We start from the raw sequence: 288,358 nt of genomic DNA, 5'->3' as shown, positions 1-288,358 counted from the left end.
CCCAGCACTTCAGAATGCTTTCACAACATGCTAAAAGGAACAGATGAAAGGCTTTATGACGTACTTGAATTTGTCTCTGGTGTTCATATAAGGAGGCTACACGTATTTCTGAAGTACAATGTTCTACAGTAAAACAAATGCGCTGTAGGCAGGCAATTCCACATGACTTTGGTTTCCATGAAGTCTGGGCCCTATACCGTCTAATTCATGGCAATACCTACAGCTCTTTCCATCTCTCTGGCATTTTGGCTGTGCAAGGGACAACATGTTGTGGGTAATGAAGTCGAGACCCGTGCTGGCTGCTCTGCCATCTGTGCAATGCGCTGTGCAACAGCTGGGCTTTCTCTCTGTGGGAACACCATTTCCTCAAGAAGCAAGCAATTCCTCAACATCTGTAGAAACACAAAATGTCTTTGAGACTGTTCTACTGCTCTTTCATTTTGGCCAAAATGGGAGTGAGGTGGGAACTACCAGGCAGGCAATCTCATTTCCTGATTAGGTCCTTAGGAAATCAGGTTCAGAAAGAGTAGCTGGCTCCAAAAGGAGAAGAAAAACATTGAACTGAAACAAAATTTTCACAAGCTTGGTGTTGCCATGAGAATTTTTCATTTAAATCCATAAACTGAGATTCTCTGGAGTGAATTCTTAGAGTTGATGAGGTTTTTCCATGTGGATATGCAAGATAGTTAAAATGTATTTAAACAAAATTAATGACTAGAATACCACTAAATTAAACATGTCTTGTGAAAGATAAACCAGCCTGCATTCTTGTGTTAAGTGAGGGTCCCCGACTTCAGGCTTTAATGGCTAATCAACCTATTATCCTCTCACTACATCTGCCTGTAAAAAGAAACAGGTTTCAAAGACAGTGAGCTGCTCTTTGGTCCCAAGAGACCTAAAAGCCACGTTCAAATAATGGTCCTTCACTGGTTTTCTCTTGATGCCTTTGTCTGTGCATTTCTGCATGTTGCCCAGAAAGGTGGGTTCTGCGCTGTCTTCTGGGGAACGCCTCTGTCAGAGTGGACAGAGAAATGTGATCCTTGGAAAAGGAGGACAGAAAATTGTTTCCTTAATGTGCATGAATGATCTGTTTGATATAGATTAATGCTTACTGTTTAAGCAGACACAGGATTGAAAAATCCTTCTGCGAGAGCGGGTGTGCTGCTGGCTTCATTGGGGAGAGCAGGCAGTTCAGAGGATGCTAGTTCCATTTCATTGGTTCCAATCACCTCTATAGACCATCAGTGCCTTTGTTTAACCTTCCATGATTTTGTTTCATTACAGTGGTATGCAGAAAATGAACAGCCACTACCAGCACAGCTAGAGAACATCTTGAGTGAGATGGCAGGGAGCTTATATTTAGTCATTCAACTAACCCAGGTTAGGCTTTAGCGAAAAGAGCTCTATTAACTCCAGTGACTTTGGAGAGGGTCCTTTGTTCTTTTCAAAGTTGTTATGGGTTACAGAACTCAAAAGCCTCTTTTCTTGCCCATTATTAAAGCAGTGCAATGAATCACTGTATTTGGCACTGACACTTTGGAGAGTTCCAGATACTACAGGACTGTTTGCAAGGAGGTAGCATGTAAATACTAAAAAGATCTCAATGAATTTAATTAAGTAGAATATGTTGCCCTTGGAAGTAGAAAGCATTTATTTACACAAGAGCATTCTATTGGTATTAATCTAAACTATTCCATTCATTAGAAAAGCTCAGATGAAACATTGATAAGCTGGTAGAATACTACAGCTTTTTAGCCTGTACACACTGTCAAACACAGTGTGCAGTGAGGTCACTCCCTTTATCCAGGGGCCTCTGAAGAGCCTTTCCTGCTCTCTGGGCTGGGACTCCACATCAGGGTGCAGACCTTCCGTGCCTTTTAGCATTGCTCTGACAAGTTGTCTGGTGTCACTGTGAGCTTTGGTGAGGTCTGGCCAGTATCCCTGTCCTATGGATATATTCTGAGACATTCTGTGCTGGAGTTTCCCAGCACAGACAAAGCAATGGGAAATACTCCCCATTATTAAATGATATTTTCAGCTGCTTCTACCTTTGTCACTCATAAACCACTTGGACTGGGAATTGTCCATATCTGCCACAGGCTCTTTCTTTTTTTTTGCCTACCTATCAAGTACTCGATTCCTTTATAAAAAAAAAATATATATATATTTGGGATACTTTATCTTCTTTATGCTAAGGATGTTTTCTTTATATTAAAGAATACTACCAACCCTTTTTCCAGAAATCCGCAGCCCAGATTTGAAACTTGACATTTGGCAGAGGATGGCTTTAGCATCAGTTTTTATCTTTTGCAGTTACCGTGCACATTTACCCACATTGTAAGCTTTAATGAAGCCTTCAAATCCTGCATTTCTCATGTGTTCAGGAGGATGGAGTTAGACCTGAGCAGATGCCCCTGAGGCTCCATTTGCCATGGGCACCCTTCAGCCAGCTGCCGAGATCATTCCTCAGTGTCAGCTCTGAACTGCTGCATGCTCAGGCACTGCTCCAGAGATGCGTGATGGCCTTGAGAATACCTGTGGGTTTGGCGCTGCCCGTTTGGCGTCTTTGCCCCATGGTGGAAGTTATCAAATAACATCATTTGGCACTTCTCATCTCTTCCCTGTGAGAAGGAGGAGCCTCCTACTTCGATATAACATGGACTTCATGACAGCATGTAGGGTCTGTCTTCATCTGGCACTTTGCCTAGGAGAGACAATGCCATCACCAGCTAAGGGGAGCGGATAAGATAAGATCATCTGTATCTAGACTTTTACTGTCTCTGTATTGAAACAGCAGGACACTGTGGATAACATCACCTTTTTCTAGGAACTGAGGCTGAGCCAGCAGCATTGGTCCCCAGATGTTGGTGGAGGGGAGTGGTGCTCACCAGAGCCAGACTAGCTGCACGGCATGGTGCTTCCTGGGTACAGCATTACTACCAGGAGTACTGGGCTACTAAAACAGCCAACAAATGCTGGCGTTGCATGGTGACACACCATGGTGGTGTCAGCATGATCCATGGGTTGCCCACGCCAGGTGTGAGCCGTGCTGGGCAGTCTGTCGTTCCTGGGCTCTGAGTGACCCCTACTGGGGCCAGCAAGAGAGGAGGAGGAAGGACCAGAGGGTGTGGTGGAGTATGTTGCTGTCTGCAGGACCCCTCTTTTGTCTGCTCCAGAAGTTGGAAGTAGCAAATCAGCCTAAGAAAAGGAGAAGAAAGGATTATTTGATGGTTAAGATAGTTGAATGCTGCCTTGGAAAACTGATTGTTTTCCTTTCCTTTGCCACCTTTTTTCCTTTGTGATGCTAGTTAATTCACTTCAACCTAACTTTTCACAGACTGTTACTAATTGGGTATTCTTCAATTTCTTCATGGTTCATTTGAAATGCAGGGGTCTGAATTTGTACTCACAACTGCTACCAAAGACCATTTTGGACACATAAGGAATGTTCTGAGAAAACAGTTTGTAGACCTCTCTTAATTAGGCATCTGCAGTTAGAAGATACATTTCCTTTAATCACGATAGATCTCAGCTCTGCAGTCAGTAAAATAGAGGTAATAATAGCACCTTGTATCACAAGGGATTTGAAGGAAAGCTTACAGGGAATTTAATAACTTGGATGTCAGGGCAGCATTTAAATTGTAAAAAGTAAATAAAGGGAGACATGCATTGAGCAGTGAGGAAAAAATATGTCTGTCTGCATAATGGGGGGGGGGGAGGTGTCTGCATTTCTAATCCAGTCCTTTTTCATATTCCTTTCTCTGATATGTCATTAACAGACCATTTTAAGTGTCTCTGTCTCCTCACACAAAGACCTCCAGTCAAACAAAGTCCTTTTCCAAGAAACCCTTAAAACTTAATTCCTTCCATGAAGCATCTAAAATCAACCAATGGAGGAATACATTTTTTGCAAAGGGGATTCACAAGGAAATATTTGCCACATTCAAATCACAGTGTAAGCGCTAGTACTTGTCCTCCTGAGGTTCCCTTTTCATGAACACTTCTGTTCCGTTTATAAACATTTACCATTACTAATATTCTTATGCACATGCAAATCTAAAATTCAGTTTGGGAGATCTTCTATGGCAAATTAGAATTTTGTTTTCTGTGAGTGTTTCTTCTAGGAAAATCAAATTGCCTAAAATTTGGTGGAAAGGTAAATGCAGAGCAATTTACCACACAGAGAGATTTTCCTGGTAAATTTGAGAGCATTCCAAAAATTTCATATTCACCTGCCTGTGTGAGCAATTCTATCAACACTTCTGCTAGGCAAAAATTTTATGAGCATTTCTGCTTTCATACTAAAGAATATGACAAAATAATCAGAGTTTGCAGTTCTTGGGCTTTGCAGTTCTTCTTCCATGTGCAGGTTGGTTCACTGTTGTGAAACCAGTGATGGCCCTGGAGATCCAGGTTATGGTTTTGGACACTCGGTGTCAGAATGCTGGCTGGTTGTTTTGTGCTCATTTCCACTTCGGCAAGTAGCCTTTCTGCCTGGCTGTGGGAGAATATAAGGAGGACAGGTCTGCTCTGCCCAGCCCAGGCTTGAGAGCCCCATCCCCAGATGCCCATGGTGGGCTTCCCCAAGACCTGCCACCCACCTTGCAGAGTGAACCTGTGGGGCATGGAGAGCAATGGGAACTATGCAGTTCATCAGAAACAGGCTTTTTATGGTTTTGAGAGCAGAAAATAAAGAAACCAAAGGAAAAATGTATTTAAAAGCTTTCTATAGCGCTTTCTGCTTGGAGCCTTAAAATCTTGAAGCAATGCCGTCAAAGCTTTTCTGAATGACTTGATGAAGGTTTTTTTTGTTTTGGTTGCTGCACTCTTGGGACTCATTGGAGTGGCAGGATTAAAATTAATTAGAGGCTGCTTGGAGGGGGCTTTGGAAGATAGCCTCGGGCTATACTTCAGTCTGGTTGTTAGAAGCAATATCATCACCGCCTTCTTTTCCAGTGAACAGACCTGCACTGGTGCGGTTGTGGGGAGCCACAGAACATCCAACACAGACATCAGAGCAAAGACTTCCTCCCAGAGAGATTACTTACCACAAAACCAGTGGATCTACCTGCTGACAAGCCCGGAAATATGTCTTGTTTCATTTTATGCTTTCTAAAAGAGGCTGCTTTATAAAGCTCTCCAGAATCTTGATGAAATATCCATGCAAGGATGTTCATTTTCCTCTTTTCTTAAAATGAATTATGTTGATTAGCATGTCTGAGGAAGAGATGAGAGAAAAAGCTCTATTTTTAGAGGCTGGATTTTTTGTTGGTTTGGTTTGGTTTGCTCTGTTTTGCAAAGAATGAGTAGATTTATAAATGGGTGAAGAAAATTGATAAATAACCGTTTCACACCCACTTGTCAGCTTGACTTTGAATTTTCCTCATTGAGGAGGGTCAGCTGCAGAACTGATAAAATGCTACATCTCAACATTTCTGTCAAGTTTTCGTATGTTTTATGCATTTGTAGACTAGCAGATAATCCTTTATAGTTAATCCCAAACCACTCTGTGGTTCTGTGATGACTGTTTCAGAGTAAGATGAGGCAAAATCTGGCTTTCCTATGTCAGTAAATAGTAGAAGCAGCTAAAAATTTTCCGTATGAATAGAATCATAGAATGGTTTGGGTTAGAAGAGACATCAAAGATCATCCAGTTCCAAACCCCTGTCATCACAGAATACTAGTTAACAGGGGTAATGGCTTAAAAACACTGGTAACTAATCCCTGTGGAAGTACAGCCAAAAATAATTAAATTTTTCCAACTCTCATATTTTTCCTGATTTCCTTTTCCATTCCAGTAATAACTACTTATCAAATTGACTTAAATATGCAGGAAGGACTAGTGGAGTTTGGTATAGTTTTTCTACTGCATATCCTGTGTGCCTTGGAAGAAAGTAAACAAATTCACATAAGGCTATATAATCTGGTGTAACTGTACCCTCTACTTAATGAATCAACCCAGTATTGCTTTTCTCTGTGCTTAGCTCTAACAATATCTGGAAGAGCTGTATCTTCACCGCATTGTCAGAATTTTAACATTGATTTAGAAACATATTTTTATTCATATTTCTCATAAGAAGAATACTAATTGTGTTGTTTTCCCTCAGTATCTTGGTGTTACTACAATATTAATTGTGAATATTTAGTGTTAAAAAATACAAAATAACATTCCAGAAGCAGGAATCATTTTCCTCAGGGTGTGATTAATGAGTCCTTAATTGAAAACTTAGTAAAAATATCAATATACAATATAAGAACAAGTGGCAAATGCTATTTAAAAATCATGTCTTGTGATTTACATTAGGATTTACAGCTTTTCTTACTCAACAGTCTAAAAATGTGGATGGTGTGTGGTCAAAATTGTGTGTTCCTGGGATCACTATAGCAAAACATGACCAGTTTCCACTTAGACTATAATGGAGTTTTGGGGGAGTAAGTGGTATTAGGAGAGAAGCTTCTGTAAAGCTCCATTAATTTTAAGTATCATAAGTACCTTCCCCTAAATTTTCCCAAACCAACAAATAATTGCTTAAAAATATGAAGGGATAAAGAACAAAATTCAGAGCTACTGAACGCAGCAGCTGATCCTAGAGAGAAATAGAGAAGACTTTGGAGTGATGACCAGACTAGTTGGTGACCAGATGAGTAATTCCCGTCTTCCCTGGATGTGTCAGTGGAGCAATACCACTACTGCTTCACTACCGTTGAGCAGTAACAATGACAACAGCTGGCCAGGCTGTGCTCTCCTGGTATCTTACAGCTGCCATCAGTTAAGGATGCTCTTCCAGTAGGAATTGTCCTTCCCACCCCTTCACTCCAGGGAACAAACAGTGGTTATTTCTCCAGTTATTTTCCTTAAACAAGTTTCAGCTATTAGGAGATTTAAGTTAGACTGGCACCATAATAGAGCGCCCTTCCTCCTCCCCTATCTCACCCTCTTCGTCTTGCACACTAAAAGCAAACAGAATTCATTATCTCATCTCAACATTGCAGCATTTTAAGTTCAATGTCAATAGCTAGTTAGGAAAGGGCAGGCAGGTCAGGGATTAGGACTCCGAACTGTCCTTGACGTTTCTTTGTAGGATGATCGGCTGTTTGCATCAGCTTAGTAAAAAAAATTCCTCCTCCTCTATCCTCAGAATGATCAGGATGGGAAAATGTCAGTTTAGGGGCTGACAAAGCTCTGATAAGAAGATACAGAAATGACAGGATGAGAGAGAAAGAGAGAGACAGAGGCATAAATACTGTCATTCTAAGTTCAAAATTTCATTTTTAAGTATATTTGTTAGTGCATGTTCTGGTTTCTTCCAGTGTTCATAGGCTTCTTTTTCAAGCAGTTTCATTTTAAGAAAGTCTGAATCTATTTTTATTTTATTTGATTTTACAAGTTCTGGAAAGGTCATCCTGCCTGGCCTGGAAGCTGCAAATACATTCACTCCCACAGAATTACTTATAAGCATGAAAATAGTTTCCACTTTCGAAAGTACATATACATTCTCTGGAGTTATCAACTTGGTCTGAATTCTCAGACTTAATCCAACAGGGTAGAAACAAAGCATTTAGATGAAAATATTTTTGAAGTGTGATGACCTTTGAGCACAAATTAAATACCTAGTTTATAAAATATTACTATGCTAGTAATTATTTTTGTTTTCCAAGTTTTCTTGCCTTTATTATGAATTTGATAAAATTTGAGAGAAAATTTATTTATTATTCATACTGAGTTCAGTGTTTAACCCAAATAATCTCATTTTCCCACAAAGATACTCTTTCTATATAAGACATGTCTTTCATTAATATGTTCTCTTCAGGAAGATATTCCAATAAAATTTCTCAGCTACATAGTTATTTTGTTTATGAAGGACATGATTATTTTCAAAGCCATGGAAGACACTTGTGTTTTAAATTGGAGAAGGGATTGTGCTGTTAGGCAAGGAGGAATATGAGTTCCTTCAAACAAGTCTTTACTTTTTTTAGTGCATCTTTCTAAACAGTTTTGTAGTTACTTGTGAGACAGCCTGAAGAAGACGCAGAATAAAGTCTTACTTTATTTTCTACTAGTGAGGTACCAAATGCCACTGAATTGTGGTCTCTGGGCTGTGGCAGTTTCTTTGGTGAGAGTACAGAAAGGTTTTGTTTCACTTGGGTTCTGCTTTTCCATTTATTGGTTAAAATACAATAAAAGGAACTAGGAAGCATTCGTTACTTCTCAGAGCTAATCTTCCTCGTAACCACTAGCTGTGCATTTCCTGGTATTGCAGAATCACAGATATAAAAAGCACCGTCACAGTGGCAGCAGGGGTAGCCTGTATGAAGCATTTGCATTCCGAAGCGATACTGCAATTTAGAGTCAAGTAAAAAAAAAGTATTTCAAAGTTTAAACCCACATTTGTGTCTGCTGGCATGAAATGTCACAGTAATTCAGGTTGTTGCCTCATTGCATTTAACAGAAACCAGCCTTTATTCTCTCTGCCCAGTATTGAAATAACAGTGTGTTTGCTCTTATTTGCCCCATCCCATTTTTATTAACCCTTTTGTATAAATATCAAGACACACGTTTTCCTTGGATAAATTGTCAAGAATCTCAAAATCATCATTTTTGCAGATAGTAGTTATTTTTTAAAATAACAGCTTCTACTATAGCTTGCATACGAGATGACGAAACTGCAAAGGTGGTATTTCCTGTAGGGCCTGTATAATTTACCATGACATGTTGAATAAAAGAATTAAGATCCTACTGCTTGTAACTGTTTTGTGAACAGTTGGTAAATCTATTAATTACTTCATTTTTAAAATCCTGGCTTGGATTTCATTGTGACCAGAATCAGATTTCTTCATCTAGTATCCTGATCTCTTGCTGTTGCAGCCAGGAGAGGAGAGAAACACGCTTTCCTGCCCACGTGTCAGTGCCAACATGTCCCTGGATGCTGCTCTCAGGGGATGACGTGCCACCACTTCACTCTCTGAAGTGGTACTTGGTGTACCATCTGTTCTGGAGAACCGTATTTCAGCATCAGAGGCACCAGCCAGGGCAGTAACTCAGCACAGTAAGAAAAATACATGCTAAAACTTTCTAGACAGACAAAATGAAAAGAAATGTTGACCTCATACCGTAGATTTCAGAGAGATTTGTATAGAAACATAGAATCATAGGATCATAGAATCATAGAATAGTTAGGGCTGGAAAGGACCTTAAGATCGTCTAGTTCCAACCCCCCTGCCATGGGCAGGGACACCTCCCACTAAACCATCTCACCCAAGGCTCTGTCCAACCTGGCCTTGAACACTGCCAGGGACAGAGCATTCACAACTTCCCTGGGCAACCCATTTCAGTGCCTCACCACCCTAACAGGAAAGAATTTCGTCCTTATATCCAATCTAAACTTCCCCTGTTTCAGTTTTAACCCGTTACCCCTTGTCCTATCACTACAGTCCCTAATGAAGAGTCCCTCCTCAGCATCCCTATAGGCCCCCTTCAGATACTGGAAGGCTGCTATGAGGTCTCCACGCAGCCTTCTCTTCTCCAGGCTGAACAGCCCCAACTTTCTCAGCTTATCTTCTCTGGACTTGTTCCAACAGTTCCATGTCCTTTTTATGTTGAGGACACCAGAACTGCACACAATGCTCCAGGTGAGGTCTCACAAGAGCAGAGCAGAGGGGCAGGATCACCTCCTTCACCCTGCTGGTCACACTCCTCTTGATGCAGCCCAGGATACGGTTGCTTTCTGGGCTGTGAGAGCACACTGAAGCTGGCTCATGTTCAGTTTCTCATCAACCAACACCCCAAGTCCTTCTCCACAGCGCTGCTCTGAATCTCTTCTCTGCCCAACCTGTAGCTGTGCCTGGGATTGCTCTGACCCAGGGGTAGGACCTTGCACTTGGCATGGTTAAACCTCATGAGGTTGGCATCAGCCCACCTCACAAGCGTGTCGAGGTCCCTCTGGATGGCATTCCTTCCCTCCAGACAACCGAACCACACAGCTTGGTGTCATTGGCAAACTTGCTGAGGGCACACTCAATCCCACTCTTCGTGGCACCAACAAAGATGTTGAACAAGACCGGTCCCAACACCGATCCCTGAGGGACACCACTCGTTACTGGTCTCCAACTGGATATTGAGCCATTGACCACAACTCTTTGTGGGCAGCCATCCAGCCAGTTCTTTATTCACCCAGTGGTCCATCCATCAAATTGATGTCTCCAATTTAGAGACAAGGATGTCGTGTGGGACAGTGTCGAACGCTTTGCACAAGTCCAGGTAGATGCCATCAACTGCTCTACCCCTGTCCATCAGTTCTGTAGCCCCATCATAGAAGGCCACCAAATTGGTCAGGCAGGATTTCCCCTCAGTGAAGCCATGCTGGCTGTCACCAAGCACCTTGTTGATTTTCATGTGCCTTAGCATGCCTTCCAGGAGAATCTGTTCCAGGATTTTGTCAGGCACAGAGGTGAGACTGACTGGTCTGTAATTCCCCAGGTCATCCATTTTCCCCATCTTGAAAATGGGGGTTATATTTCCCTTTTTCCAGTCGTTGGGAACTTCACCTGACTGCCATGATTTTTTAAGTATGACGGACAGTGTCTTAGCAACTTCATTTGCCAGCTCCATTAGGACCTGCAGACGGATTTCATCAGGTCCCATGGACTTGTGCACATTCAGGTTCTTAAGATGGTCTCGAACAAGATCCTCTCGTACAGTGGGCCTAAGGTCTTCATTCTCACAGTCCCTGTGTCTGCCTTCCAAGGCTTGCGTGGTTTGGTCAGAGCATTTGCCAGTGAAGACCGAGGCAAAGATGTCATTCAGAACCTCAGCCTTTTCCAAATCCAGGGTAGCCAGTTCTCCTGATGGCTTCCAGAGAGGGCCCACATTGTCCCATCTCTTTTATTCACAGTGTTCCTATAGAATCCCCTCCTGTTATCTTTCACATTCCTAGCCAAGTTTAATTCTATCTGGGCCTCAGCTTTCCTAACCTGGTCCCTAGCTTCCTGGACAACAACCCCGTATTCTTTCCAGGCCACCTGTCCCTGCTTCCACCTTTTATAAGCTTCTTTTTTCCCTTGAAGTTACCTCAGCAGCTCCTTATCCACCCAAGGAGGTCTCCTGGGCCTCCTGTTGCACGTCCTTCTAGTTGGGATACAACAGTCCTGAGCTCGTTCAGAGAGACAGGGATATGCAAAAATTATACTGCATGTTGGCTGCTTCTGTTTTCAAGCTAAATGCAAATATTGTATCTTTCAATATATGTATTTCTTGACATGTTTACATTCTCCTGGTTTTCCAGTCTTAAGTGGTTACAGGACCTGCATCAGAAATATTGTTTAATATTCAATCAGCTTGATTTTCAATCTGACATTTTAAATTAGTTTAATATATGCTAGTTTATTACCTGATAAACTTCCCTGAAGACACAGGGATTGCGGTTTTATATGATCTATGTATTGCTAGGCTCTGAGGTATGTATATATGTGCATGCACACACACATATATACAGTGCACTTTATAGGGATTTGTATGCCATAGGCTTGTGCTAAACAATATCACCTGACTCCATGCTCTCACACAGGCATTTTAGATCAGCTGGTTTGTTTTGCTAAGGGAACACATGATGTAAAAGCAGAAAATCAAATCATAGAATAATTTAGGCTGGAAGCAACCTCTGGAGATCACCAAGGCCAAGCCCCTGCTCAAAGCAATTACAAATACACCAAGTTGCTCAAGGACTTGTCTAGTCAACAATGCAAATGCAAACTAACACTAATACCCTCCTGTATCTTTCTGTAGTTACATGTTGGCCAATACGAACAATAGTGGAAAAGCTTTATCTGCTGATAGCAATCACTAACTAAAACAGCTTTACTATCACCTCAAAAGTGTCATTACTGCACTTAGGGGAACCTAACTAAATAGATACAAATGGAGTTTAAACAACAAGAATAGATACAAGATACACAACATACTACTGCACACATAAAATCATAAAATCACAGAGTCATAGAACAGTTAGGGTTGGAAAGGACCTTAAGATCATCCAGTTCCAACCCCCCTGCCATGGGCAGGGACACCACACACTAAACCATGTCACCCAAGGCTCTGTCCAACCTGCCTTTGAACACTGCCAGGGATGGAGCAGTCACAACTTCCCTGGGCAACCCATTCCAGTGCCTCACCACCCTAATGGTAGAGAGTTTCTTCCTTACATCCAATCTAAACTTCCCCTGTTTAAGTTTTAACCCGTTACCCCTTGTCCTATCACTACAGTCCCTAATGAAGAGTCCCTCCCCAGCATCCCTATAGGCCCCCTTCAGACACTGGAAGGCTGCTATGAGGTCTCCACGCAGGCTTCTCTTCTCCAGGCTGAACAGCCCCAACTTTCTCAGCCTATCTTCATACAGGAGGTGCTCCAGCCCCCTGATCATCCTCGTGGCCTCCTCTTGATTTGTTCCAACAGTTCCATGTCCTTTTTATGTCGAGGACACCAGAACTGCACACAATGCTCCAGGTGAGGTCTCACAAGAGCAGAGTAGAGGGGCAGGATCACCTCCTTCGACCTGCTGGTCACGCTCCTTTTGATGCAGCCCAGGATACGGTTGCTTTCTGGGCTGCGAGCGCACACTGAAGCCAGCTCATGTTAAGTTTCTCGTTGACCAACACCCCCAAGTCCTTCTCTGCAGGGCTGCTCTGAATCTCTTCTCTGCCCAACCTGTAGCTGTGCCTGGGATTGCTCTGACCCAGGTGTAGGACCTTGCACTTGGCATGGTTAAACTCCATGAGGTTGGCATCAGCCCACCTCACAAGCGTGTCAAGGTCCCTCTGGATGGCATTCCTTCCCTTCAGGGTATCAACCGAACCACACAGCTTGGTGTCATTGGCAAACTTGCTGAGGGCACACTCAATCCCACTGTCCATGTCGCCAGTAATGATAATTGAACAAGACTGATTCCAACACCAATCCCTGAGGGACACCACTCGTTACTGGTCTCCAGCCGGACATTGAGCCATTGACCACAACTCTTTGTGTGCGGCCATCCAGCCAGTTCTTTATCCACCGAGTGGTCCATCCATCAAATTGATGTCTCTCCAGTTTAGAGACAAGGATGTCGTGTGGGACAGTGTTGAACGCCTTGCACAAGTCCAAGTAGATGACATCAACTGCTCTACCCCTGTCCATCAGTTCTGTAGCCCCATCATAGAAGGCCACCAAATTGGTCAGGCAGGATTTCCCCTTAGTGAAGCCATGCTGGCTGTCACCAAGCACCTTGTTTTTCATGTGCCTTAGCATGCCTTCCAGGAGAATCTGCTCCAATACATACATACATATTATTTTGATAAATAATTACATGTGACCATAGAGTGAAAATACTTCAATAAAGGTAAAAAAGGAAATAAGGTCTTATTCAAATGGTTCCAGCTCTGTGGACAGTGCCTCTCTGTCTTTTAACAAGTCCAAAAGAATGGGAAGGTCCTTGTGCATTCATCTACACTTGCTACGGCTGCTTAAATTCTTTGTAACTGTTATTCAGAGTGGAGTAAAAACTGAAATATGGAATTGAGACAGTAATTAACGCTGCAGTTTCACTTGTCCACATTCTCTGTTCTGCTCAGACATTTTCTACCTGGAGTCTATAATTTTAATCAAGCAGTATCTGTTTTCTGATTGCTTCTCTATGGAACAGGCATCACATAGCGAGGCTGAAGTTTAACATTGCTGCTTCCAGACACCCTGCCCATATTTGCCATTCCCAGGCTCGGGTTTGCCACCGCTGCAGTTGTGCTGATACAACTCTTTCTGTAGCCACATCGTAAACCACCAGTGTGATGACCAGGGTTTAAAAAAGCCCAGCCAAACAAAGCTTTCCCTTCCATCTCCAAAAATAAAAAGGTGCATGGATGTGGCTGGACCTTTTTAAGCTAGCCTTAGCAGCAGAGAAAATGGAATTACATCTTGATAGTGGTTATGAGTTTGGTAAGAAGCTATGCTACATTGCCTTTAAATGTAATTAATGGTTTTCTAGAACCCCTTAATTTCCTGTTTAAAATTGTCGCCAAAGCCATTATTGCATCTGTGTGACCTGCTGCTTTGTAAATCTGAATTAAACACATTGACGTGATTTGAAGTTTAGAGAGGAAAGCTAAGCTTTTGAAAACACCCAGTGGTTGCCACAACATGCGTTCCTGGAGAGGATAAAACATGAGATAAAATATGCTCCACATTGAACAATTCTCCAGAACTCAGCAGTGTCTTCAACTTTGAACTTATCATTAACTTAGAGGTTAATATCTTCTTTCCCAAGGTTTCCTGAAAATTTGGTAGAGTTATTGTTTATTGAGTTATTGTTTATTTGGTCTTGTGAAGAACCTAGACTCTTCAGCCAAATTCCCTGTTGGTTGAACAAATCTACTGAAATCAAGGATATACATCTTCTCAGTAATCTTGGGTATCACTTAAGGTTTTATGGTATATATTGCTCCTGGGCCCCTGTATCAGTTATATTCTCTTTATATCTCATTTCAGAAAACAAAACAAAATAAACAGGAACATTGTATATAATTATAAGTAATCAATTACTGTCTCTTGGACCATGATGACTAGAAGTTACTAGGGTCTGCTCTGGTGAAGTTGGGTGGGCACTCTAAGCTGACGTACCATGGCTTACAGATTTCTATTTAAACATTGCATTTCACCTTAGATCATCTTACATCCGAGTCAAGGCTGTGTGAAAAGCAGGCAGCATTCGACAATTGAAAGTCAGCATGTCCTCCTCCCACTTTGTAAAAAAAAACCTGTTGCCAGCAGGTCTTTCTCAGGGTTTTTTAAAAATCAAATACACCAGATTTACAGAGTCTGTTAAAATATCAAATCCTTAAAAATTATATTGCAGATGTTTTTCAGAGCAGAGATTTATGGAGGAGGACATTGCGCTGTTTGTAAGGGATGTCACTGCCTCTGCCCAGCCCAGGCTCCAGAACCAGGGAGACAGGAATATTATTTCCAAGCATTTTAACTTGCTGCCTGAGAGAAAATGTGTGTCAGTGTCTGTATCCAGTGCCAGTCCCTTCCTCAAAGTTGGTGAGCTGAAGTGCTTAGAAATGACACATCTGTCATCTCTCTTCCCTGGCTGGAGCCAGCACAGGTGATGAGTGCAGTAATAGTCATCCCCAGCCTGAGCATGTCTTCTTCCTTGCCTAGCTCTGTGCTCTTAATTTCTCATCTCAGCTTGGTCTCTACCTGCCATCAGTTCTTGTATGTCCTTGGCTTCATCTCCATTTTAATTTCAAACCTGACCTTATCTGTTTCCCCCAAAACTCAGTACTCTGCCTTCCTCCAGGAGGCTTGCTGGGGACTGTCCCGCTCTCAGAGCAGTCTTTAGGGCCTGGAAAGAGATTAAAAGTCATTAGAATTAAATTATTTCTTGCAAACTTTTAGGCATGTTACATTACATTCTGCTTTTCTGAGGACATTTCTACGTGGTGGTGTCCAGACAGCATCACTGTCTGCCAGTGCACCAATCTATGAAGCTTTTGGATCTGAGGTTTTATGTCATGCAACTAAAAGGTCATACTGGGAACTATTTGAAATTTGAGACTTACAAGTTTGACTATCCTATGTCCTTTCTTTAAGTTGCTTATTCCCAAGTCATTGCATGTGGATTTTTTTCTATGGTGCATATTTACATTGGAGGTATTTCTTTTTCTTTTTAGATTACTTTCATAGTCGTATCATGCAAAGGGAAGTATATAGTAAAAAATTTTTTGTTTTGCTGTGGTTTCTTAGACCTTCATCCAGAATGAGATCTCTGGGTTGAATTGGTGTGCCTTAGACTTCAGTTTCCACCATGACATCCCCGCTCAAAACCAAATGCTCCAGTTCTCTCCAGCTCTGAAGAGACTTAACTCTTCAGGGTTCAGAGAGCAAGAGTGGCCAACATGTAAGGCAAGAGATGACCAGATCATTTCCTATTAGACAAATAATAGCCAGTGTCAGTGAGTAACATCATCTGGGAGTAGAAGACACTGATAAACCATACTTCTGCATATTCTTACATCACTGTGAAATGATTAATCATAGAATCACAAAATGATTAGAATATTAGAAGAATGATTTGGAGTTAACACTGAAGCAGCTCTCCACCATAAACTCAGGGGTCCCTGTGAAAACAAATGTGGATATAGATATAGAGGTTTATATTTAGAGCTTTCATTATTTGTTCCCCTATAGGATGTGAACCATAGCTGACAACCTTTTGGTAGATTAAAGACGGAGACTGTTATTCTGAATCAAAATGAATAGCATGTATGCAAAAGAGCTGTAGTTGGATTACATGAGCTGAATGCAAAAGCAAATGAAGAAGGTAAAACCTTCTACATGTGTAAGCAAGCAAACAAATAAAATAGATCAACATAATGTAATACATCACCATCTCAAGTTTAGTCTAGGGGGTTTGGCTGTAAATGAAAAATCTTGCAGCAACTTTGTATAAAAGAACCTTTTTTCTTTTTTTTTTTTTTTTTTAAAAGGTAGTTAGTCTTTGGACTTTAATTCAAAAACCAAACCCAAACCGAAATCAAACCAAACCAAACCACCCAGTGACTGAAAAATTGAAAAAAGGTCCTTGATGACTAAGCCGCTTTGGACTCCAGACCATGTGGGTCAGACATAACATGTCCAAATAATTACTGGAAGTTTTCACACATTACTGCCCTTCCTGTTTTGGCACCTATTGCACATCTTTGATGGGATGGCAGGAGCAGGAGAATACACATTTTCCAGGACAAGGGATACAAACATAAAAGAAAAGACGGTGTGCTCAAGGCAGATGCCCTCAGTTGGTACCGCACTGGCTGCTCATGCGCTGGCTGCAGCTGCACGTGGGCTGATGAGGGACTTGCCACGCTGCTCTAACCAGAATGTTCCACTATCCGTGCTGCAGTGGAGGTCAGAAGCCACCATTTCCACCTCTTATCTTGCAGCCTCCCTTGGTGGCAAGGTTCTTCCATGAAGAATGGTGCTTTGCTTTTTATATCTGATCTTCCTCCTCACGTCTTTTCTTTCTATATTTGCTCAGCACACATTTCCAAGCCCAAAAGCAAAATGAACCTCTTCTACTTTTCAGATCAGAGGCTGTCTGAGACTTTACAAGGTGCTCATCCCTCTACACTGCACTGATGAAATAGAGGGACCTATCAAGTTCCAATGTAGTCTGCTGCAGAACAGTAGTCAAACAAAAGTCTCTTGGGATGCTGTCCAAGATCCTTATTAGGCCCTTTGCTATCTGGGAATACTTCAGCACTGGGAGGGAAGTAACAATGATCTTTGAGGTGCTACCAGGTGAAAGCTCTATCAAAGGAAGGAAAAACATAATGGTGCTGGGAAGGGGAGAGGGAACTTCAAACACTTCATTAAATATCAGTGAGTAGCATCACTGGGGAGTAGTCTTTGGAGAAAAATGAAATGATCTACAAACAGCTTGGATGACGGGTAAAAATGTTTAAAATACACTGTTAATGTGATAAAATAAGACTGGATGTTGCAAGCCGTGGCATGCTGTGGCTTTCAGGAAACACAGCCCTGAAGAAGTACAAAAGGCCTTTAGTCTGAGGTAATGAGGTACATCTAATTACATTTAAGAAAGAACAGCAAGAACTACTTAGGAATACACTACCCACCCTTTTTTTTTCAGCAGGGCCAGGCAGAATCCCAATCCTGAGACACCGTTACTTTCTGAAGGGTGAGGATTTCAGAAGACATCACAGCAAACAGGGTTATTTTCCCATAACTGTGGAAAAAAAAAAAAAAAGCCAAGTGTTTCTTGTCTGCTCTCTTCTTTCCCCATTAGGGGAGGGAAAAAAGAAAACACAACAGAAAACAACCAGGCCAAAATCAGCCCGGCTGTCATGAGAAATGAAGGCTGTTGGAATGACATCTGACACTGCCAGGCCACAGCTGAAGAACAAGGGAAAAGTTTTCGGACGACTGTCACTGACCCATAGTCCCTCGCTCCTAACCTTGCTCTCCAACATATGTTTCTCATTTCCTTGCTTATAGCTGGTCCAAGCTAATGATATGTGTTTTGGCAGCCATCCCGTGCCTGGCATAGTGCCTGCCTTGTTCTCATTGTCTCCGCTACTTACAGAAACCCCTTTCTCCGTCTTTCTCTCAGAAAATCAGCTTTGTACAACTAGTATGCAAAGCAGCTCTTGCTGCCAGAGCTACCATCTCCTCAGCTCCTCCGCCCTGCATCCACATCCCTGCACCTCCAGCCAGACACACTAGCAGAAACACAGGGAGCTGCTGAGGAGCAGGACTTGAGCAAGGGTGGAAACACTGGAAAAGCAAACATATTGGCCCATTAGAGCCTTGCTAAAAATACAGCAAGCAGAGCTATTCTGAGGTACGGTGGCATGGGAAAACTCTGCCTGGAATCCTGGGTCCCTTCAAGCAGACAGAGCTCTCCAGCAGACGTGGGAAGGGGAACTCACTCCAGCCCTGAGGGGAAGAGGGCACTGCACTTGGCAGATGCCTCAGTATCCCTGTGCTGTGGCCAGGAGATGCCAGGATGTCTCCTTTTCTATCTATAATCAATAATAATCATGGACAAGCATAGGGAGTGCATTCCACAGGGCGCAGTGCTGGCCTGAATGCCAGCAGCACAGACTTCCATTCCCAAGTCAGCCACAGGCTTGTGTGGGACTTCGACCAAACCTAAAAGTGAGTTTAGTTTGTGCCTGAATAATCCCCCTTTAAGTATTGCTGTTAGTGGCATGTGGGACAATGCTGGAGGATAACAGCTGCTGTTGGCTTCGGAGTGCTCAGGCTCCATTATATCTTGACACATGGATTTTTTTCGTGTTGGCATGAGGTACCATCAAAAAGAAAAGGCCACTGCTTCTTCACAACGCATAAATAACCGAAAACACCACAACAAACAGAATAAGTGGTAGCAGGAAGCAATAACCCCAGGCTACAAAACAGCTTTGCTTCAAAGGTGTCTTGATGAATCTTGGTATTTTCTTTTATAACCTTCCCCAGACCAAAAAATACAATTTCTGCTTTAGTCTGGGCAGTGTTTCAGCCACCCTAAAAACCTGAGTTTTCAGAAACTGCAACTTCTTCAACAGGTTGTGTTTTTTTGTAAGACACAGAAATATATGATTGTATTGTATATATTTGCCTATCAAAGGCTCCATAACCAGGCTGCCCTCCATATATGTATTTTTTATACATATATATTCTCAGTTAGTATGCAAACTAATCTTTTACTAGCAGAGGAAGTGTAACAATGTTGGTGAAAAATCCCATGCACAGTGCTCAGGTTCAGTTGCTGTATAGCATGTGTTCCTTGGGATTTTCCACCACATCTGATGGTTCTTAGGCTGTTGTCACCTTTCTTGTACCCAGGGCAGGGTGAAGGACTCACACTAACTCAGATAAATCATCAGGAATTAATCTCTGTCAACAAGAAAGTGATGCCATACGTTTAAAGATATAGAGCCAATTAACTCCAGCAGCAGTCACTCCACTGTATTTGTCACAAAATATTTATTTTTGAAATAGCCAACAATAGAATTTCAGCAGTTAACTCCTACTCAGCATGATGAAAGTGAAACTTAAATTTTACCTTCTTTCCTCCTCTCTTTTCTGACACTGTCATCCACTTCAGTGTCTGCTCTTTTAGAGACTGGTCCAGTGTCACTGAAGTTAATAGGAGATTTTCCATTCTCATTGTATGAGAGCAGGAGCAGGCCATTACCAGGGCTCATAACCTCCTTGCCACATTCAGCTATTTCCTCTTTGTTCCTGCTCCTTGTTTCAAGGTCATTGCTGAACACTTTTTATTCTTTCCCTACTCTATCCACAGAAACCATTTCTTAGACAGGAACTTTACTCCACATTCTGTGATCTCAGGTGCTGACTGCAATGACCTCCGCATCTCTAGCCTTCCTGGTTACTGTGGTGTAATTTAGGCGAGAAGGGACCTTTGAAGGTCACCTTGTCCAAACTTGTGCTGAAAGCAAGGCCAACAGAAATCAAGTTGCTGAGGGCCTTCTCCAGTCAGGCATTAAAAATCTCTGCAACCTCTCTGGATGCCTCATCCACGTTTTGACTACTTTCACAAAATATTTTTTTAATATCTACACAGAATTTCCTTTGTTCAAACTCCTGCTCACTGCTGCTTTTGGTGCCTTCACTGCGCACCCTCACAAGGAGCCTGTCTCCATCCTTTTTACACCTCTATCACACTGCCCTTGTTTCTCAGGCTTTCTACCTAAACCCTCCAACATGCCCATCATTCCAGGCCACTGCTATGAATTTTGATTCCTTTCTGAAAGATGCTCTGAGTCTCTGCTGGCTCCATCTCTCATCCCCAGCCTCTAAGTCTCTGCTGGCTCCATATCCCATCCCCAGGACCATGGACCAGGAGCCAGCTAGAGCCAGTATGCATGGTGTCCTGCACAGGGCATCAAGCCCACCTAAGGAGTTATCTAAATAACTAAATATTCTTTTCAGGAGCACAGATGCTGATCCAATATCCAATTTTAGCAAACATTTCCATGCAAATGCAGTGGTTGAGAACATAAACTTTCAAGCATAGCTGTGCAGGGCTGGCCAGGAAGACCCCACAGCCCAGCCTCTGGTCTCAGCAGCACACCACACTGGGTGCTCTTGGGGAAAATGGTGCTTCCCCATGTCTCTGTGATGTGGTCTGTGCACGGATGTTGCAACCCAGAGATCATAGCCACATCTTTTCACTTAGAAGTCAGGCTTTTCATCCCCAAATTTGCCTTTGTGCCATGCCAACTGATTCCCATGTGGGACTTGAATGATCTTTGCATCTTCTTTACTCTGTCCTTATCTCCCTCTAGTAAATCTGTGCCTGAATGTAAATCCAGACCCACTTTTCAGCTTTTAGGTATGCTTCCTCAGAGACTCTGGGGAATACAGTGAAAGGAAATTTCCATTTTGGAGATCTCAGGTTTCTACAAACTCGTGTGAAAAGTACCCTGATATTTTTAAGGCATTGAATAAGAGAAAAGGGCAGGAAGACTCATATTGTATCTCCAAGCAACATTTGTAAGTGGGTTATTAGAGGACAATTTGACAAAAACTTACAGGGAAGTGCACTGTAGCAGGGCATTCAGGTACCAGGAGCCAGAGCTCCTCTCCTGTAATGCGTTCTTCATTTCCATGAATAGTCACAGGAAACAATAGTTGACCAACACCTGCTGTGAAGGAAAGTCACTCACTGGACCTTGAAGTGGGGAAAAAAGAAAATGAAAACATTATTTGAAGCCTTTAAATCAGGCCTTGTTTCTTAATAAGAAAAACAACTCAGCTTTACCACAACTTTCAATCTTAGTGCAGGAGTATCTGTGAAATTCTTGTTTGGCTTATGGGCTGTCAGCTTGCAAGGTCACTGCTGATCTTAAAACCCAGAGCACAGATTTCTGTACTGTGCCTTTTGGAGCTGCAGCAGTCACAATGCAATTAAAAGACATCTGGTGGCAGCCACAGCTTCTCTGGGCACCCTGTGCCAGTGCCTCACCGCCCTCATTTATGTTGTCCAAAACTGGAGCATCAAATAGGGGTGCAAACAGGTATCAAAATCTTTCATTTCTATTAACATGACTTTATTGCTAAGAGGATGGAGAGTTTGCTGCGTGAAGCTTGGCCAGATCTGTGTACAAGAGCACTTCTTTTGGTTCAAGGCTTCTTTCAGAGCAGGTGCCATGGGGGGATGCGTGGCTCCAGTGCAGGACAGGAGAGCTGGTGGTTAAACACTTAAAATATCACCATTTCTCTTGTCTTGGGTTTCTCATAAACATTCAGCAAAGCACTTGCATTCAATCACACATATTAACTACTTAAGTTCCCCTCTCCAAGGATGCAGATTGTTATTTTATGCCAAATGCGCTGTAATTAAATTTGACATAAGCACATGGATTAAATATGTGGTTTGGTGGGCAAATGGGAGATGGCTTTTCCCTCTGGCTCTATGGAGAATGCAGCTAGATGATGTGAGGCAGGGGGGAGATAATTCTTTGCTCTATATTTTGTTATTCAGTGTTGTGTCTTCCATTAAAATTGCACAGGTTAAGCACCTACTGCTAATAACTGGCATTCAGTTAGCCATCTTTGAAGAAAGTTAGCAGCAAGCATTAGCCTGGCTTGCTTTATTTACTCTCTATTAAATATATGTATGTATATATATATTATACACATATAGATATGATTTTTAGGTAGAGGTGTTAGAGACAGCATATATTGGATATTGGATAATAATAGATTATTACTGATTTTTCAGTAAGGATTTTTCCTGAGATTGAGCACTTTTTTTTTTTTTCATTGTCAAATCCTAGTGAGATATCTATGCCTTTCAGTGTTACTTATAACATTGTTGTGCACTTTTTCGTTCACTTATCAGTTATGTTGTACATTGATAGGGACCTCATATGAGGGCCTTTTTGTATTAATAGCAATAATAGTTACTAATTCCTACTTTTATGTCAATAACATCTAAATAAGGACATGGTTGTCATGGTGCCTGCTGCTGAGCTCATGAGAAAATGAGACACTTATTCCATAAATATTCCTATCTAGTTTACAAACGAATAAAAATGACAATAGTAAAACCATGGAGATAAGGAGATGAGAAAGATGCAGGCAGCATCCTCAAGATCAATGGGCAAAGAAAACTATAGTTGATAACTTAAATGCAGGATCTCTGCATGGGACACGTCTGCCAGTTCTCTCCATTCTGCCCCGTAACAGCCAAAGAGTTATCCTGGGATTTAGAAAAGTTCTTGTTCGTGAGTGAAAAGAATCACTGAAGTTTCAGATGACCGGTTTGGTTGCATGTCCTGGCATTTGGAGGTGGAATGTTATCTTAGGGGGGTTTTAATAGCTAAACTCTGTAAGTTTTTGCATGGAGGAATGGAGGGGGAGCCAATACTGCAATGAAAAGTTAAAAAGTTTGGAGCAGAAGAGTTGGGGTTTTGGTATCCCTTTCTCTTCAGAAAAGTCAAAATTTCTAAAAAGAAAACAATTCTCTCATAAAAGCATGACCGTGGTTCCCTTTATTATTCATATTTCTCTTCTGCCAAAGAAATGAAACCGTCCCTATAAAAAGTCAACCCAAAATCAAATCTCATTTTAATGCCTCATGATCCATTAGTAAATTTTGCATTAAGAGCTTTAAAGAATGCTTATTTATCTTTTTCTTTATGTAAATTTAAATATTTAATATTAACATGTTCTGTGTAAAATTTTAATTTTAAAATGTTATTGTTTCCATAGTCTGTTTTATTGCCTTGTACAAATCAGATTTTCTTTCCTTCTCTGTTTATTTTTCTGCTTAATTTCAGAATTATCCAGTGTAAGACAGTTGCCCCAATTCCTTGTAGTACACAGACCTGCATTAAAAATCCACATCCATACAGGAAAGATATTAAGCATATACGTAAATCCCATGAACGTCAAAATTAATCATGTTGCTGAAATAAGCCCATCGTCATTTTGCTTTGAAAACTTTTCTTTTACTGCTTCATTATACTAATTCTGGCCAATGTTCCTCTCAGTCCTTATTTGCCTTGCTGAAATTGAGCATAATTACTATCCATTTATTAGGGTTAATTTTTGTACTATTTTAAAATCTAACTGAATTATGATCCTTGCTGCCCTTTAACTATGATTAGGCCTTCATCATTATTTGTACCTAAAAAAGATGCATTTCTCAGTATCAGATCCTCAAACCTCACTGACTTACTGCTTTACAAATTGCCACTCATGTCAATGTGACTTCAAGCCCTCACCATTACCGTTTCCCAGAATATACATTTCTGTTTCTCATACGTAATTTACGTGTTGACTCACTGTCACAAGTTTATTTTGAGTTGTTACTGGCACAACAAACGGTTACACGGTTTTCCCTCTTTCTTCCTGCTGGGCTTCTGTAGTCCGTTCCTTAGGCATGTTAGCTTCTCATTAAATTAGCTCATAATACCAGACAGCAACTGCTAGTTGACTCTGTCAGCAAACTTTGGTTTTCTTGGTTTTAAGCTGCGTTTGATACATACCCTTTGTTCCTCCAATGCCTTTCAGTTCAGCTGCCATCAAACAAACCTGCAAACCTGCTCCCTTTTGCAGGAGCTTGTTGTTCATCTTCCCCTCTTTGGTCTCCTGCAGCAATCTTCTTCCACCTTGCAGTGTTCAATACCAATGGTTTTTGTTTGTTACATATTTGTTTGGATGAGATTATGGTTCAAAAATCAAAATATTTTTAAGAGTATAATAATTTTCTAATCTGCTGAGCTCTGAGGTCATGAACAGGGCTCTTCCCATGCAACTGCTTTAATGTCCAAGTAAGCCATTCTTCTTTGTCTTGCCTTCCAGAGCACTTTTTGTCAGACCCTCTTCATGTGTCACCGAGACTGTCATGTAAAGTGTTGGGTTCTCCATTTCTGAATGGAGCTCTGTAAGCTTTTCTAATAGACATCCTTTGAGAAATCAGGGCCTGATACAGGTTTACAACATTGTTGGATTTGGTGATCTAAGAATCTTCACAATTAAAACTGTGAAAAATTGAGAAAATCAAAAAAAAATTACTTCCAGTGCAATAACATTAGCTAAGATTAAACATATTTCCATCCTTCATCTCTTTGCTGACACATTCCAAGTGTTGACTTTTTATTGCATATATGGGTCAATCCTGTGTCCCTTTTAAAGACCCACAGCTAAACTTCCTCCCAAGTCTCCAAAAGACTTTTCCATTTCTCAAAGACATACTAAGGATTAATCAGAAGACTTTGAAGAATTTCCAAATGATTCCTTTAGAATTATTAGATACAAGTATTCAGACTTGTTAATTTCAATATCTTTATATTTAACAGATGCAATTTAACCTACACCTTTACTATTATATGACCTTGATTATATTTTTACATCAACTAGTTTGATTACAAATGTGCACCAGGAATGTTTTATTCCACGGTTATTGACATTTTTACCCTCTCTGTTTCGTAACAGTTAATTACTGCGCATAATAATCAATTTTTAGAACTTATTGTATCAAAGGTGAACTTTTTGTGAACGTTTTGTTGGTAGTGTTGATACATCTGACTTTTCTTACACGTTCCCATATATTAGCTTTAGCTTATATTAATTGTCACAGATGTTTCCTTGTTTCATTTATTATACTTTGATTCCTGTTTTTTGTAACTGCTTTCATATCCTCTTTTAGCAAAGATGTGTAAACTTCCTTGTGAACAAAAATCTGCAGCTTTTGGGAGCACCAAGTAAATTCTTAAGTGTTGGCCAGTTTTCACAGAAAGTTTTCAGGTTCTTTGTTCCAGCCCATTCCACATGGGTGTCTTTAGGGTTAGGAAATTTCATCCTTTCAAACATATGTGAATTATGTGGTTTTTAAAAAATATAACCAGACTTGGCCATTTTATTAGGCACCTAGTGCATTTAATTCACTCTGGTTTTGCCCACTAGGACAAGGGTCATGGCAATGGATGTTACACACATTGTACAGGCTGGACCTGGCAGCTCAGCTCTCCTGTTCCGTAAGAAAGAGCAGAGGGCTCAGAGAAGGGGGCTGGGGCAGGACTGGGCTGACTCAGGCAGAAGTCTGTGGTGCTGCCGCCCTGTCCCAGGTCGCACGGCTCTGACATTGAGTTTCTTGGAACTGAGCAATGAACACGTTGGTTGCTTTGGTATGACATAGCACAGTGCCTGCATGTGTTTGCTTAGTATCAATCAAAAGAAGGGATTTTGGGAGGCATGGGCAGGTTGGTATAGTGTGGAACTAGAGGTTCTCCACATTACACAGCAGCTTCATTTGAACCTATCTGAAGGTCATATGAAGTTTGTGGGTGGCTGTTCCTAGGAGCAGAGAACCTGTGGGTGCATGCAATGCTCTCGTTTCTCAGGTCAAGTGTTAACTCTGCAAGAGATAGAGTAATCAAAGATATCTTAGGATTTCTTGTGCATCTTATTTTAAGTTCCTACACCTATGCTTAAGCTTCCTTTAAAGAAAACACAGACTTAGTATTTATTTTCACTAGCTTCCCAGTGCCATAGAAGCAAATGTCCTGACTTGTACACAGGGACTGGCTGGGAGGTGTCACCAGCCTGGCCAGCATCATTTTGGATCTGTAGCTCTGAATACACATCTTCAGGCTTGTTCTTGAAAAGACTGGAGACACATATTCATTGTCACAGTACATCTTGTGTTTAAGGACCCTAACAAGTGACGCTAGCCACGGGACTACTAACTACTTTGCTATATATGAAATTAAACAGGATGATTTCCAGCTTTTAAATACTTAAAAATTATTGAAACCCTCCTCTGTTTGCTTACTGGTCAATATTTAATCAGATGTAAATATTTCACATAAAATCCAAACCAACAAGTTATCATTAATGTTTAGCAAACTGCCTGCTCTATGGAAAGAGTTGGGTTATTTTTAAGGTCTGTGACAATCATTAGGTTTTTGCTGGACAATTTGTTTATTTTTCTGCATAGATCCTTGCCATACCATCTACATTTTCATTTCAAAATGCACAAATCCTTCCTCAGAGCCAGGTAGATTCATACCTGTTCATAAATTAGCGCAACAATCTCACACATCCGGCACACTCGCTGCCAGCAGCAGGAAGGAAGCAGCTCTTAAACTCACCCTTGTATTATCATGTGCAAAAGATTACTCAGAAGGTACAAGAAAATCACAGGCAAACTTCACATTTTAAGTTTCTTTTCAAACTGCCACCCTGAAGCATGCTTGTGGCTCTGCCTCAGTGCTGTAAGGACTCCACTAGTTTATGCGCTGGCCTTACCCACCCATGCAAAGTGATCAGCGATGGCAGGAGCAGTTTGCAACACAGGATTAATCTGATGCATTTATTGCCCTTTTGCAAAGGGGCCAGTAACTATCTGTGACACAAGGCAGATGAGAATTAGGCCCTTGTCTCTTTTGAGCCTTAGAGATGGTGTGAGCACCTGGGAAGCACTGAAAAAAGGAACAGGAAACAGATGGGAGATGAGATTTCTTCAAACTCCACAAAATCTAAGACTTCCCAGTCTCACACCTGAGAAAGGCTGGGCAGTAGAGTGCAAATGTGTGCTTACACAGATGTACAAAGAAAGAGCAAGAATGGACAGGGACAGAGTGAATTTCCACGTAACAAAGTGAACACAAGGAGCAGTTTTCTACTCCTCTATGGCTTTGAGAAAAAAAAAAAAACACAAAAAAAAATTCAAGTCTATTTTTGTATCAGAGAGTGAGTGTTTGATTAGCCCTGGCTTCATCCAGCACAAGAAGCGGGGGGAAGAATGGGACAGTCCTAGCTCACACGCGCAATAGTACTGGAGAGCAGTGGGACATTGGTGGGAGTGACCTGTGCCTTTACAGGCAACAAACCAAATCATCCCTTCCCTGGGGACCCACAGGGATGCATTAAACACCACCGAGGAGGAGCAAGAGGATCAGTGACATCCCACTGCAGTGGAGTGCCCGGCAGTGCAGAGGTCAGCGGAAAGCGGCTCCCAGGCCCTGCAGTGAGCGCCAGCACTGAGGCACATTTTACTTTGGGTGACTGTGTTGGCAGCTTTATTTATATTTTCCTTCAGAGCGGGGCAGAGCTCTTTAACCATGAAGGGAAATTTAATCTTTTTGCTGATAAGACGGTAAAATACTGCAATCCGGCTGACCTCCTGCAAACAGATCCCAACAGCCCGGCTGTCCAAAAATCCTAGACACCCCTCCCCCAGCCCTGCAACTGCATTTCACTTGTGACCTCAGGCAGCCTGTGGCCAGACAAGATCCTTTGAACACATCCCTGGTGCGGCAGCGATTAGAGGCGCTTTGATTACCCAGCTCGGCTGGTCCTCGGGGCTCACTGCCCGCGCCCCTGCCCTCTCCCTGGGCATCACTGAGCAAGGTTTAAGGCAAAGCTCCTTCCTCCCCCGCTGGCCCCCTTTCATTTTCGTAGAGCGTATTAAACCTCAAGACGTAGTTAACACTAATCCTGATTTATTTAGGATTTATCTGCATTATTAATTCTGGTCATGCTGTGAAATAGTACTAAGGGTTCCAGTTTGTATGTAAACTTGCAGAGGGGTTTATTTGAGACTTTTCGTTGAAGTGCTATTTTAGCCCAAATCTCAAAACTTCCCCTTTTTAAAACACTTCAGACGGGAGCTAGCCATAATAATTTGATTTATTGTTATTTTTTTTCCTAGTAAATACTCTCTTGGACTATTTTATGCATTAATCTGGATTTGATGTGGATTTAAACATTTACAATGCAAAATAATTTGGGTTAAAAATAATCCCCCTTGATAAAGCTAAAAAACCCCCACAACTGTCACCATCTCTGACAGCCATGTCAGATCCTTGAATATGCAAATGGAGGCAAGGAGAAGCCTGAGCAGCAGGAACCGACCATGGCGTCTCCTTTGATAGTCCAGTCACTCAAACATCTCAACCCTCGGACAGCGTGAAGAATCTGGATCTTGAGCTACCAGATCTAAACTCCCTCCTGTTTTACTAGTGGCCACGGTCGATCTGGCAGTCCTTGTGCCAATGTGTATGTGCCCTCTCCAATTCCCCCTCTACCAAGATGAAACAGGCATTGTTCAGCCTGTGGATGGGGTCTCACCCTCCAATTCAGCCTTGATTTGTGGAAGAGCTGTTGAAACCAGCTGTATATTGATGGGTGTCCGTATTTTCATTGAAATCGGTCCTGATTTAACCAGTGTAGGAAAGATCAAACCTAAACCCGCTGAATCAATATCTCATTCTCTTTGACTCCAGACAGGCCTACCAAGCTACCCTGTAATGCCATAAAACTGAAAGTAGGAGAGCTGCTCCCTGCCCTCGGCCGAGAGCTGGACTCCAGGCTGTCCCATGGGGTCTGCCTGGAGTCACCATCATGCCAACTAACCCATCCAGTGACTCTCTGGAAACCCACCACAGCAGCGCTTGGGTGTGCTGAGAGCCCTCTCCTATGTGGATATAAGGTTTATGGATACTACCTGTAGTAAGAGATCAGAAGTCATAACTATCTCAGTTTATTCAGCACATCTTACATGATATGGCTTCTCTTCTACCTGAAGCTAATAAGTAGTAAGATACCAAGTGTCTTTAGGAACTGGCACTAACACAAAGTTACTACAAGATTGAGAAAATAACTCTCACATGCAGGTATTTCCAGTTTACACCTTTCTTCAGTAGTGGTGGCGGTACGTGTTTGTCCATTATCCTCTCTGAGGCCATGATGGTGCTGCTCCTTGTGTCTCTTCTAAACCAGATTGCCAGGCCTATAGGGAACATTTATTTGTTTCCTGAATAGGCACTTAGGACACAGTCATCTCTTGATAACCTCTGCACAGAGGAGCAGAGCTGCAAGGACTTCTGACACTGGAATACCACACAGTATTCCTGAAGTAAAATTAAAACATTCAGATTATCAAGGATACAATTCCATAGCAGCCATGAAATCTGTCATCCCCTCTTGAAAAATTACAAGACAGGATGAAGCAACGTATAGGGTGGGGCTTAACCGTCACCACTCTTGTGGGAGATCTTGGAGCTACAATAAATAGTTCTCTGTAAATATCATTTTGGTGCACAGTAATACTCAAAGCATCAAACAATGTAAAGAATTATTAGAAAACAAGTAGAAAAAAAAAATGCATCCTTTATGTACCTGCCTCTTAAATAATCTATACAATTCAAGGCGTATCTCAAAAAAAAAATGGGAAGAGAATGGGAAAAAGTCAGAAAAGTGCAAGAAATGTGATGGAAGTAAAGAACAGCTTCTGGATGTGACAAGGGTATGAGGCAGGGTAGGCACTGGTGGTCTGGAAGAGAGTTGTCACACAATGCGGTGACTGTCACAGAACTGTAATTTAACAGACAAGGTAAGTAGAGAATGTTGTCTGCTGTCAGCCCCGGTCCAAGACAGAGGGGGCACTGAACGAAAATTGAAGTCCAAGCAATTTTTGATCCAAAAAGCAGACCAAGAGATGAAGCTGTTTCTTCACACCAGACAAAATCATGCTCTCCTGTAGCAAAGCTGTAGATGCTGGCTGTTTGTAGGTTCAAAAGGCAACTGAGCAGCTTTATGGGAGAAAAATCCATTGAGGATGACTGAAGAGTGGTCCACTAGTCCAGAAGCTGTTGGTGGCTGCTGGGGAAGAATCACTGTCTACTTACTTATTTCATACTCTTCCTTGCAGGGCTCTGCTACTGGCCACTCTTGATGAGAGGATATTGATGAGATGGACCATTAATTTAATTTATCATTTTATAATCTCTTAACTAGAAATGCGACTCATTTAGTTCAGATAAGAACTGAACAGACTCAGACTGAGGTCCCTCCCAGTCTCTAGCATACTGTGATACTGTGATACTGTGAAAACATTTTCCCAAAATGGCAGGTCTTCGAAATCCGTAATGACTATACCATCATTACATCCTTATAGTAACAGCCATGGTACTTGCAATCGTGTTTGTCAGCAGAAGAGCAGAGAAATCTACTGACTCTTCCTTTCAGTCATGTCTTGAATTAAGTGCATTCAATGGCCTAGGATAGATCAGAACCTGTACATTTATCAGAATTCTGACGTTCCTGTTAACCAAAATTAGAATCATAGAATCATAGAATAGTTAGGGTTGGAAAGGACCTTAAGATCATCCAGTTCCAACCCCCCTGGCATGGGCAGGGACACCTCACACTAAACCATCTCACCCAAGGCTTCGTCCAACCTGGCCTTGAACACCGCCAAGGACGGAGCATTCACGGCTTCCCTGGGCAACCCATTCCAGTGCCTCACCACCCTTACAGTGAAGAACTTCTTCCTTATCTCCAATATAAGCTTCCCCTGTTTTAATTTTAACCTGCTACCCCTTGTCCTGTCACTACAGTCCCTAATGAAGAGTCCCTCTCTAGCATCCCTATAGGCCCCCTTCAGATACTGGGAGGCTGCTATGAGGTCTCCACGCAGCCTTCTCTTCTCCAGGCTGAACAGCCCCAACTTTCTCAGCCTATCTTCATACAGGAGGTGCTCCAGTCCCTGATCATCCTCGTGGCCTCCTCTGGACTTGTTCCAACAGTTCCATGTCCTTTTTATGTGGAGGACACCAGAACTGCACACAATGCTCCAGGTGACGTCTCACAAGAGCAGAGTAGAGGGGCAGGATCACCTCCTTCGACCTGCTGGTCACGCTCCTTTTGATGCAGCCCAGGATACCGTTGCTTTCTGGGCTGCGAGCTCACACTGAAGCCGGCTCATAGTTCATTTTCTCATCAACCAACACCCCCAAGTCCTTCTCCACAGGGCTGCTCTGAATCTCTTCTCTGCCCAACCTGTAGCTGTGCCTGGGATTGCTCCAACCCAGGGGTAGGACCTTGCACTTGTCATGGTTAAACTTCATAAGGTTGCCTTTGCCCACCTCACAAGCATGTCAGAGTCCCTCTGGATGGCCCTCCTGGTCCCTCCTTCCCTCCAGCGTATCAACAGAACCACGCAGCTTGGTGTCATCGGCAAACTTGCTGAGGGCGCACTCAATCCCACTGTCCATGTCACTGACAAAGATGTTGAACAAGACCGGTCCCAACACCAATCCCTGAGGGACACCACTCGTTACTGGTCTCCAGCCGGACATTGAGCCATTGACCACAACTCTTTGTGTGCAGCCATCCAGCCAGTTCTTTATCCACCCAGTGCTCCATCCATCAAATTGATGTCTCTCCAATTTAGAGACAAGGATGTCGTGTGGGACAGTGTCGAATGCTTTGCAGAAATCCAGGTAGATGACATCAACTGCTCTACCCCTGTCCATCAGTTCCGTAGCCCCATCACAGAAGGCTACCAGATTGGTCAGGCAGGATTTCCCCTTAGTGAAGTCATGCTTGCTGTCTCCAAGCACCTTGCTTTTCATGTGCCTTAGCATGCCTTCCAGGAGAATCTGCTCCAAGATTTTGCAAGATTTTTGAAATTCTGGTAATGTCTCTCTTTTGTAATTTCTCTTGTTTTTTGAAATAATTTCAAATGGTGCCATGGCAGAGGGCACCATGTGTAATCCACAGTTCCCTCACACTTAGTCTGACAGCAGGATCCTCGTGCCAGTGCATGGGGACTGGCCATGGAGCTTCCATTATGGAAGCTCTAGAACTGCTCTCAAGGGGCAGTCAAGCAGCCTGTGGTTGCTATTACCCACTTCCATCACCACCCAGACTGGCAGTTTTCCAATAGTGCCAATACCCATCCCCAGGGTATGGCCATCAGCAGGAGCTGGGCACTGTCTCCTTACTCCAGCAATCTGAGGACAATACTGGTTACACTATTAGCAGGCAGACACCCAGCCCCTGGTCCTGGCATTGAATGTGCAGCCACAGAGGAGGACATGGGGAGTTAAGGTGGTCCAGTGCAGTTCCTAGCATGGTGCTGGGCTCACAGGCAGCTTTACAGATGCCCAGCAAAGCCATAGAAGAGGACAGGTAACTCCAGGTTGTGAAGTGGAGGCACAAACCGGAGATGTGCTCTCAGGAGTGAACTGGTTGTACATTACAGAACACCCCTACAGAAATCAGCTCAGGTGTCCAGGGCTTGAGTGCAGTGTTTTGGTGGATGGGTACAACGTACTCTGTTATCAAACACAATCACAACATTCTGAAAGGTGCTAGTATACACAAGATGGATACTAGACCAACATCTTTCTGCTGGGACTAGGCACCTGATGTGTGTCCACACTGGCCAGCCCAGATGCTCCCTGTCCTGGCAACATCCCTGCTCCAGTGTGGGCTTCACCCCCAGGAGTCCAAAAAGTAAACCAGCCATAAAATACAACCACGTTCCACCCAAACCAGGTTGTCTGGCTTGAGCTTCCAGTCATTTACCTAAGCTTTTCCCTGTTGAGGACTTAAAGGCCTCCCTGTCAATAAACACATTAACTCACTAAACATGTGGATGCCTTTTCTTCTCTGGATTAACCCTTCGGGAGCTGGGGCTTCCTTTGGATTTGTTAGGATATTGATCACAGATCATGTTTGCTTTTCAAACTCTGTTTCTGCTTTGGACTTGACAGATAGTTTCAGTGTTGCAGTCAAGCAGCAAATTTACTGCAGTCGCACAGGGAAAGGGAGTTGCAGGGAGCAACCCATGTGGGGCTTCTCCTGGGGTAGAGGTGCCTTTTCTGCAGCCTCCAAAGGAAACAGGCTCGCCATCATCAGAGAAACTTGTTCTCATAAGACTTTTCTGATGAAGCAAATTCTGAAATGTTAGACAATGTCAGATACAATGCATTTTCAGTATTAGCAAAAACTGTATTAAATTAAAATAGGCTTTAGCCTAATTTAGCTCCTCTTTTCCTATTGAAAATCATACCCCTTTTCAGTTAGTGTCTGTAAATGGTCATGAACATTTAAAAGGTGGCCAACTGAGACAGCCCCACAGTCTCTGGTTAGGAACAGATTAAAGAAGCTCTTAAGAGAATGACTTAGAAGAAACTTTGCAAAATGGAAAGGTCATATTTTATGACCCTGCTGACCCAAACGGATGCAAAAATACCAGAATTAGTGAGCTATCCAGAAAGCAGGTCTTCTGGCTTTTTTGCACATACGGGAAGCTCATTCTCTCAGTTCCCAGACCTTACCTGAGAATCTGGAGTAAAATGTGTGCTTGTTTTAGTTAGGGCTATTTGCTATTGCACCTCTCACATATGTCATGTCCCTCTTTTACACACTCACTTAAAAATGCTTGGCTCAGAATTGGGCAAAGTAGGTGTCATGTTCCCTTGGAATCTGGACCATGTTCTCAAATTTTTGAACTCCTTGTGGATAACTCCGAGGCTTCTGTGCAGGTATTGCCTTCTTTTGCCACTCTAATAAATTATATTGAGTCTACATGCTTCAAGCTTAGGGCTGTCTGTTAGACTTCTTCAGATGTTCTCTTTTTCCATCTAGCTGAGGATTTTTTAGGTTTTTCCCTCTTTTTATGTTTTGAAGGAGGATTTTTTGCAATTCTGCATGGACTGCATGCGAGCCATGCCTTTCCCAGTCTGCTATACAAAGATAATCCTCTCACTATACAACATCTAAGTTTATCCTCTTTCTAAGCTTTAAATTTAATAACAAAACCCCCAAGAAGGTGGTATAAAATCTCCAAACCTTGCCTCCAGGCTTGGTTGACCTTATGGTTCCTCAACCCAGAGCGGTTTAGCCCCTCTTTACTCAAATGATCACTCTCTTTCCATCTGTGTTCTGTTAGGTTTAACAACAACAGCATCTTCCTTTGCACATCAGGTGAACTTCACTAATAATTCCTAGGAGGAGGAACATCAGCAAGCAAGGTGAAATATTTCAGGCAAAGAATGCTAAAATATTATAAATGCATTACAGACAAATCATGAGATGTGGCCCTGTACCACTCAGAGCTCATGTGGCAGAGCAGGCAATCATTACAAATCTCTCATTCAAGTGAAACATCTACATTTTGTGAATTTAACATGCTGCGTCCCCCCATTCTGTCACGTGTTACAGAGATCAGTTTGCTTCTTTCTGGATATAATTTGTTTCTCAGTGTTTTCCCTATGGTTCTTGTTAGTCTCTGCGTTTACTTTTTGATTTATTTTCATTTAGGCATCTGAGATTTCTCTTTGTCTTCAAAATTCATGTAATGGGTTTGCATTATTTTCTGCATTGAATGCTGGGAAAATTACCAATTTCACACATAGCCACACTGAAACTTTGTCTGAAAGCCTTGACAGACACATGAAGCATTATGTTATTTACCATCTGCCTCACCTGACAACACTCACTGGAGATTCCTTAGTGCAATGCCAGAATTACCATGACTTTGTCTTAAAATTGTGGCATAATGCTAAAGGGAAACACTCTCTCTATTTGAATAGTCACATCAGAGAAGAAGCCAGTAAGAGTCATGATTTAAAGAAGCTCTTATAAGGCTGGGAATAATTATCATTTCAGTGCTGCTGCTGTTTTGCGATGTCATACTCAGGAAGTCACGTCACTTTCCTACTCCGGCATGGCGGTGACAGTTCCCTGCTCATTTCAAAGGCGTGTTGATAGGATCAGTTAGCACTTCTCCATCATTTGCGCTGTATTAAGTACAGAGCATCTCTATGGTTGGCTGCTACATGAGTAACAGCGCATGGCCCTGAACTTATTGATCCAGCCCCTCCACAGGAACCTGGATGGACACCAGTCCCCCTAAGGGCTGGATCCTGCACCTCCTTACGGGGAAGTGGAGTCTTATTCACACAGAGAGTATTTGTTTAAGAGGATTTCCTTTCTCATGCAGGGACAGCAGTGGCCATGCCAATAAGGGTGGGAGCGATTATGAGAGATTGACTAGTGGAATATAATCACTGTGCGATACCGACTGGGTCTGGTGCAGATTGCGTTTCAAAGGTAGCAGCTCATCCTGCTCCAGCAGTGGTGTTGCACCCATAAATAGGGCTTTAATGAGATCCGACAGGCCTGATTTCTCTGGTGATACAGTAAAACAACACAACCAATTCTGATGGTTTGGGGTCCTGACCTTTAACAAGGACTCGCGACACAGGGCAAACTGCCCAAGAGAGATGGAGGGGCAGGAGGCCAGGGGGACAAGGTCAGCAGATAATGAAGTGGTCAGCATTGGATTTCTGTCACTCACAGTGGTTAAGTACAACAGTGAGGGACTTCAGTAAAAGAAACTGTGAAAGACCACATGCAGAAATAACAGAGACCTGGGAATCTGGGAAGGACTTCATTTACCTTTCTCTGTGAGCTTGCACAGTCCAAGTAAATTTGGTAATGAAGAGGGGGAGTGCAAAGAGAGCAAGAGAATAAGGAAGGGGCAGGAGAGATTAAAGCATACAGGGAAGGAAAGCCAAGGGGAATTGTAATGGGAGCGAGCACTGCAGTCAGGTGCTGAGATCCAGAGAAAGGAAAAGAAGCAGCTGCCGCAGCAAAATAGAGGTCTAGGCCAGAGGTGACTGATGATAGAACCCTGGATCTGCCAACTAGCCTTGCAGCAGTTGTTTGCACCCATCCAGTAGTTCCTGCACTTCATGGCAGGTGAGAATGCTCCTGAGCACTACCCTGGCCAAGGACCTGCTCACAGCAACAGCCACCGAGGAGCAACATCCCAGCCATGTGTCCACAGCCAAGGTGCTTCCAGGCTCGAGCTGCCTCTGCTGCTGAGAACTGAGGTAGCAAGGGTGGCTTGTATCCTTTTGGGTTCTTTAACAGTTTAGATTGGATATAAGGAGGAAATTCTTTCCTGTTAGGGTGGTGGGGCACTGGAATGGGTTGCCTGGGGAGGTTGTGTATGCTCCATCCCTGGCAGTGTTCAAGACCAGGTTGGACGAAGCCTTGGGTGATATAGTTTAGTGTGAGGTGTCCCTGCTCATGGCAGGGGGGTTGGAACTTGATGATCTTAAGGTCCTTTCCAACCCTAACTATTCCATGATTCTATGATTCTTTTGTGCTGCTAGATCTAAATTTAGTGGGACTATTAACTAAAACCACCCAGTTTGGTATCAGAATACCTGCTGTGAATTCAAAGATTGCAACAGTAAAATATAGAGGAAACTAAAACCTGTTATTAGGGAGGCATCGACAGCTGATTGTGTCCAAATTTAAGATCTTTCCTTTGCAAGACACCATTTTAATAAAAAACCAAGTACCATTAGCAGTGTCAGTGAGCCAGTAATAAAAATGAGGACAAAAGCTTTGTTTTATAAGCACCTAAAAGATCAACATACACCAATACCAACAAATTCATTTGAAGAGTCCAGCTGCTGACAGCATTTTGATCATAAAGTCCCTGATTTTTCATTATACGTTTTTTCATATATTTTTTCATATATGTACATATGAAATTCACATATATATTCATATATGTTCATATATGTAATATATATTCATATATGTACATTTTCATTTGCTAATACATCTATCTAGGCAACCAGTGATAGAAATTAAATGCATTTGATTCAAACACTGAAGAATTATGTCTCTGAACAGAAACCCCAAAATTAAGCTGACCAGAAACAGAAGTGAAAATGGAAAGTCTGGACATATGTCCAGACATGAATAGGATGCTATAGGAAAATATATTTAAAGAACACTTCAGACTAAGTAACCCAAGACAGTTTTATTTACATGAAGAAAAAAATCATACATTGTCTTAACATTGCTGATCCCTTTGGTCATGTTCAAACTGCAGAAGCTACAAAGAACAAAATCCTTAAATCAGATGTGTACAGTAGTTTCTTATACACAGTAAAATAACTTTTAGTCTCAGCTATACAACTGTAAGAACGGCTGCAGAGAGCTACCTGCATCTGTATTGGCTTCAGTCAATGAAAGGTTTGCTCTTTAGCTGCTTTTTATTTGGGTGTCTTATTGTTAATTTTTTGTTCTTTTATAAATGTGAACATTGAAGCCAGACAACCTGTTAGAGAAGTGAATTGCTTGATTACACTGCATTGTTTTAATTTGTCTTTGGATGAATTCTCATAAGCTTTCATGAGAAAATCTCCCATTAGAAGCATTCATTTAATTTAAGAACAGTTGGGAGAGGAAGGGTTGAGATGACAGATGGAGTCTGTGGGTGTCTTATAAGAGAGAGCTGAGCTTTTTGTATTTATCTTTTTTGTGGCACATAGTTGCTGTTCTCTGCTGCTTCCATTTTTTTTAATCTGTGCTTTTTTGTGCAGTATTTCTTAGAAATCTCTCCGCTTTTGTATTGTAAGTCTAATAGATTTCATTAGTTTTTCCTGTACTGTGTCAGCTTTAAAACAATATAACACAGTATAGGGATGCAGTCTGGTGAGAAAGCAGAATAAAATAGGCCCAGCCTTAACATGGACTTCAATCCAGTTTTGAATTGCATAGTATTTAGCAGAAAAACATACTGAAATACAGAACTGATTTCTTCACTAGTTCCTCTGACTAATTGTCCAGCAAGTGGTCTGTGCATGAAGGAAACTGGTTTTATAGCTGTGCCTTTGCTGTGTAATTAAAAGTTCACGGTCACAAAGTGGCCTAAATCTCACATTTAAATTTTATTTGTATTAGTATAAAAGGAAGTAAAAAATATCATGGCATTATCTTTAAAAAGCATGTGTATAAAAATGGTGGGATTTCTCAATGTAGATGTGTGCTATTAATGTTTCTGGCCCAGGAAGTTAAGCCTTGCATGAAGACCAAATACCATTAATAGTGTTAGCCAGTAACAAAAATGAGCACAAAAGCTTTGTTTTATAAACACCTAAAAGATCAACACCAATACCAATACATTCATTTGAAAAGTCCAGCTGCTGACAGTGTTTTGATAAACAGGTCCCTGATTTGTAACTCTTGTAATGGTCTTTAAGTTATAATGACAAATAACATGCAAGTTGTAATGTCTGTGCACTAGGGCTCCCAGCCCCCCTCACAGAATCAATTAAAATTTAAAGTAAAATTAAATCCTGTTAAAGTATGGTGGAAAATAGTGAAATGTTTGCTCTACATAAAACTTGCTCTGCTCCGTGATGTAAGAAGCAAGCTATAAATATAGTGAAAAAAAAGTTCAAACATTAGCCTGACTTGTTCTCACTATGCTATACATGAATTTCTTTGCATTTTTATGTTCTGTCCCCAAATTTGCATTGCACAGAACAAACCAGTTGAGATGAGCACAGTACATTCATTAGATTTTTATTACTTTTCCATTAAGTATTTAACTTCATATGCCCGAACCAGAATTCCAGTTTTTCCCCTTACCCTTCACAATTTCTGACTGATTTTATCATTCTCTGTTCAAATAAAAACCCTTTTTCCAAGGCTCCATTATCTCTTGCTCTGATTACCACAGCCACCAGCTCTTTTTTGATGTCCCACATGTTTTAGTCCATACAAAACTGCCTTAAGGGTCTTTCTTAGTATTTTATTTGGCTGTTTTATCCATCAGATGCCTTGTTCTTTTTCCATCCCTCCTTCCTAACAAGTCAAGCCTCAAGTTCACCATATCTGGTTCTTCCCCTTCCTGTTTAAGCTCATGTTCCCACAGTCTCTCCACCAGCTTCATCAGAGATTGAACCCCTACACTTATTCCTCTTATACATAGAATCATAGAATAGTTAGGGTTGAAAAGGCCCTTAAGATCATCTAGTTCCAGTCCCCCTGCCATGGGCAGGGACACCTCACACTAAACCATCTCACCCAAGGCCTTATCCAGCCTGGCCTTGAACACCACCAGGGACGGAACATTCGCAACTTCCCTGGACAACCCATTCCAGTGCCTCACCACCCTTACAGTGAAGAACCTCCTCCTTATATCCAACCTAAACTTCCCCTGTTGCAGTTTTAACCCATTACCCCTTGTCCTGTCACTACAGTCCCTAATGAAGAGTCCCTCACCAGCATTCTTGTAGCCCCCGTTCAGACACTGGAAAGCTGCTATGAGGTCTCCATGCAGCCTTCTCTTCTCCAGGCTGAACAGCCCCAACTTTCTCAGCCTATCTTCATACAGGAGGTGCTCCAGTCCCTGATCATCCTCGTGGCCTCCTCTGGACTTGTTCCAACAGTTCCATGTCCTTTTTATGTTGAGGACACCAGAACTGCACACAATGCTCCAGGTGAGGTCTCACAAGAGCAGAGCAGAGGGGCAGGATCACCTCCTTTGACCTGCTGGTCACACTCCTTTTGATGCAGCCCAGGATACCGTTGCTTTCTGGGCTGCGAGCGCACACTGAAGCCGGCTCATGTTCATTTTCTCATCAACCAACACCTCCAAGTCCTTCTCCACAGGGCTGCTCTGAATCTCTTCTCTGTCCAACCTGTAGCTGTGCCTGGGATTGCTCCGACCCAGGTGTAGGACCTTGCACTTGCCATGGTTAAACTTCATGAGGTTGGCATCAGCCCACCTCACAAGCGTGTCGAGGTCCCTCTGGATGGCATTCCTTCCCTTCAGCCTATCAACTGAACCACACAGCTCGGTGTCATAGGTAAACCTACTGAGGGCACACTCAATCCCACTGTCCATGGCACTGCCAAAGATGTTGATGTCTCTCCCACTGATCCATGAGGGACACCACTCATTACTGGTCTCCAGCTGACACTGAGCCACTGACCACAACAAACTCAACCATCTCATGATCACTACAACCAAGGCTGCCCTGTAGTGTCACATTTCCAACGAGCCCTTCCCTGTTGGTGAGCACGAGGTCAAGCATGGCACCTCTCCTTGTCGGCTCCTCTGTTACTTGCAGAAGGAAGTTGTCTTCCACACAACTGAGGAACCTCCCAGATTGCTTGTGCCGGGCCGTACCATCCCTCCAACAGATGTCAGGGTGGTTGAAGTCCCCCATGAGGACAAGGGCCTGTGAGCATGAGGCTGTTGCTATCTGTCTATAAAGTGCTTCGTCCACAGATTCCTCTTGGTCAGGCGCTCTGTAACAGATCCCCACAGCAATGTCTCCCATCGCTGTTCTCCCTTTAACCCTGACCCACAAACTCTCTGTGGACTGCTCACCTGTCCCCAGACAGAGTTCCATACTCTCCAGCCTGTCCCCAACATAAAGGGCAACTCCCCCTCCCTGCCTGCCAGGCCTGTCTTTCCTAAAGAGCCTGTAACCTTCCATTCCAACACTCCAGTCATAGGAGCCATCCCACCATGTTTCTGTGATGCCCATTATATCATACCCCCGTAGACGTGCACTCATCTCTAATTCCTCTTGTTTGTTCCCCATGCTATGGGTGTTTGTATGGAGGCATCTGAGCCGAGCTCCAACTGAAGCTGGCTCATTGGCTGGAGCGGCTGGGATATCTCTGCATTGCCCCGAGCATTTATTATAGGTGCTGGCAGCTGACTGGGAATGCTGGTATGGAATGATGCCCCCCTCCCCAACACACCTAGTTTAAAGCATCCTTGACCAGCCGGGCAAGACTCCTACCAAAACCGCTCTTCCCCTTTGTCGCCAAGGCCCGCTCCACCAGCCCCCAGTAGACCTGGCCTCCCAGATTGAGTCCCATGTTCTAAATACCCAAACCCTTGACTATGGCACCACTGTTCTAACAATTTATTAGCCTGGCCAATCCTCCTAGCCTTTTTAAGGTCTTCCCTTTTATCCTGGATAACTGATGAAAAGACTATCTAGCTCCAGAGCCCCTAACTACCTCTCCCAGGGCTCTATAGTCCTTCTTCATGTTCTCTGGGCTACTGCTTTCTATATCACTAGCATCCACATGGACAACTGGAAGTGGGTAATAGTCAGTGGGACTTACTAGAGCAACACACCTCCCTTGAGACTGGGTCAGGCCGGCAGATGGGTGCCTCTGTGCCTTTCAAAGCAGAGTCCCCTACCACTACGACCCGCCGCTTTTTCCTGGCAGCACCAGTAGAGATCTTCTTTACCAGTGCACCAGCCGGCTGTTCTGTTCATGGCGCGAGGGTGTTTGTTCGTTAGCCCCCTGCAGGACAGCAAAGCGGTTCTGGGTGGGGACATCCCACCAGATTTAGGAGGAAGCCCCTTGCTTTTAATTGTCCTCTTCCTCCCTTTTTTTGTTTGTTTTTTTTATGTAACTATTCCCCAGCTTCCTGGGTTAACGGCCTCCTCCTTTCCCCCATGAGCTATGATGGACGCTTGAGGCCCCTGCACAGGTTGAGCCAGGAGCAAGCAGTGCCGGTTCCTCTCAGCTTCCCTGACACCTTGCAGCCTACTGACAGCGCCCCGCAGCTCAGCCCCTGCTGCAGGAGCACCTCCACCAGGGAGCACCGAGAGCAGCCCTGCCCACCGTGCCCCCTCCCCTCACCAGAGCGGTGCAGGCACTCTCTGCACCCCGAGCACTGCAGCCCGAGCACTGCAGCCTCCCTCCCCTCTCACCGGCTCTGTCTGGGTGCCTTCGCTGCCACCGCCGGGGCAGCCAGAGCAGAGCTCCCGGCCCGGGCCCTGCTCACACGCCGAGTGCTCACCGCCCCTCACGAGCGGCCGCACAAACCGCCCCGGCCCTCCCTGCTCGCCGCGCTCCCGGGGCAGGTTTTTACCCACCCAGGGCTGGTGCCGCCCCTCCTGGCTCCGTCCCCTGTGAGTCCCTGCTCGCCTCAGCTGCGCTGCCGGCTCCTGGGCAGGTCCTGGCGAGGACTCGAGGCTCCCTCGGTGGCTCTCGCCGCTCTCAGTTGAGGCTCCCGGACGCTGATCTCCCCCCGGCTCCGGTGTTGAAGGCGTCCTCTCTCTAACTGCTCACCTCAGCAATGCAACTCTTATTCTTTTAATCTCATAAAAACATCTCCGCACTTTCTTCCATCTGTACCATCTACATCATATTCCACAAACTTAATTGCAAAGCTTCTGCTTTGTCCTCTGAAGCGTGCACTGGACTGTATATGACTTGTCTTTTCTTTCTTTAAGCTGTAGTCTCCCACAACGATACTGGAAGTGTATTCCATCACTGTAAGCTCATTAAGGACCTACGTGGTGAGCTTTGGCCACTGCTGGTGTTGAAAGGACAGAGATGCAATCATCTGCTATGTGAGAAAGGGAAGCATTCCACTTTATGGCTGGCAGTGTAACACAGCGGCCTTTCCTCTTGTAGTCTGCAAGGAGACAGCTCATCCCGGTTGGCTCCTTGGGAGCCCTGACCTGCTCCTTCCCTGTCAGCTCTGTAGGACACATTAACCAGCTTCCAGGTTCCTCTTCTTTCCTCAGGGCATTGCTGGCTCTGTTACAAACTCTTTTCCAGTAGATTTTCTAATACAAGCTGCCCCAACCCTGGAAACCATTATCCTGTGACCCACTGTCCTCATGAACAGATGGGTAGATGGGGACATTCCTACATCTGTCTTTTCCTGCTGTCCTGATTTATTACTCTGTAAAATAATATAACGTTAAAAAGGTTGAACCTGAACTGAAGCTATGACTATGGCACTATTAATCAAACTGTTGGAGAATTACTTTATATTAGGTGCCTTAAGCACTGATTCAGTCCACTAAAATCTGGTGTGAAACATAGTCTAAATACTGAAAAAAAAAGCAATTCTTGATTGCTTTGTGTTAACAGTGTATGACTATACAATATTACAGACCCCAGAGCAGCACTGATTCCAGCAGTTCAGAGAGGAAAACAACCAAAAGCTGTGCTGAGGAGGAAGCAGACAGCTATAGGAAACCCCCTCGGTCTCCTCCCAACATGGGGCAATACCACCGTGTTTATGAGCACTTTTCACAGAGTAACATTTCATAACAGGGTGCATCATTTAGAGAACCTTTAGTATGTATTTTGAATTCTGAAGTCCTTCTCAATGTGGAGACACTTCTGGTCTGGAAAATGGGAGCATCATCATGACAGCATCAGCTCACACTTTCAGGCAGAAGTAGCACTGCCACCCAAATGCCCATACAGCATCTTGCCAACTTTTCAAAACTACTTTTGATGATCCATAACTCTTCAAACCTTCCGTATAGTCAAGTCTTGAAACAGGCTCTGTGGCCACTGCTGATCCCACAGTGGCATGAGAAATGTCTCCAGCCAGCAGAGGCTGAGGCTGGAAGATCTGTGCAGCTTCCCCATGCCAAGCAAGTAACTCTTGCACCAGTCCTTAGCAGGATCTCAGGTGAGAGGGGCTGAAATAAAATCATTGCTTTCCCTCTGAGAAGCAGGTATTTAAATAGTGGCCATGTTCACTCCATGAGTTGTCTCGTCCTCACAAGCCATGTGAAGAGACAGTGGTGATGGTGGTGGCAGGCACTGCAGCAGGGCCGGTGTGCAGGGCTGAGATGTGGCTCATCAGGTTCTCCTGCTCCACCAGCCGTCACAAGCATCTCTTATCTCAGCCGTCAGGCCATGCTTGCTTGATGTCTCAGTTCCGGAGTGGAGATGCTCCAGCTGCTAGCTGGGAAGTCTCTGGCCCCCAAAATATTTAGTTAGCAGCCATTCAGTTAAGTGGAATTGACTTTTTATCGGCTTTCCTCTGTACGTCTGCCACCAGCGAAGGCCGTTTCCCCCTTCCCTCTTCTCTGCCTGTCAGTCCGCCCCACATTCCTATCGGCAGCCGTTAGCTCTGATCAATACTAACCACTGTGTAACAGCTCATGCATGGCTGCCTTAGTTTGCATCGATCAGACCCTTCTTCCAACAGGTAGCTGGCTATTTGAGGCAATGACTTGAGATAAACACCTACTTTTACTGCAGGCTAATTTATTACGGAGGGGTTTCAAGGAGACCTGGTGCCCTTCCTCAGAGACTCGCAGAGATCAGAGACTCCCAGCAACTTCCCTCCTGCATGAGATTATACCAGACCATGCGATTTTCCCCATCCTCTCTGAAATCTGTGAAAACAATGCTATCCAAATACTTCAAAAGACCTAAACTGAAAATTACACTTCAAACTGCTCTAGCTAGGAGAATGTGGTGGTTTTAAAAATCAAGAATATGAGTGTGGGTTAGGAGCATGGATGAGATGACCAGCTGGGCAGCAGGAACTCATGACCGTCCCATCACAGCTTTATACTGGCAGATCCTCTTGTGTTGCAGTTCAGTGTCCAGGTGCCCCCATGAGCCCCACATGCTCCAGTAGGATGCAGCATCCCAGCTTCCAGCACAGCCAGCCCTGATGCAGCACACTGGCCACAGCTCCCATGGAGCTACACGGGGTCACTGCAGGAGGAGGCTCACTGTGCCAATGGGTGAAGCCTAGAAACTGTATCAATACCAGCAAATGTTCAGCAGCCGGGTACATCAGGTTACTTTGCTGAAGCACAATGCACAAAGGCTTCAGGCCATCTATCCTGTTTAGGTGCCATAAGGTAGCACAGAGACAAAGTGCTATGAAGATCAGTAGGAGGAATCTCTGAAAAACTGACCAGCAAACAGCAGGATACTGGCAATCCTATTTCTCATATACCTGCTGCTGTCCCCCAAACTGCCAGTATTTAGGAAACTAGCAGCCATTTGGAAGAAATCCTAACAGATCTCTTTGCGCAGACATCATCGCTCCTCATACATGCTCCTGAATCAGCCTCTACTTCAGAGCTTTGATTTGTAGGCTTGGAAAGAGGAGAGGAGCACGTACAGAATCGAGAGCCTTTGCCAAAGCGGAAGGCACAGTTCTTAACCCAACTGCAAAACAGCCATAGATCAGACACATCCAGCCCAGAAAGCCTCTCAGAGAAACTGCAAACACCTTTTCTGGTGGGTTTATACCTGTGCTGCTTACAGAGGCAGAAGGGCCGCAGGGCTGCTACGGCAGCTACAAGCTTCCCAGTGAAATGAGTGTTTATTATTATAGGTTTGATGCCATTCCCAAAAGGACCTAATCAACAAGTAATAAGGCCTCAAGAGAGCAGTTAGAAACCTGAACTTTAACTGCTTCATAACCACAGTGTAGAAAGCAACTTTTGCTTTGGGCTATGCAGCCTAGTGTGTTACTGACAAAGAAATACTGAAAATCTGAAATACAAAATAACTGCAGAGGGGTATTTGAATTGGAACAGGAAGGTAACAGTTTCTGTAGCAGGGTGAGTGTGTGCCTGGCAAAACACATGAATGGGTTGGGAGGATTGAGGCCTACATATACAGCCTCTGTCATATCTGGGCTTTTTCAATGCTTCTTTCGAGCTTTACTCAATCACCAGTGCTGTTGTGTACCTGCACACTTGCAGCATTCCCCCCACCTAAACAAAAAACCTACCTCAGCTTTCCCACTTGTAAAATAACAGTAATATCTGCCGAAATGCAGGAGCTTGAAATGTGCAGTTTGGTTGAAACTTCTTTTGAATACTTTGAACGGGGCATTTCAGGCAGGAACTGCATATTGAGTAATTCTTGCCATACAGAGTCAAGTGGCTACTGGAAAGCAAAAAATTGCATAAGAATACATCAGTGTGGCAGGGCTGCACCAGCGGGGATTGGCCAGAGGGCAAATATTCCTTACTGCCTGTCTTGAGAGCATGGAGCAAGCACTTGACTTGGCAGGTCTTTATGCACAGCCATGGCAATGCTAACAGGTTGCTAACGTCCTTGGAGAGTAACTGACTCACTTCTTGAGTTATTTGAAACTCAACAATCATGTTCCTAAAAAATGTTACAGACTGAAAAGGGTTTTCTTTCTTTTTCTTTTTCTTTTTAAATACAATATTTGAAGGCCATTTGCCCTGGAAGAATGTGTGCCTGTGAGCAGAGAAAAGAGCTATGATTTTTGCGTATTTCCTTTTCAATGGGAACTATAGGAAGAAAACGAATACTATATAGCAGCACAATAATCCAAGAAGAAGGAGTTTCTCATGCAACCTCTAAGGTTGCTTGTCCATTTTGAATTTCTTGACTCTTCTGAAGAGAATTGCTTTTCCCAGGCCCAATACTATGTTTCAGGCCAACTTTTATTGGACTGCATAAGTGGGTTCCACTTAATAGATTTCCAGATCACACCAGAATGAGCAGACTGACTTGTGTAGTGGTAGTTGGTGCCTGGTGAGATGAGTATGAAGTGCTTTATGTTTCATTTGTTCTGGCACTGTTCACATGGTTCTATGAGTGACCATAAAATGCTGAGGAGAAGCCTAAAGCTAAGCATGTGACTATGGCTTCCTTATTCTTTTATGCCTCCTAAATGTCCTGGTCTTGGCATTATCTTGGCATTATCCACTAAATGTGGGTAGACATGCTTTCAAATAGCTTCTTGCTGATTTCTTAGTTAACTTCTTCAAAAATAGGAATTCTTCAAAATGAGTAGTTCTTAGCATCCACTTGTGATTTTTTTTAGACTAATCTTTTATGTGTCTTCAAACACAGAAATACAATTTCTTCTTTTGATTGTCATCCCTCCTTGTTCACCATTTGATTAGAATAGATAGGAAATTATCTTTATTAAACCACTTACTGATATGTGAGCTGCCTTCTATCTGCTTCGGAAGGAGAACTGGCAGGAAAATGCCAGCTTTAGTGGTCAGAGACCAGTGTGAGGCTTGGACTGAGAGGCACAACACACTCATTTAGAGTTGCTTTTCCAGGGGCTCTGCAGACTCCAGCAGACATCAGTTTATACATCCCTGATCTCATCAAGGTTGTATCTCTAAACAATAACACACAAAAAGAAAAGAGGTTGTATTATGATTATTTTTCACTTAAGTTGGCATTTCTGAATAGTAATAAAAAAAAAAAAAAAGGCAAATTCCACAGCCACAGGGCCACAAAAGGCCTGTTTTCCTTGACTTGCTTCACTTGCTGTTACCCATCCAGGGGGAAGTTCCACTTTTAGTCTACCATATTTCCCTCAGTAGGACTTCGACCTGCTGTATAAACACTATTGTGATGCCTAATTTAAGTTTTTATACTGAGATTTTGTTGTCGGTTACATGACACTGCAAATGAGAAAACATTTTAGTGAGGGAAAACAAACCAAATCAAACCAAACGAACGAAACCAAACAAACTAAAACTAACCAAAGAAATAGAAGGCTGGTGAAGCATCTCTTGGAAGTGTGTTTTACTGAAAGTCACCCCCACCTTGGATATTTTCAGACAGTTTTCTTTCCAAAAGTGCTAAGTACTCCTTCCCCCAATCCAGGTTATGAAGCATGAAGGAAAGTAAACTTTTCTGCCAGTTCAGTACTATATTTGATATCTGAGGACAACTGAATGCTCTTGTGAGCCTTAACTTTCAGGTTGCCATTTCATACCTTCAAGAGGTAAATGATCATTTCCCAGAGATATGTGGAAGGTGCGGTGTGAAATACTGATGTAATCTGTATACACAATAAGTAGTTGATGTTTCTGTACCTGCTCTTCCCTAGGCTGTATCTGTGTACCATGACGAAGTTTGCTGCATAGATTAGATTGGATTTGTTGCCAGTGGGTCTGTCTGATAATCGTAGCTGAATAGGCTGCCCATCTGGGACCTCTGTCCTGGGTTCAGCTGTAACAGTGATTTTTCTCCTTCTTTGTAGCAGATGCAGTGCTGTGTTTGGGCTTTAATTTGAGAATAATGCTGATGACACACCGATGGTTTAGTTGTTGCTCAGTGGCACTTATCCTGATGAAAGACTTTTCAGTCTCTCATGCTTTGCCAGTAAGGAGGAGCATGGGAACCTGGGAGGAAGCAGAGACAGGACACCTGACCCAAACTAGCCAAAGGGGTATTTGATACCACAGCACATCATGCCCAGTATAGAAACTGTGGGGAGTCACCTGGGAGGTCCAGATCACTGCTCAGGTTGGGCTGGGTATCGGTTGGCTGGTGGTGAGCAATTGTACTGTGTAGCAGTTGTGTTTATCGTTGGGTTTTTTTCCCTTCCCTTTCTAGTTTGATATTATCTCCCCTTGTTATTTCCCTTATCATTATTATTAATAGTGGTAGTGGTAGTAGTTTGTATTATACTTCAGTTATTGGACTGTTCTTATCTCAGCCCGGGGGGTTTACATTCTTTCCATTCTCCTCCACATCCCACTGGGAGCAGGGGGTAGAGATGGGGAGCAGTGAGCGAGTGGCTGCGTGGTTCTGAGTTACCAGCTGGGCTTAAGCTATAACAACCTCTTCAGATGTTTCACCATATAAAAGTGAATTGGTCTCACTTGCAGTCTTTTCATAGCATCACAGAGTCATAGAACAGTTAGGGTTGAAAAGGACTTAAAGATCATCAAGTTCCAACCCCCCTGCCATGGGCAGGGACACCTCACACTAAACCATCTCACCCAAGGCTTCGTCCAACCTGGCCTTGAACACTGCCAGGGATGGAGCATTCACAACCTCCCTGGGCAACCCATTCCAGTGCCTCACCACCCTCACAGTAGATAACTTCTTCCTTGTATCTAACCTAAACTTTCCCTGTTTAAGTTTTAACCTGTTACCCCTTGTCCTGTCACTGCAGTCCCTAATGAAGAGTCCCTCACCAGCACCCTTATAGGCCCCCTTCAGATACTGGAAGGCTGCTGTGAGGTCTCCACGCAGCCTTCTCTTCCCCAGGCTGAACAGCCCCAACTTTCTCAGCCTGTCTTCATACAGGAGGTGCTCCAGTCCCTGATCATCCTCGTGGCCTCCTCTGGACTTGTTCCAACAGTTCCATGTCCTTTTTATGTTGAGGACACCAGAACTGCACACAATGCTCCAGGTGAGGTCTCACAAGAGCAGAGCAGACTGCTGGTCACGCTCCTTTTGATGCAGCCCAGGATACGGTTGCTTTCTGGGCTGTGAGCGCACACTGAAGCCGGCTCATGTTCAGTTTCTCATTGAGCAACACCCCCAAGTCCTTCTCCTTGGGCTGCTCTGAATCTCTTCTCTGCCCAGCCTGTAGCTGTGCCTGGGATTGCTCCGACCCAGGTGTAGGACCTTGCACTTGGCATGGTTAAACTACATGAGGTTGGCATCAGCCCACCTCACAAGCGTGTTGAGGTCCCTCTGGATGGCATTCCTTCCCTCCAGGGTATCAACCGAACCACACAGCTTGGTGTCATTGGCAAACTTGCTGAGGGCACACTCAATTCCACCGTCAATGTCACCGACGAAGATGGTGAACAAGACCAGTCCCAACACTGATCTCTGAGGTACACCACTTGTTACTGGTCTCCAACTGGACATTGAGTCACTGGCCACAACTCTTCACAAGCGGCATCACAATTGTAGTCAATCTACACCTGAAATAAAGATGTTAGGACATCATTCTCATTTACTTTGGCTTTTATTTTAACTTTGTAATCTTTTCAGTTAGCATTTGTGGCATATGTGCCAACTTGTGATAAATACTGAAAACTAACAGTAGTCTTTTAGTCTAAAATGTCTGAAAACGTTTGCTATATAGGGTGCAGATAGCGAGTCTGTAATAAGTTCATCTCAGCAATTACTACTCATTGACCATACCAGCAACAGCTGGAATTGATGGAGCATTATGAAAGTAATTCACACTTGGGCATCAACAAGCAAGCTTTGTGGTGCACGTGTCTGGTGACCCATTAGCTCCAATTCTCTTTTCACTGGAAAACAAAAGTCAATGCAGAGGTAGTTTGGGATCCAAAATATCATGTGATCACCCTGCAGCCTCCCAGAAGTCAATGTAAAGGTCTTCCTCAGCTGTAATACCATTCCAGTAACCACTGGAGTCTTTAGAATTTGACTTCTTTCTCTGTAGGACTGTTGAGAAATTTCCAACCTTTTACCATCTTCTCTTTCCAGTATCCCATGACGTTTCAATGAGGAACTATTCACATAGTTGTGTATATGATATGCTTTGGTTTTGTTTTTGAATCTGTGTGTTTATGCAGGAATTTTCAAAGAAACATTTCTTTTAGCAAAATACAAAAATGTATGGTAGTCAATAATTGTGTTGAACACTGTGGAATTAGCTTAAAGTGAGTTTTTCCTCTTCGAAATGAGATTGTATTTGTGCCTGGATCAAGCAATTCTGCACCAGTCTTGAACCTATTAAAGATGAAAATCAGAGTAACTGCTGCAATATCGAAAAGGTAAAATGAGAACAAAAAGGCATTTGGCTGATGTTTATCACAGAATCACAGAATATGGTCGTAAAATCATATGAATAACCACCAAAAGATAAATAAATTACCTAGGCTACTACTTATTTTCATGTACAGTTTGACACAAAAGCTGAAGCCATGAATGATTTATACCTGTTTTAACAATAATACTCATTTTCCTGAAAGACAGTCAGCACTCAGGCTGCTGTGGGCACTGTGCCAGTTGTTGAAAGGTTAATGTCTCAGCAGCAATACATTAAATTATGAATTATGCCAATCCCAAAATGGAAGGTCATTATCTCGGTATGTTTAATTAGCCCAGCTCGAACTTTGCCATCTGCTAGCACTGCCCATCACTAATGCACGGAATGGGAGGGTCGGAAGTAAGATGCCAGAAGCAGGAGACCTGCTTCCAGGCATCTTAACCTCACCTGCTGAGCCTGCCGGGATGCCAGTGCTCTGACATCCTTGGTAGGTCCAAAGGCTCATTTACATCCAGCTCTAGTGATGTCTGGTGACAACCAAGTTGATCCCCAGACCCCAGACAGTGCTGCCTGCCACAGAGATCATGCTGAACGTTGCAGAATTCAGGAGTATGAGGAAAACACATCTTGTTTTCTCCTGAGTCTTTGGGGCCAGTTCTGCCAAGCATTTGATCGATGCTCATATATTCCCATTAGAATATATGAGAATATATTGAATCCTGGTCACATCACAGACCTTACCAGGAGAGGAAGAGGGAGAAAGGTGAGGGCCCAAAATGTTCAAATGTGCCAGAAAAAGAGCAACAGCTGGGGCCGGAACAGCAGGGCTCTGGCAGGCCAGCGCTGGATATGTGGGAAGCAACAGCTCGTGGTGCTTTTATTTGCACAGCATCTCTTGCCAATAACTGCATAAGGCTACAATATTTAGTTTTTCAATAAATATTTTATTTCACTTCTTTGCTTATTTTTTTAAAAGAACAAACAGTAAATTCTGTTGATATTTTTATTAGCTAAGATTACGTGATACTTTTTAAGTATGAGGCACTAATTATTGACATAGCTCACCATTATTATGAGGGGGCTTTTGGGGTGCTATGTGTTAAAGCTCAGGTCAGAAGCATGCCCTGGAAAGTGGAATGTACAAACATGGGGTAAAAACCGAAGTTTTAAGAAGCCAAACACAGTCTTATTTTTAATTCTTCTTTTTCTAGGTAGGATAACCTTGCCAAGGAGAAAAGGAATTTGGACAGACTTAACATACAGCCTGTGCAGCCTCCACTATCTGGACACTAAAATGAAGAGTGAGCTTATTCATTCCCATCCCAACACAGACCACCAGAATTAAAAGATATTTTAACCTACATCAGAGACTGAGTCAAACAGTTACTAATCCACCCAAACTGTCAAAGAAGCCCATCTGATTCCTATGGCTATCAAGTCTCCATATTTCTGTGTTGGATGTGAAGAGTAAAGAAAAAGTCTGGCAGAAATTAGAAGACGTCCCAAGCCAGCGTAAGAGACAACACCAGGTAAAGGCTAAATTCCTTTCTGTTGCTTGTCTTAGAGTACTTATTTCTTCTCCTCCCCTTGAGTTTTGGCTGATTCCTTCTTCACGTTAGCAAAGCCGCTGTACTTGTACTTCTGGAGCAGGTGGCATGGTTGGAATATTGGAGCAATATTCCAGTAGAGTAAAACCTGCAGACAGAAAGTAAATGGAAGATGAATTGATCAGAGGAAAGGCGAAGGATGGTGGGGGTAAAATACAGGGAAAGAAAGGCAAGAATAATACTTTGCCTGTGCATTACAAAAACCCCATTTTTTTTTTTTTTGGTGCCCAGGGTGTACAGTATCGGTTTTACTGAACAAATAGAAAAATGAGTTCTCAGCCCCAAACAGCCAACATACTGATTTATAGTGTGACAGCCTGACGAAACAAGTAGTCAGGCAAGTGCAACTAGGAATAATTTAGTGCTTTGCAGAGCGTGAGTTACTTTACTTTGGTATCCACATATGTGTATGCCATCAGATGGAAGTCTTTTGGTTTTGTAATAACTCACTGTAGAAGAAAAACTTCTCTTTCCAGAAAGGTCTGGAAGGGGCATGGGAGATGGTGTGCGAGGGCAGGGGCCAGTGTTTTCCATGGAGGAGAAAAGTGCTGCTGTTTCAGTACACTGTGAAAGGAGTGACAACCTGAACACGGCCTGACAGAAAGGCATGAGGGAGCACTGCAAACCCCTGGAAGTGGTGTGGGGACACTTGGAGTCGGCCAAGATGTGGTGGAGGGTAGAAAGGAAAGAAAAGGACTAAGGAGGCAAAGCAGGAGCAGTTGCTCTGAGCCATCTAGAGCTGGAGTTTCTAACAAGCTGGCCAGACGGACAGTCGGGAGATGACCTGAGACCACATGTTTTGAATGGGAGAGGAGTCCAGTGGAGACAAAAACCTGCCACAACCACAGGACCAGGAGAGCAATAGCAGTTGCTATTCTAAAGTTGTTTTCTAACATCGTTATTGCCATTTCAATTGCTGTTTTATTCCAAAAGCAGATTCCAAAGTTTTATGTCCATAAAAGTTTAGACATAAACGAGAAAGAAGTCAGGAAAGTGGTATGTACTGTATAAACAGTTCCACTTTATAATTAATGCTGGAGATCAGGGGAGCAGGAATAGCTGTGCATGTGTGGTCATTCAGATTTACTGTTGGTCTTATTAAAACCTAGTTCTGCAATAATTTTATGCCCAGGTAGGGGCAGAAAGTGAGCAGGATGCCCCCAAGCAACCCATAAATAGTGTGGTGAAGACAAAGCGTTTATTACTTAGCTTCACAAAGGCTCTGTAAGTGCTCTCCCAGGGTACGTATACTTGTACCCCAGATGCCAATTCTGTAAATTAGCATTATTTCTCAAAATACTATGTAAACAGCAGTCATTTGAATACCTGATGTCATCAGAGTCACACATGGCAACATCAGTATCCTTTCCCTATGGCAGGGTGAGCAGTTTTTTCACTGTCCATCTTTTTTATTTCTCTTGGAATATCATTAATGCTGAAAAACTCTGACAGGGTCTGGGATCTATACAGACCTCATTCTGGAGGATTTTGTCCCATCTCCTTGCCCTGTGCTGTCTTAAGAACAACTCTGGGGCATAAACTTTACCATTTATCACTGAAGTGTGCTATTTCGTATCTTCAGTTTAACAGCTGCAGTTACTGTGCTGAAAGTTATTTCAAGGCTGAGACACATAGGGCATTACAAGGATTTGAGATCCTATCAAATCAGCTTTGGGATGTCGCTTTTTTGTCAGCAGAAAAGCCACCAGTAGTGCAGCTCAGGTTTTGCTGATGGGCTCTTATTTTATCATTTTGCATCCTGTAACTAATAAGTTGTTAAAATTTTAGACTTTCACCATTTTTTATTCATTTTTTGCATTGCATTTCACACAGAAGAGGGTACCTTAGTAGAGTAACAGTAAAACAGGGTGAGAAAGACTCATAAAATCATCTTTAAGTGATGAAATAATTTTCCTAGATAAAATATAATGTATGAAAATGTGAATATTTCAGGATTTTCTAGGGCTAAAGGCAAGTGTTGTGTTTTAAAGATGCCTATGTCTCCTGTGGGTTAAAGACATACATTTAATACAGAATTTTGCAAGATATTGAACTTCAACATCCTTACATTGGAAAAGTTGCCACTGACAAGAGGCCAGTACAAGGGAGGTGCTGAATTTGCTGGGAAGAAGAAAGCACTTTTCTAGCAGTTAATTTATTTTTTAATCCTAATTGTTTGGATCTTACGATGTTTTGAATCCTGAGAGTTAATTCCATGGAATTACAAAAGGAAGAGAAGAGCAAGGCAAGTGACTCAAGTGACTGTGATCAGTGGCCAATGAATATGGTTTTGTGGTACTCCACACAGTTGCCTGCATGGCTAGGTCTGCACCCTCACGGTGAATTAGTATTATTCCCATTCTACATGCTGGGAAAATAGGACAAAAGGTGGAGTTTTGAAGTCCACGCCTACATGCCTTCATTTTGGGGCACTTCTAGCATGCCCTGTGTACTGCTTTGACTGGTCCTTCAGTGCAGACAGCAAGTCTGTGGCAGAGCTAGGAATAGAAGCCAGACCCTTGTTCCAAGTCCCAGATCTTCAAGAGTATTTTTAGGCACTTAATACCATTAATTTCATACTCTTTTTGGCCAAGGATCTTAGAAACAAGATCATACTTCCTCCTGAAATAATTCTAAAAATCATGCTTATGTACTCTTGAACGGGGTTTATTCAGGGTTTGTGTACAGTTTAGTTTTATTTAGGAACAAATGAGCTTCGGCATTAGTTTGGGGAAGAGTTCTGCATGGACTGTGCTTTTGTGCAGCATCTAAGTATGACTAAGGCTAGAGAAGAGATGGTGCAGGGTCTTGGTCTTCTTCAGGGCAAATGGTGCTGAAGAGGGGCTTTGGCAGAAAGCAAGGGAAGGCTTTGCTTAATGCCCATATACTTCAGGTTCTTTTTTTTTTGCTGTCTTGGAAAGGCAACATTCCCTGCTTCTGTGTCCTCTTTATCCTGGATGTGACTTCCTTCTCTCAAACACAAAATCTTTGCCATTTAAAATACAGCTAGACCACTGTTCACCAGTATTTTTATTACAATGATGCTTGGATACACGAGGCACCCAGAAGTCTTGAGGATGACAGATCTACAATGCGCTGGAGCTTCTCCAGCCACAGAGGTGCAGCACTTGCTTGAGCAGCATACTGGTATGTTAAAGCCGGCTGAAAAGGCATAGAGAGATACAGATTTTTACATTATTATATTTGTATTGCACTAACTAGGCAAAACCAGTTGAAACTCTGATCCTGCATCTTATTATTAATTGATTGATTTCCTATAACCTCATTAGTTAGTTCACTGTGACTTCCTGACAGCATGCACAGCTTTGCAGACGACGGAAGACAGCTCCTGTTGCAAACCCCAAACACATTGAAAACACCACGTCAAGGAGAGCAGCACAAGCAGCAAATGGGCTCACACCCAGGTTACCCTTCTTTTCTTGGTTACACAGCTCAAGATCCTGAGACTTTTTGCTGTGCACCCTTCATCCCCTGACCCTCACAGTCATTGTTTTGCTTGTTTCATGTGCCTGTGGCCACATCTAGCCTACATTCCTCCCTGTGGATAGCTGATCATCAGGTGAGCAGACAAACATGGTGTTCTTCAGTGGCTTCCTGCCACTGCAGGGAGAGGGTCTCGAGCAGGGTTTGGGGGCTGGTCACAGGCTGCGCAGGGTCAGCATGGGTGATAAAAGCATCTCCGCAGTCACACTGTGGAGGGCACAGGCCTGCTGCAGGCGTCGAGGGGCTCCTCTCCCCATGCTATCCAGCTCTGGTGGTAAACGTGCTTATTACAGTGCTAATGTCCTGCAAGTGGAATCTTACCTCCAAGTGTATTAGGGTAATGAGTTCACACCTAACTAATGGAGACTTAATAGAGTTACTAATAGGCTGCCTTCTTCCCCCATGGTTTATGACCCCCGGGCTGGAGCTGTCAGGGGAGGGAGAGGCAGTGTTAGCCCTGCGGCTGCCCCAGCCCACTCCCCAGCTTGGCCTCCAGCTCCCGGCCTGTGCCTGGCCCAGTGGCCAGTGTCCAGAGACATCGTCTCTCCACCTTTCTGCAAGGAAAAATAAACAGTTTGAGGCTCCTGTGTCTTTATTAAACATTTCCTTTAAACTGCATACTTTGGCTCCCTGCCCAAATGCACCAAGAAAGCTTTCACAGAGCAGCTCCACTCCGGAGCTCTGCCGCGGGCTCCCCGGGATAAATAACCTCCAGAGCAGTGAGCACCTGTGCCACCGGCTGCAGCCCAAGCGGCCCCGGGCCCGCCAGGAGAGGCTGATGCAGCCGGCCGGACCCCCCCCGCCACCCGCACCCGGGAGTAGCCCCGTGGAGGAGAGCAAGGGAGGCGAGGAACCGGCAGCGCTGTTTGCCTGGCTCCGCTCCCCAGCACAGACACGACGTGGCAGCGAGGTGGGTGGGGAGGTGGCTGATCTATCTGATCAAGTTCGTGCGGTGCCATGGGCCAAGACGGTTTGAGCCGTACATATGAAGGGGGTTGGGAAGCTGCTTTGGCTGTGAAGCAAAAGCAACCATATGTTTAAGCCTGTCACACAGAGGAGTGATACGCTGGTGTTAAGCGTGCTTCACCCGCCACCAGCACAGGGTCAGGAGTGGGCTGTGTCCCTGCCGGCACGGTGGCCACCATCATGCCCCGGGAAGCAGCATGCCAGGCTGCATGGCGGCGGTGAACAGGACAACATGTCCGTGAGCCGGCTCAGGAAGCGGCAGCAGCAGCAGCACCACAGCCCTGCCGGCGTGGGCTGGCCACGCAGAGCGAGGAGGGTGGTGGGAGAGCGGCCGAGTGCAGCGGGCAGCGGGGAGGGGGCACAGTGGCGGGTGATGTCAGCGTTTCCTTCTGGATCAGTCATGTGTGCTTGCCAGGTAAACAGTCTAGAAATAGATGGGAGGAAGGCAGCGGATGGAGCGTGCGACTGGGCTGGAGCAGCTCTGCTTAACCCTTGCCTCCCCGCTGCCACCCTCACAGGCTGCTTCCCTTGCCTTCCAGGGAGCAGAAACACAGAGTAAAGCAAACCTGTACCTCCTGTGTCATGGCTTTACAGTGCAGTGCCCGCTTTGGGTGACAGTGCTGGCAGAGCAGGGTAGAACGCATGGATCTCCCAGGTGGTGATTGGAGCAGACGTGCTCCATCAAGACGGCAGGTGAGGCCAGTGGGAGCCCTGGGTCAAAGTGCTGAGGGGAGCTGTCAGCCCAGGGGCCAGCCAGGCTGGGAACAGCTGCCTGCACTGGGAACAGGTTAAAACCCAGGTGTTCTTTGCAAGCACAAAAGCTGGGTTAAATCTAGGGAAGCATTTCCAGCAACTGAACAACATGAGTCTAGGTATAGAAAGATCCGCAATGTGCCAAGAATATTCTCAGTTTGCTCTTTCTTCATTCACTAGAAATGCGCCTTCTCTGTGACGCTTTTCAGATCAGCCTAGCAGTTAAATTAGTAACTACAAGAAAAACTACCTGTGCTGCTTGGAGACGGGGTTTTCCAAATCCTCACTCATCGCAAACACAACGCAGAGACTGAGCATGGCTGGGAGCCTGGCCCTCCAGTCCCCTCCCTCATTACTGATCTCAGCAGAAGAAACACGGCACCATGCAGGCTCCTGCTGGGGACAGGGACCGTGTCTTTTTCGGGCAGGGCAGGGTATTTTTTTCCAGGCATTTTCCAGGCATGATAATATGATAGTGTGCATCATCCATATGTCTGTGCTGTCTGGAGTGGCAGAGGGAAACTGCGAGGATAGAAAGCTGGGGAAAACACCCTCAGAGGTACTGCTGATGGCCAGGTGCCTAGTCCTCCTTGCTCAGCACTTTCCTTTTCCCCCAGAAAACAAAGCTGCCGTCATAGCAAGTACCCATAAAATGCAAGGCATCCTGAGTGCAGAGATTAGTGGTAATTTTACAAGGACTCAAATAACGTTGGTCTGCAGGGTGCAGCACTGCCTTGAAAGGGAACAGCAGACATTTCCCCTGGAAGCCAGCTTCCTCTTTAGAGCAGTTTACAGCTGAGGCCAGTGTCAGATTGTGGCACAAATATACTGTCAGGCTTTGGCTTGAGAGATGGACATTTGATATGTCTTTCTCTTGGCGAAACGCGCTGCCCAGACACGACTCCCAGCACGGTTATTTTTTGAAGCATTATGTAATTGGTTTGCATGGTCACTAGTGCTTCCTTAACAAGCCTTTCAGCAAACCCTCTGCTTGCCATAGCCAATCCTCAACCCTTACATACACACTTACTCACGCAGGCTCAGTCAGGAGTAAACTCACTGCTAAATACAGTTAGAAAACAGATGAAACCAGGCTGGGAATAGATCATCCGCTCCCCGTGCTATGTGAGATGAGGTGCATCCGAGCCCTGGGTGCTGTTGGAGTGACAACAGGGTCATGCTGGTGTCTCCCAGCCAAGGGGCAGCCTCCTCTGCTGTGCCCGTCTGTAATGGGGGAAAAAGACCTGCTTTTTGGGGTATGGATGAGCAACCAAATGGGGGCTGGTCCCAGGGTCCCTGTCTTCTCTTCACTGCTGTGATGGCCCCATGCGTTGGGGATCAGCTTTGGGGAAATCTCTCCTATGGCGCTCAGGCCCAGAGGGACACCAGGGCCCTTAGCTCCCTGGTTGCAGTGTGAGCTGAAGCGCTGAATTAGAAGCAGAGTCTCCAGCTCCCTTCATGGTTAGGCTGTTCACTGGTTCTGCAGTGCAGGCTGCAGTGGTGCCTGACCGGCCCAACCCTGCATGGGGTTTGCAGGATCTTTCCTCTCCTCCAGCCGTGGTCAGCCCACAGGCTCTGGCTCTGCTGAGTCATGGCTTCCTGTTTGTGATTGCTGACTGGTGGCAGCAGTTGCAGAAGCAGTATGAGATATTAAAAAGTGTGAACTTCCACTGGGACCTGAAGATACAATTAGGGTTGTGCCAAGAAACACACTGCAGCGAGCTGTTGTTTAAAGGGATGTGGAGCACTGCAACCCCAGCAACTGCAGGAAATAGGAAAAAATGAGCATCGCTAGCTTTTTATCATCTCTGAACCCAAATAAAAATTGCCTTTTACTTCTCAAGCGCACTCTGGCTCTTTTCCATGGTCCTCCTCAGAGCATTTGATTCAGCCTTTCAGTCTGCGTCTCCTCTACCTGCTGCTGCTGAGACATGGGGATCCTTGTTTGTTGCTCTCACTGGAGACTGATTCTCCATGGAAAGCCTATGTGTTACTGTGTAAAAGGGGCTGCTTTGAAAGGCTTGCACAACTGTAATGTTATTTCCATTCTTTTTTAAATAAGAAATATCTCTGGGGAGAAGCATGAAAGTATATGGAGAAAGTGCTCTTTGATCATTAAGATCTAAATGCAGCATCCAAATAGCATGTCTGTTTCTTCATATTATGCTGAAATTCATCTTCAAGTGCTGCTCCTGGGTGGGCATTTTCCTGTTTCTCATTTCTTGGCTTAAATTTTGGATGCATTGCCACCAGTTTCATCTCCAGCCCTGGTGATGTCTGTCTCCAAAAGTTATTTCTTCACCCTATTGTTTACTGTATTTATATCAGCATTTCAATTTGTGTTTTAATTCCATAGTAACTTTTTTTAGCCTTACTGTCAGAATATGTGTCCTGGTTATTCAGTTAAGGACAGGAATTAGAGGATGGTGTTCTATGGATAGTGTGTCACTGGAGGACAGAAAACGCGCGTAGGCAGATCTTTTCTGGATTGGAGCTATAATAGTTTGCAGCTAAGGAAAAAAAATCATTTTTGCACTGGCATTAGACTGATTTTATTATTTTTTTTAACCCTATGACAGACATAAGGCTGAGGACAGGCATAGAGAATGTATATTAGGGGCAGACAAAAAGAAACACCCCACAACCTCAGTTATTTCAACAAATATCAAAAGTGGATTGAGAGTGGATGAAGAGGAGGAGGAGGCAATAGTGAACACACAACACAGTTCAAGCTGGCAAGGAGCCCTTTCTTGAAGAATGTAAGAAGTTTAACCTTTAGCATTCAAGTGTCTGGGCTTAAGTGTCATTATGAGCAATACTTTCCTCCAGCACAGCCTCTCCTGCCTGGAGGAGGGCTCTGTGCAGCCTTGTCAGTTTTCGCTGTTCCTTTACTGACTATAAAAATGGGTCTGTCTGCATATGCTCAGCAAAGTTACTTCTAGTGGCAGTGCCTCACTTGGCAAAGCAAGTATGACTCTGGAGGGGTCCAGGGAGGAACTGCCCCATCCTATGATGGCCAATGCAGGCTCTGCTGCAGCTATGGCCTAATACAGTGAGCGCTATGCCAGAACAGTGTTCCCTGCCTGAAACTAGGTTAAAGATTTTTGTGCCCCAGGCTCCCCAGTGGAGTCTGCTGGCTAGGGCAGGGTCTCCCCCTAAGCCACTACCTGCAGCCAGCCGCTGCATTCAGGGCTTTCATCTACCAGCTCAGGAGCCTCCGCACCAGGTACCGCTGCCCTTCTCACCAGCTTGTTTTGGCTGCAGGAAGAAAGAGGATCTGTTGGTGAATTGGTTTTGTGAGAAGCAAACTAAAATGAGGAGGAGGGAGGGATGGGCCTGGTGTTGTCATTGTTGTCATCGTCATCACACACACATACCCCCCTCCCTGTGCTAATCTCACCTTTTGATGGAGGCAACACAGGGAAAAAATTAGAGAGACAGCAGCAGAAAAACATCATACCTGGCTGCAAATAGACAGGCTAGATGTGCCCCTCCAAATCATCTCCAGCTGTAAAACACTTCAGGGCTGATAGAAACCACACGCATCCCAGGCATAACCCAATCTGCAAAACTGCATTCCAGTAAGAATGCAGCATGGACCTGAAAGAAATACTGCCTGGGATTCACGCCTCGGGCTGGGTGCTGGGGCAAGGGTGACCCCTCCACTGGGCACAGGGCTGGGGTGCAGGCTGGGCTGCTGGGCCCCCAGCTATCGCTGTGGCTCCCCGGCGCTCAGCTTTCTGTCCCAGCCCACCCAGGGCACAAATCAAAGCAGCTGCGCCGGCTAATAGGGGAGGGTCGGGGTTAGCTGCAGGGTACATCACCGGCTGGAATCCGAATTTCAATAAGCATGCCTCACATGTCAAATGTGCTTATGTTAAATACAGGTAATGCTGTAAGTGTATGTTTGAGAGCATGATTCTTTCAGATTTCTTGTCTGATTAATTTTGCATCTTGTGTTGGTGATTTTTCCATGCAAAGTATTACAGGTTTTAGAGGAATGAGAGCTTACATTTAGAAAGAGGTAAAGATGAACTATTTGATTAACTGTAGCAAAGATGCTATGTCAGATCAGATTTCCCACTGCTTACAACTTGGGTTTTGTGTATGTGGTTATTGTATAGCAAATACTGGTGCTTCACACTCACAGAATAATTTGATGCAGGCTTTTCTGCAAATCTCCATCTTAATTCTAAAATAATTTGGAGGGGAAGAAGGCAGATGTTTTCCAAGAAGCGTTTGGTACCTGTCTTGCACTGAAAGATGAGAGGCTTGCAGTGCTGTCCCTTGATCCTGGCCCACATGGGGGATGACAATGGGAATGCACCACCCCTGGGCCAGGGTCCCTCCGCCGCCAGCTCAGCCTGAAAGACCCAGACTAGCCACAAGATAAGCCGGGTTGTTTCAGTCACCGTGTTGACACACTGTGAATGTTGTGGAAGCTACCCTGTAAATAAGAATTCTTCTCAATACTGAAAACATTTTTTGTGCTTTCTAATTCCGTGGGAACTGTAATGTTATTTTGTAACTCATTTCCCTCTTTTTTCCCTTTAAGATGGTTCCCAAACATTTATTGTGGGATTTTTCATTTAAGATAGTTTTCTAGGGAAATTACTGTGACAGTGATTTAATTGTTTAATTAAAATCTGACATTGATGACAACATAAATACAATAGGCATGAGGTGATACAGGCATTAAACAACTGCAATTGTGGAATACATCCATAGAGTACGCTGAACACACAGAACAGCTCACAAAGAAAAGATGTTCAATATTTATCAGGTTAGTGAGTCCTAATTAAATGCCAAGACTTTTTTCTCCATTTCTCTAAAAAAGCAAAGAAACATACAGATGTGTTCCAAGTGTTTATTTCCATCACAAACACATCTATTCATGTTGTGTTGTGGCCTGCCAAAAAACAAATTCATATTAAAAATCCGCTAGTAGACTTCAGGGGTATTTACTCAGCCTGACTACAGGAACCAAGCCAGACGTTTGGAGGTAGCTGGAATAGCCCAGTGATGTCCTGCCACTCCCTGTGGCTATAGTAAGTCCAGTGATTACAAAATAGACAGACTTGTTTTAATAATCATCCAAAACCACAGAAATATATTGAAGACAACAGAAAAGAACAAACCTTCTTCTGAATTCCTCCCCCCAACCCAAATCTCTCCCAAATCCTATAGAATGTGTCTCTTCTAGAGAAATACGTATGCCTCTTCTCTAGCATACCCCCACATCTCTCAGAATAAAGTAAGCAGCCCCCATGCCCATTAAACCATGCGTACATGCCTCCAGAAGAAATTCCTGTTATGTGGACAGAACTGCTCAGTAGTTCATGTCTCAGCCCTCTCTTTCAGAGCCCTGCTGCATTTCTGCATCCCAACAATAAACATGCTGCTGCTGGAATACCCCTTTCTATGCCTCTTGCTGAGCGTCTTTAAATGGTATCAGATCGCTTCTGCAGCTTAGACAGCTCTTTGCAATCAGTCGCTGCTGATCCTCTGCCCTTTCCCCCTTCCCAAACCCCTAAATAACTGCATCTGCTCCAGCCTAATCCATGTCAGCGTTCCCCTCTTCTTGTATGCAACTTTATGCAAACAAACTTTCTAAATGAAAAGACAGCTTACCTGGGCAATGCTCAGAGTATAAAGTAATAACAACTGATAAAGGCAGACATCCCAACTCCAGCACAGGGATTTGATTGCAAATTTCCATTGCAAAGGAGTAGAGGGAACTGGAAATCTGACAAATGCCTTCAAATTGACCTGTGTTTTCACAATGCACGCTGTGTTTAAAATGAATGGCAGACTTTATCATTTGGAGCTCCTTCAAGAACTCTGGCCTTCTACGCTTTGTTCTGATTCTTCAGACACATTTCCAAGAAGCACAAAGCTACATAAGTGGATGAAATTATGGAGATCTTTTTCTAAGCAGGATTTCTCCCCCCTTCCCCCAATAATTTTTAAAGCCTGAATTTAACAAGCTAGCCTGGAATATCTTTCTTATTCTATCCATCTATTAGTCCCTCATGTCCAGACGGCCTCTTCAAAGCATCAGCGTGCTCCACACAGCACTAGGCGGAGGGAGGCAGCGTGCAGCCGCCTCATGCTGAGCAACAGGACATGGTTGTGGTCCCTAAAAATTCACTGTAGTCAACTGCTTCCACCACAGCCCCAGGCAGATCTGGCCCAGGACAGAGCTGCTCCAAAGCCACTCGACAGCCAAGTCCTATTTCTAAGGGAAGACTCACTCTCTGAAGTCGCTGAAAACTGAAGCCGCTTTACCCATTTTATATATCCAAGATAACAACCATCTTTTCTGAAAGTTATGTCCAGAAAGCCATACACACTGCCTCAGAAAAACCTTTTGCTTCGAAGTTGTTCCTCCAATCTGTATACATTTTTGCAAATAACAACTTTCCTTTAAAGCGCTGGTATTAGCTCCATCTGTTCAAAATAACAGAACTGGAACTACACAATTCTACATTCAAATAGATCAGATATGATGGCAGACAAAAAATTAGAGTTAACCTAGTAATTCAACTGTGTTTTTAACAAGTTTCCTATGGAAAAAATCATTCTTCCCCACAAATCTGATACTGAGAGCTTCATTCTACTAAGCATATTAAAGGTTATTTGGACCAAAAAATCCTGTCTATGCATGTGTAAAGAAACAAACACAGTATCAAGAGGTATCTGTAGTACTACAGATGAGGTTTTATCAAGATTTCTAACTAAACCAAGGGTAGTCCTTTCTTATATTTTAGCAACTGTCTTTTTTAGTGATTTTTTTTTTTTTTTTGCCTAGAACAAAGAAACCTTAAGGGAAGTAAATTTTCAAGAGGAGAAATGCATGCACGTATGTGTAATCATACTTAACGATTCCTGTACAAATTATTCCTCAGTTCTTTATTTTTGTACTTGTGCAGTGGTTTATCTGGCTGGTCCTGCAGCCATCATTCGTTCAGTCCCTTCTTTTCACACACAGACACACCTCATCACCTTTTTCTGCCCCTTCAGTAGAACTGGGAGCTCTTCTATCCCCCAGGCTCTGGATGGCCATGTCCATAACATGGGGCAAACCTCTGCCATGGCTCCAGGTGACCATTCCCCTCCCCAGCCTCATCTTCTGTCCTCGCCAGGAGGGGAAGGAAGATGTCCAAGGACTTGACCCCAGCACAGAGCCTGCACGGGCTGGACCCAGCTCCCAGGAGGGTGGGGGGCCACAGAGTGTGCTCCCCACTCAACCCTTGCAGCCCTCAGCACCTCTGACCCTGGCGCCTGCTGCCCTCCTCCCTTTCGAGGCACTTGGGATCACCTCGGGAGCATGAACGTACAAGAACGCAGGAGCAGTGAGAAGCTGTCGCAGGAGGGCACAGCGCAGCATGGCCGGAGGAGCAGCAGAGCTGCTGAACAGGGGGATGTTTGGTTTGTGTTAACTACTCAGACAGATGCACTCCGGCATGTTTGCATTTATGGGATCCATATGTTGTCATGGGAAATTAGAGGACAGCAACACAAATCTAGAATTCGCGATGCAAATGCAAAGAAAATGTACATGGCTACCAGACAGCGTTTGAACATGTTCTTGTGAAGGTGACTATTTCTGGAGCATTAACAGTTACTAGATTTACTTGCCACCTTCTCCACATATTTACTTTTTCTTTGCTCTGCAAAAAGTGTGTACACAGGCAGCACTCATTCCCAGCCGGGTCCATGAGATCTACAGCCTCTGCTGAAAACACGCGCTCCTTCTAAGTTACACCAAGTACCAAAAGACAAGGATTACTTTATTCTCACCTCAACTTCATCATCCGAACATGTTTGTTTCATATGCAGCACAAACAACAGTTCCAAATTACATGCACCTTTACAGACAGCGCACCAAGCAGCCCTGAAAAATCTAACCTGCCCAAGGCTTGTTGGTTTGGATTTGGGCTTTCCCCACCATCCCCCCCCCCTTTTTTTTTTTTTACTTTTTGTTTTTCTTGGGGGAGGTGGGGTGGGGTGGTGGTGGTGGTTTTGTTTGGGTTTTTTTTTTCTCCTTTTTCCTTTTTTCTCATTTTTTGGAAGGGCAAGTAACAATTATTCTTCTATGAAGCTAGACAAATGTATTTTTACACATTTTGAAGGGCAGCTTTTAAAGGCAAACTGGTAACATACTGGAGTCTATGCATTTAGCAACCCACCAGAACCCACGCATAGCATGCCCATCTCAACAGTACATCTCAGTGCTGCATTTATAAAACTCATAGAACTATGGTACGTATTAAAACTCAAGTCTAAAAACCTGTGAATACCTTTTCCAAATGTAAGGCACTTACAGTACTGTACCAACAAGTACAGCCCTTATTCAATTTCTGATCATCTCCCCCTTCTTTCAATCCCCCATCCCACTGAAAGGGACTTGTCAAAATTTCAAAGGACTATCCCCCACCGTAAAAACCTGGAAAGCTGGATACATTTCATCACAAATACTTATTAACAAACATGCAGTTTATTACCTTTCAGTATAAAATACATCTATATTAAGGTTCTCCCAAATGGAAAAACTGACCGCAACTGCATTCCTTGTTCAGTGCTATGAAACAAACCGGGAAGTTAATTACTTGGGTTACTAAGAAAAATAAAAATTAAAACGGAAAAAAAAAAAGGCAAAAAAAAAAAAAAAGCAGCAATTTGCAAAGCTTCTTTAGATTTTCAAGAGAGATAAGTTAATTCAGCTTCATTTCTGCCAGTAGCAAGAGTCTCTTACAGTAAGATGAAGAAAACATATTCTTGAAGCCTGGAGAGAGGTTCTTTACTGGTCCTCCTAAAATTCAAATCCCACATTCCCAACGATCATCTACATTTTTTCGCTAGGGCTGGAATGGGGAGGGAAGAGCTGCTGGAAATAAAAATTTTAAATAATAATCTCAGATGGACCCGAGCAGAAAGTGAAAAATGTTACCGCAAGGCTACAGAAATATTTATTTAATCAAACCATAAGTTCTGTTGGGACTGGAGGAATGTTGCATCCTTTCCTAAAAAAAGAAAAAAAAAGGGGAAAAAAAAAAGGGGGGGGGGGGGGAGAGAAAGAAGAAAAGAGAAAGCAAGAAAGAAAAAAGGCAGAGGCACAGCCGCCTCCTGGAGTTCCCCATTGTCCGGGGCTATAGAGAGCCCCGGAATGGCATTAAACTCACAAAAGGCACATTGTGCGGGGGACAAAAAAAGCCCCTTCTTCTACAATAACTTTTAGCTTCTTATTTTTAGAAAATGACAAAGCTGTTGCCAGCGATGGCTGGTGAAACCTGTAGCCCGGCTCCCAGCGAGGCCGGGTGCGGCCGCATCGATCCGCTGTCCCACTTCGGAGCGGCGGCCGCAAAGTTTGAGCGGGCGCTGGCCAGACGCCGCGGGGATGGGCGCTGCGGGGCCGCTCCGCCAAGCTCCGCGACCGGGGCGGCACAAAGTTGCGCTTCGCTGCCGGCGCAACTTTCCCGGCTCCTCCCGGGCAAACTTCGGCGGCGAGGCTCGGCCCGGCCCGGCGCGGCTCCGCCCGGGGCACGGGGGGCAGGTGGCCCAGCGGAGCGCCCCGCTGCCGCGGAGCTGTGCGGAGAAGAGCGGAGCCGCCGGGCGGCCCGCGCGCCCCCTCCCCGACGCAGGGCTGCGCGGCTGGGCGCGGAGCTGCCCCCCCCGCCGCGGGCTGGGGGCCGGCCGCTTGCCCCAAGTTTCGGTGCGGCGCCGCCGCCGCGCTCCCCCCGCCCGCTCCTGCTCGCTCGCTCCCTCCCCCGCCGCCTGGGCTGAATCTTATTGATCCAGAAGGTGGCTAATTAGCCCTTCCCGTCGTGCCTGGGTAATGAGGCACATGCGCACTGCACTAATCAGCCATTTTTTGCAGGAAACTAATTAGCAGAATAAAGATCCAAAGAGTTTTTTTTTCTTCCCAATCATCAGATCTGAGTCCGGGCGCTTCCTGCTCCGGCGACCGCCAGCCCCGCCGCCCGCTCCGCTCCGCGCCGCGCCGCTCCGCCCCGACCCGACCCGACCGCCGCCGCCGCTGCTGCTGCTGCCGCCGCCCGCGGCCCCCTCTCTCCGGGGGGCTGCAAACTCCCCGACAACGATGCTGCTGCTGGGCAGCGGCGGCGGCGGCGGCGGCTCCCGCTCGGCTCCGGCTGCTGCCCACGGCTTCTGCTGCTACTGCCCCGGGCCCCTCCGCGGAGTGCGCTCCTGCCGCCGCAGCCGCCGCAGCCTGCATGGGATCTGTAGCCCCCGCGCCGCCGCCCGGGATTAAAAGCGCCGCCGCCGCCGGAGCAGCGACCGCGTAAGTGGCAACTTTTCTGCCCTGTCCCCCGCTCGGGCTCCTCCTGCTCGGGGCGCCCGGGCTGCTTTGCATGGGGCTGGTCCGGCCCCCCCTCCCGCCCGCTCCCACCCACCGCCCCGGATCCCCCAGCAAACTTTGTGCCGCTCGCCGTCCCGGAGCCCCGCCGTCGCCGCCGGGGACGCGCAGGTGCCGGCGCCGCGGGGGCCGTTGCGCGTACGCGGAGCCCCCGCCCCGCCCGCCGGGCCATGGCCGCGGGGCGCGGAGAGGCTCGGCGCTGCACCGCTTTGTGCGCGGCGGGGCGCGGGCGGCGGGGGTCCGGCGCCCCCCGGGACCCCGTGGGGAGAGAGAGGCCGTTCGGGCGGACCCCGCGGCCGCGCAGCGCCGGGGACGCGCTGGAAAACAAAGGGGCGAAGAAGTGCCCGAAACTGCCCCGGCGCCGGCGGCCCGGCCCGGCCCTCCACCCGCCTCCGCCCGGCCGGGCGCCGCGCCCGAGCGGCCCCGGAGCGGCCTGGCGAGCCCGAGTAATTCCGATTTTTGTTTTCCGCGGGCAGGCTCGGTTTTGGGAAGAATGCGGCTAGGGGGATGGGGAGGTGAAGCAGCGAACGGCGCTGTAGGCCGATCCCCCTTCTCAGTTTCAGTTTTTAATTACTTAATGCCGAATCGTACGGCGCTTATCTAAATATTTGCAAATGCTCTTTCCTATTGATTTCTCTGAATAAACTGTGCTCCTCGCCCGCGGAGGGAAGGCGGCTCCTGAGCCAGCCCTCCCGAGCGGAGCCGGGGTGCGCGGAGCCGCGGCCGCTGCCGTGGGGCTCTGTGTGCACGCGTGTGGCACGCACCCGCGGGCTTCACTGCGATATTTATCATTTAGGTTACGTTTGTTTTGCTTTTGTTGTGTTTTCTTAATTACTATTATTTATTAGCATTATTTTTAATTTAAATTGCTAAACTTTCCTTTGCCCACCCCCCTTTTTTTTTTTCTAAAATAGAAATATTTCTTTTGCTCTGAGAAAGGGCTGTTTCTCTTTCAAGCTGGGCTTGAAGCTGCTCGTGGGTTTGTCCTGTACTTTGTGAAGATATGGAATACAGCTGCATCCCTTCCTCGGCCCTCTGTCTGTCTTTCTCCACTTCTCGCTCCTGTTTAATATGGAGCAATTTTCTGGAGGCTCGGTGACTCCCTCCTTAGGGTCACATTGAGTTCGAATCCCACTGAAGGTGCAGGGATCCTGCGATGGGGGAAATAAGAGAATAGTGAGGACGGGGTCAAGTTGTCTGCTCAGAGGCCAAAACTCCCACAGCTGCCTTTAAAAATACATATATAATATTTGGCTTTCCTCACTGTATTACAGACTGCAGCCTCCCCTTTCAGGTATTTTCTTTTCAGCTTAAAGACCTCTCTTCCTTTGCCTCCCCCACAGCTCCCTCCTGCCCCCCCCCCCCCCCCCCCCCCCCATTAGGGGAGAAAAGGTGGGGGGAAGGAAGGAAAATGAAAAGAAATGGGGGGGGGGGGGGGGAAGGGGAAAAAATAAAACCCATTGAGTTTAGGCAAATAAGGTTTGGTCTCCGTATCCTATTACAAAGCACTTTGAATATGCAAGACATCACACAAGACCAGTTATTCCAGTTACGACAAACTTAAAAAAGAGAAAAAAAAGAGAGGCATGTTTAGATTGTAATTTGTTAGAGCGAGAATTGTATTTAAAACTCTGTCATTTAATTTTTTTTTTCCCAGTTTTGCATTGTATCCAGCCTTTTTCTGATGTCTAGGGCTGGGTTTGGTTTTTTTTCATTATTATTATTATTATTAAAATCTTTCCGTTGAGTTTAGGAAGACTGCTGCAAGCAACACATTTTCTGTATTTTTGTTCCTGTATCTTGGAGGAGAGTTGGCAGGGATTCTGTGGTTTGCAGTTACACAATATGTTATCATGTTTTTAATCACTAAATCATTGCAGTGGTTATAGATTTACAGTCTTAGGGTATTACTGTGAGCAGCAGTGCAGACTGTATGTACAGAACATACAAGAGCATGCAGTTAACATGTTCATGAACTTTGCTTTTAAACTGCTTCCCGGCCGAGCTCTGGTGGAGAGGAGAGCGAAGCTTTTGGCATCACCTCTCCACGCACTTGAGGAAAGTTTGCACGAGGCTCCCGGCCAGGCAGGAGCTCCGATGGGTGCTGCGTGCACCCCGTCCCACAGTGCTGGCGGTAAGCGGCGGGGCAGGGGTGCGAGGGTCTGCCGGGGGCCTGGGGGGGAGCAGGCACCCTGCCGACCGCCCGCTGTGCCCGCTTCCCCTTCAGTATGTAACAGAGCCCTCGGCAGCATTAAAAATTCAGCATTACAAGCTGATTGTAATGCTCCCTCATTAGGGAGCACTGTCTGGTCCGGCATTAAGCACAAGACGGAGCGTGGCTTTTCGGCTGCGGCACCGGCTGAGGCTTGGAGAGCAGCTGAGTGGAGGGTGGTCATGGAGCAGGGTGCTTCGGCTCTAGCAGCCACCCGTAGGGCTACACTGGGCTCCCCGCTGCCGTGCAGCACCAGGCCCAGGGCTCTTGCTCGCCCTCCCAGCTGAGGGCTTCTCCTGTGCAGGCTTCCTGAGCTGCCCTCCTGCCCGGGTCCTGCTCCGCAGGCCGACTTCGGTCAGAAACAAAAGCAAAGACAAGACATATTAAAGAGTAGAGGAACTCTGTGCCTAGACACAGAGGTTGCTTTGCTGCATTTGTTTTTTTTTTCCCATTCTTTCCTTTTCATTCATGGTCATTTTGGGAACAGTGGCCAGCGGGAAGCCCGCTGCAGCCCTTCTCCCGCACACCAGCGGTGCGGCTCACAGCAGCGCTGGCCTTCAGCTGTGGGAACCCGATGCCCTCCCTCCTATCTTGCTGCTGCCTTTTGTTCCCACAGGACCGAGCCAAGGTGCTGCTCGGTGGCGGAGGCGGTGCGGGGCCTGGCACCTTCACCTGGCCTTGTCGTGGCTGCTGTCAAACCGTGGCCCGGCAGTGGCTGCTTTGACAAAGGCAAAGGCGCGTGTCCCTCTTTCATCCCTCTGCTCTGACCCCCCGCCCTGGTCTCGATGGTGTTGTGCCAGAGGCCAAGAGCAGCACTGAGGAGCAGATTTACTTTGGGCCTGGCTAGCAGTTGAACAGCTTCGGCGGGGATTGCTAAATCCCAACTCATGTACATATGGCTGGCTGTGGTAGCCTGCCTGTTAACGCTCCTGCTTTATAAAATACTAACAGTAGTGATGATACTAATAATAAAAATGTTGAATGGAGAAGCTGAAAAATGACTAGTTGGCTTTTACATCAACTTTATTCACACACTGTTCTGCTGGGGTTTGGACTCCCTTGCCTGAGCGTTTCCTCTGCCGGTGTTGGACTTGCTTATCTGCGGTGGGAGAGTTTTCAGCAACCATCTTCTCGTAGGTGCTAGTGCTGCTGGTGGTGCTGGAGCGAGAGGTGTGTTTGTGCTGGGGAGATGGTGTGGTTCAGGAGGAATGGGCTGGGAGGAGGCCAAGTGTTTCACAACTCTGTTTCCCTTCGCTAGAACGTGGCCGAGGTTTGACCTTTGCATGGCTTCAGAGCCGAGTCTGGCCACCGGAAGAGGTGAGACATAGACAAAGCTGGGTCTCGCCCGATTCTCCGTTCTGGCCATGTGTGGGACCCAGTCGCTGCTTATGGGGCTGTGGGCAATGACTGACTGCAGGGTTTCGGCCTGGGAGATCCCTTGGGCCTGGAGCAGGGTGACCATGGGGCTGCCCTCCTGCATTGCCTCTGTTTTCTTATGGTGGGGCGTTAGCGCACACCCTCTGGGAGCTCCTGGGGGAGGCCAGCAAGGGCAGACCAGAGAGAGGAACATCTCCCCTGTGGAGCGAGGCTGCCCTGCCTTCCTCACTCCTGCCCTTGACAGCCGACATTCGGGCTGAGCGTCCAGCGCATAGCAGCGCCGGGGCCGCTGAGGGCTGCTGTGGCAGGAGAGTGGGAATCAAAACATCTGTGCGCAGGCCTGGGCGCCGCAGCCTCTAATGGTTTTGACGGAGCTGTTGTGGTCTGTTGTCTGGAAAATCTGCATTCTGCGCCGTGCCCGAGGGGGGCCGCAGCACCGCAGACCGTGGCGGTACCTAAATATAACTGCCTCGCGCCATGAGGTGAGGTGAGGGCAGGAGGGAGCAGGGCCGCCCATCCCACCTCCTGCTTTGTTTCTCATCTGTGATTCATGCATTTGTGTTTGCTCCCGAGGTTGGGGTTGTTTGTAGGCAGGGACTGGAGAAATAGAGAAATAACCAGCTAGTTTTTAGAAAACCCAACAATCAAACAGGGTGGGTGAGTAGGGCTTCCCTTGCAGCTGGTGACCAGGAGGCAGTGGCTCTCGATGCCGGGTTCGGGATCCCACTGGACCTGGAAGTCCCTGTGTGTACCTGTGCTGCAGCTACCGGTGTGACAGTGGGCCACGCCACCCAACTTGTGTTGGTGATTCTCCTCCCCCTGGTAGATACTGCGGGCCTCGCTCGGGTCCTGCCGTGCTAGTGAAGGAGGAAGTGCTTTCCAGCGCTTCCTCGTCGGCTCAGCTGGACAGACATGTCCATCTGTCAGTGCAGGAGGTGGGTGATCTCCATGGCTGCAGAGTGGTGGCATCCATGTGTGGTGTGTGCTGTGTGTGTTTCCAGAGGCTGACTGTAAATACAGTTAAAGTTCATCCCCATCCAAAGTTAATTCTTGGTTGGGGTTGTCAGAAGGGAGACATGTGCTGGTGGCTGTGCAGTCACCGCTGCGAGTGGCTCCCAGCACATCCCAGGAGGGGTCTGGAGCCTGGCTGTGTGGGGTGGAAGGGCGGTAGGACAGTCTGGGCTTCAGATGCCCCGCCATGGGTAGGCTGCAGCCACCCTGCTTTGTCCTTGAGTTTGCTGCTGAGAGAAAAACACTTAGCTGTTTATTGTAATTTCATTATGTCACTAGTGCCAAACATGACTCTTGCTAATAAAAGCAGAGCAGCAATGTGGGTTTTTCCTATCCCCAGAAAACAAACATTTCTTGGTGTTTTGCACTGCGTAGTGCACATTGCTGAGGAGCAGGAGGGTGCTGGCCCTGTAGTACCCAGGCTTACAGGTCTTAAATCTGATGAGGGCTGAGCCACACTGGTTCCCTTGCTCGGCAGTGATGCTGGAGCAGATGATGTGCACGGCAAGTCTCGTGAAAAGGTTTTCCCCATCCTCCCCCACCCCCAGTATCTGGGAAAGTGGAATCTGCAGGGTCTGTGACACTCTGTTAGCTCTTAGTAAATGTTTGTTTTGATGACACAAGGGTGCCTGCTGGGCAGTTGGTCCCTCCTTGGGCAGGATGGGAGCAGACATGCTCTGGGAGCTGCTCCTGACCTCTTTGGTCTCTGGCAGCAAAGCACCCTGCATCCCACCTCCTGCATCCCACTTCACATGTGTCTCATACGTGCAGCCGCACTTCCCTGGCCAGTGGTAGCTTAGTTCCAAAATGGCTGGTTGGCTTGATTTAGTAGCAGGAGTTTTAACCCTCCTTTTGCCATGCTGCCACTAACTGTCTTGTGCAAACAGACTGATGCTCCCTGCAGAATTCAGAGCGCATACTTAAATGTTGATAGTAGCATCACGATGATGTGCCTGATTCTGAGAGGTTGGATTGTTGGGTTTTCTGAGCGTCTGTGATGTCTGGTGACAGGCTGGGAGGTTTTTGGTCTATTCCTTCTCTTTGCAAAGGAGCTGAGTAAAGAAGGGGGTGGCAAGGGGGGTGCAGAGGCACAGTCAGCTGAGCTGTTGTCAAATGTACCTTGTTTGGGCTGAGAGCTGCCATCAGGTGCATGTTGTTTGGGATGATGCAGAATGTGGGGGTTCTTCAAGGCATTTTTGGTGAAATACCATGTAATATTAGCAGGCCTGGAGATTAGTTCAGAAGACTTAGCAGGGGGAGTGTGTGAAGCACGGAGCTGCTTGGTATCTTGAGCGTATGTTTGACAGTTGTAGGATCTGCTAACTAAAGCTGTTCTGCAGCATGAAAATGTTGAAGATGTTCTGGATTCAGGCTGCGCACTCCAGGTTGTGCATTTCACCATGCGTCTTGTGTTGCAGAAGCTGGTGCGCAGACCCTTGGACACATATGGAAGTAGAGCAGAAAGGCTGCTCCTGAGGTGTTGGGGTGCAGCAAGTTCCTGCAGTATAGCTGCAGAAGTGATACCACGAGGCTGTAGCTCCCTTGGTTTGCTCTGTTTGATGGCATTGGCAGTCCATGCACAGCAGCAGAAGCTGGGCTTAAACGAGCTTCAGCAGTGTGTGGTGGCTGCTGAGGCTTCAGTGGTACCACTGGGCAGCGTTGCCGGGGTGGGCTTTGCGGTGTGTGCCCTGGCTGGGCTGAGGTTGTGTTGCTCTGCAGGCAGAGGAGCGAGTGCAGCCAGGCCGGTGGCCATGGTGGGGTGGAGGACCGGAGCGTGCCCAGCCACCGCATCCCCGCTGTCCTTGCGTGGCTCCCACCGCAGCACCCTGACTGCGCCCGACAGAACTGTAGATGTCAGGCTTTGCACAGAAAGGAGAGCGAGAAGGGAGGGAGAGGGGAGAGGGAAGCGCGGCAGCGGGGCTCTGAGCTTCAAATTAACCTCCTGCTTTGTTGGTGTCTCAGGCGAGGTGCCTCGGTCTCCCAGCAAAAAGGGGCTCGGAGGTGGCCTGGTTCACACACTGCTGAGCCAAGCAGCTCTGGCACTGGGGCTAGCAGCAGCACTTCCTTACCCAGTGCTGCTGGGGACCAGGGGACTGCAGGTTCCCAGGGCAGTGCTGGGCCCAGCCGCTGGAAGTGAAGCACCCACTGGGACCATGCACACCCCAGGGTGCTGCTGCCAGTGCTTTCATCTCCAGCTTTGAGGAGTGGGAGCTCCGGCCTTTCCTCTGGGGAGGGAGGGTGGTCTGCTGGTCTGCAGCACCCAGATACTTGCTCCTCGAAATCTCCTTCAGATGTCAGAGCCTAAATTTCTCCTCTTTAATTTTCTCCTGTTAATTTTGTCCCTTTTAGTCTTACATACTTCTTTCCCCAATTCCTTTCTTCTTGCTGTTTTTCATCTTCCGCAGAGACAGTTAAAAGCAGCTTAACACTGTGAGCTTGTTTGGAAGTGAAAAGATCTGTTTTAGCTCTGACGCTGACTTTGGGCAAGCCACCAAAGTTTGCCTCAGCTGGAGTATGGAATGGGATAATACATAGTTCACAAGCAGAGACTATAAGTGAGGGTTAATTATGAAAAATCATAATGTTTTAAATTCCCAGAGCATTGTTACATCCTCAAATCTTGGTCTGTGTTACTTTCCCAATCCCCCACCTCTAATAGCTCACAAGATGTTTCACTTTGTACCCCCTGCTTTCCAGCACACAGATACCTTCCCACCCGTGGCTGCAGTGCAACCATGGTTGCGCTGGAGTCCTTAAAGAAGGATGTCATAGGAGAAGTAATTCATGCTGTTGGCCTGCCTTGTTTCCTAGTGCTTTGCACATGCTGGCAAATTTTTTTCTGGCATCTTGGAGAAGAGTGAGGCAGCAGGGTGATGCATTTGTAGTAACGTGGCAGGTCTGAACTGGGCCGAGCATCCCGCAGTACTTGTGTGTCACCCAGGTGACTGTACTCCCACACGGCACAGCAGGGCCCTGTTCCTCAATTCGTCACTGCAGTTGCCTGGTCTCAGGCCTTGTTCATTGGGATCGTTGTCCGTCCTGCTTCGGTTGACCTTTATTAGGGTGATGGAGGAGGGGAAGGGTGAATCTTCTTGTCTGTGCCAGCTCTTTCACTGAGTTGATGTGTGTGATGTGTGCCAGATTTTTTTTCCGTGGTTGCCTTATTTTATCCAGCCTCTCCACCAATTCCCCTTTAATCTGAGCAGCGTGGAAGTGCTGGAGGTTTGCATAAGATCCTGGATATCCCCAGGTGGTGTGTCCTGTGTGAGAGGCAACCTTCATGGCAGGCTTGCCATGGTTTCACTGCAGATGTTTGAGTATCCGAGCCAACCTCTGGAAGCTCAGGGGATGGCTCAGAGCATGCAGAGGAGAACAAAGGCTGACCTCTGTTCTGTGCCGTACTGGCAGGGCTCAGGCTCACAGTAGGGGTAGCACAACTAACTGGTCTTCGTTGAAACCTCCCAGCTGTGCCCAGGTCTCTACACCTCATTGCCAGAAACCTGCTGCAAGGTCTTCCTGCTGTTGGAAGTGTCCAACCAAGCAGTCCTCCATTGATGGTTCTCTGAATAGCATTACTCTCTGACTCTGAAGGGATAGGTGCTCTTTCCTTGGAGTTGAGATTTCCTTTCACAGACTGCTGGGCTTTGAAACTGGTTACTGCAGGCGCTGAATGTCAGGACTCTGCTTTTCTTCCTTCAGCCATCTTTTTCTCAGCCCCTTCTTTCCTCTGGGTGGGAAGCCTTGAAGTAGCAATAATTAGTGAGATGCTTTTGATGAGATTCTGCAAGAAGCACTGGCCATCCTCTTGAGATCATGGGTTACTGGTGTCCCTGTCACAGATTTTCAGTGTGATGAAGCTGTTTGCTGAGCTCTGTTCTCTGTCAAATACATTGCTGGGCCTCTCCTAGTATGCCAGGGCAGGGACAGTGCAATGGCAGTTTGCTGAGCTGCTGAGGCCAAACAAGAAATACCCCACTGTAGTTTATTACAGAAAGCAAAGAGCATGATCAAACCAGCTCCCTTCCCACTGCCTGCTTCTCCCCATGCAGGAGAAGCTGGTGCCTTGTGGAGCTTTCCCAAGGATTCAGACCTTCAGAGGTTTAGGTGCCGCCTAAACAGAAACAAACTGGCCAGCAGGATGTTTGGGAGCAAAGATCTTGTCTGCTGCTGAATTCATGCTGTGCCTTCTTCAGCTGGGGCTGGTGAGGATGGTGGGAGTGAGGAAGGAGGTTGCTGATGCACCCCTGCTGGAGGCTCCAGGGTTGATGTGGTGATCGAATCCCCCCACTGATGTCTACTCCTGACTGCAGGAGAACCTGGGTGGAAAGTGACAGGGAGTACTGAGGGTGCCCAGTGGGTCTTCTGCATGTTGAAAATGAATAAAAGCCATAGCCTTCCATTTAAACGTAGTGTGCCAAGAGGGAAAAGGTGGTATTTTTGTTGCAGTTTTCCCCGTTCAGTCTTGTTGGAGGCCTTGCTGGATTATGGAGCAGGAATGGATACTTTCTCCACTTGTGTTTTAATTTGCCTTCATTAAGGCTTCCACTCGCTTTGTTACTGTATCTGAGTGCTGAACGGGTCAATCCCTTTAGATGGTCCGAAGTGATGCTCGTGCCTATGCCCAACCCGGGCAGCTGTTGGGAGAGCAGAGGAAGAGGGTCTGGAGTCAGCCTTCTGATAGCAAAACAGGCAAGGGACAGGTACGATTTGGAAGAAGCAAGCTTCCTCCTGCTTCTGCTCCCCAGGTCACTGCTGGAGCATGTGACAGATCCAGCAAGAGGATCCCAAAGCAGTTACAGCTGCAAAGATGATGTCTGAAACTGCTTTTGGGGGCTGCACCTACCTCCTGACAACTAGATATAAAAGAGGACTGAGAGTCCTATGGTACAGATCATTTACAAAAGGAGAAGATAGTGATAAAATAAGGCTCCTTTTGGTAGAAACAGCTACTTTGGGTATTGTAGCAGAGAGGGTAATAGGGTTTGTTCTTTAGTGGTTTCATTGTGTGTGGAGTGTAAGTGGGGTTTGGTGGGTTTTGTGTCTTTTTTTTTTTAAGGTTCCTTTTTCCTTGCAAGAACCCCTTGCACAGCAGAGGAAGAGAAACACTTAACAAAAATAGAGCATGTGTTTTCCTAAAATGAGATTGCTGTGGCATGTTTAGGACTTGAAACTGTGTGACTTTGAAGTTGACTTCATTTCACGCTGGTGATATCCTTTTAACTGTCTTAAGTAAACAATGCAATTCAGCTCTGAGAATTGTCTTGTAAAAAGCTGTGCTTGGTTTCTAATTCTGACTGTTTCAAAGCTTTTCATAACAAATACCCTCTGCTTACCAGCAACCCTTCCTGCTTGGAAAAGTTTGCATTGATTTATTATTATTTTTTCAAAGGATTTACTTACACATTAGAATGCCCTGTGGACATTATTTTCAGTTCAAGAATGGTTTATTTATGTTTGGTGTAATTGAATTGGAAACAGTTACAAGTTGTACCAAATCTAGTCGATTTCGAACCAAAACAATGTCCACAAGCAGGTTTATGCCTTGGTGAAGAAATCATGCTGTGTTCACACGCTGGCCATTGAACTTCTGTGGTTTGCTTATGGATACGGACTCTGGCAAGTGAATCCCGAGGGCTCACTGGTGCTGCATAGGGGCAAGATGAGGCAGGACCAAGAGCGGTGTCGCAGAGACCAAAGTCTTGCATGTATTTGAAGCAGATACTGCTGCTAAGGGCAGTCTTGCCTTGGATGCTTTTTCTTTTTGCTGGCACAGAGCTTTGGTACAGTGGGATGGGGAAGTAGTTTAGGGGAGGGACAGGGGTTAGAAACACTGCCAAAGGAGGGGAAAAAAACAAAGCTTCCTCAAAATTTTCTATTAATTGTTTATTTTATTGTTATCTTCCATTTAATTTGAACTAATTGTGTCCTAAGGTATGTTGCTGCAGAAAATGCTGTGCTGAAGTAGAGAGGGGGAGCGCAGAGGCAGGGATGAGTGCCCTTCCCAAAGGAGCAATGGCAGGACTGCCTCTTTGCTGCTGTGCTAGCTTAAAGGGTGTTGAATTAGGCCTGAGTGTGTGTTTGGTGTGGGGCTGCTGCAGAGGAAGGCTCTGCATTTGGTGTTTTATTTTGTTATTACTAATTTTTAAAATTCATTTAGTGTCTTCTCTTGTTAAGATCTCAGCGTGGTCAAACAAAAAACATCCCTGTGTAGCCTTCCAGGACTGGCTGTGCAGCAGCTCAGTCCTCCTGCTGTGGAAGGAGGAGCTGGTCCCTGCTTGGGGCTGAAGGTGGAAATAACCTCTGCCCATGGGCTGCTGGGGCTGTTAACAGTGCTGTACACTGGGCTTCTGTGCTGCTGCAGGCTTTGTGCCGCTGCACTTCCACCCTGCCAGGCATGCTCCTGGAGCAACTGGCGAGCCTGGTTTACTTCTGTTTATGTTTTCACCTGCTTAAATGGATAAATAAATAGCTTTACTTCCTCCTGGTCCTCTGCAGCAGCACTGGCCAGTGTTACTCTGTCTCCTGTTCTCTGGGAAGTTTGTGAACAGCCTGGGTATCTTCATCTCCTCTCTTCTGTCATCAGAGAGTAGAGTAATAGAATAGTTTGGGTTGGCCGGGACCTTCAGAGGTCATCTAGTCCAGCCCTCCTGCAATGAGCAGAGACATCTTCAGCTAGATCAGGTTGTCTGGAACCACATCCATCATCAGATGAGCTGATATTAGCACATCAGGCTAAGTTCATGGAAATATGTAAGGTTAGAAAAAAAACTGATTCAGGATCAGTTGAGAGGTTTCTTCAAAAGAGGTGCAAGATCAGTTTGTGTTCTGGACTAAACTGAGATCTGAAGGGTTTAGAAACAAATTATTCAACTGTTCATGAGCTTTTCATTTATATGTACATCTGAAAATTCTTCTCAGAATAAAACAGCTAACAGCAGAAGCCACCTTCTGAAAGCACTCCTCCAGACCTCTGAAAATCTTCTTCCTATGCATTGATTTGAAATTATTTTTGGAATATTAAGCACAGAAGTCAAGAATGAAGGACATTTGGGTTAAAAAGATTATTGGTGCTATAACATCACCGGTAATTTATCTATCTATCTATCTATCTAACTATCTATCTATCTATCTATCTATCTATCTATCTATCCATCCAGATACCCATTTCTTGGTCATTAAAGAGCAATTCCTGTATAAAGCCCTCTAATTCTCTTTTCTTCTATAGACCAGTGATCTCTTTGAGGTTTATTCTGTACAAAATCATTAGTGAAGAAAAACTTCATACCCTGGAGTGCAAATGTGAGCTTAAAAACTGGCTTCCAAGTCAGGTCACATAAAAGTGATTAGTCCTGCAAACACACACTCAAGAGCTTGAATAGGGATGGTTTCTGAATCGGATGATGCAGGACACGAGGGTGGGAATTGCTGTTAGAATTTGTGATTTCTTTGATAATTGTCAGTTTTGAAACGTTGCATTTAGGGTTAAAAAACCCTAGTCTAGACTATTTCAACGTTAGTACTCTTTCAGAACGGTTTAGTTATGTATTATCTGTCGTGGTGGAGAAACTCACCCTTTCTATCTAGCTTGATCATTCAAACTTGGCTGCTGTTTAGATGTGTCATGCTGCGGCCTCTCTGAGAAGCCAGGCACGCTTGCTGACTGCAGATAAGGAGGTAATGCATTTCTAACCACTGGTTTGGAAATGCCTGCCTGGGTGTAGCTTAATGAATGCTTCCCATTTGCAGAGGGGCTCTGTGTCCCTTCATGGCAGCCCAGGATGGGCTGCAGAGCCAGGTTTGCTTTCTGCCAGAGCTGACAGCCTGTGCTCAGGGTTGCGGTGACAAGAAACTTGCATTTACTAAAAGTCACCATGGAAGGGTTCTTGGGATCTTGCCAGGGAGAGTTTCCTGTTTAAAATTAGAAATTGGAATTTTTTTTTTTTTTTTTTTTTTTAAGCCTTGATGTAAACTGGTAATTGCTAGAGTTTTCTTTTAAATCCTGAGATACCAGCTGGGACAGGGACAGTGGGGGGGCACAAGCAGAACCCCAAAACAGTAGAGTTGCAGATTTTGCCTTTTGTGAGAGGAAAAATAGTACATTTTATTGAGCCCTCTTCTCTGTGGTAATGAGTGACTCCTCATTAGGCAAGTGCAGAGTGTGTAAATGCAGGGAGATCCAACTCCACCCAAGTCCTTGCCACAGCACTGGTGGCTGTGCTGCTGAGCACACCTGCATCCTCTGCTGATACCAGAGGAAGTGCCAGAAATCTCAGCAGTGGGGAGGCAAGCTCAGATGAAACACGGTGTGATAAAGCAAACTGCTTCAGTCCTGGCTTTGGAAGGGTGAGGTTGTCGAACTGCAGTAACAGCCCTGGAGTTTCTTCTGTTCAGGTCCTTTTTACCATCTCTGACTTTTGGGCCTGTTCTTTGGACACGTTGGATGTGTCCAAAGTTATTTGTCCAGAGTGTTTTCTTATTGTGTCCAAAGTGTGTTCGTTATTTATGATTTATGCCACCTTCTGCATCCTCAGAGTCTGCATGCTCTGCTGAGCACTCGCCTGACTGAGGAGCAGCATGGCTGCCATGGTGGGCAGTCACCGCTGTGGGATTTCTCTTGTAGCTCGTGAGTGGGACTGAAAGGTTTATTCCGTTCCATTGTTTTATATGGAAAGAAACCTTATCCCTGTGGCTTATGTTGCTGCTGGGAGTAGGAGTGTTTGGGGGGAGATAAGGCCCCTTCCTGCTGCCCTCCCCAGGAGTGCTGGCAGCCTGCTTCTGCACAGGGATACCCTGAGCAGCAGCTCTGGGGCTGGAGCTGTGCATGCTAATGGGCCTAGCTTGTCCTGGCTTGTTTGTAATGATTTGTGGCTGCATTTATATGCAAATACTAACAACTTGCTGCTGAGTTAATTAGCGTTTTTTCTCTTTGCTTCCTGGTGCTTTAGCAAAAGGTCTTTATTCTCCCCATTTTGGTTGTGTGACCTCCCCCACACACTCCCCCCATGCCAGCAGGCCCGCGCAGGGGGTGCTGGCTCCCCGCTGCCCCCACGAAGGGTGATGCCAAGGAATGAGAAGGACAGTCAGCAGCCGCCCTGCAGGAGCAGAGCAGTGTGGGAATTGGGCTGTGCTCTGCTTTGGGGAGTTCAGGCCCAGTTGTGTGAACTGGCTGGAGACCGCTGCGAACCTCAGATGTAAGCTGTCTGTTCTGTGTGGCTTCCCACACTGGCCAGGGTGGTTGCTGGAGCTGATGCGTTGGGTGTCCGGGTGAGTGTTCTGCTCCCTGACTCCAGCAGGAGAACCAAACCAGTTTTTTATGTCCTGGAAATGCCGAGTGTTTGCTTTCTAATGTCAAGATTGAGCGCTCTAGATGAAATCAGATGAATGATTCTCAGCAGACGAGAGGCTCCAAGGCCTGTCTGGTGACCTGGGCATGACAAGGATGGAGTGGGAATTGCTGGCCTTTGACATCTGCTGGGAGTTTGATTTTTGCTTCTGCAGAGGGGAAGGCAGGCATTTCCTCTCCTCCCAGGAATGCTGTCTTTGTGTCCTTAGCTGGGCATGAGGATTTTGCCTGGTTTGATCTTTCATTCAGCTTAACGTTATGTGAGCCCTGCAGGTGTTTGCTTTTGCCTGAGCCACAAGTCGCAGGTTGGAGAAGTTACTTGGCCTTGCTTTGGGGCAGAAGCAGAGGGTGGGGATGTGAGGACCCAAGGCAGGAGCAGCTCTGGGTGCTGTGGTGGCGCCAGGGCTGTGGTTCCTGGCTGGCACGAGGGGCCAGGGCAGTTCTGCAGGTGTCTGGCACCGTTACCTGTCTGTGTGCTTGTTACACCCTTCCTCCCTTCTGCCCTCCAGACAAGGCTTTTTCACAGTTACTGACTCAGCCTGTGTGTTCACCCTGGAAGGCAGGGCCATGCAAAGCAGTGGAGCCTGAACCTGCTGCAGCCTCTGTCTGCTGGTGGGGCTCCTGTGCTTGCCCTGCGCTGAGGAAGGGACCTGCACTGCGCAGCCCTAGCTCGGGGCTGGGATGTATCTCCATGGGCTCCTGTGTACAAGTCCTTGGGGAAGTAGCTGGCTGTCCTGGTAAGAGCAGTGCTTGGCTTGAAGTGCCAGCAAGTGTTTGGGGCAGGGGGCTGGTCTTGGGAGGCAGGGTGATTCTCTCCTCTCTTGTGCCAGGTACTTTAAAAGGTTTTATTTTGGGCTCTTACCTTTATTTATTTCCATGTCCTTAACTTGCACACCATGTAGGTTTTGAGTTCTTTGGGCAATAAAATACCTTCAACGGAACATGAGATGTTGAAGTCACTGAAGGTGAACTTAGGTTCTGAGGCCAGGACTGGCAAGTCCCAAGCGGAAACTGGCAGCCCTTTGCCCCTAGCTTGACTATTGCGATCCCACTCCACACTGCTCATATTTAGATCCTTGGTGACCTCGTGCCTGATGGTGGAAAAGTGAATTTGTGGTGGAACAAAGCAACTTCTGGAGCGTTGCATCCATCTGGAAGAGGGGATGTATCCAGATTAGTACTGAGCTTCACATCCTGAGAGAAAAGCTGCTGGAAGTGATAGTTATCTGGTCAAGAGGCTTTTACCAGCTTTTGGAGCCCCTATTGCTGTGTATTTTTACTGTCACCTGAGGTCTAGTGTATGGAGGGTGTTTGGAGTATTTTATTTCATTTTCCTGCTTCAGAGTCCCTTTGAGTTGTAAAAACTCTTCTTCTACCTGGTGGTGTTTGTCACTGCTGGATTTTAGACCCAGGAGGTGTGTTTTTCCCCTCCTCTTACTTTTACTCTTCCATTTCACATCATGCACGACAAAGGGACACAGATTTGCAGACCTGTCCTGCTGCCACGGTGAATAACATAGTTTTGATTAATCCGAGGGGAGAAGAGTTAGTTTCTCATAGCAACCCTGATGATTAAAGCTCCGGGAGAGGTAATTATTCCTGGTGTATGAGTCTGTCCTACCACAGTTGTCACGGGTGGTTTTCTAAAGCTCATCCACTGTGGCAAGTCACCGTCACCATTTGCAGCAGCACTCAGGGGAAGCTGACAGACAGATACCTCCCCTCACCCCTGCCCTGCCTTTATGTTTCTAGAGTTTACTGTGCAGAAGACAGTCCTTGGGCAGCACTGGGCAGGAGGAGCCCAGCCCTTGCTCTCCCACCGCCCCAGCCGTGTACCTCCATCCTTCCCCTGCGCAGCCCGGCTGCTTGAGGGACCCTGGATGGAGGTGTTTTGGATCGGGAATAATAAAAGCAGAAACTCTTTCTTGGAGGTCTCTAAGCCTGGGGGTTTTGGTGAGAAACTGCCTTGGTGTGGCTGCAGAGTGGCACCATGTGGCACAGCCCAGTGGCACAGCCCAGTGATGCCAGTGGTGGTTTGTGAGCTGTATGTGCCAAGGGCCTGGCGGCTTCAGCAGGCTGTCCTGTAGGCTCAGAGATGTTTCCTCAGTGATGGAGAAAGCATCCATCAATACAGGTCATGGACAGGCTTTCCCTTAGAAATTCAGGGAGAGTTTTGTCCCTCTGAGCATCCATAACGAGTGCTGAAGGTGCTTTATCCAGGGTTCCCTGATGCTCCCCATGACTCCTCGTGCTGCGTGCCTTCCCAGATGTACAGGGGGCATGCCTGTTGGTGTGCCCTGTGCAGCATTAGGGCCACTCATGGAGCTGCTGGAGTCCTCTTGGAGAGGTGCACTAGCACTGCCTAAGCTCTCCTTGTAGGGGTGACATTTTGAGCCAGAGTGGGGACAGAGGCTCCCATGTCTGCAGGAGACAGGCTGAGCATGGTCAGCCCTGTTCCTGTAGGAGAGGGGTACGTGATGGGCTTTGCTCCAGGCAGTCCCGATACCCCGGTGGTGAGGGTGACTTGCCTCACATCACCCCAGGGAACAGTTTAGAGTCTGTCACTGTAACTAGATTGCTTTTTTATTTTTTCCCTTCCAAAATGCTTACCTGTTGGAGGACAGACTTAAATACCTCTTTACCTTAATGAGCCGCTGAACATCTCAAACCTCTCCCCAGAGGAGAAGGTAATGCGCTTCCCTGAGCAGCAGCTTTGAACACCAGCAGTCTAGGGGATGGCATCTTTATAAGCACTGTCTGGAATGTTAAATTCAAGCTCTGGGTTGCAGTGATCTTGGTTAACTCAGCTGTGAGAGCCTGCTGCAAAGCCTGCAGTGAAAGACCTGGGTTTGACTCCAGGGAAGGACTCCCATGATGTTTTCTGTAACTCTGACTTCTGTTTAGGACCTCACTGCTAAGTTAAATTTGGCACTGGCAGCTCTGCAGAGGCCATGGGTAGCACCTACCAGCTTTTTTTTTTCAATATAGGTAGCTCAGCTCCCGTTCATGTGGCATGAGGCTGCAAGCCAGGGCTGGATAGAGATTAGGCCTTGGGGTTTTAAGCAGTTCCTGCTCCCTTCTCATGTGCAGGAGGAGGTGTGTGTCCTACTGGGAGCAAGGTGCCAGCTCCAGCTACAACACGATGCCCACTGCTCCACCTCACTGTGGGAAGACAGGGTTTGTGACCTTTGGTTGGGGTACAGCCAGGAGAGCAAGGGCTTAGGGGATCTTTGCGTGCTCACTTTGTCTGCTTCAGTGCTTCAGCGGGGAGATATGGTGGGAAGTATTCCCATCCACTGCTGGTAGAATTTTTAAAGTCCCAAAGTTTAGTTTGGGTTCCTTTTTGAAGGTGGCACAAGTGCAATCTCATACTGCTGTCACAAGGTCATTGCAATCTAGTGCTTTTTGAGAGGGGCATCTCATGGTGGTGTGACTGCCTGCTACAGCCATCGGCTGTAACGGGGAAAGAAGATGGTCCATGTGCTTGGAACTCTTCATCCAAGGGTGGGAAATAAAGTTTTGAAGACAAACTTCACACCTTCTCTTTTTCTGTGTGAGTGCAGAAATGCTGATTTTTCCAAAATCCTTGTGAGCAGATTCCCAACACTGCGGTGGGCTTTTAACTTCATAAAGCTGAGATTGCATAGGAAACTGAGGTCAGCCTGGGTAGGGTCCAGGCAGGAAGGTCTCAATTTAGGATCTTGGTGTGAAATACAGGCCTTTCTTCCTCTGTTTGGGCTGGTGGAACTGTGTCTGTCCTAGTGACTCTTTCAGTGCAAAGGTGTGAGGTGAGAAGCAACTTGAAAAGGCTGCGTGGCATGTGAGGATGCAAGTTAGCTCTTAATCATATCATATTAGCCTCCTTTGCAGTAGATACATCTGCTGTAAAATGCTTAGTGCTGAGAGCCTGATTGGGCAGCCCATGCTAAGTGTTCAAACTCCTGCTGCCTTTTTTCTTCAAACAATATCTTCTGGCTTCCAGATTTCTGATAAATTGATAAGAGGAATTGCGTGAGTCAATAGAGTTGTAGACACTTTGCCAATATAACCCTAGCGCTATTGATCTGCCAGTAAATTAAAGTCTTACTTAGAGGCTGCCGATATTTCTAATCTCCTGCCTCACCAATTACAACCTTCCAGCTACCTGGGAAAGACAGAACACGAGAGACAAGGCTCAGAGGTTTTCACAGCAAGCCGGGCTACAGCGTGGCAGCCAGAGCCTGTGCAGGGCAGAGGGGGCTCCATGAACAGCTTCTGGGGCAGCAGTAAGGTGGTTTGTGTTTGGGAATACTGCAGAAGCATCTCCACCAGGTCAGGGTTTATCTTGTTCAGTTCCCAGGGTGTTACCTTGGCTGCGAGCCCGTGTCCCTGAGCTGCTTCCAGCCCTGTCTGGGATACTGATTGCCCATCGTGGCATAGGGCGGCCAGTATCATTGGAGTTGTGTCTGGAGACTGAGACTCGTGGGTCCTTGTGGCAGAGGCAGGTGGGAGGGATGCTTGCTGGAGGAGGAGGGATGCAGAGAACCTGCTGTCCTGCAGCTCCTTCCCCGGGCTGTGCCCCTGGTTTGAGGCTGGGGATAGAGTGGGGTGTTCAGCTGTCCGAGGGTTGATGGATCATTGATCAGAGAGCTCCTGTTGGGCTTCCGCTCCTGGTGAGGTTTCAGCAGATCCTTGCTTGATAAGCCCCTTTCAAGTCTCATTTACGTTTGAAAGTCTGTAGTTAGCTTTGGGAAGAAATCTCCAGATAAATGCTGTGTTCTTTCTAACACCCCAGAGCGAAAATCAATGGGAGGGATAATTCCTTCCCTTGTCCTACACAGACTTTCATGTGTTTCTACTTCCAGCAGCACCTTTTAAATAAAAGAAGCAGCCCTCCCCTTCCTCTTCTGTGCCTTGGGGCACAGCCCGGGCTCCTGGTAGATCACCCCAGCTGACAGAGCAGGATGGGCATCACAGCGTCTCTGTCAGCCCTTGTTATTGATTTGGGCTTTTACTGGGGTTGGAGTGGCTGCGAGCACAGTGTGTTGCTGGGTTTGCAGGGCTCAGACTAGAGATGTTTCTGGGAATTACATGCAGAGAGTGTCCTGGTAGCCGGAGTAGAGGACCCAGGTCTTGAAGTTGGTAGTAGAGCAGTACCATGGTGAAAGGGTTTATAAAACCCTTCAACATTCTCCTTTCCCTGAGTCCAGGGGAGTGAAGGTACTTGCTGTTACTAAACTACTACACAGGTGGAAGAGGTGCCCACAGTATTAGAACATTTTTACCTAAGCTTGTACAGAATGCTCTTAGGCAGTGACTTCTCTTGGGCATCTGGCAGCATGTGTTCCAAGGCAGATCTATTTCCATAAATGCCTTGGTAGGAATTAGGAGCTGAGACTGGTATGAGACAGCTCCTTCAGACTGCCCTGGAACATGCTTGTATCTAAAAGATGTACCCTCCAGAAATTAAGTTCTTTATCTGGCCTCCTCTGTTCTAGCTGTATTGAATTGTGTTTTCCCTGATGCTGTGAAGTTACCATATAGGACGTACATTAAAAGTTGTAACTATTCCAAGTGCTTCTGTTTTGGCTGGGTTTTGCTGAGTCTTATGCTCCATCCATAATGGAGTGGAGATGCTGAGCTGCAGCAGGATATATTTACACCAGAAGCTTTTTCATGGAGGAAATATCTGAGCAGTCAAACTGTCTGAATGCTTGCTTTAAACTTCTGGTATCTCAATGTACAGTGCTGGCTGCGGTGTTGAAGGTAAAGAGAGGCAGCCTCTTGGGCACCAGGTTGTCTCCCTGGTTAGAAGAAATGCAGCATTACTGAAATAGTAGCGATAGGAAAGCTGAAGAAAATCTTCAGTGTTGGCCAGATCCTCAAAAACGATGATGTTAAAAAAGCTGAGGCTGACTCAGTCCTTTATGCACTGAGATATTTGAATCCTGTTCACACCTGATGATGCTGATGCCTGAGGCAAGGGCAGGTTGGAACAAGGTTTCTCTACTGTTTCTAAATAAGTTTTCAGGGTTTGCTTGTTTTTTTTCGTTTTTTTTTTTTTTCTCTGAAATGCAAACTTTGTTTCAGGAGCTTGAGACTGTTCCGTTAGCTCCGTAGTGGATGGCGTGAAGCAGTGAAGTGGTTCTCTGGAAGTGGTGCACTGATGACTCCTTTTGCAATCAGTACAGGAGAGGGCATTTCAGCACCCCAACTGCTGATGTAACTGCTTTAAGGTAATTGCTTGATGTAACTGGAGGTAGCACATGCTAGGCCTGCCTCAGCAGTGCTAATCTCTGGTCTCCAGGGTGCAGGGTGGTGCAGCCAGAAGTTGCCAGTGCCCAGGGAAGACCCTATGGGATGTCCAGGTTGGATCCAGCCCTTGGTTTGTGCTCTTGCAGATCTGTGCCTGTGTCAGCAGGCCCTGAGTGGTGCAGCTTCGGAAGCATGTCCCTGGCCTGGGTGGGAGCATCTCCCCAGCCTCCTGCTGCTTCCCAGGGATCCAGTTCCCTGCACTCCCTCTTCGTGTCCCATGGTCCAGGGCTGGACTAAAGGGTTTGTGAAGCTTTGTGGGTGGCAGTTAATTCCTTGCTCCCTTTAGCTGCAGATAGTGGACCAGGGATTCAGTTTTGTTTTTCCACACGTTTCTGTTAGCCATGGCTAGAGCTGCTGTCTGCAGTGGAGCAGGGAGTCACCCAGGGTGACTTCCATCATAAATATTGCATGGCATTTGGCAGGGAGAGATGGCACTGGGATGAAAACCATTAATTTGCAGCATCTCTGTGTCTATCCAGGTTTGCTTTTAGGATTGGGATCAGCTGAAGCTGGCGGGTCAGTAGTGATTTTCTCCAGCTGTCAAAGAGACAGAGTGCAACTCGGCCACGAGCCCCTGCATTTCTCCTTCTTTGGGTCCTGAAATACTTAGTGTTCTGTACATGAATTTAATCACTGAGCTAAAGTATTCATGGATTACAGTCCAAAACCTCTAATTCAAATGTCTCTTGACTTGCAGGAAATCTAAGTTTGGGATTTTTATGTTCTCTGCCAAAGTTGGTAATTCAGACAGTGTTCCCAATTTATTTCCACAAATTGGAGGAAGCTGTAATTTACTATTTTAAGAAGCACATGGTTAAAAAGACCTTTAATTAAAAAAAAAAAAAAAAAAGTTCAGTGCATGCCTGAAACTGTAAGAATCACTGAACTGGATCAGAGCAGTAAGTTGTAGTAATTTGACCTGTGCAGAGTGGACATTTCTTTCTAATTTTCTTCTTCTCTGACCTGTCTGCATAGAAGTGTGTTTATAGACTGGTGGAGCACAGGTCTGGAAGGAGACTCTTGCTGTACCAAGGGAGTGGTTTTGATAACACCATGCGTGGCTGTCCTGCGATCTTGCTCTAGGCAGCCTATGCCAGTGCCTCATGCCTCGTAGTTAACAGAGGGAAAACTTCATTCCTAACCTAAAACTTGGCCTGTATTGATACAAAAGTGTATTTTTTTGGCTTGGTGGATAATGAGTAAAATCGGTCACAGCTATTTTACAGTAATTGCTTAAACATTAATAAATGTCCCACTCTGTCTCTCTTCTTTTTCCAGTGCTTTCTAAGACCAGTTATCCATTGAAACAGAAAGGCTCACATCCCTTCAAAACAAATCTTGAGATGTTTTACTCCACCTGTTCAGTACCTCCATATGGTTTTGAGCCCATGTCATCTCTTGGCTTTGAGATGGCCAGCAGCACCAATTTTCCCAACGCGAATGAGAGCTGTCTTGCAGTATAAGCAAGTGTCAGTTTGTGGTAGTACAAAGCAGGAGCACCTGATTTCCTTCTTTCTAATACTGCTTTTAAATACCTCTGTCTTGGCCTTTTCTCTGCCTCATGCTTTCTTGTATGTAACTTCAGGGCGTTTGCTCTCTTGCTGGTAAAACTCTTTCCAGTCCTCCTGTGCTTTCCTGTGGTGTACATTGCTCCTCCAGCCTGGGCTGGGGGGCATTTCTGGTTCTGGGGTGCAGGCTCAAATTGAATTACAGATTCTGCTGCCTGGATGTTCAGCTGTTTTCCAGCATCACTAGCATATTTGAAACGAAACCCACTAGATTTGGTGCATACAGTCTACAGCAAATGCTGGCACATAGGAATAAATGGTTAATTTACAGTTCTTGTATTAGTTATGTGATTTCATTTTTGACCTCAAAATTAAAAAGGAAGTTGAGGCTAGAAGTAAAGTGTTGTTTTTGAAAAATAATTGAAGTTGGGTAAAAATAAATACTCCCATAGGAACAGTAACTTCAGCAGGCATGTGCTCACTTCAGGTTCAGCCTGAAGACCCACTGCCATACAGGAAGCTGTAAGACCATGCTGGATCACATCTACCCTGTTTGGCCCCTGTTTTCAGGAGTGTTCCAATATAGGTGTGTAACGCTGCCCTGAAGTGCAGGTTCCTGCTGCGGGAGGCAGTGGCTGGGAGGGGATGCACACATGGCTCATCCCTCAGGTCTTCTTTGCTGGCACAGGCCATAAAATACTGTCCCTGGTGGCCTGGCGGAGGTGTGATGTGAGCTATAAAGAGTGCAAGATGCCCAGCAGTGTATTAAACACTAGTTGAGTACAGGAGGGCAGCATATCACAGGAGAGAGATAAGCAAAGTTCTCTGATTGTGGATCAATAAAGGTTAGTGACATCATATCTCAAAGTGAGAGAACCTGCTTTCTGCAGAGCCATTTATCAGATTGCAGGCTGAAGCAGTGTTAACCTCTTCCTAATCACATACCTGTTCCTCATCTGACTCCAGACCAAACAGCCTTTCCTGTCTGGCACAGAAGGCTCCCTGACCTTGCCTTCATCACCCTAGCAATTTGAGTGTGGCTGTGCCAGAGGGGTTCTCTTCCAAAAGCTTCTGCTCAGGTCTTTGCTACATTATACTGCATCCAGCTGGGAACTGGGCCCTGGGATGCACTGTCACTGGGATTGCTTCACATCTCAGTGTTCATCTGCCTTTCTCGTCTTGCTTGATGCTGTTATGGCATTGGTGAGGTGAAAGATGCTATGCGTCGGTGCTAGGACACCACAGAAGTTAGTAATTTTGATTAAAGGTCTGGTATGGTGCCAGGCATCTCAGGATGTGGTTGCAAAAACAAAAAGAAGGCATTTTTAGATTAACTTGTTTTCCACAGCAGCAGTGGCAGTGAAATCACTGTGGCATGGTCTTTAGGAAAAGTTGTGTGGGGCGGCAGGAGCCCTGGGTGGCTGCTATGTGGCTGGCCCTGCTCACCAGGTCTGTGCTCCTGGGTTTGCTAGTATTGTTAACAAAATAGATTATAGTTAAATTGAATGTATCAGCCCATTCTGCAGACCCATTTCTTTGCTTCATGCTGTGAGGCACCAGCTTTCCACATGAATGCAACTTCTGAATGTTGAGAACATGGAGCCGCGTGTCTGCACTGGCTGCATTCCGAGCAGGGAGTTGTGGGTGAATCCTGTGTGCTGGTGTGAGGAGCTCAGCGGGATCCCTGGAAACCTGCCCCAGAGCACACGAGGGGATCCTCCACAATGCTTTTGTGTTGCTTTTCACTTTCTGATCTTGTCTTCACATTGTTGGTAACACCAGGCACCTGCAAATGAGCAAACTGTCATTCTTGTTACTTAATGCAGTGTGCTCTGCATTGATAAACTAATTAGTACATTGGTAATGATTTGAGCAAGAAGCGAAAGCGTGAATGTTCAAGTATTCTGTGTTTTTTTGATGTGTTTTAAGTGTTTTAAAGCCTGCTGTTTTTAAAATAACCTTGGTCTGTCCACCTCTGACTCTTCCAAACATCCAAGTGATGTGGATGGCTTTTCTTCCCACAGGGGGTTGGAAGGGGCGTGAAGGCTCTCGACCCCAGTGAAGGCATCCTGACTTCCCACCTACTGTGCTTACACCAGAGTGTCCTAAAAAGCTTCCTGGTGACCCTCTGGGGTCCCATGTGATGCTTACAGCTGGTTTAGGGAAAATCCGTATTTTCTGATGCTACTCCTTAGGACTTCTGCCTTGCAACCAACCTCTGCTTGTGTCTAATGACCAGTTCCTATTATGGCTTGTATTCTTAGAAAACAAGCATAACCTTTTTGGAAACAGCCTGTGTGGTGTGGTGCCACAGTCTGGGGGCTGTGATGCAAACTTGGGTCCAGATGCTGCAGGTAAAGCACTGCCTTGCTTGAGATACTGTGGTACTTTCAGCCCTACTTTTTCAATGGCACTGAATTTGGAACACAGTCACAGTGTTTAAAATACGGCTGTTTGTCCACTTTTTACTGTGTTTTAAGGTTTATAGAATCATAGAATCGTTAGGGTTGGAAAGGACCTTAAGATCATCCTGTTCCAAACCCCCTGCCGTGGGCAGGGACACCTTACACTAAATCATATCACCCAAGGCCTCATCCAACCTGGCCTTGAACACTGCCAGGGAGGGAGCATTCACAGCCTCCCTGGGCAACCCATTCCAGTGCCTCACCACCCTCACAGTAAAGAATTTCCTCCTTAGATCCTATCTAAACTTCCCCTGTTTAAGTTTTAACCTGTTACCCCTTGTCCTGTCACTACAGTCCCTAATGAAGAGTCCCTCTCTAGCATCCCTGTAGGCCCCCTTCAGATCCTGGGAGGCTGCTATGAGGTCTCCACGCAGCCTTCTCTTCTCCAGGCTGAACAGCCCCAACTTTCTCAGCCTGTCTTCATACAGGAGCTGCTCCAGTCCCCTGATCATCCTCGTGGCCCTCCTCTGGACTTGTTCCAACAGTTCCATGTCCTTTTTATGTTGAGGACACCAGAACTGCACACAATGCTCCAGGTGAGGTCTCACAAGAGCAGAGTAGAGGGGCAGGATCACCTCCTTCGACCTGCTGGTCACGCTCCTTTTGATGCAGTCCAGGATACGGTTGCTTTCTGGGCTGCAAGCGCACACTGAAGCCGGCTCATGTTCATTTTCTCATCAACCAACACCCCCAAGTCCTTCTCCTTGGGCTGCTCTGAATCTCTTCTCTGCCCAACCTGTAGCTGTGCCTGGGATTGTTCCGACCCAGGTGTAGGACCTTGCACTTGGCATGGTTAAATGTGGGTTATGTGAGACAATGCTATATTAGGACAAAATTAAATATTCTTATGTATTTGTGACTTTTATTATATGATCCAGACCAAATTAAGAACCTAATTTTCCATGAGATTCCTTCATGCAATTGTTGCAGTAGAGATCAGTGTTCACATCATGCATACAAGAGCACACGTGTGCATAGTGATGGAAGCTTCTAAAGCGAGTTCCATCGTGCTATGGTGGGGGCTGCCAGGGAGCTCTGAAGCTGCCTCCAGTGCTGGCATCCCAAGTGCCTAGGGATTTCCAGCATAGCATCTGTTAATGGGTGCTCTTGCCAGCAGAGCATCATTAATGATCCACCAGAACATCCTTGCCCTATGGTACAGGAGTAGGATATAGGTATTTCTGCTGTGCAGAAGCAGGTCTCTTATTCTCCATAAATGAAGGGAGAGAATTCTGCCTGGAGGAATCCATGGTCTTAGAGATAAGATAGCAAAGAAGGATGACAAATGGAGGGTAAGGGGCAAGAGGAGAGTTAATTCACTGAATGAACTTCTGTTGTCTAGCAAGGAAATACCAATTTTTTTCAGAACCTACAGAGACCTGAGTTATAAAGACTTTCTGCTTACCTCTGATCCTTTTTCCATTGGTGACTTCTCGTTGCTAGAAGAGCCCCTTCCTGTGCTCCTCAGGCTGTGCTGAGGGGAGCGGCCAGGGGCCCTGTCCTGGCAGGCTGGGGGGGCTGCCATGTGAGCCCACGCTAATGGGCTGGTGTCCAAGTGGAAAGTGTATTTTCAATGAGGAAGTGCTGAGATACTAGTGGAGCCTGGATTACCCTGTGATTGTGCTGTCAATACTGCTGTATTGAGTCAGAGAGAGCCTCCACAACACAGGGAAACACTTAGCTCACTACTGCTGCTTATTGAGAAGCCAATAGCAATTTACTCGCTGACACTTGACATCGAATCCATTCCCAGAGGTGCAGCTCCTGCAGAACCACTGTTGGGCTCTCCTTCACACCTGCGCCTTCCCTCAGCCTTGGGGCTGCCCCTGTGATGATCCCGATGCTCCTCCAAAGGCACCTGCCCGCAGGAGGGGAGGAAGGACCAGTGCCTGCCCCAGCTTGAGGCCTTGGGACTGGCAGGTAGGCACCAGCCTCTATGGAGCAGTGGAAAACTTTCACTCTGGAGAGCTGGTCTCATGTGGGATTAACTTTTAGGCAGCTACATTTCCTTTTCTTGCATGGATTTAATGGAAAGAATGGATTGTGGGTGCTCTGGTCCTTCCATCCCACATCCTGAAATCTTGAAGTGCCTGGGGCCCCAGGGCTAGGGCAGTTTGATTCCTCCTGTCCTTCTTTTCTGTTTTACTGTGATGAGCACAGCTGAGCTCTGATGGCCCTTCCTGCATCCCCACAGACATTAAAGAAAAACTTTCATCTGCTGCCAAGTAATTTTGAGAAAAACAATGTCCAGGGTATTTCTTTGAAGAGTTAACTCCCTAAATTGGGGGACTAATGACATGAAGGCGCAAGGATGGGATGAGAGCAGAGCTGGGGGATGAAGGATGACTACAGAGGGTAGGGAGAAAGTGGGGGATCTGTCCCCTGATGCTGTACTCAGCCAGGAGTATCATATGCCAGAGCTGCAGTTTGCAGGAGTCCTGAGCAGTCAGAGGGCACAGTGGGCAACCTCAGCCCCTGATGTGGTGTGGCAGTGGAAGTCCCACAGGGTTTTAACTGCAGCTGTAGCTGTTCTCATACATTGCCTGGCAAACGATTTTAAACATCCTGTTAGCTGTGACATTGCTCTTTGGTGCACTCTTCCTTTTGTGCTTCCCTTGTGTGCCTGAACCTCCTGGGAGGGGAGAAGACCTAAATATAAAGGGAAACAAAGAAAAAGCGATGCACAAGGAAGACAGTTGGAGCTACTATTTTCCTTTTGCAGAAGTAAAATTTAGGTCATACTGCAGGTCATGTTTTAAATATATCTCTTGCTCTGTGCTTGCTGTTTGTGTAGCCTGTGTGGAGCTGTACTGGCTCTGGAGGGTCTGGAGGAGAGGAGCTGTGTGCTCTGGAGCCTGGGCATGGTCTGTTTGAGAGCAGCTGTGCAGGAGGGCACCGTTCTGCACAAGGGTATCTGCTCACCGGGAGAGGAATCTGTTCCCGAACACTTGGGAAATAGCAAGTGTGAAGCAGCCGGTGTTCAGCTCTCCTGTTGCACCCCTGAGGAGAGCAAGGATGTGGTGGGAATGTGTGGCACTGTCTCCAGACCCCTGCTAAAGCAGGGCTCAGTCTGGAGTTGAGAGCATGTGAGGTGCTCTGGGTGCTTCATGGCTATCCTTTGGTCCCTGCACTGCCTGTGGTCCCACCGTGTCGCTTTGCTGGCTGACATGCTGTCTTTGCCTGCCAGAAACTCTGAACACAGGGTGCCTGCTTGCCTTTCCCTCCCCTGCCCATCCCAGCTCTTGTTCCAAGTCAGAAGTTCCCATTTGCAGTCCCAGGACAAGCAGCCGGTGCCTGTTGTGGAGACTTGCTGTTTGATGGGCTGGATGTCACCAGAGCTGGGAGGCAGTGTGGCCAGGAAGCCCATTTGGGGACCTCTGGGACATGACGGCTCGGCAGCAATGAAGCCTTTCAGTGATACCAGCCTCACTTATGCATTTCAAAAACTCTATCAAAACCCAGTAAAAAAATGGATGTGGTGAGAGCGTAAGGAAGTGGAACAGTGGTGTGTGGTGGAGGGGAGCACGAGGAGTAAACACCAACATGTGATGCCTTCTGAACATTAGCAGATGGCGAAGCGGTAGGCTTGTGCTTTGGGCTGGATGGCAGGAGGGCAGGTGGAACACCTCTGTGCATGCTTTTGTCCCTATTGCTGCTTATATTTTGTTTAGTCTGCTGCTAATCTTGTTCAGCAGTTGCTCCTCTTAATTACTGAAGTACTGTTACAGAGATGTAGCAGATTAATCCTTTTAGTTCTGCTTGCTGCCAGAAGAGATTGCCACCAGTGTTCTCATGCTCTCGAAGGAGATGTTGGAGCAAGGAGGAGCAGGGCTAAATTCAGAGTGTGTGCATTTACATGTGTGCTGCTCTAAGGTGCACAGCAGCAGATGCCAGTCATGAGCAGTGTCTTGGGTTCAGCTATAACAGTTGTTTTTCTCCTTCCCAGTATCTGGTGAAGTGCTATGTTTGGGCTTCAGTCTGAGAACAATGCTGATAACATACTGATGTTTTCATTGTTGCTTAGTAGTGCTTACTCTGATAAAGGACTTTTCAGTCTCATGCTCTCCAGTGAGGAGGGGCACAGGAAGCTGGGAGGGAGCAGAGACAGGACACCTGACCCAAACTAGCCAAAGGGGGTATTCCATACCACAGCTCATCATGCCCAGTATATAAACTGGGGCGAGTCACCTGGAAGACCAGACCACTGCTCCGGTCAGGCTGGATATCAGTCAGCAGGTGGTAAGAAATTATTTGTACATCAGTTGTGTTTGTTGGGGTTTTCTCCTACTGTTTTTAGTTCTATATTCTCTCCCCTTATATCCCTTATTACTAGTAGTGGGTTTGTATAATACTTTAGGTATTGGATTGTTCTTATCTCAACCCATGGGGCTTACATTCTTTCCGTTCTCCCCATCCCACTGGGAGCAGGGGGGTGGGGGAAAGGAGGGAGTGAGGTAGTGGCTCTATGGTGCTGAGTTACCGGCTGGGCTTAAACCACCACAAGCAGTAAGAATGCATGGGCAGGGGCGAGGCTGGGACAGTTTGGTCTGGAGGGTGGAGGCTGCAGGGTCTCAAGGCTGCTGCCACACTGTGCCCTGGGTGGGGAGCTCTGAGCCCCGCAGCACCACATGGCAGGGAAGGCAAGTGTTCAGGCATCACTTAATCTGGTCCTTGCCTTGCTGGAACACAAATATAAACTGGCAAACAATTGCATAATAAACGGCGCAGTCATTCTGGCCTTGTTGAATTCTCTTCCAGCAAAAGAAATAAACAGGGGAAAGTAGGAAAGTTAACTTAAGCCAATAAATTGTTATTGCACTTGTGTTAGTGTGGCCTGAGGCTTGCATGATGACTGCTGGGCTCATGTCTCCCAGAAGTTCAAGTTCGAGGAAACAGAGAAATATTTACTTGTTAAATATACAGGACATGATTGCTGTAGGCACTGTGGTGTAACATTGGTGCTGCTGATTCCAATGGTATGCAACCTCCTCCTTGCCTGTTCTCCCAGGACACTTTACAGAACGGTTTTGAAGACTCACCTGGCTCTGTCCACAGGAGCCTAGTAATTTTCTAGTGCAGAAGTGTCTGAGGTTGGAAGCTTCTCTGTCAGTGTTTACTAAAAGGTATCCAGTGAAAATGTAAATCTGCCAGAGCAGATTTAATGTATATGCAGAGTTGCCTGAGTTACCTCTTGTTAGAAACGTTAATGCTGGGTCAAGCATTCCCCTGCTGCCTCCCTTCTCCTGCCGCTGCAGGCACTGCTTTCTAAATGTTGATATAAGAGCTTCCTCACTGGGATGTGGTTTGCAGCCTGGCTGCTTCCATGGGATGATCCCTGCCTTCTGCCACTGTACTTGTGTGCATGTCCTCCCATGCACACGCGTGTGCACACACCAGCTTCCAGCCACAACACATATGGCTCAGTGAAAGCCTTTTGGTTGTGCTGTATTGTGCTGGAGAACATCCGTTCCTGTGGTTGCTCTGTGAGCTGCCTCCATCTGTTCACAGCTAAGTTATTTCTTCTGTAATGTGGTCACATTTGTGCATGCAATTCCAGCTGAGGGCTTACAGTGCTATTAACATGCCATTTATTACTTCCCTATCTCTAAAAACACACGGAATAACATATTAAGATCATATTTGCCACTTTAACAGCTGCATCCCTTCGGTCCTCCCACCCTGACTAGCACATCAGTCTGTCTCCTCCATTGTGAGACCCAGTTGTAAACCCTGACTTTACTGCACAAATTCAGAGTTTTCCTGTTTTTGAATTTAGTTCCCTTCTCATTATTCGGAGCCTCAAATCATAGCTTTTTCTTGTGTAATATTCTGGTTTTACATTGTGTTGGATGTGCTTCTCAATTTAATTTTACAGAGTATCAGTGGTCTCTGCTGACTTGCAGCAAGGCCATCAGTGAAGTTAGTTAGTGAGATGACTCCCGAGGCCTTTCCAAATAACCTCCATTCAGAGCAGTATTTTCTTTAAATCATTTTGGTGTCATCTTCTCTTGGCCTAGTTTTCTGCCTTTCTGAGTCCTTAGCTAGTGCCCATCTTCCGTGGCTGAATTCCCCATGGTATGTTGCTGAAGAAAGGGTAGTTGTTTTAGTGAAGAAAGATACTGGGCTAGTTTGCACAATGTGTCTTCAATAACCCTGCCTTATGGTTTATTCTGGTTTCCATTTATTGCAGTCTATTTAATTAATCTTCATTTCACACTACTTACACCTTTGTCTGGTATGAGACAAAGCTAATGAAACCCACAGCAGTGTCCCTCCAGCCCTTTAATACAGGTTCTGCATTTGCTATTCCATACGCAACGCAATTAATGACCTGGTGGGTGGTTAAGAGTATCTGATGCTCAACCTGTCCAAGATGGACTTGGTGATTCTCAATTTTGAAATAATTGCCTTTTTTTTTTTGTTTGTTTGTTTAATTCAGGCATTAGATTTTCAAGTTTTGCTTTGTCCTTAGCTATGCCAGCTGTATTACTGTGCCTCTTTCCTGGACTTGAGAAGGGCTGTATCTGACAGCTCAAGACCTGACACAGTCCGATTTGAAGAGAAATAACCCCTGTGGGCAATGGTGGCTTATGTTGGTCGATCCAAGCCCTCTGAAAAGGGAGGTTGCACAGGAGGAGGGTGCCTCCAGTTGTACATACGTAGAACCACAGAATGGTTTGGGTTGGAAAGGACCTGTAAAGGTCATCCAGTCCAGTCTTTCTGCAATGAGCAGGGACAACCTTCCACTAGATTCAAGTGCTGTGGAGCTGAATGACCTGAGATCAAATACAGGTATAGAATTCATCCTCTGATGTAGGTGGATATTTATTTCTTTGTTCACTTTGTTAAGGTGCCAGCTGAAGTTAACTGATGTGTTTACCCAGCAGAAGTGGAACTGTTCAGTGTACTGGTGTTATTCTGAGGTGTGTGGAAAGGATGGTTTTGAGGTTCTTCCAAGTTTTCAGGTTTTGTCTGTGCCTAAATTTCATTACTTTGCCTACTTTTCATTATGTTTTCTGGAGTCTCCTGGAAAACAAAGCCTTTGGGTACTCCTGAGACCAAGGAGCTCGAATGGGTGGGTAGTTTAGGTGTAGTTACGCAAATCCTTGGTAGAAGCTTTTGAGTCCATTGTAAGGCTGCGTTTCTACCAGCAAGCTGCAGCAGGGGCAGTTGTTCCTCTAAGCCCGTGATAAATCCCATAGTGCAGTCTGGTTTGGGTTCACTCCATTGTACCTCTCCATCTTCTGAACAGCAGAAGGCCTGTCCCTGGAGCACACAGAGCCATACGTGTTCCTTAATTTAGTGGTAGTCACGTTTTGAGGCTAAAGTAAGTTGCTGGTTTTGAGGTAGGCATGAATCATGTTGGCTAGTGAGGAATCTGATGAATAACCCAATTGTGTGTTACAGGGTTGAGGGTGTCTGTGTCCCTGAGGTGCCACTGTGCTCCTGGTTTCCATTTGGTCTCCCTGAAGAAAGGTAGGCTTTTCCTGGGCCTGGACTGTTTCTAGTTTTGAAATGCTGATACTCAGCTGAGAAGGTAGTTGAACCTGAAGTCGTTGGGGGTTACTTACCAGCTAAGGGTTGTGGACCTGCTGGACTCACACACATAGGCTGGATCTGACCCTAGAAACCAGAAGTGCATGATCATAACTGTGCATCCCCCAGTGCCAGGGCTGGATGGAAGGAGCCCTGGGGCGTCTGCAGGTGTGGGCAGAGCGCTGCTCCTTCCCAGCCTCCTGTGCCGCTTGGAAAGCTTTGCCCAGAGGTGGGACATGGGCAGCACACTGGGACGCTGCCTCATCCCACCGCCCTCCTGCTTCCCGGTGCTCATAGGGCAGCAGAATGAAAGCTGATTTGCAAGGTAAGAATGGGATAGTGCATTTTGGACTTAAAAGTGAGATTTTTCTTTTCTCCATACTTTAGTAATCTGAATGAGACTTTAAAGAAGTAGTAAATGAGTCTAAGGAAGAACAGAAACTGAAATGAAATAGGTGTTTATAATAAAACACTTGACGGAACACAAATTGTAGTAAAGCAGACGTGCTTGTTTTGGTGATCTCCCAGAAATGCTGGTGAAGGTGGCTGGAAAGCAACAGGAGGTCAGGACCAAGAGTATCTTCACCCCAAGGATTTCTTTAGGCACATTCTGCATGTGCAGGGCAGTGTGAGGAGCTGGAGCAGGTGAGAAGCTCGCCTGTGTGGCTGGCGGGTGGTGGGTTTGCTCTGACAGTGTTTCCTGCTTTTACTTTTAGCTTTGTTTTAATTTTTCATTACTACTTCTCTAAAATTTTGTTGCATTTAGGGTCTGTGATCTCTGGTAAACAGGGTCACTGGATGGCTGTCTCACTGTATGTTGTGGTGCCTTCTGCCTTGCATCTTTCTGAGGTGGTTATTGAGCAGTGTCCTTGTGTCTGGACCTCCTTCGTCCTTTAAAGCTGCTGCTATTCCTTGTGTTCCTTGCCATGCAGACATGCCAGCTCCTGACTTGCACCATATCTCATTTCTGCTAGAAGCTCACAAAGCCAGCAGTGCTTGATATGTAGCCTGAGCTGTGGCTGTGACGGGTCATTCTGCCAACTGCAGCTTATGATTAAAAAGAAAATCAGTCACTGTCATCTTGGACCCCAGCACCAGTGATTTGACAGTCTACAATGCATCAGCTTCTTCCTCATCAGAGGATCTTAGACTCAGGACTGCCCCAAGGGTTGTCCTCTGACTCAGGCTGCTACTAGAAAGCTCATCTTACGGCTAGCGCAGACAGCCACAGGATTTTCCTGCCTCAAGGGGCTGCAGTGAGACCCAGGGGATACTCTATTCCAGTTCTTGGTCAGATCTTCAGGGTGTTGGTGTGTAGCAAACCAGAGGGTAGGCACTGCAATTACTGCTGTGATCACACCTAGGAAGTACCCTTGTGGCCTTGATCCTCCAGGGAATTTGGAGCCATCAGCTTTCAGGCAGGACTACAACTGCCTGCCGTGGCCTTGAGCCTCACTATTCAACTGCAGGACAGTGGCTGCAGCTGAGATCATCCCTCCCTTTTAGAAAAGGGAACTGGTTTGCAACTCCACTCTCAGAGCATCAAACTCTGCATCTCGTGTGACCACTGCAAAGAGTAGCCATCCTGCAGTTGCCAGAGGTCTGCTGCCAGAGGTGCTCATTGCTTCTCGCCGTATCTTAAGGATAATGTGTGCCTCAGTGCAAAATACTGATAAGCTGATTTGTTTTCCAGAGCTGTAGTCCTTGGAAAAAATGCAGTCATGCAGGGTTAGTTTTCATCTTCCTTCTCATTCCCCACTTTGTGGTGTGTTAAAATTGGATTTTAATTGAATAGCTTGTTCCCAGATGTATCTTTTAATGCTAGCATTTGCTGTTGCTACCAGAGATATTTTAAATAGGATGGAGAGTCATCCATAGGATTATCCAAGGCAATGTGTCACCCACATCAGGAAATGATTTAGGCAACAGAGTAAAGGAAATGTTATTTATAAAATATCTTTAACTTGTCACATCCCTTAAAGTGTCAGGGGCAAGGAGAAGATTTGGTTGAGGTCTGAGGAGACTGGGTATTAATGAGTACATAGGTGCAGATTGCAGAGGGCCCAGGAAAGGGTCTTGCTTGCATCATCTGTGGCAAGTGATGAACTGCATAGTCTACCAAATGCAACTGTCATGGGTTGGACAGGTTTAAAGGATTTGATTGCTGGGTTTATGTCCCCTTGGAGCTGAAAGATCGAATGAAGGCTGCCTGGGCTCCAGCTGCCTTCTGCTATGGTTTGACTCATGGTATCACTGAAAGGGAAGGACCAGAATCAAACTGAAGATGAGAGGAAGGACATTTAGTATCAGCTGATGGTCAGAAACTCCCCCATGTCTGTATGCTGGGGGGAGGTAAGTAGAGGACAAATGGGGTTTGACCTTCCGAGAGACATGGTTACCAAGCTGCCAGTGTATTGCTGTTACTGGAGCACATGTGTGAGAGGGAAAAGCTCAGCTGAGAGAAGAACATTGCCCAGCATGTTTTGTGCTGGAGACGGGTTCAAATTCAGCTTTTTCTTCCTCTCTCTGGGGACCAGTGGTAGGACACAAAGAAATGGTATGAAGCTGAGTCAGGGAACTGACGGTTGGACATTAGGAAGAGATTCTTCACTGAAACAGACTCTCCAGGAAAGTGGTTACAGCACGAAGCCTATCAGAGTTCAAGGAGCATCTGGATGGCACTCTTAGTCATATGGTTTAGCAAGGACCAGGGAGTTGGATGCTGTCCTGCGTTCAGCAGTAGCAGTCATTTTTCTACTTAGTAGCTGGTGCAGTGCTGTGTTTTTGACTTCGAGCCTGGGAACAACGCTGATAACACCTGTGTTTTTAGTTGTTGCTAAGTAATCTTTACTCTGACCAAGGACTCTCTGAGTCTCTTTGATGCACAGGTGGCCAGGCTGGATGATTCCTTTAGGTCTTGCTTCCTGAAGGTATGCCCTTATCCTCATTTCCCACCGCAGTTAAAACCTTGCCTGCAAGCACGTGGCAGGGTGCCTGCTGCTTCTCCCTGCCTGGCAGGGGAGGCATGGGAGAGTGAGTTTGTAAATTAGAGACTTGGTAAATTGGTTCATTCTTTGTCTGACTTGCAAAGCTGGTACCTCTGCCTTGCAGTAAAACAGAGGGGAGAACGGGGCAGAGGAAGGACCTGCAGAAGGGTGACACAGGCTGAGTGATGAGATGAAGCTTCCTAGGTGAGTTTTCTTGGCAGCCTCTCTGCATTAGGGATTTGGACCTGCTTGGCTTCAGGACAAGAAATATTGCTGAATGTTCCTGGGCTTCCACCAGTCTTTTTGAGGTCTTTGCTGAATATCATTCTCTTGGTGGTTGCTTTAAGAGATACTTCTTTTGCTGTAAAAGCAGTGTTTTAAGTGTTTTCGGTGGCAGAAGTCTGTGAGATCAGAGACATTCCTGTATTGGACAGTTAACCTGTAGATTTACTGCTGGGATTTAGTTCAAAAGGCGAGCCAGGCCTTTTGTGTTGCCTTGCGTGGATACCTGTGCTTGCTCCTGCAGTCACCACGGTGGTCCTGACAGTGGCACATAGCACAGGCAGGTCTTGTGCACAGACCACATCGTCTTGTCAGAGGGAAAGCCAGTCAGCTGGATGGATCACAATCCCCACCAAGAATAGAATAAATCCCTGCATCTGTGAGGCTCTTCTGTGAGTTGTCTTCCATGTACGTGTGGAGGAGGCTGCAGTCAGATCTCATCACAGGAGATGGTTTCATTTCATAGCTTAGTGCTGTTCTTTGTCTGAGCAGCTTCTCGCATGGAAAAGTCAAAAGAAACTTGGCTGAGAAGCTTTCGTTGTTCCTTGTGCCCAGGCAGCCTGACAGAGCCCTCACCTGCTGGAGAGCAGCCCCATGTTGCTGGGGTTGGGAGCCAGCACTGCCACCCCTGGGGCTCTTGGAGCAAGTCCCAGCCTCTGTCTGTTCCAGTCTCCTCTCACTCTGCCATGCACCTTCCCTTGCCTAGAGCTAAAATAAGCTGCCAAGAATTAATTGTTTTGTGTCCTTTTCTCCCCCTTGTTGCGTTGTGGTCTGATTGGTATCTGGGCTCATTGGGCACTGGAAGCATTTGCTTTCCTTTCTCCAGAGGTAGATGTTGGAGAGCGGAATAAATGCTTGAACACAGTGTGAGGGGATGAGCTGAGCCAGGTAGCAATCCTCCTGTTGGCTGCTTCCTCAGCTCCATGGTGTGGTTGGTCTCAGGGAGAAACGCTGATGCTTGGCATAGCTGGGGCATACTTACCTGCCAGGCTGCAGTGGATGGAGTAAATGCAATCAGGCTACAGAGTATTTTAGTCTTAGTGTCCTTCATTCATTTGGGGCAGTGAGAGCAGGGTGTGGGTATCTTCACTGCGTTGCAAGTGATGGATAGAAAAGATGCTGTTCCTCAGTATAGATGCCCCACTGCACAGGTGGGGAGCGCTGGGGCTGGGACCTGGGAGCTGGGGCTCAGAGTTGTCCAGGTGAGGTGTTGAGTGTGGCACCCAGGGTGATGCTGAGGGCTTGGCTCCCCCAGGCTGGTTCTGCTCCTCCACTCCAGGGCAGACGAGGGATCTGTTGCCGTTGGCCGACGTGCTACAAACTGCAGGTAATATGCCACCTCTGTAAGGTAAGTAAACTTTCCAAGTTTACAGGAGGTGTAGGCAGTGGTTAAATAAATAAATAAAGTTTATTTCACACCTACCAATGACTTTCACTGACAGGGAATATAACTCAGTGCCCAGAAAAGGGCTGTGAGGGAAGAAGGGCTGGTCACTGTGAAGTGTGAGGAAGAAGGGAGATGCAAAGGGGAGCAAGAGGAACCAAGTGTTTTACAGGATTACAAATTCGAGTGGAAATGATAAGATTAGTGTTACTTTAAGCCTTGTCATTTTGTGGACTTCAGGATTTTCAGAATGGTTCTGGAAGGCAAGTCTTGCTGTCCAAATACAGGTGGGAATTCTGATAAATGCAGTGTTCTTGGGCAGCTCCTGCTTTGAATGAGATATGGAGAAATTGAGGGGAAGAGCAAAATATGCCTCTTGGTTTCAGCAAAGTGCAGTTGTACCAGTGCAGTGAAATCTATTAATTGTGTTGGGAACTTCATTATTTCTTTACCTGTTCCTTTTGTGTGCATTAGACATTTGGACTTCATCATGTACATGAACTCCTGTAAAATCTTGGTCCCATAATCCAAGGAAAGGACTGGATTTGGGAAAGATGGGTGGGAAACATCCTGGTCACCTGTTCTTAAAGGATTCTGCCCTCTTGGGGCAGGGGTGGCGTGCTGAGGGTATGGGAAGACTGCCCGTGCCCAGGGTGCTTTGGGAGCAGTGTGATGGGGGAATATCAGCCCTGACTGACCTAGAGAAGGGGACGATAGATGTGGTTTTGATCAGTGTTGACTGACAAGTTTTAGCTTCTTTCTAGTTGAAGGTTTGACTCTGTTGATGCTGTACTGTGCAGGGATGCTGGGGAGGTGGTGGTGGCCTGTGGGACAGCCCTTTTGACAGCGTCCTTCTGACACTTCACCTCTCCATCTTAATGCTTGCTTGAAAATGGCTGAGGCCGCCTCTTGAGGCCTTTTGGTGGATGTGTCTCATTGCTGGTGTTTGAGAAATGCTTGATCAAGAGACCTTGTTTCTAGTAATTATGCCTCATATGGACCTGTTTTCTTATGCATTTAATAGGGCTCTGACTCTTCAGCTTGTCCTTGGCCTGAACTCTTGAGCAAATTAAACGATGTCGGGGGGCTTCACAAGTGAGATGGGCATTAAAACCTTTGATTTTTCTCAGGGCAATTATTGTGACCAGGTGAGGAAGAGGAGGCCATTCAGCGAGTGATGTGGGGCAGCAGCTTTAAGACCCCTTCATTAGTAATGCTGAAGTTCACTATTTCAAGTTCTTGACTTCAGTATCCCACTCATGCAGCAGGAATCCCAGGGTGACCTGAGGGCTTTGAGCAGTGCCTGAAGATACCCCTTCAAGGAAGTTCCATTTAACCAGGTGGCTTTTAGCTCAGCTGAGAAACTTGTTTCTGAAGATGAGAAAAAGATTCCCTCAGTGCACCTTCTAATTGTTCATTTAGGAGCAGAACTTTCCTCCAGCTGGGAGGGCTTAAGGCTGCCGTAGAGTGCTAATTAAAAGTAATAGTGATAATGAAAATGGGTATTTTCAAGGAAAGGAAGGGGCACCAGTATGCTTCCCCAGGCCTCTCTGCATGAGGAGGGCAGGCTGCGGGCCACAGAGGTACATTTCCAGGACAGCTGGGGAAGGGCACTGGATCCTGGGCTGCTAATTCTGCTTTAACAAACAAGGATGGTTCTTGATAAAGTGCGAGATGCAGACCAAGCTTGCATCAGTTGGACAGAGCCACCACCTTGAACTGCGTGAAGGTGGAGCTGCCTCACTCTATTGGGGCTGGGACGCCACAAGCCTGGGACCTGGAGCACTGGGGGCTGCCGCTGGCCACGGAGCAGCCCAGCAATGCTAGAGCCTCCAGGAGCTGTTATAGGAGGAAAGGTCAATAGTGCTCATAGGTGTAAGCCCTGCTTGGTCTGCAGCAGTCAGCTGAGGACTTCACAATCCTGCGTGTCCCAGTGGCTTCCAGCAGCCTGGCTTTAGTACAGCTGCAGTCACCCGGGGGCAGTGGGTTTTGCAAGGGATAAAAGGAGTGCTGGGGAAAAAGATGGCATGTCTTGGAGCTGGTTTATCCTCTTTGTTAGATGTAGTTTACTAGGCACTGGGAAGGTGCTGTTGTGATTGTGAGTCTCTCTTGATATGAGCAGAGCCTCACTCACATGGGTTACAGTCCCCAGCAGCCTTTGCTGAGGAGTCTGTTATCTACATCCACCATACTTGGCAACTGCCATTATTGTTTTGGCACTAATTACCATGTCTAGTATTAAAGGGGTTTACTTGGGGAGCTTGGAGTTACTCAGGTAAGGTTAGCCTCTGTCCTAAGAGGCTTTCTGAGGTAGCTTCTGAGCACAGAGGTATTAATGACACAGAAGACAAAGACCACTTCTAATTTCATCGTTTTTTGGCTGCTGTGTTGGGTCTTCTGGTTTTGTGTTAAAAAGATTTATCTGTCTCTCCCATTGCCTGGCCTTGACTGTAAGGGGTGACATTTCCAGGCCTTAGTGAGGAAGTGGGGGTGTCTGAAGGATGGGCTGGCTTTTAGTAGTCATCTTCGGGATCATTATTTGACCTGTCCTCTTGTGTTATAGGAAACAGTCTTTCTCACTGATAGAAATATATCCTGTGCAGCTTTTCATAGGTGACCAGAGGATTTACTGCCTCATGTTTGTTCTTGTCCCTTGTCAACTTCTTAAGCTGTTCAGGTGCTGTCTGTTGTTAAAACGTTCTTCATTTCTCCCATTGTAACAACGAGTAGAACAAAACTGCTTACGACTATGAATCCTTTCCTAGAATGTTGTTCTAAAACTGGAGGGGGGAATAAATCCGAACAAGGCTTTGGGGAAGTACTTGCACCCTGTGTGCTAGGGAGAGTGGTCAGTGGTGCTCAGTTGTCATGGTCAGCCGGTCTAGAGCTGGGAATTGCTGTCACTATTGTTTTAATGGATTTTCTTGGAACAACAGCGAGTTCCTTGTCTTGGAGAGCCTGATGCACTGGTGCTTGGCACTGGCAGCTGTTGGCTCTTCTGCTCCTTCTGGCCCTGGGGAAGAGGAAGGTGGAGGCTTGACCTGCCTAAGGGTGATAGGGAGAGAGGCCACCTCCCTTGTGTATATTGTGATGGGGGGCAGCAGAGAGGCACCAAGGGAGTAGGGGGTTCATGCCAATGAGAGGCTTTAAGAGGAGGAGGAAGACCTAGAGCATTAGCCAGAGGCACCATCTGTGGTCTAACCCAGTTGAGGCCAGCCCAAAGTAAGACTGGTCTGACTGGTGTAAAGTTATTTTGCAACTCTTGGCTGTGATTTCTTAGTGAAACCCACACAGACTGTGAAAGCAGCCAGCCAGAACAGTGGAGCCTGTACCAAGTACTGCTTGCATTCTGTGGCATATGGTCCTTCAGATTAATGTGGAGATGAAGCTGTCAGAGCCTTGTCCATACTGGGAGATAATGGGACCCATACTCCATACAAAGAGCTGCTGGCAGAACTTCAGCCCATGTTAAACTCATTTTCAGCTGTCATTTGACAGCGGTGGCAATATGGAGCCCAGTTATGTTATAGTTTCCATTGCTCCTGCAGTTGGAGAAGTAATAGATGCTTTTGTCAGAGTAGACCTAATCTGACTGTTTGTGTTTTGCTTATCTTCTGAAGGCAAGGCCAGTTTATGTCTGTAACTGTTTAGTTCAAGAGAATTTTTTTTTCTCTAAGAGTGAGACTACGATAAGGGGTGTCCACACAATAGATAGTGCAGGGACTATGTCTAATAATGTGACCTTCTCCATCCAGGCAGTAGGTTGGAGGTGAAATGTGGCACACTAAGCAGGGTGTGGAGGACTCTTACCAAGGTTCAGAAAGGCTTCAGACAGAAGATCATGCTCTGGCAATTCTTATTTCTGTAAAAAGCTCAAGACAGGACTAGGAGCATCTTGCAGGCACTCTGCAATTATCATAATAAACAGTTTTATCATCTGCTTGGCAATCAATAATGTGGCTTATGCTGCTTTAGTATCTCACTGGTATTGATTACTTTAACAACTGTGCTGCGGTCAGCTTCTGTTAACCCGTGCTTCACTGATGGGACTTGTCCATCCTACTGGAGGAGGCAGAAGACTTGGGATTGCAACCCAGGCACGAGCAAAAATTAACAGGAGGATAGGTCAAACCCAGCTTTTAATCACAGAGGCTTGATGGCAGGATTTTGATCCAGGAATGTGGAGTTGAGTGAATATTCTGTGTATGTGGTATTTTAAAACAGAAGGATTGAAATGTGTGATGCTCGTATGAATTTGGGCTTGTGACAGTGTTGTGTAGTGCTCTGTCAGAAGAGGCTTCTGACCCAAGACCCCTACCCTTGAAGAAGGAAGGCTGTTCCCTCTGCAGCAAAGTGCAGTGCTTTTCCAGGGATCTGGGCTCCGAATGGGGCTGGAATGGGAGTGTGCACAGTGGATATCCCCTTGGCTACTGGTGGTTCTGCTGGGGCTACCCCAGGGCTGGGTGATGCACTGGTGCACCGGCACCTCTCTCACATACTGTCCCGTGAGAGCAGAGGCTGTGGACATGGCATCAGGCGTATGCTGTACAGGTCCAGTGGCCCTGGGGCAGTCCAATGCTGCTGCCTCTACCTAAAGACTTTGTCTCAGCTAAGTGAACCCTTGGGGGTGTTTTGGCAGTGTTGCTTCTGCTTCCAGCAAAGCAGTCAGCAATTAAGAGCATCAGGTTAGTAGCTTGCTCCATTTTAGGAGGAAGAAATGTGACTCTAATTCAGCGTCCAGATGGGACATGAGGAAAAGATGGGACTTTTTGGGATTTGGGTGTACCTGAAGAGTTGGGTCTCATGGCTCAGTATTTCTCCTAATGGAATTTCCCATCATTTACTGCCCTGCTGATTTCTGATCAATGAAAATAAAATTGTGTTGCCTCCTGAGAGGCTCCATGTATGGCTACAGCCTCCAGCTGTGTCAGTTCCGGTAAGATAATCTCATCAGGCGTGCAAGAGGGTAATAGGAAATAAAAATAAAACCCACAATTAGCAAGAGGCCAAGCAGTGGAGTAACGCTTTCAGTGCTGGCAGTCTTGAGAAGGGTGTGAGGCAACTTCCTTCCCCTTCTCCAAAGGTGCCTGCATCCCTCACATGTGTGGGAGGCTCTTCAGATCCACCGGGCACATGCTTTGAAACCTGTATTTGTCCGAATCTCTGTCAGTCTCTCCCTTGTGAGACCGTTAAACTTGTACATGAGATGTGTTTGTTCTGAAGTGTGTTAAGGATGAGGCAGCTGATAGGGTGGTTGCATACTGTGGACTAGGAGCGCATGAACTTGAGACTTTGAGCTGTCAGGTGGCATGTAGTTATTGACTCCTCTTGATTACTGAAATCAGGAAGGTTTATTTTGACCAGGTAAAGAAAATGCTTAGACTATATCTGAAATCTCGAGCAGGGCACTGTTTTGGCAGCAGGAGTGTGAGCGAATGATCTGTTTACAGGAGCATGGGAACACTTGGATCTGCTAAAAGTCCTCCAAAAGGGGAGGTTTCCTTACCTGTTTCAGGGTTCTGGGGTTTTTAGGTCATCTTACAGTGATAAAAGAGTGACCAGTAAAATTTATACATTTATTTATATAAAATTCATACCAGAACATTAACGGCAGATCTGAGTGTACATCCCAGTGACCTTTGCAGCGGGCTTTGCTACACCAGTGTATAATTCAGAACTAACACACCAGACAGCTGTGGAGTCTAAGTGGCAAGCAGAGTGGTTACTGAATGACCTCACGCTGCTGAGCCTGCACCCTGTGCCTGAAGCATTGGTTTTCCCCAAGGGCGGGAAGAGCGGAGCCCAGGACCATGCAGCATGTCTGTTTCCTAACAAGGACTGGATCTGAGCCCTGGCAGAGGGGATTTGCATGACTTAGATTCCAACTCTTACCCTCTGCTTGGCCCTTGCCACTAGTCTGGAACACAGATGTTGTTTGGGTAGATCAGTAGAGGGAAAGAGCACTGGCAGGGCTTCTTCCCTAGGCATGTGAGTCTGCACATGCAGAGCATTGCTCAGGGGGAGCAGTTTACCAGCAGAGTGTTCACTTTTTATGCTGGGCCTCCTCAGGGTGCCTCTGTGTCCTCTTAAGCTACGTCTCAGGGCTGGTTGAAGCCCGGCGGTGGTGGTTTGTAAGAGTTGGCTCTCAGAGGAGCAGTGCAAATGCCTCAAGTGTTTCTGAGTGGGAGAGGCTGCTCCGTGTGTCGAGTAGCTGGAAGATGGGAGGTGGATGAACCATCAGCAGAGCCTCAGAAGCCAGCTGGAATCCCTCGCTTTCAGGAGTCGCTGCTGTGGTTCGCATCCTGTAGTCTTGCTATAAATGCTGCAATTTCTTCTTGGATTTAGGAACAGCGCTCTGGCAATTTAAATACCATCTTGGATTTGTTTATATGTGTCTTTCTGGTGTTTGAAAACTCAGAACAACTCAGATATTTCTCCCATAACAAGCATATCTGTGAGTTAACTGGGTGTAGGTGTTGCCTAGTGCAAAGTCTTTTGGATGTAACTGCCCTTTGTAGTAGGAACCCGGTCACCCAAATGGAGCTGTGGCAACTTTTAATGGTACAAGCTAGTGGATAGGCTTCTAGGGTGAAAATGAGGGAGAGTGCAAGCTTCAGACTGTGGCAAAAGAGGGGAACGGTGAGGCAAAGAGCACTAAGGTATGGGAGGTTAGGGGGACCGTGGAGTGCATGTGACAGAGTGAGGCAGTTTGTCGTCCACAGCTCTTCAGTTAGTGTTGGAGTTATGTCAACAACAGTGCACTGAAAATGTGAACCAGATGCAAACGTAGTTATTTATGCGGCAGCATAGGCTGGAAACTGTATGTGACAAGAAGTGTTGGGGTTTTAAGAGCAAAAGGGTGAATTGCGCAACTCATGGAATGTGTGGTGTTTTGAAGCAAACCAGTGTGGAAAAGAAAATCTGAAACTTCTGTGGTGCTCTACATAAGAGGGGAGGTTCACGCAGGACCTGAAAACAAGCTCTGTGTCCTGGGTGTGTGTAAATGCCATGTCACTTATGAACTAAGCAAGTGTTTTACTCTGTTTTGTAAAGAGATGTGTCCTAAGCTAGTTTACCTCTGCTACAAAATACTTTCAGTGCAAGCGTGTCTCTGGAGGAATAAAGGCTCTTTTCCCCAGCTGCTCACTTCAACCCCTCTGGCACTCCTCTGGATTACTCTGCTCTCAATGGCAGTGGGTTGATGATTATATAAATATTTGTGTGTGTAGTACAGTAGCTGACTCAAAAGGATCATCAAACGTGGAATAATAGTTCATAACAAAATATTTTCTGAAAAGCTGCCTGAATATCATATTACTCTCTCAATTTTAGCTGGTGTGAGGGACTGAGGAAAAAATGTGGGTAATGTGGTAGGTTCACCTTTTCAAGGAGACCCTTTCTCTCTGAGTTTCATGCAAAGTGCTTGAGCCCTACAGCTTTCAATCCTGTTTTGTTCAGCATTTCCTTTGCTTCCTGCTGCTTGAAAAGCTGTTTATGCTAATGATCCTGTGAAGATCTGAGGCGCTGGCTGTGCCTGTGCGTGTGAGCCTGTGTGTCAGGGAGTGCTTGCCTTTTCTGTCCTGTAAGGAGAGTGTGCAGTGCAGTGCTTGTTTGTGCTGTCAGCATGCCAGCTCTGGAGCACTGCCGGCTGCCAAAGGCAGGCCCTCCATGTGGTTATCTTCCTGCTGGGAGAAGACCAACCTGTGCTTTTGAGGTGCCTGATGGATCTTTCCTTTTTGTAGACCACTGTGTACTGCCTCATTGTCTTTTGGGACCTTGTGACCTTCAAGAACCATCCCTTGGAAGAGAAAACAGACCATGTTCACTGGGGCTTCTGCAGAGGTGTGTGAATTCACCAAAAGGGCTGTCAAGCACTGGAACAGGCTGCCCAGGGAAGTGGTAGAGCCACCATCCCTGGAGGTATTTGAAAAATGTGTAGATGTAGCACTTAGGGACAGGGTTTAGTGGTGGACATGGTAACATTAGGTTAATGGTTGGACTGTATGACCATAAGGGTCTTTTCCAACCTAAACAATTCTATGATTCTGTGAATTCTTGGCTTTGCCAGTGTAGCAGAACAGTTTGCAAGGACTGGCAGTGCCAGGACTCTTATCATGGGTGTTGGACCCTATGGGTCGGTGTTGGTTGGATCCCTCTTGGCTTGCTAATTCCACTCTTGGTGCACTGGTGTTGGATGTGGCCATGTGTCTTGCTGGAAACAACATTCTGGCACTGAGCAGCAGTTACAGAGAAACTCTAGAAGTGAAAACTAAGCTTGGCTTTTGATTGGTAAAGCCTAACCGCAGAAGAGGAAGAAGGCTGGATGTGCAGGATTTGGCAAGATGGATACCTCGTTACGAACACTCAGCAAACTCCATTTGTTGATGAGGCAACTCCACTGAGATAAGTGTGTGCCAAAACACAACTTGGGTCTTGCTTGGAAAGGTGCAAGATGTAACTTGCTATGTGAAAGTGGGAAATTAGTTAATAAGTTCTTCTTTAAAATGTTGAACTTGGCAAATGATACCAGTATTTGCAAGGGTGTTTTTGTTAGGAATTCCATAAGAGGAATCCCAAGGCACCGATACTGTAAAATATTGATAGAAAGCCCCACTTAGAAAAAGTTCTTCAAGCTGTGCATCCACATGCACTATTATGGTTAGATTTTGGCTCATTAAGTACCTTTCAACCTACTATTTCAAGTCCTTTTGCAGAATCCTGTATGTTTCCCTTAGGCTGGCAGGTATTCTTACTACTTTCTGGCACCTTAATGAATGGGAGACAGCTGAAAGCTGTATCTTCTGTTTAAGGTAGAAGATAAAAGAATTTTATGAAACTGGGAATTGAAACTATTACTGTATTGCTCCCAAGCTTGAATATCCAGCCCTTGTTGCTTAGGAAATTTGAAAAGATCTTTCTGTTCTGGGAAGTGACTTTCCACATATTTGTGCGCTAACAGCTGCTGTATAAATCTCATAAAGTGACAACACGCTCATGCAACCTTATTTTACCCTCTTATGTGACCATCCTGCTTACTAAGTGAGGCAGTGTGTGAATATGTAATTAAAGACAGTATCATAATGCATATGCATAAGGGAGCAAAATTAAAGTTGCTTTGGCAACATACATTCTGTTCTCCCTTAATTTTTGAATTCTTGATCCTAGGTAATGACTTTTATCAGGTCTCTCCATATGCAGTTTCTAAGTGGTACAAGGGTGCTTTGTAGCATGCCAGGTGCAGGGAAGTGACACAGAAAGCTTTGATGCTGCAGGTTTGTTGTGTCACAGCTCCAGACGGACATGGTAATTGCCTTGCTTCTCCATCCTGGACTTCCTGCTCTCAGGAGCTTTGAACATACCTGGCCCTAGGGATCATGGGGTTTACTGGGCTGCTTGGTCACCTTTGATACTTCCATCCCTAGTCTTTAGACTGGAACAAGTGTCATCAAATGCCATTCCTGAGACAGGAGCTTCTTGGCTGATGTGAACATCAGCACTTGCCAGGCTCTGTGCTTCTGAGGTCATTGTAAAGCACTGAGCTGTGTGCATAAGGAGGCTGTGCACAGGGCATCTAAACCCACTTTTAGTTCTTTGCTGTCTTCGTCCTCTTGCTGCTGTCCCTTCCTGCTTCCCCGTGAATCACCAGTATCTGTGCTGGAGCTACTCTGAGGTTGTCTCGCAGCCTGTATTTATGCTATTGATTTGTAGAGCATCTGTTGGCACAACAGGTAGGTGTGTATTTACAAAGTTTAGAGGTCGATGCGCAGTTCTCTCCAACAGGAACCGCTTAGGTTGAGTTTCTGACTGGGAGCATTTGCGAGATCTGCTCCTTCTGTGGAGCCATGGTAAACGTGTGAGTGCTGGCTGGAGCTGAGCCTCTGCTGCCTGCCAGGGTGCTCTGAAGGAGCAGACCCTGCTCATTACAGGGTTGAGCACTTCTCTCCACTGTGCAGCTGTGGGAATAGGCAGAGGGAGGGCTGCCTCTCTGGGTATCTTCCAGGGTAATGGCCATAGATGTAATGCATCTGCTTGTATCTTTTCCCTGTCCTCAGCACCCTTTCTTTTTTCATGGTGCCATGTGGGTCATTAGCTGAGGGAACAGTTTCTCACTGTCTCTTTCTCCTTTTGTTTTTCTCCTTCCTCATTGCTTCCAGTCTTGGTTTACTGCCAAACAGCCTCTTGTGAAAGGGCCGCGTAATTAACCCTGTGCTAATTAACAATTTAAAATAACACAGCACGGCTGTTCATATTTAATTCTCGGGAAGCCTGGGCAGCAGCAGGAGCCCTCCCTCCACCGCCCACACCACATCACTGGGGGGAGCAGCCTGGTACGGTGGGCCCGGGGTCCCCAGGAGCCCCCAGCCTGCTGGGACTGAGGGTGTTGCTTCAGCACCAGCTGCTGCTTGGTGGTGGAAGCGCTGCTGTAAGATGACATGTCTGTCTCTGCGAAGATGGGGCAGGGAGGGGGGAGATGGGGGAGTCGACTCCACTTGTGTTCTGGACAGAGCGTGGCTGCACACCACTAGCTGTGGTAAGTGGAAACTCTTTGATGAAAGCGTGGGGGCATACAGTGCTTTCATTTGCGCTGGCCCATCCAGAGGTAGCTCGGCTCTGGACCACTGTGGCTGTTGCTCTCTCCCCTGCGGTGTTGAAAGTCCTCCAGCCAGGACCCAAATCTGCTTGGAGGGACTGCAAGATGCAGTGATGCTGTAGAGGAGTAGGGGCTTGGGTGGGCTGTGTGCCAGTGGTATGGTGAGCACAGTGCTGGGAGCAGCACTGGGATGTGAGGCCAGAGAAGGGATTGAGGAGAGCCTTTTCCCACTGGTGGGAACACAGGGAGTCTCCAGCACTCAGGCTGTTCTCTCTGTAACTGGAGTTCATTGATTTTACGGGAAACCATGTTTACAGACAGAGTGCTGATCGACCTGACAAGTTGACTTCTGCCTCCTTAAGTAAGAACTACCTTTTCTTATTGACTGTCTGATAAACAGAGCAGAGAGGGCTGGGGGTGGGGAGTGGGTGGGAGGTGTGGATCATCGGTCTGTCCTCGCAAGAACCCCCTGTCCCATGAGGGTCGATGAGGCGTGGTCTCGGATAGAGGAAGATACAGGGCCCATAATAGTGGACTAATAACTACATTGTACTCCTGCTTGGAGTCTGGTTTGCTTTAGCACAGGAATTGCTCTTTTCAGTTTAAAGGGACAATATGTGCAGTTCCCGTGCAAATAGGAGCAAGTATTCCTGTTCCTCTTCCTCATGAGCATAGTTTTGCAGGAGTAGCTCTTGTTAATAGACTGAGCAGGCAGGAAAAGCTTGAATTTGTCTAGGGGCTTAGCCTGTGTCCAGGGGCTCTGGCTGGCCATGTTTTGGCTGTGTTTTTTTTCCCCTGTTCTGTAAGGGCTCCTCTGTGACAAGGAAAGGGGGAGGAGAGAAAGATTCCTTTGGAGTAGCACCTCCTGAACTGGTTAACATGGAGTGAGTTGAGGGGAGAGAGGATAAAGCAACCCAAGGTAGAAAAGCCCACCAATTAATTCGTCAGTGCTCACAGATCTGCCTAGTCTGGCCTGGCCGGGAGAAGGGATTGGCTTTCTTGTCAATAAACAAGTCCCCAGTGCAGCATCAAAGCTGCAGTCCTTTATCAATCGCGGCCTCCTCTTCCCGCATGTTCCTGTAACTTACCAAGCATTTATTACATTGATTTTACAATCAGTCTGTTAACCCTCCCACCCCATCAGCCCCAGTCACCCTTTTGGCCCAACTGTGAGTCGAGCATCTTCCTGCCATTCAAGAGTTCTTGATGATGGAGACACTCAGATTCGTGTCATATCTCACCTAGCTGTATTTTCTGGGGTGCTGCCTGAACACTTTCTGCCTAAAAGCATCTGTGGGGTGCTCTTGTTCCGCATTGCATTTTGAGGTCTGCAGAGGTATTTCCAAAACTTTACTTGGCAGAAGTATGGGGTTTAGAGAGTTTCTTATTTTACTCTTTTTTTTTTTTTTCCACCCAATATGAACTTGCTTTAGTTTAATTTGGATTGCAGTTGTCACTGCAAAAAGTAACAGTGAGCTTGATAGAGTACGTCATGTTGTGGGAGGCTGAATATGCAGCATTAACACAGAAGGATCTGGGATCAGTCTAAAGAAAACACACAGCTAAGGACAAATGTTCAGTGGGAGAGAGCTGGTGAAGTAAGAGCTGCCACAGTGCTGTGCTGAAGTGTTTTAGCTAAGGTAAGCAAAACAGGCTGATGAAGAAGGCTAAGCCCGTTGGCAACAGGGTTATGGTACTCTTCGTTCTTATTCCACTCAGTGCACCAGGTTATTTTTATTGCAACTCAAAATCACTGTTTATTCCCAGTGCAACCACAAAGACAGCTGTGTATGGCATAGAATTCAAGGAAAGTGGGGGCTGGAAATGCAGTAAGGTAATAGTGTGTGTGAATGCTTTGGATTATTACATCATTGCATCTCCATGTCCTTCTATCAGAATCCTCACTGCGCTCACTTTGGGAAATGTTAACTTCCACCTTCATGAGCAGTTGTAAATACTTTTTCTCAAGCTTCACCAGCAGTAAAACAGGAAAAAAATGGACACATGAAGGCAAATCAGAAAAAATATAGATGCCTTCATGTGATACGAAAACAGGAAAAAAAGAACATTGAATGTTGCTCCATTTTCTTTTGCTTGAATTAACTTGGGCAATTCATTCAGTGCTGCTGTGGCATGTTACCTACTTTGCACCTTCTCTGGCAAATCTTCAGTTCTCTTTGTATTTTTTCTTGTGTTTCCCAGATATTTATGTACCAGTTGTGTGTTTGTACAGCAGTAACTGTGTGCAGCATGCACTGGGCAGGCAGACACACAGGGAAAGGTCGCTTGTCTTACAGCACACTGCTCTGCTGGAGATCGCAGGGGTCTTCCATGCCACATGGGCTGAAATCAAGCTGGAGAGCACTGGAAGCACTTTCAAACTACAATTATAATATTTGACTTTTAGGTAGTAGCGTAGATTGCCAAGACGCTGATAGTCTGTGGTGCGAGAGCCCAGGGGTGGCAGCAGGCAGCTAATGTGGCTGGAGGCATCGAAGGCAGATCCCTGAAGCCCCGAGGTGCCAGCTGGTCCCTACACAAGTCTCAGAAGGGAGTGAGAGGGTCCCCACTAATAGTCCAGTCTAGTCAGAGCTCCAGCACTGCGCCCCGCTTGGTGTATCTCATGAGCAGAAGCAGCAGCTACTTGGAGAATGCTCAGGTAAGAGCAACTTTGAAGAAGAGGTAGTCAATGAGAGAGATTTCAAGAAAGACTTAGAAAGAATTTATAAACTTTAAATGTATTACTTAAAATCCAGTCAGTCAGTTCAAGAGCAGCTGCATATTGTTAAATTAAAACCCTCCCTGCCCCGCAAACCCTTACACTGAGTATCAGCAAAAACCTTCCCCATACATATTCAGTTTGGGAATAGTCTGATGAGCGAAGTAGTACTTGTGCTCAGTTGTAAAGATAAGTATTGTGGAAGATTTCCTGTGTGGCATTGATGACCACAGATCTGGAGCGTGACTCTTCTGTGTGATGAAGTTGGCCTGTGCTTGCACAGTTGTTCCTTGGTTGTTTTCTATGGATCCTTTGCATCTGTATACGTGAGGAAATCTGTGGACCATAGGTTAAAAATCACTTTTACAGGTGAGGTAATAGTGCTTTAATTTTTGCTGGTGTTCCCTCCTGTGTGGCTTGTGCAGGAGGTCTCTATAGAAAGCTGACTATAGAAATGCTTCTTTGCAGACAGGGTTGTGGTAGGGTTGCAACTGAACTGGCAATCCCCTGCTTATTTGTGGTCTACTTTACAATGGTCCAGCTCTTAACAGTAGCAGTCCCTAATCTCTTAGGTCTGTAACCTCTAGAAAGGCACATCCTGCCTGGCTCTGTCAGGATTGCAGTGCCAGAGACGCTGACAGGGTGCAGCAAAAGGGGTAGAAATGGTTGAGAAACACCTATGTTGGCCATGTTCAGCAGCCCCTGCTTGCTGGCTGCTCGTGCTCTGGCTGAGTTCCCCAGCTCTCATTGTATTTGGTGGAACAGAAGTAGTAGGAAGGGTGTCCTCACTTCTCCTCTAGGACCTGAATCAGCTGTGTGTCTCATCTGGGGGTGAGAGGAAGCCTTTGTCTGTGTACGGAGGCTGTGCCCTGTAGCATCTTCAGGAGCTTCCTGGAGCATGGTGGGCTGCCTGCTTTCCTATCCCCGGGATGGACCCTTGTCAGATCTGGAATTTCCTGTTTGGTTTCTCTCCTGATGTGTCTCTGTTTAAACTCTGTCCAGAACACAGCAATTAAATCTCCTGTGCATGCCAAATGCTGCTGCTATGAAATCTCTGTGAGTTGCTCTGGGTCCTGTGGTCTGCCATGGAGGTGCACGTGTGGTAGCTCTGTTTTTGTCTTCTCCGAACTGGTCAGAGAAGAAATCACCCAAAAATAAAGTAACAGCAGCTGGCTTAGCGAGTCACAGAGTACCATTCTCACAACATTTTTAAGCTCCAGCACCATTCTGTTGTAGTGTCTTAACTTTATTCTTGTCAAAAGCTTTTCTGCTACATTTTTGTTTTCTGAAGATCTAAGACTTTGGGTGCGGCAGTGCAGGTCCTACACTTCCCTGGTTCAGGAAAGGTTTTGGGGAGGTTTTCACCACCTCCCAGATCCCTTTGTCTTGCCTTTTGTGTTCCTCCTTCCATTGTGTTTCCATTGCTCATTTCCAGCAGTGCATTATCACCCATTCCTGGAGACCATCATAGGGCACCAGCTCTCTCAGTCTCCTGTTTGGTCCTCAAGAGCAGGGTTGGTGGTCCTTGTGGTGGGGAAGTCTTCATGGGAACTGTCTGTCCTCCCTGACTCACCTGCCTTTCCCCTTCTCTCCCCACCTACAGGTCCGAACTGTACCGGGTGCAATGAGCGCTCCGAGCCGGCCCTGCCATGGAAGGCTGTGACTCACCTGTCATCCCTGGGAAGGACAATGGGTGCGGCATCCCTCAGCACCAGCAATGGACTGATCTCAACAGTGCCCACCTCCCTGATGCAGCCAGCAGCATGGAGCAGCCTGCAGCAGAGACCCGCGGCCCCCTGGACAGCCTGAGGGTCCCTTTCCCAGAGCACGTCCCCGAGAGCAGCGCCGCGGCTGGCCCTGGCGCCGAGCCCACCGGCAAGGAGGTGAGCTGCGGGCAGTGCGGCGCCTCCTTCGCTGGCCTGCAGAGCTACATGGAGCACCGTTGCGCCGGCGCCCGCCCGGCCCCGCCGCTGCGCGGGGAGAGCGGGAGCGAGAGTAGTGAAGACGGGGAGGAGGAGAGTGATGTGGAGAACCTGGCCGGCGAGATCGTGTACCAGCCTGACGGCTCAGCCTACATCGTGGAGAGCCTCAGCCAGCTGGTGCAGAGTGGCGGCGCCTGTGGCAGCGGGGCTCTCTCCTCGCTGCTCCCAAACTCTCTGCCCAAGCAGGGAGAGCCCTCCGCCACCGCTCCCGTCTACCCACAGATCATCAACACCTTCCACATAGCCTCATCCTTCGGGAGGTGGTTTGAGGGTTCAGACCAGGCCTTCCCGAATACCTCAGCCCTGGCGGGCATCAGCCCCGTCCTGCACAGCTTCCGCGTCTTTGATGTGCGACACAAAAGCAACAAGGATTACCTGAACAGCGACGGTTCTGCCAAAAGCTCTTGCGTATCCAAAGATGTTCCCAACAATGTGGACCTGTCCAAATTCGATGGCTTTGTGCTCTACGGGAAGAGGAAGCCCATCCTGATGTGTTTCTTGTGCAAGCTGTCCTTTGGGTATGTCCGCTCGTTCGTGACCCATGCAGTGCACGACCACCGAATGACTCTGAGTGAGGAGGAGCGGAAAATTCTTAGCAATAAGAACATCTCCGCTATCATCCAAGGGATAGGCAAAGACAAGGAACCCCTTGTCAGCTTTCTGGAACCAAAAAACAAAACCTTTCAGCACCCTCTCGTGTCTGCAGCTAACCTCATAGGCCCTGGACACAGTTTTTATGGTAAATTCAGTGGCATTTGCATGGAGGGCGAGCAGGCCCTTCAGGCCGGGGCGGCCAGTGGAGCAGAGCCACCGCCAGCGGGCGTCCTGGCCCCCGGTGCACTCCTCAACCTGGGAGGGCTGACCAGCTCGGCTCTGAAGACTCCTATTACCTCAGTCCCCCTGGGACCGCTGGCCTCCAGTCCCACCAAACCCTCAGAGGGGAAGGACCTTGGGGTGGCAGAGGGGGAGAAGCAAGAGGGGGGCGAGCAGGACAGCCTCTCGGAAAAGGCAGAGCCAGTTGAGGAGGTGGAGGAGGAAGAAGAGGAAGATGTGGAAGAGGAGGAGGAGGAAGAGGAAGAGGAGGAAGAGGAAGAAGACGAGGATGATGAGGGTTGCAAAGGACTGTTTCCGAGTGAGTTGGAGGATGAGCTGGAGGAGCGGCCCCAGGAGGATGCTGGGGCTGTGGCAGGTGGCAGTAGCAGCAGCAAAAAGGACCTTGCTCTCTCAAACCAAAGCATTTCTAACTCTCCCTTAATGCCTAATGTGCTTCAGACCCTGTCGCGGAGCACAGCTTCTACTAGTTCTAATTCTGCTTCTTCCTTTGTCTTTGATGGTGCAAGCAGGAGGAATCACTTAAGCTTTAACAATGAGGGTGGTGGAGCCAGCGTGGCAGAGGGCAGCAGGAGGCTGGACTTTATCGATGAAAGTGCCAATAAAGACAATGCCACAGCACCAGAACCAAATGAGAGTGCGGAGGGCGAGGACGGGAGCTACATCTCCCATCACCAGCATGCTGGCCCCCTCTGTGAGCTTGGGAGTGGGGAGTGCCCTTCGGGGAGCGGCGTGGAGTGCCCAAAGTGCGACACGGTCCTGGGCTCCTCACGGTCACTGGGTGGCCACATGACTATGATGCATTCTCGCAACTCATGTAAGACACTCAAGTGTCCCAAGTGCAATTGGCACTACAAGTACCAGCAGACGCTTGAGGCGCACATGAAGGAGAAACATCCCGAGCCGGGTGGCTCTTGTGTGTACTGCAAAAGTGGGCAGCCACACCCACGGCTGGCACGGGGTGAGAGCTACACCTGTGGTTACAAGCCCTTCCGCTGCGAGGTCTGTAACTACTCCACTACTACCAAAGGCAACCTCAGTATTCATATGCAGTCCGACAAGCATCTCAACAACATGCAGAACCTGCAGAACGGAGGGGGAGAGCAAGTCTTCAGCCACACTGCCGGGGCAGCGGCAGCGGCAGCAGCAGCCGCAGCGGCTGCAGCAGCCAACATTGGTAGCACATGTGGGGCCCCCTCTCCCACCAAACCAAAAACCAAACCGACATGGCGGTGCGAGGTGTGCGACTATGAGACCAACGTAGCTAGAAACCTCCGTATTCACATGACCAGTGAGAAGCACATGCACAACATGATGCTGCTTCAGCAAAACATGTCCCAAATCCAACACAACCGGCACCTGGGCCTCGGCAGCCTGCCATCACCTGCTGAGGCCGAGCTCTACCAGTACTACCTGGCACAGAACATGAACCTTCCCAACTTGAAGATGGACAGCACTTCCTCAGATGCACAGTTCATGATGGGTGGATTCCAGCTCGATCCCACCAATCCCATGGCAACGATGGCTCCATCTCTAGGTGAGGCTGAAGGGTTTTCCACCGTGTCCATGTTGGGGGTGGGGGAGATTGTGTTTGCATTCCAGGAAAGCCCTCATGCACAGACTGGGCACTGTGTACCGCATCCCTTCGTCCTGTCATTGTGGCCCCCTGTGCGATGCAGCTGCCATTGTGGTGAGTTGCCTTTATGTGGTGGCTGAGGATGGAGGCTGCACAGTGGAGACCTCTCCATTCCCCACACACCAGTTTTACTTATCCTGTGAAAATAGTTACTTTCTGGTACATTTTCTAAGAGTTTTAGTAGGGAGCTAATTAAACAGTAGGTATGGGTTATTGCTGACGTGCATAAAATGTTCCTTCTCATTGTGGAAAAGCATCCTTACTAACTACAGTGTTTCCTGATGATTTTTCCTTGGTTTGGCAAGGGGTGTGAGTAGTTTGGCAGGTGACCTTGTGAGAGGGTCTGATCTGAGGCTGGTGCTCTCAGAGCTAGATCTTGAGTTGTTTTCTTATGTGCTGTGTGTCCTGTAGAAGAAAAGGAAAGCAGGTTTTGAGAGTTGTGATGAATTTGGTGGAAGGGGTGTTGTTCCAGTGCTGAAGAAACTGAGCTGAAATGGTTCTTCTGATGCCAGCATGAGATACAGGAGGCTTGGCCAGATGGGTATTATTAAACTGGTGAGGAATTGCTAGAGAGATTATTTCTCTCATCAGATCACGAAAGCACTTAAAAATGAGCTGCCCAATGCATTTTTCCTGATAACAAGCATTCACTGTGTTCTGCGCTTGGCAGCGGGGGGGGGGGGGGGGGGGGGGCACGCCACATCCACACCCACACACTGTAGACCAGGAATTAGACTGGGAGTGGCAATAGAGGGTCATGTCCTGTTTGGTTCCTTCCCCAGCAGCTGCTGGTCACATGCATGTGCTGCCCAGTGCTTGACCATCGCAAAACTTTGGGGTGGGAGTTGGTGCAGGACAGACCCTCTGCTCCTCAAGTGTGGTAGATGCTGGCTGTAGTCACTCTACATTGTTTTTTTGGTGCTGAGAATCTTTGCACAGTACCTTGAGAAAGTACGTGAAGAAAAATATGCCACTTCATCTGCTTTCCTCTGAACTAATTCCTCGTCACTGCACTCTGCCCTCCCTAACCTTGTCCATCCATTGATGCGGTTATTACTGATGCACTCCATTACTGGTTCATTGGTCTTATGCATGTTCTCCTCTCCTTCACCTATTCATAGTGCAGCTTATTATTAGTCCAGAAGGACATGAAAGCCATGAGAGCGCGACAACACAAGATACTAAAAAAATAAAAAAGAAAACGGAGGAACTCAAGTGACTATAAATTAATTAGAATTTCCCACCCACCCCACCCCCATGATGTCCCAGCTTGCATCTTTAGGAGGTCAAGGACACAATCTGTTTAGTGTATTTTCAATGGCTCCAAGTTGCCAACAGATGTAGTAGATACTCATCTGTAATATGGCTTACATTGTATAAAGTTAGTGTTGGTGGCGGTGGGTTTCTTGGAAGGCTCCCTACTGGAGCTAATGGCATCTCTTCACTGAAGCACAGGGCACTTGGCATTACAGAAACTGGGAGGATTTGAACAAAAGCCTCCTAAAGTGCATGACAAGGCCTTGAGTGTACATGAGCTTGCCTGGGGAGTGATTTATGAATGGTACACTTGACAGTTGCAAATCTCAAGATGAGGATTATGGAGGGAGGCCCTTCCCATGTCAGTAAGCACTTGACACAAGCTCAGCTCGTTAGACTTGTACACACACCATGAACTTTGCTAGAAGTGAAGCAGTTTTTCACATTTTTACACTTCAGTCCAAAACTGGATTTAAGTAGACTATTAATAATTCAGAAGAGTCTGCCTTTGAGTTTTTACTGCATGATGTGTTCAAGAGAGACTGATTTAAAGAGAGAATTTCAGGATAGATGCCAAAAGGGATGCTTTGAAAAGTCACTATGATTAGGAGACATGGACCGTAGCAGGCAAGTGGTGGGTTCCCTGCTCTTCAGGTATTTAGTGAGCAGGAACGGAAGGTATAATTCTGCCGTGGCAGGGAGGAATAGAGCAGATCAAGAAAAAAGATCATTGGCTGCTTTCATGGAAAGACAGGTTCCTGGCAGTGTGTGTAGATGGGATTTTCCTTCTGCAGCCAGTGCTTCTCTGTGTGATCACAGGATCTGCTTGATGACAGTGAGGTGCTATTCCTGTAATAAACTCAGCATTGAGGTTGCCTTGTAAGCTGTAGTTCATCCTGATCAGGACTGTTACGAGCATTGTGGTGTTGCATTTCTGCAGGAAAGATAGTTGGGCATACACTGCCCAAAGCTGTGGTCTGCACCAGCTGTGATTCTCTGCTTTCGGAAAGGTTAATACAGTTCTGCTTGAACTTTGAGTCTTCTGCATGTTGGCTTCTCAGCAAACAAGATGAAACAGAGAAAGCTGTAAATTAAAAGGAAGTTAAAATACCTCATTTTGATTGACTGAGTAACTGTTGACCTAAAGTTTCCTTTAATAAGGTTGTTAAGCTGAGCTATGACGTAAGATCAAGGTAAAATACCAGCAAGCTTCAGGAAGAGCATAAATGTCTTAAAAACGGAAATGGAGAGCAAGGTGAAGCAAAGGTCCTAAGAAGAAGCTGGTGGTTGGTTGGTCTCTGTGCTTTGGCATGAAAAGTTGTTAGAAAAAGGTCTCTGTGTCCACATCTTCAGAGTGCTGATGTAAATAAGAGCTTGCTGCATTCATTTACTGTAAGTGAATAGACTTCAGTTCATGGTTTGAAGGGTAGGTCTGACACTTAGTAAGCATCCTGCTGGCTTTCCTTGACATGCTCTTGCACTCTCGTTAATAGTGGTTGTCTTTTCCTTGGGCATACAGAGCGTCTGTTAACACTATTTTTAGAAGGCTGTGCACCATTTTGAACTGTTGGGCAAGAGGTGAGATCTAATAATAACAGGAGTGGCACTTTCCTGGTTGTTTTTTTAACTGCCACATTCTGTTACCTACTTGTGACAGCAGTGTGCTGACCAAGCTGCAGTACTCCCACCATTTGGACCAGGGGCTCTTGACTGTTTTTATTTGGCAGGTACTATGCTCTGGCACTGTGTGAGGTAACAGTTCTTGCTTCTCTAGGTAGGCAAGAAAAAAACAAAGTGTTATGCTGTTCGTGAAATGGCCATGGAGGCTTCAGCGTGCTATTAAGAAATTCTGTGGCCTCCAAAACTCTGTTGGGTTTTTCTTGCCGTTTTCAGGGGCAGAGGGTTGGATACTTCTTCAGTGGGTGGGTAGCGAGAGCTAACATGGTCCCTTCCCAGCCTTACATGCTGGTTGTGCTTGCTTTTTTATTTGCATACAGTACTGACCAGCAGCACAGAGGAGTAGGCAAAAGGAATGGTGTGCTTAGCTCTTGCTGTGTGTTTGATGGGTGCAAGAGTTGCACCGAGAGCAGTGTGTGTTCTACTGTGTGCTTCTCTTCAGGCAACTAAAGAATTCAGCTTTTCTGACCTCTTTCTCTCCTTTTTCCTTCATGCAGTGGGTGGAGAGATCCCCCTGGACATGCGGTTAGGTGGTGGACAGCTGGTGTCTGAGGAGTTAATGAACCTGGGTGAGAGTTTCACACAAACAAATGACCCATCGCTGAAGCTGTTCCAGTGTGCTGTGTGCAACAAGTTCACTACAGATAATTTGGACATGCTGGGCCTCCACATGAATGTGGAGCGTAGCCTCCCTGAAGATGAGTGGAAGGCAGTGATGGGGGACTCGTACCAGTGCAAGTTGTGCCGCTACAACACACAGCTCAAGGCAAACTTTCAACTCCACTGTAAGACAGACAAGCATGTGCAGAAATACCAGCTGGTAGCACATATCAAGGAGGGTGGAAAGGCCAATGAATGGAGGCTGAAGTGTGTGGCCATTGGGAATCCGGTACACCTGAAATGCAATGCGTGCGACTACTACACCAACAGTCTAGAGAAGCTGCGTCTTCACACAGTGAACTCGAGGCATGAGGCCAGCCTGAAGCTGTATAAGGTAAGGGTTGGCTTTGCTTCATCTTCCTTCATTGCCCGAGTGCTGGAACAAAGGAAAATCTATTTGAACAGCAGTGGGTTGTAATCCTTTGGAGATGAGTTGCTCAGATCTCTCAAGCAAAACCCAGTCTCACTTGCATGGTGCAACAGTTCAGCCTGCATTCTGGTATCAGATGTGGTGCTTAAAGCCTTAGGCCAATGAGTATTCATGTCAAGGTGCCTTAATGGAGGTTTGTATGTCTTCTAGTACTGCATATAAATGATACTTCAGCACAGAAATTCAACAGTCACTGCTGAAAACATTACGTGAGGCAGTGTTTGCCACACTTTTGTCGGCTTTCTTCCATGAGGCAGTCTGTTAACCCATCCAAGATTCTCCACGAGCAGTTGGATGCTTTTGCTGCCATCGGAGAAGTGTGTTCATCCTGGCATGAAGAAAGCTGGGTGGATGGAGAAGGGAGGGGTGGAGGAAGAAGGCCACTGTCTCTGTTCTTTTATGTTCTGTATACATTAATGTTGCGATCAGCAAAGGGTTGGCAGGCTGGAAAAGGGAGAAGGCTCAAAGAAAAGCCTGTATAAACGTGCATGTACTTGACTGTGTGTGTGTACAGAGATTTGGAGGCACTGCAGGTTTCCATCTGTGGCAGGATTTGGCCTGTGACTACCATCTTGTTTTCTTTCCTCTTCCGCCCGTTTTCATTTGGTGTCTTTTTTATAACCATCATCCCTTTCCTGACTTGTTTCTCTCACTCATAACCCCTTCCCCTCACTGGCCTGAGCCCTGTGGGCTGTAACCCAAGAGGAGCTCCGGATACAGTAAATAGTCCTTTCACTCGTGCAGCAAAATTGCTGCAGACGTTCCTATTGATTTTCACTGGACTTAAAGCTTCACCTTTTTCTCTAATCATCCCATAATGGCTTTACTATGAACAATCAGGTACGAACTGCCATAAATCTAAGCAGCCGCATACCTTCCCTTCACACATGCTATCCCGCTTATTGTCTCCTCATTTCTCTCAGGGTTGTTTTTAATTGTTTCTGTCCTCATCCTTTTCTTCCTAATTTTTTGTTTCTGTCCTCATCCTTTTCTTCCTAATTTCCCCCAAATGTGGTGCCATTTTTCATATAGAAGTATATATACATAAACAGACTGTATTTTGTACTTCTAAATTATTTCTTTGAATATTTTCTTTATGTAAGGGGAATTTAAAACTTGACATTGAACTGCTGGTGCAGTAGCCCACCCATGTCACAGTGCACGCAGATGTCAAAACTCCTGGATTTTCCCTAGAAATGAGCAGTTCCACAAAATTCAGAGAGGAAGCAGACAGCCAGGAGCATCGTTGAGGGTTTGCTTTGAACTATGGTAGTTGGACCTGCCTAGAGTTGATGGGGAGGTGCTCTGAGGCAGATTCGGTTTTTGCCGAGCTCTCTATCGAGGTCAAGAGTGTTGTGTGATTGCTGTTACCATCTTCAGCTGGGATCCGACGTAAAACAGCAGAGACTGGCTCTAAAAATGGTCAGATTTACACATAAACCTCTGCTCTCAGATGTGCAGGAGACCTGAGAGAGTAAATCAGCTTGGACATGGGCAGGATAGTCCTAGTGAGCCTTTAAAAAGCCAGCTGAGGAACTGAATCTCTTCTGTCTGTGGAATTCAGTCTGAGGTGCAGATGAGTTGTTCAAAAGCTCTGTTATGAGTTTTAACATATGTTATTGTTCTCTTAAATACGCATTGCAGACGTTTAAAAATTGTTTGTATAGACCCCTCACCTACAGTGGTTTCTGCTGGGAAAGAAGCAGCTGGGGCTCCGAGGAAGGGTGGGGAACAAAGTGAGACCTGGGGACAGCCATAGATGCTTGTAAAGAAGATTCCTGAAATGCTTTCCTCATGCAGGCAAGAGGAGTTGTCACATTTCAGGTTTGTAAGAGACCTGGGCAGTTCTCAGCTGCTACAGCCTTGTGTTGCTTCTGACACAAAAGCTGTGAAACGCTAGATGGAGAATAACACACTTCAGAGTCATGAAGTCTGCTGAATGGTCCATGTATTTGCTTGCTGACATGTTTATAGAAAACCTTTAGCAGGGGATAGTGGATGGCTGGATTCACGGTGTCTCACTCCAGCACAGCTAGAATCAGTGTTTGAAAATACTGGAAAAAACTTTCTCTGGATCAAGCAAGCATCAGTGCAGTTCTTGCAGTCTTCAGAGGGGTTGTAACGCCATGTCTCTCTTGATAGCTGAAAAGATGCAGCGGCGGTGGGGGTAGTTCACAGAACGGTTTCTCTTCTCTCAGGCCTTGGTGTGGTCTGCAGTAAATTGAGATTGATTGGATGTTATTTTTCCTCTTGCTAATGTAATCCATTAGCCTGGCACATGCATAATCAGTTTAGAGCACAGTTAACTGGATGTAATCGAGTTCTTCCCTGCCTGCTGGAGAAAATCCTCTCCAGATGCTGCTGGGTGAGAGCGCATTCTGGGCTTATCACACACAATCCTCCTTATTCTGCCTTTTTGCCATTTTACTCATAAATCACATGTTACTGGCTGCTTGCATTGCCGAAGAGCCACTTCTTTAGTGCTACTTGCTGCCAAAAAATGTGATCTGGAGACACTGTTAGCCTGTAGTCTGGTGAACCTTTTAGTCTCTCCTGCAATGCTTCAGTGCCGGATGAGGAGGTCTGGTCTTCTGCTGCCATCTTCATCCTGCACATGGCAATAGCTTTCATCAGACCTCTTCCATGTCCGTGATGAGGGGGCATGGATGCTGCAGTGGGGGCCTTGCTTACGACAAGAAGCTGGTAGGGTCTGGTAATCCTTCCTTTCTTCTTATGTTTTCCCAAATCCCTACTGTCTCCCTAAAATCCTGCAGCTAAACTGAAAATCCTGTCATTTATCTGGGGAATGTGGCACTTGTGCCTCTCACCATGTGCTTATCTGCTCCCTGTGGCTGGTGGCTTCTGTATTCTGAGAGGCTACCTGGAAAGCAAGAGTACCATTGTAAACATGAGTGCTCAAGTTTTTGAGGTGAATGTACTGGCTTGAGGTAGATGATAGGTTTGAGGAGCCTTTGTTTCTTATCTAGCACAGCTTGGTGAGCACAGTGAGCGTGGGGCTCAGCTGCACTGGCTGTAAGCAGGGAGGCAGAGACTGTGCAAACTCTTGACAAGTGGAAGCTTACTGTAACAGAAGCTAAGTCTTGTCTCCTCATGATGGCAGAAGACTAGACCAGACTTGCAGCAGAGCAGCGTTCCATACATCTGGAATAGGGCAGGCACTAGTTCCCAGCATCTATTGCACAGGTGGAATTTCCAGAAGGAATTAATCTGCTTGAGCAAGAGCCAAGTTTGGACATTTCCTACAACTTCCTGAAACTCTTTAGTTCAAAACCTGTAATTCAGAAGAAGTTTAAACAAAGAACTGCTGAAGAAACACACTGCTGGCCAGACTGCCAAATGAGTGTGTTCAATGAGTTTATTCAGTGTCTTCCTTTTCAGTCTTTCCAAGTGCTGAGTTAACTTTTTTAGGGGATAGGCAGTCTGAAGGAGAGGATTTGGGTTACGTGATTTGGATTACCCTGCATAGAGGTTCTTTGTTAACTGGGAGATGTAGAGTGTGCAGGAAAACGACTTCTTAATGCTAGTATTCGGGATACTGGTGGTAATGAAGCTGTGTGGATCTATGCTGACTTGGAAAGAAGCAAAGATGACCTGTGAGAAGGTGAACAGGAGGTGCAGCTGCAAACCCAGCGGAAGGTGGTGGGAGTTCCTGGTTCACTAAGGGGTGTGTGTCTCACCTTCCCTCTCCCACAGGCACAGCAGGAGCACATGTTTCCTGAGAGCAGCAGGGCTGAGCTGGAGGAACTGCAGCAAGACGCTGCTCTGGGGTTTGGGAGCCAAGCTTTGCAGTTAGTACAATACATGAGAGAGACCAAAACCAAAAGTGTATGTGCTGTGCGGTGTTAATCGAAGAGCTGATGGGCCTGTTGGTCTTGAATGAAGCTACTGATCAAATAGGCAATTGAGAAAGCCGGTGGAAACAAAGGTAACACCAACGACACTGCAGAACATGGAGGAGTTGGGGTGAGAGTGTGCATTAACTGCTTGACTCCAGTAAAACACTGTACAATCCTTGGCAGTGATTTACATTACACAATTAAGAGCATTCAAGGCTGTATTACCAGTTACCAGACCTGGATGGAAGCTGTGATGTGCAGGAGGAAATTCAACAGCTTGCAGTGTAGAAAGTGCAATAGGAGACTCTTTTTTAGCTACCACCTTGCAAATAGTAGAGCATCGTGATAGCAGGGGATGCAGTGACTGAACTTCAAGAGGCTTGAAGTGTCACCATGAAGAAACTTGTTACAAAATCCCCCAAAATTTTTAATCCTAGATGATGCATGTAATATTGTATGAGATGTAGTTACTATAATACTCTGAAGTTAAAACTACATGAAAATGGGTGAGCTACTGTTAGAGAAATCAAAAGGGTGTGATGTGTGCAGATCACAGAGGATTTTCTTAAAAATGCAGTAGGTGCTTGTATTAAATGTATACTATGGATGAGAACAGGTTGAAAACAAAGTGCGGGGGAGACTCTGCCAAAGTCCACAGAAAGTCCAACATGATTAAATAGAAAAGTATTTCAAGAGGAGGTAGAAAAACAAAAAGGGAAGGATCACAGTATGGGCAGGGGAGGGAGGAATGAATTCTTCTCACCAGCTTTCCAGAGAAGAACTGAAGAAATCCTTGTAACATAGGATAAATCCAAGAGATGGTTTCAGACAGAGGTACCAATGAGGCAGAAGTCACTGGGGTTTCCAGGGCTCTTCACTTAAGGGCTCTGCAGGAACCTGCACGTGAAATGGCAGACTCCTCACAGTAATGTGCGCTGAGCTGAAACTGCAAAGCAGTAAGTCAGCAAATTGATAGAAACTGTAATGGGAAGAGTCTTAGTAGGCATATAGATTAGAAAGGGGAGGACAGACTTGGGTAAGAGAAGGTTCTTCAGCACTGCTGGTTTCTTGAAGCTGTCAGCCAGCCCACAGGCAGGTTCACGCAGGCAGTGGGCTTCCCAGTGTCTTTTCAAAACAAATTGAAAACTGTACTATAAAGAAGTAAAAATATGTAGACTATTAGATGTAAAGCTGAATGACAGTTGCAGAAGAACTTTGTAACACTAAGTGCTTTCACAGGAGATGATAGATGAAATTCAGTGTCAAGCAGTGTTGGAGGGATGGAGGGCAGACAGCCCTGGTGGGGATATCTGGGCTTTTCTTCCTGCTGCCCTATCATGCAAAAAAAAAAAAAAAAAAAAAAAAAAAGGAAATTAAAAAGCAGGTTTAAATTTGCTCTTCCTGCAAGTGAGACATGGAGTCATTCCCAGTCTCTTTGAAAACATTAACTCAGTGAACAGTGGCAAGCAGGGTAAAACATGGGAGCTGTGTAAATCCTTGATTTGCCTGGTTGTTGAATATTGTGTTCCATTTAGCTCACTTTAGGAAGGATTAACAACAGTAGATGAGGCCCAGAGAAAGTGGTAGAGATGAGAACTAGCTGGAGTAACTTGCGTGAAGGCAACAGACTTTGAAGTTAGCTTGACACACAGATCCAGAACAGGAGGTGAACAGGTAGCAGTCACTTTTTTTGTACAGCATATTATGAACCTGTGAATCTTGTTACCATTGGATGTTGCAGAGAGTGGGCTTACAGACGGACTGAAAAAGGAGCAGGATGGATAGCACGTCAGTGTTCATTAGGTGGTCATTGGGATGCAAGCTCCAGCTCAGGAAACTCAAATAGCAGGTAGCTGGAAGCTTTGGTTATGTACTAGGAACGGATTGTTCTAGGTGTGCCCTGTTACCTTTCGCTAATTTCCCTGCTAGTGGGAATTGCTGGTTTGTTAAAATGTGGTTTCTGTTCCTTTCTGGATTGTTGAGCTAAGAATGCTATCATTCTTCAGCAAGGTATTGATGGGAGTCACCTAATGCCAGTGCTTGGCTGACAGTAGGTGTTTCCTGTAGGACTTAAGTGTAGGAAAGCTCTGTGTTTTGTCAGGTTATAGCTTTTAAACAGGCATCTTGGGTTTTCAAACTTTAAAAAGAAAAAAAAAAAAAGGCTTAAAATTAGTGGCATCAGCGAGAAGCAAATAAAAGGAATTCTTGGCTTTTGGCTCCAAAATACAAGAGAGTAAAGGGGAAAGTGTTTTGATTTTTCTTCCCTCAGTGGTTTTTAATCAGGCTACCGTAAGTTTGGACAGCTCTCTGCACTGGCCATGCCTCTGCAGCTGCTGGTAGAGGTCTTCTCCTGTCACACAGAGGGTGGCAGGAAGCCCCGGCCACTGTCAGCACGTGGTGGCTCCACCGTCACCCACGGGTCCCAGCCCACCCTCAGCCTCCAGACCCTGTGGTGGTGTATAGAGCCCAGCTCAGCATTGCTGGAGCTACGAGTGGGTGCCGTGATTCAGCTTTCAAATACCCGAGTGATTGAATGTAGGCAAAAGGAAACATGTCTGAGGTTTGATTTTATCAAAAACTTCCATCAGTCTGTGCCTTTTGAGGTTCTTAGGATGAAGTTGCCCGCAAAGAGTCTGTCGTGCTTGTTACAGAGGATTTAGAGCTGTATTAACCTTTGATTTACTCACTGACTGCCTTCTGTGTGTTTTGGGTTTATTTTCACAAGTTTATCTTTTGAACTATTGATGCAGCATCAGAGCTCTGAATTACACTCATGAGTAACATGAATTGTGCCAGAAGCCTGGTTAAATTACAGAGCATAATGGACTTTCAGCCGATTTCCTACAAGGTCTTAAGCTAAAATTCCAGTGGCAGCTTTACTTAAGTCTCCCCACAAAGTTGTTTTTAAAGCTGGATTTTGAAACCTTTAATTCAAATCTGCCGTCCTCTAGTCTTGGTGAACTCATAATAAAAGATGTGCTTATGAACTGAAGTGGTTTTGAGGGCTAGAGTGTGCTTAGATCTGGGTTGAGCTTTGAACCTTGCTGTACCCATTGCTGAAGAAACTTTGTGAGGTACTCCCTGGTCTGCCCACACCCTGGATGTGATTGGAGGGGGACTGGTGCTGGATCTTGTGCCTAGCTCAGCTCCCTGGCCCCAGCAGCACCTCTCGCAGGCTCTGTGCCTGTGCTCCTCCTTCTTTCAGGATGAAAGAAATTCAATCAGTGCTTTGCTCTTCCACAAAACTGTTTTTCACAGTACAGTCAACTACAGGAGGAATGAGCCCCTACGATCTGGTTCTACTTTTGCATCCTGTTGGGATTTCCAAGTATTTTAATGCAAAAAACACTCACTATCCATTTAACCGTTTCAGAAAACTCCCTCTTGGGACTGTGTGTTTCTCTGAGTGTCAGATTGCTCCATCACAGCAGCCTGGCACAACAGTTTTTACCTTCCTTGAGGTATTTAATAATGAAATATGTTAATACAGGATCACAAAAATTACATTTTGTACTGCTTTTTGAAAGAGTTGAGATCAGAACTGTGGAGACACACAGCACTGCTTGCTCTGTGTTTCGTTTGTGAACTTTAGTCGTTTAGATTCTTAAAACAGTTTTCCAGTACTGAGCCATGTGCAACCAACAGCTTAGTGGAGAAACCACCATGTAAAAGCAACTTGAATAACAAATAAGAAAGACTGCAACTGGCACAGGAGCAAGTGATGGCCACAGCAGGAGCTAGGGGTTAGCCAAACCATGCAGCTAAAAGCTCTCTGTCAAACAGGATTTAGAGTTCAAAAATATTTGTGAGAATGGGTAAAAAACTCCAAATAAACAAACAAAAGCCAAGAAAAATAACCAAACAGCCAAAAAGCACCTTGACAAGCTTTTATCCTGATCTGCAGCAGTCCCTTGTGAGCAACCGCAGGTACTTTGGGCTTGGTTTCACTCTCATTCACCAGGATGTGTGGGCTCATGGGGACAGGCTGAGCACTGGTGAGTAAGAAGGGACTTGCAAAGCTGCCCCAGACCTCAGCCATTCTCTCACAGTGAGATGTCATTGCTTCAATGAGGCATCAGTGTGAATTTTGTATGACCTTTCGCCATGCGTGGGGCCAGGTTTGTATGTCTGTATGGTTCAGGTTTTTTATCCCAGTAATTTTTTTGATCGTGTGGATGAATGTGTAAATTTCAAAGCCAGATTTTTTCCATTTTGGGTGATGCTTGTTATACAGTCTTCCAGGATGAGGAGAAGGTGGTTATGGTCATCATTCTGACATAGGGCCATTGAATGGCAGAAACTCTAGCAGACCCTGCTGTGGTGGTGTAGGCTGTTGGGTACCTGCTGTTGCCCTGTACAGACGCAGAAGGTTGCTGCTCTCAGAGGAGAGTGTGGAGGGTGAGTATGTGAGGACAAGTGGGTAGGGCTGGAAGAAGCCTGGGTGTAGGAGTGATGGAGTGAGTGGGGAGAAGAGACGTGGGGGTGTTTTGTACGAAGCTGAAGCTGGTGAGTGGAGTTGCAGTACAGGGCTTGTGTGCCCCTGCTTGCTGGTGTCTGCTGAAGACCTGTGCTCGAAGTGGTTCCCCCACTGATGATCCTGTGCTCCCATCTGGGCTATCGTGTTTCTCTTTGGATAGTATTCCTGGAAGACCTAGGAAATGCTCTTCATTCCTTTTCCTGGTTGGGTTTTCAGCGCTGTGGGTAACAGTCCTGGCAGGTAACTGCAGTGCAGCTGCAGGCTCTTTATGACGAATGGCCATAATGGATGGCCATTCATTAACATCCATCTCTATCAGTGGCTTGATTTGCAAGCTGGGAAGGAGCCATGAGGTGCTTTCCCCAACCTACTCCGTGTGATGTGGTGTGAACTGCTGATTTCTATTAGGCTGTGCTAGTGCAGCCAGGCTGCATGGCACTTTGTCATCCTCTCTCCTGAGATAACGGAGCCATTTCTGTATAGAGTTTTGTAACAGTTAAAGTCCCCAAAATTACTGTGGAAGCAGCATGGGAGGTCCTATGTTTGCTATCTCCTAGGGAATTCATTAAATCACAATAAATAATGTATGCATAATACATAACCTAATACCATAATGTTATTTTGGTCCTACTTGCCAGTCCTAAAAATCCTGGCCTCACACTGTAATGTGTGCAGTCAAGTTCTGCAGTTCAAATTAGGCAATACATTACAGTTGCACAACAGGTTCTCTCAAAGTTGTGCCTTTTGGTATGGTTGGACAAGCTCCGGTAAACTCTATTGCAGCACTTTGAAGATACTTGTCTCCAGGTTATTTTGCCTCCCTGCCAAAGACTGCTCCCCACACTGCAGAGCCACTGCTGGGGCATGTAGCACAGGGAGCTCTGGGCCCACAGGGCTGCAGTGAGACAGTGGCAGTGTTTAAGATGGTAGGTGGATATTTACCACAAAGCTTCGTGATACCAGTTTGCCCCTCACTACCTCCCAGGACCACTGCTGGGACACAGCCAGCCAGTGTGCTGCTGATGTGTTAGGAGGAGCAGGCTCCAGATCACATGGCTCTGGCAAGGACTTGATGTGTATCCAGAGTAAAGATAATAATCTGGTCTTAGAGTCAGCTGATTTTTTTGGACTGCTGATCATCATTCTCAAAACCTGCCTTCTCACTACCTGATTTTGAACCCTTCCTGTTGCCATGAGCTGTGAAAAATTAGCGGTATGGATGTTGTGGTACAATATGGAAAAGCTGCTGGGATCAACTTGTACTGCAAATGCTTGCTTAGGTAGTGGTTGGATTTATGCTGGAGTTGCCATACAGCTCCATTGTTACATTGCTTTTTTTCCCCAACAGCAGAAATTAATGCTTTGATTCCTCCCTTCCCTCTCTTGTTCTGCATTTAAAGCATGGAGGTGGATTTCTGAGGATGTACCTCTCTTTGGCCGTTGATCAGGATAGTGCAGTTATTAATCCCAGGATCCTGGTTTCCTCTTTGTCCTAAGCATTAGCTCACAATTCTTCTGCTCAGCAAAACAGGCTGCAGTGGCTCTGGTAGAACAGCATTGCTGCCTCATCACAGTGTTTGAGCCTGCTTTGACTCCCCCTTGTCAGCTCAGGGGCTTACAAGATGGGGAGGTGGGGAGAGTGGCCAGGATGCTCTGATCTAAACAGGGGGAATGTAAAAATCTGGATTATATCCTGTCCTTCATCCCTTGTGCATGCCTCACCCATCCATAGTTACAAAATTCACAAGGACTGATGCACATGACATATTGGGGTTTCACCACATTTTACGTGGTGGTTGGGGTCCTCTGACCTGCTGCCACTTATTTCCCCTCAGGTGCATAATGGCCTCTAGACTTGATTCTGCCTCTCTTCATGAGCAGGCATTACAATCCTATCCCACTCACTCCTCCCCTTCTCATGCTTGGAGAACATGGTTACAAAGAAAATCACCTGGGGAAGTAACAAAGCCTATCTCCACAGAGGGGAGGCTAATTACACAGCTAATTAATCCAACAGATGTCACTTTAAATGCCTGTTTCTTTGTGATTCTGTTGCACACATCATGCTGGTTAAACAGACTTCATGGACCCTGTTCAAAATGCCTGCACAGGCTGTGGGAAGCTGCCGGTTTAGACCCTGATGTGTCCTCTTCACTCCCCGAGGTTCATATCAAGGAACAAGTCCCAGAGAGCCAAGTCTAGACTGTGCTCCAGATTCCACTTGGAGAGAAACGCCGTTTAATAGTCGCATTTCCTTTAGAAACTCTGAACGAGCAGATGTGAGGTTTGAAGTGGTTGTTTACATTCTTGCTCTAAGCATGGAGGCGAGGCAGAGGCGTTGGAAGCGGAGACCCCATCCTGCTGCGCCAGAATCGCTGCTTGGCGCAGGGAAAAGGGAACTTGGAAACCTGAGCTGCTCTGGTGGGGTCAGCAGTTCAACCCCAAGGCTGCTGGAGGGCCTGAAGCTGCTCGCTCCTCTGATGTGAATGTGGTCTGTCCAGTTCCGGTGCTATCGGGAGGATTCCCTTGCTCTGGCTCTCAGGGGTAAGAGAAAATAAATGACTGTTTCTCCAGTATCTGAACTCTGCTCATATGGCTGGGACATGTTCTGGTTGCCCCCCTCCCTGGGAGAAGGGAGCAGCTTCTCATCCTCGTGTGGAGCTGGCTGCTTGCTGCTGAAGGTCAGTGATCGCTGCGCTTGTTGCCTCTGCTGAGACTCCCCCAGCTCAGTCTCCTTCTGCATCTGACCGCCAACCTGGTGGTTAGAGGACCCTTCTGACACACATTGATGTCAGTGCTGGTGTTTTTACACACAGGCACTATGGTGTTTTCTCCCTTTTGTGCTGTTTTGCAGGCTGGTAACATCAAGGTGTAGTACAGATGCCTCAGCAGCATGTCTGTCACCCTAGGAAAACACTGCCATTGTCAAACACTGTCACGCTTCATGCGAATGTCCCAGGATGGGGTTGTGAATCTGAATTGTGATTCTGGGTGTTTGCTCTGCTGGCCTGGCCTTTTATTCCCCTTTCATACTTAGAATCAAAGGGTTCCCTCTTCTTACTGAGCAGGTTATCTTCTGGGATCAGGAGAGTGCAGTGCTAGACCAAGGCCCAGGGCAGTGTGGTTGGAGGGTGGCTGCTGGAATAGGAGAGGCAACCCCAGTGCTCTGGGTGTAACACACCAGACAGTCCTGAAGACGGCAGATTGAGCTGCCTAGTGTGAAAGGAGCAGGAGAGATACAGTTGAGGGGGAAGAGCATCTTTCTTGGGGTCTTAACATTATCGGAAATCACAGTTGGCGCACTTGATTCAGCATAATGGATGTGTTCTCATTTCCCACAGCTGATGAGGATTATATCAGCTTGGTTTAACAGTCTCATTTTCTGCTCCCAATGCACACTTGTTTTAATGCGTTTCAGTTAATGAAGTAGAAGAGAGAATGAGGTGTTACTGTTTATGTACAGACAGTGAGTCTGTGCGGAGGACTCTCGAGCCCATGCAGTCCCTTCCCATTGCTCTCAAAGGGCCGGTATTAGCTGGCGTTTATAGAAAATTTATTGGCTGTGGTTTATCCAGGTAAAATCTTTCCCAGTGGTGCACATTTCTCTCTCTGCTTTCCTTATGCATTATTACAGGCTACAAGATGTGTCGCTGGCAGCTTGTCTGTGGGCAAGGGATATAAGCAAGCTGAGATGGCCAGGAGTCATGTCTCACAAAACACTGCAATCTATTTGATACGGGGAAAGGTGCTGCAATTTACTTGGGGTAAAAAGTTCATGTATGCCATGAAGTAATTTACAGCTGGGGCATCTCATCCCTCTGATGTTCGCTGCTGTGGTGTTGCACCTAGCGGGTCAGGGCTGCTTGGTGCAGGCGCTGTGCAGGCAGGTTCATCTGCTGGTCCCTAGAAGCGCTCAGCCCGATGATGTCTGCTCCCAAGAAGGAGGTGTGCCATGGTGGTGGGACGCACAGCGCAGGCTCAAGGCTGTGCCTCCAGTGCCCTAGCGAGAGGGCCTCTGTCTTCCTGAAAAACAGGTTGTCCTTGTCCTGACAGCAAATATTTGCTGTGAGGTGGGCTGGAGCTCTGTTTCTCCGAGCAGCATCCCAGCCCTGAGCCTGCTTGCTGCTGGTGAGAAAGGCCTATAAACAGTTAATGCTGTTACCTCATTGCTGGCCCAGTGCCATGGGCTGGCATCGCTTGGCTGACAGCAGCCCTGCACATTGTACTGCTTTGAAGGTAAAGCTGCTGTTGGTTTAAGCGGGAATTAAACAATTACTGTGTCTTACTTCTCCCCACCTTCTGTGGATTGACTCTATAAATTGTCAGCCTGTTGACATTTTAATGTGAATTATGTCATATGGTATCCCCTTTGATTTCAACATGCCTCAGTTTGTAAATACACGAGCCTCTCAAAGGGTTGTGGTTAGCATACACACTGGAGGCCTCAGGGTTTTTGGTGGGGAAGGAGCACAGTGCTGTCTCGGCAGCAAGCGTGTCTGGCATGGCGTGGAGCTCCAGGCACTTGTGCAAGGGCTGCCTGGGACACCTGCATGTGCTGGGGCTCCCTGTGTGCTGCGGGTCCAGCACCCCAGAGACCCCAGCGGGTGCTGTGTGCTCCAGCATCCCTCACTGTGGGGTCCCTCTGCTTCCCTCCCTCAGCGTGGGGCAAGAGATGTCCATGTCTGCAGGGAAAAGGGGCTTCTCCACTCCCTGTTGTTGATGTCTCCGGGTCAGGTACAGAAACCAGGGGGGTGCTGGTACCATGCAGAGACGCGGGGTCTGCTGGGTGCAGATCAGCTCCTCAGTCAGGAGCAAAGAAGAGAGGGCTGGTAGCAGAAGAGCTGCACATGGTGCCAAAACTTCTTGGCAGATGGATTTAGCTGAAAGTAGCAGAACAGTGAAAGTGGTGGGAGGAAGAGCTTGTGTGGGTGAGGGAGCCAAGATAGGATTGTGTCAAATACCCATGTGGCATGGGGCTGAGTGTGTCTCACACTGTGCCAAAGCCTCTGGGTGCCCCCAGGTCACACTGCAGGCAGGGAGGTCCTGTCCCTTTGCCGGGATTCCTGTTTGTTCTCCTTGCAGCCCTGTCCAGCTATCCTACTGTCCCCCAGCCTGTGCTGAAGAGGCTCTTACCTCAGCAGGTCCCAGCTGTTTGGATCAGCCATCCTTTGTTTTTTGAAACTGACTCAAAGAGTTGTTGTAGTCTTCACGTATGTGCCATAAGAGGGAATATCATCAGGCAGGGTAAGCAGAGGAGCAGAGAATAGCTGGGAGCTCTGTTTGGGTGAGTAAAGCCTTCCTCACTTTGACTGTGACTTACATTCTCTCCAGCAAAGCCCCTGAGGGCATCTCCATTTGAGAGCTGCGTATTTAAATTGTAATACCTACAGCATTTGTGCGACTGTTCTGTAACCCTGGGGTGTTATGTACAGGTATGTCACATTAGGACCATGTTTGTATGTATGTGGTGGTTTCAGACTGCACTTGCTGGTTGTACCTGCTGATGAACATGGGGTCGATACCCAGAGGAGAAGGCTTCGAGGACAGTTCTCTTGAATAGTTCTGGCTCTTCACCTGCAGCTGCATTGCTGGAAATGGAGCAGATGCAGGTCCTGCTTGTGCCTGTGCTCTGCAAGAAGTCCTTTGAAGACGACCAGCTGTCCCAGAGCTGGTTCTTGAGCATGCTTTGACCATAGATGGGAGAGATTTAAAGACTTTGGAGTCCTTGTGTACATGGAGTTTTCACATCATGGGCCTGCGTTACGCACAGCTTTTCTCAGCCTGTGTGTGTTTCCTGTAGTCCCACAGAACAGAGACCTTGCTTTTATTGTTTTCACACCTTGTTTTTTTACTTACCTAGGTACTGCAATGCCCAGATGGATCTATTACAGTGTCTAACTCTGGGCAAGCAGGTTAGCAAGACATGAAACCTGCATCTAGGGCTCTGGATAGCATACCCCGAGCAGGTATCTTTGCAAAGAAGCTAATCCCACATGAACACAGAAATGAGAATCTTTAGGGCTACTGAACTAAATGAGTTATACATGGAATTTCATAAACAGGATTTAGAAATTTGTCATCTCTTTGCGCTTCTTTGCCATGAGTGGACACGGCTCCCAAAAAAGACTCTGCTGCTTCCATTTTATTTCTGAATTGCAGTAGTCAGTAAGTACTCTTAATGCTGATTAGTGCTGCCTTCACAGTATTCATCATTTACCTTATGTATGTTTCTACAGATTTTACATTGTGGATTGCAGATCCGGAATTGCTAAAACCAATAAATATTGTGCCAGGCTTTTCCCAGGAGTTTCTGTATGTATATGGCAAATACAAGTGGATGCAGATACGTTTGAACAAAGAGAGCACCAAAGAGCAGAGACATTTATCATCTCAGATTGTATTCTGTTTGCTTCAGTGTACTGCTACAAGCTCTGTATTTTCCGTTTTTGCAGTCTATCTTGGAGGGAATAGCTGCAGCTAATATTCACAATTCTGGTCTCTTGTGTATCCCTCTACAGAAGGATACTGCAATTGAATTAGGTTTTAGATACAGATAGGAAATTTTACACAACCATTGCCGTCAGTGCTACAACTGCACCAAAATAAAGCACTGTATGAACTCGGAAGCTAGTTTCACATTCAGCAGGCATCCAGACAGGTCCAGGGACTGAAAACCCTCTTCACTACTTCTGTTGTGCTCAGTGCTGTGTGAACCGTGGGCTGGATAGCAAAGTAATGGGAGGCGGATGTCTTTGCTTTTAAAAGCCAGGAGAGACCACTGCAATCTTCAAATCCAGTTTATTTTCCGAGCTGCACAAAGCTGTTTTGTCCTTTGGACAAAGTCCCTGCCTGTGTGCATGGTCTGCAGCCAGTGCAAGGAAGTTGGGATGTTCTGGTCCTCAGCCCCCATCCTCGGTTTCTGCACTCCTCACATGCCTTGATGTCTTTTGCTTGGGAATGAAGACTCACAGCCAGGGAAGGGACAACAGGCTCTGTCTGTTCCTGTTCTTTCAGGTTCCTTGTTCCATTTGCATGGTGGTGAGGCAGTCGTACCAACAGTGCCACCAGACCTGTCAGCATCCCCTGGCTGCTGCCAGCTCTGTACAGCCTTGCCTGCTCTTCTTTTTGTGGCCCTGAAATATGGGTTTATTTTCTGCCCTTCTGGTTAGCATGATGTTTTGTCCTGAGTGAGCTCGTGATGATGGAATAAAAAGCATAAGATCTGCTGCTGGTGCAAAATACTGACCTTTGCTTCTGAGGAGCTTGGAAATGTCTGTGGCAAGGGTGGGAGGCACTGCCAGCCCCAAGTTCTTAAGGTGTCTCGGGGCTGGGGGCTTGCACTTACTGTACAAGTGCCCGATGGGATTATGGGGAAGCATTACCCCAGTTCCTGGCAGTCCTGCAAGTCAACAGCCTGTTGTGGATAAAGTTAAAGCAGCAAACCAAATCCATCCATAGGCTGCACACTGCTTGGAGAACATGTACGTAACACGAGCCAGAGTTGGACTGCTATGAATTGTTACAGGTCATTGACATGTCCTTTCTGGTGGAAACCAGTCCTGCAAACATGTGCTGGGAGCTATTGCATGTTCAAGGACTGAAGAGATCTTCAGTTAAATTTGTAGGAGGCTGTGGGTGGAATGCTTCTCCTCACTAAGAACTTGGTGGCTTTCCTCACAGAGTAGTTACTCAGTGGTGAGGGGGAAGGAGCATTTGCCTGACTTTATATACACAGTTCTTAAGACACATTAGTTTCCTTTCAGTTCAATGGAAGCCCTCACAACCATCTTAAACATAGGAAATATCAGACTTCAGGTTGCCTTAATTCATCCCTTTGTGTGCAGGCATTATTACAGTTTTTAATTATAAGTATTTCCATACATATTTTTCCAGTAGGATTCTTGCCTCATTCTGTGAGTGAGTAATTATTCCATTTCTTTTTATCTCCCTCTTTCATTACATTGCCCCAGGCTTTGTCTAATACAATCCAAAGCTTTCACTGAATGAAGAATTATTTATTTTCTCATGGGCATTTCTGTGGTGCTGTGTTTGTGTGTTTCACAGACATTTAATGAACTTACCTTCACAGCATATGTCTGCAATCAGATGGGACTCCTGTCCTTGCGGCTTGGGTTTACTAATGCACAACAAGTGCATCAAAGGTTGTAATCTTGGCTGCCCAGCTTGGTGCCCAGCCCTGCAGTCGACACTTCTGAAGAAGGGCTGCTCTGCTGGAAGGGCTCCACTGGCTTAGTCTTGCTCCACCATTTATTTCACCTTCAAAACTCAAGGAACATTATATATTTCCTGTTTCTGCTTTTGTTCTCTGTCATACTAATTCACCTCACCTTCCTTTGGTTCTCTCTCCTCTCTGCTCTTGCATCACCCTCATCTTCAGACTATCACAGCTCCACCACCACCAGCGCTGCCCAGCTTTCCTTTTGTCGTAGCTGCTCTTAACGTGTCCCAGAGTGCAGATGGAGCCTTTTCTTTGTCCAGGACATGTCTGTGTCCCAGGCTGATGCTGAAAGCCCAGCTCAAATCAGGGGTGGTGGATGGGGAGAAGGCTGATGCTGTGTGGGATGCTGGAGAAGGGAGCAGAGCAGAGGCTGGTGCTGATCCTCAGGGCCTGCCGGCTGAGGAGGTACAGCCATACACTACAGAAGGTGGGGTTTTGAAGAGCTGATGGTTTATGTCCGGCCTATGCATTTCTGTGTTGTAGGGGTGCAGTGGCCAGGCAGGAGAACAGTTTGGGCTTCCACTGGCTGAGGTTGTGCAGAATCCTCTAGCTGATTGGAGAAAGTGGAAATAATTTTGGGTTTTTTTGATTGTGTGGAAGATGACTTCATTCTGCAGGTAATAGAGGAACCAACAAGGAGAGGTGCCATGCTTGACCTCATGCTCACCAACAGGGAAGGGCTGGTAGGAAATGTGATGCTCTAGGGCAGCCTTGGTTGTAGCGATCATGAGATGGTCGAGCTCGAGATCCTCAGGACAGTGAGAAGAGCGTGCAGCAAGCTCACTGCCCTGGACTGCAAGAGAGCAGACTTTGGCCTCTTCAGGAACCTGCTTAGTAAGGTTCCATGGGATACAGCCCTAGAGGGCAGGGGGGCCCAAGACTGTTGGATGATATAAGGATATAAGGCCCAAGAGTGTTGGTTGATATAAGGATCACCTGCTACAAGCTCAGGAGTGTTGCATCCCAACTGGAACAAGGCGCAGCAGGAGGGCCAGGAGACCTCCTTGGATGGATAAGGAGCTGCTGAGGAAACCTCAAGGGGAAAAAAGAGGCTTATAAAAGTGGAAGCAGGAACAGGCGACCTGGAAAGAATACAGGGATGTTGTCTGGAAAGCTAGGGACCAGGTTAGGAAACCTAAGGCCCAGTTAGAATTAAACCTGACTAGGAATGTGAAAGATAACAGGAGGGGATTCTGTAGAAACATTACAGATAAAAGACAGACTAGGGACAATGTGTGCCCTCTCTGGAAGCTGTCAGGAGAGCTGACTACCCTGGATTTGGAGAAGGCTGAGGTTCTTAATGACTTCTTTGCCTCGGTCTTCACTGGCAAAGGCTCTGACCACACCACCCAAGTCTTTGGAAGGCAGACGCAGGGACTGTGAGAATGAAGATCTTGGGCCCACTGTAGAAGAAGATCTGGTTCAAGACCATCTTAAGAACCTGAATGTGCACAAGTCCACAGGATTTGATGAAATCGATCCGCGGGTCCTGAAGGAGCTGGTGAATGAAGTTGCTAAGCCACTGTCCATCATATTTGAGAAATCATGGCAGTCAGGTGAAGTTCCCAACGACTGGAAAAAGGGAAATATAACCCCCATTTTCCAGAAGGGGAAAATGTATGACCCGGGGAATTACAGACCAGTCAGTCTCACCTCTGTGCCTGGCAACATCTTGGAGCAGGTTCTCCTGGAAGGCATGCTAAGGCACATGAAAATCAACAAGGTGCTTGGTGACAGCCAGCATGGCTTCACTGAGGGGAAATCCTGCCTGACCAATTTGGTGGCCTTCTATGATGGGGCTACAGAACTGATGGACAGGGGTAGAGCAGTTGATGTCATCTACCTGGATTTCTGCAAAGCATTCGACACTGTCCCACACGACATCCTTGTCTCTAAATTGGAGAGACATCAATTTGATGGATGGACCACTCGGTGGATAAAGAACTGGCTGGATGGCCGCACACAAAGAGTTGTGGTCAATGGCTCAATGTCCGGCTGGAGACCAGCAACGAGTGGTGTCCCTCAGGGATCGGTGTTGGGACCGGTCTTGTTCAACATCTTCGTCGCTGCCATGGACAGTGGGATTGAGCGCGCCCTCAGCAAGTTTGCCGATGACACCAAGCTGTGTGGTTCTGTTGATATGCTGGAGGGAAGGAATGCCATCCAGAGGGACCTTGACACACTTGTGAGCTGGGCTGATGCCAACCTTATGAAATTTAACCATGCCAAGTGCAGGGTCCTACCCCTGGGTCAGAGCAATCCCAGGTACAGCTACAGGTTGGGCAGAGAAGAGATTCAGAGCAGCCCAAGGAGAAGGACTTGGGGGTGTTGGTTGATGAGAAAATGAACATGAGCCGGCTTCAGTGTGCGCTCGCAGCCCAGAAAGCAACTGTATCCTGGGCTGCATCACAAGGAGCGTGACCAGCAGGTCGAAGGAGGTGATCCTGCCCCTCTGCTCTGCTCTTGTGAGACCTCACCTGGAGCATTGTGTGCAGTTCTGGTGTCTTCAACATAAAAAGGACATGGAACTGTTGGAAGAAGTCCAGAGGAGGCCACGAGGATGATCAGGGGCTGGAGCAGCTCCTGTATGGAGACAGGCTGAGGAAGTTGGGGCTGTTCAGCCTGGAGAAGAGAAGGCTGCGTGGAGACCTCATAGCAGCCTTCCAGTGTCTGAAGGGGGCCTATAGGGATGCTGGAGAGGGACTCTTCATTAGGGACTGTAGTGACAGAACAAGGGGTAATGGATTAAAACTTTAACAGGGGAAGTTTAGATAGGATATAAGCAGGAATTATTGTAAGGGTGGTGAGGCACTGGAATCGGTTGCTCAGGGAAGCTGTGAATGCTCCATCCCTGCTGGTGTTCAAGGCCAGGTTGGACAGAGCCTTGGGTGAGATGGTTTAGCATGAGGTGTCCCTGCCCGTTGGCAGGGGGGTTGGAACTGGATGAGTGTAAGATCCTTTCCAACCCTAACTATTCTATGATTCTATAATTTCTCACAAATATTTCTCTGTTAGGACTGTGAACGAAGGATGAGTTTGGTCTGTTGTTCCTAAATGCATCCTTGTTGTCTTCTGCCAGGGGAGGTTGTGTCATCCATCTCTTTGATATTGATATTCTTCGATTTATGGAGAGGATTAAAAAGTCGTCTTGTGTATTGTTGTTATTGTATGGTTATCTGTTGGGATTCTATGTGGTACATTGCTGTAGGAAGTTATAAAGAAGCTATATGAAAACAAGGAAATCTTCAGTCTATCACAGTGTTTGTAACTTCTCTAGAGAAAAATGAAACAATAAATACTGGGCGAGGGAAGTTAATCTGTGCCTGTAGTATTTTATCAAGTAATGTGAACTCAGTGTGGGTTTCTGTGGCCAGTTCGATTTCCCACATGGGTTTATGAGCATTATTACAAAGTTCCCTTGCTGCGCTGCATGCAGGAATACTGCCTATGATGCCCTCCTGTCCCAGCAGCACCACAGGAATGTCCTCTGGATGGCTGCTCAGGTCCTGGCTGTGGGAGCGGGGGGCCTGCAGCCAAGCCACAGCATCAAAGGGCTGTTGAGGGCGCACTGGACATGTGTCCAGCATCCTGCCTGTCCTGTTTGCCAAGAGTGGGCTGCCTACCACGTGATGGGTGCCACTTCTCATCAGGGCTCCTTCCCTCTGCGCAGAGGTGTCCTTGTGCCCTCCCCAGCACCCTCATGTGCATCTGCTCCAAGAGGTGGTGTAGAGCACAGCAGGTGCAGAATGGCCGTCAACCTTTTCCTTCAGGGCTTGGTGGGTTTTTGTCCAAAAGACTTAATTTGGGGAAAAAGAATGCCATTTTAATTTAAATTCTTAAAGCTGGCTCCACATGCATAGAAGGTTTAGGGTGGTTGCTTTAAGTCTGAGCTGGCATTAACACCAGAAGACCAAGTGTGTGTTACATGCTGTGCCTTGGAACATGCAGTGCCTCCTCTGAGAGTCCTTGCAGCGTAACATATGAATCATTCCTATGGCTGCTGGAGGAAATAATCCATCACTTGTAAGGATAGTCCTAGTCTTGCGGAAAGCATTTTTCAATCACTCAGCAGCCATACAATTACAATATGGACAACAGATTTTTATCCCTGTGTCTTTTCAGGTTCCCCCAGCCGTTTTTTATTGTATTTTATCCAGTGGGTTGCCCATATTCACAGGCTGCTCTAGTTCACCTTAGTGTTCACAGTTTAACAACTCACACTTAACTTATTATTTTTGAGTATATGTACAAAACATGTTAAAAAAGAAAACCAACTGGTTAGTGGAATCGCTGAGCCTGCTTTGGTTACTGTCTTGTCTTCACGTTCAGCTGTTCTTTTCCCGTTTCTTTTCCTGACACTGGGAAAGGTAAGGCTCCCTGAATGCCTCGGCTCCTGGCTGTTCCCAGCACTGAGAATGGAGCAGGCTGAAAGACCCAACCTCAGTGATGTTGCTGAGTCATGGCAAAAGATTTCTTGCTGTTTGTTTTAACTTCCTCCTGTTGCTGTCCATACAGTACTTTGCAGTCTCTGCTTTTCAAAACAAAGTTCAGCTTTCCTGCTGTATTTCTCCAGGGATGAAAGCATTCATAGAAAATATGAGGTGACAAAAATGTACCCTTTCCTGAGGAGCCAAATGTCATCAGTTCAGGTGTTGGTTAACTTGCAAGAGGAACCCGTCACCAAAGCACTGCAGAAACTGCTGTGTTTAGCTCAGCTCACAGTTAACATCCCTCACATCCCTCACTTGTAACAGGAGAAACAGGAGAGTATCCTCCATGTGCAGTCTGTCGGGTTCACGTTGATTAGAGGAGCACCGTGAGGAGCGGTGGATGCCCTTGCAGACCTGAGGGGCTGTTGTGGGGCCGCCTGCCGGAGCCATGGCTGGAGTAGGAGGACACAGGGTTGATGGCAGCACTTTTCAGAACAGCTGGTAGGAAATGTACTCGCAATTGTGCTTTATTTTTATCACTATAATTAGCAGGATCAATACACACACTCCTGCACTCATCTCCACATATAGCAGTGCTTACGCCTGTGCCTCCCTGGGGAGAGCTGTGGAGGTTTCAGAGATCTGGAAAATTCTCTGAAGTTGCAGTTGCCCAAGAGTACTTCTGTTGTGAGTGCAGCTCTGGTGATGCAGTAATGGGAGAAGAGTTTCATGGCTGTAGGAAGGCTCAGCAAGACCTTTCTCTTCTCTCCCTTTCATGGCTGCTCAGCCATCTCTTCTCAGCCAGTGCACACATAGTGTCCAGCTGTACAAAGGGATACCAGTGTGCTATCAGAATTGAATCATAGAAATGGAGAATGACATCTCTGACGGCTCCCTTAACTCCCTTCTCATCTCTTCCCTCCCACTGTGAGGCTTCCAGTTGGCTTTCCATCAAGAAGCTTCTGGTCTCTTGGTGCCTCTCCTGGGGTTGAAGGGCACAGCTGGGGAAGTACAGGCTTTACTCTGGACTTTTTCTTCCTCGAGTGCAGGGGAGGAACCTTGGAGATGCTCTTATACTTTAAATGGTCCCACACAGATTTTCATCTTTGGCAGTCTCCTCTAACAAATGATTAATTAGTACTTTCAGGTCTTCTGCACAATTTAAAAAGTCGTGGTTGGGGATGTACATACAAGTCAACCTTTCTTGGCTCTTGTTTTCTGTTAAACTCTGATTTTTGCACACTAACCCTGGGGGACTGTGAATATGCGGGGATGCTGCTCATCACAGCCTGCATAAACAATGTCCTCATTAAGAGCTGATGGGCTTAGAAGGCCCCATGAAGAAGTTAGCTGCCTGAGCCAAGCAGAAGCTGGGACTGTTGCCTCCCTCTGGGCTTTAGCCCCTCCTCATTAAGCAGGTCCGGGCTATTGATTGGGAGCTTGTGTTTGGAAGAGTCTTACTTACTCCATGCATTATCTTGACAGATTGATCAGACCTGATTGAGAACCTCTTAAAGGAACGAACAGCTGTAATGGGAAAGTTGGACTCTGTCATCCGTTAGGATGATTCTGGGAGCGAGAAGAACGAGGCTGACATCTTGGAGCAATTGTATTTACAATTAACATGGCTGAAAACGATTGCCTCTATTGATCCCCCCTTCCTGCAATTACAGCCCCATTGTTTACATTCCAGCACTTCGGTTATAAAAAGGAAATTCAATAATTATTGCATTATTTAAAGTTAAAGTGCCACAGAGTTTGCTGGCTACGCTTGCTGGTTGATTTAACGTTCACTAAAATCCATGCTGAGCTCTCCATCTTTAGGCTGAGCAATATTTGGCTTTTAATGAGACTTCAAGGGCTGGTGGAGCAAACCCAGTTTGCTGGGTGGCTTCTGGGGTCATTGATGGGCAACTCCAAAGGCGTTTCAGCACAGCAAGCACCAGCCTCGTGGCCAGCAGGGAGAGCATCTGTGGGCCGTAGCCCCCACCCGGGTGGGACCCCGTGCGGATGGCTCCTTTACCCTGCTGCAAGGGCCACCAGCTCTTCCTTGGTGCCTCATATATTGTTGCTGACCTGTCCCCAGGTACGCAGATCTCTACTCAGCCACCTTCTGTGTTGCTGCTGGGTTCTTCTTTGAGGAAAGTCCTTCACCTTGCTTCCTGCACACTTTGCAAAGTTGTGGCTGGGGGCCGGTGATATGATGCTCAACAGGTCTGTGCCTGTCTGGGGCTTGCAGGGTCTGCGTCAGCCCCATCAGGGAGCCAGGGGCATTCACTTAACACCAGGCAGAGCTTGGAGGGCATGGAAAATACAGAATCAGAAGGGGGCTGTAGGAACTGGCTGTAAATTGGGGCTGTTCTTCATGGCTTTCTGTGGGACTGAAGGACTTTCATTAAGTACCTGAGCCTCTTTGGCAGGAGGGAGTACTACATTTCCAGCCTTTTGGAAAGATGATAAAGATCAGAAACCAAATAACAAATCGAAATCTAGATTTGTAGCACAAAGTCTCCCTGTCCTCATCTCATGGTGGTGTTTTTAAGGGCTTGGGTTATATTGAGGAAGCTTTAGCTGGAGGTGGAGGAGTGATGCTCACCGTTAGGCTGGTCCAGTTACGACGAACTAAACTGCAAAAATTTGAGGGTATGTGAGCCTGAGCTCCACAGTTAAAGAAGCCTGCAAATCTGGAAGGAGGGAAGGGTTTTGTAACACCACTTCTTCAGAAGCAGTAAACAGTTGCAGGACATTGGTGGAATATGGGAGACCGTAGGTTCATCTTCTGAACCTGCTGAATGGGGAATCAATTTTTCCTCCTTTCAGAACATTTGTGCCCAGGTCTGTGGGCACACCAGCCCTTCCCAGGCACAGTCTCCATGTGTTCCTGCTGCAACTGCCCTGCTCCGTCAGCACCAGGAAATTCCAGCCGAGACTGCAGGTGTGAAAGGAGAGCAAGACGGATAGGGCAGCGCTGACTTTTATGGAGTACTTGGAACAGGCTGGGCTCAGACAGCTGCATCCACATGACTTTCATTAAAAATTCAGATTCTTCTCTTGTAGGGCTGTGTGATTTATCTCATGCAGATCAGAGGCACATGGGGGCCAAGAGGCGCTTACGAGGTTTCTGAGGTCTGCTGCAGGGTTTGGTCCCTTTCCACAGCAACCTGTAGCCTCCCCTCCAGCTCTGTCAGAGGGGTTACCTCTCCACTGGCTCCCCAGGCTGCGCTGTCATAGGCATGGCTCGCGCTGGCATGTAGAATGTTTCCTGCAAAGCCTCTTAGTAATTAACCATGTCTGATTTCACCCTGAGGACGAGTCAACCCCTGGGCATCCTTCTGTGCTGTGGATGTGCTCACAGGGCTGGCTGGGCTCCAGCAGCTCCTCCTGAGCATGGAGGATGTGCTGGCTGCTTCCACCGTAACCCCGAGGGGCTCAACATCTCATGTAGCCTCTGTGCTGCTCCCAGGCTCTGTGTGCCAGTGTGGTGTCAAAGGGGCCCACAGGCTCTGAATCTCATTACTGATGCTGGTCAGACGTGGGTGCAGACAGGGAGAAGTAGGAGCAGTGCAGGCCTGCAGTGGTGCTCCCTTCCATGGCTTTTGTAACCCTCCAGCAGTTTTTTTGCTCCTTCTTCCTCAGCTGCATTTCTTGGATCTTTTAAATCATTGTTCATTTTACCCATTCTAACAGAGCAGAGGTCTTGCACGGTTCAGAGGTAACAAGAATGCTACATGGGGACGAAGCCTCCTCCAAAGATGTTCAAGACCAGAAACTTTCTTGTAGAAGCTCCTGGTAGTCAAGTGGCTTCTGGTTTCATGGAGGATTGTCTTGTAATGTGAGAGCCAGCTGGAGAAGGAGATCCAAAGTGGTTTGGAAGAGATTTCATCAGGCTGTTTCTCAGTTACCCATACCTCCCCCTGGCCTTCCTGAGGATTGATGTTGGAAAGTGGGAGGGATGTTGGTGTAAACACAGGGGGATGGACTCCCCTTGGCTGTCCCCATAAGCACTTTTGCCCAGATCCTCCGTTCTGTTGGTTCGGGATCTGGATCACTGTGCAGCTGGTGATCCTGTTAGCCTCTGGTGGTGAGGAAGGGTTTCTTACTTATTATGGCTGGTTCTCTTGTTTGCTGCACAGAGTTCATGAGATCATTTTCTCACTTTGGGTTTTGGCCCCTAGGCCTGTTACTTCACCGGCTTTTCCTGCCTGCAGACACTATGACACGTGTGGGAAGTCCTTGTGCACCCCGGCAGGGAGCAGGAGAGCCCAGGCTGCTTGTCCTGGGGGGCATTCACTGGGTTTCTTTCTACTACTTGTTCTCATTCTGAGGTCTGCAAAAGGGGGATGTCCTCGAGCCTGTAGAGAGCTTTGTCACGTGTTCTACTGCTTTGTGGACCATTGAGACTTCCTGAGGGTGGAAGTGGGATCTTGCTGTTTCGAGAGATTGTTGGTCTTCCAGCTTGTAGACCAATGGCTTGTGAGATGCCCTCTGTTGTCAGTGTGAGTTTCTCCTTAGGGGCTTTTAGGGCCCTCCAAAGGGGAGACTTTATGCAAGATGAAGTTAAGATTGCATAGAAATTGAGCCTTTTTTTCGAATGAATAATAAACATCAAAAGCATGAGATAGTTCAAAGCAGTTATTGCGTCTCCCTGGTGAGCTAGGGTTACAGTTCAGATATCTGCCAGAACAGTATCTGACCCACTATGCAGAGCAAACAGGGTTTGGAAAATAACATTGTGCCTTCTGGCAACAAACTGCTATAGGGAGGATTATCTGTTCAAGTTACCGTGGGAAGCGGGCTCTGCACACAGTGGCTGTAAAAAACTTAATACGGAAGAGGTTTGGGGCAGATACAGTTTTGATATCTTTAAAAGACATAACAAAAGTTTCTAGAAACCAGATTAAATGTTGAACATTAACTACAGTAACACCTACAAAGATATTCAGCAGGAGAGTTCATTACTTGGGTAATAGCAGCAATGTGGATCCTCAGTCCTCGTTACAACAGTCTCATCTCTGAAGAACGTAGCCTGAAACTGTGGCACAGGGGTGAGGACTGCCTGCAGTCGGATTAATACAGCTGTTGCATTAAATTCCGTGATTACTGAAAAATATGGTGGGTGAGGCAGTGTTAGATGGGGAAGAGAGCAATGTTAAAATAAACAAAGTTTGGAGTATATGAAGGAGGTGGAGAGAAAGAAGTACTGAAAATAGTGTAATTCCTTTGTTTAAAAGTCAGATTTCTGTAGTCATGCTGCGAACATTTATTATGCTATTATTTATTAGAAGAAAACAATTCCAAGCCAGATGTTAGAGAGTGAGGGCTGGAAAGTCAGTTCCCCAGCCCAGTGCAGGTCAGCGTGTCCCAGCACACGTTTGCTCGCTCATGCTTGTGCCTCTTCTACATTCCCTGATCTGTGCCTGCATGCTCTGCACCCTTCTCCTGCTGTGGCTGATGCTGCGCTGGTGTGAACACCACCGGGTGCCCTCACCTCCCTCCTCCAGGTCTGATGACTGGTGCTGCGCAGAGTGTGATCCCTGGAGGGTTGCTTGCTGCCTGCTGGCCCATGGCACTCTTGAGGGTGTATAGGCACAAGTTGTAATTTTAATCTTGCTTATTTAAATTGTCTCTATGTTCAGACCTTCCAAACATGCTGACTTCTTCCAGCCATACCTAGAGGAAGGGGGAGGTCGTTCTGGATTACTCCCTAAACTGGCCCAAAATGCTGTGTGGGGACAAATCATGTGGGACAGGGGTGAGGTCACCCTGGGGGGCACAGGGCAGAGCGGCAGTGAGTGGCTTTTGATATTGAGATGAAGTTGCCAGACCTGAGGTGTTTGTAACTGGTGAGGAGCTGGTGTTCTCCCAGGAAGGGCTGTGAAGGTTGGGGACAGGCGGTGCAGGGGTTGTGGCAGATGGAGGAGGTGAGGTCTCTGGGTGGGATCCTCCTGCCCTCGTCACTGTACAGCTTTGCCTAGAGACCCAAGCCCTTCCCAGATGGAAGATGGGCCAGATTTCGTTTGATTTGTGTGTAGGGATAGGTGTTGGGAGCGGCAGAGTGTTGTGCTGCGGTTAGTGTACATACAGGAACAGCCCATGTCCCTCGGGAAGCTGTACTCGTGAGCCGTATGGCTTCCATCAGAGCGTTCCTGTCTGTTTCTGATTTAAAGTGGAGCTTTGACTAAACCTGATCAATATTTTGCATGCCATGCGTGAAGAACCAGATGTTGAAAGTTTCCTATCATTGAGAGGGAGGGGACAAACACCCCCCAGACTTGCAGAAATCAATGTTCTCTGACAGAAGTTGGTTGCTTTTCCTAAGAACGGTATATTCTTTTGATTTTCAAGTTGTTTTGTCTTCTAACAAAGTTCTGGTTTAATATTTTGAATTTGCTTTCTGTGATATGGATAAATTTTCACAAGGGGAAAGCTTTACAGTGTGATGGACAATAACTACATGTATTTGTCCAGTGTCTTTCCACCAGCTCACAGCTTGTACTTTCTCATTCATCATGTTGTCTTATTCTGGCCTGCTCCTCTCATCCATTGGAAGACTGACATGAATCAGAGGTGGGCATGTGATGATGTGCCATGTCCAGGGTGGGCTTTTTGCACCATTGGGCAGGACAGGCAAGTGAAGCTATCACAAGGGATATTTGAACATGTGTTGAGTGGAGCAAAAGAAGACCAGAAAATAAGACACATTTATTAAATAGTTTAAAACAAAAGTTTTCCTAAAATCCCTTTTTAAATGGGAGCAGTACAGACTGTGCCTCTGGTTCCCACAGAGACCATATCTTAGCATTTCCTTGAACCTGGAACCAGATTTTTCTCTAATTGCTCACCAGGGGTTTCCTCTGCCTTCTTGCAGAAGCTGCTCCTGAGCCCATTGGCCCTGCCTAAGCCTGAACATGGTGTCTGCAGGATGGGGGCTTCCTGATAGCTGAAGGACAGGGCTTTCCATGTGTCTCCTGGAGCGAGACCCCCCAGCCCACAGCACGATGGGGTGGAAGGGAGGTTTTATTGCAGAGGTTTGACCTAAGTGGGGCAGAGCAAGGCTGGTTAAGTTGGGCCATGTGGGCCAGTCACGTGGCTCTTGAGACCAGCTCGCTAACCTTAGCCTTTTATGTCTTAAGCCATTTCTCTTTTTCTGGCTCAGGAAGAGGGTAATGCATGCAAACAATAGAAATGAGATGAAGAAGAAGTTCTTATGAGGGAAAACAGCAAAAAATCTTTTGAGGGCACCAGTGGGATTAGTGCCCTAGTGGATTCTTCAAATATTACAGTGAATTTAATTAAATACATTGTGATCCCAAAAGAGGCTAGTCTAATTAGCCAGATCTAGAATACATTTATTCTCTTCCCTCACTCTTCCAATCAGAAGCCTCAGCATCAGCTCCTATCCTATTTTTAATCATTCCTAGACTCAGAGGGCTCTCCTTCCTCTGTGTTAGCTAAGCACACAGCACTAGGTAATATGTGTCTTTAATCTTATCTTAGCTGTAACTGAGATAATACACGTCAGAATTTTTACCAGAAGGTTCTGGCTGCACGTAGGCAATATTTTTGATTGACAAACCTTAAGAGCATGTCGAAATCACCTTATTTGTGTGCCTTGGGCGAGGTGCATGCTGAGGAGGGAGTTTCATGAGATGACCTAGAAGACAAACAGAGGTCTTGGGGTTGGATGGTGGGAGCTGGCAGGGATTGTTGCAGAGCTGAAATGTAGGTTTGTGGTGGAAGCACCAAATGGTCTTCACTCAAGAGTACTTTGACTTTGGTATCCATTTGTCCTCCACTTGAGATAAGCATTACTGTGAGAACTGGGACAGTTACTGTGAACTCAGCCCTGCAGCTGCTGCCACAGCAGCCAGCATAGCCGTAAGCACTGAATGCTTCCCTTTGCTTTTGAGAAGTAGTTGCCACATCCTTGAGATCCAGGACATAAACCAGCTATTTGTTTCCCTAGCATGAAGCTCTGTGCCAGACAGTTGATAGATTTTGGTATAGATAATCCAGGTATAATACTCTTGAATTAGCCACATTTGCTGCAGTAGCACAGCTTCAGAGCGGGGCAAGGGTTTTCCAAGTGCTAACCTCTTGTGGTGATATCTGGCTGCATGCTCACCATAGGCTTCTCAATTTGGACCGCTGACACAGCCATCTTCCAGGCCAGGCTGCTGCTTTCTTCCAGATCCAAGGGAGTAAAACCTAAATGTCAGGTAACGGAGTGCTGGGTGATGGATAGGATGCACACACTCCATGTTCTGCTCCCATACACTGTTCCCAGGACCTGTCAGTCTAATGGGTTTGTTGTGTTCTAGGACTGCTTTAGTTTTATTCTTCCTAGTTTTCAGTGAGAATTTATCACATTTAATTTTATCTGTTTGACATGAAGTTGGGTCCCCTCCCTGGATAAGCTTTAAATGTGAAAGAATTAACCGCACATAAATTGTGAACAGTTATGTTGGATCTGCTGTTCTCTTTCAATGAAGATTATCTTGCCCATCTTGAGTTTTGCTTCTGTGCTTATTTCAGTATGTTATGTTTTCTTGCTTCTAAGCAGGAGCATGTGTGGTACCTTGAGAATAAACAGGCTTGATCTTACTGTGTCTTCATCAAATTACGGTTTCTTACTTAGTTCCCAGGTGGCTTTTAGCAATTTACAATGGACTAACCCAGGGAGACTGGAGGTGTAAAGGAAACTCACATCTCTCTACTTTGTTCTTCACAGCACCTTCAGCATCATGAGAGTGGGGTTGAAGGTGAAAGCTGCTATTACCACTGTGTCCTCTGTAACTACTCCACCAAGGCCAAGCTGAACCTTATCCAGCATGTGCGCTCCATGAAACACCAGCGGAGTGAAAGCCTACGGAAGCTGCAGCGCCTCCAGAAAGGTCTTCCTGAAGAAGAGGAAGACCTGGGACAGATCTTCACCATCCGGAAATGTCCGGCAGCTGAAGCTGGTGAGTGCTGCCACCCTTGCATGCACAGGGTTGGGCTCCTGCCCCCTCTGCATCACAGGATTGGATCAGGAGCATCAGACCCTCCATGCAGTTCTGTGGCAAGCTTGGTGACTTTCTTGGTTGTCTTCCCTGCTGTGGGATGGCACTTATTGCCTATTAATAATGTGTTATGGAAGTCCCAGCTACCCTGAGGTAGGACAAGATCCTGTTGTACCTGCAGCATCCAGCATTCTTTTGCCTCATGGGGTTTGTGGGTGGTAGCTCAGAAGCACCAAATATTTACACACGTTCTTTATTTCGTACTTGTAAGTGAAATATTTATGAGTGTCTAGAGATACCATCACGTTAGGACAACTCTAACAAACTATGCTTTTAGTAGAAGTTTTGCAATGCATCAAGTGATATCCTAAGCACCAGTGCAAACCCATCCCAGTTTTTTCATTGGTTTCTAATATTTCAGCCACATTAGATCATGAGGAAGATTGAAAGGGGTGGGCAGGAGAAGGGGCAAGTGTTGGTCTGTTTTCCATGTCTCCTCATGAGATAAGGTGGATAAGGCAAAGGGCTTGGGTGAAGTCTATGCTCATACAGAAAGGACAAATAACTGGAAAGGGATTGCAGCTGTGAATCTAGCAAGAGAAAAGGTGCCTTAAAGGGGACAGTTAGGCTGGCCAGAACAGAAATTGTACTTTGTTTAATAATTTAAAGGGTTAAAAATATTTTTATGTTACGAAAAAGCAAGATCTGGTAAGTCCTGTGAAGAGGGAGGAGGAGGAGAGCCTGCCAAGCTGGCTGGTACACACACTGTCAGGGATGTGGAGATGCTGGAGCTGGGAGGATGCCAGTGAAACCCTCCACAGCCCTCCTCTGTTTCAACCAGGACTTCCCTCCAGGACTGGATAAATCTCACAGAAAAGTGCCCTGAGGAAATGGCATTCCTCAAGTAATGGCTTAGAGACAAGGAAAGTGATCTTAGCTTAAAGGCATTGAGAAAGGAAAGCAGCACCAGCTGGAGGAAAATACATGTGAGTCTTAGAAACGTCTTTTCAATTAACACCTGGACTGCGTTGCTGTTACACATGTTAGTAACAAGGATGTGAAATAGTTGCAGAACACCCAGAAAGTAAAGCAGGAGAGTTTTCAGTAAGAGGTTAAATTCAGTCTCATGGAAAAAAGTGACCTATCTGTGTACTCAGCAGAGTAGAGGGCATGCAACACACTTTCCCAAAGGTCATGGTGACAGGGAGAGCATGTGGTGGTTGCCACACCATCCAGAGGGGACAGCAGCTCTTGGAGCCATTCCGCTTCTCCACTGCAGAAAAACATTCCAATTCTGAAAGGATATGTTGAAGTGTTTTATGGTTTATGAGTTTTCTTAAAAGCAAAAGGAACAGAGAGGACAAACCTTCTGTGCCCTTTTGTGACACACAGAACAATCCTGGAAACCTTTGTTTACTTTAGAAATTTGTGTTTACCGTGTCTTTTACTTCAGAAACTTTATCTTTCCTTGTATGTCTGCCAGGATTATGACATTGCAGGTACTAAGAGTGCAGAAGCTGACTAACTTAGAAGGACAATAGTTTTTTGACCATTTAAAAAGATTATTTTTTTTTTGTTAAAAGTCTTAGTAAGTCACTGCAAGGAAATCTCATTTTTAAAATATTTTGATTTTTCAGTGGCCTGAGATAGTTCCCTTGAAGCCTGTTGGTTCTTCAACAAAAACTGACAGCAAACAAGACACTATTTCTTTATCATATTTTATTTCAAAGGATAAAAATACAAGGATAAGATCTAGAATACAAAGAGGGAACCTCTGATCTGTTTTGGAGGTTGGTTTGACCCAAGATATTTAATCTCAAACACTCTTCCAGCCCATTGTTGAGCAAGGCTGAGCAGACACACCTCACTGGTGTGGTGATGGCCAAGGCACAAGGTGCTGGACAGGTTGTACCTGCAGTGATGGGAGTTGGCTTTGAGAGAGAAGCTGCAGTTCTCCCATAGGGGAAAATGGGCGCTTTCATCTCCCATTTATTCTGATCCTGTTGAGGTATCAGAGCATCAACTTGAATATACAGTGGGGTAGTCCCAGTGCCCCAGGCTAGTGGCTGGGCTGAGGACATGTCCCAGGGCAAGGCACATCAGGATGCTGCAGGGGTGACATCCATCAGGGGTGGCCTCATGGCAGGCAAGATCAGCCTCATGAAGGGCACAACAGTAATGTGTTTCTCAGCTTTGATTTATTCAGTGTAATCATTTCATGCGTAAAAAATCTCCCTCCAGAAGGCTGATCCTTCCTTTTTTCCTGTGAGGTTTGAACTCACAGCCTTGTTTTCCTGTAGTCTTGGGTGTCAGCGATGTGTAGCAGGAATATGCACATATCTGGCCTTCAGTTCTCTCTTGTGACATGTTTGTTTTGTCTTGGTTTTGAACTCTGCTGGTGTGTTTGGCTGTTCCAGCCATTCAGGAGAACAGCCCGTTCTGTGGGGCTTCACCAGCGGGTCTTCCAGCCCCGTGCTGCCAGTGTGGGGCATGCACATCCTCTGTGGTAGGGCTGCACTTACAGCTGTGTGCAGCTGGCTCGCTGCTTTTCTTCCACCTATACAATACCTTGGTGTCTCTGCTGTATCCCTGTTGCATTTTTACTGTTTTGTTTTTTTTTTTCTGAGGGCTAGGTGACTTCCCTTGCTACGTTTTGATAAGGAGCCTCTGGTGGTAACAGATAACACAAGAAAGTCTTCTCTCTGTTTCGCACACTTTGAGCAGAAAGTGCTTTTCTGATCTGTGACACACCTCTGTCAGGGACCCAAAGGGATGACAGCTTTTTTGCTGTTTTGCTGCATTGCAAGTGCAGGGGTTTGTTTTGATGCTGCTGTTACTCCCTGGTAATCATCACTGTGATTCTCCCTCCCCTTCTAGTTAATTATATTTGTTTCTAATTCTGTTTCCCTACACGTACAATATCAGCTTGCCTTTTTCCCCCAAAGTGAATAAACTATTTTGTTATCGCTGCTCCTTCTGAGAATGTTCAGTCCTCAGCTTTTCTACCTTCTTCAGAACTCTTCCCTGGGATGTGGCCCAGCTCTGGGCTGGCTGCCTAGGGAGGTTGTGGAGTCCCCATCCTAGGAGATGCTCAAAACTCAATGGGCAAGGATGAGGATGAGGTGGCTGAGCAGGACCATGACTTGTGCCTGAGGAACTGCAAGTTCTTTGGCAGGGCTGAGCTGGCAGAAAACCATGCCCTTCTTATGCTGGTCTGTCTTCTTGCTGGTGTAGCTGTAGGTTCACCTCAGCAGTGGTGTGAAACAACATCCTCTGGCTGCTGTGATCAAAAGCAAGCAGATGCAATGGATCATGTTGTTAAGGGGATGCCGAGTTCCATGGGGATGGTAAGATAACAGCCTGTTGCTGCTGCTGCTGCTTCCAGGGCAGACCCCCAGGCCAGCTGTTACCCAAAGCAAGGTGCCAGCACATGCAGCCACCATCACTCCTGCTGCTGCTGGAGACCTTTGTGGCTTTGCTGGAAATGTTGAAGGAGTATTTGCCCTTTTTTTCTTTCCCTAACTTCAGCCAGTTTGTGCCAATTTCCTCATCCCCAGCTTTACATACAACTGCATCTCGCAGTAATGAAAGGTGGCTCACCCCTCATTCCGCAGCCTTGTGTTCTGGGAGTGATGGAGTTGCCTTGTCTGCTTCCCACTCTGTCCTGTTTGCTCAGTGGCAGGGAGGAGATGTCAGGGTTAAATGCTGTGTCTCACTGTGTGTACGTACTCCCTGGTGTGTGCAAGCATGTAGGAAAAAGCATCACTGTCTCTGGGGTGGTGTGTAGATATTTTCTTGTATAGATGCATCTCAATCTGTTGGAAGAGAGTGTCTGATCATACCTTAATTAGTCCTCTAACAATCTACAAAGGTCAGTGCCAATTGGATGTTCATTTACATTTGTAATTGTGATGGTTCTTGATTGCACATTAGTTGCAACTCCTTCCCTCCCACCCCACAGAAAACACATGCAGCAGCCTAAGCAAGAGCCTCGTAGACACAAGGACTTTTGTCTCTGCTTGTGGCAGCCGCACAGCCTTGATTGAAACTTCTGTGTCTTTTGTGGAAAAGAGCTTTACAAGCTGCACTACAGTTCCAGTAAAGGGATGATGATGAAGTTGTTGGCAGGGAAATTATATGGATATCAGGCAAGAAACCCAGTCCTCCTTGAATGGCATTAATTAAAGACAATTAAACTTTTCTGCTTGCTCTAAGAAGTGTGCTAATTATGGAGGAGACAGGGAAGTAAGCCCAAGCTGGACATTCAGTCCTTTTCTTGATCAAAAAGAATACAGCTTTAGGGCTGGGGGTTTATTGTCCTCCATGGGTATTTCTGGACATATATTGCTGTAGTATCTGGGCTGCTGGCAGTGCAGATGTCAGCCCCTTGCTGCAGAAGCATCTGTATAACGCTGCCCATAAGCTAATTGATTTTTAATGATGGGGTTTAGAGAAGAAAAAAAAACAACAACATAATAAAAACGAAAACGTTCTCAAGATGTAGGGATGGATGCACTTATGACTCATTAGGTAATGACAGAAATAAGAGTGAAACAGCCTGCACCAAATTTTCATTCTAGCATAGAAAGTGACTCCTCCTAGAAGGTCTGGAGTACAGGCAGCCTGGGTTTCTATACTCTTTCCACTGTGCAGGACCAAGTCCATCAGGTGGATGGGTCAGGTGGAGCTGAGGCGAGAGACCGCCTAGAGTTTATGATGCCCAGGAGTTTCATTTTGATCATCCCTTCATATGAGTCCTGAGTTTGTTGGCATCTCTGAAGGGAAACAGAGATTTTGGCAGATGTAAGTGCAGAGGACAATTTGTATGGCCAAGGGATTGCGTTGGTACAAGGAACACGTGCAGTGCCTCTGTGGCTGGTGGAGAGGTTCCTCTGGATGGCACAAGCAGCCGAGGCTGCTACCACCCTGTATTGCCCAGGGCAGGAGCAGAGCCATACCATTCATAGTTTCTGCAGTAAAAATCTGCCGGATATGGACTGCAAGGGGATGCTGCAGAATCCCCATTTCACCCCAGAGGACCAGTCCCCTGTGCTGGACATACTGTTTCAGTAATCTTGCTAGTCTCTGCCAAATCCTTAGCAGCCATCCTCTTCCAACATACAGAGTCATTGTTGGGGCCCTCGCGTGTGAAGGCTGAGGTCAGGCTCTCGGGAAGCCCTTGCTAAACTCAGCCAAGTGCAGTGAAAAGCCCCTTTGTCTGGGCAGGAAAGGGGCTGGAGCGGGTGTCAGCAGGAGGATCCCTGCTGCCCATCTTCCCATGCCCAGCCATGCTAGAGCATCCTTGCTGCTGTCTCTGCCAGCAGACAGGGAGGGACCAGCCACTCTCCCTGCTCCAGGCAGGTTGGTTACAGTTAGAGGAATATCTTTACTGTAAAGCTCTGTTCCGGTGCCTCACCCCCCTCTCTGCCTCCCTGGGCAGAGGTGATTATAGTGTCCGTCCACATCTTCCTAGGATTTCAGTATTCGACCTTCCAAAGCGATGCAAACTGTGGACTGAAATTGTGATGTGGATGCTTAAAGAAGCCAAGCATGTAAGCAGAAGTGAGGTATAGCTTGAGCACTGCCAGATGGGAAGACCCTGTGTGCTTTAAAAATAGTAGTTACCCAACTCAGCTTGTCTCTGCTTGTGGTGTTTGCCGACAGCTGGATGCTTGTATAGTGCTTGCACCTCTGTTTTCACTCCTCACTTTGCTTGTGTTCCTCTTTCTTAAATGCAGCTGTGTAGCTGTACCAGGGATGTGAAGGAGAGAGGTGGTGGCAGATGGGCGCAGAAGCAAGTTCCTGTATGATCATGAGCAGATTTGTTCATGGAACACTCAGGATGTGGTTTGCAGTGTGGAAAGGTTTCTCTTAGACAAAAAGTTTCTATTTAGCAGGAGAGAGGCTTGATGTTAGCCACATTTGACAGTTTAAATATGTGACTTGGAAGTCTCACAGCAAGAGTTATATTCTTCCCCAAGGCTGAGGCATTGCTCTCTGAGTTCTCTCTCCTGTCCAGGCTCTCCAGTTCTCCACCTTCCCTTCGTGGCTGTGCCCTGGCCTTAGGAATTGTGATCAGCCCATCTGTAAAATGGGTGAAACAAACTGTGGAGAAAGGCAAAGGGGATCTTCCACAGAAACCTCTTGTGAGGGAACCATACTGTTATTTTCCTACCTTGAAGAGTGGGCAGCCATGCAGGACATTTCTTATTCACAGTCATCAAGCATGGAGTAATTACTGATGTAATTTTTTACAACAGGGACATGAGATGCTTTTTTGGAGTGGATTCTTCATGATTGCAGGCTCTATACTTCCAATGGAACTTTTGAAATGAGAACTGGTAATGCCAGATTATATTCCTCCCTTTTTGAAATAAATTCACTGAGGTCTGATGTCTTGCACTTGATTTCAATTAAAGGAAATGTGGTCATTGCTAATACTGGAGAAACATGCGTGTTGCTCTCCTACATCTGATAGAGGTAATGGAGGGTTTCAGGAAGGAATAATTAGTCTGCTTTCATAAGCCTCTCTTCACTTTTCTGTGGGACTTAATTGCACACAACAAAAACTTCCCAAAGCACATTACTTGCACAGTATATGGAAGGAGAACACACAGAGTTTGTACTACAATGCCTACCAACCAAAAGCGTGCCCCAGCTCTGGCCTTGCTGGCGATGCACAAATTTGTCTGGGTGGAATGCGTGGCCCTTGAAGGGGGCTAGAGAAGAGCAGTGTGCAAGTTGTGTGCTGAGGGATGTGGTGTACAACTTCACACCTCATGCAAGTGAGAGTTCCAAATGATGTTCTTCATGCCATCTCCTCCCCATCTCCTCCCACTGCCCTTCCTCTTGTGGCTGGAGAACCTGCTCTGGTCTCGTGCTGTTGCCAGTCACTCTCTCCTCCTAAGAACGAGATTCCTTCCTCTGGTGTTTAATAGCTAACCTCGCCTCACATGTTTCCTCTTGCCATTTCCAGGCTTGTCCTTGATTGACACATTTAATAATCTGCCAACCCAAATGACAGTCTGAGCTCCTGTGTGCAAACATCAAATGCTGCCCAGCTTCATTAGCTGCTTCTCAGGCTTTTTACCTCTCTCTCACTCTCTGCAACCCAATATTGTCTTTTCCCAATATGTTATCTGTAGCCCCTGAAGGCAGCAGCCTCATCAGCCTTTGTTCCTGAAACGTGGCATGTAAATCCAAGCAGATCATCAGCGGGTGAACGATCAGAGGTGTTTGGTGCCACAGCAGGCACCTGCTAGGAGGCAGGAGGCCCTTGGGTGCCCTGTCCCATGCACCCAGCTTTGTGCCAGGGGCTGTTTCCTACTGCTGGGGTGTGCAGCAGCTTTGCTGTTGGAAGAGGAAATACATTCCTGTTGGCTCATCCTCAGACATAAGGAGTAAGACAAGCTGTTGTCGTGTTTTGAGAAAACATTCACCCATGGTACAATAACATACGTGAAATAGCAACAAAGAGGAAGACAGCTCATGGCAATATGTACGTTAAGCTGATTAAACTCACAGTTCCCCGTTATAGCAGCATTTTTGATCTCTCTGCCAGCTCCACCAAATACCCCCACATGCAAGATTATCATCTTGTTTTCCAAGATCTTGTGTCGTCTGTGTTCATTTAAAGCAGGATGGCTTGTTGTGTTCCCCTTCGTTGTTCTGCTGAACCCTGGATTTTTTTTTTCCCTTTTTTACTGTGAATTGAATGACTTAAGGACTCTTTTTTACCCTTCCATCCACGACTGATGGGAGTCATGGTGTTCCTGTGCAGGGTCTCTCCTCTGAACAGTGTCCAGAGGCTGGGCAGAAGCAAACTCTCTTTCGTGGCTGGACAAAGGCAGATGAAAACTTTCGGTTCTGCTTTAATTCCATATTGCTTCAATGGTTATCTACAGCCAGCAGAAGTACTTCTTGTGGCCATGGGTCAGGGTTGCTCTGCATGGTTAGCTCTTCTGGAAGGTCTGAAGACATGGGGAAAACCATATGCTTTAAGAACTTCTAGGGACTTCTAAGTCAACATAAGGGGACTTCCCTGTCCTGGTAGTATTCTGTAGCATGTAACTGTTGTAACTGTTCCCTTCATGCATCCTTTCCCCTGCCCACATTTTGGAGAATGCTATTCCCATCCCAGCAGCATCTTTCTGTCTTTGTGCATACGGGACACAATAGGACTGTTGAGATCTGTCTTTGCAGAATGCAGGGATAAAGTTGGTTCGTCTTTAATATCTGGCAGAGGCTGATTTCCTTCTGTTATTTATTTTTGGGGTTGGTTTTGATTTTAAAGTAGACAGCAGTTGTGCCTTAGATCTGTTTTGACCGACCAGCAGTGACTAGGTAATCTCTAAAGGATATGAAAGGTTTAAAAATTTTAATTTTGTTTTTATTAAAGTTTATCATGACTTTTTTCATGTGCCCCTAGTAAAGCGGGGGGGGGAACAGAAATCTACACAAACCCCCAAGCATTCGCTTAATGAAACTCTAATGGGAGGCGCCTGGCGGGAAGGAAGTGGTTAGATAGCTGGGCTGGGGAAGGCAGACCAAAGGCACGCTGTAATATTACTGGAACGTGGCAGGAATCTCATAAACTCCCCATCTAGCTCCAGCAGACACTTGTCACTGGGAGCTCATGGCTTTCATTAAGCAGAAAGAGAGGAAGCTCTAATGGCTGACTTGTTCCAGAATGTTTGTCTTGTTTGGCTGCATTGTAAAGCCCTTTCCACTTAAGCAAAGTAAAGGGGAAAACATCACCAGATGCTGTAGTAAAATGCTGGGAAGCTCCTGGTTCATCTCCTACTCTGCTTTTTTTTTTTCTCCCCATCAAAGCAATCTCCAAAGCCAGACAGAAACCAGGTTTTCAGAGTGCAGGGTCTCTGCTGAGCTCAGGCAGCTGCTGTTCACTTTGCGCAGAAGAGTTGCGTCCCTGTCCTTGTGGTCTCACCCTTGGTGTACCAAGCTTGGTCACAAAAGCTCTGCTGCTGGTGGCAGCTGCACCTTCTGCTTCTCTTCACTCTTCCCCCTCTCTCCTTTCCAGTTTTAGTATAGGAAACTCTTCTCTAGAGGACTTCAAGATGGTGGTTGCAGTGGTGCAAGTTAAATTCAAGACTGAAGGCTCTCCCATTTCTGGGTGGTTCAGTAAATCTCTGAAGACACTGCAGGTTGAACAGCAGTAGGTACTGCAGCCGGGTCTCAAGATGCATGGGTTAGATGTCAGTGTGAGTGACACAGAACTCGTATTAACAGCAAATTCAGGTCATGTTTGAAGTCTCATCAGAACAATGAAGCTGCTTCTGTCCAAGCCTCGCACTTGCCCAGGTGCCATGTCTGACTGAGCACCCTGCTTTCACTTTCTGGTGGTGGTAAGAAAAAGAAACCTTCCAAAAACTTAGACACACATGCTCCAGCAACTGCTCCTCCGCTGTCAGCCCTAATTTATGGTGTTCATCTGCATAGTGTTGTATGGTAGCAGCTCATCTCCAGTATCTTTCCTACAGGTTTGACTGTTCTGGCCGTTAATGCAAGGCTGTTTTCTCCCTTTCAAATTAAATATATCTGAAATGAACATGCCTTCTTCTGAGTTAACAGGTTAATGAGTTTAGCAAGTTGCTTCTCTTGCATGCTTTTGTGGGTGTATTAGCTTGGAGTATCTTTTCCTGTTCTGCTGTTGACCTGAGCTGAAAAGGGCTGGAGCTCCAGCACAGAGAATTGCTGATACCTCGTTGCCTTCTTTCCTAAGCTGCCTAATAACAGATTAGGTAGGGACAGTGGCAGAAAGAAAAGCTCAGTCATGTTTAACTATGCACAGGCTTTGTGTTCAAATACAGTGAGGATGTTTAACTCGTTCATAAATAAATGGTGGAGTAGGGTGAGGAAGGGTCGTGAGAGGGAAGCTGCCTGCCGGGCTTTATGCTCATGCCCTTCCTGAGGAGCTGCTGTATGGCAAGGTCCAGTAGCTGGGCTGGAAGTTGCCGGTTCCTGGGTGTCAGCATTGATACAGAACAGGAACATGTGCTTCAGATCAGGTGCCTTACCAGACTCTGTGGTGGATAAGAACAAACCCTCTGGTCTGTCAGTGCTGCTCGTGCTTCCTGGGTTTTGCTCTTCTCCTCTTGTGGAGGTGCAGCTGTGCCTCAACTGCAGCATCTCCTTGCCGGGAGGAGAGGTAGGAAATGTAAACAGGACCCCAGTCCCAGATGGTATGTCAGGGCTTGCTGCAGCTCCATGCAAACTGAAGTTTGGTCTCTCTGTGGTGGGCAGCCTGGAGTCCTGCCGAACAACTCCTGAAGGGTGCTGGTAAGCTTGGGACTGAAGTGCTCTGCTTGGTCGTATAAGCTCGTCATTGTGCAGCATCAGAGGCCAAGGCCATTTCCCTGGGATGGTGTTTGCCTTGTCTGCACGCTTGGGTTGTGTGTGGCAGCAGCACTGCTGCGAGGTGGCAGTTTCCAGGATTCCCTTCCGCCCATCTGTACACGCTGTCAGGAGTGAACTTTTGTGGCTGGTTTCTGTGTTTGGGATAAAAATGGAAGTTGTGCTTGAAGCCAGGCGTCTTCTCCAGGCTTACGACCATGTTTCTGACTGCTGCTGTTCAGGGTCAGAAACGGGGCTGACTTCTCTCTGATGCTGACACCAAAAAGGTGTTGTGATGCACTGGTCCTGGCCAAGAGCTGCAGTTTGCTTTCTACAGGAAGCATCAACAGGGCATCAGGACGCAGTGGGCAGGAGCTTTCTAGCTCAAGGGGGCCCAGACCTGTGCAGACATCCATTTATGTAGAGAAGCTGATGCACGTCTGCAGGCTTACGCTCCGCACTCAAAGAGAATGTTCTGCACCTTTCCTCCCTTCAGGGAATATCCTTGCAGAGAATCATAGAATCATAGAACAGGGTTGGAAAGGACCTTAATATCATCTAGTTCCAGCCCCACTGCCATGGGCAGGGACACCTCACACTAAACCATCAATTCCTTTCTTGTTTCTGTCTTTTCCCTGTCCTGATTCTCTCATACTTCATTTTGCTGCAGGAGCACATGTCTGATGGTTTTTAACTGGCCAGACTGGAGCAGGAGAGTATCTGACCTAAACAAAAAAGGGCTTTGAGAACTTTGCTCAGAGGAGGCATTATGAAAATGGAAAGTATTCTCATTCTGCAGCTCATTTGTTAGGATTATAGACTTAATTGCAAGAGATACATAGCTTGGCTTCTGAAATGGATTTTGGTTTTCCTTAAGAGCCATAGGCAAAATGAGATCGTATACATTGGCAATGGGTTGATTTGTGAAAGGGGGTTTACAGCAGCTGGCGCAGGACTGGTGTTTACCTGTATTTCTCATATATACATGCTTCCTTTTCCTTCTCTAAGGCCTGTTCATCCTCTGATGATGACGTTAAGCTCCTCAGAACTGCCTAAGAAGGAGCTACCACACGCATTTATTTTTCCACTAAAAACTTGAGACTGTTTGGTACCATGTCTGGCAATGCCAGTGTCTTGCTCTGGCTGCTTCAGAAGGAAATTTGGGGGCCTGTAAACAAACAACAGCCTACCTCAAGTAAAAGTCTTATCCTTATTCCTACTAAAACTTAGTCCATGGCTTTCTTAAACAAGAGGGTTTCTAGTTCTTCCAGTCAGTTTGCTTTTCTGAGTTGTATGTCTTGATGCCCTTGCCATGTATTTTGTTTTGACCTCAGTGACTTCTTAAGGCCCCTAGTTCCAAAGTTTAAATGGTAGCTGTATGAGAAAGTATTACCTACATTTGCTTGAAATTTGCATTTCTTCCATGTTCACTGGAGTCCTCCAGAGACTGGAAGATGAGAGGAGCAGTATTGGTCCAGCTTCCTTAAATCAACCTTCATTTGGATCCTTCTGTCAAGGCCACCTTATTTCTTTTCAGACCATGCAACTTTAATCATCTCCTTTTCTGTGTGGGTTCCTTTTCCTACCCATCTTTTCATCCTTTTCATTCACCCATGGCCACTTCATTAAATAAATGACTGTGTTTACTTTTTTTGTCCTGTTGCACATGTCCTAACATTTCTCTCCCAAGCAGTGTGTCAGGTGTAGATTTCTTTTGGTTTGCCTGCAGGAATGTTCTGGCCTTCCCAAAGCTGGCATGATGCACCACTTACATCCCACTTAATGCCCTCCCTGGTCCTGCCTTGGGCCTTGAGCCCTTAAATCTCAGCTTTCTTGTGGAGTGGAGCATGGGGGCCCCTGCACGACCCCTGCTACCACTCTCCAGGCTGACAGGGACAGAACGTGGGGATGGACTGAGCGTGACTTGGGAGCGTTTTTCTTTGCCTTCCTCATCTGCTGGTATTCATGCGGGGCAGACATTTATGCTCCTTTTCTGGGAACTACTCTCTCTCATTTGGTTACCAATTAAGCTGACATGTTCTGGCCCTTTCCATCCTCCTTCTTATTGTTACGAAGAGTGAATTAGGGCTTGGTGTTTAGGATTGTTCTCTGGCCTCCACTGCTACTTTGCTGCCTCCTTTGTGGCAAAACAATGGCATTAATTTTGGCCTTTGCGGGTGGGCAGGCAATCTGGCAGCGCACAGTGCCTGTCCGTTCCACTTCACTTGTGCAGCCACCTCACCTTTCCACATCACCTACTCACTTTTCTCTTACTATTCTTTTTTTTTTCCTTCCCTTCTGTGCATGTGTGTGTGTGTGTGCGTGTGTGTGTGGTGTGGAGGATTGCTCGGGGTGTATTTTGTGTCAGTCTGGAGGGGGTTAGAGGTTGCGGCCTGGATGCCGAGCGAAGGGAAGCAGGGAGGTCGGTGATATGGGGCAAAGAGACCCTGCTGCACCAGTGCACCCAAGACAGAGCATGGATTTCAGTGGGGAACTTAGAGCGGATGAGCAACGTGCACCAGGGACAGTCAGAAATGTGAAGTACAAGTCTCATGCATTGCAGGACCCTCACGTCCACCATGCTCCTGCTGGTGTCGAGCCACAGCTCATGGGGAAGCGGTGACCCTGTTGTGGTCCGAGATCCGTATCCTTCTTTTTTTTTCTTTTCAGTAATGTGAAAAAGAGCAGAGGAGTTGGAAGCCCACAGCCCATTGCTGCTGCTGAAGGTGTAAGGCAGTGCTTGCCCTGGCCCTGTGCAGCTAGGGCCAGCTAAGTGAGGAAAGGAGGATGTTCCCCACGGCACGTGCCCACATGTCCCTCGCTGCTGCCAGCTCCTGTCGGCAGGTCCCGCAGCTGCTCACAGCCCTTGGGAGAGCTGCTCTGGGCTCGGCCCTTCCTCTCAGCATTGAGGCTTCAGCACACGATGGCTCTCACCTGCTGGCCCTCAGCCAGCATCAGGCCCCACTGAGCCTCCTGTTCCAAAGCAGCGTGGCAGGCTCGGTGCTGCCGGACAAGCCCACTGCAGCCACAGAGCACACACAGAGTCAACAGTTCCCTTTCTTCTGCACAAATTGGCAAGGACTAACCTTGTCATATCTAGTGCAGCGCTAACGGGCGCCTGCCTCCAAGGGGTAATCATGCAGGCATAAATTCGGAAAGTTGCTAAGCTATGAGCAGTCTTATGAGCATTAAAAGTGTCCTCTTTGCCAGAAAGGTCATTCATAACTTGGCTGCGCCGCTGATGTACAGTCAGTGATATTGATTGATTAATGTATAAAAAGCACCAAATCCATTTGCTTCTATGAAAGAGAATAAAGTGCAGTCGACTCTCTCTTTATTTTCACCTCATCCTTTTGTTTGAAGGACGTTTTTGGTTTTTTTTTCTCTTTTTGTTTTGCCAGCTAGGTTTAAGGGGGTTACAAAAAGCCAGTTTCTGCCAAGTAATGCGTTCACAAAGGGAACATTGATTCACATCAGTGTCGCTTGAATTACCCTTAAAGGTTTGCCAAGGAGTTGTTCTTATATTAACCTTCTGTTCATCAAAGACAAAATAAATAAATAAGTCATAAAATCGGCTTCACTGCCCACGCTGGAGTTGGATGCAAAACAGGAATTTATGCTCCAGGTGCTGCTGCTCAGCCCTTCTCCCCCATGCTTCGGGCCTGCTCCCTCCTGCCAAGCTGCTTCCTCCACAGCCCCCCGGCCGGCAGCACGCCTCCCCTCTCCCCAGCAAGAGCTCTCCCTCCTCGGGGATGGGCTCGGCGCTGCCCCAGGCGGAGGCTGGAAGTTCACTGCCGCCGCAGGCAGAGATTTGTTGTAAACAGCTGCCCGCAAGCCCTGGCCCTGGAGACGGGGACTGCAGCCTTGTCCGGGCCCTGCCAGCACCAGGACAAGGATCAGAGCCTGGACTCGGTGTGTCCTGAGCCTGCCGCGGGGCCGCTTCTGCAGTGTCAGCGTCCTCGGAGCTACCTTGGCTGCTGGGGTGCTGTGTCTGCGTGCTTGCCCGCAGGATGCCATGTGCGAGTGCAGTGTGTGCTCTGTTCTGCTCTGTGACCGATGTTGATGATTTCAAGGGAGAGGGTGTCCTGCAGGAGGTGTTTTCTGAAGGATTTTGCATAATGTTTTGATTTAATCACTGCAGGCTTAAGTAGAATGATTTCTGTGTGGAAAGACAGCCTTGTGATGACCCAGGACATTCTGCCCTATTTATCTTCCTAATTCACCCTAAGTCTTGTTTGCAATTCTGGACTTTGGCCATTGATAGTTAGTTACATATTGTTTCCTTCTCCTGCTGGTTAATTCTGAAATGGGAGATATTCTTGTGCCGGTGGAGCTCTGTGCAACAGCATCCCACCTTTTGCTCACCAGGGTGCCATCTGCATTGCCTATCCCAAGTTATCATCTCCCCAAGTAAGGGTGTAAGGGTGTTGCAGTTGTCTGCTCCTTTTGGGATGATGGCTGATGAACGTGAGACTGAGTGATTGCTGTTCTCTGCAGCAGGAGCTGTGGTGCTTTTTGTTGGTGTCGTTAAATTAACCAAACTCTGTGTTTCCACTTGGTCCCTGTTCCAAAACCCATGAAGGACCGTTCGATGACATTTCTTCTCTTGAGCAGGGAGCCTCTTGGGATTTGTTCTGCATGTCAGGCAGCTGTGCACATCACGCTGGTCCATAAAACACAAAGCTGAGATACCAGTCTCACTTGGAAACGTCTCTGCATGAGCTGTCCCCACCTGGCTGTCACCGCAGACAGTCTCAACAGCGTGCAAACCCATGACAGTCCCCAGGTTCTCTGTGTCATTCCAGATAACCTGAGCCACTCAGCCACGGATGGTACAGATGCCCGTGTCAGTCCCCAGTTCCTGCTGAGGGCTGTGTAAGGGCAATGCTGACACTGCAGCGCAAAGCAGAGTGCCCATGCTCACCAGCACTAGCTAGCCAAGACCAGTGGGGCTGCCCGGAGATGTGTTATGGGTGCTCAGTGGTGTTAAGGTGGCACAGTGATGTTATGGGATGCTTGATGGTGTTGCAGGGTGCTCAGTGGTGTTACGGGGTGCTCAGTAGTGTTATGGGGTGCTCAATGGTATTAGGGGTAACTGAGGCACCACCAACCTCGGCAGCTCTGCCACATGACGCTTTTATTTCAGTGTCTCTTACTCAATGAAGAATGAGAGTGATAATCCTGCTGACTGTTGAGGGTGGTGCTGTGACATGCACCAGAAATAGCAAAGAGAGCAGGACCACCACAGGTTGTCCTTCCCATGTGTGTATCTCTGTATACGTGTTCATTGGCATGGGGTGAGCGCTGGGGTGAGCGTTGAACCTTTTGCTGCCAATTTAACATCCCCAAGAAGCAAATCCCTTGAACCCCAGCCTGGCGCTGCTGGCACCAGGGATTGACACCTGGGAACATGACACCTCATGTTCCCAGAAGAAGATTTTTCCCCTATGGTTGCTGAAAAACCCGAAAGGAGAATCATCTTATTTTTGTGGGATTGTGGGAGAATTGCAGAACGCCGAGGCCCCCTCCCCCTCCGGCAAGGCAGTAGGGATTGGATCAGACGCTACAGAGTGAGCATGCTGAGAGTGAATCCATTTTCTCTCCTCCATCTCCCCAGAATAAATTAGAATTTGCCTGATTTAATAAAATGGCTTCATCTCTCTGCCATCTTTTCTATCTCCCAAGCGTTTCATCCCCACCCCCACTGCAAAATAATAGATCTCGGCTGTAGAGCGTCCTGTTAGAGGCTGACAATTTAACATGGAGGGTAGGTGTGAGCACCTGCACACACAGCCTGCGAGGGGCCCGGCCGTTGTATCTCAATTTCCTTATTGTCAACTATGATAGCTGTAATTGCGGTCGAGGTCAGTGTAATTTACTGTCCATCTGTCATTAACCTGACCTCACGGGTGGATGTGACTGCCATGCAGATAGTGTTTGGGGACTGGGAGTGGTTAGTCAGAGAAATTTTACAGCACGAATTTGCCCCAGCCACTTTTCTCTTTAATTGGCATGTGTTTGGCTATGCACGGAGTGGAACTGGAGCTCTTTGCCGCAGACTGAGAGGAGGGGTTATTGTTAGAATTGAGATGGTTTCGCTACAGCTGAACCTTTTCTCTCTCTTGAATCTGGTGTTTTAATTTCTGGTTCCTAGGTTGATTTTTTCCTTTCCGTTCTGACACTAATTATGCCAGGCGTGTTGGGAGCGGTTGCTGCTGAGAGGTACCCAGCTAAGTGTTAAGAAAGGTTTTAAAAACAGACTGAACTCTTTCCTAATGAGGCTCAATCGTGCTCTCCTCCGGGTGGTTTTGTTTTGCTGATCTGTCAGTTTTCCCAGGATTTAATTGCACTTTTTTCGTATTAGTCTTTGAAATGGGGCTAAGCAGCTTTCTGTAATATAAAATATAAAAAAGGAGAGACGTTGCTGGCGTTCCTATTTTCTTTCTTTGCTTTCATCACTCGAGGATCATCATCTGCCAATGACTCCTGGGACCCAGCAGTCATAAAGAACAAAATTTATGAGAGCAGCAAAGGCAATGGCAGGCTGGACCACTGTGGAAGCTCCTATAACTGTAAACTGTAAACCTTGCAGGCAATTTTCTTTGCCTCCCTACTCCTGGGTCTGGTTCCTGTTGTGTTGCTGCTGATGCTGATCGTAGAAGACCTTCCAAATGTGTATTTTGGAGGAAGAAGCAGGGGGTGAAGGAGGGTCGAGGGGCACTGAAGTGGCTCATCCAGTGTAGCTCATTTCCTGCAGAAATGACACAACAGCAATCCAGAACGGAGCACTGCTGTGATACTCCCGACAGTCCGGGACTCCCGAAGCAGCAGTGGTTGGGAGAGACCTCTGGAGGTCCTGAAGCCAGGCCAGACACACCCACTGGCCAGGATCTGCCCTGGTGGCGGCTGGAATATGTCCCCAGACTGTGGTCCTCCAGTCTCTGTGGGCTTGTTCCAGCGCTTAGCTCCTCAGGAGCTAGGAGTCCAGGGGAAGGGATGCAAAGTAGATGATGTTGGGTTGGAAAGAGGCAGGAGAGAGGAGGCGGATGTATCCATGATGCTATTATCTTTATGGCATAGAAAAACATGTTTGAAGCAATCAGCATGGAATTCTTAATTGCTTCACTTACTTCTGCTCTCCTCGTGGGACAGATTGTACAAAGGCAGGTGCTGCCAGGACCCTCACGTCAGCACCGTCCCTGCTGTACTCACTATTTTTAACTAGCACTTTGTTTTGCAAAGATGCACAAAGCTGCTGCTGCTTTTTTTTCCCAAGGATGCTAATAAACAGCAGAGGCAGGAAGAGCTTTCTCCTCTGCCTGACAGTGACTCTGCTTTCTTAGCCTGCAAGTCCTTTTTTGTTCTCTTTGCATTTACATGTCCTTTTTTCCTGTTTTCTCTTCCTTTCCTCTATCTTCATTTTCCTCCATCTTTATTTTTCCATCTTTATCCCTTAAATACCTAAGAGTCTCTTACTTCTAGTCTCAGCCTAACAAAAATCCCATTTTCCTTTCTTCATTCAGATGTGTGCCTGCCTTCCTCTTTCAGCTTCCAGCACACCTCTCATGAGGATGTAAAATCCAAGAACCAGATCTTTGAGATTTCAAAATAAAATAAAAATAAACTGTGCTTTAAAAACACTTTAGCAGGAAAGCCAGGCTAATTGTAAATCAATGAGTCTTAAAATGCAGCATTGATCTCCAGTTAGAAGTTTGAAGGGGAAAGCAGTAATTACTGCACTGAAGGTAGATTTTTTTTTTTTCTCTTAGTAAGTTCTGGGCAGAAGGAAAGCTCATTAGGGCAGCACTTCGAAATCTGAGTAATTAGTTTTAAAAGTACTTTTGTGGTGTTATTCCCATGGCTAGAAATTATTGGAGTCTTCACAGATTTATAGTTCAGCTCTGATAAGGTTTGATATATTATTGTGTTTGGTGGGGAAGATCCTTCCTACATAATGACCTGAGTGAAGACCTGGAGCAGGGGTTATGCTGGGAATTGCTGCAGGTGCACAGGGCTGCTGCGTGTCGTGGGGCACCCCAGTGTTCTGGTGGAGCTCATAGAGTACCAGGTTGGAAAGAACCTCAAGGATCATCTGGTCCAACCTTTCTTGGCACAGCATGAATTAGACTGGATGTCCCAAACCCCAACAAGACAAATCTTAAAAGTGACCAGCACTGGGGACTCTACCACTTCCCTTGGGAGATTATTCCAGTTGCTGATTCGTCTCAGTGTGAGAAAGTTCCCTCTTGTGTCCAGTTAGAATCTCCCCAGGAGTAACCTGTACCCATCATCTGTTCCATGAGACTTCTGTGAAAAGGGACTCACCATCTTTTTTGCAGTCACCCTTTACAGGGACTAATCTTTCCTAATACTAGGAACCTAATCTTTCCTCATAATCACCATTGTGAATGCACATCCCTGCTGGAGATGTGCTGCAGGCGGTGGCCTCGCCATGGGGGCTGCGAGCTGACACCCAGCAGCGTTCCCTGAGCTGCGGAGGCTCCAGGACACATGGAGCGGGTCAGGCTGTCACAGCTGGACTGGGAGGGACTGGGAGGTGACAGTGTGCTGGAGAGCCAGGGAGAGAGAAGAGACCCAGCCATCGGCTGTAGCTCGCCTGCTGCCAGGTGGGTGCCCTGCAGACCCTCACGGTGAGGGCAAAGTTCGTGTGTGCCCTAAAGCTTGTGGGTTTATATTCCTTCCAAATTCTTTTGTTATATTTAGAAATTATATCTCTAGATATTCTCATTAACCTTAATTTTCTAATCCCATTTGTGCACATTGCTGAATTCTTGTCCATAGCAACGTCCTGTGGCAGTGATTGCCACCATCTAATTACCACGTCTTATTTTATAGGAAAATATATTTGTTTCACCTGCAGGGTTCTTCTGCTCCCTTAGCTGCTGTGTGTCCTGCACTTACACAGCTGCACAGGCAGAACCAAGGCAGCCAGCAGCTGGGGAGAAGGGCAGGGGTCAGGAACACAGTGCCGTGCTGCTGTTTCAGTCTGCCTCTCTGGCTGCAGTAATGTCTACCATCCTTACTGCTACAGTGCAGATGTGGCTCTGAAGGAAAACAAAACCTACTGCATCAAGGCAGTTGATGTGACACATCTTTGAGCCCCTTGTTCTCTCTAGTAGTGAGCTGATGTGTGAGAGCACCGTCATCCTTCTGGGCTACAGAACCCATCGTGGGGTGGGCACAAAGAACCCTCTTTGTTCAGTCTCACCAACTGGAAATTCAACAGCTGGATGCTGGAATCAGCTATGATCACTGCCAAGTCCTCTCACAGGCTGAGAAAAACTAAACCCAAGTAGGATGAGGTTTGAGCTGTTTCTGAACATGTTCTGCTGTTGAAATCTGTTTGGCCAATAGACCAATGGAAAACATTGTTTGTCTTCTGTGAAGTTAACTGACAGTCCATTCTTCTTGCTCATGGGAGAAATGGCTCAGAAAATCTTTCTCTTCTTCAGACCACTTCCAGTTTTGTGCTCTTCTGTCAGGTCATCCCCTTTGCCACTCTTCTCAGGAAAGGAGGGCTGATATCTTCAGTTTCTGACCATGGGAGGTTTAGGTCCTGTGCTCTTTATATGTGTTTCTTCCCCCGAAGATTTGGGCAAGGGCTTCATTATATTACTCCCATCACTCTGTGTAGCATTGCAGCCAAGACTGCCGAGCCCATACAGACCATGTGATATTCTCCATCTGTTTCCCAGCATCAGCTGATTGTGCACATGAGCAGCTCAAGTTTTGCTCTGCTTTTTCAGGTTGAGGTTGACAAAAGGGATGGAGGCACCAGCTGGGATGGGTTGGCCTGTAGACCCACGTGGCAGGATGGCATGAAGATAGAAAGTGGTCCATGTTCACTCTGGAAGGTGGGGTAGAGCAGGAATATGAAGGGCTTATTATTCGCTGACAAAACCAGGCAGACTCTGGGGGACTGACCCTTTAATTAAGATGAATCTGTGTGCAAGGAGGCTTTCTAGCACGGCTCTTGAGGCCCTGCCTGTCCTTTGGGAGTGGGTTTGTGCTCCTGACTATCTGTGTTGAATTGGGGTAGTCCTACAGTCTGACTTCTTAACCTGATACCTCTGGCTGTCCTACTTGCGTAACTCAAATATTTTTACAGAAATTATTTAGTTTGCAGTGGCTGTTATAGATTTGATTCTGCAATGGGAGGAAAAGGGAAGGTCTCTGGAGGCAGAAAACCCTTGTGTGGCAGAAAGCCTGCTGGGAAGTCAGCTCAAGAAGAATTAGAAACCCTTTAAATAAATGCTTACTTGACATGACTCTGTCTTCCACAGTCTAACAAGCAGGGAAGCGAATGGCAGCCGCTGGCCAGAAATTGATTGCATTAATTGATATGCCAATAAGAGAGCTTGTTACATCCGCCATTGGTTAGGAGGCCGGCTAACAAGTCCCGCTGATCAATGGAACCAATAAAGATTTCATCCATTAATGAGCAACATGGTAATTAATGTTATCCATAAACCAATTAGCCTGGGTAGCTAATGTGCTGGTTAGCACAGTGAGTGGCAGAGTGCGGGTGTGTGCAGACTGGCCCACCCGCTGCAGCGAGGGCATCACCTCCCAGTGCGACCCTGGGCCCCCTCTGGGCCACCCAGACAGGAAGGAGGCTGAGCAGGTGGCTGATGGCGTGGGTCCCTTTTGCTGGAAAGGGACACATTTCTTTAGATTTACAAGGCAATTTCAATGATTTCTTTCTCTCTTATTTAATCTGATGGAGCACGTGCGAGGATCTTTTCCACTTCTAGCATGTATTCCGAAGATGTGCAGGTTTATGGAGCTAGTGTTCAGATGTCAGAATGCAGTGCTTGGTTCCCTGCTCTGCACCACTGGAAAGCTGCTTCTGTGTTCCGCCTAGATCTGGAACTCTTCTGTCCAGCTTGCAGGAGGTGTTGTGGCCACTGCTGCATTGTGCTTTGTCCATACCATCCATATCAATAACTGTATTAGTGCTAAAAACACTGTTGAAGGCTGATGTCTAAAACCAATTGCAGTGGGGTTGCCTTAAGCAGTTGGCTGGCTCCCTGCACTCAGGGAAGCAGAATACCTGCGGCTGGGGGGACATGTCCCTATGAGCTGCGGGTGGATGAGGATGAGGAGCCTTGGGGGCTGTGGGGCACTGGTTGTTCTCTAGGAGGCTGCAGTGCCTGGGGCATCCAGAGGGATCGGGGCAGGGGATGCAGGAGCAGCCCCAGAGGCACTGGGCAGCATCAGTCCTGCTGCTGAGCTGTGGAGTTACCTCGTGTTGTTAGATATTGACCCTGGGAGACCCCCTGTGGGTTTCCTAATTGAAAATTAATACCAGATCAATGCCATGGGCAATTTGCATATTGATCATAAACAACTTTGAAGGCACCAAGTGTGTGTTGGATCAATAATGCTCTTGAGCAGGCTGCAGTGGGAGGACATCCCCCCACGCTGCTCTCCAGGAGAGGTTAATGCTTGGGAAGTTCGGGAGCTGCTCTGTGGTGGTGGCAGCACGCCAGCAGTGCCAGAACAGAGTCATAGCAGTGAGTTAACAGCCTCGTCCTATGGTTCACTGTGGAATGAGAGCAGGAGAGGTGCTTTTGCTTATTTGTTTATTTAAACGAAACAGCTGAAGCCCAGAGACATCCCAAAGTAGGGGCGAAGCTGTCCAGCCTCCAGGGCACATGGGCCAGGGGGGCTTACAGCCATGCTTGACTTTTATCCCTCCATCTTCCTCTCCTGTGACGTGCAGCCTGTTGTGCTTGTTTTGAATACAGGTTTCCAAGAGCAGGGTAGTTATTTTATTGAGGTCTCCTGAAGAGATCTCATCAGTAATTTTTTTTTTCTGGTGCTCTTGTCCTATATTTGCTTTTTGAGGGCAATATTTGGATTCATTCTCCCTCTACTTGCGGCATTCACAGGTTATTTCTGAATGGTCTTGGTTTGAAGGAAAAAGATATTTCAGATCAAACTCCAATAAAAAAGCCAAAAACTTCACCTGAAAATACATAAAGCACCCTGGGATGCCTTCTGTTAAAGAAGGATGTGCACGGGTAGTGGAGATAAAGCGTATGGACATGGATGGGTGCTGCCCACTCGGAGCACGTGTGCCGATTGTGTGGAGGTAACACCTCAGACCCTGCAGGGAGCTTGTGTCAGAACTGGCCTTAAACCGTGCATGGCCCATGGTTCAGGAGCGGAGGGGTGGGAAGGCTGGGAACCTGCTCCCCAGAGCTGCTACTGCAGGCAGCCGTTGTGCATGCAATGGGAGCATTACTAAGCTTCCATTGACTCAGCCGTGCCGCACTGATGAACTGAGACTGGGGACAAGCGCTCGTAATTGAGAGAAATAAATTCTTATCACAGGCTGGTGCTGGAGCTGCCGCCTGCATGTGCTGTGGTCATGTTTAGGCACTTTCTGAATCCCTGGAGCATAGGCAGCACCCCCGTCAGCACCTGAGGGAGCTGAGCAGGGAGCTGCAGCCACTCAGGGGTGGCCCAGGGTGTCCTACCCACACACCGGCTGTTACCAACCTGGTGCTGCCAATGTGCTGAGCTGCTGGGCAAGCAGCTTGTGAGCCATGACTGTGTTCAGAAGCTTCTTGGGAGCCTCTCTGTGCTCTTCCTTAGTTCTCTTTTCATCAGTTGGGAGTTCAGCATCCTCCATCTCTACCTTAGATTTGGTGGCGAGTGAAAGATCCTTTGCAGATGCATCGTGCGGGACATGGGCTCACAGAGGAAAAGAGTTTTGCCTTGCTGGAAAAAAAAAAAAAAAGCAAAAAAAAAGAAGCAAAGAAAACCTGAAAGGATGAATACTCAGTTTCTTTGAAAAGGTGACTATCTCTTATTTCAAATTAAGAGGAAATAAAACTGGTGGAGGGGTCAGCAGGCCTCTGCAGTTGGATATGGCGCGCAATGCAATGGGAAGCCCTCCCTCCCTCCCTGCTGCAGGAGCCTGCCCTCCCTCCCTGCTGCGGGAGGCTGTGTTCCCATTCCCATGGCTCTTAGCAGCCCCTGTCATTTTGCCCGTTCCTCCAGGCTGCGGATCGGCTGCCACTGATAACGCAGAGCCGGTGGTGGGGAGGTGAAGGGAGAGGCTTCACTTGACATTCCCTGACCTCCCTGGTGCAGCTGAATACCGGAGAGTCAGGGCTGAAACTGCAGTCGCTTTCAATTACTTGAAGCCAAGAGAGGTGGAGAAAAAGGGCCTGTTGGCTCCAGGAAGCTGAAATCTGCTGCTGCTGAAAGCTTGTTAGTACAAAGGGAAACGCAATTACTGACATTCTGCCAGTGCCACTAACCCAAACCAGGGGAAGGGGCAGTTCAGGACATGGCCATCTCTGTCGTGGTGGGTGATGTGGGAATTCTCAAGCGTGTCCTCAAGGATGGCTCCAGAGCTGTAGAGCTGTGAGTTTTCTGGATCTCTGCTGCTTTTTCTCATCAGCAGGTGTTTGCTGTGCATGTTTTCTACTCCTTCTTCCACACCAGCCCAAGCTGTGTTTGTTGTCAGAGAGCTGTGGCTGAATTGGAGCTCATGTAGAGGCCAGTGAAGCAGGGGAGGCATGGAGAGGATGGATGGCTCATGTGCTGTTGACTGACAGTTGAAAATAAAGTTTTGTGTTTGTGGGGCTGCCTTGCTGCCATGGCCTCTGACCTTCAGCAGACGGATGACACCATGGCTGTTCCCACCAAGGTGCTTTGGTATTGCAACTTCATACCAGGCTCCTTTTTATGTCTAGTTAACCTATGGAGGTAACGTGCTTTGGTGACCAAAGTGTCAAGAGCCCCTCAGCTGACCGGAGTGAGTGTAGTCTCTGTCTACATCTACCTGCTGGCAAATACCTGCTGGGTGTATCTGCTCTGTCCTTCCAGAGGTCCTAGAGGATGCTCCTCAGTAGTATTAAAAGCCTGCAAGGCTCTCTGCAGAAATATCTTTGAGTGCCACCACAGGCTGCATGTCCAACCTCTGCAGCACAGCAGCACTTCTCATCTGTTTCATCAGCTCCATCCCTGGCCGTGTTCAAAGCCAGACTGGACAGAGCTTTGGTTGACATGGTCTAGTGTGAGGTGTCCCTGCCCATGGCAGGGGGTCAGAACTGAATGATTGTAAGGTACTTTCCAAACCAAACCATTCTGTGATTCTGTGCTTCAGTAAAAAGTCACCCGTTTTTGCTCCCTGGCTCTGGTGGTCCAAGCAACCCTGCTAAAACCTCTTTCACACCTTGCTTTGCCTCATGGGCATATTATTTATGGCCATTTATGATTTCCCATGTTCGTACATATTGTTAGTTCCTAGATGTACCTCCAGGAACAGCCTAGTGACATGACAACACCACTGACATTATTGCAATCTACTTAAGAATGAACGGATCAGACCTCATTCACCAGACCTGTTTGGACTCACCCCATATGTGAGCAGTCCTTACAGACATTTGCTTAGAACCACTCATCATCTTCTCCCTTTCTTTGTGACAAAAACCTGCCCTCATCACCAGGGATAGGGGAATGTCGAGTTGCCACAGACCCCACGCCACAGCCACAAGCTGCCGGCTGGTAAAGCTCCCCTGCTGCCGGGACAGACTTACCCCTCTTCCTTGGCCACCTCCATCTGCATCAGGACCTGATGGTGTGGTGTGCTCCAAGAATACTTTAACTGTCCCTGAACCGACAATTATGTTGCACTACAATTATGGCTTTCCTAAGTTTTTAGCTAAGCTTGAAAGAACTCCAAGCATTCTGAGTTGGGAAGCACGTGGGGAGGGGGAGAAAGAGGGTCAGCCACACATTAATTAACTTTTCCTTGGAGCGATACCATGGAGAGTGAGAACAGAGTAGGCGTTGTAGGAGTTGTATATTAAAAGCAACTTAGCCAGAAAAGGGACATTTCAGTGCTTGATTTAAGTAAAATTTATGATGATGTTACACGGCAGAGCTAAGGTTGTTGGGAGCACCCCTGTGCATATCCAACCCTTATGGCTAAGTATGAATTAATTATAGCTCATTTTTGTTACAGTGTTCTCAAGATGTGCCTTTTCCCAGAGTTGCTGAAGTTAGCTTCAACTTCAGCCTGGCTTTATCACTGCGGGGTTTTGTGAATCTAAAAAGCTTTTCTAGAGTGAGCTTATTCACCATGAGCACAAAGCAGCTCTTCCTTTGAACACCTAGCTCTGCTCGCATAGCTGAGGACGTGCGGATGCGCAGCACCAGTGTATTTTCTAAATGGTGGAATATGAACATCTTGCAGTGCCCCAGCCTCTCTGAACCCCACATTTGTGTCCACACAGTTCCATAGGTCACTGAAGCCACTTCCCAGCGCTGTCGAGCCTGGCCCAGGTGATGCTGCACTGCATGGGGAGCCTGGAGCAGATCAGTGATGCTGGCAACCTCTTACCACTCTGTGCAGCTCGCCAAGAGCAGGTTGTAGCAAGGCGGGACTGGTCCCTGCTTGCAAGTAACAAGTGATAGGACAAGAGGAAATGGCCTCAAGTTGCACCAGGGGAGGGTTAGACTGAAGATTAGGAAAGATTTCTTCACTGAAAGTGTTGTCTAGTGTTGGAACAGGCTGCCCAGGGCAGTGGTGGAGTCACCATCCCTGGAGGTATTTAAGAGACATGGAGATGTGGTCTTTAGGGACGTGGTTTAGTGGTAGACTTGGATCCTCTTCCCACAGACCTGAAGCTGGAGATGCGTTTTCTTTTGTTTTGTGGTTTGATCTGTGTTTGTGTTTTTGCATGAGTCTCCTTTCCAGCTGATTCCAGTTTGGAGCTAGGTTAAACTGTGCAAAATACTGTTTAAAAGGAAAAAAAAGAAAGGAACTTGTCAAGATGCATTTATTAGATCACGTTTAAAATGAACTAGAATTGAAGGTAGGTTTTGTCCAAAGAAGAGGAGGCTGAAAGCCATCAAGCCGCAGAAAGCCCCTCCTTTGTTGTCCTCCTGACATTGAAGTGTAATTTTTCATGGTTATTTGGACTGGAAAATGGGGGGAAAGGGAGAGATGGGCTTGCGATTATTTCCCATAAATGACAACACAATCACATCACGCTCCACTACAAACATGCTCAAGGAATTTGCCTTTTTTTCTTTCATTTTGTGTGTGAAAATAGCAGCAACCTTTCTGGTCCTGCTGAAATTCAAGCGGGCAAATCCCTTTTGGGTTCCACTGACTTAAAATTTACCCCAGTTTACAAAAAAATAGGCTTGTTCCTAGGGACAGAGAGCAGACAGTGCTGGCTCAGGGAAGGGGTTGTTGGACTTGTGTCTCTTTGTGTGGAGGCACCAGCATCCTTCAGAGTTATCTCTAGGGATGGCCATGGTGCTGCTGAGCCCCTGGAGACGTGCCTGAGGAACCAACACTGAGGAGCAACTGCAAAAATAACATCTGTGTTCGGAAAAGCATTTGCATTAAAGAAGAAAAGATGTGAACATCTGGCAGAGGGTCATCTCACTTCTGTGGAGCAAGAAACTTGTTTGAGAGATAACCAGAGACCTGGATGTTGTTGGAGGCATTTCAGATCTGTTCAGGGAAACTGGCCAGAAATTCTGAGGTTTTTCTTTGGATGAAAAAACAAAGGAATAGAAGCTAAAAGTTCACAAACAGTTCTTCTGCTCTTGAATTTCTTGTTTTATTTATCTGAACACTGGCCTTTATAGTTAACGGCACAAAAGCCAGATAAACTTTGCCTTGAGAAGATAGGCAACTGAGGATGGCTTTATCAGCTGGGGACACATTCATAGGCAGTATTTTCTTTTTTGTTAGCAAAAGCAGCATAGATACGCTCTATCCATGCTCTGTAACAGGGCCAGCATGGACATAGGTGCCATTAATCAAAGATATGGGATTATTACTGTTTTTCTGCAGCCTTTTGTCAGATGATAGGACTTATTCACCAGCTTTTGCATCAGGGCTGGAGCTCTGTGTTTTTACTCTTATAACCTCTGCCTTGTGCTTTCTGTTCACTGCTTTTCCATTCAGGAAGACAATAGGAATAGACAAGTCTATGTAGAATAAACCAGTTAGAACGAGCACAGAGTGTATTTGTGCATATACATGCATCCTGAATCTGAATTGCAAGGGCAGAGACTGCCTAGTAGCCAAGGTTACCTTAGGAAATCCAGCCAAGCTCGAGGTGGGTGAGAGATACAAGATGGCACGAAACCTCCAAACATGGATTTACCTACATTACCATGTGGATGGATTGTCCCATCTTCACATGCAAGGCAGGCAGAGGTGGGAAACATTTATTTTTCTGTTGGGCTGGTCACAAACAAACAGTGGAATTGTGTCCAGGGTGCTGCTATGTGTCCTGAGCCAGGCCAGCTTCTCCCACAGACCTGTTCGAGGCTGTGCTCTCTCCCAGATTTCAGAAGCCTGAAGTGCAGTGGCAGGATTTGCCATCGCCCTGTTCCATTGTGGGTCACCACCAGCTTCAGCAGCACATGTGCTGCTGTTCACTGCAGCCCTGTGCACTAAGTACAGCCCTCTTAGGGTGAGTGCTTTGAAATGCAGGTGGGCAAAAAACAGTGTTTGCTCCTCTGGCTTGGGAAGCTCTGTGTGCCCCCAGCAAGAACCGTGCCTCTGGCTGTGCAACTGGAGCCCTCAACAATCATTACCAGCAGTTTGAGCTCCCTGTGGCTTTCCCAGGGCCTAGGAAGGCATCAAACCCCCATGGACCACCTGAAGCCCCCCACCCTGCTCCCACAAGGACCCAGACCACAGCACATCTCCTCCCAGGGCCCTGGGACTTCATATTCTAAGTAGTTTGGAGCAGTTGAACTTGTGCAACAGGCTGGGCCATGGAGCAGTGCTGTGACCCAGCCCCAGCGCGATGCAGCCCCTCACCAGCAGCAGCTCCTGGCAGTGCCACACGCGTGTCTGTGCATGTGCAGCCAACTGCACACAGGCTGTCACCTCCCCTGACAGCGTCAGCTTGCTCAAGTCACCCAGGTCTCAATCCTGTCTGTCTGTGGGCTTTCTTAACTACTTATCCTGAAAAGGGGAGCATAAGGCATTCTTTCTGTTTCAGAGGAGAGACCCTGTGTACAATTAAAACTTGTTTCTGGTAAACCTCATTCCAGGAAAGATGAGCTTTTAACAAAAGGCTTTTGACAGCTGCAGGGTATTTCATTTTTTTAATGCCAAATGAAAAATCAATACATTTTTCTAGGTTATACATATTCAGAACAGGCTTGATATTTCCATTATAATGGAAAATGGGTGTCTGCACATCTCGCCTGTCAGAGCTGCAGCACCGCATTTTCCAAGCCACTGCTAAATATTTCAAACCTGATTTGATTGTGGTTCATGACAGCTAATGTTTCTCAGCTCTTGAGCCTGCCGGAGGGTGGAGAGGCAGTGCACGCTCTTTCCCTTCCATCCCTACATTTCCGCCACCTCTGAAATGCCCCTTATCCCTTTGGATGAGAGAGCTGGCTTTATGAAGGAAAATCCATCTAAGAGAAGGAGAGATGAGAGGTCTTGGGCTGTTCAAGCTGACCTGGATCCAATTGAGGTTTGCAGATTTCTTCAACCCTCAAACTTCCTGGGCTTTGAAAGTGGCAGCATTGCAGCAGCGTGGTCTGGTGGGGATTCGGGCACATTTTCAGTGTATAACTGAGTCAGAGATTCCCTGGCATCTCCAGATGTCAGTACCCATGATTTTCCAGGCTCTTATTCCCCTTCCCCCATCGCCCTTCCCCAGTGAATGGTTTAATTTTAAATTAAAAGGAAATACCACTGTCTAAAATTATTTATTCATGAAGGAAGAAAAGACGCTTTGTAGAATTTTGCATGGAGCGGATTTGGTACGATGTAAGAACAAGCTCCTTGGACTCAGGTGCCCGGTTATACTTGCTTGCTCTTGGTATTGACCTCAACCCCAGCAGCTGGAAAATTCCTTTAAGTAAATTTATTCGTAAAGCATTATGGCCTCGTGGATGGCACTCAGGCACAGGGGCCTGTGTGTAGATTGTGTTTTTTGTATTTCAATGGGACATGATATCCCCCATGCAACTCTCACAGCAGCAGCTCTTGCACCTCCCCTGGTGAGCTCCCTTCAGAGGATGGAGTCCATTTATCCTTCCTGAGCTGTGAAGCTGGAGTTTCTGGAAACCAAAGACACCAGTCTGACACCTGCAGTAGCATCTCTGGCCTTCCAGAGCCCCTTACTAAGGTTCCCAGGTTAGAAGTCAAACCCATGTCCTCTTACAAGCCATCTCCTATGGCAGAGCTCCACATCTCCAGGTTCAGCCTCCCCACTACAGTCTCTGAAATTCCTGGTTGTAGTCCTTGACTGGCAGAGACTCCTATTATACTGCCAACATGCTGCAGGGACTTCTTGCCCTTTGGATATCAGCCCCAACAGGGACACTTGTTAGGATGCACGAGTTTAAGCTGAGTACTATTGTAACTACAAATGGACTGGTGATTTTATCCATCTTGTTAAGTAAAATACAGTCAAGAGGTTAGGTGAATGTGTCCTAATAGTGTGTACAGCCTCAAGGAGGTACGGTCAAACAGTTACAAAAGGGTCACGGTGGTTTGTAGATAAATTGCCTACTTCTTGCTGACCACAGCTTCGTTCAGCCTCTGGGAGCTGGCCATGAGGTGATCTCCACACCAGCTGCAGTTCGTGCTCTGGGTGCTGTGGATGTTAAGGAAGCTGGTGGTCAGCTCTGGGCTGCAGGATGGGAACATCTCAACAATGGGACTTGCAGACAATGAAAAGGGAAGCTCAGGAGCTCTTTGTTGCATGTGCAGTTCCTTGAGGAGAAAAGCAGACCTTTCCCTACCAGATGTGATGCTGGCCTCGTCCTCTCAGAAGGGTGCCCCCAGGAAATACCAGAGGTTGGGTGCCACTCATGCATGTGTTTGCTACCCAGACCTGCCAGTGCATTTGGAGCTGCCACTTGCAGAGCTGTCATCAGGGAGCATGGGTGTAGATCCTCGGGAACAGGAATCCTGTTCTGCATTTTGTTTTCAGTATTGAAGGATCTCACTGTTACAAGCTGGCTTCACGCTTGAGCCCTGCATCCAGCCTGCTGGAGACTGGTTGTCTGCAGTTCAGAGCCCTCCGTAGTGCACATGACCACCTGAGCTGTGGTGTGGCGGAGGATGCTCTCCTGACCATCCCTGGGGTCAGCCTGAGCACTGGTGGCTCTAAGTTGGGCTGAGTGCAATGAGCATAGCTGCACCCAGCCTTCCAAACGAGGCACCCAGGAGTTAAGGCTTCCCCTTCCTTGGTTCACGGTGCCAGGCACTGCATCCCCAGGGCCCAGGGTGTGCTGCAGAGAGAGGAGGATTGTCCTCAGCAAAGGCCCTGGGAGCAAGGAGACACATAGGGACCTTTCCCAGCTGATTCGGAGCCTCCCTGGGCAGATGTGTCTTGTGCTCTGCTCACTTTAACAGAAACACTCGTCAGAAACAATCAGCTCAGAGCAGAGAGAGGAGGAGGAGGTTTGAAGCATGCAGATGCTTTTTTGCATCCCAGCAAAGAGGTGTTGGAGCCTGGGAGGCAGATCTCGTCTTCAGTGGGAAGCCGTGTCCTGGCTCGGGGTGCAGTGGCTGCTCGGTGTGAGGGGCTGTGGAGGGCTGAGCTGTGCCTGAGAGCAGGAGGGGCTGCGGGCAGGAGCGTTTGCTGTTCGTAGCCTTGTTTTTTAATCATTTTCTGCTGTTATTGGTATTCATAGCTCACATTTTTCCTGTTACTGTCAGCCTGGGCTTTCATCCATTTTAAAGAGCTGTTTTTTCCGTTGTTGATGATGATGATGGTATAAAGACAGATGGTGTAACTGCTTATGAATGTCCTATTTTATTCCCCTCAAACCAGACAGTGCACTTGAAGATGTATATTATTTCCACATGCTCAGGTTAGAGCCCAGACAGCGTCTGAGCGGCAGCGGGCTCACCCTTCCTCCCATGCCAGTGCTGACACCTCCGGGTCACAGCCGGGAGTGCCGCCGTGCCGGGCACCCTTTGTTGTTTGAGGGGCTCCGGGTTGAGGGGCAGGAGGGGAGCGTACCCAGCCCAGAGCAGTGCCTGCTCCCCAGGCTGGCCGAGGTGGTTGGGCTGGGTTAGGTTAGGTTGAGCAGTTTGTTGGGTTTTTCCCTACAGTGGAATTAAAAAATACTGGAATTTTAATTTCTGAAATGTGAATGCAGCTGCTGCTTTCACAGCCCTTCTCTGAGCAAACCTGAGCGCTGGTCTCACAGGGCAGACACTAATCTCACCCCTGCAGCAGCAATTTGTGCCTTTGCGTAGCGATGCCACCCATTGCACTTCTTACCCTGGGGTCATGCTTTCCCAGGAGAAGACCATTGGGGATCGCTGCAACTACCAACCGCTTCCATCTTTTAGAAGCGTGAAGAGAGGTAGAGTGTAAATTACAGTATTCCACTTAATGTCAGTGCTGATCTCTGGGTGCTTTTACAAGTTCCTCCCTGATTTAGGTTGTCACATTCTCAAAGGACACTGCTGAGCATCTGCAGTCTCCGAATACACATTTTTAATCCTGATTTCTAGCCCTGTCTTTGTTAGGGGGAGGCTGGAGGTGGTGCTTTAACTGGTTAGGTAGTTCAAATAAAACCTCAGGATAGCCTGGGATTTACCATGACCAGATAATGCAAGTTAAAATTATAAACTCTCCTGCTAAAAGAGGATATAGTTGCTTAAAAAGTACTCTTCTTCTCAGTGCTGATGTAGCCCCCATCAATTGTGTGGTAGTTGTCGAGCTGCTGCACTGTTCATAAATACCCAAGGTATTTGATGATAATTCACTGTTGGACCCTGGTATACAAGGTCTGGCAGCTGTAGCCACCTCGCTCCCAGTATCCCATGTGGTGAGGAGCAGCCCACGCTGTGTCGACACGCTCTGTGCCTCAGCACATGGGTGCTCTTGTTAATGGTGGGGCGGTAGCACTTTGTGTTTTCTTCTAAACCCTCAGTGCGTCACTGAGTATTTTTTCCCCTTCATGGTTTTCCACCTGTGTGATGCTGCCCGTGTGCTCAAACTCTTCACATGACTGGGATGGAAACAAGACCCCCAGCAGCTTCCTCCCATGCCTTATGTCAGAGCCATGTCTGCAGGACATAGTGCTGCTCCTTGCTTGGCCTGAGCAGAAGTGAACGGTGGTGTTTCTGTGGTGAACTTGGGGGTCTCAGTGACCAAGGTCAGTACCACACAGTGCCTTTCAGTACAGACATCTTGAGATGAGTGTGAAGAAGGCAGCTGAGGCTGAAGGTACTGGAAGCTCTGGTCAATCTTTGACACTTCTCTAATCCATGACATAGTTGGAAGAGCCTTCTCATATTGAGCAAATGTCTTACTGTACATAACACCGCAGTAGCTGTAAGTGGCAGAAGTGGATCTTCATCTCTCACCTTTTTCCGCTGTAGTTTCTTGACTAGCTAGCAGGGAGTGTTGGCAGAGTGCTGGGTGACATTGATAACTACCACTCAACACTTGTGCTTAAACACTGGCTGTTGCTCAATGGCAGTTATTTGCTCTTCTGTTTTGACTTCCATTTTCATGTTACACTTTCTGCTTCTCTTGTTGCAGAAGAATCCATTGAAGATGTGGAAGGGCCCAATGAAACATCTGGTGATGCTGAAGAGCCTGCCAAGGACCAGGAGGGTGGAGGGGACAAGGACCAGAGTAAATGGACAGGTGGGTTTTGGCCACTCTTTAAATCTGGGAAATGAAGGTGGGAAGAGCCACGGTTTGCAAAAGTCTTTCCTTCAGTGTGTGTGCCATGCAGCACTATCAGCCTGACACAAGTGTTGTGAAATCTCTGGGTGAATTTTATGACACATTTCACACAAAATGGTGCAACCACCAACTCAGTGGTCGGTCATGTGTCCTCCCTCACAGCCCTGAGCTTGTGCTGTGGCAGTGGGTTAGAGCTTTCCTGTGCTTGATGGTGCCAGACCTGACCCGGGCAGTGGGATCAGCAGCTGGGAATGGAGCAGGGAGAAGGGGATGGTCCTTTCTGGCAGCAGCCAGCACTTAGGTTGGATTAAGCGTATCATGAAACTCTACCCTTGTGTTGTCAAGACTTGAGAGACTATTAGCCTGCTTTTTCATCACAGTCCTGCCTCTCGTAGTGAGATTTTGACACAAAAGGGCAGTGCAGAGAGGTAGACCCTGTGTCTGTGCTCTGTTAACTGCTCACATTCTGCTGGAGCCACGACATCTTGAAACAGGAACTGTAGAAGTGCATTGAAACTGACATTGTTGAGGTGGAGTCTGAAAGGTTTCTCTCTGCAAAATCCTTCGTTGGGTTAATTACGAAGGTATTGGGTATCTGTCTTTCCCAGAGGATGGTTGGTATCTTGCAGAGGTAAGCAGGAGGAACCTTTTAAATATTCCTTGCCTTTCAGCAGAGAGCAACTGAAGATTGTTCTATGGAAAGGGCTGTTCCGTCAGCTAACACTTGCTGACCCCTTCAGTGTTGGGTGCTGGAGCCAGTCCCCATTTTCTTCACCCCAGAATGGAGCAGTTCTGACTCCCCATTCCTGCATGGTAGCCGAGGCAGTTTGCAGACCTGGCTGCCTGATGTGATGCTTCTCGCAGTCAGCACAGGGACCCCTTCTTCCAGGCAGCCGTCTCCTAACCTGTTTGTGGTTGCCTCTTGGTGAGCCACAGCCAAAGAGGTATTTTGGCTAGCACAGTCTTCAGAAGGATGAAATGTGGTCTTTCACCTCAACACAGTTTTAATCTCAGCCTGTCTCAGTTTCAGTCAATTGGAAGATGTGTCCAAACTGGTGAAGAAAGCAAGCTCTGCTTTAATGCTTGGTGAAGCTCCTGTTTTCAGTCTAGACTGCCCTCGCTGAGGTTGTATGTCACTCCCCGCAAGTGCTCAGTAAGGATAAGTAGGGCCCTTTGCCGAATCCTGAAGCACTTCCAAAAGCTGATCCATGTGAGAATATATTAATTTTTATATATTAAAACACATAAGAAAGAATTGAAGGACCTTTTTATACCCTTTACTATCTAGATGGTTTTACTTCTCCATCCTGCCAGGGACATTCCTAACCCATTTTTGGTGTTTGTCAGTCAAACAACAGATAAGAAATGGACAGCTTCATCAAGTCTTCAAAGGAAAGCACACAAAGGAATATGCAGACTATGTACATAAGCCCAAAGATTTCTGGACAGGCCTTGTCCAACTCTATTGCAAGGCTGAAGAGTACAGTCTGAGCAAGATGTGTGCACATGATGTTGTTGAATTTGGGTTCTGCTTTCAATCATGTAACATTACTCTGAATTTTAAAGCAAAAAAAAAGAATTTAATCATGTTTATGTACAGCGAAGCAGGTACTACACATTGGTCTTGTATTGTTTCTGCTTTTGAGATCCCTTGGGGAACATGGCCGTGTTGCCTTCTGGACCTCAGACATGGAAAGGACTGGAAAATAGGTCAGGTTATTCATGACAACCACAGAAGATCAGTGTCTGCATGTACAGGAATATCAAAACACCATGGTACAAACTGAGATGTAAGCAGGGAGGGAACAGGCAGCACCAGGACAGCGCTCCCTTGCTGTACTGCAAGAAAAGAGCTGGTCTGCAGCTCAGAGGAGCAGGAAGGCGATCAACCACAGTGTCAGGAGCCCTGAAGAGCAGAAAGCCATTGCGTTCGTGCTCACTAAACAGAGAAGTGTGTGAGAGGCCAGAGCAGCCCACGTCAGTGGTGCTGCGGGGAAAGCTTGTCCCCCAGCTGGGAAGGAACAAGCTTCAGAGCCTTTAGTTAAGCTGAGTGTTGACACATCAGTGACCTGCTGCTTCATACCTGGGTGCTCTGGGAATGCAACTGAAGCATCCTCAGACCTGTCAGCTGCTGCCTCTGGTGAATTCACAGAGAACAGGGGAGGTCCCGCGAGGGGCCAGGGATGGAGCTTATCTACTGCATAGCTGGGGAACCACACACCTGCCAGCTCCGATTGCCCCAGATTTCCCTGGGAATTGACCAAACAACTGTTTGTAAGTACTGACGGGAAGATAATGAGATGAGGAACAGTCGTCACGGATTTGTCAAGAACAAATCATGTCAACGCGACCCAATTTCCTTCTGTGTGAAGAGAGTCCTCTTTGCAGTCAGTATCTTGCTTTTTTTTTGGAAGACTTTTGACTCTGTTTTTCAGGACAGTCTGAAAACAAAGCATAGGCATTGTGATGTAGGTGAAAATACTGTGTGGTAGGTGCATTTCTTCAGCACTGGAAAGCTGTCCATTTCTGAGCTTGGGATGTCAAGAAAGTTGAGGAGCAAATTCAGAAAGCCCAAACAGGAAGAATGACCCAGAACAGAGTGTGGTCTGCATAGCATCAGCTGTGAGGAGAATGTGGAATTAATGGGCATATTTGGCCCAGAAGGAGAAGACCAAAGGGGAGGGCAAAATAAGTCTCCTTGTGCATAAAATACTTCTGAAAGTAAGAAATTATTTGTTCTTCATGTTCAGGATATAGACAACAAGAAGCAATGGGCTTACATTGAAGGGAGAAAGATTGAGGTTAGGTAATAAATTAAAACCAAAATCTCCTGATACAGCATGTGAAATCACTGGAGTAGATTGTCTGAGAAAGGTCCTCAGAGATCTTTCAGGAAGGTGCAATGAGATGAGCTGCTGTCAGGAATGAAGTAGGCATAGCTTATCCTGCTTTGGGTAGACTGGCTGACATTTGGAGGTGCCAGGCAATTCCATACAAGTGGGAGATAGGCAAGAAAGAAGTGCGGGCGCCAAGTCAGTAAGTGTGTTGAAGTGGAGGTGGATAGACCTGCTTTCTGTTCATCATGATGCAGTGTGATCATTATGGTCCATAGCAATTTACTCACCTTTTGTGCCTCAGTTTCTTGACTGTGCACTGGGTGATTGTTGCTTCCCCTTTCTTAAGGACTGTGAGACCTCTGAGGACACATTGAGTGTGTCCCAGGCTCCCTCTGCCCAGGGCCAGCAGTGATGTATCACAGCTGTTTGGCTGCTCTGTGGTTCATAGGCCCACATATGTCAGACTGTGCCTGTGTCAGTGTCAGCTCTGGAAGGAAAAACTTCTCTGTTTCCATGCTATGTTTTTCAGAAAGTCTCAGCTGCCAAATAAATCTATCAGTTAGATTTTGTTTATTTTAAAATGGAATAATTTTAAGCAGAACATTTCCTTAGGCAATGCTCTCCATTAAAATATGCATGTGGAAAACACCATCCCAAATAGGGATTCAATTTACCTTGATTTTCATATAAGTCTTTGTGACTCCTCAAAGGTTTCTGGAATGCAGCAGTGCTGTCTGCTTTCTGCAGTGCTCCTGCTGCTCCCCTCGGCTCCCACAGCCAGCCGTGCTTCCAGGCACCAGCACTCCTCTGTGACTCCTAAGTACTGCATGGAGAGGAAAGAGTTGTGATCCCTGTTCCTAGACAGGACCTGTTTGTTTTCTCTTTTTCCTCTCTCTCCAGCAGCGGGACTAAGCAGCTCCCAAGTGCTGATGGGTGCACTGGGGCTGCCTCTGCCCTGCCAGCTTCCCTCTCTCTCCTCCAGAGCCGTCCCCTCTATGCAGAAGGGAGATGCTCTTTGCCTCATGGCTGAGCTATTTAGAAATTAGCTCATTGTGACTAATGTGAGATTTATCACAAGAAAACCAGCAAGGAAGAAAGAAATCGTGGCTATTCCTGACTCCATTTTTGAGGCAGGATGTGAATGATGAATATTCAACACCCTGGTTTCCAGCTAAAGCCTGAATCAGAGCGGGGGTAGATCAGTAAGAGACTTCGGAGATTTCGGGTGGGGCTTGTATGTGTTTTCTGACTAGAGGGAAGTGCTTCGTCCGAAGTGACCCAGCTATGAAAGGGACTTTCTTAATGCACTCCCAGTTGTATAGATGTAGATATCAGGGTTGGGTTTTTTTTTCCACAAAAACAAGAAGCAGACTCTACTTAAAATATAGATTGAAATGAAATCTTTCTAGAGGACTAGCCTGAAGGCCTTTTATTTTTTTAATGATTTTTTTTTTTTTTTAAATCCATGATGCTTACCTAACAGAGCAATTAGTGCAATGGAGCGTCCCTGATTCGAATCCGTGGTAGATTGCTATTAAAGGAGGTATTAATGGGCTGCCGAGAGCTGGGAAATTGTTGCAGAAAAGTGTGTTTATGGAGTATGGTGCTGGCAGGCAAGATTTCAATCGGATTTGACATGTTTAACATAAATGTATACTGCACAGCTCCTGCAGTTTATGAATAATTCCTACAGGCCTACTGCCTTTCTAATTACTGAAATTGAAAAAAACAGGTCAGGCACATCCTGACGGAAATCTATTACTGCCCCTCCCCCCACCACTGCTTTTTTCTGTTTTTTTTTAATGTATGGCGTTTGTTGAGCACTTAATGGCTGGGATACTGTGTGGAGCACAGTAAAGACACGGAGAGAGTGGGTTATGAGGGATGGAACAGCTCTCGACCCTGACTTCTGTGTGAAGGAGGCCTTGGAGAAAGGGTGTCTTGGTTTTGGCTGGGATAGAGTTAACATTCTTCCCAGTAGCTGATATAGTGCTGTGCTTTGGCTTTAGTCTGAGAATAATGCTGATAACACTGGTAACACTATTCTCTTGGTAAGTTAGTTGACATATTTATGCAGATGAACTGAACAGTAACTTTCACACAGATTGATAACTGGCTCAAGACCCAAAAAAAACAGGTTAATATAAAGGTTTTTCCTTGTTTTCTTGCAGCCACTTTGTAATTTAAAAAAAAAAAAAAAAAGTACTTCCCCTGGTTCTAAAGACACCATCGTAGATACCATTGCTGGAAGAAAAAGTACAGTGCTTTAGGGTACCACTTTGTAGAGGTAGGGTGATGGTGGGCACGAGATGGGATGTTCTTCTGTCTTTCCCTCTGCCCTGCACAAGTCTCTGAGCAGCAGAGAGGGAGCTGTTGCTCCTGGGGCAGGGAAACCTCCCAGCTTTGGTTCAGGCTTGTTTTTTTGGCTGTATTTGCCAGGGTGCTGTGCTACTTACATGCCAGGTCAGCTTCTGCCAGAGCCACTGCCACACATAACTGTGAGTGCCTGGGCCCCCGTCCCAGCATGCAGCATGGAAGGGACTCACTGACTCCTGCTTCCAGGTCAGAGCCGGGATGCTCAGAACCTTTAGGATTGATCCGTAACTTCATACATAGAATCACAGAATGGTTTGGGTTGGAAGGGACCTTAAAGATCATCCATTTCCAACTCCCCTGCATGGGTCGTTTTCTCTGCCCTGGTGCCCTGTCTCTTGGTTCACAGCACAGCACTGCACCAGAGCACTGCAGTGGGAGCAGCATCTCCTAGCAGGTCCCAGGCCTCTTTCAGGAGGGGTTGTTCTGCAGGGCTGTGGGGAAGGCCTGTTGTACTCATGATGACAAGGCAAGCAGTGCCTCCACGTGCCCCTTGTGCTGCCTGGCACCTTCACCATGGGGTTTTCTAAGTGCTTTGTGTTTGTACATAGCATGGCAGAAAAGTCTGGTAGTGGCTGGGGCTTGTAATACGAATATTTAATTGTAACTCAATTGTTCATACTCACTGCAGGCTGAAGGTATGACACAGCATTAGAAAAACAAATTATTTGACTGTTTTCAGGGCCACATCTCTGAAAGGTGGTGAAAAAGGCCTGGGTACAAAAGTGTGCTTGCAAGTCTCTGTGTATTTACTTCTGCCTATCATGTGATCGTGTTATTTATCAAATACAGAGTTGAAAAAATACTGTAGAGCAAGAGGCAATATACAGGCCTGTTAGTATGGCTACAACATCTTATTAGAACGAATGGTACCTTCAGGGAATAGGGAATGTAAACAATGTTTTAGAATGAAACCATATATTTCAAGACACGGGATAACAAACGGGCAGCACTGCAGCAGTGCCTGGGTGCCCTTTCGGGGAGGCTTGATCAGGGCTCCGAGTAGTCACTGTGGTCTCTCGGTGGCATCACCTTCTTGCTCTGTTAATACAAATTGTGTGTTTCTGCGGGATAGCAACTGTCTGCCAGGGAGGCTGGCACTGAACTTTGTACGCCCTTGTCCTGGGCTCCTAAGCTGCTGTTGATGGAACTGCACGGGGAGTTCTGACCTTGCCCATCACACGGGTGAGGGCTGTGTGTGCCTGAAAGCAGACAAAACGGGACGCTTCAGTCGCAGAATTCAGAAGGAGAGCCACAGCCCTTGGAGGATGCTCCTCCGTGAGATCCATGCAGCAGGACGGCTTCCATTGGGGTATTTCCAGCCACAGCACTCTGCAAGGCAAGTTGGGCTGGTCCATGGGCTTGCGGTGCTGGGTAATTGCTCCAAGAAAACATCAGGGGAGGTTGAGGAGGGAGGCACCACCAAATATGGAATTTTGCTTTCCGTCAGGCACTGAAAGCACAGTTCCCTGGTCCCACAGAAACTTTTTCCCAGGCTGGCTGCTGAACTTGGTAGGAAGGAGTTTGTCAGCAGGCTGCGGGCAGGGAGGGTGGTGTTTCTTAAATCAATGGAGATAGCAGAAACCCTGCTGTAAATTTCTAGGGCAAGTGGCAAGCTGGTTTACGGAATGCAGAGAGATGAGAACCTCTGGCTTACGGAAAGCAGCATGAATTAATAATCATTTAATTGGCTTTTCCATTATGTTGCTGGGTTGGGAGATGGAAGTTTAGATGAAGGGGCTGTCAGTGGTACTTTAGCTAAAAGAACCTGATGGTTGGGAGGTGGGGTGGCAACTCCCTTCCCACCAGGATGGAGAGCAGGCAGCTTTGGGGTCTTTTGCCGGTTTTGCCTCTGGACCTAGCAAAAGAAAGGATCCCCACTTCCAAGGGAGCATCCCATCCCACCTCTGAAATAACGCCCAGAGGATTTCTCCTCCTCTGAAAAGCAGAAGTTTGCTGAGGTAGAGTGAGAAGACAACCAGGTCTCCAAGCAGTGCTGTGGCAGGGCAGTGCCTGCAGCAGCACCGTCTGATTGCACTTGGCTTTCGGGTACATTTATTGAGAAATGCAGATTTTTCTCTAAGGTCAGCAAATCTGAACTAAATCCATTTAAAGAGTCAAAACAGTAAAAATACTGGTACATAGTTGTACATCATACTTTAAACCCTGATCCCTTTTATTTTCTGCAAGGCCTGGACCTCTAAGCCTGATGCTGGATATGGTTAGGGTGCAGACACTGGGCTCCACCTTCCCTGGTGCTGAGCTGCCAGTCAGCACCGAGGCTCCTTTGACATTATCAGCCAAGGACATTCTGTCCCGTCCCCTCGGTGCAGATGAAGGACCTGGCTGCTGGGAGCTGGGAGTGCCGTGCAGTGTGCCCTCTTTTCTGCAGGCAGAAGAGTTCTGAATTCCTATGATCTGTGACATGGACTGAATGTGTCACTTTGTGGGTGGCTGTTTATCAGTGATAAACTTCGGTCTCGGTGTTAGAATTCCCACTTGAGCTGTCAAATAAAAAAAAAAAAATGCTTAGAACAAATATTCCACATACGTTTCTCAGAACTCTGCAACAGAGCAGTTATTCTGGGGTCTGGACAATCATTAACAATTCTGAGTTTGAAAGATTAAAGTTATGGGTTGGATCAAGTGCATTTAATAAAACTGGGCACTCTGGAGATGGTAAGTAAAGGAAAATTTTCATTACTTTTACTTTACCCTAATTCTAAGCAGGCTACTTTCCAGTAGAAAGGAAATAAGGAAATGCCCTGTTGTGACTCCAGGGGTTACAGCTAGTGTCCAGTAGCTACGGGACCACTCACACCACACAGGGCTCTGTGTGTTAAGGGTGTTTTAAGGCAGGGTATTCCTCCGCCTGCCACAGTGCTGGCTCCGGTCGTGGCCTCTACCTCCCCAAACCCACCCGGAGGAACTGCTTTCCTCAGCAGAGGAGCAGCACGGGCAGGTCCGCAGTGCTTCCAAGTTTCTTTTGCTCCAGCCACATTTTATTAGTAGGAAGCAATGAAGGCCAGCTTTGGTCCTGCAGGACCAAAAGTCATCTGTAATGACTTTCCAGTCCTGAACCCCAGGGAGGGTGTGGGGTTCAAGTAGTGGGTTGTTCGGAGAAGCAGCCTATCATTCTGTGTTGGTGTCCATAAGCTGGCCCACCACAGATGTGTTCTACGCAATGAAACTCTCCGTTTGGACGTTTTTGTGGTGTGGGAAGCACGGAGGTCTCCTGTGGGTTTGGAGTCAGGTACAGCCTAGAACTTTACATGGTGCTTCGAGGCTCGGAATCAGCCAGGGCTGAAACAGCTGGCACATGGCAGGGCAACACTGCAGGGAAGGAAATCGCCTCTAAGTAGGCTTTGGCAAGGCCAAGTCTACCAGGAGACAGTCAGTAGTACCAAGCTCCTCTAATCCCTGCCTCCCTCTGGCAGTATTGTTATCTTTTGCAATACCTATTTTCCATCTCCTGGAAGTTACGTTGCCTCGATTTAGCTGAACACTTAGAGTTAGGGTCTGGCAGGGAAGGTGGTTAGAAATGAGGAGTTCTTCCTGTGATGTGGTGCCTTTTGAAATACAGCTTCTGCCAGTGGATGGAGGGTTTGAGAAGGAAGCAGTTTGCCTGTATCTTACTCTGGCAGCATCTTCTGAAACACAGAGCGGATACCAGTGGGTTCACAAAGAGAAGAAGAGAGAAGAGGAAGACTATGGGGGGACTGGTCTAAGAATGCTACAATGCCTTGTTAATCGGCAGCCGATCCATCATATTAAATATCCAGCTGTCATATATTACCTTTCAAGTGAAAATGAATAACTCCCATTAAGGGCGAAATGGGTTTGAAGTCGATTCGAGACAGATTAAAGTACTGTTATGAATGTGTGTTCAGGGAGGAGGAGACGGGGGCTGTGTATAATATACTTGTCCTTACAGTTTTTAAATAATAGATGTCCCACAAATTTATGTACTGCAGGCTGCCAGGGTTCGGGGGAGGAGTAAAGGTCAGGGATGTGCTTCTCAGAGCGCCACAACCTGCCAAGGGCTTTGCTGTTGACTTCTGTGCTCATTTGCCTTTTGTGTTTTGGTGAAACAAAATCCCTTCAGCTTGTTACAGTGTGAGGATGTCCCAGTCCCACCCCAGCACTGGCTGTAGGCTGGGTCTCTGCCACCATGGTTTTGGTGGGACCTTCAGTTGTGTGCCGTTCCCTGGCCATGTGCCGCTGCTTCCAGCACAGACCACATCTCACTTGGATTGACGGCCACAGCTTCCAGCCACCTCCAAGGCAAACATATTATAGAGTGTTCATATGCAAAGCATTCAGTGAGCTAGGAGTATGAGTTCTGCTTTGTCAAGTCAGTCCAACTGCTTGTGGAGCTGACATGTTGGCCTTCACATACAGCCCAGTATTTGTGAGTCTGATGTGAATGCAGAACATGACTTTCCATGGATGGCAACACCTAACAAGTTGTAAGCAGCCCACAGAAATAGCTGAGATTTCTCTGCTTCTAACTATAAATTACACAGCTCCCTTTCTATGAAAGATAGTCAAGAATTAATTTATTTTGGCCAGGCATGCTTTGTAGGATGTATGTTAGTCTACATCCTCCTCCAAGTCTTTGGTATGTGTTTGAAGCAACAACAGCAGAGTAAATGAAGTACTGTCTTTGTCCAACTTCAGCCTCTTTGGGGATGTCCTGATATAAATCTTGTTTTGTTGCAGCGACAGCCAGCCAGGCAGAGAAGGAGCTGACAGAGTCTCCAGCATCCTCTAAACGAATATCGTTTCCCAGCAGCTCTGAGTCGCCTCATTCCTTTAAATGGTCAAAAACTTCAGAGGAGACCAAATCAGAGCAGGTAAGGAAGAAGAGCCCAGCTTTTTGAGCATCTACAATCAGGTAATTTGTTTCATATGTGCCAAAAGCAAAGAATATAATAGGAGAAGGAGGATGAAAGGCGATAACTGGTGGTAGGAGAAGGCATCAAATTATTAAAGTCTAGCTGTAAGGAAAGAGGAAAGCAGCAGCTGTGTCAAGTGCGTGATTCATTTGTCTTGCTCTGCAGATGTATCAGTGTCCATATTGCAAGTACAGTAACACAGACGTGAATCGGCTGCGGGTGCACACCATGACCCAGCACTCGGTGCAGCCCATGCTCCGCTGCCCGCTCTGCCAGGACATGCTGAACAACAAGATCCATTTGCAGCTGCACCTCACCCATCTGCACAGTGTGTCGCCTGACTGTGTTGAGAAGCTCATCATGACGGTAAGTGCTGCATAGTCAAGCATGTCTACTGCCTTCCTAGGACAGATGAAGAATAAAGGGGTGGCCTGACCTGCACGGGCTGACTTTGCTGTAGTGGGCAGCTCCTTCATCTGTCAGGACCCTGTCAATCTAGGTTTTTTTCCATCCCTCTGTGTTTTGTCACAGAGACTATTTTGTCCATCCTTGAGCACTGTGGAAACTGGCAGTGTTTCAGTGTTGAGTAATTTCACTGTGAAGAGATTAGAATAAATATGATTTCCTTTAACTACTGAGGTCATTGCATGGGATCACATTTTGCACAGAAGCTTCTGGGATATGCAGTAGCTGATGTGCTGCGCTGCTCCTGCTGCAGAGGGAAAGTGCTTGTGTGTTGGGCACTTCCCAAGAATGGCAGCGAGGGTGATTAAGGTAACATTACAGGAAATTAGATTCCAGGTTTCTGCCTGAAATATGATTTTAAGAACCAATAGAGTAACTTCCCTTAGTAGTTTCATCTCATGGAGGGGAGGTAGTCCTATTGTGCAGCCTGTGTTCTACACTTCATTCACTTAATGAAGATCATTGTTACAGCTGTGTGAGATGAGCCGGGTATGTGAGGAGTTGCTCCATCCAATATTACCATGGGTTTGTGGTGTAACAATTCCCTTTCAGGGTAAGCTGAACAAGCAAGGGATACACTGCCATTGGCCCAGGGGAACTGGAACCTTAAGGGACTTTTGAATACTAGACCTACTGTTTCAAGTGCTGTTTTTAAAATGTTTGTAAATGCCTGGTTTGAACTCAGAATCTAAGTATAGGCATTTAAAATTCTCTGGAGTAGGAAGTTAGCCACTGAAGTGTGGAGTGAAAGTTCCCTAAAGTGATCTGTCTTCATGTAGAGCTCAAAACTTGTAACAACCCTTCTTCCGGAGCTGTTTTGTCAAACAACCTTGTGTTTCTGTATGGGTTGTTGATAACTATTGCTTGTGGCACTTCCAATGGGCAGCAGAAGGTTCGGATGGCAGATCATGGTTCAGCGCAAGTATGTTTGCACCAGGCTCTTCTTGTGCCCTGCCTCCTTGTTTTGGCACCTAGCATGGGAATACTTCTCCAACACTGTCTCCTAGGAATTGAAATTCATCTGACTTGAGAGCTAGTGCTTGGTTAGAAGTAGCAAATTAACAGTGCAGTGTTCAAGTTCTCATTTTTGAGACCTGGGTTTGTGCTCTGGCTTCAAACACTGTCACTGACCCAGCATCCCTCTCTGCTGCTGGTGTACACGTGGAGCCACTGGACCTCTTCTGTGGACTAGTGCATGCTGTCGTGGTGCCGAAGTGCTTGTAACGGGTTACTGCACTCTCCAGCACTCAGGCACTCACTTCCGTAGATAACATTCTGAGTCCCAGAACATTTCTTTCATTAATTCCCTTTTCATATGTTTCACATGAGTGCGCCTTTCCATTTGCTTGTCTCAGTTCAAGATACAGGTAGAATTGAAAAGACATATTTTCAAAAACCCTTCTAAATTCACAAATGGAATGTATTGTAAGATTTTTGTGCTGTTATTTGTTTGGTATAATCTTCGAGGCAAGATTGTGTTTGCCTTTAAGAACCTGTCAGCAAGTATATAAAATAAGTGTTTATTTTATATAAAAAAGTGGTTTCTTTCTTTGCACCCTGTTTCTTGTTTTCCCCCTTCTTTGCCAGTTCCCGACAGTGGAGGTGAATAACACCATGTCTGTCGTAGTACTAGTGTTCTTTATCAACTCCCCTCCTGTGACATCATCTGAGCAAGCATATGCAGCATTGCCCAGCATTTCTTACAGTTCTCTTATCTTTTCTTTCTATTACTCTCCCAGTTCTTCTGCGGCTCCTTCTCAAATGCCTTTATGCTTTTTATCTGCCTGCTTTACTTTCCCAGCTCCCTGTCCTCTCACTGTCCTGCCCTCTGTCTGGGCCCTGCTGAGGTGTCCTGCACCCTGTGGGCTGCAGGGGCTGGTGGTGACCACCTCTTGACTGAGCACTCCCAACCAACCGTGAGAACCGAACATGCCCCAGGTAGATGCCACATCATACAACCCATTAAAAAACCCAGGCTGACAGGCCCCAGCAAATACAGGGAGTATACGGAAGTAACAAAATACAGGAAGATGGGGAAGAAGAGCACCAGCAGATCACTAAGTCTGTGAACTGGCCATGCCCACAGGCTTGAGCAGGGCACAGCTCAACTCAGCCCACCACTCATGTATCTGGATCAAGGAGCTGTCCCAGCACAACGACCTCAGTCTCTGCAATCTGCATCCCATTTGATTCATGGTGCTTAGTCTGTAAATATCTTCTGAGGACTTGAACAAATCTTACTAGCTTCTAACAAAATTGATGGAAGACATCTTGGCCTTTTAAGAGCAGTGGACAGAAACTGAGCCCATTTCTTAGGCCAGCAAGTGTAACCAGTTTCCTAAGGGTGTGTGTTACTCTGGTGTGAAATGGTGTGTCTCTGAGCTGGGCTGTTGGCAGAACACAGTCTGGGACGGGTGCAATTGGGCTGATCCATCTTCTCTGCCTAAGCGCTCTGTGTCCTGCAGGATGCAGGGCAAGCACTCATTAGGAGCTGGGGACACTCCGCAGAGGATGTGTCCAACGTAGCTGTAGTTCTGTGGAGGACAGTCCTAATAGGTGAGCCATCTACTGAGCTGGAGCAGAGCCTCATTCCGCTGCTGTGGAGCACAGGACTTCGCTGAGAACTGTAGAGTCTGGCTTAGCCATGAAGATCATCCTCCTGCTCGTTCCTGTTTTTCCACCTGGCCGTTGCCACTGGCCCTGGGCAGCTGTTCTCTTTGGTACCTAGAAATATATATGCGGAGGAAGATTGCTTTTCTTGCTTCAAGTCAAATAGCATGTAGGTTGAGAAGGTGGTTCTTTTTTGCATTAAATGACAAATATTTTGAAATCACTATGGCTTCATGAAGTCATGTGGCAAAATGAAAGGTTCCTAATTTGCTCATTTTAGTTGAGATTCCTGTCTCAGTCTGACATGTGAATTGGGTCTTGGTGCCACCATGAGGGAATTGCAGTCCAGTAAATGGGAGCCAGGTCCCTTTCGACACAGCATCTTTGCGCTGGGTGTTTGGAGGAGGCTCCAGTTAATAATACCTTATCAGACGCCTTTCAGGAACCTGCAGTGTCTAATATGTCTGTTGCCATAGTAACGCTGCTTGCTTATGCTCAGCATCCCAGAGCTGGCTGTTCCAGGCTCCATCCTTTCGTATCAGCAAGCAGCCAGGCTGGCTGTCCCATGGGATGCCAAGTCCTCCCCGCTGGCCCGACTGCTGGGACTGGGGCTGCAGAGAGTGGTGAGCCACATGAAATGCTCCCAGGTGGCGTGGAGCCCCGGGTGCACCATGGGTCAGGGGCTCCCAACACCCTCCATTTCCTGCAGCTTCCCTTCCGTGGGGCTGGTGAATGGAGGTGGTCAAGTTCATTTCATGTGGCATTGTAGCCACTCCAAGTGGGTGTAATCGCTATCTTTCCACATAACAGCCTTTTGGCTAATCTGGGGCCTGCACCGCTTCAGCAGAGAGCCCCTTAATGAGGGTGAAGTGCAGTTCGTCGGCACAGTCGATTGACAAGACTGATGGGCTTGAGCCAGGAGAAGGGAGAGCTTCCCAGGAGCCTCCGGGAGCGGGGAGCTCTCCCTCCTCCCACAGCCAGCTTTATCCTTCTGCACATTCCTCTCCCATCATTTCTGTTGTCAGTTTTCTCTTCCTTGGCTTAGGACATATTCCCAGTGTTTCAGCCATCTTTCCGTCTTTTTCTGCTCTCCCTTGGCCTTAAGAGTAATTCTTGCCAGTCTCTGCCATCCTTACTTCTTCCTCTTGCCATCTGTACATTTTTTCCCTCTTTCCTATTGTCTTTTCTTACTGCTCTCTCCCTTCTGCTGTCATTCAATTTTTCTCTCTCCCTCCTTCTCACCCCCTCTCACTCCCCCCTTTCCCTCTCAGTCTCTGTCTCATTCTCCATCTAGGATGAAGGTAATGAAAATAATCGGGCTTCATTAATTCTGAGCCCTGTGAGATGATAGCCATTTGGAGCCATGTTTGCCAATTAGATGGTCTAAATTAGAAGTGACCTTGGTATACTGCCATCGCTTTGCTTCTCTGAGTCTAATGAAGCTTTTCACTCCAGCACCCTCTCTCTCTCTTTGTAATGGAAATTACCTCCTTTGTCTGGTTCGGGAACCTTGCATTGCATGTGTGTTTCCCCCTGGTTGCATGGACATAGGGATAGTAATGTACCTCCTCAGACCCCTTTGAGAGATTTGCTTTTCAAAGCTGCATGATATCAGTAGCGTGGGGCATTTCCAGAGGAACTGCATAGACTGTCCACACCTTTGGTCACTCAGTGCAGAGGAAGGTCAGAGCAGGCAGATCGAGTGCACAGGGGGAGCTGGCTATTCACCCTGTACAAGATTAATTCACTGAACGTGCCAGGAATATCCTTGTGTCACGCCGCCAGGGCCAGCACAGGAGGGGGTTCAACTCAGAGCCTCCAGCCAATGCTGATAACAGTTCTGCAGTTCATCATCTTAAAGATCTGGTAGAGTCAGGAGTGGCAGGAGCCACACATGTCACTGCTGTAGGTTGTCTCAGGTGAGGAGTGGACCTGAAGGTTGTTCTCCAGACTGGTGACAGGTCTGTAGGTGTAAGGACATGTGTGATCTGCTGGGGTCCTTGTGGGGAAGGGGAGCCGGGGACATGGCATGTCCGCCCTTGGATGTTTTGTACAGTCAGTCAGTGGACCACATTGTGTATAGAAATGGCCACCAAATTGGGGTGCCCATGTGTGTCACTGAATCTTGTCATCATAAAGGAATTTTGTCTCCTTAAGGGGATCTGAATTCCATAGAAAAGGAGGGTCCTTGGAAACAGAGAGGCTTTTCTCAATAACTTCCCATCTAGGGCAGGTAATCGGCTTCTCTGTGGTCTGCTCTAGAGGGAGGTTGCCTAGCCAGCATCCCCATCTCCAGTACAGACCAAGGGGAGATGTTTCAAAGTGGGGCACAGGAGGGACTGCCAATCTCTGGCACAGACTTCCCCCTCCTTTGCTCTTTTCACTGCAAAGGGGATACAGTTTAATTTTAGAGCAAAACGAGTGTGTGCAGGAGGAGGAAAAGAAGGCAGTCACATTTGTTGAACTTGCATCTGTAGGGCTGTTTTTTTAATAACAATTCACAGTGATTGACACGTTGCCGTTGGGAAACCGCGTTGAAGAGACACTGAAACAGGGGGATGGAGAATGCCAGCATTTCATGCCAGGTGTTGTCTGCTCAGGTGAGAGGGAGGTAGAGATCACTGAACAACCGCATGCACTGACACATGCTGTGCTCAAGATAAAGACGTTCCCCTCTATCACCAGAACAGTTAATGCCATTTAAATACATGTGAAGTAGAAAATGCTATGTTGTAGAACACTGCTCCCTGTTTATCTGCTGGTGGCCGTGGTCTACTAAACCTTCCTGTCCCCTGGTACTCACAGCATTTGTTTATATTAAAAACAGCCACGATGTGCAAGACATTTTCTGCACGTACAAGGAAATGGTGTATCCGTGGATGGGTTTGAAGTGTAAAAGGACAAACGGTTCAAAATAGGCAGTCTAGAATCCACTGTAAATGTAGAACGATTGAGATGTGCGGCAGCCTCTTGTCACTGTTCCTATTTGTGCTATGTGCTTAAGGGTGGTTGTGGGGATAAAGACACAGAGTCGTTCTGCCCTAAACAATGGCATAGAACGGGCAGCACTTTGAGGAGAAGCCTGAATGGTGCTTAGCGGATAGAGGACTGACGTGATCTAGTTGCTGAAGCAAGACCAGTGCCTTGTTTTCAAGGTTTCACAGAGGGCCAGCTCTCTGTGGCTGGCTGGACTGCCTGCAGTTGCCCTACATCCATATCCAGAATTTCTAGTTTCCTGTACTTTTTTTCAAAGGCTTTTCTCTGTTTGCCTTTGGGGATTTTGTGCCTGTAGCAATTCGGGGCACCACAGCCTCTTTTCTTCTTCCCACCTTTTTTTTTTCCCCCTTTTTTATTGTGGAGGGAGGGGTAGAAGTAGGGTGGGAACTGTGGCTATGGAGATGCAGGTAGATAAAGGTAATTACTTAAACACATATAGGGCAGGACTTACTGGTTTGGAGCCCCAGATTAAGATGCAGAGGAGCATGTGAGGTTGATGATTATATTTCGGGGAGAGTTAATTGACGGAAGGTGAAGGCAGACAAAGAACCGCTGCTTACTGCCTTCTTGAATCCCAATCAGGAATTATGATTAAAGACACGGCGAGACAACAGAGGCCTGATGAATTGGTGTCTTTTTTTTTTCTTTTTTGCCGTCATTCACACTTGATTGACTTCAACCTTTCAAGTGCAAAAGTCTCTCTTTTCCATTATTATTCATAGCCATCTGAGTTTTTCTAATTAAAGTGTATGAAAACAATTACTGATCCATCGTACTGAGTGTGGTAGTGGGGATGGCTGCCTTACTGTAATACGTATAAAAAGCCCACAGTTTCTATAATGATGTGCAGCTGAGGTGTTAGATAATTTTATTCTTTTTCTACTCTGTTGGGGTTTTTTTTAATTTCTCCTGATTTATTTTTTGTAATTCCTAAAGATCCTAGGAAAGCGCTCTCCCTGCTGATAAAGCTGAGAGGGACGTCTCCCTCTCGCCTTCCCCCCTCTACGTCCTGCTTGTCCCCCTCCTCCGAGCCCTGCTACCAGGAATTAACTGGTGACCTTTCACGTCTTCCAACCCACCACCCACAGCCCTCAGATGCTCCCGCTTAGAGCAAAAGGTGGAATGAACATGGTGTGCTCAGCTTCCCTCCCAGTGATTTATCAGGGTCAGCTGCTCTTCCTGCAGGCACCAGTGAGACCTAGTGCTCACCCCTGTGCACCAGTTGCCCCAGTAAAGAGGGGAGCTCAGCACCCCTCCCCATCAGGGGTCAGATGCCTGCAACCCCTCTACACCAACATCTGTGTCTGAGGTTTTTCATGGACTGGTTTTGCTTCCGTTCGCTTAATGAAGCCAAGTCTGTGTTTGCTTGGATTTGACACGTGTATAGATAAGGAAGATTTCATGTCCTGCACATAGGTTTACCTTCAGCTTCACCACAGATTTGCTAATACCTCATTTGGTTCAGTCCGAGCCTTGTGGTCCTTGACTTTGCAGAAAGCAAGGTAAACGATGTGCAGGTAACAGCTTCACTCTCTTCTGTAGTCCAAGGTTCAAATGCCCTCTGACAGAAGGATGGAGTGATGTGTTTTGCTAGCATACATACCCATTTAGGAAGGTTTATTTATGCCTTACTTCCCCAGCAGCCAGAGGCTGGGAGCCGAAGCACCACAAGCATTGCAACTCAGTGTTGGTTCCTGTTCCTTCAAGTACCACAGCCCTGGTGAAAGGACAGTGCTCCCTGAGCATCAGTGGGGTGAGGCATGCAGCCACTCCAAGCTGTAGAGATGTCTTCACTTGCCACTGGCATCTAACCAGTGCTGACAGACCTGCACTGGAATACAGCGCAGATGGTGATGGTGGCGTGGGTCTGTCTGTGCAGTTGCTGCTCTGGGAGAAGGGCTGTGGGCAGCTTTTCAGGTGGTGCCAGGTACTGGTCTGGATGTTCAGAAGGTTACATACTGTCTTGTGTCCAGTGCCAGCCATGTGCAAATTGCTGGTGAGGTATTTTGTATGTTCTGTGTGTGACTGGGTACACCCAAAGAAACAGTTTTCCAGAAGAAGATGAGCATGTGCATTTGACTCTTTCAAAGAGCATCTCCAGTTGAAGCACTCTCCAGCTCTTTGAAACTGTTGATGTTCAAGCACTGTGCTGGTTACGGTGGTGCAGGTTATAGACAAACACCTGAAGAGAGGTGAAGGGAGCACATCAGTCAGAGCAAGGAACGGGTTACCAAAAGCTTTGCAGTTTGCAGACAATTTGCTTTCTTTTTAGTCTTTTCTTATTCATCCTTTCCTTTGTCACCTCTCTCCTTATTTGTACTTTTCTTTCTCATGCCCCTCCTTTTCCTGCATGGATACACTTTGAAAACAGTGCTGCAATGCTCCCTAGTTCAAGATTACAGTGTACTTTACGAGGTATGATTTAATTAGGGGCCTTATTATGTTTTCAGCAGCTTAAGGTGGGCCTTTCAACTTATCTACCTAATTGGTTGCACAAGAAGTTTCACAGCCCATGACAAAACATTGTCAGTGATCAAAGTCTGAATTCTACATAAAGGAAAAATATTAATAATAAGATTATTCTTCAAGTGTGCACTGCTAATTATGTCCAGAATGTAACTGTAGAAACACTTTTGACTGATGGGAGCTTTGTCTAATAAATGTGAGTCTTCAGTGAGCCATGAAAAGTGACGCCTCTGACTTTACAATTGTGGTGTCTAATTTTGCCACTGAAGATGTGTAAAATATTTTCCTGTGTTTCTCTTCTCCCCACATCCTTTCTTCCCTTTCTCCAGGTGACAACACCTGAGGTGATGATGCCTAGCAGTATGTTTCTCCCAGCAGCCACTCCAGAAAAAGATGGGAACTCCGCTGCGGAGGAGCTGGGGAAGCAGCATGGTGAGTGCTGGTCACTGAGGTCCATGAGTGCCACCACTCCCTCAGCTTCCATCACCTGATCAGGGGTTGTATCTGGGGACGCCTTCACATGGATGAACTTCATATGCCCAGCTGTCTCCTGAAAACCGCAGTGGGACAGTTCCCAGCAGGGCCGTCTCCCTTCATCTGTGCCACAAACAGTCTGGTGCCCCAGGAGTTCCCATGGCAGGGCAGCTCAGAGCTGAGGAACACAGGTCACCAGTGTGGCCATTCATATAGAAGTGGTGTTGAATCCTTGCAAAGGAAGGACCAGATGTGAGTGGTGAAGAGCAGAGGTGGTGGAGGGCTGAGGGGATCCAAATAGAAATGCCAAAGGTGTCAGCTGCTGGCTGGAGACTGTGCTGCTGTATCTGCTGTACCTGCTCCGCTGCCATCACAGCTCAGTACAGTCTCTGGGCATACTGTCTGAGGAGCTTTGAACTGCTGAAGTCCTTCTCCAGCCAAATCTCAGCCTTTTTCATTGCCATGCTGCGTTATGTAAGCATGGCTGTAAATCCATGCCTATTTAGTCCTGGCTTTGTTGTGTGATATGAGAGCATCCCAAGAACATAGCTCTGCATGGGGAGAAGAGTCTGGTGTCGGACTTGGCAGGGGAGCAGTGCCTGTCTTCCTTCTGTGCCCTCCTGGAAGGTCTGTAAGGAATCAGGGAATGAACACGGTGTCATTTCCTTTCAGACAGACAGCTCTGAGGCAGTGATGCTGGTGAGGCAGCACTGGCACATCCAGGGTAGTTAATGCTGTCCTGGGCAAGGGGATCTTTTTTTGGCCTCTACCTATATCAGAGTTTTCTCCAGCAGGACTGTGCTCTTAGAGCCTGGGTAAGTGGCAGTGCACTGAGTGGTTGTTCCTTCTTCTCCCATCTTCCCTCAGACAGCACATTTTGAGCTGCTGCCAGAAGGACCCACATTTCATTCCTCTTGTTTCTAGCTTTGGAAGTTCCAAGACCCAAATACTGCATTCAGTCTGATGAACTTTCTTATTGGAAAATAGGCAGAACATCAAAGCAAAACAGCAAACATGCACAGGTGGCTGAATGTCCTTCACTTAAAAGGAAGCATTAAAGGTGATAAATTCACTAAGAAAATGTGTGTGTGTGTGAACAATTTCCACATATTCATAGTGGGCGAAGCAAAGTAAATTGTGTAGGTTTATGCAATGGGCCATGATGATGATAATGGGCTGTTATTAAAATAAATGAATGAAGATAGAGAAGTGTTAGAAATACCTATCGTATTGCAGAGAAAAAACATGGACTTATTAAGGACAAAAAGAGGGCATTGATCTGCCCCTCTGTGCTGGTGTAATTGTCAGGTTTGCTCTCGTTCTGTTTTCACAGAGATCCCTGAGGACTCAGGAAAGGGTCTTCTGCCATTGGACAGCACAGAGCACACCGGAGATCCCAAGCCGGTTCTGGCCGATCCAAGCTCTGCCAGGGAGGACTCCAGCTTCCTCTGTTGGAAGAAAGGCTGCAACCAGGTGTTCAAGAGCTCGGCAGCCCTGCAGACACACTTCAATGAGGTCCATGCAAAGCGGCCTCAGCTGCCGGTGTCCGATCGCCACGTCTACAAGTACCGCTGTAACCAGTGCAGCCTGGCTTTCAAAACCATTGAGAAGCTGCAGCTTCATTCCCAGTACCATGTCATCCGGGCAGCCACCATGTGCTGCCTCTGCCAACGCAGCTTCCGAACCTTCCAGGCCCTGAAGAAGCACCTGGAAACCAGCCATCTGGAGCTGAGTGAGGCTGACATTCAGCAGCTCTATGGTGGTCTCTTGGTCAATGGAGACCTCCTTGCGATGGGTGATCCTTCGCTTGCAGAAGACCACACTATCATAGTTGAGGAAGATAAGGAGGAGGAGAGCGACTTGGAAGATAAGCAGAGTCCAACAGGTAGTGATTCAGGGTCAGTGCAAGAGGACTCTGGCTCAGAACCAAAAAGGGCCTTACCCTTCAGAAAGGGCCCTAACTTCACTATGGAGAAATTCCTAGATCCGTCTCGCCCATACAAGTGCACAGTCTGCAAGGAGTCTTTCACACAAAAGAACATTCTCCTGGTCCATTACAATTCAGTTTCTCACCTGCATAAACTGAAAAGAGCCCTCCAAGAGTCTGCTACAGGGCAGCCTGAACCGACCAGCAGCCCAGACAACAAGCCTTTTAAGTGTAACACCTGCAACGTGGCCTACAGTCAGAGCTCAACCTTGGAGATCCATATGAGGTCTGTCCTGCACCAAACCAAGGCTCGCGCTGCCAAACTGGAAGCAGCTGGGGGCAGCGGCAGCAGTAATGGAGCTGGCAGCAGCAGTAGCAGCAGTCTTTCTTTGGGTTCATCCACACCAAGTCCAGTGAACGCTACCAACAGTAATACTTTTACAGCCACCAACACAAGTAATTCGGGCCCAGTTCCCATTCCCAGCCTGCTCAACCAGGTAGCCAGTGACAACATGGGAATTCCTACATTAGGTAACCCTGTAAGCGCTAGTAGCTCCTCTGCTTCGGAGCCCAAAGAGGTAAACCGAAAGAAGTTGGCAGACATGATTGCATCGAGGCAGCAGCAGCAGCAGCAGCAGCAGCAGCAGCAAGCTCAAACCCTGGCCCAGGCCCAGGCCCAAGTCCAGGCCCATCTGCAACAAGAACTGCAGCAGCAGGCTGCTCTTCTGCAGTCCCAGCTCTTCAACCCAGCACTTTTGCCGCACTTTCCAATGACCACTGAGACCCTTCTGCAGCTTCAGCAGCAGCAGCATCTTTTGTTTCCTTTCTACATCCCTAGTGCCGAGTTCCAGCTCAATCCAGAAGTTAGTTTGCCTGTCACCAGTGGTGCGCTGACATTGACTGGTACAGGTCAGAGTTTGCTGGAGGACCTGAAGGCTCAAGTTCAGATCCCTCAGCAGAGCCATCCACAGCTCTTACAGCAGCAGCAAGGCCAGCTCTCCTTGTCACAACCTCACTCCGTCCTTATACAGAAGAGCCAGCACCCTGAGAAGAAGAATAAATCCATACTGAAGGAGAAAGAAAAAGAAACCCCAAGGGAAAGGGAAAGTGCAGAGAGGGGAGACAGTAGTGTAGCATCTAAAGAGTCTCTACCTGATAACTTAAAGCCCAAAGAAAAGAAGGACTTTGTACCAGGCAGTAGTTCAGAGCCTTCCTTACTGCCGCCACGCATTGCCTCTGATGCAAGAGGGAATGCCACAAAAGCCTTGCTGGAAAACTTTGGCTTTGAGCTTGTCATTCAGTATAATGAGAACAAGCAGAAGGTGCAGAAGAAAAATGGGAAGACAGAGCAAGGTGAGAACTTGGAAAAGCTCGAGTGTGACACATGTGGCAAGTTCTTTTCAAACATCCTCATCCTGAAGAGCCACCAAGAGCATGTTCACCAACATTACTTTCCCTTCAAGCAGTTAGAGAGATTTGCCAAACAATACAGAGAACACTATGACAAACTGTACCCACTGCGGCCTCAGACCCCAGAGCCACCACCACCACCTCCTCCGCCACCACCTCCACTTCCTCCAGCACCTCCTCAGCCGGCTTCAACTCCTACCATCCCTACGTCTGCCCCACCGATTACCTCTCCTACGATCGCACCAGCCCAGACATCTGTGCCGCTCACCCAGCTCTCCATGCCAATGGAGCTCCCCATCTTTTCACCACTGATGATGCAAACCATGCCACTACAGACGTTACCTGCGCAGCTGCCACCCCAGCTGGGTCCTGTAGACCCTCTGCCTGCCGACTTGGCCCAGTTGTACCAGCATCAGCTCAACCCTAGCCTTCTCCAGCAGCAGCAGAACAAGAGGCCACGGACGCGAATCACCGACGACCAACTCCGAGTCCTTCGGCAGTATTTCGATATTAACAATTCCCCGAGTGAGGAACAGATCAAAGAGATGGCGGACAAATCTGGACTGCCCCAGAAAGTGATCAAGCACTGGTTCAGAAACACTCTTTTCAAAGAACGCCAGCGCAACAAGGATTCCCCATACAATTTCAGTAATCCTCCCATTACCAGCCTAGAAGAACTGAAGATAGACTCACGGCCTCCTTCTCCAGAACCTCAAAAGCAGGAGTACTGGGGAAGCAAGCGGTCCTCCCGGACACGCTTTACTGACTACCAGCTCAGAGTCCTGCAGGACTTCTTTGATGCCAATGCTTATCCAAAGGATGATGAATTTGAGCAGCTTTCTAACTTGCTGAACCTCCCAACACGTGTTATAGTGGTGTGGTTTCAGAATGCCCGTCAGAAGGCTAGGAAAAACTATGAGAATCAGGGAGAAGGCAAAGATGGGGAACGACGGGAGCTTACAAATGACAGGTATATTAGAACAAGCAACTTGAACTACCAGTGCAAAAAGTGCAGTCTCGTATTTCAGCGCATTTTTGATCTCATTAAACACCAGAAAAAGCTTTGTTACAAAGACGAGGATGAGGATGGACAGGATGATAGCCAGAATGAAGACTCTATGGATGCAATGGAGCTCTTAACTCCAACCAGTTCCTCCTGCAGCACACCAATGCCCTCACAAGCTTACAGCACACCTACATCTTCAGCCAATGCAACCTCCTCAGCTTTTCTGCAGCTCACAGCAGAGGCAGATGATTCCTCCACCTATAGTTCTAAAGTAGAAGCTACAGAAGAGAAACCAAAGCAGCCTGAACCTCCAAGTACACAGCAAAACCAAACTCAAGAGAAGCAAGTGCAACCAAAGCAAGAGTCTCAACAGCAACAGGACCAAGGAGAACAAAAGACAAGTTCAGCACACCAAAAGATTTCACAGTTATCCTCCCCTTCTTCATTGCAACAGCCACCTCCCCCTCCTCAGCCCCCTCAGTGCTCCTTGTCACAGTCAAGCCCAAGTCCATCTCAGCTCTCGCATCTCTCCCTCAAACCCATTCATACATCCACCCCTCAACAGCTGGCAAACCTACCTCCTCAGCTAATCCCATACCAGTGTGACCAGTGTAAGCTGGCATTTCCTTCATTTGAGCATTGGCAGGAGCATCAGCAACTTCATTTTCTGAGCGCACAGAACCAGTTTATCCACCCCCCATTCCTGGACAGAACCCTGGATATGCCGTTCATGCTTTTTGATCCCAGTAATCCACTACTTGCAAGCCAGCTGCTATCTGGGGCATTACCACAAATTCCAGCAAGCTCAGCCACTTCACCATCAACTCCAACATCCACAATGAACACACTGAAGAGAAAGCTGGAAGAAAAGGCCAGTGCAAGTCCTGGAGAAAATGACAGTGGGACTGGAGGAGAAGAACCACAAAGGGATAAACGTCTAAGGACTACGATTACCCCAGAGCAGCTGGAAATTCTTTATCAGAAATACTTGCTCGACTCCAACCCAACGCGGAAAATGTTGGATCACATTGCTCATGAAGTGGGCTTGAAGAAACGCGTGGTTCAAGTTTGGTTTCAGAACACGCGTGCACGGGAAAGGAAGGGGCAGTTCAGAGCCGTAGGGCCTGCCCAAGCCCATAGACGGTGTCCCTTCTGCCGAGCTCTCTTTAAAGCAAAGACAGCTCTGGAAGCTCATATCCGATCCCGTCACTGGCATGAGGCCAAGAGAGCTGGGTACAACTTGACATTGTCTGCTATGCTCTTGGATTGTGATGGGGGACTGCAAATGAAGGGAGATATCTTTGATGGAGGAAGCTTTTCCCACATGCCACCAACAAGCAGTGATGGACATACTGTTCCTCTCTCCCCAGTGAACAAGAGCATGGAACTGTCACCTCGAACTCTGCTGAGTCCATCCTCCATTAAGGTTGAAGGGATGGAAGACTTTGAGAGTCCCTCCATGTCCTCAGTCAATCTGAGCTTTGACCAAACAAAGCTGGACAATGATGACTGCTCTTCTGTCAACACTGCAATCACAGACACTACAACAGGAGATGAAGGGAATGCAGACAATGATAGTGCCACAGGGATTGCAACCGAAACCAAATCAACATCGGGACCCAGTGAAGGTCTCACAAAAGCTGCCATGATAGCAATGTCTGAATATGAAGATCGTCTGTCTTCTGGCCTGGTCAGCCCAGCTCCCAGCTTTTACAGCAAGGAGTATGATAATGAAGGTACTGTGGACTATAGTGAAACATCCAGCCTTGCAGACCCCTGCTCACCCAACCCTGGTGCAAGTGGTTCAGCCAGCAAGTCTGGAGAGAGTGGTGATCGGCCTGGGCAGAAACGCTTTCGCACTCAGATGACTAATCTCCAGCTAAAAGTTCTTAAGTCATGCTTTAATGACTACAGGACACCTACCATGCTGGAGTGTGAGGTCCTGGGCAATGACATTGGACTGCCAAAGAGAGTTGTTCAGGTCTGGTTCCAGAATGCTAGAGCAAAGGAGAAGAAGTCCAAACTCAGCATGGCCAAGCATTTTGGTATAAACCAAACAAGTTACGAGGGACCCAAAACAGAGTGCACTTTGTGTGGCATCAAGTACAGCGCTCGACTGTCTGTACGTGACCATATCTTCTCTCAACAGCATATCTCCAAAGTTAAAGAAACCATTGGAAGCCAGTTGGATAAGGAAAAGGAGTATTTTGACCCAGCTACTGTACGTCAGTTGATGGCTCAACAGGAGCTGGACCGGATCAAAAAAGCCAATGAGGTTCTTGGTCTGGCAGCTCAACAGCAGGGCATGTTTGATAACACCCCTCTGCAAGCTCTTAACCTTCCTGCTGCATACCCAGCACTACAGGGCATCCCTCCAGTCTTACTCCCAGGCCTCAACAGCCCATCCTTACCAGGCTTCACTCCATCCAACACAGGTGGGTATGGATATTATCACACTGCTCAGAGACACAGCTTAACTTGACACATCTTTAGCACAAGCAGACGTTCTCTTGAGGAATGGCTGATACCTGGCCCTTTAGTGGAGTAGATTTGACATCAAATGAGCAATAGGTATTTTATCTTTTAATTCCTGAATTTGGGTTTTCTAGCCAAGTCTGAAATAGAACAAGATGTAGACATTTTGTATATCTCTTTTTCCTTAGCACAGACTAAAAATGCTGAAGCACCTTTGAAAAAATGAAGAATAAAGGATTTATCAAATGGAACACGAAAAGGGCTAATGTGCTGAATGCATTGTTCATTATACCTTTCATTTTGCTATTAAATTCAGTTTATGTAGTGCCATCCCAAATTTCCACTAACTGTGAACTGTTTCTAGGCAAAAGTGTGATGTGCCTGGTAGCACTGGTGACAGACTCCTGGAGCATCTTAATGTAATATCCTTATGGTGACCTCCAGGACTAATCCCAGTGCAGCCGTGGGTTGGTTTCTGAGTCATGGCTGGATAAAACCTGAAAGTACCTTCTTAACAAACAGGGGTGTAGTCATGGGTCATATCTACTTTGTATTTTAGTAACATTTTTTCAACAATACTTCATAAAAATAAAATTTGTCAGAGTCCTTTGGGTGGCCTAATCCCAGATAATGGACTTTGTTTTTTTGAGGATGTACCTTTTCTGTGTACCTGGTGAATACGTGGAGTGTGTAAGATTTGTCGCAAACACTGGTGGTGGAAGATACTGCTCACTAGACTAGCAGTGGCCTAGAAAACATGATCCAAGAGCCTTGTTTACCGCCTGCTACATCGATGGCATCCCAGGGACATGCCTGTGTCTGAATTCCACTTGTAACAGTAATTGGTGTTCTCTCTGAGGCTTACTTTCACTTGGAAGACTTCCCCGTTACTTCTGATGATCCTTTTTCAAGTTAACTTTCACCAGGGCTGATTTACATTTACAGAGATATACCAAGAACTGAGTCCAGTGTCTTGTCTCCAGAACAGGCTTAGTCTGTCTCGGGTTGGAAAGCCTGTGGCACCATAACGCCTGGTGCAGTTACACCAGATGCCACTGTGCATCCTTGTTTTCTGCTCTGCAGCTGTACAGGTCTGCCTTTAATAGAAATAATAATGGTACAAGAGTTCTCAAGAACAAGGGTTCTCCAGGTTCGGAAACAGGAGGAAAGGTATTGGTGGCTTCAAGAGAAACACCTGGTTTAAGAATGGAAATCGAGGACATGATTTTAACAGTCTCTGATACAGATGTGGGACTGAGCTGACTTTTATCAAAAAGTAAAAAGTCTGATTAACATTCCTTTTTGTTCTTTTTTTGCTTGATAAAGCAGCCTGTCTTTGCATATTCTTAAAAATCATGTTTGCTGAAATGATAACTTTCTCTTATTGTACTGAACTGATTGGCTAATGATGAGTTGTAATCCATAGTGTGTAGCCTAAATAGGATCTGAGCATCTTCCTGGCTCCTTAATCGGAAACTCAGTCTCCTAAAAGACTTTCTTACGCTTTTATTCAGCAGCCTGACTCTGAAGTTCCTTTTTCAACAGATTGAAAAAGTCAGTGCAGATGTTGCCAGGTAACATGGTTGTATCATGTTAATAAAATAGCCATCTTCTTTTGTCATCCAGGAGGTAAATCTTCAGATAAGCAAATCAAAGACTTAGACAAAAGGATAGTAGCCAGTGTGAGCAGCTACATGGAGCTTGAGCAGCTCATCTGGCATTCACAGCAGGACTGGCTACTGAGCTGCTCACTGTAAATCACATCACTACCACCTGAAGTGTGTCTGTGGTGTAACACACTTCAGGTGTAACACCCTAAACAGAGCACCAGAAACCCATGAGTCAAAACGGACATCTTTCTGTCCCCTTAGAGCTGGCTGTGTTCACCTTTTTCTCCATTGCTGCATGTCTCTGAAGTATCTTTGGTTGACAAATGAAGAATAGTTAAATTTTACTGTATTTTGGGGGCTCTGAAAAAGCTTTCTGCTGGGAGTTAGGGCCTCTGTGAGGCTTTTCACATAGTTATACAAGTCTTCCCACGACCCCCAAAGCAAAGTAAAATTATTCTTGACTACAGTTGAGGGATAGGTCATTGTAATTAAACCATTTTTAAAAACAGTTGCTGTTAGAAATTCTTCTGTTTGGGGCTGCTGCCCATTTTTGCTTCTTTAGTCTAATCCTAGCTACACATCCCAAGGGCATCTTTCAATGCCAGGACTTCTTCATGTGATACTTCTGTTATTGCCTAAGGTCTTGTTTCAGAAGCCAGAACTAGGCGAAGAGAATCTCTTTGGCAAATTGTATTGTCAGCCTATCATAGACAGCTCTGTGCTGTTTACTTCGTACCCCAAATTTGTAACAAGATCTAAAATTACTTTTTTGCACTTCAATCTATATTGTTGCTTTTGTTTTCCTCCAAAGACCGGTATGTGTCCTGGGGAGACGGGGCTACGTACTATGAATGTTAAAAGCAATCAGTGACTGCCTCGACAGGACTAAGCTATTTAGAAAGTCAAACAGACTGTTTGTGGCCTTTAGATAAAGCTCCAAAGGTCAGGCCATCTCGGCTCAAAGCCTGTCGAAGCAGATAAGGCTGTGCATCCAGGAATGTTATGAATTAGCTGCTGCTCCCACACTTGAACCTTTTGGGGAGCGTTCAGCTAGGGTACATCAGTTTCAATGGCATCTATCCGTAATATGCCCTTATCTGAAATCTACAAGGCTGCTGTGTGGAGGCTCACTTCATACACTTCATACCGTCACAAATCACTGTTGTCTTGATACTGCATCTGGAGCAGATGCAGGTTTCTGATGGGCTTTGCATCAGCCATGGCTGAGCTCTTGGCTCTTGGCCGCTCTGCTCCCAGCCCTCTGGTGGGTCCTGCAACAGGCCAGCCCCTGAAGACTGTTGGCCCCAGCCCCTAGCTGTGTTTGAGTCCCTTTACACTGCCTTTGCAGGGCGAAGGAGCCCCGTAGCAGCTCAATTTGCCTGCCAGGAATCACTGCCTGCCCTGTTCACAGCGATGGCCCTGCTGGCATGCTTCCCTTCCTGTTTTTGCTGTTGAGAAAATGGGTGGACTTCACACCCACACTTAATCCATCTCCTTTGTGAGGAAGCATCGTGACCCTTTTAATTCCACCCAAACACAGTGTTCATGCCCTGGGGTTTGTCCGAATACCACACAAACTTTGAGATAATTATCCAGAAGCTGAGCACCCAAAGCCTCTTACACTGGAAAGAAGGATGGGGTTGCATCAGAGGTTTGTGGATTGGTGAGCATCATCCTTATAAGGACAAAATAACTTAGATTTAGTCTGTTTGGACCTCTCCAGTTGCTGCGAGCAGGGTTTTTTAATCTGTGAAGATTGTAATGAGATTGACAGTATCTAGTGTTGTGGCATCCAGTGTCATACCTTCTTGCTGGAGTTCTTTGGCCAAGGGACCAGTTACTGCAGATGTAGGAAAAGCACCCATCCGTGACATCAGCTATTAATCATTTGGGAATTGCAGAGGGGTCAGTAAAGCAGCAGCTCTGCTGAGCATACCGAGTCGCTGGTGGGATGCTGCTGGTGATGAGGACTGACAAGCACATCCCCACGGCACAGGGCCTGGGAGAGTGGGGAGAGGAGTGGTTGTCACACCTTGTGCTTTCTGCCTGCCCAGCACCAAGTGACTGCTTGCCTCTCTCTCCTCCTTCTTGCAGCTTTAACTTCTCCCAAACCCAACCTGATGGGTCTGCCCAGCACAAGCGTCCCTTCGCCTGGCCTCCCGACCTCTGGATTACCAAATAAGCAGCCGCCGGCCACACTGAGCTCGCTCACCCCGGCACAAGCCACCGCAGCCGTGGCCCCGCAGCAGCCGCCAGCAACGACGCCGCAGCCGCAGCAGACACCCCAGCCACAGCGTAAGGAGAAGGAGAGTGAGAAGGCAAAAGAGAAGGAGAAGGCACCCAAGGGGAAGGCGGAGCCCCTGCCAGGGCCCAAGAAGGAGAAGGGGGAGGCAGCGGTGGGTGCCCTTTCAGCCCCACTACCCACCATGGAGTACGCCGTGGAGCCCACCCAGCTCCAGGCGCTGCAGGCCGCCCTGAATTCAGACCCCACCACCTTGCTAACGAGCCAGTTCCTTCCTTACTTCGTCCCCGGCTTTTCCCCCTACTATGCCCCGCAGATCCCTGGCACCCTGCAGAGCGGGTACCTGCAGCCCATGTACGGGATGGAGGGGCTCTTCCCATACAGCCCAGCGCTGTCACAGGCACTGCTGGGGCTGTCCCCCGGCTCCCTGCTGCAGCAGTACCAGCAATACCAGCAGAGTCTGCAGGAGGCATTGCAGCAGCAGCAGCAGCAGCAGCAACAGCAACGGCAGGTGCAGCAGCAGCAGCAGCAGCAGCAGCAGAAAGTGCAGCAGCCCAAAGGAAGCCAAACCCCCGTCCCCGCGGGGGCTGCCACCCCGGACAAAGACCCTGCCAAAGAACCCCCCAAGCAAGAAGAGCAAAAGAACGCACCCCGCGAGGTGTCCCCCCTCCTGCCCAAACCCCAAGAAGAGCCCGAAGCAGAAGGCAAGGGCGCAGACTCCCTCTGCGACCCCTTCATTGTCCCGAAGGTGCAGTACAAGCTGGTCTGCCGCAAGTGCCAGGCGGGCTTCAGCGACCAGGAGGCGGCCAGCGACCACCTGAAGTCCCTCTGCTTCTTCGGCCAGTCCATGGCGAACCTGCAAGAGATGGTGCTTCACGTGCCCACCGGCAGCAGCCAGGGCAGCGGCTCGTACCAGTGCGTGGCGTGCGAGAGCACGGTGTGTGGGGACGAAGCCCTCAGTCAGCATCTCGAGTCAGCCCCGCACAAACACCGAACAATCACAAGAGCAGCAAGAAACGCCAAAGAGCACCCCAGTCTATTACCTCACTCTGCCTGCCCCCCCGACCCCAGCACCGCATCTACCTCGCAGTCGGCCGCTCACTCAAATGACAGCCCCCCGCCCCCCGGGCCCCCCCGGCGTCCCCCCACGCCGCCAGAAAGCCCTGGCCCCCGGCAGCCCCCCGCGCCCCACCGGGGAAGCCACCGCCGCCGCCTTTCCCTCCTCTCTCCTCATCTTCAACGGTTACCTCAAGTTCATGCAGCACCTCAGGGGTTCAGCCCTCGATGCCAACAGACGACTATTCGGAGGAGTCTGACACGGATCTTAGCCAAAAGTCAGATGGACCGGCGAGCCCGGCGGAGGGGCCCCGGGACCCCGGCTGCCCTAAGGACAGTGGTCTAGCTAGTGTAGGAATGGACACCTTCAGATTGTAAGCTTTGAAGATGAACAATGAAAATGAATTTAAATGAAAAAAAAAAAGTTAATAACAAACCAATTTCAAAAATAGACTAACTGCAATTCCAAAGCTTCTAACCAAAAAAAAGAAAAAAGAAAAAAAGAAAAAGCGTGGGTTGTTTTCCCATATAACGATGCCGGTGGGTTTTACATTTCTTTTTTTCCTTTCCTTTTACTAAAATAAAACTACAAAAAAAAAAAAAAAAAAAAAAAAAAGAAGAAAAAAAAATCTGTTACATTTGTCCTTTCGAAGGTACTGTTGGTCTGGGAGACAAAAGCCTGTGCTGTCTCCTCACTGTCTTCGGAGCTTGAGTCCCTTGTATATTGCCCCTTTTCAACCGCCCCACGTCGATAGCACAGCAGAGGCCGGCACGCACTGTATGGGAAAGCAGCCCACCTTGTTACAGTTTTAAATTTCTTGCTATCTTAGCATTCAGATACCAATGGCTTGCTAAAAGAAAAAAAGAAATGTAATGTCTTTTTATTCTCAGGTCAATCGCTCACACTTTGTTCTGTTTTCAGAATCATTGTTTTATATATATATATAATTTCTTTCGTTTGTTTTGGGGGTTTTTTGTTTCATTTTGTTTTTGTTCCAGAAGAGGATTTTTTTTTCTTTTCCTTTTTATTTTTATTTTTATTTTTCTCTTTCTCTTTTTTGTTGGTTTGTTTGTTCTTGGGGGATCTTGGGGGGGTTTATTGGGGATTTGCTGTTTCTGGGGGGGTTTTTTGTTGTTATTGTTGTTTATTTAAAATGGGCAGAAAGTATTCAAGAGAAAAACAATGTGAACTGCTTTAGCTTTTTTGGGGATCTTAAGGGTAGCTTTTCTGCTGAAGCGAATTTCAAGGGGAAGAGTTAAGCACTCCCACTCTTCAGAGAAAAAACCCACACAAAGAGTGTTGAAGACTCTGAACTTAAAAAATAAGTTTTAAAACAACTGACTTTCTGTATTTATGATAGATATGACCATTTTTGGTGTTGAGTAGATTGTTGCATTGGAAATGAACTGAGCAGTATGGTAGATTTAAAAGAAAAAACCCTTTTGTGTACATTTAGCTTTTGTATGGTCCAGCTGACGGCTTCTCATTTGATGTTGTCTTGTTCATTCCTAGCCAGGTAGATTGCAATCCATTGACTCACCTAAGCTTTTCTCCTCTTTGTACCTTTACTGTCCGTTCCCCCATCCTGTAATCTTCCACTTATGGTCGCTACCTTCATTTCTTAGAGGGTGGTTGCATAATTATTTTATAAAAACTAAAGAAAGAAGTTCAAAGGGTTTTGGGGGGTCAGTAGGATCCCTTGCAGAATATTTTTTGTTGGGGGTTTGAAACTTTTTAAGGCGTATACATACGATTTACCTATGTCTGTTACCCTTGTGCACTTATCTCTTTCTTAATTTCCATTTTTCCTTTTTTTTTCTTCTTCTTCCCTTCTTTTTTTCCTCATTTTGTAAATGCTTCAAAGACTCTGTTCCTGAACTATAAGCATTTGTTTCTGTTTGTGTAATTAGGCTGCACTCTGTTCCTTCTTTTAAGAGAAGTTTTTGTTACTTTTTTTTTTTTTCTCTAAAGAAAATTCATGCTTTAAATAAAATCCAAAGACATACCCTTTCACCACTGGTGCAGAATGAGCAAAAAGGATTCTTTTTACTTGAGAATTTGTTTCTGATTTAAACAAACAAGTCTAAGTTTAAATAAAGAATAAAAAAAGTACCCAGGTTGTTATCTGTGCTTCTTCTGCAAGCAGAGAGACAACTCTTAGCGAAACCCCAGTGCACCAAAAGGCAGGTTTCTCTTTCCAAGTTCCCTCCCGTGGCAGGCACTGGTGTCCCCGTCCCGCTCCATGCCCCACTCGTGGAATGCGCGGACGCGTGCATGCGTCTCGTACGGTCCGGACTTTGAAAGGCAAACTTTGTGCTGCTAAAATGTAGGTTTTGGAGACAAATAGATGCTGTTTCACTCCCGTAGCCAAATGTCAACAGAAACAATCTCCTTTCCCCCATCCCACCCCTCGTTTCCTCCGAAGTGCAAGAGCCTTCTCCCCATCATCTTCATCATCCTCCTGCTTCAAAAAGGAACTTCGAAGACGTGAACGCAGGTTCTTTCCATCGCCTCTGGCTTCTCCTCCCTGTGCTGAAGCCACTCGTCAACCCTGCGAGAGACTGGAGCATTCGAGAGATGAACATGGGGTTCATTTTCTAGCAGGACACTTTTATTTTCATGGAGTTTTGGGTTTAGTTCAATGAATGACTACATCCTGAGCTGTTGTACATATTTCTAACTAGGCTAATGCACAGTGCAAATTCCTTTTTTAATTGTTTTTTTAAGTAGACAGTACTAAAGAGAGTACCATCTAATATTCCTACCAGAACCCAATTGTAGCATAAGGTGTCAAAAATGGAAACAAGTACACAAAAAGAGTTTGCTGTTTTAACAAACTGTTTTCTTTTAACAAAAGTTCTTGTATTTCTCCCTGTGTTTGAGATGAACATTTTTTAAATTCTAAAGTTGTACAGTTTTTGTTTTCCATTATTTTATCTTGTTTGTAATTCTATGAAATCTATATATATATATATTTTTTGCCATTTAACTGTTGTATGTTACTCTATCTGTATCATATAGAAATTTTTTGTTTGTTTTGTTTTTGATTCTGTGTGATCCAAGTTAACAATTTAACACTAGCTTTATCTGTCCAATCCCACAGGGTCTCTTTTGGAAATCCTTTTGTTTTGTCTCATTATGTTTCTTTTTTTTTTTTTTAATTATATTGCTTGGTCATAGTGCAATTTCTCTCTCTTTCTTCTTCCCCCTCCTCCTTCCCACCACTAAAAGGTTTTATAAATTGATTTCCTCGTATTTTTTCTAACTGTTTCTAGAGACACTCGGTGCGAGGTAGCCTCCTCCTCATGCAGTGCTAGGACCCATCCCCCAGCGCTGCTGGCCACCCTGGCCTAAGGTGGGGACCCCCGGCCCTGCTGGGACACCCCTGGCACCGTGCCCTACCACAAGCCTGGCCACCCTGCCTCGGGAGCCCCTGTGCCACCCCAGAGCCCACACATGGCCTTTCCAGCCTGTGTCAGAGCAGGGCTGGGATGGGCGCAAGGAGAATATTCTGAACTTGGCATTGAACAGGTTTCTGGTTTATTCTGAGTAAAAAGCTTTCCTAAGTGGTGAAAATGGCCAAAGTTTCATACAATTGAGAATCAAGAGTAGGGTGTGTTGGGGCTGCCCATGCCTGAGGCAGGCGTTGACACAAGCCAGCACACACGCTGTCCGTGGAAATATATTTTGCTTTAAAAAGAAAACCTAAACTTTCAAATAGAAGCAGAAGTTGGGTTGGTTGGTTGGATGGATGGTTTGGTTGGTTGGTTGGTTGGTTTGTCAGCGCTTAGATACTGCCCACTGTGAACACAAAGCTTTGACTATTTTTTTCACTTTTATTTGGGGGGGAGGGTGAGGTTGGGTAGAACAGAAAGCATTAATGTGGTAAAGAGGGATACAAACAGCCTTTGCAATGTACAAAAAATAGAGCAAGTGAAACCAAAAATGATGTTCTTGGTGTTTTTCTATAATGTAGTCTTGTTAGCTTTTTTTTGTTACTGTAACAATGCTGATCTCAAACTGTACCAAAATACATGGAGATAAACAGAAAACCACGTGGGACTTACTTTCAAAACTTTACAGAATTTGTCACAAAAGACTTTGTTGTCATAGTTGAGTTGACTGTAGATGGTAATTGAATATACTCCTTTGGAAATATTTCATCACGTATGTTTCCTGCTCATTGTGATACATTAAAGACAAAAATGAGCAAAAGCTCTCGTCTCCGATGTCCGCGCTTGTGCGGTGCAGGGTCTATGTTGGGGTGGGTGCGTGCCGTGCCATGCTGTGCCGTGCCACTTGGATCGGCTTGAGCTCCTGCATCCCACAGCTCTTGTGCACCCACCAGCACATGCCAGCACATGCGTCCATGTCCCTCCCCACATGCGGGTTCTTGGGCTGACGCCACGAATTGATGCTGAAGTAGAAGGAATGAGCCAAATGGCGCAATCCATTCATGGCTTTGGGATGCATTGTGTATGAAAAAGACATTACAAGTGCTTTAATTTCACTAAATGATTGTGTGACAATTCTGGGCACGCTGCTGTAATTACTGGTTAAAGGGAAAGCATGATGCCTTGATGGGCTGAGGTCATCTGGAAGCCTGAAAGCCAGAAGTGAACTAAAATCACCATCTGTTTTCTTCTACTGATCAAACCAAAAGGAGATGAAGGTAAGAAAGGTAAGTGGCTGACTCACTGCTCTTCCCTTTGCTTCCAGTGCCTCTTGAGCAAGGAGGAAACCTTGATGAAGTACCAAGTGTTAAATACACAATTCTGCCACCAAAAACTGCCCCTTGCAGCAGAAAACACTTGAAATTCATTAATAAGGAGACCACATCCGAAAGAGAGCCACAGAGGCCACCGTTCATCTCTATTTCATTACAGCAATAAATAAACAACAGAGCAGCCCATTGTAAGCAGGACAGGCAGGCTGCTCAGTACGGGCGGCCTTGGCCATACTGCTGCCTCCCTGACAGTGAGTGGCTTCCTCTTGCTCCCTGGGGAGCAGAGCCTGAGCTCCACAGGGTCATCTGGCCCGAGCAGGGGTCCTGGGGAGGAAATCTTGCAGATGGCAAGAGTATGGAAGCATGCTTTAGTTAATTGGGTTACTCACTGGCAAGCAGGTCAGTTCAGTAACCAGGCTGCTGATGCACCTTCACAAAAAAAGAATACAAAAGCAAGAAAAAAACAGCACTCGGACAGATTCAGGCTCAAAAGAAGCATGACTTCTAAAACAAGGTGGGTCAAGATTGCCAAGCCCCGATGACTCCTGCTGCTGCAGCAGACCCCAACCAAGGCAGCAGGGCCCCGATCCCAGTGCACAGCTCTGAAAGAGACCGTGTACCCTGGTGATGGGAATGATCACACCTGGCTGTGTGCTGCAGCTCAGCACCCCAAAACAGGCCCCATGCCAGGCTGCCCAGTCCTGCCCTGCTCTCCCATCATGACCCTGGATAGTGGGCTCTCGGTTTCCGCTGAGCCATTTGAGTATTTTTTAATGGCAAAAATCCATCCTGAATTTCCTGCAAGTGGATGAGGCTGTGGCAGTAATGGGGTCACCAGCACAACCCTTCCACCGGCATTTGCACTGTGTCACGTTAATGACTTCAGTGTTGTTCACAGATCTTTGTAAGTTTATTATGTAACACTGCTATTTATTCCTGGTTGAATTCCAGTTTAAAACGGCTATGCTTGAGAAAGCACCTCTCCAATGCTCAGAAAGGTGTAAATGGCCTCTGGTAGTTGCATAAGCTGCAAACTAAAAAACTCAGTGATAGCCCATCTGTTCAGAGCTGTGCACCAGTAGAGATTGTGCAAACCTCTAACAGAAAGAGGGGTTTCCATGCTGCGATTCTGGTAAGAGGAGACCAGGAGTGTGATTGACCTTGCATTGACATCACCTAAAAGACAAGAGATTTAGCTCTTCCTAGGCCAAAAAAATACACTTTTGTTATCAAAACAGAGCAGTGATGGGGTGTCTGCTACAGACCTACCTTGCTGATGGATGTGGAGCAGGATTCCCATCTGGAGCATGCCTCTTCCTTCTCATGCAGCCTGTGTGTTGCTGTCCTCGAGGCAGCATGAGCAGGGGCTTTGGGTGGTTCCATCACAGCTGGCATGCAGTGCTATTGGATGCCCAGCATACGCTGGCACCGAAGGAGGAAGCAGTAGGCTTCCCTGTGGAAGCTGTCTCCAACTGGCTTTTCCACAGGGAACCCCACCTGAGTGTACAGTGGAGGTGAGTGGTGCATGAGCCCTGCGTCAGCACACACCAAGGGTGCCATGGGAAACATGGGCAATGGGGGCAGGAGCTAGGCCGTGGTACAAGCCACGTCCCACCAGATGGCAGGGCCCAGCAGCTCTCAGAGGCTACAATGGAGGGTGCCTTCAGGAAGTCATAGAATCATAGAATCACAGAATAGTTAGGGTTGGAAAGGACCTTAAGCTCATCCAGTTCCAGCCCCCCTGCCATGGGCAGGGACACCTCACACCAAACCATGCCTCCCAAGGCTCTGTCCAACCTGGTCTTGAACACTGCCAGGGATGGAGCATTCACAACCTCCCTGGGCAACCCATTCCAGTGCCTCACCACCTTTACAATAAAGAACTTCTTCCTTATATCCAATCTAAACTTCCCCTGTTTAAGTTTTAACCCGTTACCCCTTGTCCTGTCACTACAGTAAATGGTCTCTCCTGCGCCTGCTACTGGTGCACAGCTCTGCAGGACATCACAGCAGCTTGGGCTGCCCATGCCAGGGCTAAGCCATCCTGCTCCTGGGCCCCCTGCAAGCAGCACCGTGTCGTGGCAGCACAGTTGGCTCCAGGGGGGCTGGAGACAGGCACAGCAATGCCACCATCAGCAGACACACAGGTCAGCACTATGGAGGGGCCATTTCTGCACCAGCAGCCATGGTCACTGGCTTCCCTCCCTCACTGCAGCCCAACACCGTGGCCAGTGCTGCCAAATCCCTGCAGGGGTGCAGCATCAGGGACACACTTTCCACGCCAACAGGTGACAGAAGAGCTGCATTTTAAGGGTGCCCAGGGCATGAAGTGCAGATGACCAGGACTAAACCAAGGCCAAAAGAAACCCCAAAACCTTGCCAGCTGCCAACTTCCAGTGAGACTGGTTTTGCAGCACAGGGCAAGCTCCATGGAGCGGCTGGTCCTGCACCCCGCATGGTCATAGCAGCCCATGAAGAGTTTGGGCCAGGCACAGACCCATTCTCCTGATGACAGCAGCAGCCGCAGCCATGTCACTTCTGCAGCCAGGTCCCTGCTGAACTGAGCGTGGTCCCATGTTAACATCTTTGCTAAATGACATCTGAAGTCTGCTAAGAGAGTCGACTTCTCTAATGCAGATGGATGCTCTGAGAAACTGCCACCAGGCTTAGGCTGTGCCAGCAGTGGTGAAGGGTTAAGTCCATCAGCGCTTAAACTACAAATGTGGAGCCCATTCTCTCCTCCAAGCTCGTTAACAATGTACACCTGATGATCTAAAGCACTAGAGAGTCATTTTAATTAACGCTCTGCCAGAGGGGATGTGGTGGAGACACTGATTTCACTCCAATGACTTTCTATTTTGGTATATTGCAGAATTGGTGCATTAGTTCCCCCGGCTAACATGGTAAGCTAATCCAACTACAGCAGTGTGGGCACTGCCTGGCTCCAGTGGCTTCATGCCCCTGCAGCACACAGCTGTCATCCTCATCCCACCATCGCAGCGCAGGTTGCACTGCAGAAGTGACAGACAAAGCCCCACACCACAGGGCCCATCGTCGTACCCAGTGGGGCCAGCGGCCACACATCCACCTGTGCCCAGCATCCTGCCTCGGGGAAGGCACCAGCGTGAGCTGCAGTGACACAGCTCCGGGTCTCCTGCAGCCTCTGCTGTGATGGAAGAGAGACTTCATGCTGCACCCCAGAGAAAAGAGAGCGGTACCTATAAATGGTATTGTGCTGTTGGTTAGATGGTAGCATGATGTTACTTAATTAATGTTTTAATACCCTAGGCATCTTCTGTGCCATATAATTCATATTGATTCTGCTGTGAGCATGTTCAGTTAAAAAGACTCTCTTTCCTAAGCAAACTTTCAATTATATTGAATTGTCACAGCGAAAAAGGGCCTTTTCTCAGCATGGGGGAGGGTATTCTCTGCCAAACCACTGCTGGCCAGGCCGAGCACAGACCTGTCCTCAACTGCGAGCTGTGGACCCCTGGCTGCCTGCAGCACATCACAGGGATGAGGGGCCTCAGGTCACTGGGGCTTTGCTGCTCCTGGCCAGCCCACTGGGAGCTGAGCAGGGACTGAAGGATGGGCTGGATCTACATGGGTTGAAGTCATGCCTTTGGGGATCACTGCTGTTTTCTGAACGTTTGCTAGTTTGGTCTCCATGTCCTGTTTTGCAGGGCTTTGCACACGTGGGCCATCTGGGCTTCCTGGAGACCTGCATCCCCCCTTTCCCATAGGATTCCAGAAGCCCCATCTGATGCACTCCAGAAGTGATGGGTCTCTGCTGAAAACAGGCCAGTGGGGATAAACCCTGCCATGCCGAGTCATGGGGTGGTTCCTGGCACCTCCTGATGCTATGGTGCTGAACACACCAGGGCTTGCAGGGAGGTGAAAGCCAAATCAGAACTGACACAAAATTATTAGCAGGGCAGAAACAAGGAAAAGGCCCCCTTCCTCCCATAATCAGGTTAATGTGTGCATGGAATGCTAAGTGTTTTCGCAAAGCAGCACCTTTTCTTTCTAAAGCAGAAATTCAGTTTCCATTAAATGGAGCTGTATCCCTCCAGCTTCAGCAGTGCCTCTGAGCAGCAAAAGGGGTGAGGGACAAGGACATGGGCTGTGACCAGCCTCCCAGTGTGTGCCATTGTCCTGATGTGCCCTGTGCAGCTGGAGAGGGCCCCCTGCGTGCCCACGGCAAGGGAGGGCCCAGGGGACAGATCCCTTCTGCCAGGGCACCCCTGGCTCCAGCATGGTCACGTATCTCAACAGCATCAAGGGGATGCAGGGAGTCAGTGATGCCCCACACAGGAGCGAGTCCATGCATTAGGGGCCTTACCTCATTCTTGCAGGGCTTTGTGGAGCTGGGACTCAGCTCCAGGCATCCAGGCAGCTTCTAGAAGGAAGCCTGCAAAGCCCCAGCTGTTCATGGGACCCTGTCACAGCAAATGGGGCCAAGCAGCCAGGAAATGTACCATGGATCCAGTGCCCTCAACAGCACTGTGCACAGAAGCACCGGCCCCCAGCACACCTCCAAGGTGGGGGTGAGTGTTTTCTCTGCACCCTCGATGGTAGCAGCAAAGGCGGTGGCTGTGTGCATCTTGTTGCCTCTCGCCACCTCCCGCTGCAGTGTCCCAGGGACAGCTCCATAGCAGCAGGTTCCAGACCTGCTGTGCTGGCCAGGAGCACTGTCCCTGCAGTGCAGGAGCATGGCCATGCACACGGCTGGATGGCACAACCATCACAGCCCAGCCTTGCTGGGGACCTGCACATCCCTCTCCTGTGCTGGCTGCCTCCCTGGCCAGCTCTGCTTCTTTGGGCTCCTGCTTTCCAACGGCACCAAGAACAAGGTCTTGGGGAAGGAGCGCAGGGAGGTGCTGGCAAAATTTGTAAGGACATGTTTGCTTCCAGCAACAGAATACCTTGGCATCCTAGAAGGATAACACGTGCCTGCGAGCAGAGGGCCATGGTGCGTCAACTCAGCCACGTGCATCGCAGCAGCAGGCAGCTGCCAGCTTTGTCACCAGCCTCTGCCACAGTGCCACAGCCTCATGCCATCCCTCAAGCCTAGCCCTGCTGAGCCTGTTGTGCCCAGGATGGGGGCACATGAAGGCTTCTCCCTGCACAGGCTCCTCTATGAGGAAGGCTTTATTAAAGATCTCTGTCTTTTTTTTTTTTTTAATAATGAGGCAAAGATAAAAATTCTGTATTTTCATTACTCCCTATTTTCACAGCCCGCTGAACAAAAACACAAAGCGCTTCTCTTGCTGCCCCTTGCTCCCTGGCCCTGCCTCTTTCTCCCATGGAGTTCAATTAAAGAAAGGCGAAAATTGAAGCTGTTGTACGCAAGGCGATTGCAACATGCATATTTGATTTTTATGATGGATCTAAATTGCTGAATAAGGCCATGGAACAAAGGGAGACTGCGGCTTCCTGCCCATCACAGCCAGCCAGCCACTGCAGAACAAAAGCGGCAGCCATTAGGGGCTCAGCAGGGAGACACATTATATAAATGACTTTGTTTCTCTGCCTGTTCCCCCCCACGGGGTGCTCTGGACAGGGTTGGGGGCGCCTGATTTGCACATCCTGGGGAGAGCTGGGTCTGGGGCACAGCCGCTGTAGTCGCAATGTGGAGAGAGCCAAGCTGGCCCAGCACAGGTCCCGTGGCCACACCAGGACTGCCAGGTACGGGACACATCCTGCCAGGGCTGAGCAGTGCCACGGGGATGGAGGGCATGGACCCATCAGCAGCTGCAGCCCTCCCTGGTGCCTCAGCATGAGGACAAGGATCTGCCTTCTCTTTCCTCTGGTGCCATGCGCAAATGGGGAACAAAGAGGTGCAGGGCTGTACCCTCCTGCCCCACCTGCACAGCTGTGGGTGCCTGGGTGCTGGTGCTGGACAACGGCAGGTCCCTGGGTGCCAGTGTTGGGCCACACAGCGCTGCAGGAACTGTGGCCTCCATGGTCCCTGGGTTAACTAGGGATGCAGGAGGCCTGTGCCAGCGGCTGAGCCTTCATCAGACCGTGATGGCCCTGTCACCACAGGGACACCCTCAGGTGTTTGGTGACACGTCCCTTACCAGTGCATTTGGCAGCCCAGGCTGCTTTGTGGCAAGTGTCACTGGCTGGATGTCCCTTAGTAGGTCAGAGGGAGCTGCCTAAGCCAAGTGTTGGTGCAGCACCACCACGCTGAGAGGACACATGGCCAGCACGAGGCAAGATGCCTTGAGGTCCCACAGACATCGGTGCAGTGCGTGCCAGGTGATAGGGCTTACACCCAGCCAGGGAGCTGATGCTCTGATCTCCCGCTCGGAGAAACCACCTTTTATGTTTAGTAAGAGACATTCATTAGGGAAGCTTCAGGCAGAAGATCTGCGATTCCTCAGTCTGCAGGGGAAGGTGCTTGACAAGGACAGGATCTGGTTAGGATCAGACTGGGTCGGGGAACAGGTTTCCTCGAAGCCAGCAAGGGGAAGAGCTGGGTTCATGCCAGCAATGCTACAGGACTACATGCAGCTCTGCATGGGCAGTGTCTCTGCACGGATGGGCGCTGTGTCCCAGCCTGACGTGCGTGGTGATCTGGAGACAAACCTCCACAACACACCCGAGTGATGGGCATCTCCATGGAACAGCCGTGTCCCCAGCACAGCCCCCGGTAGCCCATGGCCTGCAATGCTGTGAGGACACAACAGGACGCAAGGATGCCCATCCTGCCTGTCCCAGCTCCAATGTGACACATGGGATGCCCTGGGAGGATCCCAGCCACAGCCTGTGTGTCACGGCCACCAGCCTCTGAAACACTTAAGCTAAGGTGGACACAAGGGGTGCTGCAAATGTCTCCCCAGGTCCTGCGGGCACAGCAGAGGCTGCCCATGCCACACTGGTGGCCAGGGTCTTCAGTCTTCACTGTCCTGCTGCAGGGGAAGGGCTTGGGGCTGGCCCGCACTGCGCCCTGTTTCACTATGTGAGCTTCTCTGGCTGTGCTGTGGGGTGCTGGAGGGCTGCTTGAACTCAACAACTCCTGGTGCAGATGTGACATACCGACGGAGAAAAGAAAACAACCAGACAGACTGAAAACACGCTTTCCTTCTCTAATGCATCCCCCAGGTCCTCTGCCCGCCATCTCCCCCTCTGTGCTGCACCAGGGAATTGCATGCTCCAGAAACAGCGTCCTAATGGATTTCCCTTACCCCACTCCTGTGCTTTTGAGGGTGGGAGAGAAGGGCGGCAATGCCACCATGGAGCTGCTGCAGGGCGGAGGGCAGCGGAAGCCCTCCACAGCCGCGGTCCTGCCCTGCCCAGCACCGCTCTCCGCTGGCTGCTGCAGGCGGTTGCGGGTGGAAGGGGTCGTGCCTCGGTTGTGCTGGGGGAGCGTTGGCAGCACCTGCAGCAGGGAGGAAGGGCAGCCGGCGAGGCTGTCGCAGGTCGCACCCTGGGCTGGCTGGGAGGTCACTGCCCAGGGGCAGACCCTCGGCTGCGGCTGCAGGAAGGGCTGCGCAGAGCCTGGGAGCGGCCTGGGAGCCAGAGGGGACGGGGTTAGCTCTGTGAAGTTTCACTTGCATGACCTTTTTTGCTGTTGGCAGCATCTTCCCCACTGCCGCTTCCAGCACTGGGTCAGGTTGTGCTTCCCCTGCTAAGGAGCTAAACTGAGATGCTGTGTGTAAGAAATGGGAAGTGACAAGATATGACCGAAGCATTGGAAATCAATCCAAACTAAATGTGCTTCTTAACTGTAAGTGAACAGTTGAAAACAATCCTCTTTTATAGCCATGGAGATAAATACTCTGTTTTTATTAGGAAAAAATTGCTTTGGACTGAATAAAGTCGTTTGATTAACAAGTCAAAGCAGATGGTTTATTGATGTTTCAGAAAGGAGTTTACAAGGTCTAGTGAAAAAAGAGACCCAGCTCTGAATTAACAAATTACCCTGGTATATGGGACATTGACAGTTCACTGCTAATAGATTTATGGGCTACTGCTGGGTGTTTCGTCCCCATTTGGTTTATTATGATAAAATATTGGGGCAGGGTAACCTATAGCCTCATTGCAATATACTGTATCGACCCCTGACCCTGAGAACCTGACAGCAAACCTATATATTAGATTCTTAATTTGTCTTAATCTAACAGAATCGGCTTCCGTGCTGTAATTATTTTCCAAAGGCAATGGTCTGAGCATGGGAGTGTGTGTGAGATGCCCGTGAAGGTGGATCACTTTGTCCATTGCACTGGACATACAGTTAAACTGCTGAAGACTTAGGAGATCACAGTAGGAACGATGCAGGAGCATCAATGTCCCGTGAAGCAGGACATGGCATTGAGAAAGAGTAAAATTCCCAGGTGCTGTAAATTACTCTCATAAAAAAAATATACCGTGAGGCCCCAGCAGCATCTGAAAGTATGCACAGTTCTTGACTGGAAATGCAGGGAAATGGTGCAACAGAGCCTTTCCTTTTTCTGGAGGTTATTGCAATCGCTTTGCACCCCATGCTCAGGGCCACAGCAGTGTCCTGCAGGCAGCAGAGGGACTGGTGGCTGATACAGGCAGCTCTGGATCCACGGTACCTGAGTCTTCATGTCTGATATTCCAGGATTAAAATGCAGTAATTGCATGGTTCTGTATGAGAGTAGCAGTGCTAATGCTAACAGTTTAGGTACGTGGACTGTCATCTTTCATACTTTGGGGCTAACACTCTGGCTGTAATTATAGGCCAGTCCTGGCGCTCAGAGCTGTTGAATCAAGCTGGATGCAAATCCAGGAGTGCTCACTCCTGTGCCTACACCCAGGTAACAACTACTGACTCCTGAGAACACATTCAGCCTTTAAACACCCTCAGCCCAGGGTAACATGCAATTAGTTGCACGTCATGTCCATCCCCACTCCAGGCAGGCTGTGCCTGCTGCTCTGCCATGGCGCGGTGCTAGGCCCTGCCAGTCAGAGTGTCAGTGAGGAGAAAAGGGAAGACAGTCTCCGAATTCCCCTCCATTTGCTGAAGCAATTAGTTCTGAGGACTTCCTGTGAACCCTTTCCTTCCTCCTCTTCTCTGATACCTGTGTTAGTTTGTTGCCTGACTTCTGCTGCCAGCATGCGTTTACCTGAGCTGCCCTCTGCAATGGCAGCTCAGTGAGAGGAGACAATTAGGAGATGCTACAGCCTGGGACTTGTAATTTTTTGTGCCCAGACAGGGTAGTCGTGGTGCCTGGATCCCAGATCAGAGACACCATGTGAGAGCAGCCTTGGGTCATGCCTGTTCCCTCGCGCTGTGCCGGCCAAGCTTTGTCCTGTGCCCCACAGGGCCTGGGGGAGCAGCAGGGCTGAGGGCGCTTTACAAGGGCCCAGCAGAGAGAACCAGGGCGGATGCTCCAGAGTTGGGGGCTGTGTTCCTTCCCACCTACCCCCAGCCCTGCTAAGCAATAGCTGCACGCACCCAAAGATGACATGGTGATGAATGGGGGACAAATGTGCTTTTTATTGCTTCCACCACACACATGCGCTTTCTCTCTCTTGTTTTGTAAGGGACTGTTGGACTGCTGGATACAGGAATTCGTATGATTTGTTCTGCAGCCATTTCTCCTTTCTCTCCTGTAATAGGATCTGCAGAAATAATTTGAAGGTAATTTAGTGTCTTCTTTGCCTTTCTCCCCACACTTCCTATGAGTTCACCAGGTACCCTCTAGATGAACTAATCCTACTGTAAAATATTATTTCTAGGCCTTATTCATCCAATTTATTAACTGTCTGCAGCTTTATTTACCAGGTTCTGGATTAACTCTGAGACCAGTTACTATTCAGAGCTGCTGCTTGCTTCATTGCTGTCTTTCATTCTGTTTATCTTTTCTTAGTAAAGGAGGTTCTGAGACATATACAAACTCTCCTGAGGTTTAGCAGATATCCCAGGAAATCACAGGGCTGTATTTCATCTTCTGTAGTAATTAGTTACTGCCTCACACCTTATGAGAATCACAGCAAACTTTCTTCTACATGCCACTGCTCTCCAGGAAGCAGAATTTTAATATTTTAGTAGCTGACATTACAATTTTCAATCTCACTCCAAATGCAGGGGGTGGAGTTGCTCTGATTTACATAAGTTGAGATCTGCCCCCAAGCACCCACCTGTAATTGTGGCTAGCTCTGATATCACAGATGACCCTGTATGATGGGTTTGGTGCTGTCAGACTAGATCTTGGTGGAGGAGCTGTAGTGATGATGTATGAACCAGCTGGGGAAGGCAGCAGCATTTCTCCATCCCTTACAAAGGTGCCTGCAATGTTCTAGGGGCTTTTTGAGTGCTCAGGAAAGCTGAGAGCCCAGCTGAGGACAAACAGGTAAGTGACTAGAAGAAGAAAATGGTGTGGAGTACTTCAAAATAAAAATGAGCTAGTTCACTGTATGTAGCATGGTAGAAGTGGACCTGTGAGACAGAGTGAAGCAGGATGGAGCAGTGGCATACGATTCAGTTTGGAAGTTACCAGAGGTGCCCTCCCCGTGCTTGCATGAGGGCCCTGCAGCCCTGTCCATGGCCAGGGGATGGCTGTGTATTACACTGGCTGTAGCTGGAGTGCTTCCCCATCCCCACTGGTGCTCTGAGTACCTTGGAGTGAAACTGCTGGCTGAGAAAGAAGCCACTGAACCTGCAGTGCAGAGATGTGATTGCTGGGGACCAAAGCCAATCAAGCTGAGGTCCAGAGATGGGCGTTTGAGGATGCTGAGCTATACCAGAAATGATGAGAATGCCACGCTTTGGCCCTGAGGTGTAATCAGACTCGCATGGGTCTGGCATAGGTCTGGGACCTTGCTCTTCAGGGCAGTGTGTGCACAGGGCTGCCCGTCCTGAACACACGCATATCCAGCTTTGCAGTGTCCCAGTGGCACTAAAAGCACAGCATCAGCATGAGCACTTGAGTTTTAAATAGGCAGTTCAGTGCAGTTCAGGCCGTTCATGTGAGTACCCTGCCTCAGCTCACACAAAGCAGCCACTGGCTGATCATAGAACAGTTAGGGTTAGAAATGACCTTAAGATCATCTAGTTCCAACCCCCCTGCCATGGGCAGGGACACCTCACACTAAACCATCTCACGAAGGCTTCGTCCAACCTGGCCTTGAACACTGCCAGGGATGGAGCATTGACAACCTCCCTGGGCAACCCATTCCAGTGCCTCACTGCCTGATCAAGCCAGAGGATCACTTTAGCTGTACAATCAATATATTCTTAAGAAAACACTGGAGACTTTTAAAAGTCATTATAAACACATGCTCTGAATTCACACCATCTTCGTGGGGTCTTACAGCCATAGTGGCTATTCCTTCCTTTGTGTTAGCCCTGCTTCACTCCTGGCAGCCCACTTGCTTGCAAGTATGACAGTTCGCTGCCCTGTGCAGCATTTCTTAGCATATTGCCACCCCCACAACTCAGTGGAAGCCTGACCCATGACAGGGGGCCTACATGCCACCAGAACATGCCACCGCAAGTCACACCAGGAACAAATATAATGCATTATACAAATAGTATATTGTCAGAAACAAAGCATTTCTGTTAGTAAGGGGTTTGTTGGTTTCTTTTACTATTTTTATTTTTTTCCCCTTCATTTTTTTACTCTCAGAGAGTGGCACCACTAAAACAAAAGGGCTGGTGGTGTTGGCATTAAAGTAGTTAACGTGGTAGTCTAATTCTAGGTTCCTGAACGCAGTACCCCATCCTCGCTATTATTCTGTTCTTTTACTTCACCAGTTGTATATTGTCTAATTGTGATTTACTGCATATTTTTCACATAAGTTACTTTAATGGACTCTTTGTCTGGCCTACATTGCATGGTAGAGAGTGCTACGAGGTGTCATATGAATAAGGTTATAGGAAAAATTGAAAAGACTACGAACTATTGTATGAGCTGAGGAATAGCTTGTGTTGTAATGATGCTGACATGCAAGGGGCAGAGTTAAGGGCTGTGTGTAACAGTCTTGACTTCATAGTATTTCTCATCTTGAGTGTAACTGCAACCCTCATGTTTTTGTAATGGATTGTTTTCTAATGGAATTTGAGGGAAATCTGTTCAAAATGAAAAACATTAAGATTCTGGAGCACTACAGATGGGGCTGGGGGAGAGGTGCTCAAAGCATGGTCCATCCTGAGCTGGCTTAAGCTCTGTCTGTCCTGTGCGAATGAGTCGAATGCTCACTTGTCTCTGCCAGCGTGTAGCCAGCTCTTCTGACACTGTGCAAGGCAAGTACAGTCCCTGCTATGGACCCACCATGCGAGAACCATACCGTGTCGGTTTGTACATCTTGCACCCGTAGTGGCGAGAGAAGGCATATGCAGTGTGTGCAGGGAGGAATGGGCCTGGTAGGCAGCATGGCAGCTGCCAGGATTTTCTCTGCTACCCCTCCAGTGCTCACAGTAAGGTCCCTGTTGTCACCTCACCAGAGGTGACCACCATGGCCAGAGGTGCCATGGTGGCTGCTGAGCCTTCTAGCTGGACTCGATCATGTTGTAATACATGTGTCTCCTTCAGCACTAGGAGCAAGAGGAGCTGTTTGAGAGCTCAGGCCTAAGAAGCATTCACATCATACACCTTGGGTACAGTCCTGGGAGTGTCCAAAGTGGGTCCTGCCTCTAACCTGGACAGACAGTGCTGATGATGGGGCTTGGTATGCTTTTCATTGCCTGTCAGCACCTCTTCTGCCCTGCTTGAGGTCAGATTTGTTAGTCTCCACACCTTCAAGCTTTTTATGCCTCAGTGAGAGAACGGTATGGCAGTGGAGTCGTGCCCTTCAGGGAAAACAGCCAGCATCGTGTGTCTGGCTCTTGCCAGCACATGGAGATGTGTCACGGGCTCGCAGGCTCACTGCGGTTATCACAGGCTCCTCCAGAAGGGTGACTGTCTGAGGTGCAGCTCCCACTGACAACCTGTTGGATGGCTCTCTCCAGCAAGGAGAGTTTTGATGCATTGTCCTGGCATCCTGCCACTTCTCCGTGGTCAGGGTCTATTTTATTAACATTGCCAAGACTGTAGCTCTAGGAGGATGAGAATGGAAGTCTTCTCTCAATTCATTGACTGGAGAAAATCACTTACTAAGAAGCAATTTCAGCTCCAGGCCTGGCTTGAGTCCAACCTATGATGGGTCTTAGTCTATTACTCACAATAAAATAAACCAGGAGTTGGCCTCTGGCGGGCTTCCTTACACCCTTGCTTGGACACATCAGACTCTGGTTTGACATCGGGCACAACAGAAGAGGGCACACCCATGGTGCATTTCTGCAGACTTGGTTGAATTACTGTGTCCTTGAAGGAGAAAGAAAAGGATCTTCCTTGGCCAAGGCATTAGCTACATCAGCTAGAAGCAGATGTCCCTGACTCCCTTAATCAGCTTAGTAGAGACAGTCTGAATTTCATACACTCATGAACAGCAAATCACAGCCAAATTACATACAGGCGTGTTTTGCTCTTCAGGTGAGTCTCCAATCTGCCTCATTTCAGATCTTTGACCCTTGCCCATTTCAGCTGAAAAAATATCAGGAAGAAAAAGGTCTAAATATTTTTCAAGGTAGGAAAGTTTTTGGTTAGGAAACTGAAAGTTACGAACAATGGGGGAAAGAGTTGTAGTGGAAATTATTATGAAATATGATTGTAATGATCAGTGCCCAGCATTGGCCATAATTGTGTCTAATCCCCACAGTACTGTTCTTGCTTTCTTGCTGTTTCACTGCATTTCACACATTAAAATAACATCCTATTCTGAAAGAAGAATGGGGAGTGGACCTCCATTCCCAATACCATACCATAATGTTACCCCATTCATGTCACCTTGTATTTGATCAATATACTTGGACACAGGAACGTTTTACATTTGAGCTCCTTTCTATTTTTCATGTGATGGTCCACTGAACTTTTGTTTGGCCTTATGATGAGCTATCTTCTGTAGTAGAAACTGCCTCATTATTTCATTGCATCTTGTATGCCCGAGGCCAATAGGATTAGTGAAGGATTACTATGCATGCGTGCATGGCTTATAAAGCTGCATTGATTACAAAGTCAAAAAATGGTACTAAATTTTTATTACAAAAATATTTTGCTTCATTCCTCTTCAAGCAGAAGACAAAGTTCCAAGCATTCTCGTGCTTTGCAGTCACAGATCAGTTCAAAAGAAGGAAAAGTAAACTTCCATTGCTATTTCTCTTTACCAAGATCACAGCCCGGTGCTTTTGGCTCAGTTTCCCAGACCTGTGAGCAGTCCCCTAGAGCAGCAACACTCCATCCTGCTGACAAGCAGCTATGCCTGGAAAGAACTGCAGCTCCAGTGTCACTATTTATGCCTTCAGGATTTCAGGCAACCTGATTCATTCCCTGTTTCACCGTCAGCAGTGCTGGGACAGCCTGGCAGTTCCTTGCCTCCTGTGATTTAGCATTTCTCTGTAATTTTTTAACTTTTGCCTTCAGCAATTGGATTTTCTCTGCGAACATGAACGAAGGTCTGAAGCTGGCTGCTGTTGGTACTGGGAGAGCCAACTAGCCTCGGCTTCTCCTGCGTTTTGGATGCTTTCCCCTCCCTAGAGTTAGTGTATGGCCTAGAGGCAGCAGTACTTCCTCCAGCTGCTTGCCACAGACGTCAATCAGGTGCTGCCTGGGAGCTCTGGCCCGTGTGCAGCTCCGATGCGAGGCGGTTCGGTTCGGTGCGGGCCAGGAGCGTCCGCCCGCTCGCTGCGGAACCGCGGCCGTCAGACAGCGGAGGGCAGTGGCGCCCGTCCCCATGGCAACAAGACGCTCGCCCGCCTCCAGCGAGCTTGGCTGGAAGCCCCGCCTCCTTTCCTCTGCTGTCCAATCATCGACAAGCAAGGGAGGAAGGCTGAGTTTCTGTTGGGCAACGCTTACGTTAATCAATGCCTTGGGGCCCAGAGGGCTCATGAGGCCTCCCGAGGCGGGAAGACCGTCCCCGCCTTTGGCGAGTGTTGATTGGCCAGCTGGGGCCCCGGGGGTGCGCTCTTGTCTCTCCAGCCTCAGGATTGGACGGGGGTTCGGTCAATATAAGGCGGGGCGGGAGGAAGGCTCATGGAGTTCTTTCGAGAGCGGGAGCTGCTTGTCCTTCCCCCTTCCCCTGCCCTACCCTACCCTCCGCTCAGCACTCGTGCAGCCTAGGTAAGGGCGGGCAGACGAGCTACCGCTCTGACCTGCCCTCTCGGGTTCCCCTCCTCAGGGCAGGCAGGAGGAAGGCAGAGCTCCCCGCTCGGATTCGTGCTGCACGGACGAGCTCTGCTCCACCCTGCCCGGTGCCGGCCGCGCTGTTCCTTCAGGGTTCTGTGTGGCCGTCATAGGGAAGGTGATGGCGCTGCGCCCACCTCGGCAGGCGAAGGAAACCTCTGTGCTGCCAGGCACCTGTAAAAACATAGCACTTGACAAGCTGTGTGGGAGGTTAATGCTCGGGAGGCTTCCATCTAGCCAGGAAGCTTCCCGAGCTGTTCGTAGGCAAGAGTGGTTTTAGCAACTGGGTGCGAAGCTCTTTGGCCAGGTAGCTGCGCTGCAGAGATAATGGGAACTACGGTTTGGTCTGTTTCTTCCGGCGAAATAGATGCGGAGGATCAAATGTATCTATGTATTTTCAAAGAAAATGTATGCCCGACCTATTATTAAAAGCCCTCAGGAACAGAGATTTAAGCTGAAACACCAAGGTGCTAAAAGCTGAAGTGAGAAATTAGATGGGTTCCTGTTTATGTTGATCCTATTTGACCTCCTTAATTCACGACCTTTAGTTTATGTTTACATCACAGTAGAGACATTAGAGGTAGGGAGTTGCTTTTACTTAATCAAGCTCTTGATAAAAATTGCACTTACTACTCGGGAAACTAAATGCACAGTTCACTCTTAGCCACATTTGTTGTGTCCCTGAAGTGCTCCTAGCCCCACTGGTTTGTTGAACAGAACTGAAAGGAGAAGAAAGATGTGTATCTTTAGCATTGGGTAGATCAGGATGCTGTTGAACGGTTTTGTTTCTAAATGGAAGCAGTGATGCAATTGTGTTTTAGAAATGCCTGTGTTCAAGAACAAAGAATGTGTTCTATCCTGAAACCCTGCATGCCAGGTCAGACACAGCTTCTGGTCCCAGGCTCTCCTGTGCTGCAACAGTGTTCATTGCACAGGACTTAGTGTGGGTCCACAGATCAGTTGCTATTATGAAAAAAAATTTTTTTTTTTTTTGTACATGCATCAGGTAACCTAGTAAATCATCTGTTTATTTAAAAAAACCCTAACATGTACTTTTTTGGTTGCAACAACCATGAAGGAGCAACTCTGAACTCTGGTATGTAATAATGAGAAATCAATCCCTATTAAACTGTGAAATTTGTGTAGCTTGCTTCAGAAAGCATTTATATTCCTTTTATATTGCCTTCAAGAAAACATTCCAGTCTTTAAGTTGTGTGGCTTAAATCTAGGTGAGAACTGAAGTGAATTATCAGACAGGCTTGTTAAGTACACTGAGAGGAGTCCAAGTCTCCACAGTGGGCAGAGGCTGTTACCTGCACTCCAGTGCTGTTTCCTGTCAACTTCTTCCATGGCAGTCACTGAATTGCCAGAGCCCCTGTGTCATAGATCGGTAGTCCTTATCCTCTTCCAGGTGTCACCTGGGAGCGTGCTTCCAGCTTGGCTCTTGTTCCTCATTTGAACACAGCACAACTAGGTTCACAATAGGTGTGTTTGGGTCACGTCTCATTCTGACTAGATTTTGGTCTGAATTATAGTTTGAACTATCTACCAAAGTCTTGCTCTTTGTGGGTGACCTGGTAATTCTCTGGCGAGACCTTTGTACTGACTGTATGTTTAATAATGAATGCAGGGCAGATATAAACACAGTTGGCTTTGTGGTATTCTGTCTGAGACAATGGCATATTCTCCAGCATAAATGATTTTGATTGAGTTTATGTATGGTTAAATTGTGTAAAAGAAAAAAAAATAATAACTTTGATTTTCAAATTCTAGATGTGACTATGTGACTGCTGTGACCCAAGAGACATACAGCATCTATTGCAAATGTGGAAGTCATAGGGGCAACAGCTGCTTTTGAGTTACAGAAGTGAGCAGGTAAGAGACAAGTACTCCCTTAAAATTTTCTTAATTGTAATTGACTTCATCTTTTGGTTTTGGAGCCTCAGAATTTTTCTGTCTTTCTATTCAGTTTTCCTTTCTTTGATTTACAATTTCACCTTATATTTGAATCAGGAACTGTTCTGTCGTTTGCTGATACTAGTGGCTTAGGTATACTTTCAAAAGTAGCTGAGAAGATCTTGATATTATCCATAAGCATTTCAGAGAGTGAAATAAAGCTCTTTTTCTGGTACCACTGCTCAGTTAACATTGATGATTAAATCCCATAAATATTCTCTTACCCTTAAAGTGAAAACCCTTGAAGGTGGGTTGACAGAAATCATTGGCTTTCCTGTGGGTATTTATAACTAAAATAAAGCTATAAAGTGCTGCTTAATGCATCCAGGGAATCCACGCTCGCCTTCCATTCAAGCAGAGCAAATGCAGTCACCAGTGCCCTCACCCTTTTTGAAGGGTTGGAGCACTTGAAAAGAACTGGATGATTTGTAGACAGATTCTGTCCCATGCCTTAGAGTGTTATGAAAGGACAGGTGGTTTTTTTTTCATGTTTCTGAAAATCAAAACCAGTATGTGCAGTTCAGCCACCTCTGATTCATCAGTCAGTGACAATCTGGGGGTAAGTATGGCCACTGGTGAGGAAAACAAAGCAGATCTGACCTTGGTGGTAGAATCCCACTTTACAAAGCCAGAATATTCATCGTGTTTGTAAGAGGTATTTCTTGGGGAAAATATGTGGGTTACAGTGAAAATAACTCTGGTGGAAGTGATGAATACTTCGGCTTAATTTTTGGATCACTTCACTCATGGTATTAGGGTGAAGCAGAGCTGGAAAAAATGGAAGAAACTGCCTTATTAGAAGCATAAAAACTAGTGACTGTATCTTGGCCAGTGTTCCCGATTTTCCAGTAAGCTGTCTGCTGTACGGAGGTGTATAACCCTAATGGCTTGTTGTATGCCATTAAAAGGTATTGTACGCTCATAAAAGAATGACATTTTGATCAATGCTGTTAAAAGAATTACTGTCTTGACACAGAAAAGCTTTCCTGCTGCAAGTTTAAAAATATGCCTTTAAAAGCTTTTTATTGAATACCTTTGCATCCCTCAGAAATGTGCTATTTTGGCACACGGCTGCTCTGAAGTATTCCATGTTGTAACTTAAATGCAAGACCTGTTTACCATCAGAAGGGAGCGAAGCGAGGCAGGTGTATTCACTTAACTACTGTCATGGGGACGAAAGAAAAAGCACCTTGAGCTACTTGTATGCAGTCTAAAAATAAGAACACCTCATTTCTAGAGTCCAAAATCATTTGAAAGCTATTTGGTTTTGTTTTGCCATTGATTCCTCTCTGTCCCTCTAGCTTTGTTTCAGTGTCCCTTTGGACTTTGTATATTGATGTTGGAGGGAGGCAGGTGGTGGATAGGAAAAGCACAAATTTCTTCATTGTAGTTGGATCCTGGCCCTTGGACAGGTGGGCTTTGTTGAGGGAAACTTGTTCTGGAGATGTCTAGGTGGTCCTGTTCTCATAGTGGTTCTTGTAGCAGAAATTTCACTTTAGTGTTATTAAAAGATCTTGTATCAGGACTATTGTTTAATCACAGCTGCTGAAGTGGTGTTGTACCTGGCTTCAGTGTTCTAGAATTACAGCTGAACTGTTTAACAGTTCTGCCGTGACTGTTGCCAGCAGCTGCTGAGAGAAGGGGACGTGAGGAATCCCATTTCTGGGTGCACGCTGATGGAGGCCACGTCTCTGCCCCCTGCTCAGAATTTGTAACAGGCTCCATCAGGTCTAGAGACTGCTTTGAACACAAGTGGACAGCCCTGGCTTGGGAAATAGGAGGCAGGTCTGTCACTCCTCAGCTTTGTCATGCTCCTTACATGTCCTTATGCATTTTATATGTTCCGTGAGTTTTTGTATGAAGATGGAGGGATTAGCAGAAAGAGCATGGTGGGATGGGTTTTGATATACAGCGATCCTAGGCAAGATTTTCTACGTTGGTTTTTTTTTTTTCCTCTTCTGTCTATAGATTTATGATGAAAGCAAGTAAGTGGATGTTCTTGATGCATCTAATATGCTTCATGTCTTGTAATGGGATTGTCATCAGCTGGGTGGGTTCTAAGAGTGCTTACTAAGTTGGTTTTGTAACAGGTGAGTAAGATCATAGCACATAGTGGTATTTCTGTACCTCAGATGAAAAAACATGAAATTTAGCACTGAAATTTTACTGCTGAAGAAAGAAAAATTTTCAGTTGTACCACATATAAGTAGTTCATCCTATACACACCTTTTCAAGATATGAAATTTCTTTCAGGAAAAAGAAATACTAATACTCTGCACTATCTGCAAAGGCAAGGCACAAAAGGAAGAAGCAAGAGAGCCTGAGTATGTGTAATTGGCGTGTGAGGATGTTACTTAGAAAACTGTGATTAGAGTTAAGATGTATACTATCATAACTGCTTCCTAAGTGTCTTTCAGATGCATGAGTTTTGTTCAATTCAACCTTTAAGGAAGGCATGAAAAGCCAAAATACTTTTCTTACCTCTGTTTCAGTTAACCTTTTGGTAGCTTTCTGGGGTGTGGGGGGGGGGGGGGGGTGCTGTTTGATTTCTTAACTGTGTGAGTTTATATTGAATTTTAGCTGTAACTTGACAAAGCTGGTGTCAAGCAATTTCAAAGTTCCTAACTCTTGAGTTTTGTTATAATGGTATGGGAATAAGGTTCATACCAGCACAAGCAAAGGCTGACACATGACAGAGAATTTGAATGTGGTAGGCGCATGGTAACTTGAGACACTTACTCTGAGGTGCAAAAGGGAACTTGAAATGTATGAAATGACACAAGGAGAGTTCTTTTTTATTTATTGTATCCTGCAAGATGGTGTTTTTCACCAGTGGTTCCAGCTTGTTTTCTCATTTTGAGCCAAGACTGAAGCAATTCGTGCTTTCATGGTCTTTGTGTTTAAAAAGGGAAATACGCTGCATGCGCTACTGGCAGTAGCTTTAGATGATTATATGCTTATTTTCCAAAGTCCTGTCTCCTTCAGGAGAAGCTGCACACTCAGGCCTTTAGCTGGGTCATTCCATATTCTTTCCCTTCATGGTTTAGGTCAGTCCCCAGCCTCCACAGATAGCATATTCTTTAAGTGTGTTTTTCCTGCCATGTGTTTTGGTTCGGTTTTTCTCCTGAGGTTTGAATTTGAATCCAGATGCTCTGGGGAAAACTAGAGGAAATTAGAATGTCACACAGTCAGCATCACCCGTATATTTGCTTGTCCGTTGAAGAGGCACAGTGGGCATAGGGCCCATCGGGCTCCTGCGCTTGATTATTGCCCATGCCAGTGTCCCAGGTCTTCTTGCGCCTTCTGTACACCATGTGGCCCTTTCTGCCACCAGCTGTTGTCTGCTGTTTTCCGACTAAGCTTTGCTTGTGTAATTTTAGCTTTGGAGGAAATTTGAAAGCAAAATTATCTCCATAGTCTTGTTTACCCACAGTATCTCACTGAAGCTCCCTTCAAATGTTTTTCTACAATGACCTTTTAGAATACCTGCTTTCAGGATAGGCTTCCAACCAGTAAGTGTGGCTTAGGCAGGTTTTCTTATATTTAGCTATATTAAAAACTATGATATTTGCTTGACTCTTCTTTACCAGGCAAACTAAATGGCTTTCTATCACTGATCCTTGTTTTCTATTACTCTAATCTGTAAATTTGTTCAGTAATCATCCTGTGCCTTTTTTCAGAACATAGGCAAAACTGCTGAATAACATAGGGTCAAGCTGTTGAAGGTGGGATAAAAGAAACCATTCTCTTCTGTGTTGATATTTAATTGCTATAAGCTGGAAACATTTATTTAGTGTTTAGCCTCATCTGCAATTACATTTTGAGGCCTGTCAGTCTCTAGCCCACTTGAAGTGTCATGTTGATTTTGAGTTCCTTAATCAAATGTCATTTTGCATCAAGTCAGCTGCCTCACAGATATGTTATATCTGTGTTATTAATTAGCAATAAACTTTTAATTATAAGTCAAGCTAGTCCAAGAATGTTTTCTGAAAATTCATGTCATTAATATTATATTACCCTCTCCATTTCTTTCTAGCTAGAGTCTTGTCTTGGCCATTCTATTTGAGATCTGTTGCAGCCTGACAATATTATAGTTACTCAAGTCACCAGATTTAGAAAAAAAAAGCCCAAACTGTTACTGTTTCTCTCTGTCCTCTCAAATATTCCATGTTTTCCAAAGGATACTAAAATGAGCATTAATGGTCCAAACAGCAATTCAGACAAGCTCTTTTCTTCTAATCACTGTGGAAATTGAAACCTAGATTTTAACTCTTTCCCATTTGACCTAGTTCAGGCTACTCATTTAATTCATAAATGTCCTTCCAGAGTCATGTGACTTCCTGTGGACTTCAGCTCACATTAATCCTTTATCGGTATGATGTTTCCTAGAGGTCCTCTGCTTAATAGTCCACATCAACAGCATTAAATGGTTGATTTTGACCTTGCAGGCCTTGTCAGTGTTTTTGGCATCTGTGGCTAGATGAAGGTGGGATAGAAGATGAAGGTCTAAACCCCTTTGGGTTGTTATTTTAGGTGACCTGCATTGCTTTGGTTTAAAATTGATTAATAATTTGATGTTAATCTTTGCAGCTGTGAAATTTTGAAATTCAACAAACTGACAGCTAAAACTAAATCTATAGAAATTGATCGTGCAAGTATAAGAAGTATAGTATTGTAATCAATCCACCTTAGCATCAGGGCTAATTGTTTGATACCAGTATCTATATCATATAGTTCTTAGACTGATTGATACTGCTTTAAGAGGACAGGTGGGAGAAGTTGTTTGGGCAATAGAGGAAGGTTATCCACTTTTTTGTCTAATGACTTTAAAAATCAAACTTCTGTGTTATCATATGTATAAAACATAATTTCACTACTTTATATGCATAAGAGAAATATGAGGAGAATAAAATGAGAAAAATAACTGAAGGATGTGTATTACAGTAAGAGGAATAAAGGGTGTCATAGAGTGAAATGGTGTCCCTTTGTGGGAATATTTAAAACATTTGATAACTTGACTGGGAAATAAGATGGGTAAGTGATACCTGTTGAATATCTCTTGGGAATAAACAAATCAATAAAATTGCTGAGACCAGGACAGTATGTGTTTTATAACTTGCTGAAGTCAGGAGAAACACCTTTATACATGTGAAAAGGGCACATTCTGAAATCTGGAAAGCTCTTGCAGAGTTTTTCTTATATTGTACTACAGTTTTTGAAAAGGAGTAAATGAACTAGTAGCTCAGAGTAAGGCTTTCTTTCAAGACTAGAACTTTGATTGCAGTAAAGGTGTATTTTCCTGTTATGGGCTTTGCCTGAGGACTAGTATGCATGCTGATGTTTCAGTGAATCACCTATCGAAAGAAGCTCTAGTTCATTATGCTTCCCTTGTAGTTTGAGAAATGCAGTTTGTAGGATGTTTTCTTGGTAACTTTAGTGTTTGGGCTATAGGGGTTTCAAATCTATTGGAGGAAGAAAGCTTCAAATTCAGTTCAGAGTCTGATATTTGTTTTATTAGTGGAAATTTTTGTCTCCTGTGTTTTCCCCATTCTAGATAACCTTTTCTTGTCGTCTAAGAAATTAATTTCTTTGTTGGAATCATTGCAAGTAAACTTGATAGCAGGAGTGCTGTTATTGAGGCAGCTTACACAGTGATTTGCTAAGTACAGCCTCTTCATATAATGTGAAGCAGAAGTCGATTTATTGACCACTACTGGGATTTCAGGAACCTGTTCAACTACCTGGTTTTTATCCTTCTCTCATAAACTTCACTATTGAATGTCTTTTTTTCTGGTACCCTTTTGGAAAGGATTCTTTTATATGCAGTCATACAATAAGAGCATTCTGTTTGCTACTTGTTCCTGCACTGTAGAGTTTGGCTTTTTAATAAAGTGTATATAGGGTCATTTAATGGAGCTTACATGACATCAGACTCTTGAAGGCTTTTCCTGAAATACTTTGCCATGCAGGAGGCCATTAACACTTACCTGGGCTGAGAAAATGCTGGCTCTGTGGCTGTGCTGCCAGTCTTCTCTGTAGAACATGTTTTAGTTGGAGCAAAACGTTACAGAAAACTCTACGGTGAGCACGTTGCTTATGCTGCAGTAGATCTCCCCTGTAAAATATAATCTGCCACTTCTCTGAAATACTAAGAAAATATTTAAGTATGAAATTTTATTAGTTTGTGATGTTTGCTGTATACTTCTCATGCTTTTCTGCAACTTTCTGCAAACATTCTTCTCTAAAGGAAGGTGTATGTTAGGAATCAAAACTAGTCTCTCCAGTTGGTAATTTGTAAAAACAGTTTTAAAAACAGAATCCAAGTGAACTGCATGAAGTGGATTATTGATTCTCAGGGATGAAGAGAAAATGCTTTCTGTTAAATCCTTTTCACTGCTTGGGATTTTATATTAATATCTGGATGCTTGGGGGTGTGGGGGTGTGTCTGATTAACAGACACTAATGGGGAAATCATCTGCTGGATTTCTGACAGGTCTTCCCAGTCACTGTTACATACAGGACACCAGAGCTGATGTACTTGGCAATGGCAACTGGAAGAGTTATAGGTTGCGGTATATGGCAGTAAAGGCTTCAACATTAGACATGTTTCTCTTCTGTGAGAAGAGAAACTTCTCATTGCTATGTGATGTCTGACCACAGCAGTGGTCTGACCACACGGCAGTGATGTAACTGCTACGGGATGTCTAACCACCGCATGTCACTGCCTGGAGCAGAGGGGTCTGTTATGAAAATGTGCTGAGGGCTATTAGTAGAGATATTAAAAGTGAAGAGGCAAGTTAGCGCAGAAGATAAACTTTACTTTGCAGTATCTACTACTAGAATTACTTCTAAGACTTACTACTGCATGAAAGAGAACAGTTACTAGAACGGGTTAGATTATTACAACCAGCTAGAGGGGAAGGCATCATGTGTGAGTTCTGGTGTTGTACCCACAACGTAACGTCTGCTGGTCAAATGCTTAGGTGGGCCAAGCCCATCCAGTTATTTATTTTGGTTAAAAAAACTTATTTGTTATTATTATGTGGAAATTTCATTCATGAAAAGAACCAAATTAGTATTTTATGGACTCCCTTCTTACATTTGCCTTATGTATTTATTTTGGGAAGCACCTTAGTATTTCTGATTAACTTAACTGCTGGGTTGTGAGAACTTCTTTGCTGATTTGGCTGGTCCCAGATTATTTCTTTTGCTGTCAATTGCAGATTAGAAAAACTCAAATTGGTGCAGAAAACTTCCTGTTCTGAAATAGGCTTCTACCAGAATGTATGGTATGATTATCATCCATATGGCCAGCTTATTTTTATTTCCTAAATACTTTTCCATTTTTAATCTAGATGGGAGCTCTCTGAAGGTGAAAAGCATGGCCATCAATCTTCCTTTGCAACTCAGCTCTGCGTTAAGTATTGAACTTCCATCTGCATGCTTAGCTGTTACAGTCAGAGCCCAAACTCTGTGTTTCACTAATGCTTTGTCAGAGAGCTGTCCTCTTCAGAGAGATTGAAATGAGTAATAGTCTTTCGACACTATTGGCAAGTGGCTTTCACGGTCCATGGCAGATCTAATGAACTACAGCTGCCTGGCTGGAAAATCCTGCTTTTGATTGTCTGAAAGGACTTCTGAAGTCTCTACTTGGATTCACTGACTTTCTTAGGATTTTTTTTCTTCTCCTTGAGAAGTAGATGGAGAGAGCACCATTGGAAATTCCTTTTATCATTTGCATTCACAGATACCATGTTCACTGCTTCTGCACAGGAAAAATTACATAGTTTGCAGACATTACAGATATGCTTGAAAATGGAAATACAGTGAAACATGCCCATCTGCTGAGGAAAGCGGATGCATAAACCAATTTCCATGCTCTCAGTAGAGATTCCCCAGGAACAGATATTTATGCCATACATGTGGCTGCACTTTCAAAAGCTTGGAATCTGTAACTGGGCCAGATTTTCAAAGCAGCTTGAAGGTGAACATGCATCCAGTACACTGGGTTAAATTGAAAATCTCACTATTCTTTATGTGCCTTAATGAGAGCTGGGTTGTTGAGTGGTTTGGGTTTGTTTTTTATTGAGAAACTGGTCAAGAATGTGAATATATTGTCTCATATCTGTAAATACCTTTTCTGTGTGAAAGATGGATCAGGAAATAATTGTGCATACCTACCCATAAAAGTTTGAGGTGAATTCCCTCCCTGCCTTTTCATCCTCATCTATATCATTGTTTATCCTCCCTGCTAGATGAAAACCTTTTCTTACAAATTTTGGAAGATGGATTGTAACTTGCCTGTGACTTGTAGTACAGTTTGAGTAATACACATCATGCTCCAGCTTAAGTTTGGACTGGACAATCAAAACTTCATTTAACTGGAACTAGACTGGTGTGGAGTTTTGCAGATGTTAGTAGATGCTGATCCTTAACAGCAAAGAACAGTTTTACTACACTTTTTCTTCTATTTTTTTACATATTTTTCAGTTTCATATCCACTTTCCATTTTGTTCCTATTTACACAATTCTTCTTATTCCGTTTGAATTATCTCCTGCCTTAGGGATATCAACTAGCCTATATTCTTGTCCTTTGACTTTGGAACTGAAGTGCTGAGAGAGCAGGATCAAGTACTAGCAATATTCTTTTCCACCCAGTGAGTGACAAAGTTGTGAATTGGTATGTTTGGCACTTTTTTTTATTATTATTATTTTTTCCTTTTAAAAGACATTTTGCCAGGACTTCTAGGTACTTGGAGAGGAAATTTGGATGTGAAATGTTAATAAAATTAACTCATTAGAAATGGTAAATCTCACTTCTAGTATAGAGTACACTTTATCTTACTCCTTTAATATTCCTGTTTGTAGCATTTTTTTAGTTTTGAATTGGGTGGAAAGAAACCTAACGAGGTTCAACAGGCACAAATGTAGGGTCCTGTATCTGGGGAGGAAGAACCCCAAGTACAGGCTGGGGCTGAACTACTAGAGAGCAGTTCAGCTGAGAAGGACCATGGTCGTAAGTTGACCATGAGCTGGCCCTTGTGGCTAGGAGGGTCAGTGATATCCTGGGGTGTATCAAGAGTGTGGCAGTAGATTGAGGGAGGTGGTTCCTCCCCCTCTGCTCGACTCTGGTGAGGCCACATCTGGAGTCCTGTGTCCAATTCTGGGCTCTTCAGTACAGGAAAGACAAGGAGCTACTGGAGAGTGTCCAGCTGAGGTCCACAAAGATGGTGAGGGGTCTGGCGCATCTCTCTTATGGGGAGAGATTGCAGGAGCTGGGCCTGGAGAAGAGCAGCCTGAGAGGGGATCCCATCAGTGCAGATCAATATCTCAAAGGCAGGTGCCCGGAGGATGGTGTCACTCTTTTCAGTGGTGCCCAGTGACAGGATGAGGAACAATGGCCATAAACTAAAACATAAGTTTCACCTCAACATGAGAAAGAACTTCTTTCCATTGAGGGTGGAAGAGCACTGGAACAGGCTGCCCACAAGGGTCCTGGAGTCTCCCTCGGGACACATTCCAAACCCACCATGGACACATTCCTGTGTAACCTGCTGTAGGTAGCCCTGCCTTGTCAGAAGATTAGACCAGAAAATCTTGATGTCCCTTCCAACACTAATGATTCAGTGATTTGCATTGTTAAATAATAAAACACAACACCTTTGGGTAATGTAATGAAACTGTAATAAATGACTCAGCGCCTGTGGCTTTCCTATTGAGCAACAAAAAAGTGCAGGTAGACTGCATTTGCAGTTTGGAAGGAGAAATCCTCATCCACCTGATGACTGCTGGGAAGTGCCTGATACAGAACAAGCCTGCATTAATTTTTATACTACTTCTAAGACTTGAACATAAAAGTTAGGTTCCTGACTTGGAAATACAAGTTCCCAAGGGCTGCTTAAGGCTGTCATCTGTGAGAAGTTGTTCTCATGAAGAATTCTGAAGCTGCCATAGCTGTTTATTTGGGAACTACCAGCAGCCTAAACACACACGGGTATGTGAGCCTTAAAGGTGTATTTTTCCAGTCTGCAGTGTCTCGCATAATTTGTTACTGGAGATTAATTTTTTTATTGTCTACGTGCTCCTATTTTGCATGTAGCAGCAGGGGTGCAAGAAGCAGGTCTGTTATATGATCATAGAATGATTTTGGTGGAACGATCCTTTAAGAAAACACCTGATGCAAACCCTGTGCATCACTGGAACCTGCTGGGGAGAAGAACTTGTCAGTGGAAATGAGAATTAACAGCATTAAAGCCTGTATCAGTGCAAGCCCTAACACTGAAGTGGCAAGGCTGACATGGATATGACTGGCTTCTGTTTTGCCTTTGTGATGGGGCTGTTTGTGCTGTGCTTTTAGTATTTTTAGGTAAAATTTTTAATGCTTTTAAGTCTGTGGTACATGGTCTCACCTTTTGCATTTCCTATCTATCTGAGAAAATATATTTGTTTCTTGTCCTTCTTCCTCTTTCTTTTCAATCTTCTTTTGTCTGCCAAACAGTTATCCAAAGGCTAAAACTGAGCCCAAAATGGTGAGTGAGCAAGAAACTGTGCTGTGCATCTTTGTGGTTCAGACACCACAATGCAGCTTCTCCACTCTGTCTTCAATTAAACTTTGGTTTTTCTGTTGTTGTAGCTGGAAGCAGTGTGCTGACACAACTCACTCTTGTATAGAACAGATTAAAATGTCAATGTTTTAATGTTCTCATCTGTGGGAAAAAGAAAATAGTTGGCTGTTTTATTTATAACTTTAAAAGAGACCGTACTATGGAAAAGGTTTACTTCTGCAGGATGGAAAATCGCAATTAAAGATACAGAGTCCCATTTAATACTAAGAATCTGCAGAGGACTGAAAAGGTTGAAAGGATGAGATCTCTTCAGGAAATAGGCTATATTGGGACATGGCAGCTTAAAACAATTATAAATTTCCTGTATTGTTAATTATTCACTCTCTTCTCTTTCCTTTGCATTTGTGGCGTGGTGCACATGCGCATATCTCTGATGAGTTAATGTACTAAACAGACAAACGTGTTTGAGCAGGAAAAGAATGAAAGCATCTGGAAAGAATGGTCAAAAGTCAGGGTTGTCCTCGACCCCTTTCTGGGTAAGGAAGGTAAGGAAGCTATCTTTCCTAGAGAAGAGATGGTCGATGAGGAAAAAGATTACAATTCTGTTCATGTCTTCTGCAGATTTGCTCCCTTGGCAGTTTGAGAAGTGACAATGGAACTGGTTTGGAGGTGTAACTTACAGCTCTGCTGTGCAGGAGGCAGCTAAGCTGGTCCTGGGGTAGCAGTTATACAGTATGATGCTGTGCAGGAATATGAGCTCGAGCCCTCAGAGTGGTACAACTCGTTAGCTCAGCTTTGGATGGGCCTTTGGCCTGTGGATCAGGAGCCACAGGGAACCATCTGTGGATCAATGGGCTGGCTTCCCAGGTTTGCAAGCCAGGCCCATTTTGATATTTCAGAATACTATCTATGATAGAACAGAAGTCAAATACAGAAGACACGAGAGATTGTTCCATAGCTGAGTAAACTTTTCCTCCTTTTTACCTATGGAAGTGATGGATTTACTGTAGAATAACCAGGTAACTGTAGGCGGTTGTCTGCTGGACTGGGGTTAAGCTGACAGCCTGCTTTGGAAAAATGCTGCTTTTCTTCAGAAAGTGCCTCCCACACCTTATTTAGAGATTTGCTTAATTTGGGCTGTCCTCTGGGTCAACATCTGTGGAATCTGTATTCCTCTGGCAGTTGTGTCTCCCGTGCATGTAAGTTACGGATGCTCACCAATGCCCTTTTGGGCTGTTTCTTTCCTAAAGGGGACGAGGGGGGAAAGAAACGGTCAATTTTTAAGGGAAATGAAAACTGCTCCCACTGAACACTTGTGCTAAAAGAGGAGTGCCATATGTCTTTTCCCTTTACTTTCTCTCTCATTTATTTAAACCCATCTCCCGAGCCTTGCTGCTGTGGGATCGATCTGTTGGCAAGGGTTATTCAAACATTAGCAGAATGCATGTTCTGACTGTTCTTGTTGGATCTGGGTGTTGAAGCCAACAATAACAGCTCTCGTGTGGGAACTGGTACTGGGTATTTGAGTCAAACTGTTCATGGTGGTCTGTACTTTACTGCAATGAAAAAATGTGGGGGGTTTCTTTTCCCATAGTGTTCATTTGTGTTCCTGTCGTTCATTGTTTATACAATCACTGTGCCTGTGGACAGCTGAAATAAATACTTTGATTCTGTGGTTTTCCTCACTTTCAGCTCTTGCTTTGTGTGTTCTTTTCCCCTCTGGCTTGGCTTCTCCATCCTCCAACTGACTGTATGTGGTGTTGGGTTTTTTAGCGTTTTGTTTTTTTGTTGTGGTGTTCATTTTGCCTTTTTTCCCCCTAAGGTAAAACCTGACGGTGAGTACATTTTCTAGGACAAATAAGCTCCAAGACTGCCTCTGGAAGGCCTCAGGAGCTGGGATTATCTGGCATTTCCGGCTGAGCTGTGCTGAGGCCGGTAACATCAGGAAGGTGCTGCAATCTCGGCCTCCTGCTCCCCTCTCCAAAATCAGGCTGTGCTTTTCCAGGACGATGTTGGGCTATAGATGCATTTAGTGCTGTGCTTTGTAATACCCGTCCAACTATTCTATAACCACCACAGATTCCTTGCTGGTTGTGCTTTGTTGCTTAAGTGAAAGTCCAGAATGCAGGGATGCTTGTGGGAGCTGAATGGTTTGAAGCTTTCTGTAATTTTTCCTGTTACCCTCAGGGCACTCTGAAAAAATTACCTCTTTGTAGAGTCTTTGGGATATGATGCAGTCCCAGATCAGACATTTCTCTATTAAATAAAAAGTATGATAAGCCTAAAAGCATTGAATCTGATATTTTGAATCTGTAAAGGCCAATCCCAGTGTGTATCTATTTGGGCTAATTTACTGAACTATTTAGTTTCTTCTCCTGCATAACAACCATTCCACCCCCAGCATTACTGAAGTTAGTTTTGCCTCTGTGGCTGCCAGGAATAACTTTACTTTGCATGGATAATTAACTGGATTGAGTAACAGAGGAAAAAAAAAAAAAACATTTTATTTCCACACAGTGGTAATAATAAATCTGTTACTACTTTTGGCTCTCCATGTTATTACCATAGTTGGGTATGTCTTAATGAGGAAGTGGCTTCCTTTTGCTAAGCTCAAATACCAGCAAGGAGCCTGCCTCTTGAACACGGGTCTGGGTATGTGAGACAAGAAGGGCAAAGGGTGGCTTTTTTTATACCAGGCAGTTGTTCCTGCACACAAACATTCCTGCACACAAATAACTAAATTTCCAGGCATTGTGACAAGGTAAAACTTGGGATTTCTGATTATGTGAATATCAAAGCTTTTCTTACATGGAAGTTTTCCAAATCATCTAATTTTTTATTTTTTTTTTTAACCAAAGTATTGAAGAGTAGGCTTAATATTTGGCTGCTCAGGAATTCCGAAAATGACCCTTTCCAGTGGGGATATTTGGAGAATTCATCTCTGTTTTATTTCTCAAAATGCACAAAATAACAGTAAGGAGATGGGACCTGCGGAGCTTAGCACAGGAATTGTCTCTTGAGGGAAGGAGAAACCTGGGTCTTACAGAGGAAGTTACAAGTAGCTCACCCGTACAAAAACTTCCTTTTCATAACAGCTTATCTGTTACTCTCTTGACCTTTTCCAGAATCATCCTTCTTCTTTTCCCATTTATTTTCATCACCTATGTTTTGTCTTGTGTTCTGGGACCCTGTTTTCCATTAGCCCAAGCAGGGGTAAACCTTCTTTCTTTTTAGACTGTTTACACTGCTACCATCTGGTGAGAGCATTTTTGACTGGTTTTGGTTGGAGGTGGGGAGAGGCTGTTGAAACTTTCTCAAAAAACAGAGGAAGACAATTTGTCATCTCCTGGTGGCTTGAAGCCAAATGTCTGAACTGTGTGCAGCTTTATGGCAAGGTTGGTCCAGTTTACCACCTTGTACCTGATATGGAATGCCAGGAGATGATGACTTGGGCAGAGCATGGGTCAGCAGACTGTAAATCTGGATCTTCTGTGTGACCTTTGTGGCTTGCAGTCCTGGTGTACAGCCTTTTCTGTAAACTAAGGCTAAGCGTCTTGCCAAATATCTGACATCTTGAATTAGAGTATCTGCTAATTTCTATGTGTGTTGCTGTTGTTACTCTGTCCAAATGTACCAAATAGCAATTTTCTCCAGTTGCCTTTCAGCTTATTCCTGTCATCATCATTGTAGTAGGGAGCCTTGAAGATCCTTGAAAAGGGAAAGTGACATAGTCTGAATATCAGTTTGAGGGAGCTTTGGCATAAGGGGTAGCACAATGGAAAGCTAAAGCATCTGGGGAGGAAATGGGCAAGCTCTCTGGCAGCAGTGAAAACAAAGGGGGTGCTTATGCCTGTTAACATCTGCCTGTCTTCTACAGCTTCACTGTCTCTGTGCCTCATTGTCTCAGCTGTTTCCTTTCCATCACCCTCTCACCATGTAAACCTCCTTATTCCAACCACTGCCTGTTCTTGCAAAAAATAAAATGCAAAAATTGTCAGCTGTGTTCAGCACTGTCAAATGCGAGGAGTTTCATGGGGGGAGGAACATGTAACCATAGAATTAGAGCTGCAAAATTCTGAAGGCTGTAAAACCAATTGTTGAATCTAGAAAACACAAGGAAACTGTTCAAGAAAAGCTTTTAAACAATTCTTGGTGAAAAGTGCCCTTTGCCAAAAATAATTTTCTTAAATCTTTAAATGTTGGGAGGGGGAAAAAAAGCTGGAAATACAGGAAGTTAAGGAAATCAATGCCCATACTCTATCTCTGAACACAAGAATTTGACTTGCTTTTGAAGCATTTGTGTTTAAACATTATTTAACAACCAAGCTCATTTCAGTTGTCAAAAAGCAGTTGGTTTGGGTTTGTTTTGTTTTTTCAGTTTTCAGTTTTTACTGTCTGAGTTGAAACTGAAAACTCATTTGCAGTTTTACTCAAGCAGTAGATAATTTCATAGCACAAAACTGAGTTGATTGGCAAAGTCTTTATTCACTCCTTTGTACACATTCTGGTATGGCTTCAGCCATGATTTTTTGCAAGGGGGTTGTGACAGAGCAGAGGTGACATGTGGTTTTTGAGGTTTCTAGCCCATTGCTCCGTGGTCTACTGCCATAAGCTGAATTAGATAAAAGTCTTGCCATGTATATGACCAAAGAAAATGAGTAGGGTAGGGAACCTTGAAGTGTTCCTGAACTTCTAGTATTTCATTTTGCAGCCTTACTGAGTTCTTAATGTGGGCTGCTGCTCATTTTTTCAGGTGAAAATCAGAAATTTAAAGGTTGGCAAGTCTCCCCCCATTCCAGCTGTGTTTAGCCCGTTAAGGATCAAGAATAGAATTTTAACCTAGGCCTTTTCTCACTGAGCTTGTAGCTATAACCACATGTAAAAGTACATACTTCATCTTCTCTGCAAAGCTGCCACAGTGAGATAAAATGAAGTGAATGTAAAAGACTCTTCTGTTTTAAATGGCTGTTATAAAACTGAAGAATGTCTGGAACTGAAACTCACTTGTTTTCTCTGTGGTGAACAAAGCAGTGTGATCTAGCAACTGCAAGAAAGGATTGTGACATGCATGGATATGGCCTAAGAGTCTACAGATGTGGGTATTTAAGCAAGTCTTCTGCTTGCTGCATTTTTTATCTGGCTTCTGATACAGGCTGAGGCTAATTTTGCCAAAATAGCACTCTCTGAAGTGCTTGTGAAAGATGTGGAGGATATTTAAGGTGTGCCAGTGTAGGACACAAAGGCTATTTGAGATGCAACAACCAGTGAGTATCATCAGCTGCAGGAAGTCCGTGTTTTTCTACCCCAGCTGGAATGTGATGTTTTGATGCCAGAATCACCTAGAACTGACAAAGGTGGTGGTGATAATGGAAAATTTATAAGCATAATTTTTTTGGTACCAACTCTGTTACCTGTGCTATTGGTATATCTAAAACCTAAGAAATGAGAATTAGAAAAATACTGAATAGTTGTGAAATATTGCAAGTCTAAGAAGTTTTTTTAAACAATGTCCTGGGCATCCATGGAAGGAAAAGGTGATTAAAGCTGCAATACGATAATAGATGTTTTGCTTTAAAGTGAACTGGGAGCGTAAAGTCAATACCAAGAAACATTCTAAATACTAAAGACAAGTCATTGCACTGATGTCTTCAATATAACACATTTACTATTCATATTAGGTGAAAATAAAATATAATTTAAAAAAAAAGTGCAAGGAGAGGTAAATCACGGAAGTTTCTTTCTCACTGGATTAAGAAAGCAAACGGAGAAAGTAAAAAGAGGAAGTGCATGAGAAAATAGGGTTTTCTGAAGGAAGATGAGATGTGTGGAGCAGCCTGGGGTGGTCAGGGCAGGGTTTGTCACTCCTCCCAGCCAGCTCCAACCACTTGTGGTCTGAAGAGGTCCCAGGGAAAACCTGTGGACTTGGTTCACAACTGTTGATGCTGCAAAGTATGTTCTAGGTGAGGTATACTGAAGAGAAACTATTTGGTTTAAACATAATATATGTAGTTCTTAATTACTTTTAATCTTGTTTCTATTTCTGTAATTGGAAATCTGACCTTCTTGACTCTATATAAATCTGTATTTTAACCATTCCTCTCTCTTGTGACAGAGATGAGTACAAATAGCAGTGACAAAATCAGGACACTGATATCTTTTTGGAGATAAAAAATATAAATAAACCTGTAGAAACCCCAAGGAGAAACTTGCATTCTGAAGTAAAAGGGACTTACGGCTTGCAGTGTGTCTCATGTCAAGCTGTAGAAATCAGTCTAAAATTTGACACTAATATATGCAAGACTGAAGAACGCAGATTGGCATCCTTTCTGCACAGGGTAGGCATCACAGGAACACCTTCCAGGTCTGGTCACTCACTCCCTTCAAGTGCCACAACATTTGAATCTGTTGATGTCTTGCAGATACTGGAAGATTCTAATTTTATCTTCTCTAGTCAACAGGATGAACTGTATGTGTATTCACAGGCAGAATCTGTCAGTCTCAGCCAGTAGAGTGGATGCACTGTCAGCTCCAGCTGATCACCTCCAAGTGATGGGGGAGGGAAAGTCAAAAACTTGTCAAAGACAAACTTTTGTTGTATCTCCAGTACTTGCAGTAGATGGAATAAGTCATGGAGGGACAGCCCATTAAACTGAGTCATTTCAGGCACTTAGTCATGTGCTCTGGGTCCCCTTTTGTGCAGTATCTCCTTTTCATGACTGCATCTCTCAGTGTGTTTTATATGTTAATAGTATTCAGCTTTGTCTTACTGCTGTTGTGAGCTGGCTGGTGAAATGGAAGTGTTGGTGACAGTGTAAGGTTGCATGAGAACTGGACTAAACCTGGACTAATGCTGGTAGAGTGGAAGAAGCTTATACCAGGATCTCAAAGGGAGCAGGACAAACTGCTTATAACATAAGTTCTTAATTTATTTTTTTTTGTTAGCTTTTATTCTGCTTCTGGGTACTTAACAGCTATGGCATGTGTGCTGGTTTCCCATCTGCTCAAAATGAGACAAGTGAAATTGTATAGTTGCTTTCATATGCAGACCCCGGTTCAGTTGCTTATTCAGGGCTAGGCAATTGGAATGATCTGCAGATTGCCCAACATCTTGAGGCCATCTGAAGAACATCTGGAAGCTGAGGCAAATTCAGAACATGACAGCCCAATAATTTAAGAGTTGAATTTGACACATTCTGGTTTTCTTCACACAGGACTCCAGCAAATACTCTATGCATGATTTTTGTATTCATGGGAATGTTTGTACACACCTTTGTTGTTGGCAGTCTTGTCTAGGTTTATTCGGGGAAAGGGCTGATTTTTTTTTTTTTAATTAACAAAAGATAAAAATCTGGCTCACTTGTCCATGCTGTTCTTTCTGTTTCCAGCATTGATCTGGCTGTATGCTTGCAAAACCTGGAAATCTGTTAAAAGTGCTGAACCTAAATATAATCCCATGGTACAGAGTCCTCTTCCTTTCTGAGTGTATTTATTCAGGTACTGGTACAAGTGTTAAACCAGGATTATTGAAGAACTTACCTATTTGCTGCCTTTGTTAGGAAACTAACTCTATTATTACACTGCCTACCAAAGGAAGCAAACTTTGTGTCAGGGATGTAGTCAAAAACATGAGCATAACAAGTCCCTAACAAAAAGACAAATGCTCTCCCTGAATTACTCTCCAAGATATTATAACTAAAAGCACTTTGCTGACAGGATCTTCCAACTAACTAACCTACCAGTTGGAAAACTGACCATCACTGAGATTCAGTCTTTGACAGTGAAAAGCAGCTTGTCATTCTCTGCACTGTTCCTACATAAACCTTCTCTGAAGGAGCTACTTGCCATAGTTTATTTTTCCAAAGTGCATGTTACAGGTGTACCATGTTCTCCCACGTCTGTTACTAATCTTTAAGAATACAGTTTAAAATCTTTAAGAATACAGTTTAAAACTTTCTTAATATATTAATAAAGAATAGAGAAATTATGAATTTTGTTTAAAATCAGAACCAATTTTATTTAGGAAAATCAAGACTAGCACTGAGCAGGACTATTGCTCCCAGTGTATCTCCACACAGGTGAGGAGTAGAAATGTCACTAGCACTAGCGAGTCTGCAGTGTAACTGGGTTTGGCATGTACATATCACCCAGTTTCGGGCTTAGTGTGGGAATACTGGATTGGAAGGTCCATCTAGACTACAGCCTGTCAAGAGGCATACATGGAAAATAGGGTCACCAATCTGAAATGAGTTAAAGGTCTAAATAATTCTGGGCTGCAGATGTAGTAGTATTGTACATTGGTGTTGTAAACTTTCTTGTAAGTGGGGTGAAAAGCAAATACAAACGGATAAACTAAACAAATTTCTAAACAATTCTACTGTGAAGATTTCCAGGGTTTTTTGAATTGCACAAGAACTACAAGTTCTGGTTTTCTTACAGTCTGCTTAAGCTTGTAATGTAGTGACCAAATGGTTCGCTTTAGGATGAGTGGAGTAATGATATAATGAGCAATGCAGTGTGTCCCTTCAATGAAATTGCTCTTCTTCTTCTTTTTTTTTTTTTTTTTTTCCTAGTAGAAATCCTCTGCTTAGAGGATTTAGGAGAAATTTCTGTGCAATGTCTGGAGTACTGTGTCCCGTTCTGGTCCCCACAGTTCAAGATGCAGGCAGACCAGAGAGGCCACAATGATGTTCAAAGTGCTGAACAACCTGTGAGGTTCCTCTGAGGAAGGAGTTAGGTCTTTCCTCTCTGGCAAAGAGAAGGCTCGGGGGGCCTCATCACAGTTTTCTGGTACTTAAAGGGTAGCAGCAGAGGAGAGAGTCTGTCTCTTCACATGGAGAGCACAAGGGGCAGCAGATACAAGTTGCACTGAGAGAGGTTTTATCTTGATATAAGAAATATATTTTTTACTGTGAGAGCACTCAATCACTGGAACAACCTCCCCAGGGATGCAGTACAATCCCCATCACTGGAGTTTTCAAGATGCAGCTGCACAGGGTGCTAGGGAATCTCCTCCTCTAGGTTCCTATTCCCATGAGAGAGGTTGGAGCAAACAATCTCCTGAGGTCCCTTCCAACCTGGGCTGTTCATTGATTCTCTGTAGTCAAAGGAATAACCAGACTGTTTAGGGACTGGTGGAAAATGTCTCATAGCATGTTTGTAGGAAGTGGGGAAAGCATAAAACAGATCATGTCGTAACTGGAATCTGTTTGCACTCTCTTCTTCATGGCAAAGCAAGTCAGTCCTCTGTGGGCTTTCTAAACCAAATGAGTTACGGCCTTGAACAGTAATGTGGTATTGCTAATGATTTTATTGCTGACCACAGCTGCTGGCAGTAAGGCTAGCATTGTCATTTCATTTCTGATATAGTTTTGAGGCGTTTTGCTTATTAAATTAGTGGACTCGTTTTACGTACTGTTCAAGATATAATCTTGAATTAACGAATTTGGATAGTGCAGGTTAAGGCCTATAAGCTTATGTTCCTTCTTGCTTGGTGCAGGTGATGACACACAACGGGTTGTTAAAAGTAACTGTTGAGATTACTTTTCTGTATGAATTTAGAGGCCTGAAATTAAAAGAGTGTAAGTGCAAGAAGCCATGGGGGGGGCTTCTTAATACCATCTGCTTTGCCAAAATACTCCCTGCATGAAGCACAAATCTGTTCCTTGGTACCACTCTTCCCAGGTTTTTGGCCCTAATCTGAATCGAACAAGGTAAATACCTGAGTTAAGGAATAAAGGTTGGAAAATTTTGAGCCGTTTGAAGATTTTTTGAGATCTTGATTTGCACCCCCACCTTCCCCAGCAGCTTTATGTGCTTTGCAATGCTTAAGAAGCAATGTGGTTCAGACTAGGAGTGAAATGCGGTCCATCATCTACTAATGCACTGACAAATTCAGGGTGAAGTTAAACTGTGGAAGACGGATCGTCTCGAGTTATGACAAGGTTGCCCTGACTTAAGCCCTAACTCCACAACAGTGCTTAATTAGAACGCCATACATCTGAGAGTGCTAGCCCCAGAGCTGCCTTGAGCGGCAGTGGGGCAGCTGCTCACGCTGCTGGTCTGTAGACCGGGCTCCAGCTACATTCAGTGCTGATGTTAGTCCTCTAAATCTTTCTCTTAATTGCTTTTCTCTGCAGAGGAATTCCAGCTGAGCACACGCTCTCACATCACTGGCAAAGAATTTAGTGTGGGCCTGACTTTCTGCCCTACAAATAAACATGAGATAGATCTGCTCAAGCCTAGCAGTGAAATGCCTGCTTAAGACACCAATGCGGTCGGCCATTAGGGTGGTATTCTCCAGAGTGCTACTTTCCAAAAATAAGCCAACTCAAAAGAAATAACTTGATTGATCTGTATAGTCTAGGCACTTTTGAAACAAAAAAAAGCTTTATGGAGGAGTGGTTGGTTAAGCTATTTGGGTAAAACACTGAGTATCTTCAATATTCCTGGAATTTAGTTTGCCTTATTCTCAGAGAGGAGAGCCACAAGGTAATCTGTTTGCAGAAACACTGATTTCCTTTGAATGTTTCCTGTGCCTGAAAACACCTTCCTTAGGTCTGTTTCAGAGAGAATGTAGTAACTGCCTTCTAGACAAATAATACGGGCATGAGTTGAAAGCAGACTGTTCCTTAGATATGCTGTTCATGTGTTGAAGACCTCTTTTCCTTATTTTATGTTCCCTGCACTGTTTAAAGACCAGACTGGAAATTCCTGCCCTGTTTTTAAAGGGGTGCCGCTCACAAAAAAATGGCAGTGAACTACCAAACCAGAAAATCAAAACTAAGCCAGCATCTTTTCACTGTATTTGAGTTCTGAGTTCCATGGAATCATGGAGGAGTTAATTCCTATAAATACTGGAAGAGGGTCTGATCAGAGACAGATGTGCTGGATCAGAGAGCAGCTGTGGTGCTGTGTAGCAGTTATGGACTGTGGGCTTTGGCTCCACTGGAGTGCTTGTGCTACAGAACCCTGTATTCAGGAAGCAGGAACAGCAGGTTAGCTCTCTGGGGTGACTTGCACTGACTTCAGAGATATCTGTTGTACCTTGTGATGCCTTCTGTGTAGTAGCTTCATTAAAATCTTTCCACTTTCCAACTGGTGTTTACAATGCTCAGAAGACAAGAAGAGAGGGTAGGGAATTACTGGCAATAATAAAGGCTAACTCAGTTGTATTAATGAAGTCCAGCATGTGGACCTAAGTGATTCTTGTTGCTTTTCCTTTGAGTGCTCAGATAGAATCGCTGGTCTGTCCTGAGGCTGCATGCTTTCTTTGGTTCATGCAAAGCACATGCAATCATGTAAAAGCTCAGAGTCTGATGTGGTGTGGCTGTGAGACTGCAGGTTTTGCTGCTCCCAGACCTTACGTACCTGCTGATGGTGCTAGCCATGATGCATGAGCCCATCATGTCATCAGCTCAGCGACTGGTCTGCTGTGTGGTCCTGGGGTTCTTTTCTTCTGCATGTGTAGTGCAAAATCATTTGTGTAGATTTTTGGGTTCCTCTCCCTGACTGTAACTAATTTAAGGAAAGAAGAGGAAACATTGAGCAAAATTATGTCCTTGGTTACATCCATGCATCTTTACTGATTGTAATTAAATAGTTTGAAAATGAGAATGGGACAATTTGCCATGGGCCTGTACATACATATAATGTGCTTAGTCACATGCTGGAAAATATTTTTTAACCTGGGCACTAGTTTATATCTTCCTGGTTTGGCTTTTGCAAAACACAGCACAAAAGCCAGGGAATCTTGACTTTTTTTGAGGGGAGTAGTGTGACCTGCAAATATTTTATTGGTACTGTTCCTGTCTAACCATTCTGTGTAAAACTCATTTACTGTTTTTCAACTGTTAACAGACCTTACATAGGAATCCCAGCTGTGCATTAGCATTGCTTGGGGATGTGTTTGTATCTTTTGTCTAAAAATACCCAGCCGGTAGGATTCATGATCCATGAAAGCTAATTGAAACAATTTCTCTTCAAGTTTTGGCAAGCGAAGCATGCATTATAAGCATTAATATCTATAAATTGAATTGTTAATGAATCTAGACACTAATAATGAATGCAATTTTGCAGGCTTAACTAGAAACACTAAAATTATCAGGATCTGGAACAGAATTTTCAATCATTTTTGCTTATTAAATAGCAAAGCTATGCTTTTAATAAGCTAATCATTTTTATTTGACCCCATAGGAGTAGCTTAGCTGATTAGAAACAGGTTTCTAAGTGCAAAACAATGTTGTTTTTCTCTCACTGTTTTAACCACCACAGTACTGAAATTCCAGATCAGATACTTATCTCCCATTGTGAGTATGGCATGAATGCTTATTCTGCTATTCCTCTACAGGAATTTACAGTAGAACCTACATACCATCCTATTTAATGGCAGAATACATAGATAAACAGTGTGTGTAATCGCCAAAACAATTGGAGCTTTCCTGAAAGACTGTTCATGCACAAAAATGGAATATATGAGAGTCCTGTTCAGTCTTTATGTCCAAAAGAAGAATACTTGATACAATTCAATGCTCAAGATAAAACGAAATATTTTTCCAACCTAATTTAAAATTAGCCATTAGGATTAATGCATGCAGATGAAGAATATGGCAAGATTCAGAACTACAACAAGAAAACCCTCAGTTCTGATTTACTTTTAAAACAGTTTTGTGAAGTACGTGATTTCTGCTAAATAGTGACTGGAGACCAGGAGGACATATGGAGACAGATTATTCTTCAGGTCCCTTAGGAAAAGTTTCTTCTCCCCAAACTGATGCTGGCAGATCTTGTAGACAGGCTGTCAGACTTTATGGATCACTGGTGCCTTTTAGACAAGCAATTTCTTATACCAAAAGATTTAGTAACCCTACACCATTTGTTAAATGAAAAAATCAAACTTCGTTATCTTGTGAGATAATGGTGAAGAGCTGACTGGAGTTGTGTGAGGAGATAAAAGACTGAAAGGGATGTCAAGGATTTGTCACTGGATACAGGGCTGGAAAAGGCAGGAGGTTTTCTCCATCTATGGTAATGACTGATACAGGAAAGGTATTCCAGTGCTAATTATCTTTACTATTTGAAAGATTTTTTTTTTTCATTATTTAATCTAAGTCTCCTTTACTGCAATTCATACCTACTTCTTTTTGTGTTCCATGAACATGGAGAAGAGTTTTCACTCTTTGTCACAATCTTCTAAATATTTAAGGGCTGTTTCCATGTCTCTGCTGCCTCAATAAACAACACCCCATTTCTTCACTTCTTCAGTGTGGACAGATGCAGGGTGGCAGTGAGGTTTACTGACTGACTTAATGTGTGTTGGCAAGGGAGAAGTACTAGTGAGCTTGATCAGATGGAGTGGCAAGGAAAGAAGCTTCAACAGATGGAACTAAATAGCGCAGTTGACTGTTCCAAAATTCTTCACCAAAATACTAATGGGAAAGGAGTGGTGTTTCATAATTTGATTTAAAACTCAATGGAAAATGAATATTATTTTATGGACTATGAAATACATATTAAACTGCAGAGTACTGCATACTTTAACTTTGTACAGCATTTTGAATGGTACAGTTGCTCGCAAATATTTAGCCCATGTAGTTTAATATGGTTTTACTCCTTGGACTTTCATGTTTGTAACTATTTTGTCCATGTGCACTGGAATGCTGCTCCCTCCTCTTATGGTTGCCAGTGCAACCCAAACGCTTTCCCCTAGGCCGCTCATTTGACAAGTATTTTTCATGTACTTACAGCTGCTACAGGTAGCATACTGCAAATATCAGACATGATGACCATAATAACATTAATGTTGCTGTAACTCGGAGCCTAATCTGGAGGCTAAACACTCTCAGCATTGCTGTCTTTGCAAAATGAAGTTCCTCAGATGATTTGAGGGGAAAAAGGCCTATAACCCCTCCCCTCCAGAACATCCCCTATTTCTGTGCTAGAATTATCTTTAATAATTGAAATTGAGATTCATCCATTAATGACCAAGGTGTTTGGTTTTATTCTTTGCTGTCTTCTGCTTCCAAAGATTTCTTTTCACAAACCACCAGCACACAAAAAAGAAAGTCTCCTCAGTCAGTGCTCCTGTCTATTGATGTTCAGGAGACAATTGCCCTAAAGTTAATTCCTCCTGTTCAAGTAAGCTGCTTCAGCGGGGGCTGTTAGCACTGAAGGTTCTGGCATTCCTGTTTATTGAGCAGTAGTCTTCTATGACGATTTTTTAAAAAATGAATTTAGCAGGTGTACTTTTCCATAAATTTAACAAATAGTCCAGATAAATCCAGGAGGCTGCGAGCTACATGCAGACTAAGCCAAAAAGTACTTCAATCCTGCAGTGAACACCTATGAAGTGTCTGTGCCACCATTTGCAAAGGGATCAAGCTCCCCAAATTAATTAGGAATTAATCTAAATTAAATTTTAGCATAAGTAATAGTGAAATGTACTGAGCTACACAACTCTTTCAGTAGCAGAATGTTTTGCAATATGGTCCCCCAGTCTCACAGTAACTCTTGGCAAATGGTGGTGAATTTTTTTCCACAGAAATATAGGATCCTTCACATGGTCATGAAAGACCTGCTGTTGCCCACTGCCAGGGATCAATCCTACAGTCTCTAATGTTCTAATATCACAAGAATTTTTGACAGTCTTTTAACAATGAGTGTGCTCCTAGAAGGCAAGTGCTCAGCTGGAGCTGTACATCTGGTGGGTTTATGTAGAGAGCCTGCATTTTACAGAATCATCTTCTGCTTTGTTTGGTCTTTTGCACAGTAACCATGAGAACTCTTCAGCAATTTCTTACCTAAAATTTGTACTGAGTAGTTGCTTCAGGGTCTGTAAAATGCAGTTGCAATCAGTCAGTGTGCTACAATGGCTCTGTGGTCATGAACTGAAATCATACTTTTTGTTCTTTAAATATTTTGGTAGCTAGGAATAATAGTGTAAATCAGAATGTATCAAAGCTTTGCAATCTCCCTCCCTTCCGCTTAGAAGGCCGGTTTTGACAGATGCCAGCCATCTTCCTTCAGAAAAGAAATCTCTAACTCTGAAACCTCCACTGAGGTCAGTACACGGACACCGGTGGGAGTTAGAACACTCCAGCTCCATAGCTTGAGATGCAATTGCTTCATCAATTAAAAAAAAAACAAAAACATACTGTATTTAAAACAAGTACAAGAGAATGAGGACTTTGCCTGAGTTGTTTTCATCCTCTCTATAAACAGAAAAATCAATGGGCTTTGTTCTTTTATTGAAGGAAAAAAACAGTACTTTTTTCCCCACATGGGAGCGTTAATGGGATAATCTGGTCCACAGCGCAATTTCAGCTATGAGGGATGTATCCCCATTTGATCTGTATGAATGAAGTCTTCACCTCACCATGCATGATGCTGCTGATGTGGAAAGTTCCACGTTCTGGCACTCCTGATCATCACTTTTGTGAGCACCTCTGGAAACCTGTGCAGCAATACTGGAGTCTGGTTCCAAACGAGGGTACCATTTAGAAGCCATGGTGTTCTAAGTGGCCAGATGGCAAATGGCATGGTAGCACACTTGTATACATGTGGTCATGAAGGTTAACTGTTGTGATGGCCAGTGACAAGTATCTTAGCCTTTCCAAATTGCTTCCGAGTCACCAGCACAGCAAATTCAAACAATACCTGGGTGAAAAATAAGTTAGGTATTGTTTCCTTGATTTCAGGCCAGCAGGATCCAAACCTCTTTACTCTGGTCTTCTGCCCATCTTTCTCAAAAAAATAAGCATGTCCAATACTCAGAAATGAGAGGAAATGGGATAATCTTACAATTGCATTGTGACATGGGCAAGTCTTCTGTCATTCCTCAGTATTTTGCCACTTCATGTTTTGCTTGGCTCCCCTTTCATGTTAACGAAAAAGACAACAGACATACCCATTATTTTTTTCTAAAAGGCATGATTGTTCTAGAGCAGCTATGTAATTTATCTTGCCAAGTATTGAACAGTGCTAAGTATCTGAGGCTTTCAGTAAGAGGATAACAATATTTTTCTTTCTTGCTGCCTAGAATTTAAACAAATACAAAGAAATTTAATGTATTAAAGAGGAAGATTAAATAGACTAAGTGTATAGTATTGGGAGCTAAATTGTTTTTTCAGCGATGGAGGAATATTGGCTAGCATTCTGGATTGCTGGAGCTACTTAGATGCCAAGCATTTAAGTTACTAAATGCAATTTTTTAAATAATCACACTAGCAAGCCGTTTGTTTTTTTTTCCCCACAATGTTATTAAATAATATGCGTAAACCTGGAATGTTGTTTTGTTAATATCAAAGGTGTCCACAGTTCTTAATGGCACCCAACGTGGGGCACAAAGGGTTGAGATAACAACAGATCTGACTGGTCTAATTGTATTTGTGATAAGCATTCAGTTTGGGATTAATAGTCACTCGTCACAATGCTGATTTATTTGCTCTCAAAGTTGTTGCTTCTGATCTCACAGTTTCAGGATGTCATACCTTACTTACAGCTGGTATTTGCTGTGTTAGTTTTATCAAGTGTGGGGCTTGGGCTAAGGTTCTTGTCTCACTGTAGTTTACAGTAATGACTTGTAATACAGGCAGGCTCCAGCAGCAGGGCGGGATGGACGTGGCTGTGGACTTGTACCTGGCTGTCCTGCTGCTCTTCACCGTCCTGGCCCTCATTCTCGCCCCCGTCTTCGTGAGGCTGTGGGGAGCAGAAGGGGAGCTGCCCTGGGAGCACTGGCGGCCGAACCGGCCCGGGAGAGCAGCCTGGGGGACCACGCTGCAGAAACTGCTGAAGGGGACAGTGAATTATTTTGAGCCTGGTGGGCCCATGGCACTTCAGGCCAACAGAGCAGAGATGCAACATAGAGATGGACTCATGATTGAGGGGTGGACTTAACAATGGATGCTGTTGCCCAGGTTATTCACAAGTGTGAACACTGCACACAGCCTCTCCTGCTCTGACTGTTACAAGAGATAGAGCCTGACATCATGGACCAGATGGACTCAGCAGCTTTATAGGGACTGGTCCATGCACTAAGGTAAGAGTGCACTGAGATAAGAGTGATGCTATATTGAAAATGTGGGATCTGAGCATGACATGAATGGTATGGAATAAGGGGTGGATAATGTCCTGGGTTTAGCAGTAGTAGTCATTTTTCTCCTTATTGGTAGCTGGTGCAGTGCTGTGTTTTGACTTTCGGCCTGGGAACGGTGCTGATAGCACCGATGTTTTTAGTTACTGCTCAAATGTTTGGTCTGGCCAGGGACTTTCTGAGCCTCATGCTCTGCCAGGGAGGAGGGGAAGCCAGGAGGAAGCAGAGACAGGACACCTGACCCAAACTGACCAAAGAGGTATTCCATACCACAGCACGTCATGCCCAGGGTGTAACTGGGAGTTAGCCGGAAGGGCTGGGGGACTGCGCGGTTGGACGAGGTATCAGGCGGTGCTTCGTCGGGCGGGGTGGGGCGAGTTATCAGTCGGCGGGTGGTGAGATGTTGTATTCTCTTCCCTTGTTATTTCCTTTATCATTGTTATTACTGGTGGTAGCAGTAGTGATTTGTGTTATACCTTAGTTACTAAACTGTTTTTATCTCAGCCCATGGGAGTTGCATTCTTTTCAATTCTCCTCTCCATCCCTGACTGCTTGGTTTTAAACCATGACATCAGCTATGTCCAGTGACAGTGGGGACAAACTGAAGCACAGGAAACTCCATCTAAACATAAAAACCCCTTTTTTTTACTGACAGGGTGATTAAACACTGGACGGCCAAAAGAGGTGTGAAGTCTCCATCCATGAATACAGTCATAAACCCAAGCAGGCATGGTTCTGGACAGCCTGTCCTAACTGACCCTGCTTGAGGAAGGGTGCTGGGCAAGCCAATCTTGTGACATCCTTTCCAGCCTCAACTATTTTGTGATTCACTGTGTTTATTTTCAACCTTATGAATTTCATTGTTGGAGTCTCTCTGCTTTCCCACTCTGTCATGCTGCGGAGACTGCTTGCTGCACTAAGATTTTGCCATCATCTGCTGTCCTGCTAAATATGATCACAATTTGAATTACTCAGGAAAAGAAAATACTGAGCTTGTCTCTCAAATTGCAGAGATTGAAGATGGTTCTGGACAATGGCTTAACAGTTAGAAATCTAAATACAAGACGCTGGGGATGACAAATAATTCCTTAAAAGAGACCACTGAAAGTGGAGGACCTCTTAGCAAGTTGTTTCATAGAATCATAGAATAGTTACAGTTGGAAAGGACCTTGAGATCATCTAGTTCCAACCCCCCTGCCATGGACAGGGACACCTCCCACTAAACCATCTCACGCAAGGCTCTGTCCACCCTGGCCTTGAACACTGCCAGGGATGGAGCATTCACAGCTTCCCTGGGCAACCCATTCCAGTGCCTCACCACCCTCACAGTAAAGAAATTCCTCCTTATATCCAATCTAAACTTCCCCTGTTTAAGGTTGAACCCATTACCCCTTGTCCTATCACTGCAGTCCCTAATGAAGTGTCCCCTCCCCAGCATCCTTACAGGCCCCCTTCAGATACTGGAAGGCTGCTATGGGGTCTCCACACAGCCTTCTCTTCTCCAGGCTGAACAGCCCCAGCTTCCTCAGCCTGTCTTCATACAGAAGGTGCTCCAGCCCCTGATCATCCTCGTGGCCCTCCTCTGGACTTGTTCCAACAGTTCCTTGTCCTTTTTATGTTGAGGACACCAGAACTGCACACAATACTCCAAGTGAGGTTTCATGACGTGTTATTGTCTGTAGGTGCAGCAGAAGTAGGTAGATCTCTGAGCAGTGTTTGACACCAACTCTATCTTTGACATGAAAGTGCAAACTACACCTAAAACCTCTGGAGAAGAGGAGCTTTGGGCTTTCTTTTCTTGATAGCTTCTTGATAGTACATCGGTATTATTCTTACCATCACTCTCTTGTCTACCCTTTGCTCCAAGTAAAGATGCACTTTTGTTAGTAGAGATTTTCAGTTTAGCCAATATTAGAACTGTGTTTTGCAGTCTGATCTTTATTCTTGATTCAGGACTTACAGTCTCTTCTGCAATGTGGTAATGAGATCTGGGATAATAACGTCAAGATGTATCAAAACAATTGGATTAAGGGAAGCCCTTGGAATAGGACAAAGGTTGGTATAACTTACTGGATCACGTGGCTGACTGATAGCCAGTTCCCTAGAGACAAAGTTTTTACTCCTGGCAGAGCTTAGCATTTAGCTTTCAGCTTCTTTCATGATCAGCATTTTGTATCCAATGTTTTAAAATGTTTGGAAAATGCAGCATAAGGGAGATTGAAGGTGTTACCTTTAATTGGACTAACTTAAAAAATTAATATTGAAAAGCTTTCTCCTAGTTTTGTTGTTATTGACCTGATCTGAAGGATGGCTTGTGCTGTTCTGGAGGAGAGGAGGAGGGGAGTACATTTTTGGTTTTCTTTTTTGTGCTTTGTTTTCTGGATTCTGGGGGGACAGAAGAGGTTGAATTCATAGCCAAAACTGAGGAAAGAAGTAACAGAAAAATTGGGAAAGGTTTTGTCTATAATTTCCTGTAACCACTATTAATTTAAAACAGTAAAGTCTGATCATGAATAGGAAACATTTTCTAAGCTATTTCTACCTGTTGGTCTGCCTGTGCCAATTTGTGCCTAGATCCAGCTGTGAAAGGGTCTGTAGTCAGCTTGCGGATGTTGGTAACAGCATCATCAATTCACTCTGCCTTGACCCTGGTTTTGAAATACATCTCTACCCCACTGCTGTGGAAGATGAACTCACTGCCACAAGCACAACGTTTGGCTTAAGGAACAAGAGTGAGATAATAGTAAGCAAGAATGGGTACCTATTTGTCAAGTTTAAACCCAGGGAAGTCTGAAGGGTGGATGCAGCTTTATTTTTTTCTTGGTGAGGTTCTTTTTCTAATCATTGCTAATTACACTTAGAAAGTGGCTACCTTCTTGAATTATTGCAATTACTAGCTTTGACCTCAAAATAGTGCTTTGTCATTCTTGCCTTTCTCTTTCCATTTCTCCTGTAAAACTAATGTTAGATAAAAGTGAGGTAGATTCTTTTCTAGCTTGTTCATTAGCAGCAGCAGCAATGTTGTTAATTATGTTTTGATTGTAGAGCCTGTATTATGAGTGGCCAGAGAACACAGAATTAGTTTCAGATTTTCATAGCTAGAAGGTGGGAAAATCCTCCTTTGATTTGCAGGCTAAGCAGATTTACTCTGGAGACCATTGAGGCATAATAAACTGCAACTTTTATGCTTTTTCATTTATTTCACTGCTTTCAATGCACAAGTTTTACTGTGGGAAATCATACACCCAACCTCTCGGAGGATCCAACTCTCTTCTTTACATACACCATCCTCTCAGCTTCAGCCAGTATTGGTTTGGGGTTTTTTCCCCTCTTTTTTTAATAATCTTAGAAAAATTTTTAAAAAACTTAGTCAAAATGTGTTCCTCAGGAACCCTTAAGGAGCTTTTTGTGTCTTCATGTACTTCAGCATTACCAGTTAGAAGCCTGTCAAAGCCCACAAACCACCAGTAGGCAGTACTTGCGGCAAGTAGGATGGTCACTGGATACTTTGCATCTTGAATTACATCACTTTTTTTTTTTTCTAAGTTTTGTAGTTTATTTAAATTTGCAGAAATTTTTAATCAGTTAATACTGTTATTTTAGTCACTGTCTGTGACTGCAAATATCCAATCCTTCCATTAATAAAAATGCCACCCCAAGCTCATGACTATGAGGGGTTGTGGTACTTCGTCAGATACATTTATCTAAAAAGTTTCTTTTTCCCACCTCCTCATCCCACCCTGAGGTACCAGGATTTCCAATGAAACCGAAATGAAGATATCAAGTTTGTCTGGCACTTCATTTCTGACTTGCTGAATCTTCTGATAGAGTTGTCTTCACAGTCTGCATTGCATTTCTTCTATATTCTTTTGTACCTTTCCAAGTGCATGTGGGGTTTTGTTAGTCAGTTGGATATGATCAGCATTAGAGGAGTGTCTCTAATAACTAAATTTTACTCCTGGTGTCTATATTAAACTCCCTCAGTTCTTCCTTGTGATTTCTTCTGAAGAAGTCAGTTTACATATGTTCCTTTGGGCTTTCTGCATCAACACTCAATAAGTACTCTGTGTTGATAAAACATGATAGCTCGTTCTGGAAGAATCCCTGAAAGCACACTGCACACATTGCATTGCACAGAACCAGCAAACCATGTTTAAGATGATCTTAAGCAGGGCAGACTCTTCTCAGCCCTGGTTTCCTTGGAATTTAGTGTAAACTTAAATGCCTGATAAGGAATTTGAGGTGCAACATGGAACAATCACTTTTATCCGCAGTTTGTGTTGGTATTAATTTTGTCCTTGGTAATGAAAGTGAGTTTCTTGCTTTTCTTGCTTTTCCAAATCTGCACCAGTAGGATGTATCAAGCAACTGCTCAGCCTAATATAATGGAAGTAGAACATTAGCACTAATCTTTGTTGGGATATTTGTGAGAGGGGAGTGAAAAGGGGGAGAACTTGCTTGTCAGATCTGCAGTGTCTGAGCCTTGTCGAGTCTGACCAGAGGAAAGGCAGCTGTGTCCGAGCTTCAAACACGACCAGCTCCTGAATTCACCCTACAGAATGTGTGTGGGAAAGCTGCACATAACAAGAAATACTGGACTATTAAAAATTCTGGTAAGTTTCAAGGAACTAAGCAACTAGTGAAATCGAAATAGGTGCAAGAAATATTTAAAAAGGAAACAAACACAAGTAGAGAGAAAAACAGGCAGGGATTTAAATATATCATAAGCATATCACAACTAGTTCATCTGATAAAGGAAGATACAAGACACAAGAAGTGATTGATGTAGCTCAAAGATTTGACGGTACAAAGGTGCGTTTACTTGAAATGATGAAAGGAAATAGGGTGAAAATCAGAATTCAGGTTTATTTATGATGTAGAGACTAACAGTAATAAAAAAGGCTGAGTAAATGCTGCAGAGAACTAAAAAGAAATAAGAAATTGTTTACGGGGGGGGAGGGGGGGTGTGTAAAGAAATCATTACTAAATGGAGAGTCAACCAGTAATCTAAAATGGATGAGCTACTGAACTGATTTCATAAATGGGCCTTTACAAAGGGGAAGAAAACACAGCAGCAGATAGCCTATTCATAAGTAATGAAGACATTTCAAGATGTCGGATGGTAATAGACTACTTGGAAAAGATTACTATAAATAGGAAAACAGTTCTATGTACAATATGTGTCCTTTATGTTAAAGCAATTAATTACAGTGTTTTGCAAAACATTGAGAATTATTTTGGAGGATAATAAACTGCTAAGATAGCAAGGGATTGCAGGATCTATTCAAAGCACTACTGTGTGTCCTTTTCCTTCCCTCAGGAAAGGGATTCAAGTCAGTATTACTCTGTACGTAGTAAAACATTGTCAGAATTCTTTTGCCTCATTATCTATATTCACTACAAAAAAGAAAAAAAACACACCACAAAAAACAAAACCCAAAACCAACTGAAACCTCCAGTCTTTTAAGCTATGTGTAGTGCTTGGGAGTGAAAAGATGGGCATAAATAGGCTTTTCCACTACCGGCACCAGGGACTTGATGTCCAGACTCTGGCTGGAGTTGTCTTTCTGCACCCACCTCCCCAGAGCAGCCACTGGCAGCAGCTCTACAGGCTCAGGAGCCAAGTGGGAGAGGGGGGACAGACACAGGGCACTACCTCCCTTTGTGCCTGCAGGGCTGTGAGCTCTGCACTGCCTCCTGCAGAGCACCTTGCAGGAAAAATGTGCCACAAATGAGCTGGGAACACAAAATATGGCAAGCTTCCCCAAGGAGGAAACTGGTACACTTGGAAACATGTCTGTCACACATGCAAGTCTGCTGGGGAGTACCTTCTGTGCTGAGGTGGAATTCTCTGGGTGTTTGTTCTTGCCTTGTTAGTGAATGCAATGACTCTGGTAACTTAACGAAGTAAAATAACTCCTTGTTTAAGGTGTGTTATTCCTTTAAGTTTGGATTTATTCTGCTAGTGAGTCTTCAAATAATCAAAGTCTACTCAGGCACAGTAACGTAAACCCCACTGAAAGTATCAGGTTACTTGCATTACATTAAACAAAATGAGGTTTGCACTTATAGGAAGAATTTTTTAAAAAAAACCTAATATATAGTAGGTGGCACACCAAAAATAAGTAAGATTCTTACCAGTGGCTTCTAGTCAAGGATTATATTGTTTGACATACACAAATAGGAGGGAAGAAATAACAACAGCATCACAGAATTCTGTTAAAATGTATACAAATTTCTCAGTCATTTTTGTATTAATATTTTATGCAAGATAACAAAAAGAAATTCAGAAGTCGCTGAATGATGGGGAGAGTGAAAATGTGTAAGGTTGGCACTACAAACCAAAGATTTTCCCCATGCTACAAAAAATAAATTGTGGAATTAGTGCAAAGCACTGGAAGTTAAAAAAATGATGGAGCAGCTGCTGTGAGATTAGTAAATGTGCATCCCAGGCAACACCATTTCTAAAATAATTTTTCTGAGTAAAGCTGTGTTTAAGGGCTGGAAGTAATGATTTATGAGGAAATATGAAAAGAATTAGATATGTTTAACTTGGCAGAATAAATGAAGAGTGTTGTACTTGTCCACAAGCATATGAAGAGCATAAACAGAAACCATAGAGAAGAATTGTTTTGGACAGGGCCTAAGGAATGCAAATGAAATGTATTGTGATCATAATACAAGAAGGAAAATGTATCTTGGGTATCAGGTAATATCCTCCATTAGCAAGATTTATGATACCCATCATGATAGGAGTATGAAGGAAATGATGGAAAGTCCATTGACTGAGTCAACTGAAATTGGATTAGAAGATGTAGAACAGTTCAGCCCTGAAAAGGAGATTGTCATATGCCTAACAAACATTTCAGACTGTAGTGAAACCGTGGCACACGAAAATGTATTTCAAAGTTTTCCCTCGACTTCACTGATGCATAGGTTCTGTCTTGGAGTGAGAATTCAGGAGTACAGTCATAGGGTGATTGTGGCTTGCTCAGGCAATGCTTCTCTCTCATGGGCTTCTCTCTCACCTGAAGTTCCATCTGAAGCTTGTGGCAAGGAGTCTTCACAAGCAGCACTACAGCCATATGCTTCCTCACCCAGTGAGTGTCCCTGCAGAGACCCTACAGCTCACTTCAGAAGCTCAAGAGTGTCAAGTCTGGTTGCGTGGCACTGCATCAGAAAATGCTGGCTCTGGTTGTCTGATGATAAGCCTAAGTGGTAGACTTGGAAGGAGTCCCATTCTTTTTCACCTTCAGCAACTTGCTTTCAGGAGTCACTTGCTGCCAAAGCTGCAGCAGACTGATGGTTTGGCATCCAGCATCAAGTGTTTCTTTGGCGCTGTTCTGTATCTTGTATCATGCTAAGCACAAAAGAACTTCTGAGTATTTATTGAACCTCCTTCCACAACTGTCTTCATCACAGGTTCTTGGGTCAGTGCTATGGTCATGACAGCAGGTTTTGTTTAGATTATAACCTGAAACATGGCTGCACTTTTCAGCTCCTGGAAACCTGCTGTACGGTGGTGGCTGGTTGGGTTTTGCCCCATTTTAGCTGTCTGTGCAGCAAGTTGTTGTTTCACTCATACCATGTTTTCAGGGCTGTACTCTCAGCCTTGAGTCATTTGCAGCTTTCCCTTCAGGGAGCCTGAGGGAACTGCACATAACCTCTTTGAAGAGTTTAGACGAATGGTTGTCCTTGAATGGTCCCTTGTGGATCCAGAGCAGTGGTCTCCAAGGTGGGATGTGCAAAATATATTTTGTACAGCTAAAAAATTTTAAAAATATAAAATGATGTTTATTCATCCCTGTCCTTTTAAAATTTCTATTTTTGTGTACACTGTATAAAGTACTTCATACAGCAGTACATGTGTATAATTCATAAATAATTATACATATATTGGTCTGCATACTCAACATTTTTTACCAGTGAGGGGTGTGATCAAAAGAAGTTTGGAGACCACTTGTCTAGGTGTTCAGGGAATGCTGAGGGTGGTGGCCATGGCAAAAAGACATTGTTTCACACAGAGAATTCTAAAGACTGATACTAAACTTTTAAGAGGGAATATGATGTAAAGATATAAAGTAACGGAGAAAAAAAAATGCCTAGCCAAAGCCACTGGGAGTTCTGTACTCCCTGTGTCGTCCTGTAAGTGCGTGAACTCTTCCTTGTCTACACTATGGAATATTTTAGCCTTATCTAAATCCACAGCTGCTGCGCAGTTAAATAATGTAATAAATCCTGCCTCGTCTTCCTGGTCTCCTGTGTCTCCCTGCTTGTTCTCAGCAATGGATGTGTGGCTCTGCTTGCTGTTTCCATCTGCTTTCACATGGAGTATTTAGGCTGAGCTTGGATGGTCAGGGGCATCCCTCCTCAAGAAAGGCGATGAACAGCAGCAGGTTCCAGCCAAGGGCTGGCATTGTGTTTTCAGCTGTATCCAGTCTGTCTGACCATTCAGAACATTAATTTACCACTATGTAAAAGCTTCCTGCTCATGGCCTGGGGCTTCAGCACTGTGTTTATAGTGACAAAGCCATGGCTCTAGTCAGTGTGAGGCCTTCTCAGGAGATGGAATGTACTAAATAAGGAGAAGTGATATCAGTTTTATACCATCGGTCTCTGACTGGCATCAGCAATCTGGTATTTCTTGAGGCTAATAACTTAGCTATAACTAGGCAGTTTTTCTTGTACAGTGCAAATGGCATGTACCTGTTGCCAAAGCTATGTGCTGCCAAATTTCAAGCCTTCATTCCAAATGTAGATGTTAGAGCTTTCCTTACCTATCATGAGCCATTAAATATCACTCAATTACCCTTGTATTGAGCCTTTTTTTAAACTCAAGCTTACTTTACTGAAAGACATCCTGTCTTGATTTGAAGACATTAAAAGATGAAGAATTCTCCTTCCTTTGATAGGGTAGGGGTTTTTAATGTCTAATCATTCTCACTATAAAACTGTGCCTTATTTCTAATTTAAGCTGGTCTGGCTTCAGCTTCCAGCAATTGGTTCTTGTTATGCCTTTCTCAGCTCGATTAAAGAGCCCTTTAGGACCTGGTATTTTCTCCCTTTGAAGGTACTTATACATCGTAATCAAGCCATCTCTTGATCTTTTTAATAAACTAAACAGATTGAGCTCCTTAAGTCTTGCAGTCTGAGGCAGTTATTCCAGTTCTCAAATAATTTTTATGACTCTGCACTGTCTCCAATTTTCCTGTGTCCTTTTGGAAATACGGTCACCAGAAACACAGGCACTCAGGGAATTTACAGTCAACTGTTTGACCATATTCCCTAAATCCTTTAGATTCTCTTATTTCTATGGTATGGTTTCCCCAGCCTGTTTGATTTTTATTCCTTGCTCCTAGAAACCATGACCACTAATGTAATTTGCTTCAGGTGAGACAGGAGTGCTTCAAGACAGGTAATGTAGCACCAAAAACATGTAATGTGCACTCACCAGAACCAGAAGCTTTAATTGCAACATCTGGGAAATACAAGGGATAAAGTTTATTTTCTGAATATCTTGTTAATAGTGTCTTTCCCACTTGGCCACAAGCTGTTTAATTCTGTCACTTGCTTTGGAACTCCAGTCTATCAGAAAGCCTGTGACAGAGAAGTGGTATTTTTACAGGCTATTTGGAACAATACTAGCCAAGGAAATAGTGTTACACATCACCAAGAGAGAAGAGCATCTCACAGAAGCCAGACATGGTATAACAGAGCAGCACTGTGTCCAGCACTCAGGCTGGGAGGCAACCTCCTCCTGAGGCCGGGCACTGCCCTTTCCAGAGGGTGTTCTGCAGCCTTCTCCGACCTACTGATCCACTGAAATGTTATTTGGGGGCATGTCAGCTCCTAGCATGGATGTTAGATCAGAACAGCTAGTTTCACTCTTCTTTAAATATAATTGCTCCACCTTTTTTGATGTTTACCACATGATGTTTCTGATGTTCTTCCCCATCCTTTAAATGTGGAGATACCATGCTTGGTTTGGGAAATTCCGACCATCAGAGAGAGCCCTTAAAAGCACCCATGAGGGGTATCCTGTTGCTGTCCTGGTGCCCCCAACCACTGCCAGAGCGCTGACGCCAGGCTGGACCTTTGCTCTCATCTCTGTAACTGTTCTTAAGCTTTTCTGGCCTGCTTGTATTAACTATTTTAAGTAACTAGTTTACTGAAACTGGGATCTTTGTGTATTTTATGTTCTAAAATGAGAACTTGTGCTGCTTGGGGCCTTCAGGAACTATTACAGATTTATTTTTATAAACTGAGCCTATTCACTTTTGTAGGTGAAACTGGGGCTTCTGCAGCCCTCTGGTAAGTGATCTTAGTGACCAAAACAGTATTTTCACTCAGCAACAGTCTGAGGTGAGATTATACAGGTGGATGGTGGCCAAACTGGAGGACACAGTTCAGGAAAAGTACTCACTCTTCTTAAACCCAGGAAGCTGCATTTGGTACAGGGAATGATGTTTGTTATCTAGGAATTTCCCAAACCCATCTAGTTCTGCTTCCAGGATTCAGCTGTTGTCTTGTGGTGGTTTTTTTCTCTGCAACAAATCTGTGTTTATTAGGGGACAGTTGATGACACACACCCCTAAAACCCAGATCTTTCTTCGTGTAGCCCTATTGAGCCTGTTTCTGTTGAAATCTGCTCACCCTTTCTGGTCTTCTTTCCTATTCTGTTCTTGTTATTAATCATCGATATCTGATGAGTATGAGGAAACTAGAAGCCAGTTTTGGGGTATCTTGTGTTGACAATGTTAAGTGTTTTTTTGTTGTATCAACCAACCCTCGCCTCTGAGGTATTTGTCCTCACAATTATCCGCAAGGTACGCAACAGCTCTCCCCCTTGTTTTGAGACAGGGAGAGAAGGAGCTAAGGCAGGGGAAGCTTCATCTGGTCAGTGCTTGAACTCAGATCTTCAAAATGTGGGTAACTGTGCCTCCTCTCTGCTCCATCTTTCATCCATGCACAGCCTCCAAGACATTCCTTGTCCAAGCTTCACGGTGCCTGCCCAGAAGTTGCACAAAGGCTGCAAGTTGCTTGTAGCTGCATTTATAAAACATTGAGAAAAAATAGGCATAATTACAAGTTTAATGTTAAAGAAGCATTCTTATTTCCTTTCTGGAGCCGATGAGACGTTTTAACGCTATCCGAAGCCACAGCATCACGGTGCGCGCAGAATCGGAGCCTTCCACGCGGTTTGAGAACCACCGGGGGCTTCTGCCGGTGTCGCCCCCGGCGCCGGTTACCCTCCCTCAGCAGGTCCTTGTGCTTCCGTTAACCCTCCATGTGGGAAGAAAAACGTGGCAGAGGCCCCGTCCACGGTGTTCGCTTCTTCAGCGCAGGTTCGCATCCCTCCGCCTCCTGCCCGGCCCTGGGCTGGCACGACGCGCAGGAGCCGGAGCGCAGCGCCTGTCCCCTCCCGAACGCCCCGGAGACACCCGCTCCTCGGCAACATCGCGGCCGGGGCCACCCCGTAAGGAGATCACCGCGCCCGGCCGCGCTCGGTGCCCGCTTCCCTGCACAGAGATCCCGGGATCAGGCGGCGCTCAGTGCACGCTGCCCCGCACTGAGGTCCATGCGCCCGGTCGCGCTCCGTGCCCGCTATCCCGCATAGGGCTGCCCGGGCCCGGCCTCGCTCCGTGCCCGCTGTCTCTCACACTGGTCCCCGCGCCCTGCCGCGCTCGGTGCCCGCTGGCCCTCGCAGGACTTTCCAGGCACTGACACGCTCCGTGCCCGCTGCCCCTCACAGGGCTGCTCGGGCCCGACCACGCTCGGTGCCCGCTGCCCCGCAGAGGGCTGTCCGGGCCTGGCCTCCTCCCGTGCCCGCTGCCCCTCACAGGGCTGCTCGGGCCCGACCGCTCTCGGTGGCCGCTGTCCCGCACAGGGCTGCCCGGGCCCTGCCGCGCTCGGTGCCCTCCGCCCCTCACAGGGTTGCAGGGCCCGACCACGCTCGGTGGCCGCTGTCCCGCACCGCGCTGCGCGCGCCGAGCCGCGCTCCGCTAACGCCGCGCCGCACAGCCATGTCCGCGCCCGGTCCCGCCCTGCGGCGGACGCCGCCGGCGGCGCGGCAGCGCCCCCTGCTGTGCCGCGGCGGCACCGCGCGGCCGGGGGCTGCCTGCGCGGGTTCTGCAGCCGCCGCCCGGCCGTGCTGCTCTGGAGGTGGGAGCCGCAGCGCGGCCGCGGCTCCGCTCCACGGCGCCTCTTACTCAGCCCGTGACTGCGGGGGGCGTTGGAGGCTGTGGGAGGGGGCGGCCGGTGAGAGCACAGGGGAGGGAGGGGGTGCCCGTGTGCCGGTGCAGCAGTGCTGGGGACGGGCTTGCGCCCTTGTCTGCAGGCGAGCCCCGTGCGGGCCTCCCGGTGCGGTGGAACGCACGCAGCAGGGCGCATCTGGCAGCAACATCGTGCCCGACCTTCACCGAGCTTCATCACCTGCGGCTTGGGCGGGAGTGACGGGCACTGCGCGGAGAATGCATGCGATGCTTTGCCTGTAGTGAGACGGAGGTCGGTGCTCAGGAAGGGCGCTGTGCCCTCGATGTATCTGATGTGAGGCAGGGCAGGCAACTGAAGGTACAGCCGCTGCCTCGGCCCCCTGCAGAGGCTGCCTGCCTGTGTTACCTGCGGAAGCTGGAGGGTTAGTTCAGCAACTGATGCATAGAACACATCAGTCGGGAGTTTCCCTGGACTGTTCATCCGCTCCCTAAAGGTGCCTTGGAGATGAGCTGCAAGCAGTGGCCACAGCACCTCTAACATAGATGAAGCTCCACAAGGAAGTGTGGTGTGAAGGGCAGTCGTGTATTTGTGACACTTCCAGCACTCCCTCTGCGTTCCAGCCTCATTCGCTGGCTCCTCAGCCAGGGCCTGGCACTGACACCCAGTACGAGCAGGCTGCTGGCTGGTGAGAGGTGTACACTTAGGGGAGAAAAGACTGAAGGTGCTGGAAAAAAAAAAAACTTGGAGAAAACCTTCTACAAATGGGGAACATCATTCCCATAAAATAAAACCTGGAATGGGAAAGGAAAGGCAAGGCATGAAAGAGTTAGTGACAAAATATCATGTATAGCCAGGAAGATGATGGTTTTATTGGTATTGCCGGGGGGGGGGGGGAGAGAGAAGCTGAGAGGCAGCGAAAACACAATTTGGCCTAAAATTGAATTTCTCTGATAAGGAATTTCAGAAGCGGCTGCCTCATTCACTGTGCGGCCAAATAATCATATGCGCTTTAATAATCTTTATTTTACAGGAGTACGTTGCCAGGGCAACAGAGTGTAAGCAGGAGAATAGCACCTTGCGATCACAAAGACAAATCGCAGAAGGAAATTTCAGTGAGTTTCTCTCTCCCTTTTGCAATGTAATGACGACTTATTTTTCATGCACTGATTTAATAATCTTATTGAAAGGCCCTTTCCCTGTTTCTCTCATTCTTGTCTGTCTGAGCGTGGACAATGGCAAAAACCTGGAATTGTCAAGCCCACTGGGCTAAGCAAACTAACAGATGTAATATGTTTAGCATTTTTATGTAATTACTTTTTATTGCTATTTTACCCCTACTTCTCTTCCTTCCTGGTTAGTTGCCAGTTCCTTTCCATGCTGGCCCAATCAGGTGATGGTGAGGGGCTGGGAAAGAGTTAGTAATTGACTGCATTAATCGGAAATTATTAGTTGGACTTGTTTTCAAGGGTAGGGGCTGGTTGCAGAAATAGACCTTTTAGGAAGGGATGAATTGAATTATGGTCAATGCAATAATGAAGCCTCTAGGCTGTAATCTGTGGAGAGGACGGTCATCTTCACAAAGGTTTTAGTGTTATTTATAATGGGCTCTGCTCTCTGGGTGAAAAACAATATGTTGCCCTACTGACATCCAATGGATGTAGGTGTCTGGATTAGCTGGTCTGAAAAACAAGCTGATTCGGTGTCATTAAAAATGAAAACTTCTGAAGATGTTAAATGTTGGTTAAACTGAGGGTGGAATGTTGCTACCAAACCTTGGGCAGGGTGCCGTTTGTGACAAGTCTGTCTCTTGTAAACATTTTGCCTCATTCTCTTTCCCAAGGGCCAGAGCTCGAGAAGTAAGCATGGGAAAAGCCAGAGTTGTGGGCTGCAGAGCAGGAGGCAGGGGCAAAGTTCTGTGAAATTAAGTCTGAAACCCACGTTTCCTTACTGCAGATGACAAATTCCCCAAAGCTAGGAACAAAGGCTGTCACTTGAGCTCAGCTGTTCTGTTGCACTGCAGCTTGATCAGGTCTCCTGCAGCACGAGGAAGCAGCAGAGCCTCTGTATATGTGTGTTTGGTGTGCTCACATGGCAAGGCTGCCAGAAAAGCCACAGGGATGCAGGTTTGCAACCTTATCTGGGAATGTCATGCTTTTGGAGGTTTGAATTCAGGCTCATGAGTGTTACTGCAATGAAAGCTTTCCATAGAAAGCTGGTTCTTTAAAAGCTGGGACATGGATTTACGTATTCTGCATTCCAAGAAATAATTAGTGTATGTAACAGTCAGGCATCATTTTCATCACAGGATTACTTCCTGCCAAATAGTTTCTCTTGGTGAGCACCCACCAAGTTACTCTGAATGTGAGATGTTCCTTGAACTAGGATTTTGTGGAGCAGCAAAAGCTGCTTTGAAACACATGGCAGGAATTGCTGCAAGCAAGAAGTGTGTTGTTTGATACTAAACATATATATATAAGTAGATATAAATAATCATTCATAGTTTACGAATGTGTACGTAGATTCAGTAGTTTAGGAACAAAGACAATACCTTTAATGTTGTCATAAAAGTAAAAAAGAAACGCTGTCTTTTGTGTGAGGAAACATCTCAGGTTTCATCTTCCTGCTACTGACCAAAGGAATGAGCAGTGATTTAACTACTGCTAAAGGTTTTATCTTTTTAGGAAACTTAATGCACAATGCTAAACTATCTCATTGTTTCTGATATGAAAGTGTGTAGTATTTTCTGTAGTGATTTTAATAATTTATTTTTTTTTCAGGGACTAGTCTGATTACTAAAACATTTAACTAGCTTATGTTATTCTTACGAGAATTCCCCCCCCGAAAGGGGAAAAAAAGGCTTTCGATAAAGCAGAAAAACTTGATTATTTATAAACCCACTTTTGTTTACTGTAAATGCACATGAGCACAGGTAGACTTAACCAGTCATAAGTAGGAGCTGTCTGAAATAGTAAAGAAAAGGGATTTGAAAATAGGTAGAAATTGTGTGCTCCATGAGATTCTAACACTTTATTTTCTTGTCAGGGGAGGAGGTAAGTATATGGAGAGAAACTTCTCTGTATAGCAGGAGTTGATTGTTACATTTTGGCTTCAACACTACTGAGAAAGTTATTTTCTTCCAAAACACAAAAAGTGAGTAGTTGAGATACATTTGCTTCTTCCCTGCTCCCCATCCCTCAGTTTGTACTTGCAAAGCTTTTACATGGTGTGAGGAGGCATAGAGGGGGATGAACACAAAAGCTTGGGTGCAAGACGCCAACCTGATTTGTCTTTCTTCCTGCATACCTGGGGTCTGCTTCATGTTGGAGTTACTTTTTAATAGTGATGTTTCTTTGGGTTCCTGTAATGAGACAAATGAACTTAGAGAGACTTCAAGTTTAAGGAAACACATCTATTCAGAAAAGGACTTTTTATTCCTATCAATACATTTAGAGAAACTGTGGAGAGAAGCCCTTCTCTGCTCTGACCTTTATATTATCACAAAAGCTAGGAAATTAGGAAAGCTGTTTTAACAGTGATTGAGGAAAGATCTTACCCTTCCAATGGCTTCAGAGAGCTGGAATCAAAGTTGCCCTGGTCAGAAGAAAGCCAGGTAGCTTCTAGAAATCTCAGATCAGGTTGACAGTGCAAGATTTATCCATCATTCAGATTTAGATGAAGTCAACTTCCATGCTGCTTTGAGTGACCTTTAGAAGTCTCTTTTTTTATTATTTGATATTAGCTAGCTTCTGTTAGATCCAACTGTTCTTCTTCTCTAAGCTGTAGCCAAATCTTACAGACTTTTGTCATCTGTGCAGAGCCATGTTTCACAGAAACTCTGCACCTTGCTTCAGTTTCATATATATATATATATATATATATATATATAATCTACCAAAACCAGTCTTCCATTCTGTGATTCTTCTATGAAGTCTGCAGGAAGGTAGCTGACTACAACCAGACTGGACCACAAAAAGAATCAGAATTCCAGGCTTGTTTGTGTTGAGGGGACCTTAAGAGTCATCCAGTCCTAACCCCTGCCACGGGCAGGGACCCCTTCCACTAGAGCAGCTTGCTCCAAGCCCCTGTGTCCAACCTGGCCTTGAACACTGCCAGGGATGGGGCAGCCACAGCTTCTCTGGGCACCCTGTGCCAGCGCCTCAGCACCCTCACAGGGAAGAGCTTCTGCCTAAGAGCTCATCTCAGTCTCCCCTCTGGCAGGTTAAAGCCATTCCCCTTGGCCTGTCCCTACAGACCCTTGTAAACTGTGAGGCACAACAATGAATTGCTGACTGCCAGGCACTGGACAATTATTTTTTTATTTTTTTTTCTGTTGGCTCTGAAGACTGAATTCTTGATTTCTTAAAGCAGAACTGGACAGGAAGACTGTTTGCTGGGGGTTCTTCTACAATTTTAAAATCTTCCCTATTTTAATCATAGTAAGTTTTAAAATGTAGAAAGTCAAAAGGATTGTTATCTGTTCTTTGTATGAATTGATGGGGAAGCCCAAGGTTTAAAGCAAGATGGCAGGATCTGTACTTGCTATAGGTAGAACAAGAGCTATGCACCACCACAACATAGAAGAGTTTGGTTTTGCACTGATTTTTGTATTTTCCTTAGAAATGGTAGGATAAAATTTTGGTACGAAATAGAAGCCCAGCTGCTTAAATACCTGTGATATTTCCATTACAAAATCCGGGCAATTTACTTTCCCCTTCCTGCTAGTTTGTATCCTGCTGTCTTTTGAAATGGAAACTCTTCTGACCCTGTAACCCCTGTGTTACTCTGAATAAAACTCTTTTTAATTGTGTTTTGAAGGAGCATGCAGGGAGCTCCCACAATACTAATCAGCTTTGCTGGTTTGGGTCTGTACCTGCAGGATTCATGTTGGCAGAATAACTTGATATAATTGCAGCTCTGCATCAGCGATTTAATGCTTAAGAACTTTAAAGGTACAGGTCTCAATTTCCATCAGCATGTTACTGCAGGTGCAGTGGCTCCTGTGTCCTCTTCCCACCTGGTGCACTGCAGGGGGTGATCAGCACTGCGTGCTCAGGGGCACCAGGAGCCACACTGAGGCTTGCCCCAGCTGGACCCTGCCAGCAGGCAGCACACAGCATTGCCTCCAATTTGCACATGTTTGTTCATAGCTCTGCTAATGCGCCTCTGTTTGGCCTTCAGTGTTCCAAAAGTAGGAATGCCACTTAACCCGAGTCCTGGCTCCCTGCTACTGTTTGATCAGTAGCAGTAATGCAGTAACTGCCTCGGACAAATGACTATACTAAGAACACTCCCAATTGCCCTGTAATAAAACTGCTGGCCTTCCTGAAAGCGAAGATGATAGAAAGGGCAAGTATGATTGGAAGGTCAACAAGTTTGAGCACTGACAGAATGAAAGAAACAAATTATAACACCGAGGACATGATTCTGAAAATGCCCTGTGTCTAATTCTTGGCTTAGCTACAGCCAAGGTGTGTTACTGGAGGGGCTCACTGCCCTGCTTCCACGCAAAAGGATGGAGGATCTCAGCACCCATGCAGCCTCTAGGTGGCTGATTATTTATATCTTAAACTGATTATTTATCTGTTAAACTTTAATACTGAACATCATTCACAAAAAGAGATGAGAAGCTACTGAGTATCATGGTGCAAGCCACTCCATGTGAGAAGGAACCCCAGTGCTATGTGTCAGTGAGGTTTCCAGTCTTCATTCTCCTCTGCCTTGCCTGACATTAGCACTCCGTACAGATCCTGTCATGTGCTGCTTCATCAACTCGACTTGTGTCACAAGTTGTCTCTTAATAAGGTGCAAGGGAAGCTTTTTTCAATGTGGTCTTAAGTGAGGCAGGAAAATAAAAACATGTTACAGCTTCTGTTTCCTGTCATCTTGTCCATCTGTCCCAGAGGAGACAGCCCAGCAGAACTGCTGTGCCTCAGCTCACCCAAACCAGAACTGGGAGAACAATCCTCTAGCTTAGGAAGCCAGCTTGTGGAAGTCCTGTTCTGTTTGCTTTGGCTGAACCACCTACTTCCTGTGGTAAAATAAGAATAAAAGGAAACTCTGGGGAGCTTTTGCCATCTTACATGTTTGCTGACACCAAGCTCCTTTAAATTGTGAGGATTTTTTAAAGGTTGATTGCCTTTTGGATTTGAAAACATTAAGATTCTGATTTTTTTAATTGTAGGATTGTTTTTTATTTTCCTGTTGTAAACCTGAAAATCATTCTGTGGGCCCACATAATAGTTTTCCATTTTCTGTATGTTTCCAAGACCCAAAGTGTAAACAAAAACTCTGCTGATACCAGGCTGCTGTATGATTGTACCTCTGAAACAGCCTAGAGGGGCTTTGAGGAGCCTTTTGGAGTGCCCAGATGTGTCCCTGGAGAGCAGAGGGGCTGAATTTCTTTGGGGAAGGAGAAGGTGAAGAAAGAGGCAGCAGAAACAGAACCATAGTGCAAAGACTTGAGAGAACGGAGGTGTTGCCCAGGCTCTCCTGCATTGTGGGACACCCTGGCAGCCCAGTCACGCTGCGGCTGGTGCCGCTGCCTTACATGGCCAGAGCCAGTCCTGGCTCCCTGGAGCCAGACTCTTGCCTCTGCTCAGTTGCAGCTGCGTCATTTCTATAAGTCATTCAGTGCTTATTGGAGTAATGGCTTGAACTTCACTGCTTTATGTTCCAGGTGCTATTTTGACCCTTGGGCTATAACATCAGCCCAGCAATTATTCAGTTTCTTTTATGAAGTGCCTTAGTGTCAACAGGAAAGACTGCAAGATATCCCTGTGCAGCCTGATGTTCCTAGTACTCATCTGGGATGTACGAACACAGCAGTACCAGGCTTGGACATAGATCTTTTGCTGCCCCATGGTAGCTGTGAC

The 288,358-nt window shown here is 46.2% G+C and overlaps 1 protein-coding gene and 2 long non-coding RNA genes across 3 annotated transcripts; 2 read left to right on the top strand and 1 right to left on the bottom strand.

Moving 5' to 3' along the window:
• The first annotated feature begins 67,089 nt into the window (after positions 1-67,089).
• On the top strand, positions 67,090-220,704 carry ZFHX3 (zinc finger homeobox 3). Its single transcript, XM_057399909.1, is given in 12 exon segments — positions 67,090-67,113; positions 67,215-67,581; positions 118,969-121,715; positions 125,246-125,742; positions 155,573-155,804; positions 188,747-188,854; positions 198,829-198,962; positions 199,170-199,370; positions 207,872-207,974; positions 209,350-214,794; positions 218,539-219,810; positions 219,813-220,704. Coding segments are annotated over 10 exon segments (11,001 nt in total). The 5' UTR covers positions 67,090-67,113; positions 67,215-67,581; positions 118,969-119,014; the 3' UTR covers positions 220,121-220,704.
• A 13,216-nt stretch (positions 220,705-233,920) lies between these two features.
• Positions 233,921-235,069, bottom strand: LOC130594170 (uncharacterized). Its single transcript, XR_008970994.1, has 2 exons — positions 234,426-235,069; positions 233,921-234,069 (listed from the first exon to the last, which is right to left on the bottom strand). It is a non-coding gene; the product is annotated as an uncharacterized LOC130594170 (long non-coding RNA).
• A 6,987-nt stretch (positions 235,070-242,056) lies between these two features.
• LOC130594182 (uncharacterized) lies at positions 242,057-244,120 on the top strand. The gene is made up of 3 exons (XR_008971013.1): positions 242,057-242,530; positions 243,876-243,950; positions 243,981-244,120. It is a non-coding gene; the product is annotated as an uncharacterized LOC130594182 (long non-coding RNA).
• Positions 244,121-288,358: the final 44,238 nt, after the last annotated feature.

The sequence above is a fragment of the Pezoporus wallicus genome, unplaced genomic scaffold (genome assembly GCF_028554395.1).
Source record: "Pezoporus wallicus isolate ANWC-B61680 ecotype Strahan unplaced genomic scaffold, APGP_CSIRO_Pwel_v1 contig_448, whole genome shotgun sequence".
NCBI lineage: Eukaryota > Metazoa > Chordata > Aves > Psittaciformes > Psittacidae > Pezoporus > Pezoporus wallicus.
Note: the sequence above shows the minus strand (reverse complement) of the source record. Positions and strands in the feature narration are given on the sequence as shown.